General features: G+C 48.8%; 3 protein-coding genes, 1 long non-coding RNA gene and 1 pseudogene across 25 annotated transcripts in view; 3 read left to right on the top strand and 2 right to left on the bottom strand.

Annotated features, from left to right (window-relative positions):
* LOC132685147 (dolichyl-diphosphooligosaccharide--protein glycosyltransferase subunit TMEM258 pseudogene) overlaps positions 1 to 9,157 on the top strand; it is a 10,969-nt pseudogene extending 1,812 nt beyond the window's left edge. Inside the window, exons 2-4 of the transcript XR_013550506.2 lie at positions 996 to 1,145; positions 8,138 to 8,181; positions 8,336 to 9,157. The product of XR_013550506.2 is annotated as a dolichyl-diphosphooligosaccharide--protein glycosyltransferase subunit TMEM258 pseudogene (transcript). The remainder of the gene's footprint in view (positions 1 to 995; positions 1,146 to 8,137; positions 8,182 to 8,335) is intronic.
* A 41,900-nt stretch (positions 9,158 to 51,057) lies between these two features.
* On the top strand, positions 51,058 to 135,955 carry RASGEF1A (RasGEF domain family member 1A). Of its 6 annotated transcripts, XM_060642106.2 has the most exons (14): positions 51,058 to 51,283; positions 95,920 to 96,020; positions 125,222 to 125,422; positions 127,907 to 128,029; positions 130,180 to 130,317; positions 131,185 to 131,406; positions 131,958 to 132,032; positions 132,375 to 132,467; positions 132,927 to 133,029; positions 133,117 to 133,196; positions 133,942 to 134,133; positions 134,941 to 135,064; positions 135,486 to 135,558; positions 135,843 to 135,955. In XM_060642106.2, the coding sequence occupies exons 3-14, from the start codon at positions 125,228 to 125,230 to the stop codon at positions 135,865 to 135,867; spliced, it is 1,443 nt and encodes a 480-aa protein (XP_060498089.1). In that variant the 5' UTR covers positions 51,058 to 51,283; positions 95,920 to 96,020; positions 125,222 to 125,227; the 3' UTR covers positions 135,868 to 135,955. The 6 variants fall into 6 exon arrangements, with proteins under 6 accessions (XP_060498089.1, XP_060498088.1, XP_060498085.1 ...); XM_060642105.2 differs by lacking the exon at positions 95,920 to 96,020; XM_060642102.3 differs by lacking the exons at positions 51,058 to 51,283; positions 95,920 to 96,020 and adding an exon at positions 99,984 to 100,053.
* CSGALNACT2 (chondroitin sulfate N-acetylgalactosaminyltransferase 2) lies at positions 118,714 to 189,535 on the bottom strand. Of its 16 annotated transcripts, XM_081790498.1 has the most exons (12): positions 189,367 to 189,533; positions 171,280 to 172,215; positions 168,413 to 168,629; positions 166,966 to 167,067; positions 163,490 to 163,668; positions 161,416 to 161,510; positions 150,877 to 150,958; positions 138,734 to 145,884; positions 137,102 to 137,280; positions 136,808 to 136,870; positions 135,837 to 135,985; positions 118,714 to 135,518 (listed from the first exon to the last, which is right to left on the bottom strand). In XM_081790498.1, the coding sequence occupies exons 2-8, from the start codon at positions 171,938 to 171,940 to the stop codon at positions 145,592 to 145,594; spliced, it is 1,629 nt and encodes a 542-aa protein (XP_081646624.1). In that variant the 5' UTR covers positions 171,941 to 172,215; positions 189,367 to 189,533; the 3' UTR covers positions 118,714 to 135,518; positions 135,837 to 135,985; positions 136,808 to 136,870; positions 137,102 to 137,280; positions 138,734 to 145,591. The 16 variants fall into 16 exon arrangements, with proteins under 16 accessions (XP_081646624.1, XP_081646622.1, XP_081646623.1 ...); XM_081790496.1 differs by having other exon boundaries at positions 136,808 to 137,280; XM_081790497.1 differs by having other exon boundaries at positions 135,837 to 136,870.
* A 50-nt stretch (positions 189,536 to 189,585) lies between these two features.
* On the top strand, positions 189,586 to 195,764 carry LOC132685144 (uncharacterized). The gene is made up of 2 exons (XR_009612970.2): positions 189,586 to 189,675; positions 195,114 to 195,764. It is a non-coding gene; the product is annotated as an uncharacterized LOC132685144 (long non-coding RNA).
* Positions 195,765 to 199,352: 3,588 nt separating this feature from the next.
* On the bottom strand, positions 199,353 to 250,807 carry RET (ret proto-oncogene). The gene is made up of 20 exons (XM_060642091.2): positions 250,539 to 250,807; positions 228,074 to 228,340; positions 226,014 to 226,301; positions 223,726 to 223,970; positions 222,313 to 222,508; positions 220,762 to 220,961; positions 218,378 to 218,636; positions 217,520 to 217,645; positions 216,921 to 217,031; positions 216,186 to 216,308; positions 215,049 to 215,305; positions 211,941 to 212,088; positions 210,391 to 210,498; positions 209,186 to 209,400; positions 208,981 to 209,103; positions 206,668 to 206,738; positions 205,236 to 205,373; positions 204,030 to 204,129; positions 201,943 to 202,090; positions 199,353 to 200,594 (listed from the first exon to the last, which is right to left on the bottom strand). Exons 1-20 carry the CDS (start codon positions 250,609 to 250,611, stop codon positions 200,437 to 200,439), a joined length of 3,354 nt encoding a protein of 1,117 aa, XP_060498074.1. The 5' UTR covers positions 250,612 to 250,807; the 3' UTR covers positions 199,353 to 200,436.
* Between the last annotated feature and the right edge of the window lie 35,377 nt (positions 250,808 to 286,184).

The following is a 286,184-nucleotide window of genomic DNA, read 5'->3' as shown; positions in this document are numbered from 1 at the left end:
ACTTCCAAATGATACACACAACAGCATTTCTGACAGAAGCATCTGTTACGTGGAATGCTTGGCAATGTGTCAGGCAAGTTGCTCAGGTCTGGCAACATGGAGTGAAGCTTGGCCATAGCCTTTTTCTCACCTACCTTGCTCCTGGGGGAACAGAAATTCTGCCCTGAAGAAGTGGAGGCAAAAATGGAAGCAGAAATATCAGGTTCTCCAGCAGGGAGGGGGCGCAGGCAGGTACAGGGGCTCTGGCAGGAGGGAGGGAACAACATTGTTCTAGGGAAACTACAGGAACATACTGTACTGACTTCAGAAACCTGCTCCCATGTCATCAATGAGTGCCCTTGATGAAGCACTTACCCATGATGTTAGCTGATATCCAGGCTGGGGCTGAATCAGCGGCCATCAAAGCTCAAAGAAACCATTTTCCTCCGGGTCTCCAAGTGAAAATGAGATATAACACCATGGTCACTCATGATGCTGTGCCGTTCTAAGTTCTTTGAACGCATTAATTCATTCAAGATTTGTAACAAGCCAAAATGGTGAGGCTCTCATCATCATTCTACAGAAAGGGAGAACAGAAATGCAGAGTGGCCACAGCTCCTGTGGCAGAGCTGGGGCATGAACTCAGGAGTTGTCACTCAGGTTCCATATGCTCAGCCAGTGTGACTTTGATCCCAACTGGTTTTTAGCCTTGCTCTCAAATGCCTTCTCTGTCTCACTGCCTTGCTCTGGGAAAAGGAGCAGGCTGAGGGCTGGGAGTAGGTAAATTGTCCTGACTGGCCACATCACGGACTGCTTCAAAATATAAGATTTCTTCTTGATGCCAAGACCCCTTTTGGGCAGGGCTGAAGCAGACGATGAGCCTGGAGAAGCGTGAGCCACAGATGTCTCGCCAGGCATGAGCCTCGTTGTGTCATCTCATCATGGGGGCTGGAGACTGAGGGGCAGGAGGCCTGCTGGGCTGGCTATCACTGAGTCTCCATTTTCTTCTCCACCAGGGCACAGGCCTGCTACTGTCTATTCGTGGAGGTTGTAAGTCAGCATGAAGGCCCATTGACTGAAGTTGTGGGACTTTGCCCCCCCTGGACACTGAGGGCAATGCCATGCCAATGCACAATGAAACAATACATTGAGGACTCTTGAAACAGGTCAGTGCCCCAGCCCCAGAGTCGTGGTGACTTACTTGTTTCTCTTCAAACTCAGAATCCTAGGACTCCTTGCCCAGTTCCCTGGGATAGTCTTACAGGTAATGTTAGCTGTTGCTAAGAATCCTGTACCCATGAGTCTTTTTGTAGCATCCTTTGCTTAGTATCCAACCGATCCCTTCCACCCTGGCTTTGAGACAGTCCTTTGTTGGCTATGCAATTTCTGGTTTTTAACTTGTAATGGATCTTCCAGCAAGCATGGCACAAAAGCAGAAACCGTCTGCCGAAGACAAGACTGAGTGGTTAAATTATAACAGTAACCAGCAATATTAGAATGACGAGAAGTAACCTTTTTGAGGGGTTTGATACAGAACTATATCACATGTCTCCGGAGGGCATGAGTTCACGGACACAGCCCGGCTTTCCAAGTCACCCTGTAAAGCGTACAGACCCTAAAATGTTTTTATTAATATAATATTTTATTAATGCTTTGTACATTTGCCTGTACAAAATTAACCTCTGAACCATTGAACTTCATTTTTAGATTTTATAGCTTTTCCTACCCTGTGGGATAGATAAGTAGGTCAGCAGGTCAACCATTTAATGGTGCACTAATAAAAAATGTGGAGCTAATTAAATGTAAAGGGTAGTGCCATGCCTATTATTTCTAGGGTCTCTTTTGCACATGATTGCCATGTCAGGGCGGTAAGGTGAGGGGGCAAGCCTCTGGGGCTAGTGGCTATCCAGGAAACGCCAAAATGTGTTGGGTGTAAAACCACGCTGAGTCTTGGTTTTTTGACATCGAAAAGGCTTGTGTGAAGAGCTTGGCCTCTGGGCTGAGGCCGAATCCCAAGTACTTGAGAGGAAGACCTGGGCACAAGGCCACAGACAGAGAATGTTCAAGGGCATAGGAGGCCAGCCCTTTCAGGATACAACACAAATGTAGTAAAACTACAAAGGAAATCAAGGAAATCACTAAAACGGAAGATAAAAGTGGACCTTAGAGTGGGTCAGGGGGTTATGTCCACATCCAGTGCCAATGTTTTTCACCCTTGGGATGGTAGACTTAGGCTCAGGCATGCAGAAGACATCTGAGATAATGGTGTGTTCTATTTCATAGGCTGAGTCTTTACTTACAAAGATACTGGCCTTTATTATTTTTTTTTTAATTTTTTTTAACGTTTATTTATTTTTGAGACAGAGAGAGATGCATGAATGGGGGAGGGGCAGAGAGCGAGGGAGACACAGAACCGGAAGCAGCCTCCAGGCTCTGAGCCATCAGCCCAGAGCCCGACGCGGGGCTCGAACTCACGGACCGCGAGATCGTGACCTGAGCTGAAGTCGGACGCCTAACCGACTGAGCCACCCAGGCGCCCGATACTGGCCTTTATTAGTGCTCTTTATATCTTACCTTTATAACCTCTCATATACAAAATATCCCACTACTTCTTTTAAGGTGAGAAACATGATTACATACAAAAACTTGAATCACAACAAAATCTGTGCAAACCTAGGACACAACGCTTGAGTCTTCCTGACATAAATGTCTTATGCAAATATGGCCCAGGAAAAACTTGCCTTCAAGATGAGTTAAGGAAAAAGAAGCAGCAAAGGGTCACTTTGAAGATACCGCACAGAAAGAGAAGTAAAGGAAACACATATGGATGAGTAAGAAAACCTGCTATGAGTCACCTGGAAGGTTTGACCGAACATCTTGTCTCACATGACGCAAACTGATAAAGGAGTTACCTCTGCAAACAAGGGACACATGTTTTGATACAAGAGCCGAGGAGAAGGTGGCAGGACCTCAGAGGAAGTGAAACGTGACCTGGCAGAGCTCAGGGATGGAAAAGCCCAACTTGGGGATGATTTCCTCTGGGAGCAGGCAGTGGGAGAAGGAGAAAGGGAGTCGCTGTTTTCTGTCATGTAGCCTTAGAGAGATATTTGGTTCTTCAAACTATGTGATATGTAACTATGATTTGAAACACTTACAAAGAGCCTCTTTCTTCACTCCCACCCAATATCTGAGCCAGGGCTCAGATTCCCTTGCAAGAATGCCAAGGAGTCTGCTCACATTCACATGTCTACAGTGGCCGGGAGGCTCATCATATGACTGCTTTGCAATGGAGGAGGCCTTCATTAGGACAAGCTGTTCTGTCCCCTTGCCCTATTACTCCCTTACTAGCTGGTTCTGTATCTCTGCTTCCTGGGGCTCCATGAACCTCTAGGCTCCCTCTCATGGGTCTTTTACGCTTGTTCCTTAACCTAAGCTTTTTAAACCCCAAATCCCTGATCACCCAGGTAGTACAGCATTGGTCCCTAGGTTCATAGGCCCTGACCTCAAGGCCCTCTTTCTCCTGTCAAAAGTACCCTGGCCATCCCTTCCCTAGGACCCTGACCCTCCATTTGAACCGCCATTTCTTTGTGTTCTGGCTCATTGCATCAGGACATCTGAGCACTGAATTAAAGATGGGGATGTGGAGACCTGGAAGTGATGCAGAGACAACAGTTTAGGTTGTATAGCATTGCCACAGAAACGTCCAGTCATGTGTTCTGGGTGCAGCTTCACTGGGGTGGGACTAGGGAAAGATCAGGAGGTGTGCCAGTCTCCACCCACACAGTGTTTCTGAGCAGCTGTTCTCCTGTTAGGGGTCTTCTCTCCCCAGACCATTGGGTCCCTGGGAAACATCAGGTTCCTGAGGCTTGGTGAGGGGTTGGGAAGGTCCAGGATTGAGGGGCCACCCCACTTCTAGCTCAGTGTGTGAGAGAGGCAGAATGAGTGTCAGACCAGGAGCCCATCACAGGATAGACACCAGCTAAAGGAGGTCATCGGAGGACCCTCAGAATGAAAGACAGAGTGAGTGAAGTGAGGAGGTTCACTGTGTATCAGAGAAGACCAGAGAGTGGAGAAGCAAGTCTGGGAATGGAAGTGCATGAAGAGGGCTGGATATGCTAGGAGGCCCATGTGGCCCCAAGAACTCAACACCTCTGACTCTGGCCTACAAGAGGCCCAAGACTTCAAGGTGTGGCAAGGTCAGGGCTTTTAATGAAATAACATCTGTTAAGAAGGACTGGGCGATTTAAGGTCTATGCTGCCTGTGGATCCATGGTCTGGGCCCATTTCTTGATGTGTTCTGGAAGCCAGTGCTTATTACCACTTTATTCTTGGAGACATTGAGTGAATCAACGATGAACTGAGCCAAAGTTTAAAAATACCTGCACAGAAATATAGCAAGTGCCTAGAGTATGGCCAGATTGTGAATAGAAGGCTAAAGCAGCAGAATTACCTTTTGAAACCCCCACAAGGCTGGAATCCAAAATTCAGCTCTCAGAAGATATAGTCATAAAATCCTTCCAGAAAAATCACATCTGAGTCAAGAGGGCTCTTTTGACCCACCTTCTGGAATTAGGAAAGTCCTTCACAACCTATCAGCAATGTTCAAACTGGTTCTCTAGCTTCTAAATGTGCCCGAGAATGGGACTCTGCCTCGCCTAGGGAATCCCCCAAGAGGCCTCAAGGCAGTTAATCTGGGTGCAGAAGGTGCAAGGCCACACTTGCTGGTGCTCCAGAGGGGTACCCCAGCCTGCAGAGGCCCATAGGGCTAGAGTGAGCAGCGGTGATGGCCTTAGATATGCAGAAAGGATGAGAGAAATGAAAGGTATGAAAAAGTGCAGAAATACCAAGCAACAGGCAAAAACCATCTGAGCAAGTAAAAACTTAACAAGGAGTCAAGGACTGGAGGAAAAATGACAAAACCGTGGACCCATCTGGAATGCAGGCGAGCTTCTTTAGTACCAGAGAGCTCCTGACCTCCTCACCGCTGCCAGTGGCTACAGGGCAAACTCTGGCCAAGGACAGGACAGAAGTGACAGCACCAAGAAAGTATTCATAGCAAGCACAAGTTTTGAAACAAGTGCTTCAAACACAAGCAGTGTAAAATCATTTCTAGGGAGACTTGAGGGCGGGGGTCTCAAGGCAGTGCTTCCTCTCTTTTTCCCGGAGTGGAATTTGGGCTGGAAGAGGGGCCTCCCTCTGACCTCCATTTCACTTGGGGATTGAGAACTTTAGTATAAATGTAATTCTTTTCAAGAATGCTTTTTTTCCCTTCCAGTTTCTAGAATTTTTTGTGAAGCGAATGTTTTATGAATCTGTGCCAAAGATATGTTTAAGGTTCTTCCTACTTGTGTATCTGTGGCTTCATGTGAAAGAAAATTTTCAAAATTAAGATTAGTAAAAAGAATGCTTTTGTTTTATGTCATTTAAAAGAAGCTCCCACAGAGAGTCTGCTGTGCCCTGCGGGATGGGCACCGTTCATCTTGTCAGAAAGAACTGGGATGTGAAGAATCCCCAGAGTTCATGACCATGTTCCTGCTGGACCCTTGACAAAAGCAAGGTTGTCACTTGTCATCCCATTTGGCCCTCAGGACTGTGCTGTGTGGGAAGCAGTGTCCCCAAGGGTCACTGAAGTTATCATGCCCCCTCCTCCACAGCGAGGACGGTGTCAGGAGAGCCAGCACAGGAGAGCTCATGGTGCTTGGGTGGGTTCTGAGCACTTAGTGCTTTACCTCTGTCAGAGCTTACAGTTTTTGAAGTGAAAGAAAGCCCTGAGACACCGGGTCGCTTGCTCAAGATCCCACAACTAGCTTGTGACTGAGAGGTCCTGTCTTCCGGCTCCCAGGACTCCTGCCGCCTGTACTTGCCCTTGGTGCACTTACCTCAGTCTCACTCTCCTGTCGCCTCAAGCAGTGGGCAAGGGGGCCCCGGCAGAGTGACTTCTCCACTAGAGCAGAGTAGGTGGCATGTGAAGTGAGGCCAAATGTTTGATCTTCGAGGGGGCTGTCAGCTTAGGGGCTGCTCCATGGGTGATGGGGTTTATCATCTCCATTTGCCCCTCAAGAGGGGTGCACTGTGCTGTCACCCCGCCCCAGATGCTGCGGCACCCAGAAATGTGCAGGTTCTTATTGTTCCCAGGAATTCTCTCCCCAGTTTTCTTAGGCTCTCTCTGCTTTCTGTGTGTTCTTTTCAGAGCACCCGACTTAAGGGCAAGGAGGTGGGGAGAGTGACCTCAGGGCCACAGGGGCTGCAAGAGAAGCCCACACGTTACATCTAGATGCCACCCCCTGACTCACTGAGCTCAGAGCCACCTGCCCCTTTCCCAGTCCCTCTTCCACCTCATGAAAGCATGAGTGCTTTCATGTTGTCAAGATGCCCTTCGGAGGCCCCGGCTAAGGCTGATTTTTCACTCTTGTGTTGACACAATGGTAGGGACATCCTTGCCTCAGAACAAGCCTGCCCTGTGCACCATTGGTCTAACCCCAACTGACCACAAAGTTGCCTGGCATTCAGTTTGGCTGCTGTCTAAAAGGGCAGGCTCAGAATTTCTGAGATCAACTCCCCAGAAGACCCATTGGGTAAACAGTTGTCTTTGTTGCCTGGGACCTGGGCTATCTGGCTGACTCTGGAAGTGAATTAATTCCTTCTGCAAGCTCTTGACTATCTCTCCAGTGGATGACCTGGCCAGCATCTCCCTGGGTAACTGAAAAACTAACCTCTTCTCACAAGCTTCCAGGCCGATGTCTGCTGTGTCTGAATCCGGAAGCCAGGAGAATGCTGGCAGCCCCCTCCTTATGCTCTGCCTCTGTTGGGATCTCAGAGGTCCCTAACAGTCTTCGAAGCAGGTCTACCTAGAGAAACAGTCTTAATTTGAGGTCCATGAAGCCCAAGGGTGCCTGACGTTACATTCAATATTGTGTATGGAGCTGATGTATTCAGAATTGTATGTAGATGACAATGTGTAATTTCTGAGGAAACGACCAACAGCATTAGTTCAGTTCTCAAAGGGTCTAGGACCCATGAAAAGTTATGAACCATTTATCTAAGGAGATCCATCCATCTCTGAAATGTCCAAGATTGACTCTTTCTGGATCCTTTTTCATTCCTGTTTCCAGATGCCAAACGGACAAGGAAGGAACTTGTAGGCAACCCTGGGGCCTGGGCTGAATGGGAGTGTGGGAGCCAGTTCAGGACCCTGTGGACTCCTGAGTGCCATTCGGGGTCCTACAAAAATGACTTAATGACCCCCATTAAGGGTCATCAAGCTTCAAGAGTCCATGAAGTACATGCTATGGGTGAGGGGTTCCCAGCGAGGGTCCAAGTCTTTTTACTTTGGGCCTAGGATAGTCCAAAACAGAGTGGCCTGAGGCTGACCCCTGGGTAATTTGCCCATGAAGTGGCTAAGGCATATAACCATGTTTCCTGTTAGGCTTGTGCACATTTTACTTTGGGACTCACCCAGTTTTCCTTTGTTTCAATCTCTTATACTGAGTCAGCTTGTTTCCTTGGCAACTGGACTTTACTATTAGGATGACTTTTTAGACACAGCAACAGGCCAGGCATTCAAAATCAGAAACTTCCTATCATGTACCTTACCAATACTGGGGACTTTGGTGGGGGCTAAAATCTTTGTACGTGGCCTTTTCTGAGCTGGGACCTTGACAGCAGAGGGCCAGGGAGCAGGTGGTGCCTATTTGGAGGCTGTCTCACTTTCACGAGTCCTAGAAGACATTTTTCTTTGCTCTGGATCTACCTAATGATCTGTATGTTACAAACATTCTTGGCTGACACCTAATTTTTCTTGACAAATGGTTTCAAAATTTTACAGTGCTATTTGGTTATCTCATAGGGGTATTTTGGTGAAAAATAGACCACTGAGTGGTTCTCAATGATTGGTAATTGGATTTGTGACACAAAAGCCTACCTGTTCCTACACACAAACTGGATGGAAACTCATTGCTTTATTTAAGGGGTTGCCCCTGACATTGTCCAGTGTCCATTTTGGGCCATCAATTTATCTTCTAGGGAAAAAGAATTTAGGTAACTTAATTCGAGTAGGAAAAAACTGGGCCTTGACTTACAAACAGAAACCCTAACTACTCAAGGGGAATTCTAGATTGCTTTCTTCTTTCCTTATGTTTCTTCACTTCATGCTTTACAGGAGGCCCAGAAAAATGAGCGATCCCATGTGCTTTGGACTAAAAGGTGAGTTAGATCAAGCCACTGAAGCAATAGACCTCCTTGACTAAGAGGTTTGTGAAGAAGGGCTGGGAGTAGGGTGAAACAGGTATGGCACTCAGCCTGGGCATATTTCAGGGAATGTCAAAAACCCTGTAATCAGGCCAATGTGTTATTCCAGTGGCAGAGCAGTGGATTACCTTGTGCCTGGCAAAATGGAGCTTGAGGTCATGAGCAGATACGCCAGTCCCGTGAACCCGGCTGTCTTCTCCCATCTGACTGTGGTGTTGTTGGCCATAGCATGTTCTTCACCACCTGGTTCTTCATTTATGAAATTACCTCCACCAAGTACACTCGGGATATCTATAAAAGCTCCTCACCTCCTTGGTGGCCTTGCTTGTCATGGACTTTGGAGCCTTCTTCCGGCTATTCTGGGTTGGCATCTACATATAAAGGGTTACAACCAGGTGGCTTCCCCAAATCCCGGCTTTTGTGAATTATTATTATTTTTTTACTATTGCTGGAAGTGTCCACTTGCAGCTCACAATAAAGGCAGATATGAGACTGAGGGAAAAAAAAACACCCTGTACTCAAGATCATATTTTAATATAATCTTTTCTAAAAATCAAAACAAATGCCAAAAGTCCACAATAAACAAAATATCATTAAAAATTTTCAAAGTTTATTTATTTTTTGAGAGAGACAGAGATAGTGCAAGTGGTGGAGGGGGAGAGAGAGAGAGAGAGAGAGAGAGAGAGAGAGAGAGAGTCCCAAGCAGGCTCCATGCTGCCAAGTGCAGAGCCCGATGCGGGGCTTGAACCCATGAAATTGCAAGATCATGACCTGAGCTGAAACCGAGAGTTGGATGCTGAACCAACTGAGCCACGTAGGCATCCCAACAAAATATCATTTTAAATAAAGAAGGATCAGTAACAGTGCTGTGCTCAGCTATGTTGGAAGTTGAGGTTGAAGGAAAAATCAGTAATGCTGATCCTGTTTTCATTTAAAACCATATAGATGCTGAAAGGACCACCCTCAGATGACACTCAAACCACATGGAGATATGCAGGGATGGCCCCAGGTACGAAGGACCATCCAGGGGTGCTGCATCCACAGTTCAGTGTCTACACTAATGGGACATCACTATTGGGCTGCCTTCATCAGCACAACCTTACTCCCCTAGGAGACACTCATAAACAACTTTATTGTTTATTCCAACAACTTCTGGAAAGACCCATCAGCAACTCAATAGGAAGCAGGAAACAACAGTTTGTACATTAAAACTCTTTGAACCTTTGCCTTTCTGTGTCTACCAATCCCAAACTATCATATCATGGCCCTTACACAGTTCTAAGCCCTCAAGTTGAAAGGCCTGCACTAAACCAGATTTCAAAGTCTCAAAACATCTCAGCCTTGCTTTTCCCGACCAACATGCCCCACAACACTCTGTTGAGGTAGTGTTCTCCCTTCTCACTTTCATCTTGTGGAAAGAAAAGGAGAGAAGGAAGGAGGGAAGGGAGGGAGGAGAGAGGGAAGGAGAAAAAAAGAGGAAGACAGGGAAGGAATGAAGAAGAAAAGAAAAACAATAGGTATGTTAGATGAGTTTCTTTCTATTCTTGGTCTTTTATTTATTATGCAAACAGAGTAAAGAGTAGTCACGAGAAAAATAATCACAATCTTGTGGAGGGATACTCTTTTCCAGTGTCTGTTAAAACCACTAATAATTTAAAATAATGTGAAGAGATCATAAATGAACGTTTATATTCCCTATATTTTTAAGTGAAATAAAAATGGAAAAGCTCTGAAGCACATCCAGTGCAGGCACTCTATCTGTGCTGGTTTGGGAGGGATCGTGTCATCCCTGAGCTTAATCTGAGAACGAACTCAAGATTTCAGTGAAACCTATCCCTCTGTTCTGAATGTTTCCTTCCCAGTATTTCAGTATTGGGGTTTACTGCGAGAATGTTTCCTGACATTAGCATCTCAAAAGAAATTTGAGTGGTTGCCTCAAGTTCTTAAGAATAAGTAGAAATAACTCTCATAATCTATAATTGAAGAAGCAGAAGTCCAGAGACCAAAATATTGGTATCTGTCCCCAAAAGGTTAGTATATACCCCAATATACAGCATCATTTATACTTCTATGGGCTTCTGGCAAGTGACATCTTTTTAGGGCTCCTTTTTTATTCTCCGAAGAACTGAGATATCTCTGTGGCATTTCCTCCTGAGTTAAAGCACACTGACTGGGAGTGGGGCAGCCATGCTTCCATTCAAAAGGGTACCTTTTCCAGCCTCCCCAGCATCTGGATTCCCTGTGTAGTCCCTGTGACTGCATTACAGGCAATGATATGTACAGAAAAGACCGTGTGTGGTCCCTGAGCACTATTCTTTTCAGGAAAGGGGTGTACCCTTCTCCCTTTCTTTCTCTTTGCTGCCCAGAATGTGTATGTCGTATGTCATGGCTGGAGCTGTAGTAGCAATTCTGGGCTATTCTGCCCTAGAATAGCAGTGCAGAGAGCTATGAGCCTACATCTCTATGCATAAACAGAGTCCTATCCATGTTTACACTATAGCTCTTTGGGATTTGTTTGGGGATAGAATTAATCCTTCCTGATAAAGCCTCTCTGTTGGAGTTGCTGTGTGGACATCCAAGGGAAATCTCCATGGCGACCCGTGTCGTGCACATCTGAGAGAAAACCCGAAAGGCCACAAAATCCAATGTGTAACATGACTAAGCTCTGCACAGGGGGATTTTAGGTGATTGCCACTTTTTTCCTACTGTCTGACTTTTTTGTTTTTACTAATTTTCTATAATCAACAAGTATTATATAATGAAAACTGAAAGGAACATGAAGAAAACAGTGAGGGCATCAGCAGATAATTCACAGAACCAGAAGTTCTAAAGAAGTTTTAAAATTTATCTTGAGAGAGAGCACAAACATGGGAGGGGCAGAGAGAGAGGGAGAGAGAGAATCCCAAACAGACTCTATGTTGAGAGTGCAGAGCCCAACACGAGAGCTGCGAAATCACAAGATCCAAGAGTCGGATGCTCAGCCAATTGAGCCACCCAGGCATCCCCAGAAGTATACTTTCAGCTGCCATAAAAAAAATGTTCAACTTCTTGAGTTATTAAGTGAAAACCCAAATCCTGAGATTCTTTTTTGCAGTTCTCATAGAAACAGACTATCTTTACATAATAATACCCAGGATAATAGAAGACACTGTGAGCCCATCTGTCACAAATATATATAAAACCTCGCCAGCTAGGCACAGGACAGGCAGGGGTGGGGTTGTGGCAGGGGCGAGAGAGTTTGCTAAAGTTCTTTTCGTGGCAAGAAAGAAATGGATAGTGTTAAGTTTAACAAACAAATATAGATAAATATAAGTATGCATCTTAAGGACAACCACCATAAAAAACAGAGTGCATTGCTTTTAAAGCACCAGGGAAATACTCCCCAAAGCTTTATCTGTACAGTGGACTCATGAAAGAAAAGTAGACAAAACCTCCTAGCAAACTAGATCCATAAGGGAACTTCTTTAATCTTGTTGAAGGCTATAAACCCAAACCTTTAACATCCCTTAATTTAAAGCTTTAGAAGCATTCCCTTTAAAACCAAGCACAAGATCTGATGTCCACATGATAACTCCATAGTTAAACATAGTTCCAGAGTCTGGCAAAACTCTAGGATAAGGAAGGGAGGAGGGAGAGAATAGGTAGGTAGGTAGGTAGGTAGATAGATAGGTTATAGATAAATAATAGATGATAGATAGATAGATAGATAGATAGATAGATAGATAGATAATAGGTAGGTAGGAATACATGAGAGGGCAAAATATGAAGAGGGGGAATAACACTGGTATAATATGCAGACAATGCGATGATCTATTGAGAGCATCCACTAAATAAAATAACTGTGTCTTGTCCTAGAGCATCATGAAGCTCCCCCTCAACCTGGGTGTCTTCTCTTTTTGCCCAAGTTATCTTTAGGGAAGGAGGTGGGAAATGCCCAGACAATGGTAGTTCCAACAGTAGGAAAGTGTTGGTTTCCCCCTCCAGCATCCCAGGGGTAGCATGAGAGACCGAAAGACTTGGAATTACCACAGGTCCAAAAGCCAGCCTTTGTACTTTTACTGTGTATTTAATACCTTTTGTATCAGTATAAAAATATTATGTATGTGTGTTGCTTGCTCTCTCTCCACACACACACACACACACACACACACACACACACACCCCTCTAGCTTGACCAAAGAAGTGCAAACCAGAATCAGAAAAGTATTCACTAAGTGACATTTCATGTTGTGAGCCATTAGCTGTCTTTAGGTTTTACATTAGAAAGATTGGTAATTGTACAATTGCATGCCCATCCCAGAGGAGGAAAAACCAAGTGGATGTATTTCACAAGAAATAAAGCCAAAAGCCAACAACAGCCAAAGGAAATTCTGATTTACCTTCTCTGGTGCCAGTCTTAGGAAGTGTTTTATTGTGGTTGAAAATTCAAGGACCAATACACGGTCCTGGTGATTGTTTCCAGGAACTGAACCCAGAGAAAGTGAAGGCATTTATAGTTGAATCCTGGTTAAGTGTTTACATCCTTAGGAATGTATTTCCCTTGATGGCCATTTCTTGCCTTTCCAGGATGAATTAGAGATAAACTGATGAAACGTGGCACATTTAAGCGCTTAGCCCTGTGCATGATGCAGGCTGAGATTTGAATTCTAACAAACTCAGATGGTGCAGATGGCCATGTGAGCACATGGCCAGCCCCCCAGGGCTCAAGGATGGGAAACCAGGATGGTGTCAGGACAGCCACATGGGCTGCATTGGTGGGGTGGAGGGGACTTCGGTGTTTCATTCCATCTACATGGTGAGCAAGTAGGACATGTGGAAGACTCTTGTTGTCAGGAAACATGTAAGAAAGAAGCCAAGTCCTTATTAACAAGCTAATTTATAATATAAGCCCAATCGTTTGAGTGAACAAAAATAAAATGTTAATCTGTCAGGCCAAATACAGATTGAGATGCACAGCTGCTAAAGAGTTATTAAATAAGCGGCATGTTTCATATAAAAAGGAAAAGGAATTTGGAATGTCAATATTTTCTAATTCATAAAAGATTAGTTCTCAGTTGAAAAATAATAGAATAAGACTTAGGTGGAAAGTAGTTTCCAAGTCAAATCTGTCCAGCATGGCTCTGTTCAGATAAACTGGAGGGATTTTTTCTTTTAAGGATTTTATTTTTTTTTTTAGTATTATTTTTTTTTAATGTTTATTTATTTTTGAGACAGAGAGAGACAGAGCATGAATGGGGGAGGGTCAGAGAGAGGGAGACACAGAATCTGAAACAGGCTCCAAGCTATCAGCACAGAGCCCGACGCGGGGCTCAAACTCACGGACCGCGAGATCATGACCTGAGCCGAAGTCGGCCACTTAACCGACTGAGCCACCCAGGCGCCCCTAAGGATTTTATTTTTAAGTAATCTCTACACCCAACTTGGGGCTTACACTTACAACCCTGAGATCAAGAGTCCCATGTTTTACTGACTGAGGCAGATAGGCACCCCTAGAGGGATTTTTATTTTATTTTTTACTTTTTTAATTTATATTTTAGTTAACATACAGTGCAATGTTGGTGATTTATCACTTACATACAACACCCTGTACTCATCACAAATGCCCTCCTTAATACCCATCACCCATCTAGCCCACCTCCTATCCTCCTCCCTCCATCAACCCTCAGTTCTCTATCTTTAAGAGTTTCTTGTGGTTTGTTTCCTTCTCTTCTCTTCCCCGCACTCCACCTTCCTATCTCTTCCTCTGTTTTGTTTCTTAAATTCCACATATGAGTGAAATGATATGGTATTTGTCTTTCTCTGATTGTCTTATTTCACTTAGCATAATACATTCTAGCTCAACCCACATCATTGCAAATAGCAAGATTTCATTCTTTTTGATGGCTGAGTAATATTCCATGACATATATATCACATCTTCTTTATCCATTCATCAGTCAATGGACATTTGGACTCTCTCCATAGTTTGGCTATTGTTGATAGAGAGGTTTTTAAATAAACAGATGTTCAAGGCCTCATCTGGGAACACCAGTGCTGGGGGCTGGGACTGGGCTTGGAAGTGGACACTTTTAAGAGTCTTGAGGGTTTTATGCTTAATGATAGTAATGTTAAGTTGGCATTTCATTTTCTCTCCAAAATCAGATAAAAACAAATACGATCTTGAGGTAAACTTGGGGAAGCTGAACAGCTGAACCACCGAGTGGGAGAGGAGCTGTAAACAGGCAGGGGAGGGAGGGCTCCTAAGGGGCTATAGGAGTATACATCCTGTGCTGCAAAATGTAAACATCTTTCTTACAAGGTCAGGATGGGTTGCGACAGCCTTTTCTGCATGAAGAAAGAGTGGGTACAAATAAGCAATCTCACACCCAAGCCATTTAGACAGAAAAGAGTCAACTTGGTGGAGAAAAGGGGGGGGGCTTTTCCCCAAGTCTGCCACTCTCTGCTCACTGTTGGTGGGAACTGACCAAACACATGAAAGGCATAGAGCAGTGGGCCATCTTTGAGGGTTGGGGTATCTACACAGTGACCCACTTTGGAAACCAGTTTGCCATCCTCTAGCAGGGGCAACGTTAGTCACATCCTAAGTCCCAGCTGTTTATGTCCAAAGTGACTTTGGGGTAGGGGCCCAGGGGACTAGAGAGTTTCGTTGTTCTAGATAGATAACATCGTAGAGCCTGGGGACAATGAAAAGGTCGTTCTACAGAAGAATGGAGAAATTGTGTACAGCCATTAAAGTGGAATGCTGCCCAGCAGGGAGAATGACTAACAAATGTCACCATTTCCTCCAACTTGGAACATGCTCTCAAATATAATGTTGATTAGGAAAAGCAAATCACAAAATAAGATACACAGCATAAAACCGCTTCTTTGAAAGCCCAAGTATACGAGAAACAATTTAATGTGGAGGGATAAAAAAGACATTGACTATCTATGAAGAACAATAGGTGATTAGTAAGCACACATTTAAGGTTATGGTTGCCCTGCAGTGGGGGCACTATGAGGGCCCCCAGAATGGTGATAACACCCAATTTTGTAACCTGAGTGCCAGGTACATTGGTCTTTATTCTATTTGCTTCTTTATCTTAGATATACATTTTATATTTCATATATTCTCTTATGTGCCAGATACTTCCACTTTTTCAAATGGAAAAAAAAATCTCATATTAAAGCCTTGACTAGCCCTGAGCCCTATTCACATGAACCTTCTTCAAAGAGCTGAGTCAGAAACACCTCAAAGTTATCAAAGTTATCAAAGTTATCAAAAAGGAACTGGAAAAGAATCTACACAAAAACATAATCAGGAAAAGGGAAAGAAGAGGAAAAACAAGAATGCTGAGAAAAATATTACAAGGCCAACAAAAATGAAGACCAACACTTTGTACTGACATCCAGAGACTGGTTGGTGGGATGGTTTCAAATACCTTGACAAAATGGAGTGTGGAACTGCAACCCGGTCCTGCCCCCTGGCTAGAGGTCAGGTTGTAACCAAGAATGTTCCCTGGAACTAAAGCTCTGACTTGGAAGATTTTCTTAGGGATCGCCTTGGTCTGTCCTTTATCATTGTAGCTGAACCATTTAAGCCATTTCAAATGGTGTCTATTTTTGACTCACTCAGCCCCTGTTTGCAGATCTCTCTGTGTTCTAGGTGCTGTGCCTGCTCTAGAGGCTTCGGAGGTAGAGGTGACAGTTAAATGGTGTACTGGGCATCCAAGGTCCCTCCAGCAGAGGGTCTAACTAGTCCAGGGGTCAGGGAAACTTGCCAGAGGAAATAGCATTCCAGGTGGAGCCTGAAGGCTGATTAAGAGTCAGTCATGGCAGATGAAGGATGGAGGGTAGGAAGAATGTTCCAGATGGGAATAAATATGCAAAGGCCGAATGGAGGCAGAGAGTGTGGAATCCTAAAGGAGAATCTTGAGCTGCAGGCCGAGCTCAAAGAGGAATGCCTTGCAGGCCCATTTAGGGAATGTGATGCTATCTTACATGAATTGGACCACACTGGCTGTTTTAAGCAAGGGAGTTACATGATCAGAGTGACTTATTTTAGAAAATTCACTCTTTTCCATTAGATCAGTGTTTGCCCCATTGACACCTTTAATCTACTTACTCTCCTACCTTCAATTATCCATCACCTTCCTCACTTCCTTCCCTACATAGCTCAGATTCCACAGGTCATCATTAGAAACACTCCCTCAGATCAACTTGCCCCTTTCTTGCCCCACTCTCTCATTGCTGGACCCACCTGGCTACACCCCACAATTCAGCCTATAACACTTTGGGGTAAGATCGAGGTATTGGCTGTATCGTATTTCCTCTGGAGGCGGTAAGGTTAGAGAATCTGTTTCTTTACCTTTTCCAGTTTCTTGAATCTTCCCTCATTCCTCGGCTTGTAGCCCTGCATCACTCCAGCCCCTGGCTTCTGTCCTTAGATCTCTTCTGATTCTCCTATCCCCCTCTTTCCCTTATGAGGACCCTTGGGATGACACGGGGCCCACCTAGATAATTCAGGATAATCTCCCCATCTTAAGATGCTTAGCTTAATCACACCCACAGAGTTCCTTTTGCTATGTAAGGTCCATGCCCAGTTTCCAGTGGTTAGGATGTGGCTGAACCATTATTCTGCCCACCACACCATCTTCTAGGACAATATATCATACTGTCTTCACTCCCCTCACACTCCCAGCTCTGTCTCCCTACCCTACCATATTTCTTTGGAAAAACAGACTCCATCAGACCAGAACTGCCTTGTCATCCCATCATCAAAACCACCCCTGCCCTGGATCTGGAGTCACACTGTCAGCTCAGCCTCCTGTCATTCTGGACACTGTGTCCCTGCTCCCATCTACAGTGAAGACATTCACTCTTGCTCTGGCTCTTCTCAGCAGACAATTCTCCGTGGTCTCTTATGTTGCTGCACATTTTGCTAGGACTGACCTTTGCTCTGGATGATCTTTGCTTAGTAAACAGCCTTGGAAGATAGAGATGATATCTAACCCTGGAGCAAAGGGCAGGCGTGTGTCTTTTGCCAGCATCCACGAAACTTGGCAGGCTGACTTGTTAGCTTGCAAATAAGGTTTAACCTCAGTCTCTTCATGGTTCTCAGCGGAACCCATCTGCTCTAGCTTCTCTATGTCTTCACACCTCACTCGCTTTTCTCTACCATCCGTTCTTCCATTTCTAGTGGCTCGTTCTCACCAGTGCATAGTTGTGCTCCAGCACATCTCTTCTCAAAACCAAAAAGAAACCCCAAACCACTCTTGTTTGACACCTCCTTGCCTTCCAACTACAAACCAACTTCTCTATTCTCTTCCCAACGAAAATTTATAAAATTACTGTCTTCTTTTTTTTTTTTTTTTTTTCAACGTTTTTTTATTTATTTTTGGGACAGAGAGAGACAGAGCATGAACGGGGGAGGGGCAGAGAGAGAGGGAGACACAGAATCGGAAACAGGCTCCAGGCTCCGAGCCGTCAGCACAGAGCCTGACGCGGGGCTCGAACTCATGGACCGCGAGATCGTGACCTGGCTGAAGTCGGACGCTTAACCGACTGCGCCACCCAGGCGCCCCTAAAATTACTGTCTTCTAACAACACTGTCCAGTAGACGTTTCTGGGATGGTGGAAATGCTCTGTCCTGCGTTGTCTAATTTGGTAGCCACTAGCCTCATGTGACTGTTGAGCAATTGAAATGTGGCTAGTGCAACTGAGGAGTGAATTGTTAATTTCGTTTAATTTCAATTAAATTTATTATTTTTAAAACATTTATTTATTTTGAGAGAGAAAGAGCAGGGGAGGGGCAGAGAGAGGGAGAGACAGACTCCCAAGCAGGCTCCACACTATCAGCGAGGAGCCTGATGTGGGATTTGAACTCATGAACCATGAGATCATGATCTGAGCCAAGATCAAGAGTCGGAGGCTTAACTGACTGAGCCACCCAGACGCCTCTCAATTAAATTTAAATAGCCACATGTGGTTAGTGGCCACCATATTGGAGAGATCTATGGTGACTCTCCATTTCACATGCTCTGTCCTTTCCCTATCTGACTTCTCAATTGTACTTGACCCACTTGACCAGTCTATCATTCTGAGGCATTTTGTCTCTGGCTTCCATGCTTTGCTCTTTTCATCCTGCTCTACCACTCTCTAACTCAATCTCCTTGGTTGGCTTCCTCTGATGTGTCACCTGTAAGTGTCTGAATGCCACCAGGACCCATTCTGTGCTCTCCATTCCTCTGTTTACATTTCTCCCTAGGTGATCGCATCCAGTTACCTAGTGTTTGATATTATCTACAGGCTAATAAGTCTCAAGTGTGTGTCTCCAGGCCTGTCCTTCTCACGGGGCACTGATTACTTATATCCAATTGCCTACTTTACATATCCATGTTGGTGTTCAATAAGCATCTCAAATTTAATACATCCAAAGTAGAACGATTTTATTTCCTCACAGCCTGTTCTTTCAGCTTTTCTATCCCAAGAAATGCACCCTCTCTACCCAATTGCTCAAGACAAAAACCTGGAAGTCTTTGCACAACCTTACTGTCAATACTGTGGGCTTAACCTCCAAAATATATTCATATCCGTGTCTTCTCCTTCTTCTTCTTTTTTTTTTTTTTCATATCCATGTCTTCTGTCTCTACTGCTAGTACCTGACTTTAAACCCCCATCCTTGCTCCTGATTTAGGGCAATCGCCTCACCACTGTTTTCTCTTGCCCTGTTCTACATATGATGCCTGCACAGCAGCCAGAAGGAGCTTCAAAGGGCAAAAATCCTCCAGTGGTTTTCTCTTACATATAAAATAGATCAGTGAGCCTGTCCACCTACTGGGAACCCTCCCACCTCTGGGTCTCCTGTTACGTGAGATTCGGCACTATCCTTATTGTTTAAACCACTCACACTTAGATTTACTGTTGCTTAAAGCACAAAACATCCTGACTGACCCAATGCTTGTTAGAGAATGGCAAATTAGTAATTAAAAGTTGGAAATGAATGAAATAACCAAAGCTAGAGAACTGATTATGAAGCCATTGTTATACAGGGGAATAGTATATAGGAGAGAAAATATGATGTCATGGGCATCTGTTTACTGATATTAAATAATGCTTATTATGTAATGTCAAATTTCAAAAACAAATTTCAATGGTATTTATATATGAATACTCATACACATAGACACATACATAGACACACCCTTTATAGTGCATATATATATATTTGGTTTCAAGTGGATATAAACACATGCTATAAATGCATATGCACATTTTACAGTGGTTATTACTAGGTAGTAGGATTATGACTTTTTGTTCTTTATAATTTTTGATATTTTTTCAAATTTTATTTAACAAAAATTTTATTTAAAAATATTTTTAATGTTTAGTTTTGAGAGAGAGAGAGAGAGAGAGAGAGAAAGAGTGTGAGCAGGGGAGCAGCAGAGAGAGAGAGGGAGACAGAATCTGAAGCAGGCTCCAGGCTCCCAGCCATCAGCACAGAACCCCATGTGGGGCTTGAACTCACAAACTGTGAGATCATGACCTGAGCAGAAGTCTGATGATTAATCGACCAAGCCACCCAGGTGCCCCAACAAAAAATAATTTTATAGTAAAAAACAATAAAAGGTATTTTACATGAACAATAGTATTTTAAGGGTGCAACTGGTTAAGCAGATTGCCTTATTTATTTATCCCAGCTTTATTGAGGTATAGTTGACATCCTCATGGTTATTTAGTTTCTTCCTTTACACACTAATGTTCTGGGATCAGTAAACACGCTTTGTTAAGGTGCTGTCAGGTAAACTCGAGGTGTCCTGTAGTAGAATTGCATTTCGAAATGTTCTCAGAGCATGTGGGAAGAAAGGTGTCTGCAGGGGACAAGGAGGCTGAAGGAAGCATGGAGGGGGTGGGTCCCGATTACCCTTCCTAGGCAGTAGACAGATAGTGATTTGCCTAGTCCCTCCCTCCCACTCATGACAGGAGGCCCGTGTCAGCTGCCCCATCAGGGGCCCCTGACAGGGCTCCTAGACAGGTCCCATCTGCCACAATGGTGCCGGATGTAGCCACTAGAGGGCGAGCACAATTGTTTTGAACTGCTCTCTTGACAAAGGAACAAACATAACCTGGCTTCTGTTTCATAATCGTAATACCAATCGGTTTAGCGAGTTCCTATACTATAGTGGTGCAGGTAAATGCCCACTCACTAGAATCAGGTATTAAAAAATTGCTTTCCTCTGCTCTTCAGGGACACAGTAAGGGTATTTCATCGTGACGTGACTTTGCAGTGTGTGTTTGTGGGGAGAGCATGTGCTCCCTCTCCCCGCCAGCCCCTGAGTCTGCTTAATTCTTCCGCCGTGAGTGCAAGGCAGCCAGGATATGGACACTGTGCCGAGGGAAACCTGTGAGCACCTAAACAAATACAGGGAGTCTGTGTTCATGGACTGGATGATGCAATATCACCAAGGTGGCAATTCTCTCCAAAGTGGCTATAGATTCAATGCAGTGTTTTTCAAAATCCCAGCAGGATTCCCCCCCCCCCCCCCCCCCCAGAAATTGGCAAGCTATCCCTGAGGGCAAAAACAGCCAAAAGTATTCTGAAAAAGAACAGAATTGGAGGGCTTACATTTCCTGACTTCAAAACTTACTGTGAAGCTTCAGTAAAAAACAAACAAAAAACAGAGTGGTACTGGCATGTGGACAGACCTATATATCAATGGAACAGACTTGGGAGGCTAGAAATAAACCCCTACGTTTATGGTTAATTGGTTTTCAACAAAAATGTCAAGGCAATTCAATGGAGGAAAAGGATAGTCATTTTAACAAGTGGTGCTGGGACAAAGTAGGTTAGTGGTTGCCTGGGGATGGGGTAGGAGTGGAGAAGGACTGCATATGGGGTGATAGAATGTTCTAAATGTGGATTGTGGTGATGGTTGCTTAACTCTATAAATTAACTAAAAATCATTCAATTCACACTTAAAATGGGTGAAAGTTATAGGTGGGGGGGGGGGGGAGAAACCTCAGTCCAGAAGCAGGTGAGGTGAGATGTGCCAGCACCGGGCGGTGTGCCAAGGTAGGAGGGTCTGTGCTTGCTTCGTCACCCCCTTGTTGAGCCTTTCGAAGCCTCAGCCCCTTCATTTGTGTTAAAGTTTAAAAAAGTGTTTGTTTATTTATTTATTTTGATGGGGGGAAGGGAGAGGAGCAGAGAGAGAGGGAGAGAGAGCATCCCAAGCAGGCTCCACACTCCGCATGGAGCTCAACTCTATTCCATGAACTGAGATCATGACCTGAGCTGAAATCAAGAGTTGGATGCTTAACCGACTGAGCCACCCAGGTGCCCCAGCAAGATATTTTATATCCTCTTCTTCTTACAAAGTTTTCCAAATGCGATGTGTATTTTACACTCACAGCACATTTCAGTTTGAACCTGCTATGTTTCAAATGCTCATCAGGTGCCTGTGGCTTCTGGCCAAGTTCGTGTAGGCTGAGGTGCCTGACGGACACAGGGCAAGATTCCGTGTGACATTGTAAAAAAGTGCATGTGTGGCCACTTTTGGAAAATACTGCTGTAAGAGTTCCTAAATTCACGTGCAACCTAAATCACAATCCATTAAGAATTATGTAGCCCATCCTGTTAAGTTCTTCCTATATCTTTCCAAAGTGCTTTTACACCACTCCCCTGTGTTGACCATCGAGGAGAGGCTGAATTATCCCCACCTTCACAGTCAGATTGCAACCTTTTGGGTCCCAGAGATCTGAGTTCTCACTCTGGTTCTGCCTCCTATAAGCTGTGTGGCCTTGTTGGGCAAGGCTGCTAATCTCCTCAGCCTCAGTTTTGTTATTTTAAAACCGTGGACGATAATGGCATCACTTTTGTAAAACAAATATTTATTGAATTCTGTTGTATGCTAGGCCTTGTTCTAGATATTTGGAGGCAGTGGTGAAAAGAAAAAAGTCCTGCCCTCATGGAGCTCACATTCTAGGGGGCTGTGTCTGCCTCCTGAGCTGTTGAGAGAATTTCAACAAAATGGTGCATGAACACAGCACTCAGCAGCTTGGTCATAAAAACTGCCTGAGAATGCAGACAGTTATTGTCATCATCATCATCATCACTATGCTGTCTTCAGTGCTCTCCCTCCTACAACAGGCAAAATAAATATGTTCCCACAGACCACAATGCACAGGAAGCCCTAAGGCAGGGAACTTATGCTTCAAACTAAGAGTCTGAATCTTTCAGGACAAAGAGAAGAATTGGCTGGAAAAAAAAAAAAAAAAAAAGAAGAGCATTTCAAGCACATCTTCACGAGCGCTATAATCACTTAAAAACAGTTAAGTCAACCATGAAATTAACAAGGAGCAGAAATCTCTGTTCCTTCCATTCAGATCTCCATGGCCGGGCTTCACATTTACTGAGATAAATGTCTCCCATGATCACCCTGTGCCGCCGAGGAGAGTGTCCCTTCTTGGAGATAATATTCTCATTAATGCTAGACAAACAGAAGGCAGGCTTCGGCAGCAGTCCCAGCCCGAACAGTATCTGACCATGTGATGGTCTCCCTCCTGTGGAGACGCCTGGGCTGGGGGCAAGGAGAGAGGTCTTCTCCATGTGGCTCTGCCCTGCATCCAGCCCACCTCACCCACCCTGACCGGTGCCCCTGTGCCCTGCCTCCAGCCTCTGATCTCCCAGCCCATACCATCATACCTCTACCAGAGTGGAGCCAGAGCGACCTGGGGAGTTCCACAGGAAATGCCAGCTGTTACCAAGGCGGGCAGAGAGGCACATGCTACTCTGGGAGATGGCACACAGAGGCTGGTCGAATTCTCCTGGAGTCCAGTCAGACTGGTCAGGAAGGGGCAGGGTTGCCTTTAGGAGGCAGGCAGGATGGCCCACAGGTGGGAATGACAGGAGGGGAAGAGGATAACCCACAGAATAGGAATGGGGTGGCGCACAGGACAGGAATGCGGGGGCCCACATGTGGATCAGCCTTGCTCCATCTGGAGCAATGCCCTTAGCTCTGCGAAGCCCATCTACGTTTCCCCTTTGAGCCTTTCTCTAGGATCAAGGGAAGACTTGCCTGTCCTGGCTAGCAAGGACCCTGTTTCGCCGTCCCTAGTTTCTCCCTCATTGATCTTGGGCTCTCAGGAAATGGGCTCAGTCATCCAAGGCGGGAGGCATTTTCTGGATCCAGAGGTCTGTGGGGGCCACTTCCCCTGATAGGGTGGGGTTCCGTTCAATGAACCTTATCCACAGTCTTTCACTACCCGCTAAGCCCAGAGTCCTCAGGCAGGACGAGGCCTGGAGTCCTTGGTCCAGGCACTACCACCAGGCTCCTTGGGCCCACTGGCATAGAAATGAGGCTTCACGGTCTCACAGTTTTCTTTCTGGAAATCAGAGCTCCAGGAGTTGGGAGAGCCCTCAGAGACACGAGAGTGTAATATGCTCTTTCAGCACTCCAGCCTCAGGCGGGAGGTCCAGAGCAAGGTCACCAGCAGTTCAGGGCTGAAACAGAACCAAAGCATAGCACAGCCAATGCCCTCCTGGCCCCAACAGCGTCTGGTCCTATGGACAATGAGAACCATGCTGGGCCCGTCGGGTGTTTACAGGGGCTGATGCATGCTGTATGGTCAAAGCCCAGCCCCAAGCCCCCTCCTCCAGCAAGCTCCCTCGGATGCGTAACAGAACAAACACTGGATTCAGAGCCACGGGTCATGAGTTCAAGCCCTGCTCTGTCATTCATTGACCGTGTAACCCTGAGGAATTAACCTCCCTGAACATCTGTAGAGTTGGATTGGAGCTGCCTCCACTACATTGGTGGTGGGTGACAAGAGGACTGCACTACCCTTTCCTGCCCCACCCTCCGCCCCTGTTCCCTACAGATTAATGACTTCACTGGGTGTTTGAAGTTGATGGGAGAGAAGTAGTACATTTAATCAGTTCTGAAATGTAGACTTTTACACCTCGACATTTCAGAAATCAGGACATGTCTCTCCATTGACAGTCTTAACTGTTGCCTAGGTGGCAACCCTGAAATTAATATTGCTTCCTGCATATGTCGCTCCCCCCAGCTTGACTGGATAACCTCAGCCCCTCAGTGTTTCCATTAACAAACCATCGAAGGACCATTGGAGAAGAAATGAGTCCTGGCTGGTGTCTGAAACATTCTGCTGACACCTTCTGGTAAGATGGAGAAAGTACCAGCATCAAACCTTGAACAATGGGGATCAGTGGCATGGGAGAGTATCCAGAAAGAGATAGTGGGGTGTTATTTTCAGAAATGCCACAGTATCCATTCTCCTGATGGCGCAGAGGATGGCATCATGTGGAAAAACCTGGCCATTGATGTCTCAGAGTCAGAAAGGGAACATCAACACCTCTCTCTGTCTCTCTCTCATGCACATACTCATTCTCTGTCCTGGGGATACAGTACCTTCCGTGACTAGGCAGAAACTTGAGTTCTCTCCTCTTCCTTCTGCCCGCACCCCACCTCCCCAGCCTTTGTGATTGGGAAATCAGGGAAAGCAGGGAAAGCAGGGAATCCGTGTTAAACATCGCTAAGACCCAGCAAGTGCTTTCATATGTACCTGTTCGTTGCCTCAAACCAAATCAAATCCTTTATATTTGCACTTGATTATCTTCTAATTATACCCATAATACATGAACATTTTCTGTTATTTACAAGAATGAAATTTACAGTGCCACAAAATTCCTCCTGCATGGCCACTCCCTCCCTCCCACAAGCCAAAGCCCTCCCCAAAGATGACATTGTAATTGTTGTAGGTATCCCTGCTGACAGTGTTTTTGGTTGTTGTTGTTGTTTAATTTGCTTTTGCATAATTAGATTTCATCTGTAAGTTAACATAAATGGTTAACTACGTATTCATGCTTTTGCAATATGCTTTCTCCACTTAATATAATCTTGGGAGGACTTCTCATATTAATGCATATAGGACAACCTCATTTCTAAACTGCTGAATAGTGATAATTTATTTACACATTTCCATGTTGATAGACATTTGGGTTAGTTATTTTGTTTCATGTATTTGCATTGGCTATTATAAACAATCCTAAATAAACATCTTTGTATAGCCTGCTTATGCGTATGGGCAGGAAGTGGAATTTTTTGGTCTATGTGATTATACATTTTCATTTTAGAAGACATGGCCAACTTGGCCTCCAGAATTGCTGTACCTGTTTATACCCTCATCAGTACTAAGTAGTTCCAGTATTTACAGCTTTTTCCAAGTTGATGGGTGAAAATATAGATCTTGAATCTTGGGGTGGCACATGTTTTTCATGTCTTTTGGCAATTTCTATTTCCTCTTCTTTGACCTACTTGTTCAGTCCTCACACCCCTGAGTCACTGAATTTTCCTTATTGATGTCACGGGGACTGTTTTGCCTATTATAGTCTTACCTGTTAAAGATGTGGTGTGTGTTATCTTCACACTGTAATTCATCTTCTGCATTTGCATCTAGTATCTCTTATTGTAGAGGAAGTTTTTGTTTTAAATTCAATGTAGCCAAATGTATCAATCATTTATTTTCAGGTTTTGTGATTTGTGTCTTAAGAATGACTTTCCTACCTCAAAATATATATTCCATCATGTTTTCTTCACTTGTAAACGTGTTTTAAAATATTTCCTTCAAATGATTCTTATAATTTTGTTGGGATAAATCATCTGGGTTTGTTTGGGTATTGGGGAGGTAGCCCCCTACCATTATTATATTACAAATGGATAGTCAATCCACTACTATTTTTTTGAATCTATATTTTTACACTCTTCTAGTTTATATACTAAATTCCTAAATGCATGAGCCAGTTTCAGGACACTACCCTCTTTCAAAATGAATATCTATTCTATATGTTTATTCTTACATATTCTTTCAATTATAATAGTTTATTACATATTTTTATATATCTCAGAGAATTTCTACCTCATGGCTTTCCTTTTTCATAACTGTCTTTACTATTCTTGCACATTTCCTCCTTCAATATAAGAATCTGCTCATGAATTTCATTGGGAAAATCTTATATGATTGTGATTAATGCTGAATTTCAATTCTGCACTAATCTGGGGGAAAGATGACATTTGTATCATATTTAATCTTCTACCAACAGCATGGAGTATCTATTTATTCATGGAAATACATTTATAGACACTATATTTTATAATTTTCTCCATATAAGTCCTGCACATTTTTGTTTCATTTACCCCTAGCTGTGCTACAACACTGTTGCTATTATGAATGACATTTTCCCTTATATGTTACAATTCATCATTACCAGTAGATAGGAGGACTTGGCATAGGCAAGCAGGTCTCTCCACCTAATGGCACTTGTCCTAATTATTCTTAAAGTTTGTTAGTTCAATTTTCTAGGTAAAAAAATCACATTGTCTGAAAAAAGTGACACTGCATTTTAGGGTAAACCTTGTACTCTCTTGTCCATTTCCTCCCTTGCCGTTATAGTTTATTGGGTTTTTTTCCCCACTTATTTTGATAATTCACGTTTCTCCATAAATTTCTCCATAATGTCTATGTCTTCAAAACCTTTTATTGTACATACTGGCCTACTCTGATTTATTTGATTTCTTTTATCTTCTTTAATCTTTCCTGACATTGTCTGTCTTGTTTTTTTCTCATTTTCTCCTTGTCAGTTTGACGAGGTTGTGGTACCCAAGTCACAAATGTGTATGTAGTAGAACCACCCAGCATCTGTCCAAATCAGCATTTGCTACATTCTGAAGCCCTGCTTTGGGTTTTATCAGTTACTGGTGTGAGTTTTTCACCATTGTAAGTTTTGTTTCTATTTCATTACTTTCTTCTTTTTCAATGGCTTTATTTAACTTTTCTTGGATTTATTTTGATGTTGGCATTCCTGCTCTTGAACTAAGATAGTGGTTCTTTATTTCTAATCTTTCTTTTTCTCTAATAAATGCACTTAAGGTTATAAATTTTCTTTGGATACTGCTTTGAAAATATTTTGCAAGTTTCAAAAGTGGAATACTTTGTCATCCATTTCTCAGGGGTTGGTAATTTCTGTTGTGATGTTCTTTTAAACCCAAGAGTTATTTTAATTTTTAAAATGTTTTTATTCATTTTTGAGAGACAGAGAGAGACAGGACATGAGCAGGGGAGGGGCAGAGGGAGAGGGAGACACAGAATCCGAAGCAGGCTCCAGGCTCTGAGCTGTCAGCACTGAGCCCAATGTGGGGCTCGAACTCATGAACCATGAGATCGTGACCTGAGCTCAAGTCAGATGCTTAACCAACTGAGCCACCCAGGTCCCCCCAGCCCAAGAGTTATTTTAAAGTATTTTGTAATTTTGGGGACTACTCATTTGAAGCCAGTAAATATGGGCTACTCAAATTATACTTTTGGATTTAATACTTAGAAGTTTATACCTCAGGAAATTTTTGTTTTTTAAAAGGATTAATTCTATTGCTTATAGAAAGATTTTTAATGAAATAATCCAAAATGTCTGTGTATCTACCTATCACCCATTTTTAAAAATTGTATCTGTTGATTTCTCAGGTAAGTGCATAAAAAATCCCCACTATAAGGAGAGCTATTTTAATATTTCCTGATGTTTCCCTCCGTTTTTTTAAATAGCTTTTTTCCTAGTTTTCTTGAAATATAATTAACACACAACACTGTGTAAGTTCAAAGTGTACAGCATGGCTTGGCATACATATATTTTGCAAAATGATTACCACAATAAGTTTAGTTAGCATCCATCGCCTTCTAGAGTTACAAAAAAAGTTTCCCCTTGTGATGAGAGCTCTTAGGATTTATTCTCTTAGCAACTTTTGTATATACCACACAGCACTGTTAACTTTTGTCATCATATTGCGCATTATATGCCCAGTGTTTATTTATAAGTAGAAGTTTGTGCCTTTTGACCACCTTCACCCCATTCCCTACCCACATCCCCTGCCTCTAGCAACCATAAATCTGATCTCTTTTTCTGTAAGTTTGATTTTTTGAGATTCCACATATAAGAGAGCTCATATAGTATTTGTCTCTGTCTGTTGTCTCAAATGGCAGGTTTTCCTTCTTTTTGATCATTTCATTATATCAATCTCTTTATATTTTTTGAGATTTTATTTTTAAGTAATCTCTAGACCCCACCTGGGGCTTGAATTTATAATCCCAAGGTCAAGAGTTGCATGCTCAGGGTGCCTGGGTGGCTCAGTGGGTTAAGTGTCCAATTCTTGGTTTTGGCTCAGATTGTGATCTTGCGGTTCGTGGGTTCAAGCCCTGCATCAGGCTCTGTGCTGGCAATGTGAAGCCTGCTTGGGATTCTCTCTCCCTCTCTCTCTCTCTGTCCCTCCCTCGCTCTCTCTCTCTCTCAAAATAAATAAGTAAAAAAAACTTAAAAAAAAAAATAAAGAGTTTCAAGTTCTACCTACTGAGCCAGCCATGTGTCCCTGTATCTATCCATATTATATATATGTCTCCATATCTCATATTTTCTTTATTCATTCATCCATCAATCGACACTTGGGTTGTTTCCATGTCGTGGCTATTATAAATAATGTTGTCATGAACATGGTGGGTGCAGATATATCATCGGCATAGTGACTTTGTTTCCGTCAAATATATACCCAGAAATGAAATTGCTAGATCATACGGTAGTTCTATTTTTAATTTTTTGAGGAACCTGCTTTTCATAGTGGCTGTACTAGTTCATATTTTCATGAACAGTGGATAAGAGTTCCCTTTTCTCCACATCTTTGGTAACATGTGTCTCTTCTCTCTCTTTTTTTTAATGTTTCCATGTTTATTTGTTTATTTTTTGAGAGAGAGAGAGGGAGAGAGAGAGAGAGAGAGAGAGGCATAGAGAGAGGGAGAGAGAGAGAATCCCAAGCAGGCACTGTGCTGTCAATGTACAGCCTCATGCGGGGCTCCATCCCATGAACTGTGACATCATGACCTGAGCCGAAATCAAGAGTTGGACATTCAACCAACTGAGCAACCCAGGCGCTCCTCTCTCTTCTCTTTTTGATGATAGCCATTCTAACAGGTGAGGTGATAATTCATGTGGTTTTGATTTACATTTCCCTGATGATTAGTGATGTTGAGCATCTCTTCATGTACCTGTAGGCCATTTGAATGTCCTCTTTGGAAAAATTTCCAGGGGTGCCTGGGTGGCTCAGTTGGTTAAGCTTCCAGCTTTGGCTTAGGTCATGATCTCATGGTTCGTGAGTTCGAGCCCCACAACGGGCCTTTTGCTGTCAACACGGAGTCTGCTTTGGATACTCTGTCTCCCTCTCTCTCTCTGCCCTTCCCCTTCTTTCGTGTGCTCTCTCTTTCTCTCTCTCAAAAATAAATATTTAAAAAATAAAAGGAAAATTTGTTTTTTTGCCATTGAGTTTTACAAATTCTTTATATATTTTGGATTAACGCTTATCAGATATAGGATTTGCAAATATTTTCTCCCATTCAGTAGGTTGCCTTTTCATTTTGTTGACTGTTTCCTTTGCTGTGCATCAGCTTATAGGTTTGATGTAGTCCCACTTGTTTATTTTTTATTTTGTTGCTCTTACTTTAGGGGTCCTATCCAAAAAGTCATTGCCATGACCCACACCAACAAGTTTTTCCTCCATGTTTTCTTCTAGGAGTTTTGTGGGTTTAGGCCTTACAACTAAGTCTTTAATCCATTTTGAGTTAATTTTTATGAGTGGTATAAGATAGGGATCTAGTTTCATTATATTACATGTGAGACATAACTTTATTGATACGTAATTCACATGACACAGAATTCACACATGTGAATATACAATTCAATGGTTTCATTATATTAAATTACATAAATGGTTTCATTATATTAAATTACATAAAATTTGCCATTTTAAAGTGTACCATTCATCAATCACATTACATTAATTACATTCACAATGTTATATAACCATTACCACTATCTGTTCCCAAAACCTTTTCATCATCCCAGAAAGAAACTCTGTATCCATTAAACAAAAACTCTCCATCCTCTCCCGGCCCCTGGTAATCTTTAGTCTGCTTTTAGTCTCTGGATTTGCCTATTCAGGGTGCCTGATATAGGGGAATCATACAATATTTGTACTTTTGTGTCTGGCTATTTCACTTAGTATGGTGTTTTCAAAATTCATCCATGCTATGTATCAGGGCTTCACTCCTTTGTATGGCTGGATAATATTTTATTGTATGTATATAATATATTTTGTTTGTTAATCCATTTTTTGATGGCACTGAAGTTGTCTTCACCTTTTGGCTACCGGGAATAATGCTGCTATGAACACTGGGATACAAATATTTATTTCAGTATGGGTTCCTGTTTCTAGGTATCAATACCTAGGAGTGGAAGTGCTGACTCATACAGTAAATCCATGTTTAGCTTTTTGAGGAACTGCCAAACTGTTTCCCATAGCAGTGGCACCATTTTAACATTCTCATCAGCAATCTATAAGGGTTCCAAAACTGTGCTTTTGGTATCTAATCCAAGAAATCATTGCCACATCCAATGTCATGAAAATTTCATCTATGTTTCCTTCTGAGAGTTTTATAGTTTTAGTTCTTATTTTTAGGTCTTTGATCCATTTTTTAAAGTTTATTTATTTTTGAGAGAGAGAGAGAGAGAGAGAGAGAGAGAGCAGGAGCGGGGGAGGGGGAGGGGCAGAGAGAGAGAGGGGAACAGAGGATCAGAAGCAGGCTCTGCCTTGACAGTAGAGAGCCCGATGTGGGGCTTGAACTCACAAACCGTGAGATCATGATCTGGGCTGATGTTGGAGGTTCAACCGACTGAGCCACCTGGGGGGTCCCAGGTCTTTGATCCATTTTGAATTGATGTTGATATATGATGTTAGATGAAGGTCCAACTTCATTCTTTTGCAGGTGGATATCCAGTTTTCCCAGCACAATTTGTTGAAAAGACTATATCCTTTCCCATTGGATGGTTTTGGCACCCTTTCCAAAAATCGTTTGATCATGTATGCAAGGATTTTTTTTTCTGGGCTCTCTATGTTCTTCCCTTGGTCTATATGTCTGTCTTTATGCCAATACCACATTGTTTTGATTACTGTTGATTTTGTAGTAAATTTTGAAATCAGAAACGGTGAGACCTCAAGCTTTGTTCTTCTTTTTCAAGATGTTTTGTCTATTTGTGTCTCCTGATAGTCCATATAAATTTTATGATGGATTTTTAAAATTTCTGTAAAAACCACCATTGGGATTTTGATAGAGATTACATTGATTCTTTAGATCATTTTGAATGCTATTGTCTTCTTAACAATATTAATTAAGTCTTCCAATCAGTGAACATGAGACGTCTTCTCATTTAAGTCTCCTTTCAGCAACATTTTGTAGTTTTCAGTATATAAATCTTTAAGTTTCTTGGTTAAAATTATTTCTAATTATTTCACTCTTTCCAATGCTATTGTAAATGGAATTAAAAAATTCCTTTGGATTGCTTATTGCACATATATAGAAATACAACTTTTTTTTGTGTACCAGTTTTATACTCTATAACTTGAATGAATCATTTATTTGCTCTAACAGTTTTTGTGTGTGACTTCCTTTGGGTTATCTACATATAGAGTCTGGTTGTTGCTTCAGCAGCACATAAACTACATAAAAAGTCTGCAAATAGAAACAATTTTGCTTTTTTTTTTTTCCAATTTGGGCGCTTATTTTGTCCTTTTCACGACTAATTGCTCTAACTAGAACTCTCAGTACTATGTTGAGAGCACTCTCTCAAAATAAATAAACTTAAAAAATTATTCTTGTGGCGTCTGGGTTCAGTTGGTTAAGTGTTAGACTCTTGGTGTTGGTTCAGGTCATGATCCCATGAACCGTGAGTTCAAGCCCCACGTTAGGCTCTGTGCTGACAGATTTCTGTCTCTCTCCCCCTCTTTCTGCCGTTCCCTTGCTTGAGCTGTCTCTCTCAAAAAATAAATAAATAAACTTAAAAAAATAAAAAAATTATTTTCACTCAGGATTTTGAAGGTACTATTCCATATAAGTTGCATATTTGTGGAAAAGAAGCTTTATGTACATTTATGTTTCTTCAGATGAAATCTTTCATTTTAAATCTCTGGAAGTTTTAGGTATCTTTATTTTTGGAAGTCTGGAATTTCACTGAGATTATCACTTAGGTGTGTGTGTGCGCGTTCGCATTCAGTTTTGATAAACTTAAAGAGTTGTACAACCATTGCCAGAATTCAATTCTGAACATTTCCATCACTGGAAAAGATCCTTTATGCCCATCTTCAGTAGTGTTTATTCCTATTCCCAGTCCTAGGGAATAACTTCATCTACTTTCTGTCTGTAGATTTTGTCTGTCTTTTTTGGACATTTCACAAAAGGTATGTCATATGATGTTTGGTCTTTTGCCTCTGGTTTCTTTCATTTTGCATAATGTTTTTAAGGTTCATCTATGTTGTACCTCATTACTTTTCATTGACAAACAATATTCCTTTGTATGGATATACTACATTTGGTTTTCCAGTTGATGGACATTTGGGTTATTTCCACCTTTTGGCTACTGTGAATAATGCTGCTATAAACATTTGCATATACATCTTTGTGTGGGGATAGCTTTTCATTTCTCTTGGGTAGATACCTAGGTGTGGAATTTCTTGGGTTATATGGTAAATTTATGTTTACCTTTTAAGGAAACTGACAAAATGTTTTTCCAAAGTAGCATCATTTAAATTTCACCAGCAATGTATGAGTGTTCTAGTTTCCCCACATTCTCATCAACAGTCGGTATGGTCAGACTTCTTTTTTTTTTTTTTAATGTTTATTATTTTTTTTTTTTAATTTTTGAGAGAGAGAGACAGAGACAGAGCATGAGCAGGGGAAGGGCAGAGAGAGAGGGAGACACAGAATCTGAACCAGGCTCCTGGCTCTGAGCTGTCAGCACAGAGCCAGACACAGGACTTGAACTCATGAACCGTGAGATCATGACCTGAGCTGAAGTTGGATGCTTAACCAACTGAGTCACCTAGGTGCTCCAATCAGCCTTTTTGATTACAGCCACCCTAGTGGCTGGGAAACGATATCTTACTGTGGTTTTAATTTGCATATCCCTAAATAACTAAAGAGGCTGAATGTTTTTCCATTTGCACATCAGCCCTTCCTATATATTCTTTGATGAAATATCTCTTCAAATCTTTTGCCCATTTTAAAATTAGGTTATTTGCAGGCGCCTGTGCAGCCAAGTCATTTAAGTGTCCAACTCTTGATTTTGACTCAGGTCATGATCTCATGGCTCAGGAGTTTGAGCCCCACATGGGGCTCCACACTCTGGAGCCTGATTGGGATTCTCCCTCTCTCCTTTTCTCTCTGCCCTTCCTCCTCTCTCTCTCTCTCTCTCTCTCTCTCTCAAAAATAAATAAAGTTAAAAAAAAAAAGAATGAATAAAACCTTCCAATTTTAAAAAATAGATTGTTTGACTTTTAAAAATATTATTTACTGAGTTGTAAGTGATCTTTATATAATCCAGATACACTTTTTAAAAATCAGGTATAAGATTTAAACATATTTTCTTCTAGGCTGTGGCTTGACTTTTAATTTTCTTAATCTGTCTTTTGAAGTATAGAAGTTTTAGATTTTGATGAAGTCTAACTTATCTATTTTATCTTTGGTTGCTTGTGCTCATATCTAAGAAACCATTGTTTAATCCAAAGTCGTAATACTTACATCTGTTTTCTTCTAAAAGCTGTATAGTTTTAGCTCTTACATATAAGTTTTAGGTCTATTTTCAATTAATATTTATATATGGTTTGAGGTAGGGATCCAACTCCATTCTTTTGTATGATAAATGTTCAGTTGTTCCAACACCATTTGTTGACAAGACTATTCTTTTCTCCACTGAATCATTTTGGTAACCTTCCAAAATCAATTGCTCATATATATAAGGGTTTATTTTTGGACTTTCAATTCCATTCCATTGATCTAGATATCTGTCTTTGTGCTAATACCACACAATCTTGATTACTGTAGCTTTGTAGTAAGTTTTGAAATTAGGAAGTATGAGTCTTCCAACTTTGTTCTTTTTTTTTCCTTCAATATTGTTTTAGTTATTTTGGGCTCCGTGAATTTTCATAAGAATTTAGGATCAGCTTGTCAGTTTCGTCAAAGAATTCATCTGGGATTTTGATAGACATTGCTTTAATCTGTAGGTCAGTTTGGGGTGTATCGCCATCTTAATAATATTTAGTCTTCTAATCATAAACAGAATCTTTCCATTTATTTAAGTTTTCTTTAATTTATTACAATTATGCTTATAGTTTTCAGTGTACAAGTCTTACACTTCTTTTGTTAACATTATTTATAAGTATTTTTATTATTTTTGAAACTATTGTAAGTGGAATTTGTTACGGGTCAAGTTGTATCTCCCCAAAATCCATATGTTGAAGTCCTAACCATCAGTATCCTAGAATGTGACCTGATTCAGAGTTAGTCTCTACAGAGGTAATCAAGTTAAAATGAGAATATTAAAGTGGGCCCTAATCCAGTAAAACTGATATCTTTATAAGAAGCAGAAATCAGTATGCAGATATACACAGTGAGAACACCAAGTGAAGACTGAAGTTCTGCTGCTACAAAGCAAGGAACTACCAGAAGCTAGGAGACAGACCTGGAACAGATTCTTCCCTCACAGCTCCTAGAAGAATTCAATCCTTCCAACACTTTTAATATGGGACCTCTAGCTTCCAGAACTATGAAACAATAAATTTCTGCTTAAACCACCCAGTTTGTGGAATGTTGTTATGGCAGCTCTAGCAAACTAACACAGGCTTATTTTCTTAATGTTACTTTCAGGTTGTTCTTATCTGGTGTAGAGAAATACAAGTGATTTTTGTACACTGATCTTGTACCCTGCAATCTTGCTGAACTCATTTATTAGCTCTAATAATTTGTGTGTGTGTGTGTGTGTGTGTGTGTGTGTGTGTGTGTGTGTTCTCTAGGATTTTCTATATACTAGATTATGTTGTTTGCCAACAGGGATAGTTTTACTTCTTCATTTCCAATCTGGATGCCTTCAAGATTTGTAATTAAATATTTTTCTGGCTTTTTATTCACTCATTGTGGATACTAATTTATACTTACTCTAAAGTTTATTCTGTTTTCTCAATTAATTCTAGGTCTTTAAATGTTGGTTACCATTGGATGCATTGGCTTCCTCTTTTGTGTTTGTTTTCCTTGGGTGTGTGTGTTAAATTATAGGGACATATGGTTATGCTCATTCTTGTCTTTGCCATTTCCTGTTTACCCACATAGGAATGTTCTATTACTTCCTGCAGCGCCCCCCTCAAAGGAACATGTGTAATCCCAGCAGTCAGTTGTGAGTCCCAGTGGTGAAGCTTCCTGGAAAAGGGTTACTTGTTCTTTTGGGAGTTGGCCAGGCTCTGTCTGACCTCTGAAGCCCAAGTCACCTACTGCCTTTGTCTTGGGGCAAGTGAAGGAGGATGACAGAGGGCCTAACCCCCCCACACATTGCCCCCCCAAATCCCAAACCCTTACCCCCCAGTAGCCCAGGCCCCTCTGTTCTTGTGATTCCTTCTTTCAGAGCCTCCAACAAAACCCACCTTTTAGTCTTCTCCTGATATGATTTCCTAAAAGAGATATTTTGTTATTGTATAACTTAATGGCCACAAGGACTGGAAAACTGACCTCACTGGTTTCATCTTCTCATCTGTACCACAGACATTCCTTTCTTAGAAGGTGAACATGGAAAGAACACATTTTGGACAGCCTCTGTGCATTGAGGTGCCTTCAGTGTCCAAGACTGCCATCGTCACCTCACTGCAAGCAAATTTGGAAAGTGCCTGCACCATGCTGGCCTGTCTATGGCTCTGAGACCCTGACTGGTAGGTGGCCAGACTCTATGGGAATTTACAGAAGCAGAAAAGGCCAAACACCTTCCCAGCCTGGCTCCACCCCTAAAGAACTCCAGAGATTCCAACAAGTTTCATTGCCTTTGCTGGCAGTGCCCACCATGATGGATGTCCAAGCCCATGGTGGTGGCCATGTGATTGATACTCATGTTCAACTTGGAGGTGCTCATGGGTATTTCTGCTCACACATGAAGTGTCACACATAGCCTCCCTACCTCTGCTTCATGTATATGCAACCACATAGACATGCATTGCACGCCACATGCCCAAGCATGGATGTGCACACATAGGTGCACCCACACACTGTTTTATTCTTCAGATTTTATTCTTCAGTTTTACTCATTCTTTTTCTGTAGTTATCTCTGCTTCTTCTTTATCTTTTCCTATTCCTTTTCCACTCTTCCTTCATCTGTCTATCTCCTCTGTTCTACTTCTCTGTTTTCTCAGCCTCAGTTTTAGTTTTCTGTGTTATTTTACTAGCCATTAGCTATGCTGCAGGCAGAGCAGCAGAGGTCGAGAGAACAGCAATCACTCCACCATGCCAGCCCCTTTTCGTGCTTGACCCCAGAGCATGGGAGGTGAGGCTGATGCTGCTTCACTGCCCCTGACTGAGGAGGGCTGGTCATGGTAGGGAGCATACAGTAGTGTGAAAATCAGGACAAGAGACCCACTGCGGTGAGCTCACACAGCACAGACACTGCTGCCCCAGGATGAGGCCCAAGGTGCCTGCCCAGAATACCTATTTTCCCATCCCTCATCCCTTGGGCAGGGGTTTATGGGCCACCCCCATCAGAGGCTGCTGTGGTTCCAATCTCCTAGTCACCAGAGGAAGCACCTCTGGTCCAACCTAGAAGAATGGGTGGGGTCTGGCTATGAACAACTCAAGACCAGGTAAAGCCTCACAATGGATGGGCTGGGCCTGTAGCTGGGTGGTCTGGACTCTGCCTAATCCCTGCCATTGACTTGGAGCAAGTTTCCCAACTTTTCAGGGCTTAGTCTCCTCCTTTGTAAAATGGCTGCCTATTTTCCCCACAGTTTATGAATGTAACAAGACCCGAGTGGCCATCTTGTCCAACTAAGTGAACATGAATCTTTCCTTGCATTTCCCATTTTTGTGCCTGTTTTTTCTATGCATTAATTCACTCATTCATTTATTTAATGAGCATGTGCTGAGGGCATGGCACCATGCATAAAGGATGCGGCAACATTATCCAGCCCTGGTCCTTTGAAAATCCTCTTGTTTCCTCTTTCAAACACTTCTTCTCCCCTCTTCTCTAGGAAGTCTTTAGCTTATGGGCCCTCCCAACCCAGAGCCCATTATCTGCTTTCTTGAAGCTGACATTTAGAAGCAGATATATCAGAAGAATGGAGAAAACTTTCTAATCATTTATAATCGGTTTAGATTAAAAACAAATATTGTTGGAGCACCTGGGTGGTTCAGTGGGTTAAGCCTCCAACTTTAGCTCAAGTCATGATCTCACGGCTTGTGAATTCAAACCCCGTGTCAGGCTCTGTGCTGACAACTCAGAGCCTGGAGACTGCTTTGGATTCTGTTTCTCCCTCTCTCTCTGCCTCTCCCCTAATTATGCTCTGTTTCTGTCTCTCTCAAAATAAATAACATTAAAAAAGACAATTATTGTTAACAGCAGCACCTACATAGGAACTTTTTACCTACATTAGGGTTTTTTTTTATATCCAAATGAGAAGAGTCATTTAATTTGTGAGGAGAGATGGAAGTTGGATTTTAACAAACACATCAATTTCCAGAAAGGAGTGCTCAATTGGTGGGAACATAACTCCCTCTGTGTGTGGCTCTCCCCTTTTTAGGGGAGAAAGGAGTGGAGAAGGGGGCATCCACACACCATTGGTGTCCTGACATATTCTGGGTCAGGAGTCTGGGAGGTGAGAGAAACAGGCAATGTGGCCTACAGGGCTCCATGCCCTTCATCTTCAAGACCAACCATACCTTTCTTCCAAGGAGGCCCAGTGTGCTATGTGGGAGACAGGGCACTGACTATACTTCCTGAGAAATGCTATCAGCATCCAGGCATTTATTACTCTCAAATGAATGTTTCCATTATTCAAACCAGTCTCCAGTCTTGGAGAGCTTGCCCTGCTGGACTAGTTTAGCACATTCTGGGGGGGTATGTGTGTGTGTTGTCAACCTCTGTTCCACTGTCGTGTGCTGGGCACTTTCCTGGTGTCTTCCATGTGTTACCTTCTACTTTATCTGAAGAAGGGGCCTCAGCTTATTCTACTTTACTGATGTGGCAACTGCTGCTTGCAGGGTACAAGTGGCAGTAAGTGGCAGATCTGGGATGGAAATTAGCTATGGCTGCCTCCAAGCCCTCTGGGGCCACAGCCCTTTCTGCTTCTAGTGTAGGTATCCCTGATATCTTCCTTTGCCTCTCAGTTTGGGACACCAGACCTTCCCTCCAGACTCCCATGCTCTGTGGGCTCCAAGCAATTCCCTTACTGAGAGGTACCTTGGGCTTCCAAAGAAGAGAATCATGGGGACAGGGATGCTCACAAACTGACCTACAGCAGCATAGGAGTGAAGGAAAGGGAAGTGACTGGGGAGAAGCTATGGGGAAGATCCCCTGCACTCCACCCCCAGGATAGCAGATCCACTGTGATGCCACCATGCAGGAGCTGTTCCACTTTCACAGTCCCCAGGTGGAGACCTGCTGCCAGGGACTCAGGGCCAGAAGGAATAGGTTCAATTCACAGGTCCCCAGTATGCAGCCAGGAAGGAGGTCGTATTTACTGAGCATGTATGTTGGGCCAGACACCTTTTAGTGGAATTCCTCCCTTGGGCGGAGGAATGCTGTGAGACAGACATGATTGTTATGCCTTCATTGAGTAGGTGAAAATAGACACTGGGAGATTGACAGTACATGATTATTTGTGCATTGTTGGCCTTCCTGCCAGACTCTTGGATTCAGGAGCAGAGACCTTCTAAGCCTAGCACCAAGCAATGACATTTGTTGTCTGACCCCCAAATCTAAATGGCCTTTGACTACCCAGAGAAGGAAGGCTATGTAGCTCAGTTGTGGTGTATTCTTTACTCCAGATTCATTGCCCCAGGAATTCTCTGCCCTTGGATCCATGTAGTACAGAACAGAGACATTGTTCTGTTCTACATGTTCTGTTCATTGATGTGAGGCAGATCTGGGTTACAGTCCTGGACTCACCACTCTGAGTCTCAGTTTCTTGTCTGTAAAATGGGAGCAGCAGCAGTACCCATCCCACAAGGTTGCTATGGGGATCAGAAGAGAGAAGAGATTAGCATATGCAGGGTATAGGAAGTGGTCAGTAGAGGGCAGCCCCTCAGGAGCAGAGGAGGAACAATGTTGCATCACTCAGTTGTGCTGGGAACGGGGAGTTTCAATTCAAATGGAGCCTTGCTTAACCCAGCAGCCATGTTAGAACCTGCAGTGTGATCCCAGTGAGGCTTCCTTCCTCTTTTAGTGGCTCTTACTGCTGTCAGGATTTCTCCATATAAAGTTCTGGACCCATAAAAGCACTTTCTTTCCCAACTCAAGGGCCCTTGGAAAGCAAAACATCTCAGAATCAGCAGTGTGAGCATTCAAACCGGAGAGAGAATATGTTTTGGCCAGGATGCAAATCCATGAGATCAGTCTGTGGTGATCAGGCAGAATTTGACATTTTGGAGAACATATCACATATTTCTTTCCAGGGAGTTTGCCCAACATCCGGTCCCCTTATGGCATCCATTCACACCTAATGTTTGGCCTCCCAGCCCCTAAGTGACTTGGTGCCTCATACTTTAGAAAGTGCAGCTAGATAACTCTGATTGTGATGACAGGGAGGGGCATGCCAGCCGCCTGTGGCATTTGCAGGGCACTTGGGCACACCCCTACCCTGACCCTTCCTAATGTGGGTAAGGAGGCCCTTCTATCCTGACCACCAGCTGGCCTGGGCTCTGTCCTTGGTGCTGACTAGCATCACACATCCTGGTGGCCAGCTGCTAAGGACACCTAAGGCAGAAGTGGTCTTTCCAATCTTTGTATGAAGCTGGATTTGGCTGCAGAGTTGTAAATTCCTGAGCCTCCATGGTACCTGAAGCCTGACACCACTGACACCACCTGCATTTCTCAGTTTCAGAAGCAGGTGCTGAGGTGCTGATTGGCCTTGGGAGCAGCAGGGCATGCACAACCTGCTGCTTGCTTATAGGGCAGTGGCCAGCAGGCCACGGTATCTAGAGCGGAAGCAGCTGTAGTGGGGCACTCCTCCATCACAGGCAGAAGCTCTCCAGAGGGGAGGGGTATCAGTCTTGGCCATTGCCTCAAATAAGTGTTGTTTTGATGCTGTATGCTTCCTTTCTATGTAGTAAAGTGTTTCTGTTTTAATACCCAATCTTCTGTGAAATTAGAGAAATTGGACATCTTTAAGAGAAAATTGAACCCTGGCCTTGGGTGTAGATAGGGCTGGACTCTGCACCACCTCCTGGGGGCAGGGTCCTTTTGGCTCCTCCATAAGACATCCTGCCTTAGGATAAGGACTGAACTTCAGAAGCCCCCATGTGCCTCTCACAAGGACATCCTGGTTCAATCATGCATATAGTATCCTGCCCAAGAGTCAGGTCATGTTTTTAGCATAAATACACATAAAGCTGCTTGGATGAAGTTGGAACTGGGGGCTCTGAGGTCTCACACTCAGCCTCCTTCCCACTCCCCAGGAGCTCACAAAGGTCACACTGAAAACCATGACCATAGAAAGAACTTTGTAAACTGTGGGGCCAGGAGGGGTGAACAGAAAAGTGTAGCCTGGAGGCATTTTGAAGCTCCCCCCGAGTCCCGCCCCCCGCCCCCACACTTCCTTACCTTTCAGCTCCTCCTGGCCCTGCTAATTTGGCAAAGGTACATACTGTGGAATAGCTTAAGGTATGAATTCTTAGCTCAGATGAGATAGAATGTCTCAGTTCAGAAAACTTGCCCATAATTATGCTCTAGAGGCAGGAAAAAATACTTTATTTTTGTGCTTGATGCAACAGACTCCCAGATAAAATGGCTACATTTGTATGCAACTCTAACTTCTTTACAAATTTCTACTGAAATGACCAATAACAGAATAGAGAAATAGGAAAAGCATGCGTCAATGATAGAAGTGGAAGTGTGGCATTTCCAAATCAGAAATTCAGGTATTTAAGGTAGTTTTCCAGAAAAAAAATGGGATAAGACCAAATAGAAAGAAAGGCTGACTTGACTCCTGACAGAGCCCCAAGATCATACCATTTGTAGATCCAGGATCTGAAGGCAAGGGCAGCTGGGGGCACATCTGGATTCCATTCTCCTTATAGGAGTCATGGTAAAGGTGGAGCATAAGGTTGTGCTTGATTTGTATACAACAAAAAAAGGTTGCTGCACGAAGCAAAGAATGAGGATACTGCCCCAAATATGGTTGTCATAATAAATATGGTTAAGAGCAATGGCTCTGATCAGGGTTATCAATGTCTGGATTTTTATCTAATCCTCAATAACTGGGTGATCTTGGAGAAGTTATTTGGTTATCTCTGAACTTCAGTGAAGGTTATATTAGGGTCCACTTCATAGAGCTATGAGAATTAAATACAATAATCCACATTATGGACTCAGCACAGGGCTGGTACTTAATAGGTAAATATTATTTTCTGAATATAGAAGTGGTTTCCACTGTTGGGTAAGCAAGATGACCCATTTATATGCATGCATGTATGTATGTATGTATGTATGTATGTGTGTGTATATGTATGTATGTATCTACAATTTTTTTTTCTTCTTCAGTTTATTTGTTTATTTTGAAAAGGGAGGAAACAAGTGGGGAAGGGGTAGAGAGACAGAATCCCAAGAAGACTCTGAACCGAGCTGGAGCCTGATGCAGGACTCTATCCCATGATCATGACCTGAGCTGAAATCAAGAGCTGGATGCTTAACCCACTGAGCCACCCAGGTGCCCCAATATATCTATTTATTTAAAATAGAGAAATCCAGCTTTACTAATGGCTAATATGCAGACATAATTCAAATGTCAGGTAAATTTTGGTCTTGTCTGGTAAAGGCCACATGCTGGGGGCAGAGCAGTAGCTCCCACTGCAGAAAGTGATCAGCGGTCCTTTCACACATTTCCTGACTTCAGAATTTTGTTCCTAGTGTCGTTTCCATGGCCCCTGCTAAGGATGGGCATAGATTATGTTTTCTTAAATAGTTGAATCTTTGCTTATATTGTCTTTGGCTTTTGTCTTAGGGTAATGCTGGCCTCGCAGAATGAGTTCCTTAAATCAAGGAAATATTCCCTTCCATTTTCTGGATTAGATTGTAGAGAATTGTATAATTCTTTCTTGAATGTTTGGTAGATTCCATCAGTAAACCCATCTGAACCTGGTGTTTTCTGTTTTGTAAGGTTATAAATTATTGATTCAATTTCTTTAATAGGTTTGCACCTATTCAGATTGTGTATTTCTCCTTTGTGTGAGTTTTGGCACATTATGTTTTTCAGAGAATTGGTCTGTTTCATCTAGGTGATCAAATTTGTAGAGATAGAGTTGTTTATAATATTTCTCTATTATTCTTTTAATGTCCATAGGATCTGTAGTGATGTCCCTCTTTCATTTCTTTTTTAAAAATATAATTTATTGTCCCCTCTTTCATTTCTGATGTTAGTAATTTGTGTCCACTCTATTTCTTCCCCTAGATAGAAGCTTATCCATTTTACTGATATTTTCAAAGAACTATTTTTTTGTTTCATTGATTTTCTCTATTGATCTGCTCTAATTTTGATTACTTCTCTTCTTTGACTTACTTGGATTTGACTTGCTCTTCTTTTCCTAGTTTTCCAAGGGAGAATCTTGAATGATTGATTTTAAGTCCTTCTTTTTTAATATATGCATCCAATTTTCCTTTCATTTTCACTGGAGGTTTGGGGGTGGGGCTGAAAGTTCCAGGCTTCAAATCAAGGTTTGGTCATTCTGGCAACCAGCCTCCATTCTGAAGCTATCTAGGGGCCTGCCAAGAGTCATCTTGTTAGAACAAAAGATGCTTCTATCACTCAGGAAATTCCAAGATATTTAGGAGCTCTGTGTCAGGAATTGGGGACAAAGACCAAATATATATTTCTTATAAATTATGCCACAGAAGTACAGGCAGATCAGAGGAGACAATCCTGCTGAGAATCCTGGCTCTGAATGGGAAGAGAAGGCAGGATGAGACCTAGGAGGCATAGTGGGGGTCCCAGGTATTTTTTGAAAATTAAGAAGGTTAAATGTTTATATGGAGGACATTAAAGGGAGAAATGAAAGAAGGTGTATTTGAATGCACAGTATTAAAGAGGAGGTAGGAAGGGACGGCATCTAGGGCAGAGGACAAAAGAGTGACCTGTGAGAGAAAGGGGTTGTGTTCTCCATTATGACAGGAGGGAGGGAAGAATGGGTGCAGACAAATGTATAAATTTGGGGGTAGTTGAGACAGTTCCTGATGATGGTTTTGAATTTCCCTATGAGGTAAAGGAGGAAGAATCATCATTGTCAGGGAGGGAAATAGAAGCCTGGAGGTTGGGAAAAGTCTGGAGGACTTGAAATTTCTGGGAATGTTTGGAGAATTTAGAGATAAGTAGATTGAAAAACTCAAACCATAAAAGGAAAGAGTCTAAATGGGACTCCACTACACAAATTAAGACATTCTTTCCATCAAAAGACAGCATGAAGGGAGTAACAATATAAGGCACAAATGGGGATAAGATCGTCCAAATAACAGGACATTTCCCAAAATATAACAGATTTAAATCTCATTGCACTAGCACCTAGAATATATAGAAAGCTTCTAAATCAAAAAGAAAAAGAACAATCAATAGAAAACTGAGCAAAAACCTTGGATAGGCATTTTACTAAAAAGTAAACCCAAATGACTAATAGACATCTGAAAAGATGTTTGTTATCATTTATCATCAGGAAAATAAAAAAATCCACAAAGAGATGATACTATACAACCAACAGATTGGAAAAAAATTGAGAAGTAAACATTTAATGAAGTATTGGCAAGGATTACATATTAGTTTCCTATTGCTGTTGTAACAAACTGTCACATATTTTGGCTTAAAATGACACAGATTTACTATCTGATAGTTCTAGAGGTTAGAAATCCAAGCATCAGTCTCACTGGGATAAATTTAAGGTGTTGGCGTGTTGGTTTCTTCTGAAGGCTGCAAGAGAGAATCTGTTTCCCTGACTTTTCCAGCTTCCATAGGCTGCCTACATTCCTTAGCTTGCAGTTCCTTTCTCCATCTTCAAAGTCAGTAGTGTAGCATCCTCAAATCTCTCACTCTTTCTGACCTCTGTTTCTATCATCACATCTCCTTCTATGACTTTGACCCTCCTGTCTCTCTCTTTAAAAAAATTTTTTAATGTTTATTTATTTTTGAGAGACAGAGAGAGAGAGATAGTGAGTGGGGAAGTGCAGAGAGAGAGAGAGGGAGACATAGAATCCGAAGCAGGCTCCAGGCTCCGAGCTGTCAGCACAGAGCCTGATGCGGGGCTCGAACGTGAGATTGTGAACTGAGTGAAAGTTGGAAACTTAACCCACTTAACTGACTGAGCCACCCAGGTGCTCCCTCCTTTCTCTCTCTTATAAAGGCCCTTGTGATTATGTTCCTCCCTGTCCAATCTCCCCAAGTCAAGGTCTTTAACTAATTACATCTGCAAAGTCCCTTTTATTATGTAAGAAAACATGTTCCCTTATTTGTGGGATTAGGACATAGATTTCTGGGGGCCATTATTCTGTGTACCATAGATTGGAACAATAAAAACTCTATACACTGCTGGTAGGAGCATAACCACTTTAGAAAACAATTGGATATTTCCCAGTAGGGTTGAACATGTGCATTTCCCAAGAACCAGCAATTGTAAATCCAGCCTACACCTAAGAGAACTCTTGCTCCTAGGCACCATGAAACAGGTACTGGGATAATCAAAGGGATCTAGTCCTAGTAGCTCTCTGATTGCATCTCCTTTTTATTCTTGGAGTTGCTCACTCTTTTCTAGCCACACAGGATGTGTGGTAAAGAATTTGACTGGCCTTTGTCCCCTGATTCCTGGGAGGGAGACTCTAAATCTTTGGAATTTCCTGAGTGATAGGAGTATCTTTTTTATTCATGTTATTCAGACCACAGCTGAGTTTAATCTAACAAGGTGACTCAGGATAGAGGCTAGTCATACCACAAAGACCAATCATGTGATTAGAGGGTTGGGACCTTGAGTCACATGACATCAGTCCAACTTCTGGGGAGGTGAGGAGGTTGGAGACTGAACCACATGGGCAATGGATAATCCAATCATGCTTATGTAATAAAACCCTGGACACAGAAATAAAACTCTGAACACAGAAGCTCCAGTGAACTTCCCTGATTAACAATACTCCATGCTAGTAAGGTGACACATACTGACTCTGTGTAGAGAGGACATGGAAACTTTGTGTTTGGGATCCTCCCAGATCTTGCCCTATGAGACTCCTTTTTTGGCTAGTCCTGATGTGAATCCATTTTGTTATGGTAGGATTGTAATCATGAGTACTGTGCTTACCCGAATTCTGTGACTTCTTCTAGTGAATTATCAAACTTGAGAGGGTAATGGGAACCTCTAAATTTGTAGCCAATTGGTCAAAAGTTGGGTGGCCTGGGGACCCCCAAGCTTGCAGCTTGTGTCTGAAGTTATTGCAGTCTCATGGGGACTGTGGCCTTAACCTGTGAAGTTTGGCTTAACTGTGTAGTTAGTACCAGAAGTGCATTGCACAGACCGTCTGTATTAGTCCTACCTTGAAATGGGTATACTGGCTCCTCCCTCTGCAGGAACACTTCATCCCAGATGGCCACATGGCACCATCTTCAACCCCTTCAATTCCTGGCTTAGATGTGAACTCAGTGGGAAATATAGAATTGCAACCTCTAACCTTGGTACTTTTCACGTTTTCCCCTGCTTTCGTTCTTAATTAGCACTTCTCATTTAAAAAAAATTTAATGTTTATTTATTTTTGAGAGAGAGAGAGACCGAGTGCAAGCAGGGGAGGGGCAGAGAGAGAGAGGGAGACACAGAATCCGAAGCAGGCCCCAGGCTCTGAGCTGTCAGCACAGAGCCCAACACAAGGCTCAAACCCACGAACTGCAAGATCATGGGCCAAAACTGGATGCTTAACCCAAGTGAGCCACCCAGACACTGCAGCACTTCTCATTTTTAACATACAATATAATTTATCTTTTAAAAAAATGTTTATTGTAGTCATCTGCTCCTAGGATACCCCTGTGGGAAGGGAATTTTAGCTTTTTTGAAAATTTTACCAATTTTGTCCTAATTGCTAAAGTAGTGCCTAGCACATAGTAGGTGCTCAAGAAATATTTGTTCAGTGAATGAATGAATAATAGCAAAAATATGTTAGCTCCCTAAACATCAACTAATGTAGACCAAATAAATATAACAAAATACCAAACAGCAGTCAACATGAATAAGCAAACTACCCTCATCAACATGGTGGAACTCACATAATATTGATGATACAAGTAAGTGACTAAACAGAGTATAATTCTCTTCACAAAGGTTCAAAAAAAGGCGTACTTATCTAGGGATAAAAGCTTAAACAGGGTCAAGGAAATAAATATCAGGGTAATGATTGCCTCTGGGGGGTGGTGGTAGGGAAAGGATATGTAGGCAAGCAATTGGGAAAGGACACAAAAGGCACTTCCCATGTGCTGGCAGTGCCCTATTTCTCAACCTAAGTCCTGGTTCCATTGGTATTCTCATTGTGATGATTTCTGAAACTGTACATATACATTTCGTACAGTCTCCTGTATATGTAATGTACATACTCACAATTTAAGAAAAGGAAAGAAAGAACTATCGGAGGATGATTGAGCAGTGTTGAGTTCTCAGTTCCACTGATGAATTTATTGTGAATTTAGAGTGATAGCAGGGCTGTATGACTGCCTCTAGCAGCTCTCAGGTACCTGAGGGGACATCTGGAGAAGGCAGTGTTGGATTTATCTGCCACTGGAGTTTTGCCAGGTGGGAGATATGAAGGTCAAAGGAGCAAGAAAATCCAGGGTATTGGCAAGGGAACAATTGAAAACCCGTTGTATGGAAATAAGGCTAAAAAGAAGGCAAGTGACGTCAGGAGGGAGAAAGCTGAAATTCTGGGAAGATCTGGTTTGGATGGGGGATCAGATTGCTGAAGGGTCTAGTGCAATAGCTGGCCTGGACTCCACGGAAGTAAAAAGCTGTAAGCCAGCGCCGTTGTTGTGATGAGCGTCTTGAAGGGGACACATTCAAGGGAAGACAATGTCTGGGTGTAACAGGAACAGTGGGTGGCTGAACTGTCATGGATGTATGTGTTTCAGCTCCCATAACCCGCAGAAACTCCTCTACCCCAAAGCCAGCCCAAATAGAGCAGCACTCAGAGTACTACCAGTGTCCAGCTATGCAAATGCACCTTGGGATGTGCTCCCCAGCACAGCCACGAGACTGTTTGGGGCAAAAGGATGGTGGGCTCTTCTCTTTTTCTCTGACCCAAGTACTTCTGGCTTTATCTGTAGCACATGCCAAGATGCAAACATTTCTCGTCACCATGAGCATGACTGCCCTGTTCTAAGCAACCACCATGCATCACTTGACTCTTGCAGCAGCCTTTAGCTGCTCCCTCCAATTCCCCTGTGTAGCCTACAGACCTCCCATTCGGAGGCAACAGTGGCAACACTATATTCACTGGTGGTAATGAGTCATTCTGATTCCCTCCAGAACAACAGATATAGCAAAAGGGAGGAGAAAACCAAAAACTTGTGGACAGCACCTAAACAAAAAAGAGATGACAAGGCAGTCACGAGAAGCATCTAATTATATTGGAGACCGAAAGTTACTTTTTAATTGACAGACAGTGGAATTTACTCTTTCTGGTGTACAGTAACTTTAAGTCTTGACAAACGCACAGTCACGTGACCACCAGCACAAATCAAGATACAGACACACGTTCATGGTCCCTAATATTTTCCCCATGCTGAAGTTAATCTTCCTTACCCCTCATACCCCCAACTCCTGGGGACTGCTGATCTGTTCTCTATCTTTACAATTCTGCATTTTCTAGAAGTCTTCTAGACTAGCCACTTCTAGTGGCTTCTTTCACTCCACATAATGCTTCTGAGAATCATTCATGTTGTTGTTGAGTACCGTTCCACTGTATGGATGTGCCACAGTTTATCCATTCACTCACTGAAGGACTTTTAGGTTGTTTCCAGTTTGTCTCAAAACTGGCAGAATACGAATTACATTCAGTAACAATATAGATTTGGACTTGATTAACCAACGTGACCTAAATGATATATACCGAATAGTCATTCTTTTCAAGGGCATAGGGGACATTTACCAAAATAGAATGTATTCTGGGCATAAATGCATAGATTTCAGAGAATTGAAATCATCAGGGTACATCCACTGCCTGTTGTGTAATTAAATTAGAACTCAAGAATAGGAAGATAGCTAGAAAACCTAATATTTGGAAACTAACCAACACCCTTCCAAATAACTCATAGGCCAAAAGAGAACTCAAAATGGAAATTAAAAAATATCTTGAGCTAATTGATAATAAAAAATTTTAAAACTTGAGATAGTAAAGCAGTGCTTAAAAGGAAATATATAGGTTTAAATGCACATAATAAAGGGGTGCCTGGGTGGCTCAGTCGGTTAATGGTCTGACTTTGGCTCAGGTCACGATCTCACACTTTGAGTTTGAGCCCCGCGTAGGGCTCTGTGCTGACAGCTCAGAGCCTGGAGCCTGCTTTTGATTCTGTCTGTCTGTCTCTCTCTCTCTCTGCCCCTCCCACATTCTCATTCTGTCTCTCTCAAAAATAAACATCAAAAAAAATTTTAATGCATATAATAAAAAAGAATGTTGAAAATCAATGAGCCTAGCTTCCAACTTAAGGGGGGAAAAAAGGCAGTAAATATCTCCCCCCAAAGCAGAAATACAGACATAATAAAACAAATAAAACAAACATAATGATCAATGAAATAGAAGGCACAATAGAGAAAACAAAGTCAAAAGTTTTCTTTGAAAAAGATTATAAAATTCATAAAACTCTAGCAAGACTGATCAAGAAAAGAAAGAGGAAACAAAGATTCCCAATATCCTAATGAAATGTGGTACATCACTACATATTCTACAGATATCTGAGGGATAATAGGAGGATGTTATAAACAACTTGTCAGTAAATCTGAAAATTTAGCCAAATTAAAAATATTTCAAAAAGACAATTTATCAAAAGTGGAAGAACTGGATAATCTTCATGGCCCTATTTCTATTAAAGAAAATGAAACTAATTTAGAATCTTCCAAGGTACAGATGGTTATTAATATTCTCATTGAAAATCAATTGAGCACAAATTTGTGATTTGTTTACTATCACGTATGTACATTTTACTTAAAAAGGTTATAAATGTTCACTTAATAACAAATGCTCACTTAAACAAATATAGGGGTGGGTGGGAGTATAGATGAAACAAAATTGGCCATGTATTGATAATTGCCAATGATGGGCCCCTGGGCTTCTTAGCTCCCACTTTTGTAAGTGTTTAAAATTTTCCATAATAAAATGTTTTTGTAAAGAAGAGCCGGACCATAACATTAGTCTGCAAAACCCTCCACCAGCTTGGCATTGAGTCAAAGCCACGATGGGTCAATGGCCAACCAGGTTCTCCGTGATCCAGTCACCCTGGCACCTCATGATATCCCACTCTCTACCACACTCGTAGCTCATTTGCACACCACTCTGTCTCCTAAGTTATTGTTTGCACATGCCCAAAGCATAGTCTCATCTCAGGGCCTTTGCACTTGTGGTTGTTCCTTTTCCCTCAGATGTTCATTCTTTGGATTCAGCTTGGCTTGCTTCAGTCAGGTCTTGGCTCAGATGTCACCCCTTCAGCAAAGACGTCCCTGATCTGCACAATCAAATAACTAACTCCACAAATTGGACTCCCTAAACCCTCTCTCTGCCATGCTTTCCTCCAGAGCATCTGCATCATCTGACACATGAAATATATTCTTGTGCTTTTATTTACTGCCTGCTTCCCACAAGAACGCGAACTTCAACCGACAGGGAGATTCACAACTGTATCCCCGGGCTCAGAGTGGCACCCAGCATACAATAGGCACCCCATAAACACAAACTGAATGTATAGGACTAAGAAAGGTCCTCAGCTTCTCCAAGGGGTGCTATGGGGTACTTCATCAGTTCTTCCACCCAAACCCCTTCATCCTGTGGGCTTCCTGGCCCTACACCTGTTCCACTTTCATTTGAGTCTGGGCTGCTTGTAAGGGTCACTCCTGACCCCCGAGGTTGTTGCCAGGGAAGGAAGATGTCTGTTCAGAGAACAGGAAGCTTCACGCCGGACGAACCCCCCATCTTCCTCATAGTGGTTTTGGAGATACGGGGACTCTGGAATCTCTCAGAGTGGTTCTGGAGCCTTGCTTTGCATGCCTGATTCTGCAGGGTCATTTCACTTGCCTGACCATCAGTTTACTCATCTGTGCAATGGGAACAAAACCAACACCAACCTGATAGGGTAATTGTGATGGTTAAAATAATCAAAGGGACCAGGATTCGCCCACGGAAGTGGTTTCAGAAGCCAAAAATTTGGCAGCTCTAGGGGGTCCCTAAAGCTGCTTTCACATTAGGCGGCCACATCACCTTTGGGGTTGTTTGTTGAATTGTCCTTTCAAAAATGAAGGCTGGCACGCCCTCTCCCCGCGCTCTCTCTAGGCCCCCATCCATCCCCGACCCCGCCCTGCGCCTTGCGCCTTGCGCCCTGGCCACGCGCTTTACCTCTCCTTCCACCTTGGTTCTGCACTTCCCTCTCCACGCGCCCGCCCCGCACCCTCGCCCCGCGCCCGCCCGCTCCCCGCGCTCTCGCGCCCGCCCGCTCCGTGCCCGTTCCGTGCCCGCTCCGTGCCCGCTCCGTGCTCGCTCCGCGCTCGCTCGCTCGCGCTCCCCGGCGCCGGCTGCGGAGGGAGCCGCTCTGCCCGCAGCTGGCGCAGCGCGGGGGCGGCCGCGGGTGGGCGGGTGCCGCGGGCCCGGGCTCCGAGCATGAGCCGCCGCCGGCGCCGGCCGCGCGCTGCTCGGGGCCCGACTGCGGCGCGAGGGCTGCGCGGGAGCTACGCCGGCCCGGACCGAGGTAGGCAGCGGGCGCCCATCCTCAGTCCCTCGGTCCCTCCCGCGGGCCGTCCCCTTCGGCCGCCGGCGCGGGCGGGGCGTTCGCGGGCCCCGGGTCCTGCCCGGCGCGACCGTCGCGTGGCCGGGGCACAGGCTCCCGGCACGGGTCTTGGGACGCGCGTGGAGGAGGGCGTGCGGGAGCCCAGCGCGGAGTTGCCGAGAACTCCGCCCCGGGCTGGACAGCTCCAGGACCCCCGGTCCCCAGCGCCTGCGGGGCACCGGGCGATCTCTGCCTGGGCGTGGCGGGAGTGCACTCCGCAGGCGGGCGTGGGCACGGGCTGGCAGGTCCGCTGCCCCGGGCCTGGCGTGGGGGAGGGGGCTGGGAAATCTGAGGAGCTCGGGGCTGCGCAGTTGGAAGTTTCCATTTGCTTGTCTGTATTCTGGGCCCCGCGGTGGCATCTCACGCCCTTGCTGTTTGGCGAGGAATTGGGGCGTGAGCTCAGCATTTGAAGGGAGACGACCGGGGCGAGATGCTCCTCTCTGCACCGTGGGCAAGGGTCATTTCAAGGACCGTGCTCTCGTTGCCCCAGCACGGGCCTGGGGCAAGGTGCAGCTGGTTCTAGTCGGTGTGTGTGTGTGTGAGCGGGGAGGGGTCTCCTGCTGTCTGGGGAGGGCACGCAGCAGGCCCTTGCCCCCTGCATCTCTAGCTGCTTCTCAGCGCTGGAGCTGGTGGATATTTACAGGCAGGTTGCCTGCCTCTTGGGAGCCACCTGGGGGCTGAGATGCGGTGGTGTCCGGGGCACCCTCGTTCAGGGGTTGGAGCTGTGAGCCCCATCTCGTTCACCCTCCCCACTGCTATCATTCTTCTCCCAAGCAAGGGCAGGGCCCAGATGGCCACCTGCCCTAGGAACCCAGGACATATAGAGTCAGGCTGGCATGCAGGGGAACCTTAAAGAGGCAGTGGTCTGCTCTGCCCCTCGGGGGGGGGGGGTCTTCCACCTCCCTCGGGACACAGTCTCACCCAGCACAGCCTGGCCTGGGTCCAGGCTCTTCTCTCCCCAGTAGGAGGCCTAGAGTGCAAAGCAGCAGCTCCTGTTGCGAGCAGAGAACTAGGGAGTTGGGAGGCCATAGGTCTGGACTTCTGAACTATGGGCAGGCTGCAGGCCTCTCCGGGACTCAGCTTCCCCATCTGTAAATGGCTTCAATGACTTTTAGGGGAATTTCCCCTCCCGCATCCAGGGACACTTTGCATTGGAACCTCAGGACCCCAGCCCAGAATAGGAGGAGGGGATCCAGAATGGGAGGAAGTGGAGGGCCTTGGCTCCGGGTGGGTTCTGGGCCCATCTAGCTTTTATTTGTTGTGAGGGACATGGGTCATAGTGACCAACAGCCCTCTGGGTGGTCATGCCTGGGTGGGAGGCGGCAGCAGAAGTCACACGCCCTGCCCCTGAGAAGGGAGTGAGCAGTAGAGACCCACATGCCGATACCCTCGTAGGGCAGCTGTGTCCTCTTGCACATGGCCCCTGGGTTTGGGAGCACAAGCAGGTGTCCCCAGGTATTCCATGGGGGCCTGAAAGCCAGCCAGTAAGTTTGTTTTTCTCTGGGAGTCATCCTTGAACTGCCAGCCTGATGGCTCCCTTCCACCTGGCAAATTGTGGAAATGGAACAGTTCACACAGAGCGGAGGGTTTTTGGTGTAACTTAGCAACCGCAGGCAGAGGGGGCGGAGGGAGAAATGCGGGCACCACCGGCATTAGTGCTCGGCCGTCCTGAGTGAGGCCAGTGGCGGGGGGGCCCGGCTGAGTGGGGAGGGCATTCCACCACAAGCGGCCCCCTTAGGCTGGGCCACTAGTCCATCCACTGGGTCCTCCAGAGGAGAATAGTAGGGGGCTGAGTAGATGGCCTGAGAGCTGCCGAGTACACCTGTCTCCCTGTCTGCAGAATGATGGGCTGAATGGGCAGTATTGGAATAGCTTTGGCTGATCTTTGGTTTTTAACCACAGAATCCTGTTCTCAAGCCACGTGTTTCACAGAAACCGAATTTGTCAAATAGGCCAAGTGAAGGTGCAGGGCTGGGGGGTGGGGTGGGGGAGCCGTTTGAAGTCCAACCACTGTCCTCGGAAGTGGGGGCACTGGCATAGGCTGGGGTAGGATGGGCATTTCTGCATGATCTGACCCCAGAAGAGGGCCCCCCCCCGCCCTCCCCCCCCCCCCATGGGGCCTGCTGGGGGCAGATCCCAGGGCCACGGTGGGAGAGAGGGCGGGGATGCAGATCAGGACCTGTCCAGGTGGTCATTGGTCATCACAGTGTTGTTCCCAGTCCAGAGCACGCGCCCCCGGCTGCCCCCTGCTGGGACTCCTCCTCCCTCCCTCTTTCCCTCCTGAGGCCATCTGCTTCAGCCCTGGTCCGCTCTGGCTGTTTGTCTCTCAGAGCTTCCAAATGTTGAGCAGAAATCTGCTGCCTGTAACTCCCACCCACTCCGGGCTGCCTCTCAGTTCCTTTGCCCTCGCTTGCCCACCTCCCTCCTGTGGATGAGTGTTTACTTAGCAACTTGTCTTCCAGACAGAATCTGAAGAGGGAGCAGGGTAGAAGGGAGGGGGGGCCGTCATCACGGGGTGCTGAAGTGACATCAGGCGGGGAAGCTGCCAGGCCCATGGCCATGGGGGGAGGGCCTGTGACACCCACGGGTCACACGTCAGGGCCCCCTGACCTGCAGGGATCTGGGGAGGATGCCCTGCCCTTCATTCAGAGTATATGCCCTTCTCACCTCTTTCTGGGCACAGAGCCTGGGGCGGTGGGGCTCTGTGTTTATGTGGCAGAGAGTGAACACAGGGGAGGCCTGGTCTGGCATAGAGTGGGCTACGGATCCATTCAGAATGTCCCTACACTGGGGACATGGGAAGTCCCAGTCTGACAGCCTTGGAGCAGGGTTTGGAAGGTCAGCAAATGTCAGCCTGGCAGTGACATGGTGGGAACCATGGAAGGAAAAGCCAGAAAGCCCCAGCATGTCCTGGCTGTTCAAGGGGACAGGTACAGAGGAGCAGGGCTCATCCTGGGGAGTGGAGGGTCTTGGGGATTCACCTCTGGGGATGGGCTTCAGAGGGGCTCGTGACAATGTTTAGTCAATGGTACGAGTGTTTGCAACCACACTGATACCTGCCAAGGGGGTGGCCGTGTGATTGCTGCCTGTCACTGACCCTGACTGAGGGAGGACGGTCAGATGGCCTTGGGTGTCTGAATGGTCTCGTCTGCTGCAGAGGCATTTCCTAAGAACCGCATAGGTGCCCCGGAGTATGGTTCACGGCAACCCCCAGTGATCGTGGCTGGGGAAGCTTCTACCCACCTCACGTATCTGATAGGACAACTCCTCAGGATCCATGCAGTGAGGCCGGGATGTGGACATAGCACAGGAGAAAGGAGCCTCTCACCCCTCTCCCCATGAGCGCGAAGGCTGGGTCTGCGGGGACGGGCTGCGGGCTGTGCTGCCCTGGGTGGTGCTGGCGGTGGGAGCTCAAAGCCTGCCATGTCCCTTCTGAGCGGCTGTGGGGTTGTCATGCAGGGTGAGTTCAGGGAGCAGTAGGCAAGCACCAGCTCAAGGAAAGCCTTGGATCTGGGCTTCATTGAGTCTCCCTGACTCTTCAGGAGCACCTCATTTCGCCCAGGGGCCACACACTGAGGCAAGAAACCAGCCCAGAGGGCAAGGCATTAGGCGCTGGGGGCGGGGGGGGACGGGACACTTCGTTCCATTTGTCCAGCTCTTGTATCACTGCCTCACAGGTGAGGTGCTGCTGCCCTGGTTGACAGATGATGGCGTCCAAGGTGATGTTACTTTCATAAAGCTTCTTCCAGCTTAAATACAATAGCAAACTGCTCTCTGCTGTCTCCCCCTCCAGCTATTTTCCCCCTTCTCTCCTCCCCTGCGAGTAGGCTGGCTCTGAAGCGGTGTTCTCTGCTTGCTCACGCCACATCCTCACCTCCCACTCACTCCCAGCCCACTGCAATCTGGAGCGCCCTCTTCACTCTGAGAAATGGTCTTCAGGTGCCTGTGGACATCTCTGGCCTTGCTGGTGTTCACTGCCCCTGCTCCCAGGCGTTTGTCCCCCTGGGCCCTGCGGCCCTGCAGACCTCGCTGCAGGCTTCCCCTCCTCTCCTGGGGCCACTCACTCGTCCTGTTCCTCAGGGCCCAGACCTATACCGTCTCCTCCCCAGCTGTGGCTCCTGTTCCCTCCTCGGTGCCGACCCCATTCTAACTCATATCGGCCCAGCCGGGTTCTGTCAGTGTTCCAGCCCGTGCCTGCTGGATCCCTCTCAGATGACCATTGTCATTGTGCCCCTGAACCTCACCTGCCCCAGGATCCCCATCTGAGCCGGCGAGATGGCCAGGGCCTCCCTCTTGCCTCTGCCAGGTTGGCCCTCACCCTGAGTGGTCAGCCAGTCTGTGCCACCCACCCCAGACCCCTCTCCCACCCCCTTCCCCTGCCCACCTCTGCCTCCACAGGTCAGGCTGCCCCACTCGGCCCTGGACAACTGCAGTGGCCTCTGTCCCTACACCACAGCCAGGTGACCTTTTAATGTTCTCTTCGTAAACATGCTCTGAACCTTCTGTTCCCAAGTGGGTCTCCCTATCCCCAGCCTTCCTTGGGGGTGCCCTCCTGCCGGGGTGTGCTGTGCAGGGTGCCCTGGGCCTCTGCAGCACGTTGCCCCCCTGTAATTGTCCGTCGGTGATCTCTTGGAGTCAAGTGTACCCTTGGCCTGTTGTCTCCAGTTGGCCCCCCAGCTCTGAGATGGTGGCTGGGCCGGCAGACTCAGCAAGCCTTCCCTGGATATATGTGAAAGTCTGTGAGCCGCTGTGCGTGGTGGGGCAGAGACACGCAGATGTGTCTGGGAACGTGTGCATGGGGGTCCCGGCCTGGACCATGTTGCTGTTCCCCCTCAGGTAGAGGAGAGGGGAGCAGACCCAAAGCTCTGGGACAGACAAGGGTGGTCTCTGGGGAGCCAGACGGGTTCAGGAAGGAGCGGTGGGGGTAGGGCTGGGAGGCCAGACCCCTGCCTGTTGTCACCACCACTTCCGTTTCTCCAAGTGTCACCCTCAGACTCTACCTTGAAGGGAGTTCTCCCTGGATCCCGTTGCCATGGCAACACTGTTAACAAAGAGTAGCTTTGGTAGAGGAGGCTGGCTCACCCAGAAGCTGAGGGGGCTGGGAGAGGGTGTGCCTGTTCTGATGGGTTTATTAGCTGAACCAGTTTCCCCACCCCCCACCAAGGCTGCCTGAACTGCATGAACCCCTCCCTGGACCCTCTACCTGTGGGAATCTCTGGGCCTCTGGTACTCAGACCCTTCCCCTGTGGATTTCATGAAGTGTCTGGATTCCATCTGGGTGTGGCCTGAATCCCAGCCACAGCTGGGTCACTGGGGCAGACCCAGGGAGGCTTCTGACTTGGGGTGTGGGGGGATGTGCCAGCCCCAGCACCAGGCACTTTCTGGGGTGAGGATCCCTATTTTGTTGCTGTAGAAACCGAGGCTCGGAAGCCCAAACTTTTCCTGCCTAGGACTTCCTGAAGACTGGTTCTGTGTCCAAACCCCTTCCCACTGTGACATGTGCACATTTGGGTTTGCGGGTCCTCCTCTGAGGCTATGGTCTTGATTAAATGAGGTGACGACATGCACCGCTGGGTGACAGCCTGGAGCGTTGCAGTCCAGGCTGTGGTGACTGGGAGGGTCGGTCCTGCTTGCTGGGACCTAGGTCTCTGCTCTCAGAGCTGAGGGAGAGCAATGCAGGGGGGAGGCTGCCCTGTGAACCAGCTTGGGGGTTAGGATTGGATGGAATTTGGAAGCTCACACAGAAGCAGCTCATGGAGTTCCTAGGCGAGTCTCCGTTGCTTTCAGGAGTTAATCACTCAGAGCAGGCAGGAGGCTGTCAATTATTCATTTTATTATTGTTGGTATTAGTAGTGGGTGGCCCCTGCTGGGCGAATGAGGCTGGGAGCAGAAAATCAGGACCGTCCCCGGGTGAGACTATGTCATTTCCACCCTGCCCCCGGATGGCCAGGGTCCTTCCTGCAAGGCACCCCGCTACGTGAAGGGGCCTCCCATTACCTGTGTGCCTCCCTCCTCTGGCCTGGGAGCCCAGCTCAGCTCCAGGAAGGTGAGCGAGTCTGTGAGTGTTCCTGTGAGAGGTCGCTGGTGTGGGTGACCTGGGAGCACCTAGTCTCCGGGTCCCTCTCTGCTGGGTCAGCAAAGTGAGGTTTCTCGAGGATTTAGGAGGGGGACTGACAGCGAGCAGGGTTGGCCAGAGTCCAAGCTGTTGCTCTGGGAAAGGCCAGTGCCGCCAGATCACTTCCAAGAATGCATGTGTTACGGGGTCGGGGGTGGGGTTACGCGTGGGGGCGGGGCCTAGGGGAGCCACCCACAACGGCGCGTCACCACCGGGACCACGCCCCCAGCGATGCCGGGCTGACGTGGTCACAGGTATTTGCAGAACCACAAGGTCAACTGTCTGCAAACTAGCCATAAAAACACCTCAAGGAATATCCAGAAAACACTGTGATTCAGACCATGTTTTTTTCTTACAATGCAGTTATGATAGAAATTCACAACAAAACATAACTCTAATAAAGTCTAATAGTTGGAAAGTTGAAAACACATGTATACACAGTGGACCCAAGAAGAAATAGTAATAGAAATTAGCCGATAATGAAATTCAATGATACAAACATAATGAGGGATACTTGTGGGACACAGCCATAGGGGCACTGCAAACGTGTCACTTGCCACCACCAGCTGACCCTGTCTGGAGGGCCCAGGGTGTTTGAGAAGTCCACAAACGGGTGCCTCTTCCTTGGCCCCGGGGATGGGAAGCAGGCCTGGAAGCAGCGCCTGCGAGGCAGGGAGCCGGTGGCCTGGCCTCCTGCCCGCTGCAGGGGTGCCTGAGGGAAGCGCGAAATCTCCCCGCTTCTCCTCGCACTCAGGCCAGGCTGGGGCCAGGGGGGCCGTCCTGCCTGTGATCTTGCAGAGACCAGGGGTTTTAAAGCGTGCTCTCTGGCCAGGGTGGCCGCCAGGGTGCAGCTCCAGGTCACCGCCTGTCACAGCCCAGGAGGGGAGGCTGCCAGGCACGTGTATGGTTGGGCTGAGATTTGGAAGAACGGCTGTTTTGTGAGGTGACGGGGCACTGTTAAGGGAGGAAGAGGAAATGCCAGTGTGAGGAATGGCCCAAGGTCATGGGTGGAGAGAGGAGAGAAGCACAGGCAGTGTGGTGGGGGCCAGAGCTCTTGGATTACCTGTCTGTGCTCAGACTTTGGTATGCAGGGCATGTGTGTGGGCTCTGTGTGTGTGCATGTGTGTATATGTGTACAAACATTCACATGCAAGCACCAGGAAGGGGTCCCTGACCAGCTCTCTGTCCCAAGGGCTCTGCTCTGTGTTTCACTAACAAGTGACTTAATCTAATGTCCAATTTTTTTTTTTTTTTTTTTTTTTTTTTTTTTTATGCTGGCACCATTATACCGGTTTTGTTGATGACCTTCTTGTCTGGAGAGAGGGCAGAGGCAGAATTTGAACCCAGGTCTTTCTTCTGTGCCAAGGAACACTTTGGAGAGTGGGTAATGTGCTTCCTTGGTGCTTCCTTTCATTTTTCGGTGCCTTCCTGCCAGCTCTCTTGGTGTCCAGGCCCTGAGCTGGCCCTTGCTGCTTTTCCTGCCTTTGACCGTGACCACCTCCTGCCCCCATGCTTCCCTGAACGTGCACACACCTCAGGTCTCAGCTTGGACAGGGCTCCCAGCAGGACGTTTTGCCACTTTCTGGGGCCACTGGGAGGCTCTTCCTCTGGGCTGTGGAGGGCCAGGCACTTGTGACAGCAGTGGCTAGCTTCTGAGCGTGTCCTGCATGCCAGGCGCTCTTCTGGGGGCTTTGCCTGCTTCCACTCACATCATCCATGCCTTGGAAGGGCATGGCTTAGGTCAGCCTCCCCAGCCTGAGACAGGGATTTGAATGCAAGGGGTGTAGAGGGTATGGTCTTGAGAGATACCTTAAGGAGGTGAATAAGCAAGGTAGGAAAGGGCAAGAGGCTGGGCACAGGTGCCATTTCAGGCAGAGCCTTGCCTCAGCCTAACCCTGGGGGGGGAACTCTGGAGTGTAGACTGCACTAGACTTGTCTCACTGTGAGGCAGGGAGTTGGACTCTGGGCCCCTGTGCTGGTCAGCTTTTCATTGTTGGTCCTTCCTGTCCTCCGGAGAGGGTTGCAGATACGAACTGTGCAGCGTGCTGGGAACCCTGGGAGACGGGTGCCCCAGGCTGTTAGGACGGCCTGGCAATCTGGGCCCCAGAAGCACCACCCCAGGCAGCACCATTTCCGCTTCCAGGCCGGAAGCTCCCTGCTCTTCCCACAGTCCCCTCTGGTCCCCGGGGCGGGGGTGGGTGGGCCTCAAGATGCAACCTTGGGTCTGGTGCGCTTTTGCCTGTGGCATCCTGTGGCCTGGCTCTCAGAGCACTGGCCACCTTGCCATGAGGTCTCATTCTGCTGGGGTTATCCACACGTGTCCGAGTCTTCTGCTCTGTGCTGCTCACTGCTGGGCCCCAGGACTGAGTGCTGTGCTGGTGCAGGGAGGATCTCTGTCACTTTGTCCAGAGAAGGACTGACCGTCAGTCAGCCTGGTTGTCAGTCCTGGGCCTGATGGCAGGAGGCTGAGCAGGCCAGGGATGGGAGAACCTGAGACCGAGGGCTGTCCAGAGCCCCTCGGACTTGAGAGAGGGGCCTGGCCGTGGGCCGGTGAGGATAGTGTTGGGGGAGGACCCCTGGCCTGGGAGTGTGGGGCCTTACTGCCCGCTCCCAGCTGTCCTGCCTGGGGCTAGTCCACTCCCTGGGGTCCCCACTCAGGCATGTCCTGCAGCAGGAGGGCCCGTGAACTTTTCCAGGCTTCTCACAGCCCAGCTCAGGGGTGGCAGCACACAGGGCAGACTGGAGAGAGGCGTGGAGAGGCTGAGCAAGTGGGTAGACGGTGAGGGCCAGTGTGAGTGTGGTGGGCACAAGGATGGGCTGTGGGCCCGGCCAGTGAGATGCCGGGTCCAGTTGCCCCGCTAGCTTGGCAGCCCACCCCACACCGGCTGGGGCCCTCTGTGGCTCCCTGCCAGGTTTGGCCTGCCCAGACCGCTTACGGCGTCACACACGGTGTAGCAGGTGGCTTCCTGGGTGGGGAGCTCGCAGAAAAGCTGAGGGCACCAGGCCCCAGGTTGGCCAGGAGGATGAGGCAGGGCAGGGGCAGGGAGAGGCCTGATTGAGCCCTGACCTCACCCCTCTGCTGCCCTCCCAGGAGGATGTTTCCGCCCTGCCCCTCCCCTCAGGCCTCCTGACAGAACAGGCCTACCTGGCAATGCCAGCAGTGGGCGCCCCCACCCGTGAATGTCTCACCGCGGGATTAGACACCCCCATACCCACCTACTCAGGTGATGCTGGGTCGAATTAAACTGAATTGCACCTCAGTTACCCCATCTTGCAGCGAGGGGTTGACTGGAGCAGGGTTTCCAGGGCCCAGGGCCCTGGGTAGCTCAGGGTCAGGCAGGCCTCTGTGAGAGTGCTTCTGTGCACATATGCCCACCTGTCCCCGGCACACCCCCGGAAGCTCTTCGCTTACCTGTAATGGATGCAGCTTTCGCCTAGGATCTCGAGTGTTCCCCTCACGGGGAATTCCTGAGCCTCTACAGCTGTGATGTTGGAAGTCCTCGTGTCCTGGCCCTAGCCTGCCACCCTCGCCAGGCTGCAGCCACGTGCCTTGGCCAGAAATGCTGACTGCCCAGTTTGCCAGGCCCTGGACCGTGGAAGAAGGGCAGGCTGTGGCCCCATGAGTCCCAGGAGGGATGACCAGAGCAAGGCCCCTGAGTCCCCCAGGAGGACCCAGTGAAGAAGAAGAACCCTGACTGCAAACAGGCACTTTATTGCAGGGATAAAAATAATAAATACAGCCCAATCCAACAGACACCAAGGACTGGTGTTGGAGAATGATAATGTCTATGTCCCAGGCTTGCTTCAGATGAGGAGGGCGTGCTGGAGTTGGGAGCCTGTCACTGCCCAGTGCTCTGTGCACTCACGGCCAGGGCAAGGGAGGTGAGGAGGCCTCGGCAGAAGAACATTGCTTCGTAGGACACTGATGCTCGAAGGGTCTGCGGGCCAAATAGCTCAGAGGTGGAGACTGAGGCTTGGAGGAGTGTAGGGCCCCGGGTGCCATCAGGCGAGGTAGACGTGGAGGGGCCATTAGACACAAGTGGGCCCAAGGTGGGTGTGGAAATTGTCACCTGTGTAGCAGCGAGGCTCCAAGGGGCTGAGAGCCCCACCCCAGCCCTGATAGCCCGGGCCTGCCCCTCCTCACCACATCACGTGACCTGTGGAGCCATGTGAAAGCCCTGCTCTGACGTGCTGCCCGCCCTTCACCCCTCACCTGAGAGGGACTTGGGGAAAGCCAATGTCAAACCAAAGGAATGTGGGGAGATGTCCGACCATCATCCCCTCCACTGAGTGCATGTGGAGAACCAGTGTACCAGGCCCCATCCAGGTTCTGGGAGTGCAGACAGAATCCAGAAACAGGTAGGAAATGAACAGAACAGATAGTTGGAAGGTACTGGGGGGAGGTGGGAGGGAGTGTGGGGGACTTCCGTTTAGGACAGAATGATTAAGGCAGCCTCACTGGAAGGTAGGGCTTGAGCCCCATGGACATCTGGAGGCAGGGGCTCCTTAGAGACAGAACAGTTGACCCCGGGCCCCGAGATGGACATGTGTCACCCCGCCCAGGAAGCCAAGAAAGCCGGAGGACGCAGTTCGTGGCAGGCGGTGACTGTGGGCCAATGATGACGTGTCACTCTGGGGTGGGCCAGTAGACTTGTGGCTTTCTGGAGTCTCATGCCTCCTCTGCAGCTTAGCCTTGTGCACACATGGATGGCTCCCATAGAGGGCAACCACCCCTCCACACCAGCTGTCCTCAGCCCCGAACCTGCCCCAGGAGGGAGCCCAGTGGGGGATGTATTCACATAGAGTTTGGAAGCAGAGAGATGGCCTGTGTGTGGCCGTGTGTGTGTGTGTGTGTGTGTGTGTGTGTGTGGGTGGGTGGGTGGGGGGGAACTCTGGAAAGGTCACTGTGGGTCCCTGACCTGCCGTACCTCACCTTCTTCTTTACCCTTTCCCTCTCCCCCACTCTTTCTTTCCCGGGATTCCTGTTTAGCCTCCTCCTAGGGCTCCCCTTCCCTCTCCTCAGTTTACAAAGTTTGATGTTGTACTTATGTCACTAACAGTCACAAAGCAAAAAGGGTCCAGGGGCGCCTGGGTGGCTCAGTCGGTTGAGTGCCCGCCTCTTGATTTCGGCTCACGTCTCGATCTCACGTTTCGTGAGATCGAGTCCCACGTCGTGCTCTGCACTGACAGCATGGAGCCAGCTTGGGATTCTCTCTTTCCCTCTCTCTATTTATTTATTTATTTATTTATTTATTTATTTAAATAAGCATTAAAAAAAAAAAAGAAGAAGAAGTAAAAAGGGTCCATGTGGAGCATGCTTCCTTCCATCCCTGCCAGCTGCTACAGATAGAGACCTTGTTATCTGTTTCGAGTCTCCTCCCGACAGGTCTGGTCCATACGCATGCCCAGTGCATCATTCCTTGTTATGCTCACGGCAGCAGCACGTCAGGCCATGTGCCCCGTTCCACTTCTCTTGCTTCACAGGGCATCTGGGAGCCCCATCTCAGTGCGCATAGAGTGGCCTTGCTCTTTTTAACATCTGTGTGGCCTTCCGCTGGTGGATGCACAGTGACGCATTCATCCAGCAGCCCTGAGAAGTAGCCATTCCGATGGTGTCCACTCTCCTTTTTTAAGCAGAACTCGCAGCAGACATCCTTGCCTGGATATCATTTTGCTCCAGGTGTGAGTGTATTTGTGGGATAAACCCCTCGGAACAGAATAGCAGGGTAAAATGGAGGTGCAGTTGTAACTTCGATAGATTTTGCTCGACTGTCTTCCACAGCCACAGTAATTTATACGTCTGTGGGAGAAGTGTGCAAACACCTGTTTCTCCACGCCCTTATCTTTGCCAATCTGATAGGTGAGAAGTGGCTCTTGTTGCAATGTTAGTTAGCATTTCTCCCACTGAGAAATGAATGAGATTGAGCATCTTTTCAAACGGATAAGATTCACCTGCGTTCTCTTTTTGAGGCACTGATGTTTGAATTCTTAACATGGTATTTCTGTTGGGCCGGTGGCATTTTTCCTACTCATTCACAGAAGCTTTCTATATATTGGGAAAACTGACACTTAGAATATGAGTTGCAAATCTTTTTCCTCCACTTACTGTATTTTCATTTTGTTTGTTAGGACTTTCACCACGCAGAATCTAAAAAATGTATGTAGTCCATGGGGCACCTGGGTGGCTCAGTCGGTTAAGCGTCCGACTTCGGCTCAGGTCATGATCTCACGGTTCGTGGATTCAAGCCCCGCATTGGGCTCTGTGCTGACAGCTCAGAGCCTGGAGCCTGTTTCAGATTCTGTGTCTCCCTCTTTCTCTGCCCCTCCCCTGTTCACACCCTGTCTCTGTCTCAAAAATAAATAAGCATTAAAAAAATTAAAAAAAAATAAAAAATGTATGTAGTCCGTAATGTACATATTATGTTTGAACCGTGTGAAATTATAGTTTCCATAGGTCAAAAATGTTGCCTATCAGTCATTTTCAGGCTAGCAGAACAACCTCTGTACTATGAAACCATAAAGAAATTCTCTCACGTGTTCCTCTCATAGGCTTATGGTTTTGTTTTTCAAATGTGAGTATTTGATTTGTCTGGTAGGATGCCAATTTTATTTTATTTTTTTTCCAGATGACCACTCATTTGCCCAACACCACTGATGAAACAATTACCCTTTTCTTCACCGGTTTGAAATATCACCTTTATTCGTATACTAACCTGCCGTATGTATTTGGGGTTATTTCAAGACTTTCTTGTTTGCTTCAGTGCTCTGACTGTATTTTCACGTGCTGATACCATGTTTTAAGTTTCGCCGTTATCAGGCATTTTCAAACACACTGAACAGTAAAGAGAATAGAATCACGCACACCCATATTCTCATTACCCAGATTCAGCAGTTCGGATTTTACCAGCTTGCTTCACTTACTCATTTTTCCTTCCCCCCCTCCTTCTTTCTTTTCTTTTGCTCTTTCTCTTTTTCCTTTGAACTGAAGTATTTCAATCAAACCCCTGACCTCTGTAATTTTCCCTGTATCCTCCGGTGTGGATCTCCGAAACAAACAAGGCCACTTGCAAATAGAACCGTGCAGTCATTATCACAAATAACAAAATTAATAGCAATTCGTTGCTGTCATCTAACGCCCAGCACATACTCAGTTTTCCTTAATTGTCTTAAAAATGCTCTTTTGCAGTTGGTTGTAAAATTAGCAACCAAATTAAATCCACGTGTGGCATTTGGTTTTTATTTTTTATAAGGCTCTTTTTTTTTTTTTAAGTTTATTTATTTTGAGAGAAGGCGCACATGCGTGCATGCAAGTTGGACTGGGGGGACATAGAGAGAGAGACTCCCAAGCAGGCTCCGTGCTGTCAGCACAGAGCCCAACTCGGGGCTCAATCTCACAAACTGTGAGATCATGACCTGAGCTAAAAATCAAGAGTCGACGCTTCACCGACTGAGCCACCCAGGTGCTCCTCGTAAAACTTCTTTAATCTGAAGCAGCCCTTCCTTCCCAGCCCTACAACTGCCCCCCCACCCCCACCCCCGCCCCGCCGCCGCCATCACCTTTCCTTAAGCCATTGGCTCACTGCAGAAACTTGAGTCTGTGTCTGTGGAATGTCCTATTTTCGAGACTCGTCTCTTTGCTTTCTTGCAGTGTCATTTAACGAGCTCCTCCGCTCCTAGTACTTTCTCTACACTGGAATTTAGCTCGGACAACTTCATTTTATGGGCTTGCACGTTCTTTTGGCAAGAATACTTCAGGGTGCTGCCCTGTACCTCACAGGAGTCTGTCACATCAGGTCCGGTTGCAGTGGGCATGAACATGGGGGAGATGGGCTCTCATCCTCCTGCCTCCGTTCCGTTCTCCTGACAGTTTCAACCATCAACAACCACAACCAGAGTCAAGTATCCCGTCAAGGGCTGCACCACGGTACCTTTCTAATTGTTCTTTCCCAGTGCATTTGTGGGGTTCTTCTAGAAAGAACATTCTCTCATCAACCAGGGCGATTTGGTTACCCCAAAATGATTTCAGAAAAAAAGGCAGGGTAAGTGCTAGATTCTTTCCTTTGCCAATACATGGTTCCTTCTGATGTTGCAACCTGTGCTTGTCTCCCTAACTTGGCGGCCTTAGCCCGTCACACCCTTTTTCATCAAGTTGGTTATGCCATTTTTTTTCAGCTGTAACCCTGTATTTACTGTAATATTGCTTTATCTGCTGGATTGAGCATGTTCTTGTTAGCCGTGTGTATTTCCTGTGGTTGTCAATGCAGCTGGCCGATTTCCTGGTTGTGACGTCACAAACCACGGGGTGGGGGGGGGGGGGGTGGCCAGCCCCACCTGGTTTTCTCTTCGGTCCTGATAATGTCGAGGGGCGACCTTACAGCAGGTGAGGCTTTCTTCCCAGATTGCTGGATCTTAGTGTAGCAGAGATGCCTGCATGTTTCGGAGGCTGGTAAAGAGGATGTGTGCATGAGCCTCCCTGGGACATGGGGAGAAGAGCACCCCATTTGTCTTGTCCTCTCCCTGGGCCATGATGTGAGCCATCTCTGCATCAGGAGAGAGGGTTGGAGGGGAAGCTGAAGGGCCCGACAGGCCCAGGTCTATCGCTTTCGCATGGTTGAGAATATCAGGGATTTCAGACAAGGGGCACCCTCATGACATGGGAGTCCCTAGCTGGAGGAGATGTTGTACCTGGAGCCCTGGGGAGGCAGGGCTCACAGAGGGTACAGAGAGGAGCTGGGCGATGAAGAAGGGCCTCAGGAGCAGGTCCAGGGCAGCCCCTCGAGGCACAGACCCAGGCCTGTGGGAGGGCAGGGCCTATGGGAAGGACCAGCTCTGTAAGTGCCTGAGCTTGAGACCCAAGCTCGGCTTCCTGATGTGTCCGTGCTGACTTCTGGGGATCTGAGCTCTGTCCCCGAGCTGCTGTGCCTGCCTTTGGGTTCTGATAAGGACCCCTGGGGGTGGGTTGATGCTGGGGGGGAGCAGGGGCAGTGAATAGACTTCACTGGCCAGAAGAGCCCATCAGGAGCAGAATCCACTCCTGAAATCCCTTCTTGGCCCTCTCTTGCTGGAGGCCCTTCACAACCTGGTATTGTTGCCTGGCAGTGCGAGGCTTAAAGCGGGGGCTTCTAACAGCAAGGGTTTAGTTGTGCGTGAATTAAGGGTTCAGAGTGTTCAGGTGGCTCCCTCTCCCCTCCCCTCCCTGCAGAGCCGGTGTTCCCAGGTGGTGCCCACCCCAGGCACCCAGCGGACGTCTGTTAAATGAGTGAATCCACAGAAGCCACCTCCCTGATGGTGCAGCCCTGGGGCCACAGAGGTGGGCACATGGGCAGCTGCCCGGCCTGCTGAATCTACACTGTGCTGGGTGTCTGGAGGGGTGCAGTTTTGTGGGCAATGAACAAGGCCATGAGAGAGGGGCCCAAACACCAGGAGGAAGCAAGTTTCTGGAAGGTCCTAGCCAGCACCACTACCCCCGCCCCCGGCCCCATCATGGAGTGTGGGGTGCGCCGGGCAAGGGGGCAGTAAGCCCACGGCTTCCTCGAAGGCTAGGGCACTTCTCCCACATAGTGTGGCCTTCATCTTGAGCCTCCTGCTTCCTAGCCCTGCCTCACCTGGCCTGGGTTCCAGCTGACCCTGAGTCTGCCCCTGGCTGGGTCTGGTGGGGCACCAGGCTCAGAGTGCAGTGCCTTCTTGCTTCTGCTTCCCCGGCCCTCTCCCAGCTATGATTTTAGGTCATCTGTTCTCCAAAGTGGGATCGGATCCTAGGACCAGCAGCATTAACATCCCCTTGGAGATTTTTTTTAGAAATGCAGATTTTCAGGCCCTTTCCCAGACCTCCTGAATCAGATACTCTAGGGGAGGGGGCTGCAATGTGCGTTTTGACAAGCTCTCCAGGGGATTCTGATGCCCGCGGAAACCTGAGAACTGCTTCTTAAGAGCAAACAGCCCAGCCCAAGGGGTTCTGGCCAGGACAAGATAAGATCCTTCCTCTTGGTTTTGAAAACTTCCCAGGCCACAGCCTGTGGTTCTGAGCCCACTGAGCCCTCCTGAGCGAATGTCAAGCCCACTCCCAGATGCTGACCCACTAGGGTTAGCCCACAATGTTCTGTCCATTTGGGCCCTGGTTGCTCACCATGCTGGGACCTGGTACCACAGTGCGGGGACCTTTGAGTTCAACACAAAATGGGAGCTTTTCTATTCATCATATTTACTTTGGTTTCTAGAGAGCTGCCCAGTAGCATTCAGCTGACTCAACCTCAGTCACAGCAGAAATTCCCGCCACCACCCCCCACCCCCCCACTCCCAGACCAGGGCTGACTGCACTTTTGGGATGGCCCTCAGGGGCTGAGGTCTGTGCTTTTATCTAAAACCCTCTAGGGGAGGTTAGTGGCTGGCCCAGGGCCAGGACGTGGGGGAGCTCACTTCCAGAGGTACCCCTGCCTGTCACTCCCACACACATTCAGCTCAATTACTCGGGAGTCACTGGACCCAGTTACTCAGAGCACAGATGAATCAGACTTCCCGTAACTGGCATTCAGGAACTTGGGAGCTTGGAAAGGTTTCCAGGACACTGGGGGTGCTGACGTCTCTTGTTGGCATCTCTCTCCCAGCCCAGGGCAAACATCCAGGTGAAAGAGCCTCTGCATTAGAGAGAGATTGTACCTGGCGGAGCCTTTCTTTAAACATATCATTTGACAAAGAATCCCTGACTTGGGGTAAGGGAGGGGGTGGGATGGGAGGTAAGGGCGTCATATTTGGGGGCTTTTTCATATGAGATCTTTTCATTCTCACAGAGCCCCTAAGATAGTGGTTTTCTCTACAGAAACACAAAGTAGGCCCAGAGAGGCTGAGAAACCCAACAAAAGTCACACAGCAGCGAGGCTCAGAACTGGGACTCAGACCCAGTGTGGCAGTCCCCACTGTCCCAGGCCCTCTCATCAGGCGCAACACAAGGGAGCCCTTCAGGAGCAAGTGCACGGCCTGGGGGTTCCCTCCCCCTCCTCCCTCCCCCAGAAGTACAGAGGAAAACATTTAGTCATTGAAGAAGTCAAATTGATGTCCTTACCGTGGGATTTGCTGGAACTGTAACGTGTTCGTATGGTTTCTGAAGCTTCCGAAGGGGAACAGAGTGGACAGAATCTCTACGGCCTCCCCGGGGAAGAGACCGGGGAAGAGAGACCCGTGCTCTGGGGATGGTGTATGGGGTCTCCCTGGCAGGGCAGCCACAGAAGCAGCGATGGCCAAAGCTCCAGGAGTGGTGTCAGGGAGTCTGGGACCCCGCCTGCAGCATGGGGCACGTGGTGCTGGACATGCCTCAGGGGGGCGGCAGGTTCCATGGTGTGGCCTCCGTGCCCGCAGCCTGGCTGTCCTCCTTCCGCTGGGCAGAGCGCCAAGGTTGTGTTGGATCTGGTGGGTGGGGGGCTGTTTGTGAGTAGACAGCACCCCATAAAGTCCAGGGAGATCACTGGGGAGACGACGCATCCAGAGACTTTTCTACTCACGTGGCCCAGGCTGCAGTACCTGCCTTTCGCTCGCCTGACCCGGAGCACATCGGGGAGCCCTTCACTAAGTGCCAGGGGTCAGGGTGTGGAAGAAAGGTCCCCAGGACAGGCTGTCACTGTGAGAGCTCAGAGGGTGGATCTTTCCCGCCCCTCCCCTGTCCTCCCATTGAGCCTCCAAGCTCTTACCCTCCCCAGGGTCCTGGGAGACATGGTGAGAGACTTAGCCCAGGAAGGGTGGGGGGACAGGAGCCTCTGACCCTTCCTGGTCAGGGGGACGTCCCAGGTGAGGGAGGGTACAACTGATGCTGTGAAACCCCTCTGCATTCATTCACTCACGTAGCTGGGCTCACTGTCCCGGGAGCCCCAAGCCTGCTGCTCTCCCAGCCTTTTCCCTTCACCCCTCCCTTCTGTCACCCACAGTGCCCCTTCAAGTGGTTTCCAATCTACCGTGCATGCTTTCTCTCTTCCCTGCCCCTGCCCACCCTCTGTCCCACCCCTCTGCGTTTTTCTTACCCGATGACTGATGGCGGGCTAACGTATCCCCTCCCCATCTCCAGCTAGGCCATCGCCCTGGCTCTGTACCTAAGACCCTCGCTCTGCCCTCTGGTCCGCTCCCCAGGCCAAGTTCCTGGGAGCCTGTGCCCTGGGCCCCTGCAGTTCCTGGGCCTGGAGCTGATGTCCTGGCAAGACTCCGTGTCTCTGGACTAAGGCCCACCTTGGTCGTGATGAGCTCTGCCCGGGCTGGGCCCTGCCCTGCCCTGACCCTGGCTGGGCTGCAGCCTCTGTTTCTGCACTGCTTCCCTTACACTCTGCAGCTGTGTCCCATCCTGGCTCCCACTTCCCGCTGGACACCACGCCCTGGACTGCGCCCCTCCTGACTTCCACCTTCCTCCCCTGTCCCTGCCTCACCCCTCTCACGGGGGAACAGAATGCCAAGCCCAAGTTGAGGAAGCTCAAGCCCAGACGAGGCTGACCTCTGGGACCTTTGCTGTGAGTCAGAGGAAGAAGGAGAGGGAACATCTGCAGGGTCCCTGCAACCCCTCTTCCCTCCCCCCGCCCTGCCTAGAGCCCAGAGACCCCGTAGACAAGCTGGTGGGCCTGCCCTCCCACCCACTCTGGAGGTGCAGACGTGGGCTGTGGGCCCTGGGGGCTCAGATACACTCCTTGGGGGCAGGCACGTGGAGGTGCAGGTGGAGGACGTCATGGTGGTGATGCCTGTGCCTCACGATGTTCTGTGGGCACTGCGGGCATCTCACCTGCGGCAACTGGTCTAGTCCCATCAACCCTGAGGGACAGGGCAGTTCCCGCCCCCATTTTACAGGTGAGGAAACTGAGAGGTTAAGGGGGTGCAGGCGGGCTCCAGGATGCAGTGCTGCCTGCAGAGGAGAAAGGGGTGCTGCAGGGGAGGACAGGCCCGGGTGTGGGGCCTCGAGTTGGAACTCACTTCAGGAGTCATGGGGCCCCTTGGTGGGCCTTGGGCCCTCAGTGCCCCATTCAGAGGTGCCTGTGGGACATTACTACAGACGGCGGAGGCCTGTCCTCATTCCTCCTCCAGGGCCTATGAGGCCCAGGGGTGGGGAGAAGGAAGGGGCCTTCCTGGTTGGATGCAGGAAATGGATCCAGGAAAGGGTGACATGCTGGATCTACACTGAGGGTGACAGTAGGTTCTCTGCAGGCCAGGGACTGTCCACTCAAACATCCAGGCCTGTTGCCAGGGCTGTTGGGTTCCATTGTGGTTTCTCCATCAGTGTGGTACCAGTGGAGGCCTGGGCTCTGTGTGCATCCTGCTGTGGCTCAGAGGCCCTGTGGCCACCCCTGGCAGGTCTGGCTTCTGAGTTTGCCCACACCACCGCAGTAGAGCTGGCCTGTGGAGTAGCGCCCCAGGCGATTTCTCTGGCTGCCTTTGCTGGGTGGGGTAAGGTGGCCAGACATTCCTTTCCTTTTCCTGTTCCCACAGCATGGTGGGAGCCACAGTCTGGGCTACCAGGGTGAGCCCAGAGCCCGGGCCCCTAGCCTGGCCGGGCCCAGAACGAACAGTGTGACACTTCCAGCCTCAGTTTCCCCATCTGTGAGGCAGACGGCCAGGCTGAGGCTCTCCCGGCTCTCCCAGGGTACGCAGAGGCCCAGTGCACACTGCCTAGCTAGACCCCCGAAACTGTCTCCCTGAGCCCCCCATGCCAGTTGGTCAGCTGCCCTCTCTTGCCATCCTTCTCCCTTGGCCTGCTCAGCTCTTGCTGACAAGGGGCCCTGTGGCCTTTTGAGGTTTGGGGCCTCCTCAGGACAGGGGCGGTGGGGGGTGTTAGTGATGCCAGGTGGGGGCCCTGGTTGGAGATGCCTTGTGTCAGAGGTGCTTCCTGCCTGGGGCTGCTGGGCTGTAGGTCTCATCTCCCCCAGGTGCCCGAACGCCCAGACCCTGACTCCCCAGCACTGAGCACTTGCGCAGGCCTGGGCCCTCCTCCCTCTCCCTCATGTCAAAGCTTGGGGGCCAGGAATCGGGGAGACCACCTTCTCACATGATCCCCTCCGGTGGAAGGCTTAGGAATCACGCAGGCGGTGAGGGCACTGGAGCCCGGCTTTGCCACCTCCCGCCTTGCACACGCTGCTGCCGTTTCTGGGTCTCAGACGCCTCCTCCGTAAAAGGAGGTGACCTATAAGCTGTGTTCCAGGGCAAGGTGATGCAGCACATCGCGGGGGGCCTGGGTGCTCTGGGGCTTGTCCTCATTCCCAGCTCTCCCACCTGGCGTGGGGCCCCCAGGGCTCCCGGCTCCAGGCCCACACGGGCCCAACTCAGTCTCTCAGAGTCCAGGTCCGGGAGTGGGTGAGCCCCGGCCCACCGGCTGAGTGTAGGGGAGCGCGGCACGGGCATCCCAGCCTGGCCTGGCCATGACGGTCAGCGGCAGCAGGCTCCCTGCAGTCAGGTGCGCGGTGGGTCACCGCAGGGCCTCTTTCTGCAGTGCTTCCCGCGACAGGGCACACGGTACACAGCCTCTAGGGTAAATAGTCTGATGGAAGGGGCAGGGGTGTGAGGAAGGGGAGAGAACGAAGGCAGGCCAGAAGGGCCTCCCTAATTCACACACAGGAGATAGCTTCTAGTGCTGCTTGGCAACCAGAGGAGAAAGAAGGGGCCCAGGCCATGCCGATGCCCCAGCCCCCTCCGGGCTCACCTTCAGTGGACAGACAGAACTCCAGATTCTCCCTCCAGGGCTGTCTTCCCAGAGAAGCCAAGGGTGGTGGGGCTCCCAGGAGTGGCTTCACCCCCTACCACCAGATGGGCTTGAGCCAGAAACTGGGTGCCCCCTCCCCCAGCACCGGGCCGCAGGGTTCTCCTGATGTGGGAGTCTGGGCTTTATTTCTACTTTGACCCTGACCAGTGTCTTCTGTCCTTGGATAGACTGTTCCACATCTCTGACCTCCGTTTGCACTCCTGTAAAACGGGCCAGTGGCACTCACGGGAGTTATGTGGAGAGTAAATGACAAAGATGTGATGCTTCAATCCTGGGCCCATTCAGTCCTCAAGGGCACACAGGGTGCCTGTAAGTGGGGCTGTAGGGCACAGGAGGCTCCATGAGGAGCCACCCCCCGCCCCCAGGAGCTTGCAATCTAAGAGAAGGTGAGGGTGACAGGTCTCCCCAGACTGTCCCAGGCCTTTGGACAAATTGGACAAAAGTGTAGCTCTGAGACTGGATCAGGACTGGGGTCAGCTCCCCGTGCTGTGTGACTGTTCCGGACATCCCTGGAGGGGTCCAGACCAGAGAGGCAGTCGAGGCAAGAGGGGTGGCAGTGGGCGGGGCGGGAAGGAGCAATACTGAGCAGGTGGCCAGCAGAGGAGTGAGCCAAGGCAGGGGGGAGGGGAGAGGGTGCCAGCAGATGTTGGTTCTTAGGTGGAGCCTGCGGCAGGACAGTGAGTGACTTTGGGAGGGTTTTCCTGCATCCCCATTCATGTTCCTCCCTGGCATTTCCACCCCAGCCACGCCCGAGGGCCTCGGTTGAGCTGGGTGGGGCTCCACTGTGCAGGGCAGTCACCAGGCCACGGTGGAGGGGACTTCCCAGGAAGGTGCTGGAAACCCCAGAGCCTCCCGGTTTCCTCTCCAAATGCCTGGGAATTCGGTGGCCTCTGCCCAGGAGGAAAACCCCCAACTTTCCCTGCTGTGCTCTGTGGCCAGGGCTGCTGAGGTACAGAAGCCTGAAGTGGGTGCAGGGGTCCCGCATGGTCAGACCCCACGGGGACGTGCCAAGTGTCACTCGTGTCATTGCTCGCATGCCGTGAAGAGGCTGCCTCCTTTGGTCACTCCTTTTAGCCGTGATTTTGGGGACTCCAGGGAGGACCCCTGCCTGAGGCTCACCCTGCAGTGACCTCGAGCTACAGCAGTGGTTCCAGACTTGCTGTGGCCACAGACACTCTGCTCAGTAGACACAGCCTTTTGGAGGAGTGCCACCAGAGCCACTGTTGAGCAGGGTGCCCATCGGGCCTGTGGCGTACCGCTCCCCTATTCCTGCACCGCGGGGCCCAGGGGACCCCGTGTGTGTGTGACCTGGGTGTGAAGGTGTCAGTTCCAGGCCGTCCAAGCCAATGGGACTGGAGTAGATGAATGAGAGAGGGAGGGAGCTGGGACCATGGCTGGCAGCGCCACCGTGAGCCAGGAGATGGAGAGGAGCGGGGAGGAGGGACCAGGCAGGTAGGTCTGTGGACCACAGTGGGCGCTGTGGCAGGGCCACGGGGCAGGAGCTGGTGACCCCCGGCGTGCAGGAGACGTCTGGCCCCTCACAGCTATCTTGGTACCATTGTCACAGAGAGGTGCTTAAGAGGCTCTGAGGGCATTCCTCCAGACCCCCTGCCCTCTCTGCATCCCCTCCGGCTCCTGGGCACCCCTCATTGGGTACTTTTGTCCAGCCCACTTCCTCCTCGGATCCCTCGTGGCTGGGATCACGGGAGACATTTCTGCTCGCCACCTCCCAGTGTGTGCGAACACATGCCCGGGCCCGGCACGCATGTCTTACTCGGTCCTCACGGCAGCCCTGCAGGGTAGGGAAGCAGGTGCCAGACCCAGGCCCTGCTCCTGGTGCTGTCTGACCCACATTCTGGGGCTCTGAAGCAGAGTTGGCGGCCCTGGGACCCGTGCAGGGTGGTTGCCCTAACAAATCGCCGCAAACTTAGTGGCTTCGATAACTCACGCTCATCATCTTACCGCGCTGTGGGTCAGAGGCCAGCACAGGCTCAGTGGGCTAAGGTCAAGGTGCCCCCACTGCTCTTCCTCCCTGGAGGCTCTGGAGGGGGATCGTGTCCTGCCCACCCAGGTGTTCCTTCCATGTGCTGTAGAGCTGAGCTCCCCATTCCCTGCTGGCTGGAGGCTGGGGGTCCCTCAGCCCCTAGGCCTCGCGCGTGGCTCCCCGCGTCTCAGAGCCGGCAGTGGGGTGTTGGATCCGTCTCTCTGACCCTGCATCATTGTTACACCTCTTTCTCTGACCACAGCTGGGAAGGCTCCCCAGTTTTCTGTACTTGTGTGATTAGACTGGGCCCACCTGCGCGATCCGGGATGCTCTCCCCCTCTCAAGAGCCGTAATTTTTTTTTTTTTTACCGTTTTTTTAAAATTTATTTTTGAGACAGAGAGAGACAGAGCATGAACGGGGGAGGGGCAGAGAGAGAGGGAGACACAGAATCGGAAGCAGGCTCCAGGCTCTGAGCCATCAGCCCAGAGCCCGATGCAGGGCTCGAACCCACGGACCGCGAGATCGTGACCTGAGCTGAAGTCAGACGCTCAACCGACTGAGCCACCCAGGCGCCTCTCAAGAGCCGTAATTTAATCCCATCTGCGAAGTCCCTTTGGCAATGTAGTCCTTTTGCAAAAAGTCCCTTTTGTCGCATTCACAGTTATGGGGTTCAGGGTATGGGCATCTTTGGGGACCACACCCAATGTTGGGGGCCTTCGGTGGGCATCAGAGAAGCCTCTCTAAGAGGGGCCTTAGGCAATCACGGCCCAGGGCAGACCTGGTTGGGGCTCTCCTGCAGCCCAGCCTCCATATCTAGGGGTGGACTCTAGAGGAGAGGCAGTGGTCTTTCCCATGATCAGGCTCCTGGTGACCTTGTGAGGTCTTGTGGGAAGGGGGCGTGTGCTCTGTGAGGGGAGTCGGGGGCCAGGCATTTGCTTCCACGCAGTGGAAGCTCCACCAGGGTTTTGAAGACTCGTGGTCAGAATGCAGGGGAAGCAGCCACGCAGGGACTGTGATGGGGGTGGAAGGGGTCCCCAGGGCTTCTGTCAGGGCAGCCGGAGAGCCCCAGCCCGGCCACCTCTGCCGCGGGCCAGATGGCAGGCAGGAAGACACGCCTGTGGGCACGCGGCCACGGACAAGCTCGCTCAGTCACCTACTCCATTCAGGCTGTCTTTGCAGCCCAGCCCAGAACAAGCCTCCCCTAGTGCTACCAAAGCCCCCAAGCTTAGGGCAGGAGAGGGGAGAACAGACCTTCTAGAAAGAAAGAGCACTGTGGGCCCTTAGTGTGTGCTCTGAAGGGTCTGAATCCAGGGAACTCCTGTTTCCTTCGCTCCCACAATTGCTTGTCTGTGTGTGCTGCCTGCCCCCACCCCCCACCCCCGTGTCAAAGCCCTCCACTCCCAGGGCTGAATTTCTCTGTCTTCACCAGGCGCGGCTCGGGGAGAGTCAGCTCTGCTCATCTTGGGTTTCGATCTGGAGGTGTTCCCCGCTAGGGAAGGTGTTGGGGTTGGGCATCACCATGCACACACCGGGGAGGGATGCCCTGTCTGTTCTTGGGGGTCTGACCTGGGCAATTCTCCATCCTGGGATCTCCCAGCATTGGTGGGGACAGGTGCCCCCGGTGTCCTCATTTAGAACTCTGGTACCACACCCCATGGCCAGGGTCGGGCGGGAGCTCAGTGCTCCTCCTGTGTGTCCTCAGGGGTGCTGTCACCCCCCCCCCCAACCCCGGGCAGGGACTCCCCGCCTGCCTGTTCCCACAGGCGTCCCAGGGCACGGCACCTTCACTTATCTCCCTATGAACCCGGCGCTAACAGAGGAAACTGGTACTCATGAGGGCCGGGGGCTGGTCCAGGCCACCCAGCCAGCGGCAGAGCTGGGCCAGAACACAGCTTCTGTCCTTGTCCAGGAGTGCCCTGTCCACCCTCACGGTCCCGCCCTGGAGGAGCAGGACCGACTCAGGGACTCAGGACCGACTCATGTCGGGAGTGCCGAGGCACCAGCCCAGATTCCCAACAGTCCTGGTGGGACCGGGGGTCTCCAGCCACCACAGCCAGCACCTTGCACAGTCTGCTCAGGGGCCCCACAACGAGCAGGCTTGTGCTGTTTTCCTGGCCACGTTTGGAGGTGAGATGGCTCAGCTGTGGGCTCTGGGTCGACATCTCAGTTTTCACGGCTGCCCGTGCCCATCACACGCTCCTGCTCTGTTGCAAATGAGGAACAGCAAATCAATCCATGTGGCTTTTTCTTTTCTTTTCAATACACGTGTGGGTGTGTTCCTGCTCCGGCATCTGTGCCTCCGGGGGAGCTCCTAGTAAAGCTCAAATCACAGAGTGGCGAGGGGGTGGCCGGGGAGGTGCAGGCAGGCGGCAGCGGCTGTGCCCCACGCTGGGGAGGGAACCTGCCACCGGGCTCGAGCTCGCTGGGCGGCTGGCTTCTCACCAGCACTTGAGGTGGCTGCGGCTGGCTGATCTGTGCTGTGTGCTGGGACTGGGGCAGGAAGGGAGACAGAGTCTCAGAAACGGGGTCACAGAGCGAGTGAAGCCAGGCTCCAATCCCCAGAGCAGCCTCTTTCCACAGCCCTTCCCGTTGGATGTCTGGCTTTCTGACGCCTCCCCAGCCCTTCCCCTGTGGGTCAGAGGGGTGACCACGGCCTTCTGTGTCTTGCCGCCCTAGAGGTGCTCCCATTATGCTGTTTGCAATACAGTTTGCACTGCCCTGTGGGGTGCCCAGGCCCCAACGATTCCTATTTTGCGAATCGGGGCAGAGGCCCCTCCTCACCCTGGTCCCTCCAGATGGTCAACAGGCTGCAGGAGCCACTGCCTGACCCAGCACAGATCCTGCCAGCAGGTTCTTGCCCAAGGACCCAGGTGTCTCAGGCCCATAAGAACCGCCCTGCCTTAGCCTCGCCCTCTTTCCCCTGCCCCGTGGGAAGCTGTGCTTGGCCAGGTGGCAGGTGGGAAAATAGCTAAGGCATGATGCCCCTCGGGTGCCTTTAATGTTTTTGGCCGGCCCTAGGGGCTGGGTGAGGGGCAGACAGTGAAGGGACCCCTCCTGGGGTATCTGGCCCACCCTCCCCTGCGGCACGTACACCCCACACCCAGTGGTTCTCAAACCTGACTGCACATTACAATCCCCCTCACGCTGGCAGGAAGCGTAAATTCCCAGGCCACATCCCCAGAGACTGGTTTAGTCAGTCTGGGGGTGGAGCCCAGAGATCCATTTTTAGCAGTCTGGTTGGGGAGGGGGTGGTGATGGGAGACACTTTTGGGGAGTGAATTATGTCAGACAACAGGCAGAAATGGGACGATCCTTGGTCCACTGGACAAAGTTGTCTCTTCGTGGTTGGTGACAGAGTGCACTGAACTGGGGGCCAATCTCTGCATCACCCAGCCAGGAATTGTCAAAGCGGCCTGGTGCTGTGGTGGCCCCCCAAACTCGGGTCACCCCATCTGTAGACGTGCAGTGCCGGGAAAGGGTACCGGCCAGGGAGCTGCGACTGCCCTCCTGGCTGTATATCACACACTGCAGTTTTTAGAAAAGGAGACTGAGGTTCAGAGAGGCGAAAGGTTCGTGCCAGCTCCCTAAGTGGGGGATGCCGAGCTGGGGACCTCGCCAGGCTGCCTGGCTCTGCTGCGAGAGTTGTGCCGCCTCCCTTGGGGACTCTACCTGAAGAGGGCAGTGAATTATCTTGCTTTAAAAGTGGCATTTAAATGCATAAATTGAAACATCTGCAGGAGCGTTGTCCTGATTAAGGAACTCTCAGACCCTGGAGCCCAGTGCCTCAGTAGCAGCTCCTGACCCGGACACGGCCCCGCACTCTCAGGATGAGGTCTCCTACCCCCCTCCCCACCCCACCCCACCAGGGATCTCTGCCAAGGTCCTTGGCCTCAGTGCTCCCTGGGAATGTTGAGCCCAGATTCCTGGGCATGGAGAGTGACTTGTTAATGTGACTTCTGTCTCACTGTAAAGAAGGTTTATTCACAGCAAAAATCCGTAACAGTCCAAGGGAAGGCTGAGCCCACGGCCTGTAGCCTGAGAGCAGAGAAGGCAGAATTCCATCCACCTCTGGAACCTGTTCTCAGGTGCTCTGTCCTTCCTTCCTGCCGAGAAGAGGTGCTTGCTGTCTCCCGCTCCACAGAGCACCCCCACCCCCCACCCCACCAGAGGCAGGACTCAGGCCAGGGGCCTCCCTGCAGGCTCAGCCTGTTGCCCTGAGTGCCTCTTCTAAATTGGAGGTGACCTGGTGTCTGGCAGGTGGTTTCAAACTTTCTTTAGTGGTGAAAGAAACCCAAAATGATACCAAATAGGTCCTAGGGAACTAGCTGTGTTTGAAAGGAGGTGGCGAAGATGGCTGAGAGTCAGGTAAAGGAGACAGTCATGGGGTGATCCCAGGAATAGCATGGCTGCGGAGGCTCCTGATCTGTGAGCCCTGGCAGGGAGAAGGTGCGGGGGCAGGCCAGGCAGGAAGAGCGCTCTGAACAGAGGGAACAGCCTGTGCAGAGTTTGGTGGGGGGGGGTGTGGGGGGGGAGCTGAGCCACCCAGCAGCAGTGGGGATGGGGTCAAGGTGAGGCTGCACCTTGCCAGCCATGTCACCAGGTTTTGTCCTCCGTGAAGCAGTGGGAAGCCAGTGAAATGTTTTAAGAAGTTGGGTATCTGTAGAGGGCTTAGCAATTGGGGAGGGGCCGGAAAGGGGGGTAGCAGTGAAAACAGGGACCACCGGGCCGAGGTTGTCTGAAGAGAGAGATGGCCGGTTGGATTAGGTTGTCAGCGGGATGGACAGGCAGACGTGGTCAGACATGGGAAATACAGAGCAAGTAAAACTACGGGGAGCAGGTGACCCACTGGACATAGGGCGGGGGCGGGGGTCTTTGTAGCTTTTTTACAATTGTTTCCTTTAAGATTTCTTTTGTTGCCTAAAGTGTGCGTTTCCTCTGGGATCTGTTCTTCCCTTGGCCCTTTGGCCTTTTGCTTTCATGCTGTTCTTCCTGCCCTTCATGCCTGTTTGTGCCTCCTGAACTTGGGGCTGTCTGTCTGTTTTAAGGCAGGGGTCTGGGGGCTGGCTGAGCACTTCCTCTGCTGTCTTGGGGTCAGACTGTATTCCACAGAGTCTCGCCTCCTGCGTGGAATCCCTAGGCAGACACTGAGCAGTGAGACAGGATGAGTCAGCACTTTGCTCTAAGGCAAGTTGGGGTGTTCGGGACTGGCTGTCAGCAGCAACCCCCCCCCCCCCCCCCCCCGCCCAACCCCCCACAGTGCCTGAGCTTTGAGGGCTTCACACAGGGCACCTGGCGCCACACTGAAGGCCGGCTTAGAAAACAGCTCTCCTGGGGCGCTTGGCTGGCCCAGTCGATGGAGCATGTGACTCTAGATCTTGTAAGTTAGAGTCCCATGTTGGATGTAAAGATTACCTAAAAAAATAAAATCTTAAAAAAAAGAAAGAAGAAGAAGGCAGCTCTCCACACGGGGGTCTGTCCCTGCCTCCAGGCCCAGTAATGACCTGTCCATGTCCTGTGGTGGGAGGGCGAGGTGAGTCCTCCCTCGGGCAGACCTCCACATGGCCTTTGGTCTGTATGCCCACTTTTCTTCCGAAAGGTGGGGCTTCCTGTTCAGGCTTTTGTGTGATTTTGTTTACCCCCCATCCCCCACCTGCCTTCCGTTTTCCAAAAGCGTGAGTCACTCTGGTCCATCAGTGACCCACCCTCTTCCACACCTTTTCCTCTGTGTTCTTTTAGCTCATGGAAGTTGGGAAGGGTGAAAGGCAAGTGCACATTCTCTGTCCACAATCTTTTTAAAAATATTTATTTATTTATTTATTTATTTATTTATTTATTTATTTATAACATGGGCGCATGGGGGAGGGAGGGGAGAGAGAGAGAGAGAGAGAGAGAGAGACAGAGAGAGAGAGAATCCCAAACAGGATCCACACTCAGTGCAGAGCCCAATGTGGGGCTCAATCCCACAATCCCACAACCCTGGGATCATGACCTGAGCCAAAATCAAGAGTCCGATGCTTCACCGACTGAGCCACCCAGGCACCCCTGCTTCACCATCTTGAACTAGAAGTCAGGAGAATTTCTTCTTGTAAAAGGCGCTCTTATAAATCTGTACGTTTTATTACCATTTCTCAGGTCTAAAGTTGTGATGGCATCTTTGATTTCTCTTTCTCTCAAAACCCATATCTGATCAATGAGCAAATCCCATCCTTAATATAGTCCATAGTCTTCCCTTTCTCGTTCCGTGCACTGCTACCTCCCCAGGGCAAGCCACCCTCCCAAGCATCAAGAGTTACATGCTCCACCGACTCTGTGGACTCAACTTCATTCTTTTGCATGTGGCTATTCAGTTGTCTCAGCACCATTTGTTGAAAAGACTATTCTTTTCCCAATGAATTGCCCTGCCACCCTTGTCGAAAATCAATTGAACGTAGATATATGGGTTTGTTTTTGGATTCTCAACCTGTTCTCTTGGTCTATATGCCTATCTTTGTGCCAGTATCACACTGACTTGATTACTTTAGCTTTGCATTAAGTTTTTAATGGGGGAAGTGTGAGTCTTCCAACTTTTTTCTTCTTTTTAAAGATTGCTTTAGCTGTTCTAGATCCCTTGCATTTCCATGCGAATTTTAGGAACAAGTTATCAATTTCTGCAAAAACAAAAACAAAACAAAACAACAACAATAACAAAACCCCAGCAGCTAGAATTGTGAAAGTGATCACATTGACTCTGAAGATCACTTTGGGGAGTGTTGTCGTCTTAATATTATCTTCCAGTTCATGAACATGGGATGTCCTTCTATTTATTTAAGACTAAATCAATCTCTTCCAAATATGTGCTATAGTTTTCAGTGTACAAGTCTTGCACTGCTTTTGTTAAATTTACTCCTAAGTATTTTATTCTTTTTGATGCTATTGTGGATGGAATTGTTTACATTTATCTTAAAGCATTTAAAAATCTTCCTTGTGATTTCTTCTTTTCCCTGTGGTTATTTAGGAGCATATTGTGTAATTTCTACATATTTGTGAATTTCCCAGTTTTTTAAATGTTATTGACCTCTGCTATTCCATTGTGGTTACAGAACATACTTTGTATGATTTCAGCTCTTTTAAATTTATTAAGACTTGTTTTATGGCCTAACATATGGTCTGTTTTGGAGACTATTCCGTGCATATTTGAGGAGAATATATATTCTTTTGTCTGGTTGATTTATAGTATTGTTCAAGTTTTCTGTTTCCTTACTGATCTACTGTTTAGTTGTTTTATTCATTACTGAAAGCAAGGTATTGAAGTTGAATACTAGTTTTGCTTAAGTGTCTATTTTCCCCCTCAGTTCTATCAGTTTTTCCTTCTTAAATTTTGGGGCTCTGTTGTTAGGTGCATATATTTATAATTATTATATCCTCTTATGGATTGACCCTTTTATCATTATATAATCTCCTTTTTCATTGCTAGTAACAATTTTTTAGCAGTCTTAGAAATATCTATTTTATATGTCTTCATACACAGCTGTACATTTATTACAGAATTACTATCACATCCAAAAACTGATACAACACAGTTCAACATAGTGAGTAAATAGCAATCTTAGAAATAGCTTCTTAATATGGATGCTTTTTTTTTTTTTTCACCATGAGTCTTAAAACAATGCTGTGGTTGGTTAGAGATTGGCATAACATCTATATACCAAAATAAAATAAAAGTGTTCTCAACTTTCTGAGCAAGTGGCACTCTAGAAACCTCTTTTATATTAGTGACTTTTAACACATCTCTACATGCACTACAGACCTGTAAGCACATCTCTTCACAGAAATAAAACTGTTCTCATCTTGACAAGCCTGGAACATACTTAGAAATGTCTTTTTTTTTTTTTTTTAACTTGTCTGTTTAATCAGTTTTTCTGTATACAATACCAACTGGCAACACATACACCTAATTAAATTACACCCTTCTGAATTTTCTGAGATAGTGGCATTCTTAGAAACATATTTTGCATATGTATTTAAATACTTTTCTAACATGTATTATAGAAACACACTTATTGAAATACTATTCTCAACTTGCCAAGCATGAAAGAATCATACAAACATCTTTTTTTCACATATCTAGTAACGATTTTTTCTTAAAGTCTATTCTGTCTCATAAATTCTATGTTGTCTGATATAGCCTTTCTAGCTTTCTTTTGGTTATTGTTTACACAGAATATCTTTGCCATTCTTTCACTTTCAACCTATTTCTCTTTGAATGTAAAGTGTGCCTCTTGTAGGAAGCACATTGTTGAATTATGTTTTTAAACCCATTTTGCCAATCTCTGACTTTTAACTGGAATGTTTAATTCATTTACATTTAATGTAATTACTAGTAAGATAGGGTTTGCTATTTGTTTTTCATTTTCAAATTTGTCATTTTTGTTCTTCCGTTCCTCCCTTGTTGCCTTCTTTTGTGTTGAATAGATTTTTTGTAGTACCATTTTAATTCTCATGTCATTGCTTTTATTATCTATTTTTGAGTTTTTACCTTAGTTGTTGCTTGGAAGATTACCATTATCATCTTAATTTATAACAATGTACTTCAGATTAATACTAACTTAATGTCAGTAGCATATAAAAACTTTGCTTTTCTGCAGCTCTGTTACCTTTCTTCTCCTTTGTGCTCTTATTGTCATAAAATTTACATATTTAGATTTGTGTACTCATCAACTAGTATTTATAATTATTGACTGCTGCAGTTTTCTTTTAATTCAGAGTTATAAGCATCAAGTACACTTATACTGTCTTCTATATTTACCTATATAGTTACTATTACTAGTGCTCTTTGTTTTTGCATATAGATTTGAGATTCTAGTAGTTATTGTAGGTTAGTTATCCAAGTGATGAGTTCTCTGTTTTTATTTATCTGGACAATTTCTCCTTCATTTTTGAAAGATAATTGTACTGCATAAAGATTTGTTGGTTGATATCTTTTTTCTTTCAGTACTTTATATACGTTATCCCACTGCTTTCTGCCCTCCATGGTTTCTGATGGGAAACCTACTTGGAGTTTGTTGAGCTTTATGGATGTGTAGATTAATGTTTTTAATCAAATCTGGGAAGTTTCAGCCACTGATACTTCCAATATTCTTACTGCTCCACCCCCCGTCCCACCCGCCGGCTCACTTTCTGGGACTCCCATTATACATATGTTGGTATGCATGATGGTATCTGAGGCTCTTTTTATTTTTCTTAATGTTTTAGTTTCTGTTCCTCAGACTAGATGACATCTATTGACCTATCTTCAGGTTCACTGATTCTTTCTTTCTTTTGCTTTTTTTATCTGTTCAAATCTGCTGTTGACCCCTTCTAGTTAAATTTTTTATTTTAGTTGTTATAGTTTTCAATATAAAAATTTATATTATATATGTATATATAAAAATAAATAATTATATATATAATTATGTATTATATATTATATATAATTATATATATATACATATATATAATTTGAAATCTTTTATTGATATTCTCCATTTGGTGAAACTGTTTCCATACTTTTCCTTAATTATTTAGACATGGTTTCTTTAATTTCTTTTTTTAATTCTTTTTTCCCTAGTTTTATTGAGATATACTTGACATATAAATTGTATAATTTTAAGATGTACAACATAATGATTTGATATATGTATATATTTCAAAGTGATTGCCACAATAAGTTTAGTTAACATCTATCACTTCACATAATTGCAAAATCTTTTCCTTGTGGTAAGAACTTTTAAGATACTCTCTTAGCAACTTTTGAATATGCTATACAGTATTGTTAATTAAACTTTTTTAAATGTTTATTTACTTTTTGAGAGAGAGAGAGAGAAACAGAGCAAGAGTAGGGGAGGGGTAGAGAGAGACAGAGACACAGAATCCAAAGCAGGCTCCAGGCTCTGAGCTGTCAGCACGGAGCCCGACATGGGGCTCAAACTCATGAACCATGAGATCATGACCTGAGCTGAAGCTGAACGCTCAACCAGCTGAGCCATCCAAGTGCCCCAGTATTGTTAATTATATTCATCATGTGGTACATTACGTCCTCAGAACTTATTTTGTTTTAAGTTTATTTTGAGAGAGAGAGAGAGAGCATGAGCAGGGGAGAGACAGAGAGAGAGGGAGCAAGAGAACCCCAAGCAAGCTCCACACTGCCAGCATGGAGGCCAACACAGGGCTCAAACCCATGAACCATGAGGTCATGACCTGAGCTGAAGTCGGTGGCTCAACCAACTGAGCCAGGCACCCCAGAATTTGTTTATTTACTGAGAATTTGTAACTTTTGACCACTTTCACCTGATACCCCAACCCCCCCCACCTCCTGCCTTTGGAAACCCCAAACCTGATCTCTGTTTCTATGAGTTTGGTTGTTTTAAATTCCACATAAAAGTGAGATTGTATACTCTTTTTCTTTCTCTGCATGACTTATTTCACTTAGCATAATGCTTTCAAGTTCCATCCATGTTGTTGCAAGTGCCAGAATTTCTTTCTTTTTTTATGGCTGAATATTATTCTATTCACATTTTCTTTATTCATTCAGTGACGGCCATGTAAGTTGTTTCCACATCTTGGCTGTTGTAAATAATGCTGCTGGATACACGGGTGCAGGTATCACTTTGGCGTAATGTTTTTGTTTCCTTTGAATATATACTCAGAAGTGGAATTGCTGGGTCATATGGTAGTTCTAGTTTGAATTTCTTGAGGAACCTCCATCCTGGCTTTCATATTGGCTACACGAACTTACACTCCCACCAAAAGTGTGTAAGGGTTCCCTTTTCTCTACATCCTCGCCAACATTTGTTACCTCTCATCTTTTTGATGGTAGCCATTCTAACAGGTGTGAGGTGATCTCATTGTGAATTTGATTTGTATTTTCCCAGTGATTAGTGATATTGAGTACCTTTTCATACACCTGTTGGCTGTTTGAATATCTTCTTTGGGAAAGTGTCTATTCAGGTCCTTTGCCCATCTTAGATTGGATTGTTTGTGTTTTACATATGTACGTATGTAAGTATGTGTTTATTTAGCTATTCAGTAGTATGAGTTTCTTATATATTTTGGACATTAACCCCTTATCAGATGTGTGCTTTGCAAATATTTTTACTCATTCTGTAAGTTGCCTTACTTAATTTCTTTGAATACATTTTAAATGGCCTATTTAAAGTTTTTGTTTAATAAATCAAATGTCTGGGGGTGCCTGGCTAGCTCAGTTGAAAAAACGTGTGACTCTCCGTCTTGGGATTATGAGTTCGAGTGCCATTTTAGAGGTAGGGATTACTTAAAAAAAAAAAAAAAAAAAAAGAAGTCAGGTGTGCCTGGGTAGCGTAGTTGATTAAGCTTCTGACTCTTGATCTTGTCTCACAGTTTTGTGAGTTCAAGCCCTGCATCAGGCTCTGTGATGATGGTGTGGAGCCTGCTTGGGATTCTGTCTCTCCTTCTTTCTGACTCTCCCCTGCTTGTTCTCGCTCTCTCTCTCAAAACAAGTAAACTTAAAAAAAAAGTCCAATGTCTGGAATTCCCCAGGGACAGTTGTTAGTGGATGCTTTTTTGCCCATGGGCCATATTTTCTTGTACGTCTTGTACTTTTTTGTTGCAAACTGGATATTCTAAATAATTTAATGTGGCGCCTGTGGAAATCAGATTCTCACTGGTCTTCAGGGTTTACTGCTATTGCTGTTCGTTGAAGTCACTGTTGTTTCTTCAGTGACTTTTCTGAGTTAATTCTGGAGAGTGGCCACTATAGTTTCTTTTTGGTTAGCTTGGTTATCATTTAATGATTGGACAGAGTTTTCTTTATGTGCCTGGAACTAATAAGTCTCCCAGTCTCTACCCAAGGCCTCTGTGTGCACGTTGGGGAACACCTTCAACTCACAGCCAGGCAGCTGACGGCTCTGCTGTAGCCTTCACTTCCTGCTTGCACAGAGCCTCAAAGTCAGCTGGAGTGAGAGCAGAGGGCCTCCCCAGGGCTTACCTAAGCATGCGCGCATGCCTGGACCTGCATGTGGCCTTCTGGATTCCCAGGAATACATTGCAACTCCTTAAAGCCCCTATGGTCCTCTCATTACTGAGCTTTGTCTTTTAAGCTTTTGGGTTAGTCTACTGTTTGCTCCAACTACTCTTCACTGCCTCAGGCAGCTGTGAAGTTAAATGCCTGTAATTGTTTCTGACAGTCATCCCAGGGGAATAGGCTTTTTGTACAGAGTGAGGTCTGAGTCAGGTCAAATGCAGACGTCCTCGCAAATGGGATCTTCCAGGGAACCACCAGTGGGGTCAAATAATGACGGTTTTCTGGGAATGAGGCGCTGTTCTGCACTCCCCAGAGGTTTCCAGGCTGCTGATTTTCATGACAAGTGTGGGGTCTTGTTTTTCAAGGCATAGGGAGCTAATGAGTGGAGGATGTGACTAAGGCAAATTAAACGCCACAAAGCTTACAATTCTTAGTGAGATTCAGTCGTTTTTTTGTGAATAAATGCTTCCTGGTTTTCTCCAAGCCCCTGATTAATTTACAGAATTCTAAAAATGTTGATTCTGATCATTTTGGCTGGTTTTCCTAGGTTTTATGAGGAGAGAATTCTCAAAGGTGCTTACTCTACAGTTTCACTGACACTTGGCCATCCTTTGAGAGCACTTCTGTGATGTCTCTTTAATTTAAAAGGCACATCATCTTTGATCTGACACATCCCATCTTAGGAGTTTATCAGATATGGTCACATTTTTTAATGAAGACCCTTGACCAAGGATGCTACATGTGGGAATTTTGTGGTGACCACACCCCACTTGAATGCCTTTTGCTAGGGGATCTATCATGCATGTGACAGCCCAGCCACCCGACAGAACGTCCGGCAACTAATACAGAACCTGAGGAGTTGCCCAGAGAAAAGAGCAGGTTGAAAACATTCCCTGAAGTGGGAGCCCTGTGGTCCAGAAAAAGAACCCTGTATGCCCATGTAAATGATTTCATGAACACAGTGATTCTGGAAGGTGACACAAAGACACTGTTAACAGCGGATGTCTCTGGGGACAGCCTGGAGCCTGGGGTGAGAGAGGACTTATTTTTTCTTGTATAACCTTCTGTACTGTTGGTGCTGGCTGGAAGAATGAAGAACACTTCTCTGCAGGCCACGCCCACCACTCTCCCTCCCACGGGGTCCTCAGGACAGGTGCGGGTCCCCAGAGGGGAAAGGGCATGCGCTCTGGTCTCAGCTCTCTGACTTCACTGGGTCTCCTCTGAAGGAGGAGTCCCAGTCCTGTCCAGTCCTGGCCCTGGGCCACCACACAGATAGGGAGGGCTAGGAACCGGGGGCGCTGGTCAGGGGATCACAGCTGTCTGGGGCAAGAGGAAAGGGTACAACAGCATCCTTCCAAGAGCCAGTGATTCTGAGACAGAGAGAGAGCCCTACCAGGAACGTTTGTGTCTGCGCGGGAGTAGGCTTGTGCACACAGAGGTCACCTCATGTCCAGTTGGCACCGAGTCCCTTTCTACCAGCCTGGGGCATTATTCTCTCCCGCGCAAGATAGACTCTGGCTGTGCACAGACACTCATCGGCAGACAGCCGCAGCCCTCCCTGGGGAGGAGGCAACAACTCCCAGAGGCTCACGACCTGCTCACACACCTGTCAGTCCAACCAGCCTCCCTCTGGACGCTCCTTCAGGGTCCCCCAGTGCTCCTCCCCTGCTCAGATGCCCAAGTGGCTGTCAGGGCCTCCCTTTCCATCACAGACAGCCTCTCACCACCCAAACGGAGAGGGCTTGGGGAGAGCCCCCGGGACCTTCACGGTGGCCCCAAGCCTCTTCAGGGTTGCAGAACCTTTGAAGGACTATTTGTAGGTGTGCAGACAGGACAACGGGCAAGGAAATCAGAGGAGGGACCCAAACTCTTCCTCAAACCTATAATAAAGTATAAGTAAACTGTCAAAAAATGAAATGTAACTATCCAAAATATTTGAAGTGAGTGAAGTAAACAGAGAAGCTCAAGCGTAGGAGACCATATGTTCTACTGTGGTTAAAACCTTTTCTGAACGTGGAGCTCAAATGTACCTGCATCAGGCCCCAGCACACCTCTGCCTGTTCAGCCTCTGCTCCCCCCACGGCACCCCCTCCCCACCCAGCTCAGGGGCTGCATTGGGTCCAGATCACTGCCCACAGTGCACGAGGGGTGGGTCTCCATGTGCCTTTGCCAAGGGATTCTAGAAGCCTGCATTCTCCTCCAAGAGAGTGACTGTGGCAGACCTGGGTCATGTGTGTACAGGGAAATGTCTTAGTGGCTGGGGGTTAAGCACGCGGGCGAGGTCCCCAAGGACTCCTGTGGGGCTGGGTGGGGCCAGGCACCCTGGCCCTGGTATCGGGCGTCTGGGCTTGGGACCAGGCTGAGGCTCAGCTGTGAGCAGTTACATCTTATTAAAATGGAGGTGGGGTGTCTGGGTGGCTCAGTTGGTTAAGCATCTGGCTCTTGATTTCAGCTCAGGTCATGATCTCATGGTTCGTGAGATCAAGGCCCGAGTCCGGCTCTGCACTGACAGCAAAGAGTCTACTTGGGATTCTCTTTCTCCTTCTCTCTCTGCCCTTCCCCTCTCTGTCTCTGTCTCTCTTAAGACAAATAAATAAACTTTAAAAGAAAGGGGTGGGGAAAGGAGGCAGAGACCATTAGGATGGGGTGTGAATCAGGGTTGAGAATCCTTGCTTCTTCCTCACATCTCAAAATCCACAGTTATGGATGGCAGGAAGGGAGCTTGGGACTACATATTCCTTCTTTCTCTTGGAATCAAGGGAACCACTGTGTTCCCATATCTGTGTCATCCCTCATTCCCAGAAAGATGTCCCAAGATTACTGAGAGTCCCTGCCTCTCTCCTCTGGACCCCAAGCCAGGGTCTGCCTGTCCCCTGGACCCTTCCTCGCACCCACAGGGACTGGCCCCTGGGCTGCTGGCATTTTCTTCTTGGACGGAGTCCAAATGCTTTGCACTATGACTTTGGAAATGCAAGCATGGCTTTTGTGGACTTTGGCTATCTCAATATTTCAAAAATGCTTTTGCAAGAAGAACAAACAGACATTGGAATCCATAAAGAGTTCCTCCTGGCACAAGATGAAGGGACAAGGGGCCAGCCCAGCAACCGTAGAACCCTGGGACAGGTGGCTGCGTGGCCCAGGGATCTGTATTCAAGCAGTGGACTGCACCCCCCAAAGCTGGTCTAAGGCCCCAGGCTTGTTGTGGGGCCTTGGGCGAGCCCTGCCCCTGTGTGAGCCTCCGTTTCCCCAACTGGACTGGTAACCTCTCAAGGCCCTGCAGCTGGCCCCCTCTGATTCTGCAGGATGACGTCTGAAGGCTGGGAAGCAGAAAGGTGGAGCTGGCACTCCAGGCAGGTCCGATGAGCCTGGCAGGGGTGGCTGAGATGCTTGGGCACTGGCCCGCTACCCTCTCCATGCTGAAGTCTCCCAGGGGACAGCACACCCACTTCACACGCTTGTGGTTTCCAGGTGGGAAGGTTTGGCTGTGCTAATGCTGCTGCCGCATCTGCCGCCTGGCCCTCCGTCGTTAGGGCCCCCAGTAGGGCCCTCTCTGCATCCCCGGCCTCTGGTTCCAGGGTAGCAGCACTCATGGGCCGCAGGCCCAGTCCCTCTTCCCTGCCTGCTAGGTGTCCACGGTGCCCTGTTCTGGTGTCCATGCTGACCCCACCGTGAAGATGGCCAGCCTGGGCCCTCTGAGGGGAAGACGTGGTGCTGCCTTCATCTCCTGTGCCCTCTCTGTCCTCAGTTTCCCTGCCTGGGGCCGGGGCTGGGCCAGGTGGAGGCTGAGGTTGCCTGCCCTCTGGGACCCCTCGGGCCAGCCAGGTGGGGGTCATCCTGGGTATCGGTCCCAGAGAGGCCCCGGTCACTGTGAGAGCCAGACCCCACACCCTCCATGCTCCGTGGGGACAGCCCCGGAGGCCCGAAAAGAGCTGTACAACTGTAAAGTGCTGTTCTCCTCACAAACACATCTAGGTCAGGCTCCTCATGTGGTTGTTCCAGGAACAGGGGGACTTGCCACGTCTTAGGGATGCCCAGAGAAGGTGTGGTAGGGCCAGATCAGAGGGCTGGGCCCTCTCCTCTCCACAAGGTCACCTGGCTACTGCCCACAGTCCCAGAGGAGGCTGCCAGAGAGCTCGCATTTGAGATCCCCTCGTGTGTGTGTGTGCGTGTGTGTGTGTGTGTGTGTGTGTGTGTGTGTGGTGAGGGTGGGGTGATGCTCAGGTCCAGCCTGGCCTGGGGGACTCCGAGCTGTCAGCAAATGAGGAGAGGACTCCTTCTGTCTTTGGGGCCCTTAGTTTCCCCCGGTGCTTGGCCAGCCCCCAGCCTCCTTCCCAGACCCCTCATGCTCCTGGAGTCCCTCCTGGCTCCCAGTCCCTGGGGACTCCTGGTCTGCTTTTCCACTTCGCCCTTCCCCTTGGATGGAGCCTCCGGCCATTGTGTGGACCAGTGCTTGGAGCTGACCCTGACCTGTCATGCCCTGTGGCCTTGCCCCCTTGCTCTGCCTCCTCCATCCTCCCCCACTACAGTCTCTCTGTCCCCACCTCCTACCGGCGGTCTCCTCCCACAGTCTCCCTGACCCCACACCCTTCTTGAGCTGTCCTCCAACTTCTTCTTTGCACTTCTAGAAGGAGCAGCCTACATGGGCCACTCCTATTTCTTCTGGTTCTGCACACACTCACAGTCCGGGCCCCCTCCCTTTTTCACCTAGAACAGTCTTCCTGGCTCATCCCTCACTGTCCCTGCCATCCACCCTGGGCACCTGGCTCATGCAGTCCCTCCATTTCAAATGTTTACTTATTTATTTTGGGGGGGGGGGAAGGCAGAGAGAGAGAGAGGGAGAGAGAATTCCAAGCAGGCTCTGCGCTGTCACCACAGAGCCCGATATGGGGCTCGATCTCACAAATGAGACCATGACCTGAGCTGAAATCTGGAGTCAGATGCTTAACTGACGGAGCCACCCAGGCGCCCCTCCTTTCCCCCTTTTAAGAAATAAAGGCTTGATCAGAAAAGTCAGCCCTCCACTGCAGGGGATCCTCACGACCCCTGGAGGAGGGCAGGGGCTAGGTCTGGCCTCAGCCCTGGAGGACAGACACCAAAGACACCGTAATGACGCCAAATGACGGGCAGCCCTTATGCTGCACACAGATGGCTAGGCTGGGTCTAAACAGCGAAGCTTCCATCCAGCTGAAAAATAGCTGCTGCCAGGTCAGCCCCAAATGGGTTAAAGCTGACACCTCGGCTGTCCTGGGGCCACTCGGGGCCTCAGGTGGGAGTGTCAGAACCCTGCCAGGCTTTCCATAACAGAAGACGCGAGAGCTTCCCAGCTAGCATGGCCCCCCACCCCACCCCGGCCCCAGACTCAGCCACTCTGCTGAGCTTCTGGGGAATTGCCAGGACAGCCATAAGTGTCCAGGTGTCTCTCTTATAGGCTCCCACACTGGTTTTTCCATGTATTGGATGCACCGAGCTCTTTCTAGCTTTGGGGCCTTTGCACCTGCTGCCCGGCATACCCCCTGGTACCTTTACAGAACGGCTCCAATCCAGCGTCAGGATCTCTGCCCCAGGCTCTCCTCCCAGGGAGGCCTCCTATGACCCACAGGCTCTGTGTTATTGCCTTTCTTGTCACCAGCTCTATCTTGTTCATTTGTTTACATGTTTACCATGCCCTGCTCCCATGGCCCCGAGAATAAACCCCGAGAGCGGTGACCTCGTCTCTGAGAACTCGGCACAAGGAAATGTTCGTTAACTTTCTAAAAATGAGTAAGTGAAGGGGCACCTGGGTGGCTCAGTTGGTTAAGCATCTGATTCTTGGTTTTGGCTCGGGTCATGATCTCACAAACCGGGAGATCGAGCCCCGAGTCGGGCTCTGTGCTGTCAGCAGAGGTAAGAATCAAGCAGACACGTCCCCAGGACGGTGAAAACCCGCGTGTGTAGAGAGGAGGGCTCTTGTCAGGCTGGCTCAGAGGCCCACTGGCCTGCCCCCGATCAGCTCCCACAGCGTGTCCCTGCCTGCCACAAGTAGAACCTTCTGGTTGGCCAGCTGGAAGGAGAAGCTAGCGGGATGTGTGGATGCAGTGATGATCACTGCTGAGCACACACGCCCAGGGGCGAGGCGGCGTGCCAAACTCTTCCAGGTTCTTTATGACAGAGAGGACAGACTGCCCCTCCGGAGACCCATGAGTCTAGATGGTGCTGCTTCCATGCAGCCGTGCTGCCCGATGCAGCCTTTCCTGATACCCAGCCAGGATGCTCCCCACCCCTGTCCGCCCTGGGCACCCTCCAAGCCTTGGTTATACCCCAGCTGGCTGAAGGAAGTCTCCCTTCTCCAGGAGCCTGTCAGGGAGCGAGCTTGAGCTTTGAGTCTCGGTTTTAGAAAAAGAACTTGCATTGTGTTCAGCTGATGACAGAGCCGTTCATATTCTCTGGAGAAAATTTGGGAAGCACTTAATGAGGATATATGAAGAGAAGAGGAGCAGTGGCCAATGTGGGCACACACCCTGATTAACCTTTCAGGGTGTGTGTGCCAGTCTGTTTTATAAGCACACGCGCACACATGTGCACACGTGTGCTCACACAACCCATGTGCACACTTGTGCACAAAGCATACGCGTGCAAATACATGCACATACACGTCCCCACAAAGTCACGTGCACGAGTGCGCACAAACACACATGTGGATGTGTTGTGCTTTAAACCCGGCCCGCTGTCGAGAAGTGGCTTTTCTCATGTGAGGTGCCTTGTGGAAGCCCATCTCCGTCATCCACTTCTGTCCTTTTCCTACCCTGGCCTTCCCCGTCACATGGGCTAACACTCTGTATTACCTTTAACATTAATTTTGCAGATTTCACCGGTGAAAATTGATTACTCAGGGCCTTTTGTTGCCATGAAGCAATTTGCTCCTTGTTGATGGGTTTTCCTGCTTCTTCATGTGCGGGAGCCTGAGCCCCTCCCCCTCTTTGGGGATGGGAGGTTGAGGCTCCCTGCAGGGTGCACAAGGACATTCATGCCTTGTCCTCGTCTCACGGGGTGCTGGCCTGTTTTCAAGGCAGTCCTCCGTGTAGATGATGGGGTGGGTGTTGAGAGCTTTGCGGGGGGGGGGGAAGGTCTCACTCTTTCCCTGACACCCCCTGCCCTCACCACGCCCACAGATACTTTCATTAGGCTCCTTATGAGTGCGTGGTTTATGTCATGACCTATTTCATCTGGGGAGGTCACCTTCCCCAGCCCCTGCCTGCCTTGGTAGCCCAGCACCCTCCTCCCGGACCTCCCCACCCTCACCCCCAGCCCCCTGAATCTCCCTGGGTTCTGCTGCCCTGTATCCCTGCCCTCTTCTCTGTGAATGACTTCTGGCTGTCCCCTCTGTGCATTGCTCCTCAGTCCCATGGCCCTGGTCTCCAATCCAGGTTCTGATGCTGTCTCTAGGAGCAGCCAGTGCCCACTGACCCCCGGAGGCGGGATCTCTGGGGACTGGGCCTGGCGGGTGCCTCTTCTGCAAGTTCTGCGAGGATTTGTTCGGGTCTAAGAGCATCTGTCTGGAGGGACCTCCCAGCCCTGCATTCCTGCCTTTTCTCCTGTCCCTGCGTCTGCGACAGCTCCTTGGTAGCCTGCCGTTGGGTCCTGGGATGGGGAGGGCTAGGGTGGACCTCAGGCCTGCAGAGCTAGCGGAGGGGGAAGAGCTGCGGGAGATATCTCATCCTCTTGGCCTCCAGGAGGTGGAAGCAAACAGACAGATTCTTGGAAGCCTTGTGTGAAAAGACATTAGGAATCCTCTGTGGCACCGTAAGGCATTTCCCAAAGGAACGCATTTGTGCAGGTACAGATTCTGAGTCTCAGAAGATTGAAGAGGGATGCACATTAACAGTTTCCTGCCTGCCAGGGCCCTCCTCCCGGGCAGCGCTGACCCAGGAGGCTGGACTTGGTGGCGGCAGACACGGGGTCAGGGCCAGTGCTGCAGACCCTCACTGGGACCAGGGCTGGGTGGGCAGGCATCCCAGAGTGTCCCACCAGCATGGTGGGGCATTGGAAGGGCCTTCCTCAGCTGCCCCAGGGTCTCCTGGAACATTTGGGTGGAAGCAGTTCTGCGGCCAAATACCTTTGAGAAATGCTCTATCCGCTGCTAATCCAGAACACGGCTGCCACACAAGGGTGACAGGCCCAGGGGCGAGCGGGCTGAGAGCCAGCTCGCTTTCTGCTTATGACCCTGCCCTCCTGGAGCAAGCGGTGCTTTTTTGTAATTCTCACAAAGGCATGGCAAGGACTAGAATTTCCAGCCCTTCTTGGATCTACAAGACACTGAGAAGCCCTGTGTAGAGAGCCCAGTGTCGCCTGGTGTTGACCCTGGAACCCTGCTCTCCCGCAGCCCAGCAGGGAGCACTGCCGGCGGAGAGGGGGGGCACAAGAGTCTCGGGAGACAGGCTGGCCCCCTGTTGGCAGCACCCCGCTTTGCAGCCTGGAGCAGGTCCCAGCTTTGCCCTGGGCCCCATCTTCTCACCTGTGAGTCGTGCAGAGGCCGTGTCCAAACTGCGTTGCTTTATGGGTTGGTGCAAACCCAGATAGCAGCTCCCCCGAGGGGCCCCTGCTCCGTGCCGTCATCATGGTGACTGACAGGGCTGGGGCAGGTGTGACGGCGAGGTCAGATGAAGAGGGTGGGAGTGACGCCCCGTGACAGATGCAGAGGACAGTGGTCTGGGCCGTCCCGCACTCACGCTCCCCCGGGCCTTCTGTTGCGGATGGATTCCCAGCTCCTGCATTGGAACAGGGCGCATCTCTGGGCCTCTGCTGCCTCCCTGGAGGATGGAGTAAGGGGAAACGCTAGACCAAGTGGCCCCTCCCTCTGCCCTTGCGCCTTCCCCCCACCTTGTCCTGCTCTGGTGTTCACCAGATGCCCCCCTCCCACTGGGCCAATTGTGCCGTCCACACGTCCTGCCCTCACTGCCCTCCCCGGGGGCACTCGTAGAGCCTTCTCGGCCCAAGGGCTGAATGAGAACCGGGGTCTACCCAAATCAGATTTGGCTCTTAGCTCCATCTGGTGAGAAAGAAAGAACGTCATGTTCAGTCAGAGTTGGCGGGGGGGGACGGACTGAGGCTCACGGAAGCTGTGACCTGATCAAGGACTGTCTGCTAATGACATCACAGTCCGTGGGCAGCTCGCCATGAGTCCCGGGTACTTCCGACTTCCCCACCGCCCAGAGACAAACCACTGTCCCGGACGGAGTGGCCTGTTCTCTCCCCCAAGGCCAGAGGACTGCCCAGCCCGAAGTCCCGCAGCTCTGGAGGGCCCATCCTCAGGGTCTCTGTCCCCGCCAGCCCCAGGACGCTGCAGGATCCAGAAGTCTCACCTCAGACCCGACCTCCCTGTGACGGCTCCAGGGTCAGCTTTCTGGCAGCATGGCTGCCAAACCTAGAGGCTGTATCCCCTCAGCAAAGGAAATGTTCTCTGACGACAACCACCGCCCATTATGGAACCAGGCCCCTCAACGTCAGGGTGGCCTCTCGGTGGGGCCGAACATCCGGGCCGGAGGAATGGACGCTCTTGGGGTGCAGCTGGCAGGTGGGGCCTTGCCGCTCTGGCCTGGCGGGAACCCGACGGCGGAGAGCAGACGGCTTCCTCTGCAGCTCCTGCCACCGCTGGCACTGGTCAAGGGGGCACGTCTGGGCTTCCTTTCGGGGGTGCTTCTATCCCCGCCTTTCCTCAGGGACGTGTTCTCGCTCCTGTGTTCTCAGGAGATAAATGGTAGCCTCTGGTGTCACGCAGAGACAGGAGAACCACCTCATTCCGTAAGCTGGCCCGGCCAGCGAGTGTCACCCAAAGGGAAGCCTGGCTGGTAAGAAATTAATCTATTTCTTCATGAGCAGGAATCTTGAGTATGACCCCTCAGAGGTCTTTTGTGGGATGAGGGAAAGGGCCAGCGTGTGGCCTCTAGCAGGCCTCTAGTCCTGTGGTGGCTCACTCCACCTCTGCCTGGGGATCCGATCTGTGTGGCAGGCTGTGGTCCGTGCTCCGCCCATCGCTGCCAGCCAGGACTCGGGGAGACTCAGTGCGAAGGGACAGCGGGACCCAGGGAGCATGCCCAGGCTGGGGGCACTGCTGGGAACTGACTCCCACCCCTTCCCTGGGAGGACAGGACCCACAGGTGCTCACAGCCAGGCCTGCCTCTTTCCCTCCCTCCTTCCGCAGATGGCCTGGGTCCCACCGAGGTACCTCACCGGGATGGAGAGAGGACCCTCCTACCTGTGTTTTCTCCTTCTCCGGAAGCGGAGGCCAGGCTAGGAGCACAGACTGTTCTTAGCCACCCCAGCCCTCTCTCCAAAGGGCGAGTGCTCTCTCTTTGCAGGAGCAGGGTCCCCTCCGGAGAACCAGGATCTCTGTGTCCCCCCAGCCTCTGCCCTAGGGGCCCCCAGGCCCTTCCCAGCCCCCAGGCCCCCTGGGGAGTTGCGCCCTCCAGATGCAGACCCAGGACACTGGCAGAGTGGATCGGAGGGTGAGTGGGAGCCAGGCCGAGTGGAGGGAGGTGCACCAGGGCCTCTAGCCCTTGGGGGCCTTTCAGTGGCAAGGGTTCTCTGGGCCCTTCCAGGTAACAAACATCCTGTTTCCCCAAAGTGGGTGTTGAGGTAGAGAGGTGTACAGAGGTGAGGAAGCCCCCGGGGACCCCAGCACCACCCCCAAGGGTGATGCCCATCCCTGGCATCAGGTCCCCACGTAGCTCACCTCACCCCTCTGAACTCCTGCCATCATGGATCCCTGTGCGTGGGGAGGGGGCAGGGGCAAGGGCAGGCATGCAGCGGGCAGGAAGGGCTGGGCAGAGGGTAGGGGATGGGAGCCCTGGGTTACAGTTAGTTACATGCTGGGTTACACACGTACTGCACTGTTAGTAACACAGCCTCAGGGCAGGTGGGCAGCTCTCCCTCAATCTGCTATCAGGTCAGGACCAAGGGGAGGGCCACAGTCCAAGGACAAAGGCAGGCTGTAGGGAGGGGCCTGGGAGGTTCCTGCCTGGGGTAGGGGTGGGGTGTCATTTATTCAGGCAGAGCCGTTACCTCTGTTTGAGGGGACATCAGAAGGGTTAGCTGTCCTCCCCAACCCTACCCCCACACCTTTTGCTTCAGTGGTGCCTAAATCCATTAGTGATTTGTTTGCTTAGAATATTATTCTTCAAAAGGGAGTGTTAATGGGATGGTTTTAGGGAAATGCAGAGGTCTGAGTGGCTTCCCCAGGGGACATCAAATAGTGCCCAACCTGTCCAGGTTCCTTGGGGATAGGGTCAGCAGCTGAAGAGAATTGGCACTCCCTTCCCCTCCCGGGGTGTTGGGCACAACTGCCATGGAGCTTATGGGTGTGTTTGCATCTGAACTCCACAGGGAGACCAGTGGCCACTCTAAGAGAGCTGACGGGTCCACAGGCCACACTGTGTCATGCGGGTTCCTGTTAAATGCTCTTAGCAAGGGCTTCTGAGTGTAGACAGCCCAGGCCATCTCCCAGGGGAGGCATAGAGCCTCTGCACAGTGTGAGCCCTTGGAACTAGAAGTTTCTAGAAGTTTCTGGAAGTGCTTGGTTTGTTTTGCTTTGTGTTTTACCAACCACCCTGGTAGTTGAGTGTCACGAACCCTGCTTTGTAACTGAGAGAGTCACATGCCTTGCCCCCCCTCACGCTGAGGATTGGAGCTGGAGCTCTGCCTGTACAGCTGCCCTGGAGGATGAAGGGGCAGGGGGAGGGGAGTCAGTGCAGGAAGCAGAGCCCGACCTTCGTCTGTTCCCTCACTCTCAGTGCTTGCTCCTGCGTGATCCCACAGGTGTCATACAGACTTGTACCCGCGCCTACTGGCAGCTGGGCCTCCCCCAATGCTGGAGCCCAAGCCTTTGAGGTCTTAGCCTCTGCAAGGTCTTTGTGTCCTTATCAACAATCCTGTGGAGGCACTTGGGATCCTGCTTCCTCTGTTCTGCAAGATCAGCCCACCCAATTTAGGCCACCTTTCATCTTCCCAAACCAACATCCCTTTGAAAAGAAGGGAGCAAGTGTTTTCAACAGAGGGGCCTTTGGTCTTGGGCAGATGAGGAGAGGGAGGCCAAGGCCCCAGTGTCCCTGAAATGCACCTTCTCTCAAGTCAGCTTCTTTCGGGTGTGACCCACAGTAGACTCAGAAGGTCCCTGAGCTCAGGTGGCTTCTGCCTGACCTGCATTTATTTTTTTTCTCTTTCTCAACTTTTGCAACATAAATAATTTGGAAGTAGAATGTACATACAGAAAAGCGCATGAGTCATAAGTGTGCGGCTCTGGTGAGTTTTCGTGGGATGAAGACATGGGTGACTGGCACCAGCCCCAGCAGCCCCCTCGGAGCTTGATATGCATGGGATCCTGATTAGATGTTCTTTCGTGCCTCGATTTTTTAGCTGCACGTGATGTGGTGGGACTGGTCCTTGTGGGTGGTTGACTTTGTCAAGCTCTTTGCCGGGGGGGGGGGGGCTCCGCCGGATGAGTATGCCACAGCTCACTTGGAGGGCAGCCTGCTTCGCAGTTGGGAGCCATCGTGAACAGCGCTGCTCTAAACGCTCCTGGATGTGCCTTTGGTGTGAGTGTGTAAGCATTTCTGGTGGGGCTACACGCAGGGAGGAAGTCCTGGGCCTGCGTGCGCCTGGCTTTCCCAGGCGCTATCGGACCGTCTTCCCATGTGGCTCTACCTGGTCTTGCTGCTGCTGCCAGTGACTGGGAGTTTCCATTGGGTCACGGTCTCACCGGCACTTGGCCTTTTCTGTCCTTTCACTTGAGCCATTCTGGTGGGTATACGGTAATGTCACACTGTGGTTTTTATGTTCCTTCCCCGATGACGAGTGTAGTGGAGTGTCATTTCCTTTTTCTTACGTTCATCACCATTTTGGAGATCCTTTCTCGTGAAATGCTTCTTCGACTCTCTCGCCCGTTTTTTAAAAATTGGGTCTCTTGACTTTTTTTTGATTTGTATGAGTTCTTTATATATTCTGGGTACAAGGCCCGTGCTGGATATCTACATCTACATCTGCACATATATACACAGTCATACACAGAGACACATTTATTCAACGGATCAGGGCCAGGTGCCCCCATGCACAAACGTCACAGTCACTGGGGCACAGCAGTGAGTAAAACAGACAAAGGCTCTGAACTCACGGAGCCCGAATTCTCTCCCTAGAGGAGACTAACAAATAAGGAAGTGGAAAGGATGTGTGGACTACAGTAAAGTGAGGAGAAAAGTTCAGTGGGGGAGGAGGTGCGGGGGTGGAGGTTAAACACTGTAAATATGTCACCGAGGAGGTGACGTGTCTGTAAGGACCTACAGGAAGAGCACTGCAGGCAGAGGGAGGGCGGGCAGGCCTGTGGGGACCGGTACAGAGTGAGCGAGTGGTGAGTGGAAGGTGGCAGGTCTCAGATGGGGGCAGGTCACCAGGTCACCGGGACTCTGGCTTGCATTTCATGGGGGTTCTGGGCAGGAGAGGACTGGACCTGACTCAGGATTTAACAAGTCCCTTCGCCTTGGGCCACTGTGCTGAGCAAGCGTGGGTGGAAGCAGGGACACTGATTAGGAACCTGTTGCAGTGGGTTCCTGTCCAGCTGTCCCATCTGTCCCAGTTGTCAGCACTTGTGAGCACGTCCAGGGTCAGCATCATCCCAGACTCAGGCTGCCCTGCTCTTTGCTCTGCCATCCTCGGAGCAGCCTCTCATGGTCCCAGGATTGACGTGCTCTTCTTGGCCTCATGTCCGGCCCACATCCACATCATCTGGGGCCTCTCTTCTGTGTGCTTTGTCTTTCCAGAAGCCTCCGGCAAAGGTCTACTGGCCACACCGCACCTGGCTCATGCTCCACGTTTAAAGCCAAATCTGGCAAGGTAACAAGATCCTTCTGTCAGTCCCCACAAGCCCTCCCTACAAGATCTTGCTCCCTGCATCCAGCCCTGCCCACAGCTTCAAGCAAGGGAACACTCCAGCAGGCATCAGCCCTGGCATGCCCATCTCCCTGCCTCTTTGGGCACCAGGAAGGATATAAATGCAGCCCAGGCACACACACAATGCTGATGTCACACCTGTGAGCAAAGGAGAAAGTGTCCTCTGTGTCTGCAAGGACATTCCCATTGTGGAGACAATGGGCAGAGGGGCCCTCCTTCCTCCCGGGGAAGCATCTACTTTATTGAGGTCCTTGGGGATGCAGGTGAAATCTGTGAGTGAGCACCTAGGGGAAATGGCTCTGTGACTATAAGAAGGTGCCGTGGGGCTGGGTATCAGCTCAGCCACCTCCTCTGGGCTGTACCATCTAGAGCAGCAGAGGAGAAGGCCTGCTCTGGGTGCAGGTGGCAGCAGGGGTGTTAACTGCCCACATGGACATCCTGAGACAATACCGTGGCCAGCCTAGGGCCCAGATGTCAGGCAGGGTTGTGGGCTAGAGCTGAGGGCCACAGGGTGTCTGGCAGGCTTCCCCAGGGCGAGAACCTAGGCCTCACCCTCTTGGTGCTCTGAAGCCATCTGAAGGGGTGAGGTGGCCAGACAGGCCCAGGACCTAAAAGCCCAGGCTGGTGCTTGTGCTACAAGTCCCCTGCAGAGGCCCCCATGAACTCCGTATCCTCCAGCTGGCCTGAAATGGGATGCAGAAGCATCAGGGGGAAAGGACGGTGTGAAAGCTTGGAGGGCTGGTACGCCAGTGGTCTGTGGCCCTGGCCTTCGCTGCCTGGTGCTCCTCCCCGCCCCCATTGCCCGCCCACAGGAGCCTCACCGGGCTGTAGTTACCGTGCAGGTGCTGGAGCAGTGGGTGCTGGGCTCCAGTCCTAGCAGAGAAAATGAGGGGGCGGTGGGCAGAGCTCCAAGAGAAAGACACCTGTTTCCAAACTCTTGCACTCACCGAGTGGACCCTGCACAGCCCCTAATTAAACAAGACAGAAATAACTGTCCACCGACACTCAGCCTGGTGGCCAATCTTGGGACTGCTAAGAGAGCAGGCAAAGAAGAAGGGGTAGTGGGAGGAGAGATGGCTGTCTCACTGGGCAGAGGGTAGGCATCCAGGGACTGGTCTGGACACAGACAGGGTCACCTCTGCCCATCTGTGCCCCCGGGCTTCCTCATGAGCCCTGTTGGGCTTGTGTCAGCCTCTCTCTGAGCATCCCCTCCTCCTTTCTATAACGTGCAAGCTGAGAATGTCCCTGTTCCTCTCTAGTGGTGACTCCCTCAGAGTCCCACCCCAGCTTGGTGTCCCAACTCAGCCTCTGGGCTCTCCAGTTCCAGATCTCCCAGGAAGGGTGCTCTCTGCTCAGTCCATCTTTTCCATACAGATTCTGAGAGCCTGGGTTGGGGTCCACGGCAGGCACACGGTGGAGGGGGTGACCTGTCACCTGACAGGATTTCTTCCGAACGCTGTGGCTTCTGGGGGTGGAATGACGCCTGAATCTGCCATGTGCCAGGCCCAACCCTAAACCGTGTTTCAGATTAGTCCTCCCACAAAAGCAGCTGCCGTGTCCCCTGTGTTCACGCAAGGAAATGGAAGAACAGAGTTACGTGTGCCGCTTGGGGCCAGAGTGAGCGCCCCGTCAGGGGAAGCACTCAAGCCAAGTGCTGGCCGAGCACTTGCCGTAGCTCTGTAGTGAATATCTACGATGAGGTGAGGTCGCAAAGGTCGCGGAGAGGCTCAAAGGGAGGAGATGGGGTTCCAGTGGGGCCTCCCGGGAGCGGCATCTCACCAACACTGCTCGCGTCCCGCACGGAGTCTGGACCCACAGAACACCGCTTCGCGCGGTGGCACACCGGCGCCACCCAGCACCGACGCGCTGGTGCGGCCGCCCGACTGATGCCTCGCTCCGCGCCCGAAACCCAGCGCCGGGCCCGCGCGAGCTGCCCTCGCCGCGCCCCTCGCGGTGCCCCTACCCCTGTCCCTTCCCCACCACCCTCCCAGCGGCGACCCGCCGCTCAGGCCCTCTCCCCTTCCCCGCCCCGCCGCGCCGCGCCACGCCCCACTCCCGACGCCCCCGCCCTCCCGGCCCCGCCCGCGGCCCAGGTTCCGCCCCGTTTTTGGCCGGGCCAAGGGGTCCTCGGCCCCACCCAGCCCCTCCGCTTTCCCCGCCCCTGGCCCCGCCCCGCCCCGCCCCTCGGGAGGCTGCGAGCCGGAGGGCAGAGGGTATGGAGAAGCCCGCGGGCGGGGTCGGGGGGCGGGAGCTTCCCGGGCGCTCGAGGAGAGGAGCGGCCGCACGCGGGGCGCTTGCAGCGCCAGGGCACGGCGCGCGGTGTAGGCAGCCAGGATGTTTCTGGAGCCCCAGGTAGGGATGCGGCACGTGGCAGGTGCGGGGCAGCGGGTCGCGAGGCGGCGACGTGGGTGAGCACGCAAGGCAACCCCTTGGTTGCAGCAAGACCGGGGGCAGGGGGTTCTTGCGCCGCCGAGAGCTCGGGAAGAGGCGCTGACCTTCGGCAACTAGTGAGACCACCCGGAACATCTGTGGCCTGGCTCGGCTCAGAAGGAGGCTGCCCTTGGGAACCACTCCCTCTGCGTGTCCGCAGTGGGGCACCTGCTGCCAGGTGGGCGGCGCCCAGGGCTCGGAACCCATGGGTGGCTCAGGCTGCCGCTGCCCTCTTTCGGGTATGGCTTGCTGATGCCAATGGTCATCTATGGCTGGGGGGTTCCTGCAAACCTAGTGGGGGCCCCTGTGGTGTGAACAGGGCCAGAGAGGCAGGAGACAGCACCCCCCGGCAGCAAGGCAAGGAGCGGGATGGCTGCCCTGGGACTGGCAGGCAGGCTTGTTAGAGCCAGGACGACCCTGGATCCTTTCCCAGGCTTGACGGGCACAGAACCACCTGTTTGCCCTGGAGGAGGTGGGGGAGAGGAGGAGGTCTGTGATGAAGTGGGTACGTGGGAGGTGTGTCTGTGTGTGTGCCATGTGTGGGCGAGAGTGAGAGTATGCGAAAATGCAGGCATGTTTATATATGGGGAGTGAGAGCGGGAGAGGAGGAGGGAGAGGTGTGTATGGGGGCAGGGTTGTGCCTGTGTGGGCACATGAATGCCTGCGTATTTAAGGAGACTGAGCTGGGGCTGGGGGAGGGGCTTCAAGGAGCATGGGCTCCAAGGTGAGGGGCAGCTTCCTTTCTGGATGGCTCAGGTAGGGAACTGAGACTTAATCCTGAGCATGAGGCAATGTGATGCATTTCTGTGGCTCTTTGTTGGAAGCCACCCTTTGAGATGGACTGGCGGTGTGATTCAGGTACAGGGTGCTGTCGCTGTCCCAAGCCCCCTCAGCGTGTAGCTGACCGCACAGACCTGGGAGCTCAGGCCCAGTGTGGGTGAGGGCACGGAAGAGGGCCTCAGCTGAGCTGGCCGGCCCTGGCTGTGCCAAAGATACGGGACTCATTTGTTGCTTCGTTAATTCACCTATTTGGTGAATTGATTAAACACTTGTGTGCGGGTACTGTGAATTCAGCAGGGGAACAAACACACGACAGTCACTGTCCTCATAGAGCTCACCTTCTAGCGCTTGAGGATGGGGAGAAAGCCCCGTCAATAAATGCAATGTGAGTGGCACCTGGCTGGCTCGGTTAGAAGAGTGTGCAACTCTTGATCTCGGGGTCATGGGTTCAAGCCCCGTGTTCGGGTGTAGAGATTTCTTAAAAAAAATAAACTTAGGAAAAACTTAAATACAATATGGAATGTTGCATGGTGGCTAAGTGATAAAGAGAAAAAGTGAAGCAAGAAAGAGGAATAGGATCTAGGGCGGGAACATCAGTCAGAATAGTTTAGGTTATCTGCAGAAACAAAAAAAAAAAACCCACGGAATCTAGTGGCTTTTAACAACACAATGCAAATTGGACTCTGCTCCAAGCCTTCTTCACTCAAGGCCTCAGGCTGACAGGTTCCGTGGCAGAGGGGGAGACGGTCTCCGGCACTAGTATTTTAATGCCCCAGCACAGACCGCCACCTGTCACTTCTCCTTGCTGCTCTTGAGCCGGACGAGTCATGTGGCCTCACTCAGTCTCACTAGGACCAATAGTGACAAGCCTGCTTGGCCTGGCAGGTAGGGCCCAGTGTAGGGACCACCACTGAGGGGGTGCTGTGTGTACCTTGGGTAGGACAGTTAGGGGAGGTCTCTGCATGTGTGACGTGTGCATGAGGACCTGACAGAGGGCAGGGAAGGAGGTAGATGGCAATGGGAGTGGAGGGGCACACCAGGACAACACCAGGCGGGGCTTTGAAGAGGCCTGCGTGTCCAGAGGCCGACAAGAGGCTGGATGTCAGGAGCAGAGCAGGTGAGAGGGAGAGGACAGTGGGGCCAGCACAGTGGCCCAGGAGCTCAGACCAGGGAGGCAGGGGTGGGGGAGAGAAGGGCCGATCCGGACACACTCTGAATTAGAGCAAGAGGCCTTGCTCGTGGCTGAGATGTGGTGCTGGAGACGGGGAGAGGCAGGCTGACTCCAGGAAGGAGGGCATTGGTCTCAGCGAAAGGTGGGAAGGGATGCAGGTGGAATGGTGGGGGGTGGGCAAGAGGCAGCAACAGTTTGACATCCCCTGGGGAGAGGTCACCTAGCAATGGGGTGGGCAGGCGAGAGAGAGAGAGCGCGTGGGCAGAGGTCTGGCGCAGAGTGCTAATTTGGAGCCCCAGCTTGCCCTACCCTGTGGGTCCCTTGCTGCCCCCTGGCCACACTGCTACCCCTGTGCCTGCTGGCTCAGGACAGCCTGGTCCTGGGCCCATGCTGCCCCAGGCACCACACCACCGTCTTGCTGGGCCTGCCTGCTGGGCCGGGGACCCTTTGTGTGAACTTCACCAGGGGCAGCAGGACGGACTGAGGGAGCTGCAGAATCTTGTGTTGACCTGGCTGCTGTGGGCCAGGGGGCTGGCCAGGGTGCAAGAGCACTGGGTTCAGCACTGCTGGCAGGTCCTGTACCCACCAAGCACAGGACCACAGTGGTGCTGTCTTCAAGGGCTGGGCGGTACGGAGGGCTGCTGGGGGGAATGGGTAGGGTTTTGCTCAGGAATGACACAGCCTGTGTTGGAGCTGTATCTGTGGAAGCTGTCTGCACCCTCCGTACCTCAGGGCTTCTTGGACCTCACCCTCCAGGGCAGCCACTGGTGAGTGAGCAGAGGAGGGCTGTGTCGGTCAGGAGAGCAGTTGTATCTCCTTGCTCTTCTCCTAAGCTGCTGGAAAACCTCTGGTCATCCTTGGAAGCTCCTCTCAAAATCACCTCCTCCAGGAAGCCCTCCTTAACTTCTTTCTACAGAGTTAGTCCCCCCACCCTTGTGCTTCCTTGGTATCTGGCACGGACCCTGGTCCTGAGTTGCTCGTACTGCTCTGCGGTGTTACATCTGTCTGCCCTGGCAGATGCTGAGGTCCGTGGGTTCTTCCATTTCCAAGGGTGCAGCCCAGGTCAGTAGGACTTCATGGATGTTTGTTGACTGACTAAGTGGGGGAAGGAAGGAACAAATATGAAGGCTGGAAATGGCCTGTGGAGACCGCTTAGTTCTGTCTCCTTGTTTTACACATGCGGAAACTGAGGCCCACGGGGTCCTGGCTTACCTGAGTTCAGCCCGGAGGTCAGGGGCAGAACTGGCTCCCAGACCAGGATGCCTCCACTGTGCCAGGTTCAGGGCCGGTTGGTCCCTGTGGGGGATCCCAGAGGCAGACAGGTTGAGGGGCCGTGGGGTGAGCAGTCGGGTGGGAGCGTATGGCCGAAGGCACCGGGGTCTTGGGATCTCAGGAGAAGGAGGGCAGCCAGGGGCCTTTACTGGGGTTCTTTGCCCTCCCCCCTCTGCAGTCCTGCAGCTTCTGGCCCTGTGGCCTCCTTGTCATAGGCAGGGTTTCTCTGACAAACCCACTGCCCTGCACCTCTGCCTCCGGTGGAATAACCCTGCCCTCGCCATCCTGCTCACACCCGCCTGCCTGGCTGGGGCCAAGCCCACGGCATTTCCCAAATGTCAGTGTGGCTGCCGTACTAGCCGCCCCTGCCTGAGGTGGGGCTGGCAGGTATGAGTCAGAGGACTTGGGGGCCAGCTCATGGGTCTCCCTTAACCCTCAGGAGGTCGCTGTACTAGCGACACAAGTGGAAGCCGAGGCTTCAAGGTCTAAGGCTGCAGCAGCCCCAGGAGGCAGGAGGAGCTGACATTCATCACAGAGCCTGGACTTCCTGTGAGTAGCAGGGCTGTGAGCAACATCCTTAGAAGAGGGCTGGCAGGGGCGCCTGGGTGGCTCAGTCGGTTGAGCGTCCGACTTCGGCTCAGGTCATGATCTCACAGTTCGTGAGTTCGAGCCCCGCGTTGGGCTCTGTGCTGACAGCTCAGAACCTGGAGCCTGTTTCAGATTCTGTGTCTCCCTCTCTCTCTGCCCCTCCCCTGCTTGTGCTCTGTCTCTCTCTGTCTCAAAAATAATAAATAAACATTAAAAAAAAATTAAAAAAAAAAAAAGAAGAGGGCTGGCACGGTCCCAGAGGAGGGTGGAAACAGGCAGCGCCCAGCCCAGAGGGCACAATGGTGCAGTGTCATGGGTGTGTGGCCAGGAAAGCAGGCTGTGGGCCAGGCGGCTGACTTGGGTGGACATTGTGTCCCTGGCCAAAGGCTGGGACACCTGCTGAGCTGGCGGGTCCCAGGGCACCTGGGCGTGCTCACACACACCTCTCCCTACTGCTGCCGTTGGAACGAATGTCACAGCACCTGCTCCAAATAGACTGAGTGAGGATATCTTTGGGGTTAGGGACACTTGCACCAGGGAGAGGTAGATAGGCAAACTATTTTTTAAAAATGTATGTTAAGTAATTGGTAGTTGAACACTCTTATTAGTTTGAACAGATTTTCAGTGTGGCTTCCTAGAAAACCTAAGAGATTAATCATATTACCTGCACATAAGGAGCATTCTGCCTCTTCCTTTCTAATGTATCTTTTATTTATTTTCTTATTGTGTTTTCTGAAAGATCCAAAGCAACATTAAATAATCGCAGTTGTCCTTGGCTTGATCTTCATTTTAATGAGAAGGCCTCTAATGTTTTTACTAAGTCTGAAATTGGCCCTAAATTTCAATAGATACTCTTCATCATGAACAGTATGCTCCTCTGCATTAATTGCCAAGAGTGTTCACCAAGAATGGATATTAAATTTCATTGAAAGCTTTCCTGTATCTAGCAAGATCATCAAATTCCTTTCCTCCTTGGACCTATTAATGTGTTGACTTACTAGCTTTTCTGAGCTAAATCATCCTCATGTTTCTGGAATAAATCCCACTGGGTCAGAGTCAATTGTGCTTTAAAATGCTTCTAGGTTCATTCGACTGATAAGTTGCTTAGGGTATTTTTCATCTATATTCATAAGTAAGAATTTATATGTACTTTCTATTACAGGACATATTTGTCACATTTATAAATCATGGTTGTGTCAGCTTCGTAAAATGAATAGGAAAGTCTTTCAATATGAATTGTGTAGTTGAAATACTTTAAATATCGTATAAAATTATCTTATTCTCCAAGGCTTGAAATAATTCATTTTGGAAACTGTCTCAGCTAGGAGTTGGTTTAATTTTTCCCTAAGGTCTGGTTGGCTGTCAGCTTACCTTAATTTGCACCATGGTTATTGGTCTTTTGGGGTTTTAAGCGTTTTTAGTCTATTTTGGTTATTTATATTTTCTAAATAATATCCCAGCTCAAAATGCTTTCGGATCTTTTAGCACAGATTTATAGAGTCGATTCTTTTAAAGTTTCTTGTCCCTGTCTGTGGCCAGATTCCCGTTTTCATTCTTAGGAGCTGCATTTTAGATTTCCTCTCTCCCCGCCGCCCCCACCTCCTGCTTTCCTTCCTCCCTCCCTTTCTTGCACCCTTTTGTTGATTAGAACTGCCAGAGGTTTACCTTTTTATTTTGTGGTTTCTAAAGAAAATCAGCTATTAAATTCAACCAGCAAATTCCACTCTCTTTCGTTAAATATGCTTTTAGTAATTCCTTCTTCCAGTTTACTTTGCTGCAGGCTCTGCTTGTTGAGAAGCTCTTTTTGAATCTTAGTTCATTTTCGTTGTTTCTTGTTTACTTAAAATATATTGAAGTGTATGAATTTTTCTCCGAGTATAGCTTTGGACATAACAAATTTCATGAGGAGTTTTTTTTTTTATAAGGGTTATTTCTCTAATGTATCTGTAATTGGAGGGTTTTTTTTTTTTTAAAGCTTTTATTTATTTATTTTTGAGAGAGAGAGGGAGAGAGAGAGAATCCCAAGACGTGGGGCTCAGTCTCACAACCGTGAGATCATGATCTGAGCCGAAATCAAGAGTTGGGTGCTTAACTGACTGAATCACCTAGGAGCCCCTGTAATTGGAGTTTTCATTCCTTCTTTAGCAAAAACATGTTTTAGGGAAGTTTTTTAATCAAGCGGGTAGACTTTTGGTTCATCCTTTGTTTATTAATATTCGGCTGTTGCGTTGTGTCCACAACATTCTGTCACCTGTACATTTCTGTCTGGAGACTCTGGGGGCACATTTGTGGCTGGCCCTCGGGCCCTGGCCTGGCACCCTCCCCCCTGCCGACACCGCCGCGGTGCTGAGTTCATCGGGCCCCTTTGCGCACACTCCAAGCAGGTGGCTCCATGTGGGCCGGGCGGTGTCCATCTCGCAGGGGCCTGGCTGGCTCCCACCTGCCTTTGTCGTGCACCTGCTCTCCCTTCTCCTGAGCCCATGCAGGTGGCTCTAGGGTTTATGCCGGATCGTGGTGGTTACACCCACCAAGCTTCAAATCTCAGCCCTCCACTTTGGATCTGTAAGGTCTGGGCTGATGACTTACACCCTTTCAGCCTTTGTTCCTTCATCTGGAGAATGGGACAGTGGCTGCCTGGCTAGCAGCAAGTGCCTTGTGTGGGCAAGCGTGCTGCCCTGGGGACGGATAGAGGCAGCGGTGCCACTCCTACTCCTGGGGGCTGGCCAGGTTCTGGCTACTTGGTCATAAGCCCCCAGCCTAGGGGACACAGGGTGTGTGGCGGGAAAGCTGCTGTGTCCAGGGAGTGGACACAGGAAGTGGGAGCTTTTTGTTGGAGGGTCAAGACATGTGCCTTGGTCTTTCTGAGATGCTGTGGCCCCTGGCCAAGGCCGTGGTTCCCTGGCCCACCAGAGAGGCTGGGGCACAGAACCCTCCTGCTCCTGGAGCGCAGCGGGGTCCCAGGGGCGTCACTCTGGGCGTTTGCCCGGAGGATGACAATTCAAGCAAAGAAAATTGATTTTTATTTGTTTTTAAACACAAAGGAAAATCATTGCTCAGCCTAATTAGATGTCATTTAAAAATAAAGGAACTGTGTGTTCTTTTTTTTCCATACCCCAGCAACCCCAGGCAGCCTCGGAGGCGGAGGCTGGCACTCACTCCTGAAAGGTCTGAGCCGTGGCCTGTACCCCACCGCACCCATCCATTCTGAGGGGCCCAGACTCCCTGCCTCTCAAAGACCCCCAACTCTGATGCAGTTCCCTCACTGTCCCATTCCCTCCTGGAGCCGGGGCTCTTCCTGCCTGATGGCCGGAGCTCTCTCTAGTGACTATGCAGGCTCTGAGTAGCAGCCCTGCAAGTGGACCCTCCACATAGAAAGGGGGCCCTAGAGGGTGATTTCAGGTGAGGTGGGGGTCTGTGACCTGGTCCCCCAGCCCTCCTCCTTCGGGGCACATTGAGTGGGCTCCCAGAAATGACAGGACTGGCTCCCAAGTTTATCTCCATTTGCACTCTCTCCTGTCCCAGCCTGTGCCCCACTCAGCCTCCAGGAGGCCAAGTCGCCCGCCCATGTGCAGAAGTGCTGGGGTGACCCCTGTGGAATCCGGTGGAGTCGGCTCAAGAGGGAGGGAGGCCAGAGGGGAAGGGGCGGGGAACGCGGGGCCCGAGTGGCCTGAGTGGGAGGCCAGCATGCCAGCCGCCGCCCTGCGGGAAAGGGCAGGGATTCTCTGAAATCCTACCTGCTCTGTCCTTGGGCCTCTCCGGCCTCAATAATGGGACGGTTATTGGTGGACAATGACATTCTGTCCCTTGAGCAGCCACCAGAAGAAGCTGACTGGACAGAAAGGGAGAAAAGAAGGAGGAAAAAAATGAGGAAAACAGCCGGGCTCGGCAGAATTTGTACTTTGGAGTGTGAAGAGGAGACGGCAAGATTCTTTCAGTCAATTCGAATAGTATTTGGTGCTAGGAAGGAATCCGGAGGGAGAAAAATGAATCATGCGTCCGTCCGTAACAAAGCTTTAATTATCAGCATCGCTCCCTAGGCCGGGCCTTTGTCGAGGAGGCGCCCTGCGAGGTGCTGCCTCGCTCTGGTTCCCATGGCAGCCGCCTCCTGGCAGGGGTCCGGCCTGCAGGCCTCCACCGGGCCCCAGGGCCGCCTTGCCAGGCCCAGAGGGTCCGCCGAGGTAAATATAGCCCTTCCTCAGGGCATCTGTGAAGGTGATTTCTTGAAGCTTGGTTTATGTAAGGAATGTCACTCGTCCTCCAGGAGCTCCAGATGCCCACCCGGCTGGGAGGATCCAGAGGTGGGAGCTGCAGGGTGCTCCCTGGCCCGAGCTGCGGGGAGGGGACAGGCCATGTCCTCCCAAGGACTTCCGTGATAGAAAATCCATGGGGGTGCAGAGGGAGGAGGGATGAGGACCTGTCCACAGGGGCGTGTCACCCCTGCCACTTCCCACCCTGGGCAGGGGCCAAGCAGCCGCCCCGAGGCCAGAGCCAGCTCAGAGCCCCCTCAGGCCAGGGCAGGGCAGCGCAGCCAAGTCAATGGGTCTGCCTGCCTGGAAGCAGGGGGTAGCTTCTCTCCACTTTCTTCCTGTGTGCAGGAGGGGGCCTACTGGCTGACCTGGGCATGAGGAGGTGAGAGGGAGAGGTGAGATCAGGGTGAGGTCAGCACCAGGCCCCACCCACAATCTGTGTCAGGAAGGAAGCGGGTAACTGACAAGTCCACCCAAACCGGCGAGTACTGAGCATGTCCTGAGCATGGTGGCCTCATGGCGCGCTTGCTACCACCTGTTGAAACAGGTGCTGGAGGTGCCGGTGTTTTACAGAGGAGGGTGGGGCTCCAGCTGCCAGTGTCCTGGACCCCCAGCTCATGCTTGCAGCCAGACCCCAAGTATCTGCAGCGTGTGGCCCCAGCGGACAGGACCAGAGCTCTCTGGTGCTTAAGGGAGACACATATCAACTCCAAGTTAGGGAGATCTGAGGGCTGGGGTTTGAGGAGGGGAGGACAGCCCCCAGGAGGGAGGTTCCTGCCTTAGGAGTACCTGAATTCGGGCTGGAGGCTGCTCACGCCCTTCTGCTGTGGTGGGTGGTCCTTCATTCCTGGGGCTGGGGGAGCCAGAGACGAATGGGTAGCAGGTCTGCTCCCCAGTGGCCCAGGATCCAACCCCCTAAGCCAGAGGGCAGGCCTGGGGTTATTGGGGGGCTGGGACGACGTATGGCTTTCAGGGTCCTGGCTCCTGGAAGCTCTTGCACCCACCAGAATCTCTGGAAGTGACTGTGGGCTGCAAACACAGACTCTCTCAAGCAGGTGTGACCTGTGCCCTTTGCAGATGATGCCCCGAGGGACCTGTGGCCACTGGCAGGTCCCTGGGCAGCTGCCAGTGACACGTGGCCCCTAGTGGGGATGGAGACTGCCTGAGACGGTTTGAATGCCCAGTGCAGGGGTGCAGCTCCAGCTCCAAGGCACTGGAGTGGGAAGGGGAGGTGCAGAGGCGGGGACACTGAGCTTGTCATGAATAACAGGTGTTATCGGAGAAGTGGGGAGAGGAGGGAGGCCTGGAGAAGGGAGGTGGCTGTGCTTGGGGCAGGCACCCCTCTTCCCCCTGTCTCCCTTCAGACCCCCCACCGCTTCTCACTCCCTGGCTGTGGGCGCTACGCCCTCTGGGCTTCCAGCCCCCAACCACCCCCCACCTCCGCCAGCCCAAGGGTCTGGCACGCAGCTCCCCCAGCTAGTCTGGGCTCTCCCACTAGGGTTTTCTGGCCAGTTAGTGGGATCCAGGAGGTGGGGGGAGGGAAGGCCCTGCAGGTCTCTCCCCCTCCCCCAGCACCCAGCAATGAAGATAGGACTCCAGAGGCCACGGTGAAGTGACCTGCCCACTGCTGGCCCTCCCGCTTTTGCTGCCATTTTCTGGTCTGTGATACTAGTTGGGAGACAGCAGGATGGCAGGATAGGGAAGATTAAGATTAAGATTAAGATTAAGATTAAGATTAAGATGGGGGAAATGAAGGAGGCACTGCCTCTGCCACCTGACCTGTCCTGCTTGAGTTGGGGGTGAGGCCTTAGTTTTGCTGGGGAAGGGAGGAGGCCCCAAGATGCTGGCTGTTGCCTCAAGGCACAGAATATGCAGACACAACGCATGTGAGTCCCTGAGCCTCTGTCCTCACCAGGAGGGCTCCTGGACCTCTCCCCACTCCCTTCGCCCCTCCCCAGTGGGCGACAGAGCCAATAGGTGAGTTGGGCCCCTTGGTTCACTCACCGAACACACAGCTTCCTACTCTTCCCCCACCCCCAGCAGGCAGATTCGTAAGTTAATAACTTAGAGTCACAGTGTTCTGGAGAATCCAGGCCACCTTCAGCATCCTGACGGCCTTCTCTTGGCAGGGGTAGCCCCCTCCCACTGTTGGCCCCCCACTTAGGCGGTGTGACTTGTGAGGGTCCAAAGAGTAGGCCAAAATCTTCACGGCTGCCAAGGACCCACTCAAGGTTTACCGGAAGGTTTTCATATGCACCGGGAATCCTGTAGAAGTGGTTGGGGGCAGGGTGGGGGCATGCACTGAAACAAGCGTTTCATTCACAGATTTGCCTTGCAACCTCCTGCTTAGAATTCCCTGCTGTGTAAAGTGAAGGTCCCCTCAGCCAATTCCTCTCCCTGGTCTGTGCCCCAAGGGGGGGTCACTTTCGGATCCCAGGAGGGCCTCCTGGAAGGGGTGCCTCATCCTGGACAAAAGCCAGAAGAGTCTCCCTGGAGACCCACATAGGCAGTGGAGAAGGCAGGGAGGGCACCCCGCCCACGCCAGCCCCGCATGGCTGAAAGATAGATGATCAGGAAGTATTTGTTTGGAAATGAGCAAGGAGGACATGCTCCAGGGAAGACTCTCCAGGGGGCAAGTGGGATGGAAGGCTCCAGAGGCCTTGGCACCAGCCCTTCCCTCTGCTCACAGTGCTCTTCCCTTTCCAGAAGTCTCCTTCAAGTCTGCTCAGACCTCACCTCCTCAGGGAGGCCTGTCTCTCCGCCCGGTTAGGTTACCATCTGCTCTGTCCCCACACTCCTGACCCTCTTCTCTTCCAGAGCACTGATCCCCGGCTGACCTCTAATATCACAGCCACAGATATGGATCATCATGCATGGCAGCCACAGCCTGCTCCGGGGGGGCTTAGTGGGGACAGAGAGCCTTGTTTCCTTCATTGGTGGGTCTACAATGTCTAGGCAGGTCCTCATTAACGTTTGTGGGTGGGTGGGTGGCTGGCTGGCTGGCTGGCTGGCTGTGTAGATGGATGGATGGATGGGTGGGTGGATGGGCAAGGAGGAAGGGCTCTGTGGAATACCTCACCTCCTCCCCCACCCCAGTGCAAATGATTTCAGAGAACCAGACAGCCCTAGAAGGGTGATGGGGTCCATGGTGCTCCTCCCCAGCCCTGGCTGTTGCTGGCCCTTGTCCAAGTAGCCAGCATGGTTTTCTCCCCAGATGCGGCCTCTGAGTGCCAGTGGGGCTCCTGCCTGCTCCCACTAAGGCTGGATTTTTCTGGAGCCAGGATGTAACCCAAGATAGCTCCATGAATACACTCGTTCTGAAATCTCTGCCAAATCCTACCCTCTTGGTTAAGTGGCCCACCATTGTGGGATCACAGGCTGGACCCAGCTCCCTCCAGGAGCACTTTCTCTTCCCCCACCCAGTCTCTCTCTGTCTCTCTGTCTCTCTCTCTCTTTCTCCTCCAGCCAAAAGAGGGGAGACTGGCAAGATGTGTAATTTTCAGTTGCTAATTGTGATGCCCTGCAGCTTGCTGAGCTAAAAATAGTCTTCATTTTTGTTGAGTAGGTTAAAAAATAGAAGCCCATGTGCTGCCTCCAAAAGCAGCACCCCTTGCAAAGCCTGGCAGAGGCAAGGGCCGATCGGGGTCCCTCTTCCACCTCCTGGCAGATCCCTGGGGACTCGTGCAGGATGGGCCCTGAAGGCCATTTTTGTCCCCATTTTCCAGGAAGCTGCGATTCTTAACTTTGCATCCATAGATGAGCTTCTGGGAACCCATCAATCCCTGGAATTATATGCAGGATGCTGTGGGAATGTGCATTTATCCATGTGTCCGGGGTGAGGGCCTCAGCCTACATCTGATGCTCAGGGGGTCATGCCCCAGACAGGGACACTGGTGAGCAGAAGTGACAGTCCTGAGAAGGAACAGGGCTGTGGGACAGACATACTCGCCGCTGCCTACCTGAGCAACATTATAGAAGTGCTGTGAACTCAGTGTCCTCATCTGAGAAATGGGTGTCTCTGTGCTGCCCCACCCCCACCCCCTGCCCCGCCCCACCGGGTTAGGGGGCATTGCATCAAGTGAGACACGTGATGCCCGGCATGTGGCCGGCCTCCAAGTCCCGATGACAAACACTTGAAGTACAACAAGGTTAGTCAAAAGAAAGCTTGTTTTTGCTTCTGTGTTTCTCAGAAATTTCGAGAGTTGCAGGCTCCAGGATCTGGAAGAGGTCCTAAAGTTCTGACTGCCCTGGGAACCTGCCCCAGTTCTTCTCCTTCAGAGTTGAATGGAGGCCTGACACTGTTCCTGTCCTGTTATGCAGGATACCGTCCCCTCCACGGGCTGCCGTCCCCACTATCGACTGGGGCGAAGTTGGCTGTGGCTGAGGGTAGCCAGTTATCTTTGGCGGTCTTCTGTTAGGCCCCTCTTGGGCTGAAGGAAGTGCTTGTTTCCTGCAAAAGCCCTGGGTCGGGGTTGAGCCCTGCCTCCTCTTTCCCAGAAGATGCCTTGTGGGGCAGAGCTGGTGTTGGGAGCAGGTAGCTGGATATCAGAGGCCAGGAGGCCTGAGAGCCCCAGGGCGCCCAACGGTGGGACAGGCCATGGCCCCTCCTGTGATGAGGCTCCTGCCCCCACCTGGCTGCCCTGAGTCCCTTCCTGCCCAGAGCTGGGAGGGTAAAGCCCCTGTGGGATGAGGCAGTGAACTGGAGGCTCCCTCCGGGGCTGAGAGGCCAGGGATGAAGGCCAGTTCGGATGAGAGCAGACCCTGGGCATGAGAACACCTCCAGAAGGTGCACAGCACTGCCGGGACAGTTGCAAACACGGACACCTCTGCATACGGTTACTGCAGCAACTGGATGTTTCTCTAGAGTCAATGTCACTTATATTCCTTACTCAAGTATGTTCAAGTAAATTGTTTGTGACATCAGCTCATCAGCTGTGGGAGTGTTTTACAAGACCATTGGGCAGTGTGACCCCACTCCCCCCCCCCCCACCCCCGTTCCCCCGGGCCTTGCTGGGCATCTCAGTACAGAAAGCAGGAAAGGCACTCAGGAAGGAGTGTAGCCCTTACCCAGGCCTGGGCAGACATGACAGCATATGGAGGCGAGGAGCGATGGGCAATTTGGGTGCTCACAACAGGTTCTGGGCCTCCGTCAGAGCTGCAGCTCCCAGGGGCCGGGAGAGGTCGGGGGGAGATATGAGTGGGGTGCAGGGTCTGGGAAGGCCATCTTGTGCCCAGCTGGAGAAGATCATCTGTGTCCCAGGTCACAGAAGGTATGATGTGTGCGTCCCTCCCAGGGCGCATCTGGCTTTTGCACTCGTGTGGCTGGAAACAGATGCCCTCCTTTGTTTTGCTGCCCGATGGAGGGGCGTGGAGCCCTCAAGGCCCGAGTTTGCTGCTAGGGCCATATTGAAAAGCACTGTGGCAGCGAGCGGCATTCAGATCTCTAGCTAACGTCTCTTAGGAGGCTGCAAAAGGGAATTTGATTCATAATCTTCTACAGAAAGCCCCTCAAAACCCTTTCCCCATCTCTGCCAGGTCTCTCGTGGCCCTGGGGCTGCCTGCGTTCTTGCCACTTATTCTCTCGAGGTCTCTGAGACCGTCTGCCCCGCTCACTGTGCTTCTGTCTTCTCCTGGGCCCTCCGTCCAGGCAGCATCCACGCTGCCGATGCTTTTGTCAGTGTGTTCCTTAGAACGTGTGCGTGTGTGTGCGCGACACGCGGGGCAGCTGCGAGTACTCAGGAGCTGAGTACTTTGGCTGAGGTGCACTGATGCAGAGCTCCAGACTGCGCTGTGGGAAGGTACCCAGGGATCGAGGACCACGTGCAAGCAGTCCTCAGCCAGGCTGAGCAGAACCCAGACAACAGCGTTTACTTTCTGGACTCTGACTGCCTGGTGCGTGAGCACTTGCTCTGGGCTGGAAGCCGTGTTCCATGCGCTCTCCCCTCCTGCACTCCCACACCCTCGCTGTGAAGTTCAGAGGCCGGTGTCCTCATCTGACAGTCGGCCACAGGCGTGTGCCTATTGTAGGCATGGGAAGGAGGCACAGGAACAAGACAAACAGATGCTCTCCTCCAAGCCCGGCTTCCGTAGAGATCAGAGCCTGAGCCAGAGCGGATGTGCCAGCACTTAGTGGGGAGTGTGGTCCCAGGGAAGCACGAGCGATGGAGGGGGTGAATGGATGCGGGATGCCTTCCTGTAGGAGTCGGTCTCACTGATGTCTTTGGGGAGCCTCTGTGAGGCTTCTGTATCTCAAACAGTCCATCTGGGGTAAGGCAGGGGAGCTTACCTCTGCCTCCCATGTCCCATTGGTCCAAGTTCGCCCCTGGGGGGTAACCTGGCTACACCCTGGCTTCTGAGCTGTTCACAGGGCCTGGATGGATCCACAGAGCATGGCCTCAGCACGAGCCCACAGCCTAGGGCAGGAGGCGTGTGGTCTGCTGATGGCCGTGAGACCCCAGGCCAGAGGGAGTGGGTTCGAAGCCATGGCAGCCAGCGCTGGGCCACTCCGGCGTCATCGAGGCAAAGCACAGATGTGGTGGCCCACAGTGGCATCAGGTGCCACTCACAGGATGGTAGCTGCCATTTCCTCCTTTGAGCCTCCTTCCTTCCTTTCCTATGAGCCTCCATGGCCCTCACCACTGCCCTGCCAGGGACCTGGAACAAGAAACTACACACCGAATCGACAGGGGAGGAAACTGAGGCTCAGCGCAGCTCAGAGGCTTCCCCATTGTCGTTGAGACAGTGCGTGCCTCCCGACTCCACTCTGGACTCTCGCACTGTAGTCCCAGACCTGAGCCCACATGAAAGGACTCTGGTGGGTGTGGGCGGGGGTGCAGACAAGGAGCATTCTAGGGATGGAGTTGCAGGGGGCTGGGGATCCGCCAAGGTCGTGTCCCTTACTGGACCGTGGAGGGGCAGCAGGTGTGAGCCCTGAAGCAGCGGCAGCTCCGGGGCCCCTCTGTAGTCATTTCCTGTTTGGGGAGCAGCCACAGATGTGCTGGATGGAACAAAGTGGTAGGGGGCGTGGTGGGAAAGGGCAGGAAGATGGAAGAAGCTTCCTGAGGCCAGGCCCCGGGGGAGGGGCGGGGAGGATGGAGCTGGGCCGGGCCAGATGCTTTGCCCCAGCGCTTTGCCCGCCTGGCCCACCTCACCTACGGCCAGCCTGCGGGACACTGCCGCTGGCAGGTAGCGAAGGGGCCCTCGGACTCTGCCTCTCCGCCCTGCTGCCCCCATCCCACGCCAGCCCCCAAAGCGCCACTCTGCCCGGGAGGGGCAGTGGCCTGGCCTCTCCCCTGGCACCCCGGCACCCTTGAGACTTGGGGCCCAGAGGCAGGCAGGACTCCCCTCCTCCATAGATGGTGCCCCCAGAGAGCCAACTAAAACCAGGCATGGAATGGGCATGCGCTGGCACGTGGCTGCTGTCTCTAAACTCAGGGCCGGGTCTCCCCTGAGCAGGAGCACCTGGGTACCTGTGCACGTGGGCCTGCCCTTGTGCCCACCTGGCCCTGTGAGGTAGGTGGGAAGCTCTCAAGGCCCAGCTTCCAGGAGATGGTGAACCGCTTTCACCTGCCTCACCGGGAGCCGAGCGCGGCTATAACTAGAAGGTGCTCGCCTTCCTGCCTGAACAGAGGAGGGGCTGCAGAGAGTCGGAGGAGGCTGGGTGTGAGTCCGGGTTGGCCCCAGCTGACTGGGAGCAGAGGTGCGGGTTCCAGTCTCAGGACCTAGAGCTGGTGTGGAGGAAGCTGGTGTGGAAAGCTGGCCGGGCCCAGCTCCATCCTCCCCACCCCCGGGGCCCGGCCTCAGGAAGCTTCCAGAGCTCTCCTCCCAGTGTCCACAGCCTCCAGCCACGTCTGGACATAGCCACGGGCAGCAGAGGTGGAAGAGGGGCTCCCTGTGCCTCCTGCTCCCATATTCACCTGGAAAACTCTGAAAAACCGCCAGTGCGTGGACCGTACCCCAGGCCAGTTAAATCTGTATCGTTGGGGCGGAGGGTGGGCTGGGCAAAGTGTTTTTTTTAAAGACCCGCGTGGTTCTGGTGTCCAGCCACAGCACTGACCTAGGGGAAGCTGGCTCACCTGCAGGCTAACGCTCTCAAAGGGACAAGTGTGTCCTCAGAAACGTAGCCTTGAGGGGCGCCTGGGTGGCTCAGTCGGTTGAGCGTCCAACTTCAGCTCAGGTCGCGATCTCGCGGTCCGTGAGTTCGAGCCCCGCCTGGAGCCTGTTTCCGATTCTGTGTCTCCCTCTCTCTCTGCCCCTCCCCCGTTCATGCTCTGTCTCTCTCTGTCTCAAAAATAAATAAAACGTTAAAAAAAAAATTAAAAAAAAAACAAAACAAACCGTAGCCTTGAGCCGGCAGGCCTGGGCTGGGATTCCAGGTCCTACATCTTAGTGAGCCGCCAGGTGAAGGTCCTGCTGGTTGAGCCCCACTCGAAGCAGCGGCGATACTTTAGAAGAGGATCTAAATCTCCCGAGAAAGGGTGAGTTCTGGCTCAGGATGAGCGCACTCCCACAAGCCCCCCGGTGGTGCTGACGCGCTGGCACCCGCTCTCGAGCATCCGTGTAGGCCCGGGCTCTCTGGGGGCCTGCGTGTCTACAAGAATCCAGTGCTCCTTTGTCCCAGACGACCCACATGGCCTGTGTGGGGTGCTGAGTAGGCATATCTGGGGAGGTGGCTCCTCCGGGATGGGGAGGTGATCCCATGTCTGCTGTGCGATGCTTTACCCAAGTGCCCATTTCATCCTCCCAGCAAATCTCTGAAGTAGTGCACCCTCTGCCCATTCCACAGGTGGGCAGATTAAGGCTCTGGGAGGTCGAGGATCCTGACAAGCTGCAAGTGGCCGAGCCAGGCTCAGATTCAGGTCCCCTTGACTGCCTTCGTTGCCATCCTGGCCCTGCGGCAATCCAGCTGTGTGACCTGCGCCAGTTGCTTAGTCTCTCTGTGCCTTGTCCTCTTCTGCCGCAGATGGAGAATAATGGGTTTTGTGAGGATTAATGAGCTGACTTGGTGCTGGCATTAGTGTCCCTGATGGCTCGTGTGAGGTAGTCAGAGCGTATCGTTTCTTATTATGGTTGCGCTTGCTGTGTGTTCCCCACTGAGACAGGAGCCCAGGTATCCTGGAGGCTCCACTCGGGCTCTTTCCCGAGGAGGGGTGCGGAGGACACACAGGGGTGTGGCCAGTGATCGCGATGCCTGCTGGTGCTGGGATTGGGAGGAGGAGCCCATGGGCAAGAACAGAAGGGACCACGGGGCCAGGTGGGGGTGGCCGGCAGAACTGAGCAGGGGGCTCGGCAGGGGTCGCCCTCATTCCCATTTAATGGCTGGAGAAATTGAGGCTAGGGACACTTGTCCAGGGGCCAGGAGCTGGCCGTTGAAGAGTGGGATTCAAACTTGAGGGTGCCCTAAATCCCTGCCCACTCGGCACAGAGCCCAGAACCCCCTTAGTGCCCAGGGCTGGTGGGGGAGGCTCCGCTAGGGACTGAGTGGGGGCAGAGAAGGGGCTCTGAGAGGCCCATGGACTCAGGGCACAGAGGAGAGGACAGAGGAGGACACGTGGGCAGGACACCAGGTCATGGAGACCCAGCCCCAGGCAGCGTCTCTGGGTGGGTCCCAGGGCAGGGTAGGCGCTGGGGCCATCCCACGCAGCCCCTGTGGGCCCTGCCTGGAAGGTGCCCCGCGGCAGTGACCGCTTCCATTCACAGGCCCAGCCTCTTTAACATGCCTTTATGAAAACTGCTGATCTCAAAACTCAGCCTCTTTGTACTGAAAAACAAAGTTGCTTTAACACTGACAAAATAGATGTGCCATTTAGAAAAGTTACCAAATAGTTTACAAATGTGTAGAAGGAAAGTGGAAGTCTCCTCCTTGTCCAGCTCCCTTGCAGTAAACTCTGTAACTAGTGTGGTCATGGACGGCCACATGTTTCTGTGCATTTACGTACACTTATATTGATGTCATTGAAAAATGAGCAATATGGGATCTTGTGCAGTTGGGGAGTCCGGTTATGGGGTCCTCAGCTCAGATGCTGCAGGAAGGGCCACCACCCCAAGCCGAAGAGATGGGCCCCTCCTGGCTGCTCCTTCCTGTGGCCTTCTGGGCTGTGATGGGCGGGACGTGGGTGGGATGCAGTCACTGGAGGACTGAGGCCCCCATGAGGGCAGGGAGCCCTGGGGGAGTAACGGTGTGATAATTCCTGGGTTGGCCAGGGTCGGGGGGAAGCACAGTCCAGCGGCTGCCTGGGACACATGGACTGGGCCCCACCCTCCCGGGGCAGGTGACCACCCTGAACTTCTGTCCCTTACCTGTCCATAGTGACAGTGAGTGCTGAGGCTCCCCAGGGTGCAGCTGTGGACTGCTGTCCAGCACAGAGCTCAGCACCCTGGCCTCCTTGGCTTGCTGGTCCGTCTTGGGCAGCAGGGGGTGGTGCTGAGTCCCCAGGCTGGCTTGAGGCAGCCTCCCTAGCACTGGGGTGGGTCTCCCTGCAGGCTGGACACAGGGTGGCCTTGCTTTGTGTGGGATCTGGCACCGGCCGTGAGAGTTAGTGGAGTACTTGAGCATGCCTGCCCATAGCCCGTCCTGACCGGAGCCCCTGCTGCCCCCAAGGTGGGAGGGGCTGGCGGCTCAGGAAAACGCCATCTCTGTGACCAAGAATCTTGGGGCCCAACTCACCAAGGTTACCATTGTTGGGTCACCTTTTGAACCCGGAACTGTGTGATCTTGGGGAAGACCCCCCATAGTGCATGGGCCTCAGGTGAAGGACTGGCACTTAGGTCCCCTTGGGAGCCAGCAATGGCACAGAAGAGCAGCTGAGGGCGTCAGGGTGCCTGGGGAGCCCACTTTTTTTTTTTTTCATGTTTTGTAGCAAAATTGTGCTTTGAAAATATACTTAAATTTTTTTTTAAATTATTTATTTTTAAATTTACATCCAAATTAGTTAGCCTATAGTGCAACAATGATTTCAGGTGTAGCTTCCTTAATGCCCCTTACCCATTGAGCCCATCCCGCCTCCCATAACCCCTCCAGTAACCCTCTGTTTGTTCTCCATATTTAAGAGTCTCTTATGTTGTGTCCCCCTCCCTGTTTTTATATTATATTATTATATTCCCTTTCCTTACGTTCGTCTGTTTTGTATCTTAGAGTCCTCATATGAGTGAAGTCATATATTTGTCTTTCTCTAATTTTGCTCTAATACCCTCTAGTTCCATCCACATAGGTGCAGATGACAAGATTTCATTCTTTTTGATTGCCGAGTAATATTCCATTGTGTATATATATATATATATATATATATATATATATATATATATATACCACATCTTCTTTATCCATTCGCCCATCGATGGACATTTGGACTCTCTCCATCCTTTGGCTATTGTCGATAGTGCTGCTATAAACATGGGGGTGCATGTGTCCCTTCGAAACAGCACACCTGTATCCCGTGGATAAATGCCTAGTAGTGCAATTGCTGGGTTGTAGGGTAGTTCTATTTTTAGTTTTTTGAGGAACCTCCATACTGTTTTCCAGAGTGGCTGTCCCAGTTTGCATTCCCATCAGCAGAGCAAAAGAGATCCTCTTTCTCCACATCCTTACCAACATCTGCTGTTGCCTGAGTTGTTCATGTTAGCCATTCTGACTGGTGTGAGGTGATATCTCATTGTGGTTTTGATTGATGATGAGTGATGTTGAGCATTTTTTCATGTGTCGGTTGGCCATCTGGATGTCTTCTTTGGAGAAATGTCTATTCATGTCTTTTGCTGACTTCTTCACTGGATTATTTGTTTTTTGGGTGTTGAGTTTGGTAAGTTCTTTATAGATTTTGGATACTAACCCTTTATCTGATATGTCGTTTGCAAATACCTTCTTCCATTCCATTCGTTGCCTTTTAGTTTTGCTGATTGTTTCCTTTGCTGTGCAGAAGCTTTTAATTTTGATGAGGTCCCAATAGTTCATTTTTGCTTTTGTTTCCCTTGCCTCCGGAGACGTGTCGAGTAAGAAGTTGCTTCAGTCAAGGTCAAAGAGGTTTTTGCCTGCTTTCTCCTCTAGGATTTTGATGGCTTCCTGTCTTACATTTAGGTCTTTCATCCATTTTGAATTTATTTTCATGTATGGTGTAAGAAAGTGGTCCAGGTTCATTTTTCTGCATCGCTGTCCAGTTTTCCCAGCACCATTCGCTGAAGAGACTGTCTTTGTGCCATTGGAGATTCTTTCCTGCTTTGTCAAAAGTTAGTTGGCCATATGTTTGTGGGTCCATTTCTGGGCTCTCTATTCTGTTCCTTTGATCTGAGTGTCTGTTTTTGTGCCAGTACTATACTGTCTTGATGATGACAGCTTTGCAATACAGCTTGAAGTCTGGAATTGTGATGCCTCCAGCTTTGGTTTTCTTTTTCAAGATTGCTTTGGCTATTTCGGGTCTTTTCTGGTTCCATACAAATTTTAGGATTGTTTGTTCTAGCTCTGTGAAGAATGCTGGTGTTATTTTGATAAGGATTGCTGGGGAGCCCACCATTGTCATTCTATCCCACGAATGGTTAATGGGCTGGGTTCTGGCTAGGCAGGAGAGCACGAAAGCAAATGATCAGTCCTGCAGTCAGCAGTCTAGGGATTAACCCAGGGAGGCTTCCTGGAGGTGGTGACACCTTGGCTGCACTTGGGACTCTTAGGATTTCCTCAGTTGAGTTCTTCCCACTATTTCATTATCTGAAAAATGAAGGGTTTACCCAAGTCAGTAGCTCTCTGACTGACTCGGGCAGCCTCAGAAACCCCTCAGACAGCTTGTCAAGGTACAGATCAAGGGCCATCCCTGAGTTTCTGACTTGGCAGGGCCTGAGAATCTGCATTCTAATGTGTTGAGGAGAGTGTTCTGTGAGTCTGAAACCCCATCCCCAAGTGAGGCAGCTGAGCCTGGGGACCACGGACACCTCAACCTCAGGGGCTTTCCTTGAGTTCTTACTCTCCTTACGAAGGATTTTTGTGAGAATTCCAAGGCAACCTTCAGGTGTGTGTGGCAGGGAAGCCAGGTCATTTGGGCCGAGTGCCCCTTTTCTCTCACGTGAAGCACAGCTGATGTGCTGTGGCCTGGAAGTCAGATCTGCTTGTGTAGACACCTCACTGCCCCTCTCATGGCAGTAAAATAATCAGGGCTACTGTTTGCTCTGCACAGTGGGGAAACTGAGGCCACAGTGGCTCAGAAGCCTGCCCCAGGTTGAGTCAGAAAGCAGGCTAGGGCTGGGAGCAGCCCAGCAGCAGGAGCAAGGTGAGTGCTCAGGGCTGCGGGAGCCCAAGGAGAGTGTGTGCACTTCCCAGGCCCCTAAGCATGAGGAGGTAGCCTCCGCCCCTGGGAGGCAGGGCAGCATGGTGGCCTGGGGATGGAGGTGCTGGGGTGGTGGTGCCTGCTTGCCAGTGCTCTCCCGACGTGGGAGAGGGCGCAGGAAGGCCCTGCTCTATTCCAGCCTAGCCTGCCCTCTAAGTGGGGAGAGGATGAGGCTGGTCAAGCTAGCAGGGCAGGCTACTCTGGCCGGCAGGAGGGAGAGTAGACTCGTGGGCACTAGCTTCGGAGGCCTCAGGCTGGCAAACGCTCCTCACTCTGATCCCCACGCAGCACCTCCCAGGTGCCGCCCCCTGGGCAAGGGGAAACTGAGGCCCAGGAGGGCTGCAGACTCTTGTAGACCTCCTGAGGACTTCCACTAAGAGGCTCTGCTGCAGGGTGAGGTGGGCACCCTCAGCCTCCTGGCCATAACAGGCCAGGCCACTGTGGGACCACTGAGCACCCCCAAGACTGCTGTCTGACATGTGCATCTAATGGGCACTTCACACGTAGCATGTCAAAATGAAGTTCCAGATCTTTCTCCAAACCCCACTCTCACGTCCTTTCCCGTGCTGATCAATCACTCAGGCCTGAGACCATTTTTTGCAGCATTTGGAGTTGACCCTGCTCCCCTCCTCTGCTACCCCCTGACCTGAGCAATCCCTCCCTGGGTTATGGCAAAACCCACCAGTTGGTTTTCCGATCCTTTCCTTGCTGGGTCTCCGCATAGCAGAAATAGTGACATTCACCCTGAGTCAAGTCATTCTTGTGCTCAGAGCTTCCATGCCTCCTGTCTCAGAGGAATAGACATGGCCCCCTGGCCCACACTGTGCAGGGTCTGGCTTGTTACTCAGACCACTCTCCCTGCTCCTTCCCTCCACACACACTGGCCTCAGGACCTTTGCACCTGCTGTCTCTTATACCTAGAATGTTCCTTTCTTATTCCGGGCGGCTGCATGACTAACACCATCTTACCTGAGGCTGCCGTGACCACCCTGAAATGCTCCAGATCCTTCTCCTACGGGCATTGTTTTTCTCCATAGTTTCTCTTCTTCCACTGGGATGTGACCCCAGGAGGCAGGGTTCTGTGTGTCTAGGTTCTAGGAATGAGACCTGGTATGCGTGGAGCAGGTGTTCAAGAAATATTTCTCAGACACTCAGTGAATGTAGGGCTGCTGAGGAATCTGCCTGCCCATCTGAGCTGCCATTCAATGCCCACCCTTGGGTGGGGTGCCCCTCCTGGCCCTGCTGGGGCTCTCACTGTGCACCTGCACTCAGGCTGCGGGTGACCAGGCCTGTGACGCCTCTTTCTTCTCTCCCAGGAAACTATGCCCCAGACGTCCGTCGTCTTCTCCAGCATACTTGGGCCCAGCTGTAGTGGACAGGTGCTGCCCGGCATGGGGGAGCGAGGAAGTGGGGCCAGCAGCTCCGGGGACCTCGTCTTCCAAGAGGGACGCCTCATCTCTGGGTCCCTAGAGGCTTTGATGGAGCACCTGGTCCCCACAGTGGACTATTACCCGGATGTAAGTGCCTGGGGCCTGGAGATGGGTGGGACTGTTCGGGGTCACCTAGCTTCCAGGGGCAGCTGCTTCGGGGATGGGAAGGGAGGCCCAGACAGAGCTGGACAGAGCAACAGGGGAGAGGCAGGCCATCAGGGAGTCTCAGCCCTACCTCCTGCTCTGCCCTCCTGCCCCTGCAGGGGAGAGGAATCTGCAGGGATGTCCCTGCTGACCCCAGGCAGCTGGGAGATAGCCTTGGTGGCACAAGGAAGCAGATACACAAGGGGTGGAACAGGGGTCAGAGTTCTGAACAGGGTCCTTAGGGAAGAGTCTAAGGAGTAAGACTGGAGCCTTGGGGTCCTGGTGAGGGTCCACCCAGCTGGGAAGTTTGTTTTGTGCATGAAATGCCATGGTCCAGAATAAAGAGGGACAGCCCCGCGATGCCCAGCCAGCATGCAGACCCCACGGCACATGCCTGCGTGGGCAGGACTGGCCTTCCACTACAATTCGGATCCCCCTCTTCATTTCAAGATGCCACTGGTACATTCTTAGAACAGGCAGAAAGAGTTCCCTTGCCATGTGTGGCTTCCCTTTTGCCTCTGAGAGGTCACATCTCTTAGCAGCAGTGGTCTTGGGCCTGCCTGCTCCCTTTGGAGGGCCAGGCTGCAACAGTCCCCTTCCAGGTGCCCCCTCCCTCCTGAGGACAGAGCTGTGCTTGCTGGCCTTGGCGTCTGACACAGGCTTGCATGGGAGGGTCGGGGAGGAATTGCCCCCATCCACTCTCCAGCTTTTATCCAATGGTGCTGGAGCCAACTCAGTTTCTGGGTGTTCCTGGCACAACCCCCCCAACACGTCAGGCCTCCTACCTTCCTCCTGGGGCTGTCTACTCCATGCTGCTTGAAAACCCTCCCAAAGCTGGGCTGGGGCTGGAATTGGTGGTGCAGACACTGCAGCTGAGGGTCAGGTCTCCTGAAGAAGCCTAGGGCAGAGCATCAGCCTCCCAGGGGCTGGCACCTCCAACCCCAGAACTGTTCTGTGGCCTTGTGGGAGGAGCTACTTCTCTTTTAGGTGTGTCCTGAGGGGCCTCCTCAGCTGTTACCCAGTGTTCTCCCCCAGACACTATGCCCTGGGATCACCCCCTGCTTTCCAGGAGAGAGTAAAGGGGTGCGAGTGCAGAGATAGGGCCGGCAGAGTCCAGCTGGGCATCAGCTTCTCTGCCAAGCTCCTGGGTTCCCTCCCTCCCCCCACTGTCCCCCTCTCCTGTGTATGTGGGCAGCTGGGGATGCACACACACACCAGCGAGTCTCTGTGCTCCTTGGAAATGCACAGCTCCTCCCTGGGTTCTCTTCTTGCCTTGGCTAGGAACTCCAAGGTGTGATGCCTGGGTGACATTCATCACACTTCTGAGCCATCTGTTTAGAAGGGGGCCACCACGCAGCTGGGATCCCTGAGCACCCATGCTACACAGCCTGGGGACAGGGCATGGAAAGTCTGTTGGGGGTTGGAGGAACCCCTGCTGTTCCCAGGAGGATCTCCTCAAGTGGCATCTGAAGGCTGCAGGGGGGCAGTGAGGACCTGAGGCCTTGAGGCCTGATCTGCAAGGCCTGCGCTTCCCAGCAAACATGGCCCACTTGCTTTGGGCTGGAACAAGGAAGACCTGCCCCTGGGCCCAGGGTGAGGGCAAAGGGTCCCAGGCCCCCCAGCCTGCAGCACCGATGTAGGGGTAGAGTCCCCAGAAGAGCTTCAAGCATCTTGCCCCACTCCTAGGTCCAACCTGTCTGCAGGCAGGAGCCAGTATGAAGGTCTCCCAGGTGCTGACCCATGTCAGACAAAAGGCCTCAGAGAACCCTTGGCCCTGGGCCCTGTTCCCTGACACCTTTTAGTCCAGATCATGAGGGCCCTTCAGAAACTGTACCACACAGCCCAGGGACAAGGGGCACATGGATGTGGGCCAGAGGGGCCCTGGTACAGCAGGTGGACATAAGGCCCAGAGCTGGTTGTTAGCACAGGGGCTTGTGACAGTCCCTGACGCTGGGTGCTGGGTCCAAAAATGCCCCACTCTGCCCGCCACTGGCAAGGCCAGTAAGGATCTGGATAAGAAGGCTTGGAGATTGACCCTGGAGGCACTCTGGGCTGGGCAATGGGCTCACACAGGCTGGGAGAGTCCCACCAACATCCAGGTTTGGGTGTTAGCTCCCACCTTGGGGTAGGACGGAGGGTGGGGGAGAATCCCAGCAGAGCAAGACTGCTGGGAGCTGAGCTTGTCCGGGGAAGCCTCCAGGAGCTGCAGGGAAGTGGGGTTTGATCTGTGCCTTGCAAGGGAGGCAGGAATTTGGGTGGCAGTGAGAGAAAAGGATGTTCAAGGTGGAGTAAACCATGCAGGAGAAGGCATGGCTGCTGGATGGTGCTTTTGGGCCCGGCAGGTGGCTAGACAGGCTGTGACCATAGCTGGAGGGGGTGGCACAGGCCTGACCTCCTCTTCATCCTCTCTCCCTGTCTCTTCTTCAGAGGACATACATCTTTACATTTCTCTTGAGCTCCCGGGTCTTCATCCCCCCTCATGACCTGCTGGCCCGCGTGGGGCAGATCTGCCTGGAGCAGAGGCAGCAGCTGGAGACCGGGTCTGAGAAGGTAAAGGAGCAGATGGGTACTGCCTGTCTCCGTGCTTCTGGCAGGTCAGGTCTGGCTGAGCCCAGCAGGGGGCCCTCCCTGATGGGGCAGATTGGCTGGTCTCTGGCCTCCTTGGCAGAGGAGCATGGGGTGCATGCGCCTGGGGCATGGCGGCGCCCCGGGGCATGGCGCCCCATTCGGCATGGGGTGCACACAGACCGAGTACTCTTCATGGGATGCTGAAAGCAACTGCTTTTGGTGGGCACTCACACCCCTTTCCAGGAGAGAGCCACGGCAGACAGCTCTGCCAGCAATCCTGGTCAGTGCCGGGACCCCCCGCTGGAAGAAAAGCTGCAGTGGGACCTGGGTCACTGACCCCTCCGGGGTGGGGGTCAGGTGGCAGCACTCGCAGGCTGACTCCTGCTCAGAGTGGTTTGCAGTGACTCAAATGGGGCTCTCTGCCCCTGCTGTCTCTTCTTGAGCCAGGCTTTGGGCAGCCGGGATAGTCAAGAAACCACAGGCTGTCCCTGGGGCATGTGCTTCAGATGAGACTTTTAGAAGCCCAGGGTCCGGTAGAGAAGACCAGGTGGTCAGTGTGCCATCAGAGAGCTGGCAGAGCCTAGTCTGGGCTGTGGCAGACCATGTCCCATCCCTGTTTGCTGGTGACTTTCCCCTCTACCTTCCCTCCACCAGGCTAGGCCACCTGCCCCTGCAGGTGTGCAGCCCAGGCCTGTGAACTGAGTCTCCTTGTTGGAGGGATGCGGGGATGCGCTCCTGGAGTCCCTGGATGCAGGAAGACAGGCACTGAGCACAGCCTGAGGGTTAGGAAAGGCTCCTGAAGAGACAGGTGGAAATTAGTCCAAGCAGGGTGGCTGGATGAAATTATAGGCTGAAGGTCAGCATGGAGACAGAAGCTTAAGAGGAGCCTGGCATGAACCCGCCAGCCTGTGTTCATGGTGACATGCACCGCAGGGCCTCTGAGGGGCTTCAAGGCTCTAGCTCCTGCTGAGTGTGGGGTGTGGTCCTCTGGGGAAGTATCAGCAAGGCCTCCTGGATGCCGTCTGCACTGGACTCTGGCCAGGAGGAGTGGCTGCAGGGAGTGAGGGGCCAGCTGGGAGAGGCTCCCCAAGGCATGGGAAGCCATCACTAGGGGACCAGCTGGGGACATGGCCAGAATCAGGCAGGTTGGAGGCAGCTCAGCAGGGGTGGGGGCAGATGTGGGCAAGAAGAAGTGGGGGTGGAGGGTGGTGAGAGGCCCACAGGGCAGCTAGAACAGTCCAGGTTGGGCAGGCAGGGAGCTGGTCAGTGCTGGGGAGCTGTGGTGGGCACAGGAGGGGTGTGGACACATGTGTGTGTGGGGGACAGTGTGGGGCTGGACCCTGAAGACCCGCTGGGATACTGCAGCCAAGCATTTGGCACATCCTCCTCAGGCCTTACCGGTGTGTGGACCCAGGGTGACGGCAGGGGTGCCCAGCCCATCTTTAAGGATAGGAGGTCCAGAGAGGGATGCCTCTGAGTGTCTGCACCCCTTCCCGGCACTTGCCAACCTGTTGCTAACTGAGAGGGGGCAGGCAAGAATCTCTCATTTAAAAAAAAAATTTTTATTTTTGTTTTTGAGAGAGAGATACAGAGCAAGTGGGGGAGGGGTAGAGAGAGAGGGAGACAAAGCCCCAAGCAGGCTCCGCGCTGCCAGTACAGAGCCCGATGCGGGGCTTGAACCCACACACTATGAGATCATGACTCGAGCAGAAATCAAGAGTTGGATGCCCAACCGACTGAGTCACCCAGGTGCCCTGAGAGTCTCTGATTTTTAATAATTTTCCTTGGTTTTCATTGTTGTCATTTTAAATGGCTAACTTCTAATTACAGCAAAGGAAACTAGTTTTCTATGTCATGGTTATGAGAGGACAAGTTTTTTGAAAATAAATTTAAGTGAAAAAGAATGCTGACGTAAGGGGGAATATGAAACCAAGCAGGTACAACACAGCCACAGGTAGACAGAGTGGGGATGTCCTTCTCTAGAACCCTCGCCCCAGCATGGGGCTGGGGAGCAGGTCCCACGAGGGATAATGGGGGTGGGGGTGTTGCAGACCTGGGGGAGATGGGGAGGCTTGTACCACTGGTCATCTTGTGCCCACTCTGGAGGGTGACTTTACACCCTGCCACCCCAGGCCAAGCTGAAGTCCTTCTCAGCCAAGATTGTGCAGCTGTTAAAGGAGTGGACAGAAGCCTTCCCCTACGACTTCCAGGATGAGAAGGCCATGGCTGAACTGAAGGCCATTACCCACCGGGTCACGCAGTGTGATGAGGTGAGGTCTTCCTTAGACCCTGGCAGAACCCCTTGGGTATGTGTCTGGGGAAGGGGGGTCTACTCTCACAGGAGGATAGGTCTTCAGGGACAGCTCTGTATGTGGTCCTCTATGCGGTCACCCTCCCAAGACAACTGCTGGATGGCTCCATTTTTGCCCCTCCCCACAAGACTGCTCAGCTGTCCAGCAATGGGCCAGACCTGCCCTTGGCATCTTCTGCATGTGGGAAATCCTGTGTCCCGAGTGACGGGCTGGAATGAGCCCAGGCCCCACCTTTCCTGGGCTTGGGGTGAGTGGAGTGGGGACCTAGTAAGAGGTTTTAAGAGCCTGTCTACATCTCTGGCTCCCAGCTCCCTCCTGGCCTTCTGTGGAGACAGGAAACCTGGCTGGCTGGGCCTCCACAATGAAAGTGCTCTGTGTGCTCAGCAGTTTCTGTCTGGCTGGAGGGCTCAGAAAGCCCAGGGAGAGTTCGGGGGGCTGCTCCCACCCAGAGAACAAAGGTTCCTGGTCTTGGAGGAAGCCCTTCCAGATGCTCTCCTCCCTGCTGTGGGGAGGCCAAAAGTATTTCAGCTAGAGAGCATTAGGAAAACCATGGTTTTCAGACCCAGAAGACTACCCCTGGCCCTGCCCTGGCCCTCCGTTCCCATCCCCACAGGACAGCCAGCTGAGCCACCCTCCTCAACGGTACTCAGAGAAGCCCACACTGTGTTCCATTCTACCTTCAAAAGCCCAAACACTCATGGCAGGTTTTAGTAGGGAAGTGCATTCAAAGTCGGGCACATCCCTGGAGAGGAAATGGGTTTCTCTGGAGAGGTGGTGGCCTTGCCGGCCCACACCTGCACCTTTGTTGTCCCCTGACCTCCACAGGAGAATGGCACAGTGAAGAAGGCCATTGCCCAAATGACACAGAGCCTGCTGCTGTCGCTGGCTGCCCGGAGCCAGCTTCAGGAGCTGCGGGACAAGCTTCGCTCACCGGCGATGGACAAAGGGTCTGTCCTCAAGACTAAGCCGCCAGCCACTCAGAAGGACATCCTGGGTGTGTGCTGTGACCCCCTGGTGCTGGCCCAGCAGCTGACTCATATCGAGCTGGTCAGTGCTTCATTGTGCCCTGCCTGGCATGGGGGCGGGGGTGCACTCACCAATGCTGGACCCCCAGCATCTTTCTCAACATAGTGCTGCAGGGCCTCCCCTGCTGGTCAGACTGGGGTGTCAGGTGAAGCTCACTTGTCAGCTCCTGGGTCCCTGGGATCACAGCAACCCCACGTATAGGGGAGGGGCTGGGATGATGGGGACTGGCCCAGGAGGTGAAAGGCTTAGAGGGGGAGGGCCTGTTCCCCTGCCCTGTCACCTCATCTTGCCTATGCCCTGGGCTGAGAAGGTACCCTGCACCTAGGAGCCACTGCCCCCAAGACTTCCACCTCATCCCATGAAGCCCTGGGAGGGGAGGGTCTTGCAGACCCCTGGGGTGCATTTCAGGGCCTGCCACTGGCTGGGTGCTCTTGATCAAGGAGGGCCTGCAGTGCACCCCTGCAGAAAGGTCTTCACAGGTACTCTAAACATGGCCTATACCCCGAGTGTGGGGCCTGCCGGAGAATGGCAGGTTCATCACCCCTCCTGTGCTACCTCTTCGCCCATCCTAGGAGAGGGTCAGCAGCATTCACCCTGAGGACCTGATGCAGATCGTCAGCCACATGGACTCTCGGGACAAGCACCGGGTGAGGGGCTGCTGTGTGCTCTGTGGTGGCCTTAGGGTGGGCCTAGCACCTATACCTATGCAGGGTGGGGGCCTTACAACCAAATGTTAGGGGTGTGGCCTGGTGCCTGCCCCAAGGGGTCAGCAGACAGCTATTCAGGGTGCTGTATACTGGAAGGGGGCCACTGTTCCCAGGAGCCTGGGGATGGGGCATCCTGGGAGACCTGGACCTGTCAGCTGCCCACACCCCACCATCACTTTGTCTCTTTTGGCCATGGTTCCTGCTCATTTCTGGGGTTAGGGCTGGGGCAGCACCTGCTGGCAGGGTCCTCAGGTTCCCTGTGACCTGTTGTGTTTCTCCCAGTGCCGAGGGGACCTGACCAAGACCTATAGCCTGGAGGCCTATGACAACTGGTTCAACTGCCTTAGCATGCTAGTGGCCACCGAGGTGTGCCGGGTAAGTGCTGCATGGTCCATATGGGTGGGGTGACACTGTCCCTTCTCTGGACCCACAGTGCTTCCTGAGGCTCTGACTTCTACACCCCTGAGATGATAAAACTTTGAAAGTGGAGACAGAAGTCTCCATTGCTGGGGCACCAACATCCCTGTTCCCCCCTACCCTCCAGCCAATCTCACAGTAATTATGAGACACCCATCCATGGAGTGTACCTGGCATGTTCTGTGAGTTTATCTGGGACTCCCTTAGTACTCTCAGACTGCCCTCCTGCCCCTGTGCCCAGCACCGAAAATGCTACAGCTGCGTTTCCTGCCTCTGCAGCCGATGAGCATCTCCCCAGCCCTGGGTCTGACAGCTCTGAGGGCCCAGTGTAGCTCCTGTCTAGGCTGCTCTTCAGGGACTGGTTGGGGGGTTACTCCTGTAGGGGGCTCACCCTGAAGCTGTTTGGCTGCTCTCCAGGTGGTGAAGAAGAAGCACCGGACCCGCATGCTAGAGTTCTTTATTGATGTGGCCCGGGAGTGCTTCAACATCGGGAATTTCAACTCCATGATGGCCATCATCTGTGAGTGGCCAGGCCCCAGGGGCTTCCTATCCAGCTTCTGCATGGCCTACCTAACCCCACCCTGACTCCACCTGCTGTTCCCTGCAGCTGGCATGAACCTCAGTCCTGTGGCGAGGCTGAAGAAAACATGGTCCAAAGTCAAGACGGCCAAGTTTGACGTCTTGGAGGTAAGCACCTCAGCCATGTCCTATATTGGCCTGAGGAGGGGTGAGCCTCATCCACTCTGCCCCCTTGCTCAGAACCCACTGCCCACAGTGCCATCTGGTGTAGGGCATGTTGAGCTGGCCTGGCTGCTCTAGGAGGTGGGTAGCTGAAGCTCTCCTCAGCCCTTGGAACTTTAGGCAGAACTGGCATTGCCTAAGGCAAGTTCTAGAGAGTGGTTAGGAAAGAGTTTGACAAAAGTGGGTCCCAGGGTGTTGCTGGGGTGTTGGGTGATGCTGTCGAAGCAGAGGCTGGCCTTTTCCTGGCTTGAGTTCCTGTGGTCCTGGATCATCCGGGTGGCCCAAGAGTGGGTAGGTTCACCTGCAGCCTTCCCTGAAGTATTTGATCACAGAATCTACTTTCTGCAAATGTGTCCTACAGAGGCTCGTCAGTTTTGGGAGGTGTTGGTCCAAGTAGAAGGGCAAAGGAAGGTTTTGAAAGGAAAGAAGTGAGACCCAGGCTTAGCAGGGCAGGGAAGAGGTGTGTGTGAGCTGTGAGACTTCTCTGTAACTTTCCTCATGTTTGGATCCAAACCCAGTACTCAGCCAGGTGCTCACTCCCAGAAAGGAGGTCTCTTCTGGTGACAGTCCAGGGCTGCCCAGCAGGGAAATGCCTTCCCCATCGCTGTTTCCTGCTCTGCGAAGGGGCATTCTGAACAAGTCAGGGGTACAGGGAGAACACAGCCAACCAGGTCCTCCTGTCTGCCCACAGCACCACATGGACCCATCCAGCAACTTCTGCAACTACCGCACTGCCCTGCAGGGGGCCACTCAAAGGTCCCAGATGGCCAACAGCAGCAGAGAGAAGATTGTTATCCCTGTATTCAACCTTTTCGTTAAGGACATTTACTTCCTGCACAAAATCCATACCAATCACTTGCCCAATGGGCATGTTAACTTTAAGGTGAGCTCAGCACCCTTGTGGCCTGAGGGGAGGGGGGCCAGACTGTCCCAACACAGGGCAGAACAGACCTCTCAGCCTTATCCTAGGGCAGGTAGAATCTGCTACTAGAGCTGAAAAGCAGTGGCCCTTTGCGGAAAGGCCTTTAGGACTGAAAGCTCCAGGGTGGGTTATGTGTGCTGTTTGTGAAGTATAAGGGTGGCCCCAACACTGACCCCACCAGGGAGACACAGAAGGGGCTACTTCTGGGGGTTTGGGAGTGAGGAAGGCTTTAGGCAAGAAGGTACTTGAGCAGGGAGGAGGCAGCAGAATTCCAGATGGAAACCAAGGGTAGCTGGCCAATGGTGGGAAGGTAGGACAAAGGTTATGGGGGCCTGTGTAAGAATCCACAACTCTTTCCTACCCCTTACCTGTGTGAGGTAAGTACTGGACAGCCCCGTTTCCCCTACAGCTCCCCAGAGAATGAGATCATGACACGTTCAGGTTGGTGGTGCTGTGCTGGGTATGGCTGGCATACCTGCCTCAGCCTGGAATCCCCGATGGGGCCCTCTTGGGGTCTTGCACGGGGGAGGCACAGACCCTGCTGCAGCCTCGGGCCTAGGCAAAGTGCAGGACCGAGTGGTCTTGGGGACACTTACTGGCTCTGATGCTGCATAAAGTGCTGCCGTGGCCACAAAGTCAGCTGAGCAGGGTCACCGTCCCATCTTGCTGGGGCACAGAATGAAACCGGAACCTACATCCCCTGCCCAAACCAAGGATTTCAAGCTTAAGGTGACAAATGAACATCCAGTTGGTCTTCTGTGCCTTCAGAAATTTTGGGAAATCTCCAGACAGATCCATGAGTTCATGACATGGACTCAGGTAGAGTGTCCCTTCGAGAAGGACAAGAAGATTCAGAACTACCTGCTCACGGCACCCATCTACAGCGAGGAAGGTGAGGCCCGGCTCCCCAGGGCAGCACATCCACCTCCCTGCACTGTACATGTCACCTGACTCCCCACGTCCAGGGCCTCTCCTCTCATGGGGGGTTGCCCTGGGAGGCAGGCCTGATCACAGGGGAAGCTGAGCCCACAGGGCTGAGTACGTGAGGGTGGGCTGTGGGTAGGTGACAGGATGAGAACAAGGAGAGATGGGGCTCTGGAAGCCCCCTGATAGTGTTGCAGAACCAGGAAGCTTCTCAGTCCCCAAGCTGCGAGCTCTAGAACCCCAGGGAGCAGAGACCTGTGGACAGGTCTAGACCAGAAGTCACTGTCCCTTCCCAGGCCCAGTTGTACCTCTAGAAAGGAAGGGACAACTGGTGTGGTAGGCAGACTGACTGCATGTGGACGTGGGTTCTGAGGGGCTTCTTCTCTCAGCTCTCTTCATCGCCTCCTTTGAAAGTGAAGGTCCTGAAAACCACATGGAGAAGGATAGCTGGAAGACTCTCAGGTAGGAGAACCCCCGAGACCAGTCCCGTGCCCAAGTCTGCTGGAAGGGAGAGGACTGGGGAGCGTGATGGATCTGCCCTTCTGAAAGGCAGCCAGGGGTGTCTCTACACAGGCTGCCAGTCGGTGGGAGGCTGAGGACTTGGGTCTGAGTGTCGCTGACGCTTCCCCTCTTGGCCGGATCTTTGAATCCAGGCCGTCCCCAGATAGCGTGGCCTGCCTTCTGCCTGCTCAGGGGAAGGGCCTGCCAACCACCTGACCATTTCTCTGTGCCCTGCTTACCTTTAGGACGACTCTCCTTAACAGAGCCTGAAGGCACGGATGCAGCCTGCAGACGCGGGACGAAGCACACACATGCACTGAGTTTTAATCTTGATTGATAAGGGTTGAGATGAGGAGGCCTCACTGGTTGGGGTCCATTTTGTATATAACTTTTATGAAAAAAAAAAAAAAAGTAATTATTTCATGCATCAACCTTTGGCACTTACAAAAGTTTTTTTGTTTGTTTATTTTAAATAACAGGGCAGGGCCCTGCTTCGGGGAGGGTGGGGAAAGAGTATCATGGGAGATGGCATCCATGATAACATCTTATTCTAATGAAATGTAGATTTTTATTTTCTACTTTTGATTATTAACATCTTACGAAAAAATATTAAAAAAAAAAAAAACCCAACCAAAACCAATGTGAGCCCTGCCTGCTTGGACGCCCTTCCAGCCAGTGTCTCTGATGTCGGGGTTAGTGCCTTAGAGAGTACTGGAGGGCTGGTCTCCCACTCTATTCTTTTAGCCCTCAGCCAGCCAGTGCCAGGGAAATGCCAGGAAAGCTCTGCCCTGGGCCACAAAGTACCTGCCCTCAAAACCTAGGCCAGAGAGGTTCTAGCAAGAAGGGCTTGGCTGGCCAAGGGGCCTCATTTGCATACTTCTAGAAGCAAACCCTGAGTACAGGCTTTCCAAAGTTTACATTTTCATTTTCCTTTATCAGGGATTTAGGGGGTCAGGGAGGGGCAGGGGGATATCTGGCAGCATATTTCCATTGGAATATGTCTGGCAAATTGTTCTTCAACTACATTTTAGGAAAAGAGAAAATCTAAAATAAATGTAAGGGGGGAGGGTGTGGTGGAATTGTCTGTTTCCCAGGCTATAACGGAAAGGTACACTGAGCTGTAATGAAGAGGGTACAAAGTAGACTTGAGGATAGGGACATTTAAAGCAGTTCCTGAAACTCCAGTACAAAATGAAAAGAAGCAACTTACAAAGCGGTATTCTAGCAGACTGCCTCCTCCTTCCCTCTGGGTGGGGGGCTCCCCTAAGGGAATCTGAAACAGAATATTAGCCAGACCAGACTGCTGGAGCCCACTCACAGAAAACTGCCCAGCATTTGGAGGTATTTTCCATACCCAAACTTGAGTACACTCCATTTTCTGTCTTTCTGGCTATGGGAGGGCAAGTCCTGATCCCTCAAAAGCCAGAGGTGGGCCATCTGCTCTGACTCTCTCTCCCTCACAGCAGGGCTTTCATTCTGCACAAGCAGATTCAGAACTACTCACCCTTGTTTCTCTCCGTATGCCTGGCTTCCCAGGAGCCTGCAGCCGAGATGCCCAAGTGAGGATGGGTCAGTTGCTAATTAGTTGCTAATTCCCAAAGCTCCTAGGAGAGCCTGGAGATGTGGAGGTGAGGCCTCAGGAAGGGGTGGCTCCCCAATCCGATATGGACGTCGCCCTCAGCCCTGGGTGGAACAAGATTATTTACACTGTATTGTCACAGTGTTTTTGCACTTTTCAGATGTTCTAGATAGTACATATTGTATCTTGGTAGTACATATTGCTTTGTTTATGTATTTGAGATACAGAAAGGCTAAAAACTTGAGAATATATATTTGGAATACAACGTTAGAACACTTTGTCTTGCGAGTTAAGGAGCTTTCATGTCAGTGTGCACTCCACAGGGTCATCAGTCCTAGTACCTACCTGATACAGTGTCTATGTTTGCTACTTTATTTTCCTGAGTTGATACACACCTTATGATGTTTTGGTATTTTGAGATGAACTCTGAGTACAAAGCTGTACCGTAACACAGGATGTCAGTTGTTGGTGTGACTGGACGTACTTGCATCAATAAAAGAACATGTTGCTCCCCTTGCATGCCTGCTCTCTGCGTGTAGCTGGTGAGGCCTGATGGCTTGGCTGCTGACAAAGAGGTGTGAGGATGTCTAGGTCCTATACGGCCCTTCAAAGAAGGAGCAAGGGTCTCCCACCTACACAACACATTCTGACAAAGGGCTTCAAATAAATAATGCAAAACAAGACCAAGTTGTAGAAGAGTTGTGTTCTGGTCCTGCTTTCCTCAAGGAAAGATCCAAAACTGTATCACTAGTTGATTGTATCACATGGTCCTAAAAGTTTGGCAAACTTAACCCATGTAAGACTGTAAATGCTCCTTTACTACAGGACTAGTCAGAACTGTCAGTGGGCTCTGTGGGGCTCTGCTGGGGCAAGGGAAGTTGGGGGCACCTGCTGACATCTTTCTGTAGAACAGTTTGCAGAATGCAGTTCTAGATGGGGGCTCTTTCTGTTGTGATGAGTCACCTTCAAGACTACTAAAGAAAAGGGATTTGTTGAAAGGCACATGAGAGTTTGTGGAAGTGAAAGAAAAGCATTGAGACACCGGAATGGAAGCCAAACTCCCACCTGTCCCTCTCCAGCCTATCCCACTGCCACTCTGTCAACAATGCCCAGGCTGGACGAGGTCTGCTCTACAGTTCGCTGAACCTTACCCTGTTCCCTCAGAGCTAACTCGGGCTCATTTTTCAACGTGTACAGTGTCTGTCATCTGCCCAACAGAAACCTTTCTGTGATGGGCGTGCTCTCTACCTGCATTGCTGCTGGTTACATCTGTGCACTGAGATGTGGCCAATACAACTGAGGAATGGAATTTCTAATTTGAGGTGTAAACACCTAGTGGCCACTGTACTGAACGCTAGGCCTGTGGGGCTTTGTCACCTGCTGTCCTTCCAGTGGCCTATGGACAGCACACAATAGGTGCTTAGGTGTTTGTAGAGCAATGAGGACACCTATGAGGATGCACAAGTGAGTTTTGGGGAAATGACACTTTTTCAGTCTTTATGATTCAATGGAATTCTTCATTTCCTGGTAAAGTCATTTTTGAACGTTTCTACCTACCTCAGCTGAAGAAGGGGCAGCACATCCTTCAGTGGGTGTCTTGGCCGTGGAGCTTGAGCTGGAAGTGCATGGTGAGCTCTCTTGGCTAGCTGTGGTGCTCCTGCACCCACAGAGTAGTCCCCCTAGGGCATGCTTCTCAAGGTGTGGCTCTTTGACAGCAGCATTAGCAGCACTGGGCACTTGGTCAAACCGATCTCACAGTCCCTCTGCAGGCTCGCTAAAGGGGAAAACGGGGTTGGGGAGTCCAGAGTGTTTGGGAAGCTCCTCTGCTGATCCTCACAGCCTACCTTTCCCAGGTACAGCCCACTTCCCCCAGTGCACTCTGCTTTGCACACGTCAAACCTCCACGTCACTAGTGCACGTCCTTTAATGTACTATGGTCCTGTGCTCGCACACATTCTTCCAGAGTCCCCTTACAGCTTCTCTGTAGGGTGAGTGGTGCTCTGTGCTCCTCCGGGCCCCATCTGTTTTCTCACCTTATACCATTGGCATCCGTCTTGCCCACGAGTCTTGGCTTTCTGAGTAGGAGCCACTTGTGTAGCTGTGTGGCCAGCGATCAGCAAGGTGTGCAGCTCCTACCACCACCATATGACGACTGAATGCTGCCTTTCACTTCACACACACATTTCAAGAACAAATCTATGTTACAGCATCATGTGACAGGAAATAAGCTAAGGATCTCTCCTAAGGCCATAGAGACTTCTGTGACAAAACAAAGATTATTTGCGAAATATATACCCATTACACCTATATATAAAAATAATGTCCTGTTCTCCAGGGAGGCAAGACAGGATAAGCATAAGAGCAAGGAATCAAAAGTTAAACTATTAGGATTCGAATCCTAGTTTCCAGTTCTCAGCAGGGCATACTTGGAAAAGTTGTTTGTCTTTTAAAGCTTCCATTTTCTTAAGATTGAGATGAAATTACAATACTGTCTCATGGGGTTGTTGTAATGTTACACGGCAGAAAGTGCAGTGCCTGGTTCATTAGAAGCAGTCAGTGTTAGCTGGGTACTTGCAGTGGCACCCCTGATGAAACTGAACCCCACTTCTCCCACAGAGCAGAATCTCCTGGGAAAAGTGACACAAGAATTATAAGTGACCTTCTCAAAGGGACAACTGATGTTCTGGTAAATATATTCTAACATTACTGAAAAGTCACTTGTGTTAAATTTAATCAGTATATACATATATGAGGAAAAATCCCACAAATTGGGGATTCTGAACTACTTTCTAAATGAAAAACCTATTACCCACATACAGGCTAGTGACCTTATATCATACCAACACGATTTCTGTTTTTATTCCCAGAAAGGAAGTCATGATAATGTGAGGAAGGTGAAGGGCTACCAACCCCTCTCCCCTAAATATCTATCTTAACATACCCCAAACTCTTACGTATGGATCTTAAGCAACACTGTTGAGGAAACAGTGTTGTCAAGTATATAAAAAACATGGGATTTAAAAAATTCATTTTCATTTCTTAAAGAACGAATAGAGGCTCTTCTCCAAATTTGTTGGTCACAATTCTGAAGAAATTACGAGAGTGTAAGATTGGAAAATATGAAACAAGAGACATAAAGGGCACGGAGAATATAACAATAGGTCTAACATGTTATTGGAGCTTTTGAAAGAATGAGGTAAAGACAATGAAATATAATAGCTGAATATCTTTCAGAACTGATAAAAGACAATAATAATCCAAGGGGCCCAAAGAATCTCAAGCAGGATCAGAAAAAAAAAACAAAACAAACAAAAAAACCCCCAAAACCCTACAAACACACATATCATAGTGATACAGAACAGAGATAAAGAGGAGATCCTGAAGGCAGCCAGGAAAAAAAAGTTGATTACTTTCAAAGGAGTATCAACCTTAAGCTGATAACTTACTTATGAGGGAAATAACTGAAGCCAGAAGACAGCAGAATAACATCAATGTGCTAAAAAAAAATTCCCAACCTAGAATTCTATACTCTTCAAAAAATTTTTTTTAAATGAGATAAAGATATTTATGAACCAAAATGGAGTTTGCTATCAGCAGACCTTCACTGAAATTTTAAAGATTGACTCTTGACTCCCACACTATATACATAAATTATTTCTAGATGCATCATAGATCTAAGTATGAATGGCGCAACAAAGATGAGAAGGGAAGTTATAAGCAATCTTAATAAAGCATCTAAAAGAAAACAGGAAAATTTCTTCTTTACTTTGGAGCAGGCAAAGGTTTCTTAAATTGGATACCAAAATCACTGGCTATAAAAGAAAGAAAAATGATAAAATGGACATTAAAATTAACAGCTTTTGTTTACTAACAGATAACATTAAGAGAATGAAAACAGTCCCCTGCCTCGGGGAAGGTATTTGCAATACATAAACCTGACAAAAGACTTGATCCAGAATACAGAAGTAACTCCTACCAATCAATTTAAAAAAAAAAAAAAAAGGCAATTTAAAAACAGGTAAAAAAATTTTACTAGGCATTTCAGTAAAGAAGATCTTCAAGTGGCCAATAAGCACATGAAAAGATATCATTTCCCTAGTAATAAACTAATAAAACCAAAATGAGAGAACTGTACATACTCAATAGAGATTAAAGGGTCTAAATTGAAAACATTGAAAATACTATGTTGGGACAACGTGACACAACTGGATTCCTCACACGTGGCTGGCAAGAGTGAGTTATTTGAAAGGACTGAAAAAATTGGTCAGCCTCTGGTAAGGTTAATCAAGGAAAAACAAAAGGCACAAATAATATCTGGAATGAAAGAAGGGTTATCACTATAGATCCTGTACATATTACAGATATAATAGGATATTGTAAACAACTTTGTATATTTCATCTAAATTTTCAAATTTATCACTATAAATTCCTAGAAGACTGCACCTTATCTAAAATAACACAATCAAAACTGACTTTAAAAGAAAGAGAAAATCTGAATAGATCTATAATCATTAAATAAATTGGACCAATGATCAGAAATCTTCCCAAAATGAAAACTTCATGGTCATGTGGCTTTCAGGTAGTTCTCTCAAATATTCAAAGAAGAAATAATTCCAGTCTTACAAAACTTTTTTAGAAACAGAAGGAGGAAGACCTATCACTTACTTTATAGGTTAGCATAACCTTAATAAAAACTCATGAACACAGATGAAAAACACCTCAAATATATATACACATAAACACCCATACACACACGAATACATACACAGATATGCAAATGAAGTGTGTGTGTGTGTGTGCGCACGCACACACGATAAACTAAATCCAGCAATGCATAATAAGAATAATCTATCATGAAAGATTGGAGTTTACCCTAGGAATGCAAGGGTACTTCAGAAAACTGATTAACTTAATTTAACATCTCAAAGATGGAAAAAAAACATATGATCATCTCAACAGATGCAGTAATATAAAGTAACTTTGTTAACTTGATAAAGGGCATTTATAAAAACACCTTCAACAAATACCATACTTACTGATGAAACACTGAGAGTGTTCCCCTTGAAATCAGAAACATGGGCAGGAAGTCCACTATTATCACCTCCAGTCAACACTGCACAACAAATCCCAACAAGCACAGTAAGACACGGAAAATAAAGACATAAAAACTGAAAAGAAACAAAACTTTTACTACTCATAGAGATATGACTGCATAACAGAAAAATATGAAAGAAGCCAGAAATACATCACTAGAATTAAGTGTTTTTGGCAAGGTTGCTGAACACAAGCATCAATTGGGTTTCTAAGCCCAGCAATAGACAATAAAAAAAGAAAAAAGATAGTTACAATGGCATAAAAAATGCAAAGTATCTAGGAAAAATCTATAAAATAATACATGTAAACCCACTGTGTGAAAAAGTATAAAATTTAATTGAAAGACAATATAGACCTAAATAGATATGTCATGTTCAAGGACTGGAAGACTCCGTATCATAAAGATGTGAAATGTCCCCAAGGTGATCTTAGAGATTCAATGAAATCCCAATCAAATTCATGACAGTTTTGTGAAACTTAACTAGCTTATTCTAAAATTTATATGAAAATACCAGGGCCACAAGTAGCCATGACAATTGTTAAGAATGGGCAAATGGACTAGCTCTTAGAAATAGTGATTTCTTATAAAGTTATAGTAATTTAGGCCATGATGTAAGGGTATGGTGATGGACAGAAAGCCTAATTGAACAGAGAGAGCCCAGAACCAGACCTCTCTCCATGTATGGAGATCTGATGGATGGGAGTGGTTCTGCAGATCAGTGGGTAAAATATGGACTATATTGTAAGGTGATGCTGGAAACAGTGTAATACAATCCTTACCTCACGGCACATATAAAAAGCTCTTCCAGTTAGGTTAAAGACCTAACTAGGAAAAGCAAAGCTATATATGAGGTATTCAGGAGACAATATAGAACAATAGCTTTAAGCCCTCTTTCCTTAATATAAGGTTATAAATCAATAATAAAAAGTAGAATCCATAAAGGGAAAAAATAGTCACATTAAAGTTAATTTTTATTAATGAAAAAGTACCATCAAGAATGGGAAAAAACAAGCCACATCCTGGGAGGAGATAGTTAACCAATAAGAACTGGTTATGTGATGAATTCCTATGAACTGATAGAAATGGGCAAAAAGACTGAAATGCAAATTGTAATTCTAATTCATGCCTAAGGCCTACTAGATTAGCAAGAATTAATAAACCTAACAAAATTAAGTATTGCCAAGGATGCAAAATGAACTGTCTCACACTGCTGAAGATGGTCCACTTTGGAAAGGAAACAGAATGTACACACAACTGATGACCCAACATTATTACTAAAGAAATTCTTGTACACTGACACATATATAGTCGGGAAAACTAAGAAAAACAAGTGAAAAATTATCACAGAAATCAGAATGGCTACTATTATGGGAGGTGAGGGTGTGTGATTAAGAAGGGGCACACAGAGGCCTTTCACTGACAATGTTCTTTATCTCACTCTGGGTAGCTGTTTGCTTTATTACTCTTTAAATTACACAATTACATGTTATATTCTTTTCTGTATTTATGGTATTTTGCAACAGAAAAAAATTATCACATTTTCATTTAAATTTTGATAATAAAATACTTTATTGGTACCATTTAATGTCAAAGCCACAGTATGTTTCCATTGCTTAGCTTCCATTTTTAAATTAAAGGCTAGTTTTTTTTAAAAAGGAGAAAAGGTAAAATCACTTGATTCTGTCAAAAAACAAGATGCAACTTACCTTCGCAAATAATTAGGTTCTCTCACTTTAAATACCAAAATTCACTGGTCTTCATAATAAATAACTGTATATAAAGGAGACAATAGCCTAATAATTCTGTAGAGAATATTTTATACATCTTAAAAAAAAAAGCCTAAATGCTACCCAACTTAAAACTTGTAAGAATAATTCATAAGAGTTACTGTAAAATGAATTCATGTAGCACCAAGAAATTTGGAATTTATATTTCAGATGGTATGATTTACTGAGTAAAAAGTAATGGCTTTTCTTCTGTGAATTTTCAGGGGTTTATGTACAAATAGGAAGGATACAATATAGGTCCCTTTTAAAAGCCAAATCAAAATCTATGCATGCCTTTCACCTTATCTCCAATTTCTGGATCTAGCAATTGACCGTATGGTAAAAGATCCATGTGTGATAAATAACATAGTACAGTCCTATCTGAATACAACTTCTTATGCATCTTGTCTCATTAACATAATTTATACCTCAAGTAAAACAATATTCTATCTGCAAACAATACATTTCTCTAAAATATTCTGTAATTCAGATTTCCATTCAGATTACTTTCCCCTCCACCTCTTTTTGCAAATCAGTGTAATCTATGGCATACCTCATTAAATTGTTTTTCTTCAAGAAACTCTCTCTCAACTCAAAGTAGCATAACATTACAAATACAGATGTAGCATATATTAACATATGAGGGAAAAAAAGGATAATAAATATATACGGATTCAAGCTAAATGAGACAATGCAAAGCAAAAAACACAAAAGCATACTATGTTCATCTATTCTGAACCACTATAAGAAGGCCCCGGTAGCACCTGGCTCATGTAAACGGATGTTCCCAGAGATCACCTGCTCTCCAACATAAGTAAATGTTCTAGTAAAGACATTTCCATGTTTGTTTACTTAAAACAATCCATAGCAACTCTGACTACTAATCCAGAACACGATAACACATTATAGTTTTAATCATGAGTCATAGATTCTAACCTAAGTATTTTCACTATTACTCATTTGTTTAATACCAGACATTCAGGGAGCTAAGCAACATTAAGCGTTTTTATTTCTGATTTCTTTTGATTGATTCTGAATTTCAGATGTGTCATTTAGTCATCCTCTGCTTCAGTGAAAAGGTTTCTTCAAGCAACTGACTAAAGGTCTTAATATAAAAGCAGGTTGACTCAGTGGTCAGCAGGTGAAGAACCCTTGTCAACACAATCCCTCCATAACACTCTGTCCTCTGTGCAGGACTGGATGCTCCTGACCCACCCTGAGCACAACACATTCCATCCCTCAACCCAGATGCAACCCGAACACATCAGAACATGGGTGCAGGGTAGAAACCACCTCAAAACTACTTTTGGGGCAAACACCAGATTTCAATTTGTCAGTGATTCCAAAGTACGGTATTCTCACAAAACAGGCTTTGCACTGAAACACTTGCTTTTTCTTCCCATATCAAGTTAAACTGCTTAAAGTAAAGTAATGCCAGAAAGAACACAAAAAATAAGCATGTCTTCTCTGAAAGAGGCACTGCATCTGGAATTGGAATTAAGGCTAAAAAAATAGTGCTGGTTTGTGGTTCAGACTAGTGTGCCAATGATGACATTAACCAACAGCTTCACTATTTGTCCTGTATGCCTGTTTGTGAAGATGGGTCTCTATCTCCTCCCTGAAGACCAGCATTCCCAGGTGCGAGTGAGAAGCCTCATTCATGGCTTTGGACTGGATGCACATACGGTACTGCTCGGGGGTCAATTCATCAGCACAGCGTTTCTCATGCCAGAGGTGGAAAAGACCAGGAACTGGAGTCCGAATCACAATCAGGTCACCATGTAAGTATTTTCGATAAAGATGAACATCTTCTCCACCCCAACCTTTTACTTCCATGTCGAATCCACCTGCAGGATTAAAATGGACACTGTACATAACTGTCTGACAGCTAGAGCACAGTCAGACCTGATAAGGATCAAGATGTTCTGCTTCAAATGACATGGCATGGTATAGCCTAAAGACACCTCATGGAGAAGACTGACATCCTGGTTTGGAAGTCAGTTAGGAGCAGACATCTAGGAGCGCAGGGTCTGTTGTTGAGAGTATCAAAATGAGATTAAATATTTGAGAATGCTTTGTAAACGTCAAAGTTATATAGAAAATCTGGAGAAAATCAAAGGAGAAGGAAATATAAATCACCCATAATCTCACCACCCTTATTATAATTAACATAATTATCCTTTGAGACTTAAGTTTTTCTGGGTCACAGAAAATTTTCCAGAGGAGAAAAGAGAAGAAATGTCTAAGCTGAACATATACATTTGAGAATGGGCACACAGATGATTTAAAGCCATAGGAATGGATGAAATTACTGAAGGAATTTAGAAAGAAAATAGGGCTCAGGTCTAAATCCTAAGTAAGTAATGCCAACATCTACAGGTTAAACATGCAGAGAAAGATAAGTCAGCAAAAGAGTCTGAAAAATGGCACCAGAGGATGGAGAAAATTCTGGAGATCAAGCTATCAGAGTAGTCAAACGAAGAAAGTGTCGTGAAGAAGAAATGCTCATGTGTGTGCTGCTCAGTTAAGAACTTAAAAAGACCCAGGTAGACCTGGAAACATACATGTTATTTATAATCTTACCTACTAGAACAATTCTGATACAGTGATGGGGCAAATGGATAACTGGAATGGGTAAACACATGAAACAGGAGATAAAGTTGAGACTATTTTCAAACTGGCTTAAGCTGAACAATGAACTTTCTAAAGAAACATGGAGAACATAAACCATTTGGAGTTTTCTGAAAAACTAGAAAAGATTTTTAAAAACTGAGAACAAATTAATTCTTTAGGAGCTAGGTTTCCAAATTATGTCTTCTGTCAAATAATTATATGCCACTTAATTTCACCCTTGAAGGACGACAATAATCCTGAGCTCTCTGAAAAGTATTACTTTAAATAGTCACAGCCTTACTAATAAACACTATGTATAATATGTCTTGGTTTTTCTTCCTTGTAGATATCAGTTGTTCAAATATTAGAGATGGTGTAGATACTTAACATAAATGGGAGACTTCCAGTTTCTGGTCCAGCACAAACAGAGCTTAGAAGTCATTTCATCCTACCAAAAAGTAAAAAAAACAAACTGAAAAATGTACAACTCTTCTCAGATCCCTCAGAGAAATAAGGTCACAGAGCAAATGGCTACCTCCAAATTGGAGAGACAGGCAGGTAAAACAGAATCACAAGTATCAGAGCAGAAACCTACCAATAGAAATCTCCAGGGGAACCAGTACTGGGGTAAGGTGGCGGTGGGCAGAGTGGGGTGGAAATCTGAACCGTAAATGACGGAGAGTTGAAAATTTCAGGCGGCCCAGTCATAGGAAGGTCCCTGTACTCCTTTAGGAGCTCTAGCAAAACTGTGAAGACTGGAGCAAAATCCCCTAGTGCTTTCAGCAGGGCAGTGGAAAGTGATCATTTTGAAACAAGCCAGAGAGAACACTTTATTCTTCTTAACAAAACCTGCCATTAGGAGAAACTATTTTACCTGAGTCGAATCTACCTGGGGGAAGGACATATCCAACTCTAGCCCACTCTATCCATCCTGTTCCACCTTAGGTTGGGGCAGCGTCTGAGAAACACTTGTGAAGACATATAATCTCACTTCAAGGACTGAGGCCTAATCACAGGTATATAGAATGCTTCCTCTTTTCCTACACTTCACCACCGATTACTAAAGGCCTTGCCCAATACATTATGTTCAGCTATGAAGAGAAAATGAGGCATACTAAAAGACAAAAAACGATTGAAGACATAGAGCAAGTATCAGAACCAGACTCAGATATGGCAGGGGTACTGAAATTATCAGCCTGGGAATTTAAAACAACTGTAATTGATATGCTAAGGACTCCATTGGGAAAAGCAAGAACAGATGGGTAATGTAAGCAGACTGAGAGCTTCTAAGAAAGAATAGAAAAGAAATGCTAAAGATAAACAATGTAACAAAGGAAGAATGCCTTTGTACTGGCTGAGGAAAGAATCTCTGAGCTTGAGGACACATCAATAGAAACTTCCAAAACTGAAAAGGCAAACCCAAAGAAGACTGGGGGAAAAAACAGATCAGAACTTCTAAGAACTGTGGGACAACCACAAAAGGTATAACGTATGTATAATGGGAATATCAGAAGGTGAGGAAAGGGAGAAAGGAATAGAAGCTCCACAATGAAAGAGGCCAAATTCCAAACAATCGCTGAGAGGATTGGGACTCCCTTTCTCATCCAGCTTATAGTTATAAGGTAGACGCTTCATTCCAGAAGGGAGTGGGACTGCTCTTCCCCTACCCCATAAGGTAGGGATGCCACTCTGAGAGAAGGGTGCCACTGTCTTCACCCCCCCCCCCCCCCCCAGAGGCTCAGAGATTTTTTCCCCAGGGGAGGAGGCAGTACATGAGAACAAACTGCTTCAAAGCTCTACGCAACGAAACTGACTTTATTTGAAACAGTGTGCAGAAGTTCAAGCCTAACAGGGCTCTTGAAAATAATGGAGATTTTGGTGGTAAGCAATTCAGAGGAAGCTGATAGCTCCATTAGAGCAATAAGCTAAAAATAGGCCAGTTAGGTTACTGGAGAGAAACAGGGAAAGAGACAGCTAAGAAGAGCCCTTTTGAGGTCTGAACAAAACTCAAAGATTTGCCTCAAAAACTACCTTGCAAAAGGGTTCAATTTAACTGGGTCAGACTGTGGAGCAATTTATGCCCCAGAGCCCTGTCAAAAACAAGAGCGCAAACCAGTGAGCAATTAGTGCAGTCTAACAGATGGGAGTTACCAACAGAGGCACAGAAAAAGTAAAAGAGAGCTCTACTAAATTCATGTCATCCCAGGGTGACTGTGCACAGGCCCTAAGGAGTGACAGGAGAGGCTTCATATTGCTGGGGGGTGGAGGGAGGGTGGGGAGTTAAAATTCATTAACATAGTAAAGCCAAGTCAATAAATAAACAAGCAGAAAACAGAACAAAAAACAAGCCCTGGAGGCAGGGGGAAATTCAATACCCAGACTTGCCACAATAGATTAACTAAGATGTTCAGTTTGCAAGAAAGAAATTAGGAGGCATGTTAATAAACAGAAAAGTGTGACCTGTATACCAGAAAAAAAGGAGGCAACAGAAACTGTGAGAGGGCCTAGATGTTGGTTTTTACAAAAATTCCAAAACAATCATTATAAATATGTTCAAAGAATTAAAGAAATCATACTTAAAGAGAAGGTAAGATAACAATGTCTCATCAAATGGGGAATATTAATGAAAAAACAGAAGTCATACATATATATAACATACATATAGATATGTATAGATAGACCGAGAGTGCCAAATGGAAATTCTGGAGTTAAAAAAGTACAATTTAAATAAAAAACTCATTAGAGCAGCTCAACAGAAGATCTGATCTAACAAAGAATCAACAAACTTGAAGACAGATCAACTGCGATTATGTAATCCAAAGAACAGAGAAAAAAAGAAAAATGAAAAATGAACAATCCCAGAGAAATGTGGGACACCGTTAACTGCACAACACAGATCAAACAGGAATATGAAGAGAAAATAATGAGAAAGGAGCAGTGAGAAGTAACACAGGTTAGAAGGCAATGATGTATACTCGCTGTTTTATTAAGCCAGAAGTAAGGGAAAAGGGCATTAGTTTCATTTAATAGTCTTTTTATTGCTATTTGCTGATTTTCCATGATTCAAATGTTACAATAATAAAGAGACAAGGTGGAGGAATTTCCAAAACAAATGCATGATTATAAAAATGAATGTAAGACAGACCTAAAAAGTACATAAAATATATTCTATTATAAAATATAAAAAAATAAATGTATATATATGTATGTATATATATATATATATATATATATATATATATATATGTATATGTATATACACACATGCATAAATATGTAAAATATATTTTTATATGCTTTGGAAATGTAGCCACTGACTGATTAGGAGACATGGAATCAAGTTTCAGCCTGCTTTATTTTATTTTTTATTCTGTGAGAGAGAGAGAGAGAAGGAGGGAGGGAGGGAAAGCGAGCGTGCACAGGATGGGGAAAGACAGAAACCCAAGCAGGTTGTGCAAGGTCAGCACGGAGCCTGATGTAGGGCTCAAACTCAGGAAGCAAGATCATGACCTGAGCTGATATCAAGATTCAGACAATTCACTGACTGAGCCACCCAAGTGGCCCTTCAGCCTGCTTTCTTAAACTGTACTCTGACAATCTATTTTTTGCTGGGTAAGGCTGAAGCCAGAGTGGGGGCAGGGGGCTTAGACCAGATTCTTCAGGGTCATCTCTGGCTTCAAGGAATGCATGATTAAGCCAGTGACTATAAGTCCCCCACTCTAACTTCAATCAGAGCTAGAAAGACCAGTTGTCTTTTCATTTGTTTTTTGAATACTAGGATTTTCATAAGAGTTAACAGATAATTAAAGGGGTTTCATCTCTAAATAAAAAAATGCCAAAGCCCCTGAACTAGATACTCTAATATTACTTCCAGATGTAATAATCCATGAGCACAACACCAAAGTTATGTAGAGATCTTTTGTAAGAGCATTCAAAACAACTGCAAATATTGGTAATAAGACAAACTGATGCTTTTAAAAACCAGTGTTTGATTTTCAAGAAACAAGTAAATATTCTGTTACACCTTCATCTTTATGATCTCATTTTTGCCACTCAGAGACATTATTATAAACTTTGCCTTTCACATCTCCAGACTCCTCTTTTTAGCCAATCTCAGACATTCATAATTTAATGGGAAAACACTCGATTCTCAGACCTTTAGAAAATGCCATAAGGCCCTACAGTAAACATGTATAGTCCTATTCTTAAATGTAAGATATACTTACCAATGGTCAGGAAATCTGATCGATACTGACAAGTCATTCCAAAGCCAAAATCTCGCCAAAAGCCAGAATCCTTTTTGTGAACCTTTGGTTAAAAAAAAGAAATTCAATTTAATCCCTCAAGACCTAGGTTTCAATCAACAATGAAAAAAATTAAGATACTTTCCAAATAATAATTTTTCCTATCACTTATGTGACTGAAAATGGATCACATGCATTTATATTATTAAATCCTTACAAAACCAACAAAAAAACAGTACTCTACATGAGCAAAGGATTCTTGCCATATTTAATTTACCCGAATTCAAGCCCTTACAAGGTGCAAGCTGAAGTTACTAGTAAACAGTATGGTGCCTGAGCTCAAAGGAGCTTACATTCTATTCTGGGAGGGTAACAGTTGCACAAACACATACTGTAATACAATATAATTACTTCTACACAAATCTTATTTGGTGCCTACTCAGCATTTATTCCTTGCCCCTCTCCTGACTGTACACACTTTTGCTCTGGTAATTCTCTGGCCTCATGTAGCCCATGAGCTTCAGGGAAGCTCCTTCCACCTGCAGCTTCAGACTGGGCCACGACTACTCTTTACCAGTGGCACACTGTCACCCCACTAATTGCAGGAATTGGTTCACTAACAGGAATCAGACAAAATTCAGGACAACATGGCAAAAGAAGAGGGTTGTTGGGAACTCTGGAAGACAAAGCCCCTTCGTTCCTCCGAGAGAGCTACTAGAAAAGACGCTTGCTTTTTTTGAACGGTATAGGGCAGGAGTCAGCAAACTACAGCCTCCAGGCTAAATCTGGCCTGCTGCCTGTTTCTGAAAATAATTTCGTCGGAATAGAGCCACACTCATTTGTTTACAAACTGTCTATGCATATTTTCATGGTACAGTGGCATAGCTGAGTAGTTGCAATAGGAATTTAACTGTATGGTCCGGAAAGCCCAAGATATTTTCTACATGGCTCTTTACAGAGTAAGTTTGACAACGCCTCAAAAGTAGGGGTTCAAGCCTAACAGGCTTGAACTGCTGCACTCCTTCTCTATCACATGGGAGACCAGTTTTAAAATGAAGCTGTCACCACTAAAGTCCAAGCAGAGAAAGAAAAAGAAAAGCAAGGCTTTGATGATATAGAGCCCCCAGAATCAAGTAAACGTTGAACCTCGATAAACCTTCTTTATTTTATTCATGCATTCAACAAGTATTTGAATCCATTAGACACAGTACTAGGAGCTGGGACACAGCAGTATGAATAGAGCAGTATGAATAGACTCTGCCATCACAGAGCTCTGTTTTGATGGAAAGATAGCAAATAAATCTATATCTCAGGTGGTAACACATGCTAGGAAGAAAAATGCAGTAGGACAATGGGAGAACATGAGAGAGAGAAAGCCTATTTTGCCATAAGGGGCTTCTCTGAGGAGATAATGTTTGAGCAGGGACTGTAATGAAATACTGAAGTGAGCTGTGCAAATATCTAAAGGAGATCATTCCAGGTAAAGAGGGTAACATGTACAATGGCTCGGAGGCAGTAAGTGAATGACTAAGGCAAGAGTAGAGAAAACAAGGGCAAGAGCAGAAGAATGAGGCCCTGAAGACAAGAAAGGGCTATTAACATTTTAAAAAGATAATTGGTATTACAGATTTTTGTATGTATATGGTAATGATCCATAAGAGGCAAATGTTAGGATAGGAGACAGTGAAGGATGGCGGGGATGGGAGTCCTTGTTTAGTCATGAGGGATAAGCTCTAGTTCAACAGAAAAGGACAGGCTAGGCTTACGAGGGGTCACAGGGAATTTGTCCACTGGGAATGGGGAGAGGCTGAGAGATCTCATGACAGAGTAAAGAAGAATGTCTGACCACTCCTCTAAGTGAAAAATGAAGCAAGATATTTGAAGAGGGAGGAGTGGTGAGGAGTGCTGGGAGGCACGAGAAGGACAGTGTGGCTGGCTTGGAGGACAGACAGCAGGTAGACTATGGTCAGGAGCAGAACGTTAGGGCAGCCATGGAACCCTGAGGCCTATGGTCATATATTTAAAGCAATGGCCCTATAGTGGGGCTGTTTCTTGCCCTCCACATTCACTGCTCAGGGGCCTGGGTGAGAGTTGCCCTTAACCAGGCTGGGGTTTTAAGAGAAAACATTGGGAGGAGGGATGAAGGAGGTGAGTATAGCAAGAAGGCTATGGATAATGACTGACTATGGAGTCTGAGTTGGGTAAGGAGAGATGTAAGGATGCGGACATGAGGAGGATGACAGAAAAGAAAGATCTCATCCAACGTGCAGGGTTCTGAAACAGCTTTCTAGAAGAAATGAAGTTGGAGCTGGGATCTGAGAGAGAAGCAGGAGTTAGCCAAGTGAAAGTTGCAGACAAAAGAACAGGTTGTGCAAAGATCCAGAGATGGGAGAGAGCACTGTGGGTGAAGGATGGTGGGACCACATTAGAGACAGAAGTAGAAGTGACCACAAATCTAGGCCAGGGCTCAGCAAACGTCTGCAACACAATGGGCAGTAAATATTTTGGGCTCCGCAGAACACAGAGTCTGTCACAACTATTCAACTTTGCCACTGTAGTGTGAAAGCTGTCATTGACAATAAGTAACCAAATGAGCACGCTGTGTTCCAATAAACTTTATTTATGGCCACTGAAATTTGTATTTCATATTATTTTCATCTGCCATGAAGTATTATTTCAAAAATATTTTTCAACCACTCTTCACCCCTGGGCCAGAGAAAATTAGGCAGCAGGTATTTTGGGCAGCAGGTTGTAGACTGCTGACCCCTGGTTTAAGGGATCCACAGACGTCATCAGAAAGAATGGGGTACCTGGTCACACGTTTTGGCTTTTTCCTAATGGCAATGGAAATTTCCCTGAAGAGTCAGGGCAGAAGGAGTAACGGGATCAGATGACATTTTTGAAAGATCACTCTGGTTACAGTGTAGAGAAGAGATATAAAAGGGGACAAGAAGGGAGGCTGGTTAAAGAGGCACCAGTTATAATCTAGGAATGGGAAGCCTAGTTTTAGACTATCATGGTATGTTCAGAAAGAAAAAATTGCATGGAGGTAAAAAAGATTGAGTACAAAAACTGACAAGTTAGCAAGTGACTAAATGGGCAGGAGTAAGGGTGAGAGGGAAGGATCAACCAAGAGTGACAGCAGGCTGCTGTCCTGAACAATGGTAGTACCATCCCCCAAGAGTGGGGGCACTAGGGAAAGGGCCAGCCCAGAGCAGAACAATGCAGAGCTGGGTTCTGGATATAATGAATGCGAGTGATCTGTAAGCCACATGGGAATTACTGCTTATCTATAGAGGAGGCAAATCTTGAGGGGAGTGAGGAGAGTCTGAAAAAGCTGCTGTGTGGAATAGGAGAACTGGCTGGAAACAGAACAAGGCAGCAACTGAGGATTCAGCTTAAGTTGGAGCTAATACGTGAGGTATGCATTTTCCTTCTTGCCTTTTTTTTTTTTTTTTTGCAGGAGAGGGGCTTCTTCCCCTTCTAGAATGTAAAGCTCCTAGACAGCAGGAATTTTTGTTGATTTTGATCACTGCCATATCTGTAGCACCTAGAACAACATGTGGCACATGGTAGGCTCTCAATAAACATTGGTTAAATGAATAAACAAATTTATACAGGCATAATTTCTGTGGCAAAACCAGGCTCTAATATTCTTATCTCCTTAGTCAAAACAAAAGTATTACAACAAAACACTCACTTTGACATTTCTACTCCATGACAATTCTGATTTTACAAATATTATGACTTCCTTTATAACTTAACTTCTTTTAAAAATCTCCAGTTATCAGATTCGGGGGAAGAAGTCATTGGTTTTGTTTGATTTTTAAACCACCACATTTCCACTGTCAATAATCCCTGGTTATTAATATTTTATTTTTATCTGTCCCTCTCCTAAGCATGTGGGGGACATAGCTATCCACGTTATAACCTATATCTCTAGCCCTCAGTGCCTCACAGGCTGCCAGGTTCAAGAATCCATGTGGCAACCTGACACCTCCCCTTGAGGGTCTAATCGACCAACATGTTCAGGTTGACCTCTTGATCTCTCCTCTTGCCATTCTTGTCTTTTTCCTACTCCTCACATCTTGTCCACCAGCAAGTTCTGTCAGCCAAGTCACACCCAAACCGTTCTCCACAATCACCATCCTTACTCAAGCCACAGTCACCTCCCTGGTCCGCTGCAAAAGCCCAACTGGCTCTTTGCAACAGGAGCCACATACAATCCATTCTCCATAGAATCAAAACCCTCCCAAGGCTTTCTATCACACTTAGCCTAAACTCCTTAGTGCCAACAAGCTCTACGTGACTGGCTCAGCTTTGTGCCCTACTGCCCACTGTGCTCCAGCCGCCTTAGGAAACCCACTAGTGTCTCCTTCTGCCTGCAACTGCTTTTCCCCAGTAAGGGTAGCAGGTTCCTTCTTGTTACTTGGATGGCCTCTCCTACAGCCCAATCTCAGAAAGGTCTTTCTGACCAAGCACACCACAGAAACCACCTAATCACTCTTCACAACTCAGCTTATTTTAATGATCTGTATGGTATTTATTAATTGACTTTATCTTCCATCTCTTCCTATCAGAATAAATATTCCTGTGAATGGTAACCATGTCTATATGGTTCCAGGTGCTGGGGGTTCCAGCGGTGAATAATGGCTGGTATAGCATGAGCCCTACTGGATGAATTAATATAACAGAGGCAGTTTGTGCATTGGGTAAGAGTGGAGACACACAGCCCAGCCTTCTGGCCCCAACCCTGCCAGGCCTGTGGGCAGGCACTCAATCACCATACAGCTGCGTCCTTGTCTGTAAAACAGGGGTAAAAATAGCACCTACTTCAGAGGTTGTAAGAAGGATTAAATGAGTTAACATGTATGAAAAACAGAACAGTACCTTACACAGAGAAAAGGGTACATAAAAAAATAGCCATCATTAACATTAAAGGATCATCTAAGAAAGATACACCATTTCCCGTTTTTTAAAAATTTTATTTTGATGTAATCTCTACACCCAACGTGGGTCTTGAACTCATGATCCTGAGACCAAGAGTCACATGCTCCTCTGACTGAGCCAGCCGGGCACCCCCATTCCCCACTTTTTAAACTTTGTATTTTCCGCTACATTTACACTGCTGTATATATCTACATTTCATGAACATTTTCCTTTAGGTACATATTCACCACTGTAGGTACTATAATTCATTATTTTATCATTAGAGTTTTACTTGCTTTCAATGTTGTCAATATTATTATGTGAATTGCTACTCCAGAGCTCTGCTTCCTCAGGAGAGAATCCTGGGAGTGGAGATTACTGGATCAGAGAGATGAACCTGTTTGAAAACTCCTGGCCCAGGGAGCTTGCCTGCATTCCTACACCACCTGCAGGGATGGGAGACTTCCATCCTGCCGGCCTCGCTTGCATGGCTGTTTTAAACAGTGATTTCACAGCAGCAAAAAAGTTTCGCACTGCTGTTTTATTCTTCGTAAGTTTACTATTTAAATATGTTTATTGTGAATTATTACCAACTGTCTTTTAATCATTTTTTTCTATTGGTATATTTCCTACTTACTTTGAATATTAAGGAGATAATATTACACATTAAGGAGAGCAAGCTTTTGTCTTCCTTTAAGTGGGGAGACTGAAGTTTAGAAAGGGTAACTTGCAAAGGTTACAAAGGAGCGAAGCTAGAGCTTGAAGTGGAAGCACTTAAACTTATCTTTCTGCATAACATCTAGAATGAACCTACATTCAAACTATTCTTCTCTCACATCTTCCCAAACCAGACAAGAATATTAGTATGCTTTTATATTTCTCTTCACCCTCATATGTTGACTCCATTTGGCACTTTTTTTATCAAGTAATTTTTTTATAAATAATTTTTTTTTTGTTTTGGAGTAATTTTACGTTTATAGAAAAGTTGCAAAGCAGCAGAGAGTTCTCATATACTTCTCATCTAATTCTAACTTCCCCTAAATGTTATTATCTTACATTGTTGTGGTACATTTATAAAAACTAAGAAATCAACACTGGTACATTACTATTAACTAAATTTGAGACTTTTGTTTGGATTCCACCAGTTTTTCCTTCAATGTCCTTTTTCTGTTCCAGGATCCAGTCTAAGGCACCAAACTGCATTTATCTGTTATGTCTCCTTGGTCTCCTGAGAACCTGTCATAGTTTCTTAGTTTTGTTTTTAACGACCTTGACACTTTTAAGTTTATTTTTTTTAGTAACCTCTACACCCAACGTGAACCTCGAACTCATGACCCCGAGATCAAGAATCATCTGCTCCTCTGAGCCAGCCAGGCACTCCTGATCTTGACAACTTTGAGGAGTACTGGTCAAGTATTTTGTAGAATACTGGTTTTGTCTGATGCTTCTCATGATTAGGGTTTTGGAGGGAAGGCCACAGAAGTGAAATGGCCTTCTTGCTACATCATATCAGGGGTGCATAACAACCCTGGTAATGTTAGCCTTCATCACTTAGGGCTTAAGGTGGTGTCTACCAGGTTTCTCCCCTGAAAAGTTAGTTTTTCTCTTTCCATACTTGATTCTTTAGAAATGAGTCACCTAGCTCCACCTACTGGAAAAGAAAATACCTACATAAATTATTTGGAATTCTGTAAGAAGACTGATCTCTTTTCCCTCATCTACTCTTATTTTATCTAAAGAGCTTGTCTACCCATTGATTATTGTTTATCTACTTACTCATTTATTAATTTTTAAAATGTTTTTTATTTTTTTTGATGAGAGAGCGAGAGAACAGGGGAGGGGCAGAGAGAGAAGGAGACAGCATCTGAAGCGGGCTCCAGGCTCTGAGCTGCCAGCACAGAGCCTGATGCAGGGCTCGAACCCACAAACCGCGAGATCATGACCTGAGCCGAAGTCGGACGCTTAACCGACTGAGCCACCTAGGCGCACCTCCACTATGTATTTATACCAGTATGGGCTCAAGGATATTTATTTTATGCTTGGGGTTGCAATCCAGGACTATGTTATTTATCTTGTGCTCAAATTGTTCAGCTTTGCCATTGAGAGTTCTTCCAGGCTCCTGTGTCCCTTTGACAGACCCTCACCTCACCCTTTTGTTGTTTGAGTACTTCCTTACTTTCTGGACCTTCAGGCTCCTTAATTTCCTGTCCCAGCACTAAGATCTGGAAGCCTGGTATGCTTGTTACTCTTGGGGTATCACTGCTTCTAGGTCTTCTCAGGGGATAGAGCTAGGTAATACTTGTAAGCATGTACTGTTTGACTTTTAAATCCCCAATTGTTATTCATTTCTTTTTTATTATGTGTTTCATCAACAACTGTTTAAACAAAAGTTTTACTGGGGTTTTGTTGTTGTTGACTACTGTTACATTCTCAGATCTTCTTTCATACAGGCTCATTTCTCATTCTGCTGAAGAGGTCTGTAAGAAGTAAACCAAGTCCCTGAATGTTCAACAATGTCTATTTTGCTCTCAGATCAAATATGAATTCCAGAATTAAAGTTGTTTCTCTCAGAATGTTCAAGGTATTGTTTGATTGTCTTCTAGCACCAATATTATCAAAATGAAGGTGAATGCCAATCTGATTTTTACTCCTTTGTAGACAAGCTGGGGTTTGCTATTTTTGGTGTCTCTAAAAGCTATCAGGATTGTCCCTTCATTGTTCTCAAATGCCAGAAGACTTGTCTTTCCTTGGCTCTTTGAAGTTTTCTTCTATTTCCTCCTCTGTTTTCTCTTTTTTCTCCCTTCTGGAACTCCTATTCAATCAACAATTTCGGGAGCTCCTTGACTGATCCCTCATGTCTCAGTTTTTCTCTCACATCATCTCTCTTGGTCTTTGTGTGCCCAGATGGCTTGTCTTCTAGTTTACAAATTTGTTTCAACTGTGACCATTCCACTATTCAGCCCATTTAGTGAGTTTTAGATTTTCGTAATTTCCCAATTCTGACCTTTTTAGCACCAAATCTGGCTTTATGAATTTAAAGTTTTCTCTTCCTAAACACATATTTATCTTAAAGTTGTTTTCATTCTGTATTCATATTCTCATGTGTTACCTTTTCTGTTTTTCTGTTGGTTTGGCTACTCCTGGTTAACCGCTACTGATTTTTGTTTCAAAAGTCACTGTTCAAAAACCCTTGGCTGTTAGCTGTGAGTAGAGGGGCTTATCTCCAGTAATAGTGGAAGAGGGGCAAATGTGCCAAGAGTAGCTCATCTTCAGAGCCTGGGGCTTCCTATCCACCCTGCAACTCAATATTCCCCAAACCCTGCTCTGCCTCTCTTGCTCCAGAACTACCTACCCTGCTGCAGGCTACAGTCCAATGCCTAGGATGCCTGTTGCTGAGCACACGGCCAGAGAATACATACTTCACTACTCTCTGCCTTCTATGAGCTCAGAGGATGCAGAGCAGCCCCATCTTGTGTTCTCCTGAACACGTTCCAGATTCTTCTCTCCACTACTGATCCTATGCCAACTACTGCCATCTTACAGAAATTTCTCAAAATATGGATCTACAAGTGGCACTTCTCTCATTTTGCAGTGCTAATATACCTTTTTGTTTTTAGTAATTCACTTTTACAAAGAATTTAGGGTGTCAGATAAGGCAAATGTGGGTGCTTGGTTTGTCATTTTGATCCCATCTGTTTCTATATTCCTCAGTAACACTGGCCTACAGATAAGGTACAGGGTATGTGTATATAAACGCCTTGCCAGGTGTTCCTCTGAAGAGAATGTTGGCTTCATAAAATTTATTAAGTAGATCATATGGTACTAACTGTTCTTTTTTGGAAAAACTCACCAGTAAAACATTATACCTATGCACCTGCAGGATAATTTTTTGATAACTGTTCTAATTTTTTAAGTGGTTCTTAGTCTTTTCAGAGCTTCCATCTTTTTTATTCATAAAGCACTAACAAAAACTTTGCTCATGTTAATAGTTTATAAATGCTCAAATCTTTTATCTAGATTTTTTTTAAACTTACCATATAAAAATGATTTCTCTCAATGTTTTCTTATTCTAATTTCCAATGATGTGTTTTTCTGTTTACCCCAAATCTGTCCACGTTGATTAAAATATTTTTTTTAGCATGGGGCGCCTGGGTGGCTCAGTTGGTTAAGCGTCCGACTTTGGCTCAAGTCATGATCTCACGGTTCGTGGGTTCAAACCCTGCACTGGGCTCTGTGCTGACAGCCTAGAGTCTGGAGCCTGCTTTGGATTCTGTGTCTCCCTCTCTCTGTTCCTCCCCTGCTCACATTCTGTCTCTCTCAAAAATAAATAAAACTTAAAAAAAAAATAGAAAAAAAAATTTTTTTGCACATAAAGATTAAGGTCCTATATATTAGTGAAACTATTATTTTTGGTTCATTAATTTCTGCCTTTATCTTTCTTTCCTCAGAGTTATTTTTCATTTTTTAACATCTTAATTGACTTCTTAGTTTGTTTCCATTTTTATTTAGTATTAACAATAAAAGATTAGGCTAAGTGCAATATAGTATCCTGGTCTGGAACCTAGAACAGAAAAAGGATGTTAGTAGAAGAAGTAATGAAATCCTAATCTATAGTGTAGTTAGCAGTACTTACCAATGTTAAGTTCTAATTGTGATCATCACTTATATAGATATTAACCTTAGGGAAACCGGGTGAAGTATAGGAAGGCTCTATATTATCTTTCAAACTTTTCTGTGAATCTAAATTATTCCAACATAGAAGTTTATTAAAAAAAAAAAGTATATTAACTCTATCAAGAACTAGAAGTTCTAATATGTGGCATTTCCACACCATGACTTTCTATGTAATTGCCCACAGAATATTATTCCTTCTTATTTAGTTTTAATTTCTAGTTAATAAGGTTTCTTTTAATTAAAAAAAATTGTTTTTTTACTATTTACTTATTTCTGAGAGAGAGACAGAGTGCCAGCAGAGGAGGAGCAGAGAGAGAGAGAGGGAGACACAGAATCCAAAGCAGGCTCCAGGCTCTAGGCTGTCAGCACAGAGCCCAATGCGGAACTCAAACCCACAAACCATGATATCATGACCTGAGCTGAAGTTGGATGCTTAACCAACTGAGCCACCCAGGCGCCCTTAGTTAATAAGGTTTTTAAACTTAAAATTTATTTTTATTTATTTTTTTTATTAAAAAAATTTTAATATTTTTGAGAGAGAGAGCGAGAGAGAGCGAGCATGAGTTGGGGAGGGGCAAAGAGAGAGGGAGACACAGAAACTGAAGCAGGCTGAACCATCCAGGCATCCCTAAAATTTATTTAGTATTACTGAAAATATGTTGGCAGAAATGACTAAAATTTTCATATTCTAGAACACTGTTTTCTCTGTGTCCTAAATTTTTCTTTCCCCCTCTAGAATAGTACTTAATTCTAAAGCCATAAACGTGAAACCATCTTATCGTGGGGGGTGTAAAAGAGACAATGAAAATATGTTTATAATAACTACAGTTTTTTATGGAAACTTTCTTTTCTACTTGTGAAACAAATATAAAGGAATCTAGCAAGATCTTTGTGGCCTTTCCTGACAGTGAATCTTACCAGCTGCTGCTCCACAGGCGGTGGTACATCCTGACTGGCATAAACAATGGCAGGGTTGTAAAGACTGAACACCACAGGGTAAAACACCTTCTTACCTATAAATTAAATTATATGATTACATCACACAAAGAAGTCCTAAAATGAAAAGACTCATCAGTACTGCATTATCAACATTTTATTAAAGTCTTTCTTCAGTCATATGACTTTATCAATATTGTATTTTATCAATTTTCAGGCTACCAAACATCATGCTAGATTTGATGAAATAATGACTTAGATTTGACGAAATAATGATGACACATCAGTAGGCCAGGCTATGAAATTATAAGCTAAAATAGACTAAAGGGTGTTCTACACATTTATTCTCTTTGATTTTAGAAAGATACACAAAGGTGTTCTCTCAGCTATTCATTAGGTAAGCCATTTATTACTCATCATTTCATCTAATTAGTGGGGATAGATGTAGGTTAACCTTTGACAATCACCAAGAACTTAGAAACTTCTGTTAAAGCCATCCTTCAAAACAAATCATAGAAACAGTAAATCCAAAGAATATTATACAGTGAACAGATATGTACAGAATTAAAATATAGAACTGTAGATGGATATGAATAAGATTTGTAAAAGCTGGGAAGAGTTAAAATTACCTGATCTAATAGCTGCTGCAGAAGCCTTTGTCATTAGTATTCAAATTGATAGCACTAAAGGGAAGCTAAAGACTAGCCCATCCTCCCCCCAATAAAGACTGGCCTCAGTCAGTTGTGATAATATGAAGTGCTCAGTAACTATCAAGTACCTGTGGCAATGTGGTAGGCTTTTTATTGCAAGATCCCAACTAGATGCTCATCTCACTTTTGTTAAAACTCACTTAGGAATGGGGAGGTCAATTCTCAGAGGCCAATCTATTTCTAGACATAAAAATATATCTTTCACGTTGAGCAAACATGTTTCCTTCTACTTCCACATTGTGAACTTCATGCTGACTGGTGTCACAAAAGTAAACCTAACCCTCATTTATTCACTAGGTTCTCAAAGAGTTCCTGACAATCATCCCTCATGAAAATAATAAGAAAGTAATAATTTTCATGATATGAACAGTTCTACAAAAAAAATTTACTATGAGATTTTTTAGTACAGAAAACTTCCTTTTCACATTTAAAATAAGATTTGGGGGTGCCCAGGGATGCCTGGGTGGCTCAGTGGGTTAAGAGTCCTTCTCACAGTTCATGAATTCAAGCCCCACATCAGGCTCTGTGGTGACAGCTCAGAGCCTGGAGCCTGCTTCAAATTCCATGTCTCCCTCTCTCTCTGCCCCTCCCCCGCTCGCACTCTGTCTTTCAAAAATAAACAAGCATTAAAAAAAAAATTTGGGGGTGCCTGGGTAGCTCAGTTGTTTGAGTGTCCAACTCTTGATTTCGGCTCAGGTCATGATCCCAGGGTCATGGATTGAGCCCTGTGTTGGGCTCCATGTGAAGCCTGCTTAAGATTCATTCTCTCTCTCTCTCTCTCTCTCTCTCTCTCTCTTCTCCGCCTCTCTCCCCTGCTCGCGTGCTTTCTCTCTCTCTCTCTCAAAAAAAAAAACAACAAAAAAAAGATTTGCTTTATAAAAATGTCATCTGCCCATACATTTTCAAAAAATATCTACAACATAGGCAAAGAATAGTAAATCATCTAAATCGTCCCCATACACACAGCAAGGACACCAAGTACCATCTGTATCTGGACCTGCACGTGTGTCTTTGTGTTGGCACCACCTGCCTGAGGCACAGTGCTACTGACTCTCACACATCTCCACATTGTCTGCTTGGCTCTTTTTCTGAGAAGCGCTGCTTCCTCCTTGTCAATTTTAAGGCCTTTGCTTATCTGGATTCAATTGTTGGCAACAGAATTTGGCCGTAAGAGAAGAAGGGTATGAACTTCAGAAGGGCAAATTTTCACTTTTCTACTTAATATTCCAGTTAAAGTATGCCTAATATACCTTTAAGAAAACATAATCAACTTGATTCCAAATGAGGGACATGCTGACACTGCGCTAAATTTCTACACTCAGTTCATCTACCAACATGTTACGCACCTGGCTCAGCATTTAACCGGCAGCTGTTAAGGAATTCGGCTGAGAAATATATATCAACATCACAGAAAAACATCAAGACCTCTCCCTTGTCCCAAGCTTGGGCACCCACATTTAGTCCTTGTCCACGATTAAATTCTTCATTCAATGGGATCAAAGTATAATTGTGAAAATTAGACTCACTAGGAGGAAAACATATACAACAAAGGATAAGTCCCATTTAAAGCTTAACAACTCTCTTCTTTCAACACAACTTACGCAATATGTTTTACACTCTAGATATTTTTTTACTTTGGTTCTACATTCATACAGGGAAAGGAAATCTTCAGCTTCACATGTATGATCATCATCAGAGACAGATACTCACTAAATGCCCATATTTGAGGCAATGTGCTGGTGGTGTGAGCTTAAAAACTGTCGAGGGGCCACTGACCTTCAGGATGTTAAAAACTTATTGGGCAGATAAGAAACATACACATGGAAAAATGGTCATTAATATTTGGTAATAAATAATGCATTCCATGTAAATGGTACATGCAAAGAGTACTCTTGCTCTAGAGTTTTTCAGATCTTTGCTCACACGTCTCCTTATCAGAGGAGTCCCCCTCACACCATATGTGAAGTTGCTCTGACTTCCCTCTCTTTCTTCAATATTTACCGCCCTGCCTGGCTTTGCTTTACTCAGGACCACCAGACATGTTTATTCGTGTGTCTTCCCACACTGGAATATAAACTCCATGAGAGCAGGGACTTTGTTTTGTTTGTTACTATGGATACAGTGCACCTCCTCAAAGAGTAGGAGATCAATAAATATTTGCTGAATGAATGAATGAATGAACAGCAGTTCTGAGAAAAAAGATTGCTTTTGTCTGAGAGTAGTTAGAGATGATGTTAGAAGCAGAATTTAACTTATGCCTTGATTAAAATCCTGAATTCAGTAGTGCGTTTAGAGGTTATTCCAATTAATTATTCTCAAAGGTAAAGAGATGAGAGTAGAAAGCATTTTAGACAACAGGGATCAGACAAATCAGATTGGAACAAAGGGATCCTAAAATGGGAACAATGAGAGAAGACCAGAAAAGGGTCAGACTGAGGAGTGAGTGCCTTCTGTGAGAAGTTAAAGGACCTGGTCAGTGTCCTTGAGGCAAGGAGGAGTTTTTCTGCCAGGGCCGTGGTTCTCACAATGAAGTCCCCACACCCACAGCATTAGCCTCCCTGGGAAAGTATTAGAAACCCTTCCTGGGTGGGTCTGGGCTACACCCCAGACCTCTGAATCAGATACTAGGGGTGACAATGAGCATCTGTGTCTCTCTTGAGACAGATCACTCCAGGTCGCTCTGATGTTAAAGTTGGGAGAAGTGCTGTGCTAGGGTACAGCTGGCTCAAAAAAGGGACATTTTAGGAAGATAATTCTTATAACAGTATAGAATGGGGAATGGAGAGATGGAAGCAAAGGCTCAAATAGTGTATGGCATGGACTCCACACGCTCTGAATGCCCACAATGTCCTCCTCATGGGATACAAATCTCTCCTTTCTTTTGGGAAAACTGCTGATTACCACCTCACACTCCCAGCACCCAGCAGAGGAACTAATCATAGAACACCCCAACCACAGTAACTTCCTAGGGGCGGGGACCAGACTCAAGCTGGGCCAGTCACAATACCCCCACCCCTCATGAGTGGGCAAAACTCCTTCCCTGGGCTTTTCTCAACTGGATCTGGGAGAAAGCTCTTTCCTCTCTGATGGCAAAGCTGAGAAGATGTGAGCCCAAAGCCGCCAACAGCCATATACCTCACATGTGGAAGAAGCCAATCTGCAATAGGAGAATGAAATCAACATGCAGAGAAAAACAGACAAGAAGATAACAAGAGAATTTTCATGGTATTCAAGTCTCTGGTTCCAGTCCCTAAGACATCAAAGCTGTTTTGTTTTTTTCCCCCAAATTTGGTAATAATCCCCTTAGTTTGGGAGCTATCCAAAATTCTTTCATAACATTCCCAGTTTCCTTAAGTATTCCCTAAGTTTAAGATAGGTTTCCATCATGTGCCACAGAGGAGTCTTGATTAAAGCAGGGACAACTTCAGTAATACCAATAGAAGTGCTTGGCACTTAGTAGGTGACCTGAAAATGGTAAGCAGGGAAGAAATGAAGGGAGGGGAAACCTGGGTTAGGTGGTGGCAGCAGCAAGAAAGAACAAAGAGGTCCTGTGTAGTAAGCAAGAACTTATTAGAGGTAAAGAATGAGTGACTTATTAGAGGTAAAGAATGAGTGAAAGATGCTAGCTCTCAGACATTAAGCCCAGGGGATCATGAGAATGGTCTTAGTCCGAACTGAAAGAGGGCCATCGGGAGAAGAATAGCTAGTGTGAAGTAGGAGACAATGCTTGTTTTTTATTCATGTGCTGTTGAGAGTCCCTTTGGGGTAGGGACTCCAAGTCCTTCCTCTGCGCCCGTCCTACTCCAACCACCCCAGTCAGACTCCCAAGCGGTGTACCTGGAACATAGTCGGTAGGATTCAATGAATGTTAGTTGAACGGTTCGAGAGGAATGGCCGGCCAAATCTGGACTCTTAGGGAATGGCCACAACTAGCAGAAAGGTAAAGAAGCAAGTAAAAGGATACAGAGTTGGCAGCGGACAAGACAATCAACCTAATACCTTACACAGTAATACATTTATATTTACAAAATATTTACATTTTACAAACATCAGAGGAAAGTGTCAAGAAGGAACTACTGGGTGGTTAGGCATCAAATATAAAAAAGCGATCAAAGAGGATAACAGAAAAGTTTGAATTTGGCAGCTAGGTCATAACTTTGGGCCCATAACTTAGAGATGAAAAGGCAGAAGAGCTGTAGAATTAATAATGGAGTATTAAGGAATTACAAATTCATTCATTCAAACCTCTGAGTACCTACTATGTGCCAGGTACTGTATGAGTTGCCTAATTAGAGAATTACTGTTCTATGAGGTTTAGCCAGAAAGGACAGAAACCTACTAGTAGCTGATGAGTATTATAGAGTCGGGTGGTGGTGTCTTAATGACAGGGGAGACCTAAGCATCATTTGCAGGACAAGAAGAATGAACTTGGGGAAATGGAAGGAAAGAAAAGGTGACAAGTGAGAGAAAGCTCAGGAGATAATATTAAAGTGAAGGGATTAGATTTAGAAAAAGGAGAAGAGTCCAACACAAGGGAAGGAAGAAGTAATAAATGGAGGCAAATAAATAGAAGGTAGGTGGGCCACAGAGTGAGAGGGCCCAGATCATGCTAGGCTATCTGTCAAGAGGGCAGGGAAGACATATTATTTAGAGTTGCGTGAGTGAATTGAGGGGTGAAATGAGGAACTTATTATCACCACGACTCATGTGCCCAGCCAACTTTTAAATAGCAGCTATTTAAAATTAACTAATTAAATATCTGAAATTCTCATTCTTCTAATGTTACATATCAAGGACTTCAATGTGGACATGGCTCACCAACCTTGTGACAGATTCTAGGATAGACTTGACTTTAGACAGTCCTTCTTTACCAAAATACACCACTGTGAGATGAATTCTCTTGTCCTGATGAATACACACATCCCTAACAGAATTGAAAAATAAAGTTCATTCAAGAAAATATATAAGGCACTATTCATTCAGAAAGCCATCACATGAAGCCTTAACAAAATGAATGAGGCATTACTCATTTAGAATGAAACTGCAGAAACTTTAAGTAAATACAAAAGCGGCAATATCGTTGAATTATTAAAGAAGTCACAGCAAACGCATAACAACATATGCACATGAATATAACCCTTTGAGGCCCATAGAAGTTGCCATATTTCAAAATCTTTTTGAAACATTTGCTTTGGTATTGCCTTCAGAAGCAAATACAAGCTATTCAAGGAAAGAAGTCTAATCAGTTCATAAACAAATAAATATTCAAGTTGTTGGTCAAGAGTTATTTTGTCTTCAGACTGGCTAATTCCAGAAATTATACCTATCATTAAGGAATAAATATTTGCCATGACTGATGTTACTTACTGTAAAGAATAATGTAGCATCTGAAAGCAATTCCAAGAATGGCAGTAAAAAATGCTTTAGGAAATCAGATCTCAAGTGAGCTATTCCAAACAGGTAAAACTCATTTGGAAGAATGATTTCTATATATTTTGCTACAGAACAGCATTAACTAATTTTTAAGTCCAATGATTTCAAAATGAGAATAAAGATGGGATTATAAAGCATTAAAACTAGCATATTAAAATATTAAAAACATGGCAAAGGTTAAATTAAAACAAAAAAGCAAACTTTCCCCAGCTAGCTACCCTAATAACATACTTACTAATTTTTTTTAACACTTTAGCATTTTAAAATATCCAAATTTAATGACAAAAAAGTTTTTAAAAATTATTAAACTCTCTGCTTCTCAAGATGGAATAACTGTCTCCCATTTTTAGTTGAATGTTTGTATTTCCGAAATTCATTTCAATTTTAAAATTCAAATTTACTCAAGGGAATCTTCTGGGGAAATAGCATTGTCCTATATCGTGATTGTGAAGGCAATTATGAGCGTATAGATTTGTCAAAACTCATGAAACTTCTACTTAAAATATGTGCGTTTTATTTATGTAATTTATACCTTAATAAAGTTATTTTTAAAGATTCAACTTGCCCTAAAGTGAATTCACACACAATTATAAAGGTCATCAAATGTAGTTTCTAATAGTTGTCACTCTCAATTTATTTCAAAGTTCAAACTGTCAATAACACACTATATTATACATGCTTAAAAAAAAAGAATAGCAAAAATTAAAATTCCCAAAGCCTACAAAATTACTCTATAATTCTAAGTAATCATACTCAATGAAGATGAATTAAGTAAATCTGCATGAAATGTGATTTTTTACAAGTGCTTAGTCAAATCATGACACCCTGAGAGTTACCTGAAGTTCTGCATAAACTGCGCAAAGGCTTCAGTTCTTTCAGCAAGTGGCACAATGATATTAATAATTGATCTAGTAATGTCAATCATCTCGCTCTTCACTTTCATGAGAGGTCCAAAAGGGCGGAAGAGGGTCACATGTCTATATTCCATAAGGTCTGCTTTCTTAAAAAAGAGTTCATACTGTGTGCCCTTATCTCTCTCGGTGCGATAATAACCTAAAGGAAAGAGTTAGGGATAAAGATGTCTCTATGTCAAAGTTTACAAATTCAATGTGAATACTGATTTTACTCAAAGATCAACAGTACAACAGTAGACTGAAGGGTTTTTAATCATTTTGTGAAAATATTTACCCCATTGTACAGTTGTAAACAATTCTTTCTTTAAAAGGAGACGTTAAAAAAAAATGTTCACTGCTCTATTATTATTCAATCCATAAATATGCTTCAAGTCACAACTGCCCCTTTTTACATATAACTTTTTTTAAATAGTAGAGCCTATCAACATAGTAATCTTATGATAAAAATAAATTACTTCTAGCACTATTAAATTCTAGACTTGAGAGTCAAAACTTCTATTGCTCAGTTCGATTCAATGAAAATAAATGGAATACCTTCGTGTCATTCATTGGTAGTACAAAGAGGGCTATGTGGTCCTGGTTTTGAGAAAGGGTTAGTCTAGTGAGGGAGACAAAAATAAGTAAAAACAATACAGTGATATATACCTTACTCTACACACACACACAAATCTCTCTCTTTCTCTCTCTCTCTGAAGAGAGTGAAGTCAAAGAAAAATTAGTACAGATTTAAACATGGTGTTGTGAGATGCCTCCAGGAGAAAAGTCTGGAAGTCTATCGGGCAATCTGATTTTTAAGTGTGACATTCAAGAGAGAGGTAAGACCTATAGATGTGTGAGTCAGCCAATATCTGGGAATAAAACAATGAACAAGATAGACCAATTCCACTCCCTCCTGAGGCTTACAGTCTAAGAGGAACTACAAATTAGGAAATGGGCAATGCCAAATACTGTGATAAGTGCTATGAGAGGAGACATGGGTAGAGGTAACAGGAGGACACAGGAAGCACTGATATCTTAGACTTGTAGGTTGGAGATGACTTCTGAGTGAAGTGACATCTAAGTTAAAGTCTGGAAGAGGAATAGGAGTTACTCAATCATTAGTAATTTATTTATTTATTTATTTATTTATTTATTTATTTTTTGGCAAGAGGAGTAGCAGAGTGGAGGAAAAGTGGGGAAAAAAATATGTTCCATACAGAGAAAACTCCTGTCAGTGAAAGATTCCAAAGAGTTATAAGATAAGCAGAGGTTGTAGAATATAAAACTGACATAGCTTCCTTTCTTTTAGGCAAATGTGAAGACATTTTGCATTTTAGTGAGTTATTTCCTCAGCGGCTTTCAATTCTGCCATAAACTACAAATATGGTGAAAAGACAAAAAACTGAGCTTGCAGAAAAATTAGAAGAGTTTTGAGAGAAACAACCCATCCAAAATTGCAGTAAGTGAGAGCAGAAAAAAAGAAGTGACTACAATGAAAAGATAGCTGCAATGCCACAGAAAAGCACAAGCCCTCCAAAGGTCTCAAGGTGCTACCATATTGTAGTATAGCAGGTACTATCCATGATGATTCAGGGTCAAAGAAACTACATACGGTATACTGTTCACAGAATCAAGCAAAGAGAACTTTTTTTTTTTTTTTTAGTTTTTTAATGTTTTTATTTTTGAGACAGAGAGAGACAGAGCATGAGCAGGGGAGGGGCAGAGAGAGAGGGAGACACAGAATCCAAAGCAGGCTCCAGGCTCCGAGATGTCAGCAGAGAGCCCGATGCGGGGCTCAAACTCACAGACTGTGAGATCATGACCTAAGCTGAAGTCGGATGCTCAACCGACTGAGCCACCCAGGCGCCCCAAGAGAACTTTTAAGAAAGATTTATATCCAAAATGGTTTTTAAGTTTGTAATTAAACATCTAGCAGGAGATATAAAGTTGGAAATGGGTAGGAATCTGTAATTATTCCTGTTTCTATCCATCAGCAAATGTCTTAAATTTATAGAAGTGTTCCTCAACTTTTGAGTCATACCCCATTTTGGTATGTATAAATGCCATCCCCTCTCTGCAGTCTGTATTAGCAAAACAGGTTATTTCTTTACTTTTCCAAAAGCCAAATATGCTTTTCAAAATTATGTATGCCTCCTTGATGTTCTGACATGTGCTTCTCTTCCTCCTAAAATACAGAATAACTACCAATCTACTAAATTAGGGTTTTTTTCTTGTCTTTACCAAATAGTTTTCAAATCATTAACCTTAGTTCATACATTTAAAAAAATATAAAAAGGAGTATCAAGACCAGATAAGAGAGGAATGCAAATACATACATGTACACACATAGCCCTAAGAGCCCTTTATCTTGACTAGTACTCTTCTACATAATCTTAGAAATATTCTATTTCCCTGGTCCTTATTCTTTTATTATGATCACAATATAACTTTTTTTAAAAAGCCACTTCAGGACACCTGGGTGGCTCAGTTGGTTAAGCATTCAACTCTTGGTTTTGGCTCAGGTCATGATCTCAGGGTTTGTGAGACTGAGTCCCACGTCAGGCTCTGTACTGACAGAATCCCTCCTTGGGATTCTCTCTCCCTCTCTCTCTGCCCCTCCCTCCACTCACTCCCTGTCTCTCAAAAATAAATAAATAAACTTAAAAAAAAGCCACTTCAAATTCTTGGTGGAATGAAGTAGGTAAAAAATTAAATGTTTCACTACTGTAGATAATGACTTATATTTCCAACATAGAATAATAGGATTTTGTCATACGAACAACTATGTATGAGCACATTTTTCACATTACCTTCTATGAAGTCATTTTCATTAAATATCATTTTCTCTCCAAGGGGACTGTCCTCCTCTTCCTGTTCATCATCTTCATCAGGATTATTAATAACCTCTAAGCCAGCTTCAATAACTTCTACCAATTCATCTCGCTTGTCTTTTCTAACTGGCTTTTCCTCAGGATGGCGAGTGAGACCCATTTCCAACTGGAATACTTTCATTAAGGTAAAACTTTCAAAAGGAATGACTCCATACTCACTAGGTAATTTGGCTCCTATGCTAACTTCAGCTTTGTCAATTTGGGAATGAAGAAACTCTAAAAGATCACTAGGTGTTTGTTCTTTGTTGCCTTGATAGCCTATGCCATTAGCCCCTACATTCTTTCTCTCTTGCAATGATCTCATCTTCTCACTCATTTCTTGTAATTCTTGTTTTAGTTGGGCAATTTGGCGTTTCAGACTGGTAGCCCTGGTTTGATAATGTTCTTCTTGCTCCTGTAGGAGGGCCTGGTAATACTCTTTACCATAGTTTTCCCCAATAACACCAGGAAGAGGTGCATTTCCATCAGTCTGGGGGGCGCATTCCAGAAGGTATAAAAATAATACCAAACTGCAGAGTAAAGCAAGACCCAACAGCAGCCAGTGGGTCCGGGTCTGAAGAATCAATCCTCTTCTAGGCATTCTTATTCATGTGGACTTGCCTAATGAGGTAAGTTCTTTGGTTGTTCATTCCTTTAGAAAAAGGTTATCACAAATTAAAAACAAAATCAGGATTTCCATTAAAGGTACCAAAATGAACTCTGCTATAGCTTAAAAACTTTCTTCCGTCAGCAGTGAAGGCTGCTTGCAGAAATGAAAAATAGTGCATACTTCCTGTATTGTTACCATGACATCCAGAATAAAGAAATCTGATCTACAGAATCAGATAAAATTCCATTATATGTGTGGTGATTTTTCTGAAAGAAACAGATCAGAATCAATCAGAATTTTGTTTCCTTAAACATATCAAATTGTTGGTAGTTTCAGTAAACTTAGCTATGTGACTACTATATGTAGAACACCATAAGAAGTGCTAATAACAATGTAGAATATTCAGTAAATGCTGGGAGAAAGGATTAAGAAAAATACCTTATATAACACTAAAATGCTATATGTAATACTTTTAACCAGAATGTCTACACATCCATAACCTGAATAAATCAAAGAAACATTAAAATTATGTTTAGCATAGTTATTGTTACATAGACACTAATGTTTCTAATTACTTGAAAATTATATAATTTATAACTTTATTAACATAATATTTAGATTAATACCCCATTTCCCACCTAGAGCATATCACCATTTGGGAACTGAGTTTCCATAAATTGTTTCTGTTATGTTGATAATGGCTTACTAGAGAGATATATTTTCTTCCAGTTTATTCAGTTCAAGCATTCTGTTTTATTAAATTTCAATGGATGAACTCAACCAATATTAAAGCCTTAAAATTAAGTGAGGGGTGGAGGGGAGGGACAATTCCAAAAGGTCACAGACATCTGGAAAACACATTAAGAAATATTTTTACATCCAAAGTCCTCCCATAGAGTATTTGGACATTAGATCACATAATTCTTTCCACTGTATTACACAGCAACAGATTTCCTACAAGTCTGGAAAGGTTTAGAGTCTATTTTAAAAACAACAACAACAACAACAACAACAAAAACTCAAACCACAAAACAAAACAGAACGACCATTTTAATGTTTACCTATGAGGAAAAAAATTCAGAAACAATTTATAAATTTACAAAATCACATGCTCTGTTCATACCACAACCAGTTGTGTGAGATCTGTATTTCTATTTAAACTAAAGATTCTTCATTCTATAAATAGAGAAGGTTAAATTTAGGAGACTGGAGGCAGGGGAGGTCCCTGCTGCAGAGAGAACTTTTATTTTAACAAAGTATTTGTCAAGAAGGATATGTGATACTCCAGCAGACTTTTTTTTTTTTATTTTTTTTTAACGTTTTATTTATTTTTGAGACACAGAGAGACAGAGCATGAACAGGGGAGGGGCAGAGAGAGAGGGAGACACAGAATCAGAAGCAGGAACCAGACTCTGAGCCTTCAGCCCAGAGCCCGATGCGGGGCTCGAACTCACGGACCGCGAGATCGTGACCTGAGCTGAAGTCGGACGTTTAACCGACTGAGCCACCCAGGCGCCCCTCCAGCAGACTTTTTATAAAGATGGTTTCTACGGGTGCGGCAGACCCTATGGAAGATCACCAGGGAACATCAGCCCTAGTCACTTTCTTAGTGAGTAGGGAAAGCCTGGATGCCTTCTGTGAAAAATGTTGCAATGTGTGTTGTGGTTTTGTTGTTGTTGTTGTATATGTGTGTATGTGTGTGGAACATATCTGTATAAAAATGTAGGATAGATTCAAACTTCTTATGGCCAGTAGACCGCAAATAATGGTAATCACCCTTAGCCATTTATTACTTACGTTAACCAAATGATAACCAAGTATCATGAAAATTTTAATTTACTACTAGGAAGTTTTACTATGATGGCATCTCTTTTATTGATTATAAATCTTATTTTAAGTGATGTAGAAAAAAACAGGAAAAAAATTTGGTATAAATAAAAGTATCTAGGGGTGCCTGGGTGACTCAGTCAGTTGAAAGTCTGACTTCAGCTCAGGTCATGACCTCACAGTTTATGAGTTCAAGCCCTGCGTCAGGCTCTGCACAGACAGCTTGGAGCCTGGAGCCTCCTTCAGATTCTGTGTCTCCCTCTTTCTGCCTCCGCCGCTTGTGCTCTCCCTCTATAATAAATAAACATTAAAAAAATTATTTTAAGAAAGGTATCTAATTAAAAAATAAGGATGCAAAGCTAATATTAGTTCTAGGACTTTACCACGTCTCAAAACCATAGTTCTTAGCTTGAATGTCATTACTTAAAAGATAAAATTCAGAGGTATCTCTTTTAACTACTTATAAGTTATTACTAGCCTGCTTATTAGGGAAAAGACTAAAATTGAAAATGTAGAGCCACAATCTTACATAAGTTATTAATAAAGTTATACATATTTAACACATTCTAGGTAGTTTTGCTATAAGCATCTTTCCCACAAGCATTTTTGCTGAATAACTAATAAGGTCATAAGGCAATTTTGCTGTCAAAGATTAAAAAAATAACTGGCTGACAGTTTCTTGGTTTTATCAACTAGATGACAGCTTGGTTTCATTTCTCCATTGACCGTAGTACTCCCATTTTTATATTATATAAATCTTAGCCCCCATAATATTCTATCCAGTGGTGGAATTTTGAAACCACCCTTCCCACAGAACTTTGGAATGTCTATCAATGGACATCTGACAATATGACAAGAACAAACAACAGTGTAGAAGGATTTCACAGTACAATACAAAGCTAAGTTACAAATATGTATCCTAGTATTTGGAAACTGATGCCTCTCTTTAATGAAGGAAAAAATTTTCATGAAAAAATAAAGTGCAATGCTGAACACGGACATGAATCAACAAGCAAAAAAAAAAAAAAGTATAATACTATGAAAAAAAGACTTTGAAGACAAGTGTTTAGGTACAATTCACAAAATAAAATCAGTTATTTGCACAACATTGCCATAAATCTACACACATTTTAAATATATTCAAATATTTTGTATTTTACAATAGTTTTTAAAATTTTGTTATTCACTTTTCATTTTTCACTATGTCCTTTTTAATAAATGCCCCTCTTTTATTTTTCGTGATTTTATCTTTTATGGTGAAGTTGCTTTATGGCCAATTAGCTATGCAGCAAAAATGCTTGTGGCAAAGATGCTGCAAAAACACCAGACATGATTTAACTAAATATAGTATACTCAAACTGTTTTGAAATGAAATTTGATTAATAGAACTAACAGCATGTAGTCGAAGTATGTCTACATTTTATTAATACGGTACCTCATAGCTTTCTTCTTTATATAGCATTGTATTTGAAACTGTGAGATGTGATCCATTACAAGGGTCACTTCTAAAGGCTTACTTTTCACTGAAATTGAACAGGAACTATCAGTGTATACCACATATAGCAGTAAGTTTTTTATTACAATTATGTATATGTATGAGATCTCCACATAAAATATATTTATAAAAGGGATGTGGTCCAAAAACCCTGGACAATACTGATTTAAAAAGTATTTTTATACATTTCCTATGCCAACTTTTGGCTAAGAACAATAAATGCAGAAATGAAAGGTTTAAATAAAGGTTCTATAAAACTATTACATGGTAGCATTAAAAAACCAAGGTCTTTCCCCCCCTTCAAGCAAAATACAGGTTTTGAGATATCTTACATGCCTATTTACAGTTAAATCTCTTACAGTTGAAATGAAAGAAAAGTTGCTGTAATTACTTTAGAATATAAATGTTATTTGCATAGCTCTGTGGTTAAAAATAAAAGATACCAAATTAAAGTCTTACTTGCCTAGTCTGTGAAGGAAACTCTTTAGCCAAACTCTCAACTAGATTATAAAAACTTTAAATATGTTAAGTATGTTGGAGAAAACATCCATTTTTCGGCTGTTACAGCTTGACTGCCCTCATTCTATGTGTTTATATCATAAACAAGGTTCATTCATAACCCAGAGTTAATCCCAAGCAACCTTCTATGAACAAACAGCAAACAGTTAAATGTTGTGAGGAGAGAATGAGAAACTATGGAGATAGGAAAATGAGCTGTTCAAAATATGTAATACAAAATCAAAGATCTCAGGGTTAAAAAGAAACCTTAGGAGCCATCAATTCTTATTTTTTAAAAACACATTAAAGAGACTTCCTAGATGAAACAACAAGGACAGATTTACTCTTGTACTTGGGACAATAAAAAATCAACCAATAAAATCCAGAACCCGCCCCTCCCAATATAAAACAATGTTTTTCAAGATACTGAACACTGGGTAACAAAGGGCAGTGATCCTTGGAGAAACAAAAAATAAACGATTGCCCAGCTTACTGCCTTAGTTTCCAGGTCATAACACAGGGAGTCCCCTCTAAGCAGGGACCAGTTGACTTGCTGAGTTGATGAGATGGAGCCAACAGGCTGAGAAGACCAAGGCTGCTAGCATGAAAGGTACAGTACCAGAAGAGAGAGTTGCACAAAGAGAGAACTCCAGAGATCTGAGAAGGACACCCTTTGGGTATTCAGCAGAGCACTGACCAGTGCAGGCATATAAAAGAAACTAACTGAAGCTAAAAAAAAATTAGAGGACACAGATCTCAGCATTCATACTGGGCCAGGAATAATGTGCATGTTCCCACCAGACAGACTGGAAAACCTCAAAATACATGGGACATTGGGTAGAGTACTCAAAAAGGTCTTGCCTCAGTCATGGGAAAAAACTAACTCTAGACTAAACATGGCTCTGGTCTTGCCTAACAAATCTTAAAAGCAAGACCTGAAAGGATCAAATTGTTTTCAAGTAACTGCACAACAAGCCTCAAAAATATTTATAGGAATATAAAAATATCTAGCACCCAGCAAAATAAAATTCACAATGTCTGCCATCCAAACAAAAATGATCAGGCATACACAGAAAAAAAAATATATATATATAACCCATAATGAGAATAATCAATGACTGAAAATGTTTTAGAACTGACAGATGCTACCCCAATGTTTATAGCAGCGCTACTGACAATAATCAAAGTATGGAAAGAGCCCAAAAGAGTCATCGATAGATGACTAGATAAAGAAGATGTGGTACATATATATAATGAAGTATTACTCAGCAATCAAGAAGAATGAAATCTTGCCATTTGCAACAAAGTGGATGGAACTAGAGTGTATTATGCCAAGCAAAATTAGTCAGAGAAAAACAAATATCATATGACTTAACTCATATGTGGAATTTAAGATACAAAACAGATGAACATAAGGGAAGAGAAGCAAAAATAATATAAAAACAGGGTGGGGGGGACAAAACATAAGAGACACTTTTTTTTTTTAATGTTTATTTATTTTTGTGAGACAGAGAGACAGAATGTGAGGAGGGGCAGAGACACAGGGAGACACAGAATTCAAAGCAGGCTCCAAGCTCTGAGCTGTCACCACAGAGCCTGATACGGGGTTTGAACTCATGAACTACGAGATCATGACCTGAGCTGAAGTCGGAAGCTTAACCAGCTGGGCCACCCAGGCAGCCCAAACACGAGAGACTCTTACATGTAGAGAACTAACTGAGGGTTGCTGGAGGGATTTGGGGTGGCGGGATGGGCTAAATGGGCAAGGGGCATTAGGGAGGACACTTGTTGGGATGAGCACTGGGTGTTATATGTAGGGGATGAATCACTGGATTCTACTCCTGAAATCATTATTGCACTATATCATAACTAATTTGGATGTAAATTAAATAAATAAATAATAATAAAAAAAAATGACGGATGCCAGAATTCATAGAAAAGAACGTTAGGGAGCACCTGGGTGGCTCAGTTGGTTGAGTGTCCAACTCTATTGACAATAATAGAGTTATTATTATTACTGAGATTGACAATAATAGAGTGATTATTATTACTAAAACTCTAGTAGGTTTCAGCTCTGGTCATAATCTCCCAGTCATGGGATTGAGCCCCTGCATCAGGCTCTGTACTGATATGAAGCCTGCTTGCAATCTGCCCCTCCCCTGCTCGTGCACAAGCTTGCTCTCTCTCTCTCTCAAAATAAATAAATAAGCATTATAAAAAAGAGAAAAGGATATTAAAATGGTTGCAACTGTATTTAAAAAGATATTCATGGGGCGCCTGGGTGGCTTGGTCGGTTAAGCGTCCGACTTCGGCTCAGGTCATGATCTCATGGTCCGTGAGTTCGAGCCCCGTGTCGGGCTCTGTGCTGACAGCTCAGAGCCTGGAGCCTGTTTCAGATTCTGTGTCTCCCTCTCTCTGACCCTCCCCCGTTCATGCTCTGTCTCTCTCTGTCTCAAAAATAAATAAACGTTAAAAAAAAAAATTTTAAAAAAAATAAAAATAAAAATAAAAAGATATATTCATGTTCAAAAAACTAAACAGAGACACAAAGGACATAAAAACATCCAAACTGAACTTTAGGAGATAAAAACTTCAATGTCTGAGATGAAAAATACATTGAATGGAATTAGTGGTAGATATTTCAGTGCAAAATATTAACAAACTGAAGACACTGTAATAGAAATTATGCAAAATACAGAAGGAAAAGAGAATGAAAAGCATGAACAGAGCACCCAGAAAGCTGTGTGACAGCTTCAAGCAGTCTAATATATATGTAATTAGAGTCTCTAAAGAAGTGAGAGGGGGGTGAGGAGAAATATTTAAAGAAATAAAACTGAAAAGTTTTCCAAATTTGATGAAAACTATTAACACAGATCCAAGAAGCTCAACGATTACCAAACACAAAAGCCATAAAGAAAACTAAAGCCAGGCACACGATAATCAAATTGCTCAAGTTCTATGATAAATAGAAAATCCTGAAAGTGGCCAGAAAAAAAACACACACCACATACAAGAAACAAAGGGAGTGGAGCATTATCTTTAAAGAACTGAAAGGAAAAATATGTCAACCTACAATTCTATACACACAAAAAGTATCTGTCAAGAACAAAGGCCAGTAATTCTTTAGACATTAAAAAGCTAAAAGAATTCATCACCATCAGACCTGTACTACAAGTCCTTTAGGCAGAAGTAAAATAATACCAGATAGAAATATGAATCTATACAAAGCATGAAGAAAGTAGAAATGTTAACAACATGGATATAAGTTTCAAATTATTTAAATCCCTTTAAAATATAAAGACACAAACCACTGAATCTGACTTAGGAAGAAATAGTAAATATTAACAGACCTATGAGACCAAATTAATAATCAAAGACTACCCACAAAGAAAAGTCCAGGCCCAGATGTCTTCAATAGCGGATTCTACCAACCATTTGTAAGAATTAATACCAATTCTTCACAAACTGTTCCAAAAAATAAAACACACTTTCCAAAGCATTCTATAAGACCAGTATTACTTTGATACCAAAATCATATAAAGACATCAAAAGAAAACTAGATACCAATATTCCTTAATGATAGAGACACAAAAATCCTCATCCAAACTTTAGTACTCTGAATCCATCAACACATAAAAAGTATTATATAACATGACCAAGGGAGATTTATCACAGAAATGCAAGATTGGTTTACCATCTAAAAGTCAATTAATTTAATATACCATATCAATAAAGGACAAACCCCGCACAATCATGTCAATAGACAAAGAAAAAGCATTTGATAAAATCCTGCACCTCTGATAAAACTACTTAACAAACTAAGAATATAAGGAAACTTCCTCGACCTGATAAAGGGCAGATACAAAAAAGCTAACACACAGCTAACTTCACGTTTAATGGTGAAAGACTACATGCTTCCCTCTAAGATCAGGAATAAGACAAGGATGTCTGCTCTCATCACTTCTTTTTAACACAGTACTGGAACAGGTTCTAGCCAGGGCAGTTATGCAAGAAAATGAAATAAAATGACATCTAGATTGGAAAATATTGCACATGATATGATCTTGTATATAGAAAATCTTAAGGAATTCACTAAAAATCTATTATAATAAATAAGTTTAGTCAGTTTGCAGGATACAAGATCAATACATAAAAATCAATTGTATTTCTATATACCAGCACTGAAAATTTGAAAATGAAATTAAGAAAACAATCTGATATATACCAAAAAGAATAAAATGTTCAGGAATAATTTTAACAAGTATAAGACTTGTGTTCTGAAAACTACAAAACATTGTTGAAAGAAATTAAAGAAGATTTAAATAAATGGAAAGACACCTATGCTCATGGATGGGAAGACCTAATGTTATTAAGACAGCAATATTCTCCAAATTGATTTACAGATTCAACATGATCCTCTTCAGAATCCAGCTGACTTTACAGAAATTGACAAGCTAATTGACAAGCTAGAATTCACACAGAAATTCAAGGAGCCCAGGATAGCCAAAACAGTCTAGAGAAAGAAGAGCGAAACTGGAGGACTCACACTTCCCCATTTCAAAACTTACTTCTAGATAGTGTGGTACCAGTACAGGCGTAGACATATAGATCAATAGAATTGAGGGTCCAGAAATAAACCACATTAATTGATTTCAACAAGGTGGAAAGGTAATTCAATGCAGAAAGAAGTCTTTCCAATAAATGGTGCTAGGACAACTGGATATTCACATGTAAAAGAATGAAACTGGGCTCCTACCTCACACTATATTCAAAAATTAACTCCAAGTGGGTCAGAGATCGAAATGTAAGAGTTAAAAACATAAAGCTCTTAGAAAACCTAAGTATAAATCTCTGTGGCTTTTAGGCAATGATTTGTTAGATATGACACCAAAAGAGCAAAGACAAAATAAATAAATTGGACTTCATTAAAATTAAAAACTTTTGTACTGCAAAGGATATCACTGAGAAAGTGAAAAGACAATTACAGAATGGGAGAAAATATTTGTAAATCATATACCTGATAGGGGTCTGTGTCTAGAATATGTAAATAACTCTTATCACTCGGTATCAAAAGGATAAATAACACAATGGGCAAAAGATCTAACTAGACATTTCTCTAAAAAGATTAAGAATGGCCTATAAACACATGAGAAGATGGCTCAACATTATTAGCCAATAGGGAAACACATATCAAAACTACAATGAGATAACTACTTCACATCCACTAGGATATAATTCAAAATGAATTACAGATGAATGAAAAACCCAAAACTATAAAAGTAGAAGCACAGGAGGAAATCTTTGTCACCTTAAGTTATCATGCAAAGATTTCTTTGATAAAACAGTAATAGCATAACCGAAAAACTGGACTTTGTCAAAATATGTTAATTTGTGCTCTCTGGAAGATGCTGTTAAGAGAATGAAAAGACAAGTCACTGATCTGAAGAAAATAGGTGCAAAGCATATTTCTGACAAAGGACTTGCATTCAGAATACATACTTAACCACTATCAAAATGCAGTAATAACAAAACAAACACAACTCAATTAAAACTTGGCAAAATATTTGAGCAAACACTTTATATAAGAACATGAAAAAAATGTTCAACACCCTTAGTCATTAGGGAAATGCAAATTCAAACCACGATGAGATACCATTACATAGAATGGCTAATTTTAGAATGGCTAAAATTAAAAAGACTGATGTGCTGGTGACAATGTGGAGGAACCAGAACTTTCATATACTGCTGGTAGGAATGTAAGACGGTTTTACACAGTTTCCTAACAAGTTAAACATAAGCCTATCATGATTGCGTCTTTTCATTCTTAGATATTTATCTGAGAGAAATGAAAGCATATGTTCATACAAAGATTTGTACACAAATGCTCATGGCAGCTTTATATGTAACAACCAAAAACTAGAAACAACTCAAATGTTTATCAACAAGTGAATGGATAAACAAACTGTGGTAGAGCCATACTGATACATGTATCATCACCGGTGAATCTCAGTAATTATTCTCAGTGACAGAAGCTCAACAATGAGAGTGTATATTCTATTTATATACAATTCTAGAAAATGTAAGGTAATTTGTAGTGACAGAGAGCAGATGAATCAGTGATTACTGGGACCAGGGGTGGGTTGGGGAAGTGGTAATAGTAAGCAATTATAAAAGAGCACAAGGAAACTTTTGGGAGTGACAGATACGGTCTATCATTTTGACTTGTAGTGATGATTTCACAGGTATATACATATGTTCAAATTATCAAATTGTATACTTTAAATATGCATAGTTTATCATATGTCAATTATACCTCAGTGAAGCTACTTTTTAAAAAATCAGATTTAGTTTGAGTAGTAGCATCAAAGAGGCATTTTTAAGAAACCCCCATTTTGTTCATTAAGAAGACAAGCATGAAGGTTTGCTGACTACCAGCTTGGACTTAACAAAAATAAGAGGGGCGCCTGGCTGGCTCAGTCAGTGGAGCATGCAACTCTTGGTTTCAGGGTTGTAAGTTTGAGCCCCACGTTGGGTGTAGAGATTACTTAAAAAATTAAAAATCTTAAAAAAACACAACAACAAAAAAACAAAAACAAAAATAAGCAAAACCTGCTCTCCAAAAAAAGTAGAACTCATACTACCGTCAAGGTCTCGTTACATCTTTCTATTTGCCTTATGATTCTGAGACAAAAGAAGATTGCTAAACATAGTTCATTCTGTGGCACTGATCCCTACATAACACTATGGCCTTTAAGCAATTTCTACTCAATCTTTTGATTCTATAATTTTGTAGTACTAATACATATTTCATACATAATTTCCATGATACTTACACTGTAATGTTTGCATTTAGAATAACCTATTGCCTTTTGCAAAATACAAACAATTCATTTGAATCTATTTACTTTAAAAGTTCTATTCTGGGGGTGCCTGGATGGATCAGTTGGTTAAGTGTCCAAGTCTTGGTTTTGGCTCAGGTCACAAACTCACAGTTCGTGGGTTTGAGCCCCATGCTGGGTTCTGTGCTGACAGAATGGAGCCTGCTTGGGATTTCTCTCTCTGCCCTTCCCCAGCTTGCTCTCTCGCAAAAAAATAAATTAACATAAAAATAATTAAAAATTCTCAATTCTGAAGATAAAAACAGAGAGGGAGGCGAACCATAAGAGACTCTTTAATACAGAGAACAAATTGAGGGCTGCTGGAAGCGTGTTTGTTGGATGGGGGATTGGGCTAAATGGGTGATGGGCATTAAGGAGGGTATTTGTTGGGATGAGCACTGGGTGTTATATGTAGGGGATGAATCACTAAATTCTACTCCTGAAACCATTATTACACTGTATGTTAATTTGGCTTTTAATAAAAATATTTTTAAAAGTTCTATTCTGTATAATCTTCCTGAATTTCTGTATAATGTCTTACTAAAGTCTTCAAAAACTAAATTTATAATTTTTAGTTCATTTTTTACACAACAAAAAGCCAAAACATTATTTGGAAAACATAAGCACTGTCAGAAAAAAACAAACTAAAACATTATGAAGTATAAATATTTGTAAGGGAAGGAATTAGAATCTTTTATTCCTTGAGCAATTTATGAGTTACAGTGATACACGGATTCTTTAACATGTCAATGAATAAGTGGTTTGTATTTAGAAATAAAAGTACTGATCACCAGAAGGTAGTGCTCATTCAACAAATATTTGAGTACCAGGGTGCCTGGGTGACTCAGTCGGTTAAGTGTCCAACTTCAGCTCAGGTCATGATCTCATGGTTTGTGGGTTCAAGCCCTGTGTCAGGCTCTGTGCTGACGGCTTGGAGGCTGCTCTGGATTCTGTGTGTGTGTGTGTGCCTCTCTCTCTCTCTCTCTCTCTCTCTCTCTCTGCCCTTCCGCTGTTAGTGTTCTGTCTAACTCAAAAATGTCTGTTAAAAATGAATGTCTGTCTGTCACTCAAAAATTAATAAACACGTTAAAAAAAATATTTGAGTACCTATTGTGTGTTAGGCACTGCAATGGACTGAATGTTTCTCTCAGACACTCTTATGTTGAAATCCTAACCCCCAATGTGTTACTTATAAGGGGGTAAAAGGCCTTTGGGAGGTTAACTAGAGGTCATGAGGGTACAGCCCTCTTTAATGGGATTAGTGCTCTTATAAAAGAGATCCCAAAGAGCAATTAATGTAGCCCTCTTTCTGCCATCTGAAGAAACAAGTTGGCAGTCCATAACCCAGAAGAGGGCCCTCACCAGAACTCAACTATAACTGGTACCCTGATCTCAGATTAAGAAAAATAAATTAAGCCAGTCTACAGTACTTTGTTATAGCTACCCAAACTGACTAAGACAGACACTGTATTGGGTGCTAAGAACAAATAATACCAGAATAATCATTCTGACAAGTGTTTCTGGGGAAAACTATACTCAAGGTACCCAGATTTCAGCAAAACAAATGGCAGCAATACTAATGCTATCATTACAGGTAAAACAGAAGGATGTGCCAAAAGCAGCCCATGGCACAGTAAAAACAACTCAAAAAGTCAAGTGTAATAGCTACTTAATAGCTGTGTAATCTTGGACATAATACTTAACCTATATGGCCTTCATCTATAAAATAATTTGCTTGGATGGCCAAGGTTCCTTCCAAGATGTTTCAATTCCTTTGATTAAAGATAAATTAAAAATAGACACACACACACCTTATTTTTGGAAGGACAAATATGACTTACGCCTTTTAATCCAGCAATTCACAATTCCACTTTTAAGATTTTTAAGACTTCATACTACAGAAATACTTATACTAGCATATAGTCACATATATAAGATGTTTACTACTGCTACATATAACAGCAAAATAAAAGTAACTTAAAGTCTATCAATAAGAGAGGATAAATAAACTGCAGACATTTATACAACAGAGCATTTGAAAGGAATGAGGTAGATCTAGATGTGTTGACATAGATAATACCTATAAAGTAATATCTTGTCTGCACAATAGGTTTGGGAGCCAGATGGCCTAAATTCATACATCTGCTCTATCACTTTCTAATTCTTTATTATAGATATATTCTTCAATCTCTACAAGCTTCAGTTTTCTCATCTGTTAAGTGGGAATAATTATAGAACCTACTTGCAGTGTTATTGTAACAGTCAAGTAAAACATGACAAGCAAGCATTAAGTGCTCAGTAAGTGTTGGGTGTTATTTCCCTTGTGCAAAGTTTTCTTTTATTGCTGTTGTTAATGGAGTCAAATCTATCAGTCTTTTCCTGCATGACTTCTCGATTTTAGCGTCTGTACTGGAAATTATCCTAATATAAAACTTATTTTCTCAAATAACCATTTCTTATCATTTATTAAACAATCCATGCTCTTGTCACTAATTTGAAATTTCACTTTTATCATAAGCACAATTCCTTATACATATGGAGGTCTATTTCTGTCTCTAAACCAGGGATTAACAAACATTTCAGGTAAAGGGCCATGTAGTACCTCTGCCTTGCAGCACAAAAGCAGCCACAGAAAATGTGCAAATGAATGAGCATAGTTGTATTCCAACGGATACTGAAATGTGAACTTCCTATAATTTTCATGTCACAAAATATTCTTCTTTTAGGTTTTTTTCCCCCCCAAGCACTTAAAAATATAAAAGTCACCCTTATGTCACAGGTAATAAATACTAAAATAGGTTCCTAGTCACATTTGGCAACTTGTGCTCTAAACCTTTACATTTGTATACACTCTTAGAATTTTTTTCTATTTCTAAAATTCTACAAAATAAATACATGTGAGAAAAAAGTTAAACATGATATAAGGTCATACAGTGAAACCTCTGCCTTCTATCTCAGAGGCCCAGGTCCCTTCTTCAGTTTTTGTGTATCCTTCCAAACCTATTGCCACTATTAAACATCCCAGCATAAACAGCCTTATATATACATGACCTCCCATGTATTATTTCACCCATAGGATAAATCTCTGAAAACAGGACTGCTAGGTTAAAATTCTTTAAAGTATTCATTTCAGCATGTAATTGGTCAGTTTCTATAGCCTTTCCTTGCTCAGGATAAGCCTTTCAGCATGGCTTTATCTATATCTCACCTTCCCAATCAACTTTTAAAATTATGTTAAATATTTGCTCCAGATTACAGACTTTAAACTATAACTACTCTGGTCCATTAATCCTTCCTTAGCATTCCATTATAGTTCTTAGCTTATCATTATCAATGTCTTGGAGTTAAGAAATAAGTTACACTATTTTCTTTGGTCACTGTTTCTTGAATTCCATATCTATTTTTCTTGGATTAATTTTTCACTTGATAGAGTACCTCTTGGGGTATTCCTAGTGGGTATGGGTGAAAATGACTTTATTTTGCTCCCACCTTTTTTTTTTTTTTAATTTATTTGAGAGACAGAGAAAATGCAAGTGGGTGCGGGGAGGGTGGGGGAGGGGGGTAGAATCTCAAGCAGGCTCTGTGTTGTTAGCACAGAACCCAACATGGGGCCTGAACTCGAGAAACTGTGAGATCATGACCTGAGCCAAAATCAAAAGTTGGACACTCAACTGAGTCACCCAGGTGCTCCAATTATGCCCTCACTTTGAATGACAGGTTGGTTGGTGAGAAGTTTCTGAGTCTAAAATATGTCTCATGGACACTATTTATGTTAGATATTATATTAGATATTAGATATTATGTTAGATAACCACATCCCAAATTAGAAGTCTGATCACACATCTGATTTTCACTCCTTTATAGATAACCATATATTTCTCTTTAGAAGCTTATGAGACTATATATTTATTTATCCATGGAAGCTCATAAATTTCATTGGAATATCTAGGCGTGTCTATCAACACTCGTTTAAGACACTCAGTATGTCTAGTCCATTCATAAACTCAGATACTTCTACTAAGACTAATTTCTTTGTTTCCTTCCTTTCTTTCCTTGACACAGTATTTTATTTCCATTCTACCGTAAGGTAAGAATGGGAAATCTGGCATCTATTGTCAATTGCGAGGGGAGTAGAACGGGGGAATAGGAGTTGTTAGCACAGCCAGAAGCCCTCAACCTGTGCCACATCTTTCTACAAGCTCTCTTAAAAGATTATACTTACTGATCATCCCCACAACACAGATGAAATGGAAGGCGTGAGAAGGAAGGGCTGATTTACATTTGCTGGTACTTTGTCTCCTGATAACATTTTTCTGTTTGGCTCTGGATGACCAAGATACTGCCTGGATACTTCTACCCTCACAATCTCTGTGGTTATTTCTCCCCTTCTAATTTCTATTCCTTCCTGGAATTGCTGTTAGATGTGCATTGACTCTTTTGGATCTATTTTCCATGTCATAGCTATTTTTCCTTCTTTCTATGTTTTACTATTCAAGAACTAATTGCTTGTTTTCAGGGCAGCCTGTTCAATAAGCATGGTACCCTCCCAAATCTGAGCATACTAATATTAATTTTAAAGTATTCTTCTATTTCTTCTATCAATTCCATTGCTTCAGGTCTCGTTATTTGTTCAGTCTGGGGCACCTCTCACATGCCACAGATTTCTGTTGTCTGTCCCCTGATATGAATGTCTCTGATTTAAATGTTTCTGTTTCTGATATAAATGTATCAGCATCTCAGTATACATGGAAATCACTGCACTCCTACAGTAAATTCGTACTTGTAAATAACCCTAGAATTCAATTTTACATTTACACCTAGTACTTGTATAGTATGACAACAATGTTAAGTTTACTGACTTGCAATCCCATGATTCTTCAATCCATTTTTAGTCATATCCTTTTGGTGTTTCGTTTCCCCTAACAACCACCAATTTGAGTAACACTGTTCTTACCTAAGCGTTATGCAATAAGCTTCAGGGACACCAGCTCTATCTAGCAGACTTCTCTAACAGATAGTTAAATAAGTAATGACAGTCTGGGAGAAGATTGTCAGAGGTGTACAATTCAAAAAATAAATAACCATAGGGTAACGAATCACTTAAGTCTTGAACTCATAATAGTTTTGCTTTTTACCAATCTTGAATGTTATATAAATTAAAATAACAAATTCTATTGAAAAAGAAAAGAAAGAGTCCAGGTTGGTTAAAACAATTTTCTGCCTACCTTATGACAGTTACTCCACAGCTGACAGAAATGCACACAGGTGTGTGTTCACCAAGAACATTTACAAGAATGTTCCATAGCATTCCCCAAAATACATAATAACAAAAATTGGAAACACAAATATCCATCAACAAAAGAACAGTCACATAGCCATACAATGGAATATTAAACAGCAATAAAAAAAAGAATGAACTACTGATACGTGGAACATCATGGGTGAATCTCACAAGCAACTGCTCAGCATTCTGCGTGAATCCATTAACATAGAGCCCAAAATAGACAAACCTAAGAGCTGATGACAGAAATCAGATTACTGATGGGGGTGGGGGTGGGGGGCAGCAGTAAAACTTGGACGAAGCAGAGGGAAACTCCTGGGATGATGGAAACGTTCTATAAGTATAATTTGATCTAGCCTGTGGTTATACAAGTTAATAAATCTATAAAAATCCACTGAGCTGTACAATAAAGATTTATGAACTTGATGACTTCATATGTATTTTATACCTCAATAAAAAAGTTAAGAAAGAAACGTAATTTCCGAACCGTTGGGAACCAAAACGGTGTGTACTGATGTCAAAATCTCCTAAGCCATAGATATTGGACACCCGACATCCTTCTTACATTCTTTTAGTCACAAGACAGTTTTAAACAAATGGTATCAGAATAACAATACAAAATGAAGGTCAACATTCTCAGTCATAAAATACTTGGTTTCCCACCTCCAAGTTTGGAAGTACCGTTTTGATGCGACATTTAAAGACAACATGAATTCCACCAGGAATGAAGGCCCAGCTCCTGAGAACCTTCCATGAGGCTAAACGTCCACACACTGCACATAAATCTCAAGAGCAGGCTGAAGGATAAAAGCTTAAGATTTATAATCAATGTTTCATCCTGTCATCATAAAAGCATCACTACTGCCTTTACAAATGATTCCTCAGCAAGCTGTTCAGCAACAGTGCAATTTTCCAGATGCAGCCTGAAAATGCCAGAAGCTCCCTGTCCTGTAGTCCCCGCGGCCCCACTAATTCCGATACAAATGTGCATCTTTTAAAGGCGCCTGGTGTCTGGCAGAAACTGCGAGGGGCTGCAGCTGGAGAATACTACTTTAACGCAATAAAGGGGTAACAGCGGACTGCAAAGTTATGCACTGAGAGAGGCAGAGGCGGGGGTGAGTTACAGCTTAAAAAAAAAAAAAAGTGACAAAAATAAAACACACCCAAACCAACGGTCTCTGACAGCATCGTTCTTCAACAGAAAACTCAAACCGCTCCGAAAAACTGTGGCTTTTCCTGACACCGCAGCGGTCTCCGGAGGGCTTCTCCAGGATGCGACCGCACCCGGACAGGGCCCCCCCCGGAGGGCTCGTCGGAGAAGCGACCCGACCCGCAAAGGAGGGATCCACAGCCCTCGGCCCGCGCGCCCCGGCACCACTCGGGCCCTAGTCGCGAGAGCCGCGCGGGCAGGCAAGGCCGGGTGGGGCCGGGTACTCACCGCGCTCCTCAGTCCTCGCAAGGCGACCGCCGCCCAGCCGCCTTCTCCCCGGCCGCGGGCATACTCCGGCGGCGCCCGGCGCACAGGAATGCAGCCACGCCACAGCCCACCGCACGCCTCTGAGCCGACAACCGCCACTTCCGGCGCGCGTGAGGAAATGAGGCTGCAGCTGCGGCTTGCGCCCGCCCAGCCCCGCCCCGCCCACGCCCAACACCGACCACGCCCAACACCGACAGCCCCGCCTTGGCCCCGCCCACTCCCCCGCCCGCACCCAGTGTCAGGCACCGGAAGCTCAGTAACTGGCGTACGGTACTGATTAATCATCTGTTTCAAGTATGTGTGTGTGTAGCTCCAAAAATGATTTGTGGAGACCAGGAGAGTGCCTCAGGCAGAAAACCGTTCTTCCTGGAGCAAGCGTCTGCAGGGACAGGAGTACCAACTCTGGCGGACCGCTGACTTTGCCAGAGGGAGGAACTCAGCGCAGGATGGCAGCGCTGTCCTGTCGGGGACCCCTGTCCTGGGAGCCCAAAGGGGGCGATGAGTGCCTTTGTGGGCACTGAACTAAGGACTGACGGGTCGTCAGAAGTGTCCGAGCATCCTAGCATGCACTGGGCTGTGCGTGAGGCCCCAGGGAGGAAGTCCTGAGCTGCCGCTGGACCTTTAGCCATTCCATTTCTTTGAACCTGGGTTTCCTTATATGTGAAACGAAGGGTTTGAGGTAGACATTCTGGAAGACGGCTTGAGATCTGACATTGTATGATTTAGTGAGTGGAAAAAAAGAAAGCCCTCCCTAACACCCCCTCCACTCAACTGCTTATTTTAGGGACATCCCCAAGGCACTTTGTCCTGCCCTGGAGAGCAGTGGCCTGAGCAGGGGAGGGGATGTCAGAGAGCACCGGCGCCTGCCTGTGTCTGGAAAGGACACGGAGGTGCTAAGAGCAGCTCTGGGGTCTGCCTCTCACCAGGTTCTGCTTTCCTTACAGGGCTACCTTGGCAGGTTACCATACTTAGCCTCTCTAAGCCTGTTTCCTCAGCGGTGTTGTAGGGACAGTAACAACAGCACATACTTCCTAAGGTGGTTGTGAGGGTTAAATGCAGTTTTGTATTTGAAGTGTCGGGCACTGTGCCTGGCAGATGGCAGGCAGTCGGAGTTCACTGTCACCATTAAGCACATTAGTTAGAGCAGAAGACTGAGGTGAAGTCTGAGATGCACCCTGTAGAAGCGGCACTGCTGGGAGGATCTGCTCCTAATCACAGCTGTCTTCCTTTGATGATGGTTATTGGGACGTCTTTACCACAGATGTTCTCCTCAGATATGTCTTGTGGGAAATTCCACCAGTAAGAGAGTCTGAATAGCCCGTTTCTAAGCCAGGCTTGCTGAATGTGCAACTTCTTCCTAATTTCAAGGTGTCACGACTCATGTTATTTTTTTTTTCTCATATCACTTGTGAGCAACTGTAAACATTTATAGTTTTAACCCTCCTGGGGCACCTGGGTGGCTCAGTCGGTTAAGTGTCTGACTTCGGCTCAGGTCAAGATCTCTCAGTTCGTTAGTTCAAGCCCCGCGTTGGGCTCTGTGCTGACAGCTCAGAAGCAGCTGGAGCCTGCTTCGGATTCTGTGTCTCCCTCTCTCTCTGCTCCTCCCCAACTCATGCTCTGTCTCTCTCTCTCAAAAATAAATAAACATTAACATTCCTTCCTCCTAACCTGGTCCAAGAGTAAATAATTCTTCTAGTCATAGATTCCATGGGTCTGTGACCTTCTGAAGATAAGGACCATGTCTTTTTCATCCACCAGTACTTTACGCATAGTAAGGGTAATGTTCAATAAATGTGAATTGAATTGATTAAAATAAGAACACACAAGGATCTCTCCCTTATCCAGAATCTCTGCCACTTGACTAGCCCTTCCGGCAGGTGGCACGAATGATTAACTTTGCTGTCATGAAATTAAGTTTTCTGTCTGGATGCCTAGTTATGCTCTAGTATGGCAATCAGCCTTGTGGGAGTCTACTTAGTGTAAATTAGTTATCTAGTGTTTAAACCTGCCATGAGCGTTTGTCCTGTAAGTCTGAGGACCCGACTTGGGAGTGTGAATGCAAAGGCAAAGTATTCCGTCTTGGGAGAATTAGAGAGTGGATCCACAGCATTGGTGGATTTAAGAGGATAAGACAGAAATTCTTTAAATGCTTAAGGTGTTACTTCAAGTAAACATAAATGTCAGGCCACTGAATGGCCAGGGGATTATGTTCCCAGGCTGGCAGCTTTGAAGTTCTCAATCCAAGTTCACTACATGTTCTTAGTTAAGATGCTATAATCAGCCTGTACTTGAAATTCCTGCTGATGGCCCTTAGGCATTCCGCAGAAAAAGGAGTATCTGGACCTTGTACTCTAGCCTCATATCCAATAATGGCAAATTCTTAGGCTGTTCCTTATGTTGTCCCTAGACACTTTAAATTGGCCAAGACTATCTGTCTCCTAGGGCAGGGACAGCACCCCTAAGCCAGGCAAGGGGCCTGACCCCATTATAGGTGCTCACTGCATACCCACGGATATGTGAATGAATGAATGAATGAATGAATAATAGTAAAATCTATAGCTCTAACTTTCCTCTACTGGGTGTCAAAGTAACAGCAAGAGAAGTCTATACTTTCACTCACCAGATGCAAAACAGGCTCATTTCCTAATGTGCTGCAATGCACAGTAAAACCACTCCCCTCCATGTTAAACCTTCCATTCTTTGTCTACTTCCACTAGCCTTATAAGTGCTGGCCTTTCTTTTTTACAGCATTTGTTTTTCTTCCTTTATCCTATACTTTCCTTACTGATCATGCTGTGTAGCCACGTCTGGCACAGGCTGAGGGTGCACTCAGCAGCAGGTGGTTTTCCCACTGCTTCCTCCGTTTTAATCCCTCTAATCCCCTTGACATCCTTGTGGAGTAGGTTATGGTCCTCAGTTTACCATGGAGAAGACAGAAACTCCGAGAGGAAACTGCAGAGGCTCTTCCAGCACAGGGCCTGACATGAAATGGAAGCAATGGGGTTAGGGTTAACTAGTTGTCACTTCTCGTAAACTGTTATTTGAATCCTGCATTAGAACAGTTGTTTTTAAAATAATTGAGATTCTGCCATCAATGGATTTAAATTGTTAGTGTTTTATTATTTTTTAAATTGCTACATCAGATATTAAATGTGTATAATTTAAATTTGGAGAGAAAATAATGCATAATTCAAATTCTTTGGCAGATAATGGGTGATCTACTGAGCCGCATAAAATAAGTAGTTCCATTGAGAAAAATACTAAAGTACAGTTGTGGTATATTAATATCAGAAGAATATAGTGTCCCTCCCCCAAATATCCAATCTGAGGCTTCTTTTTTAACTATAAAGCTTTCCTACTCCACTAAGCCTGCTTTTGAGCTCCTGCCAAATGAAAGTGATGGAGGCTGACTCCTTTGCTGTAGCAAACTCTGGATAGCCTTTTCCTGTTTTCATTTGGGCCATCTTGTTTCCAGTTTTCCTAGTGGCCCCACCAAGGTATGGTCTTCACTGCTTGTTGCCTTCAATCAAGCGTGGTATCCACAGAAACTCCTTGTGCCTTGTGTTTCTTGGTTTATCAAGTCTATAGGGATATGGTAAATTGGCATTGGGTCTGACCTCTGCTTGCTTTGCTTTGCTTTGCTTTGCACTGAGTTCTTTGGCTATTTATTCTCAGTGTGGCAATCTGGTTTTTGTTACTGATTTCCATTTGTTTGGCATCTTTGAAGGAATCAGTCCGTTCCTTTCATCCCTTTTTGCCGTCTTTTAGGTTACTATTTTGTGTCCTAAGAGTGTCGTCTGTCATATGGAGAGTAGTGGGGTAGAACACTGACACAGGCTCTGGAATCCTGTTTCTCTGGCTGGCTTCTCAGACCTGAGTTTGGGGTTCTCATCAGACCAGCATCCATCTTTATGTTCTTCCTTGTGTGCCTTCCTTAGGTCCAAATTTCTCTCTTCTTAGAAGGGTGCCAATCATTGACTAGCCCCTCAGGCAGATGGCATGAGAGACTCTTAAATACAGAGAACAAACTGAGGGTTGAAGGGAGGATGAAAGGGAAGGGGGAAATGGGTGATGGGCACTGAGGAGGGCACTTGTTGGGAGGAGCACTGGGTGCTGTATGTAAGTGATGAATCACGGGAATCTACTCCCAAAACCAAGAGCACACTCTGTACACTGTATGTTAGCTAACTTGACAATAAATAATATTTAGAAAAAAAAACATTTCAAAAGATAAATGACCATTTTTCCAGAATGCAGTCTGTTGTTTAGGGCATGATCCATGTAGAAGGGGGAAACCATTCTCTTGTGATAGACTAAAAACTACTCAAATCAATGGTAGATCCCTGACAAAATGGCATTTGGGAGGATTTAAAGGTTTAACTAGATTTTGCAGACTATCGGTGCTGCTTTTTCTGGAATTTTGACACTTTTTAAGGAACTATATGTTCTTAGTAAGAGATTCTCTCTTCTGGGAGCCCAAACATGGACAGGCTTTCTGGAACCTGAAGGTAGTTCCCCAATGGCCTCCTTTCCTAGACATCCCAAACAACAGAAAGCCCTTTTGTCTATTTGTGCATGAGCAATTTGGACAAGCCCTTGGAGTTTCATGGGAACTATCCAAAAGCCATCACTTACTATAGCCTTCCCTTGACACGCTGTAAAGATGTCTCTCCCTAGTGTTAGGACAAGTGCTCTGCTGCAAAATTTGCTGATGCTTCTGCTGAGCTAGTTCCAGGCTCTTCGCTTGACCTCATGATTCTTCCTGAAGTAAAGCCATTACTATTGACTGAGAACACAGCACTTTTCAGGCAGCTGATTAACCTCTTATGAAATTCTATTACTCTCTCCCTCTCAGGTACTACTCACCGCTACAACCCCCCAAATCCTGGCACTCTCCTTCTTCTCAGAAGAAGGGGAGCCTTGTGATGATTTTGCCTCAGATAATTTGGGAGCACTCTGCACCTCCCTCAGATTTACTACAGTCTCATGTTGAGAACCCTGAGCTAATCCTGTTTGTTGATAGATCATTCTCAACGCTAGACGTTATCAAGCAGCATATACTATCATTAATCAAAGGTCTCCTTTAGAATATAGTCCTCTACCTGAGGTAAAATCAGTCTAAATGGCAGAACTTATTGCGTTTACTAGAGCTTGTTAACTAGCCAATGACTAGGGAGTGAACATATATACAGATAGGAAATATGCTTTTGGAGTGCTACACGACTTTGGGTTGCTAGAACCTCCACAAAAATGGAGAGCAAATTAAGCAACTTTTAGATACACTCTACTTACCACAGAGGTGGCTATTATGAAGTCTGAGAATGAGGCAAAAAAAGAGAATGTTGAAGCTGAAGAAAATGCTGTAGCAGATCATGATACCAAACAGCTACATTTCTCCCTGAAACCACTCATAGAGCACAAATGGATTACTACCTTACATCAACACTGGAGGAGAGACTGTAAAGAGACAGTGGCATTGTTCTAAATGTCATGTAGGTTCGTCATGGTGTGTGTCATTCCTAGTACTGTATTTGGATCAGTGACACAGGGAAGGTGGGATAGGCTACACAATGCCTTAAAGAGCAAAAGCTACTTGCTCTGTAAGGTTGACTCTCATGACCTGTGTGGGATTTATTCTTGGCCTGGACTAGGGTTGTGGATTCAAAGCATCTTACAGGGGTTATTGATTATTCCTGTTTTTGTCATAGTGGTCGTGATACTGGTCCACTGCATTCTATCCAGGGCCTGAAATGCTTCTGCACAGACACTTCCTCGTCAGATGGAACAACATGATGGAACCCATCATGCACAACAGAAAGGCCGAGAAGACCTCATGGTACAGTTGGCCATGGAGATGACTGGACGATCAGTCTCAAAGCGGTGAAGATCTGGATTTCTAGGCTTCCCTAAATTGGTCAACCTCTCACAAGCAAGAAAATGACCAGAGAGGCGGACGGAGAGACTGAACACGCAGACAATGATCAGACCACATGTAAACTGAGAAACTCTGACCCACACCTGTGCAGCCACCAGCCCGGAATGGTCAGGGCTTGGTCAATGACTGCCTGTTTCCCTATCTTTTGCTCCTATTTCTGAATCAGGACCAACCAGAGAAAGCCAGTTATGTTCCCAAAACGAATCGCACGAGATTCCTGGCTTCCAGATAGCCTACCTCCAGTCTTCCCATGCCAACAACCTCCAATCACGACACGCCTGAGGCCTCTCTCCATCACCCCCTTTTCTACTATAAAGCTTTTCCCTCCTCTGCCTGCCTTTGAGTTTCTGTCAAAAGCTAGTGCTGGTGGTCGACTCCCTTACTATATAGCAAGTTCAGAATAAATAACCTCTGCTTGTTCTCATTTGGATGGTCTTTACTTATTTCTACGAAACTAAAGATTATAGATAATTAGACTTCTCTTAAAAAATACAATTTTCAGTCACCATCTTATGACACACCAGAATCCTGGCAACCTGTGTGTCACTCCTTTTCCTAAAAATCACATCTGATGATCTTTCCTTTCCACACGCTTACAAAGCCCCTCAAACCCTTGGCATGCTCCTGGCCCGCTGTGGCCACAGAGCCTCCAGGAACATTTTGAAGCTATTTATTTATTTAAGTTTATTTATTTTGAGAGAGACAGTGACGGGGGGGGGGGGGGGGGGGCGGGGCAGAGAGCAAGGAGAGAGAGAGAATCCCAAGCTAGCTCTGTGCTGACAGTGCAGAGCCCAACACGGGCTTGAACTCACGAATCTGTGATCATAACCTGAGCCAAAACCAACAGTCGGATGCTTAACTGATTGGAGCCACCCAGGTGCCCCTCAAGCTCTTTAAAACCCTCAAGAGGCACAATCTATGAAGCAAGTCATAGGCTCTTGGTGAGCGAAGCCTCTGAGGACAGGGCTGTGATACAGGCACTGTGTGTCCTCTGGGCAAAGTCCTTTGCCTCAGGTAGTAAGAGGCAGCCTCATATTCATCCTTCTCCCAAGAGCAGCCAAAAAGCATATGGTTTACTCTGATATTGTTTACAAAGTTGACCAAGATAAATAAAAACAGGGATGCTTAAAATGAAGCCTCACGGTTTTATTCAAGCAATTGACAGTTTTCATGGTAAGTATTATCTGTGTATGAAATATCAAAATGATTTCTTTCTCAAAAAAGTATTTTTTTAGTTTTAGAATGCACTTACTGTCCTTACCTTGCCTGCTTATGCTAACTTTGAACTTGAATTGCTCAGTATCCTCTGAAAGGATGCAGGATTATGGTGCCTCCTGGGGTCACAGTGGCTGTGGTGGTCTCGGGTCGTGACTCCTTCGGCGCTGCCTGGCCCAGTTCCCCGTGACACTGATGTTCCTGCAGCCACATGTTCCTGCAGATGGCTTCCCTGTCGCGACTCTGGGCCCGGGCTCCTGCTGAGAGATGTTGCTTGGCCAGGTCCTGTGATTTAGCACATCCCAGAAACCTCTGCAAAAAATATCTCCTCTCTTGACACAGCAATCAAAACCTGAGTTGCAAAGATTAACCGTGATGTCTTTTGGGCATCGATAGTGTGTTCCTCTTTAACTCTGGTTGTGACGCTTATTCTTCCTGCTGTCACACTGCCACCCATCCAGCCTCGGCTTCAGACCTGTCCCAAACTGAAAAACTCTCTACATACAGGTTCTGATTTTTTCACAATGTCTGCTAAGAACGCTTCACGTGAATCCCTAACACGGTTCTAACAAGGCCGTTGAGGCTGCTGCCTGGGAAGAGACGAGGACACAGCAGGTGGCCTCAGCGGAAAGGGGTGTTTTCTGTACACATGAGGGCGACAGCAGGGGATAAGTTCTGTGCCTACCTCCACACTGAAGATATGAGGCATTCCCAGCACCCCCTACCACTGCACATGCCCTTCAGACCCACACTATGTCTTTCCGGGGCCACAGAGGTAAGGGCTTCTCAGGCACCTCCTAGAACCACCCTAAATACCACCTGCTAAGTATCCTACAAGTCAATATGCTCAAAGGAGGACAGGAAACCATTCACTGGAGAAAAAATGCTTTATTTCTACTGGGGGAAATTATGTTTTGCCTTAGAATTTTCTTTTATGTGTGAAGTATTTGTCCGGACCCCATTCTCAGACATTATATTCAGCTGAATTTCCACCCAAATAAGCTGGCCTTGTGGTGGGAAAGCATCCTTTGTGGAAGACAGTGGAGAAATGGGACTTTTAAAGACAAATAAACCAAACACACACATACAAACACTCCTGATGGAAGTTCAATGCTCTTGAAAAAGGGGTTTTTAGTATTTTTAGTATGAGATTTTCTCGGCATACGTTTCTAAACATTCAGAGAGAAAGGTTGTAGCAAATAACTGACCCTAGAAATTATATTTATTTCCAGGCCCTGTGGCCAGTTTGAAGGAGGACGCCAAGAGCAGACATGGGTGCCGAGGGCCAGGAGCTACAGCTCCGAGGGCCAAGGACAGCCTGTGTATGCACACATGTGCACACACACGAGGGAAATGACACAGGCCCTCGCCATCTAGCACACGATACAACCAGAAATCAGATTTATGTTGGTAACAACATGTGATTATCAACTGACCCGCCTGCTCCTTGCCAGGCCTTGGAGGAGGAGCTCAGAGCATGCCTCCATGACCCAACAGGAAGACATAAACAGAAGCACTTAGTGTTTAAAGCTTCATGGTGGTTCAGGGCAAATTTTTCCCTCTGACTAATGGACCTTCACTTATGGCTATGCATTTTACATCCTCTCTCCTACAACTGCCCAACTGCAGTTTCAAGAAATAAGCCATAGAAAAACTGCCAGAAAGCCACAAATACCTGAACTAGACTGGCTGCTACTCTATTTTAGGGAAGGAAACATAAAGGAAGGAATTTCCTGAATGGCAGAGTTAGAGGAGTTGTAACCGTTGCCATAAACGGGCCTCATCACATACATAATGGGTGAGACAAGCCAATAAATACAACAGATTTCCCTGTGATACTTCAATCCTTATATTGAAACTTCAAAATCAGAAACCCGAGGTTTCCAACTGGGAAGTTAAAAAGAGAAAAGAAGTTTACACATTTTATGACACACAATTTTATTTACATAACTGAAATTATGTTCTTAGTCACCTTGATTACAAAAGCAAAATAACATGGTATAGTTTAATAACCTTTCATAAATAGATTTTACAAACTTTAATAACTGACAGATTGCTACTTACAGCCAGTAATTTTTAATACTTAGTAACTTCTGTGTATATGTATATGAAAATTGTCTGATAGGACTAGTAAGTATGAATGCTGTTAAAACTCAGGAACAGACAATTAGATTATTGGTCAAGAGTTAATTCCCCATCACTGGGTCAGCCAGTTTGACCTGGAGTTCTCACCCTGCCAAGAACAAACCTACTGTGGCAACTCGCACTTATTGGGAAGGTATTTTTAATTATGTGAGAGAGTTTCTCCCTATTTTTGCATTGCTAAGACTATCATTAAGCACATCTGAAAACCAAAAGTTTACCACAACTAGATATTTGTAACAGAATTCATCACAGTGCATCTAAAAAACGGCCTAAACTAAAGCCATGTTCCATCTCCAGTAAGTGTTTTTCCAGCGCTCTCTCTGGGTGTGTGTACACACACATACACATACACACACATCACGAGGCTCTGATACATACTCATCCAAGCCTTCTTGGCCACAAAAATGCCCCCATTTCATTGCTTTTGTGAAATGCCTGTAGGATACAGTATTTGGATGAGGCTACTGTCAATCTTTCACAGTGCTTTAAGTCTGAAGACCAGGCAGTGTGTTGGTAACCGACCCTCTCCTGCAAAGTTACAGACAGAAGAGCTGTCGGGGACTTCCCGAAAGCCGCCTCCACAAGATGGGAGGGGCACTGAGTGTGTGTGACCACAAACAAGCAGTGAAGAATGACAAGAAGCTTATGAGTCATGGTCAGAATCTAATAAACAAAAACGTCTTGCTATATAGCAGCATTGAGTTACAAACACAGAATGAATGGATACACGTACCTTTTCACACAAGCTCTATGAGAGCCAAAACATTGTCTTTTCCGCATCAGAACTGTGATCAGAAGGGTAGCAATCCTCGGTCACTGTCAACGTTACTTCTAACAGAACTAGCTGAACTGTCCCTTTTAAACTGCGCACTAACCCCACCCACTCCTAATGTGCGAGATGAGGCACCGCTTTCTGGCACTGGACGGATGCGGCACCCTGGGGGCTGGCAGGGGTGGGATTCATGGCAGCCGAGTCTCGGCTGTTAGCAATCCCGGGACGGGAGGCCACTCCACTCAGACGCCCCTCTTCTTCATTCTGTTCTTGCCAGAAGGTAGTGATCACTCAGTGATGGGAACAACAGTGAAGTGTTCAGTGAGCCCTGTCCTCTCACACTGCCTATCTACATAGCATCAAATCTATTGTGCTAAATTGAAGAATCCATTTAAATCATGATAAAAATCAAATGTCTTCCTAAGAAAAGGTTACACGATTAAAAACAAAAACCAAAAAACAAACCGCTCCCAGGATCTCAAATGCTGAGCTGAGGCCTGTCCCAAGGTCCCCTTGTCCCCTCCAGCCCTGGCCAAGGGTTCGATACCACGATAGGGCCTTGCTGGGCTTCTTGTTCTGAACAAGGATGTGTCATTTGGGCCAGTTTTTTTTTTTTTTTTTTCCTGCTGCCTTTTTTGGTGTGTGTGCTTCATGTTTAAATCGTGTTGCCTTGTTTGCTGGCAACAAGAAAAATCAAACCGCTCAGGTAGTGAGTGAGGGACCCACACGTCTGAGCACAGGGTGTGGTGGTCACTGATGAACACAGACCAACACAGAGCACTGCCAAGGGCTGGAGAGGAAGGAATACCTAAAGGCTGGACTCAGAACTCTGGTCCAGCCCGCTACGTCTGCCAGGAGGGAAAATCACCAGCCAGTGTGACGTGCACAAAGGAGGGGCCGGCAGACTTTCTGTTCTCGGCATGTTTCTTCCCCTTGTGAGTCCGTTACCTTTCACAAAGAAATGTTAACTATCAAATGCGTCCATTAATTGTGCCGCTGAGGGTGAAACCATCCAGTTAGCATATACACTATCATTTGCATATCTTGGACACACAGTGTTAGTGCCATCAGCTCTCGTGAGTGGTACAGGACTCTCTTCAGGCCAGTTCGGGTCTGACATGCCTAAAAATGAAAACAGATCATTTGCTCTGCACTGAAGAACCAAAACTTCATGTGCAGACAGTAAGGCCTTGGCAAAACTCCCTTTGAGGTTCAAACCAAACTTTCTGGTTTTCTGTGCCAATTACATGAATGGTTTCGTGCTCCGGGTTTCCAAAACACTGTCATATTTGGGGGGAAATATCACGTGCTCTCTTGGTAACTGTAACTTAACAGAAACTCCCAATTTTGACTTTTATAAGCTTCGAACTCCCAAATCTGATATAAATATTTGTTGACCTGTTTAAGTCTTTTTCTAAGGCAGCATAAAGCATTGCTGAATTAAAGGGCTCACTGCAGTGGGAAGCTTCTATAAAAAGTTTTCTAATGTAAAGAAGCCTACTCATCTTCCATCCAAACCCACCACGGAGGAGAGAATCTTCCAAATCAAGGGTGCGCACGGGCGAGCCCCACAGCGTCGACAAGACAATGGTGTGTGGCACCAGACCCAAAGCCAGCAAGGAATCAGTGACTCAGGAGGCATGCAAAAGGAACAATCTCGGCTGAAAAATGCTTGACACTCCAAGATTTAAAAGCAATCAATGATCAAGTTAGGAAACAGAAAAAATTTTCAAGTATTTAATCAAAGACAAAAGAAGGAGTTTTGGCAAGAACCGTATTTACTGTCCATTGCAAGACCACAGCACCACAGACTATGTTCTTTCAGAAGCATTTGCTCCAGCTTGTAGCACTGACTTCATAAGTGACAACTGTCATGACGGTGTGTAACGCAAAGGATGTGAAAACAGCAGTCTTCATGTGTCCTCCCTGATGGTGGGCATGTGGGCTGGGCTGAGCTCCCTAGTATGGAGTGGCCTCCCAAGAGCCACCTGCCCACCCAGATGGGTTCTGGGAGTGACCACAGGCTGTGCCCTCAGTGCAGGCGGGGTGGTGCCGGCTCCTCCTGTCTTAATGAAATGCCTCCCCAGATTGGGTAAATTTATCCCAGTAGTTAAATTAGAAGTACTATGACTTGATGCATACCCACCCAGAAATGACTTGTTTATCATTTTCTCAATATCCCCTGAGAATTCTGCCCAGCTCTTTCTTTTCTATTATCATAAGTTGCTAGGCAGTGTGGTAAGTATACTTATTTTCACATCCTTTAAAAAAAAAAAACACACACACACACAGTTTCAAAAATGCCTGAATGTAAACGGATGCAAAGTCAGACATTTACAAATAAAAAGGTTCAGAGAGAACTTTGGTTTCATTCAGACCAGAAACACTCTTAAAAAGCATTACAGAGAGTAAGGATAGTGCAGAGAGGAACGATGTTGCTAGAATCTAGTAAATGCATGTGAAATTCTACCATAGAGTTTGTTTTCAATCCACGTGGAGGGGAGGGCTCGAGGGAGGGGAGCATTATTACAGTCCACCAGGGGCGTCTCCTCCTCCGAGAGGCCGTCGTCATAAAGCAGGGAGTCGGATGGGGTGGAGGCAGCCAGGTCCAAGTAGTCCTGGAAGACAGAGATAGTTGGTCATCCCCGCGTGGGTCACTACTGGACATGGCCCCTGCTCCTCTCCTCACAAAGGCAGACTCACTGGCTGAGTCCCACCTCATGCTGGCCTACTAGCCTTTCCTCACGACCTGAGCCCCCTGCCAGACAGCCAGCACTGAGCCCTCCCAGCCTCTGCTTTGCTGGCCTTGCTCCACAGCCCTCATTGCTCCCTCTAGAAAGTCACCTGCCTGGGACAGAAATGTGCTCCTTCATTGCCTAGTCTTACCTCTGCAACATGCGGGAAGGGGGTGGGTTACTACATCCAGCACTGGGGAACCGGCCCATTTTACCAAACCCAAGGCTCTGGGAGAGCTCACTGCAGCCCCATTACTCATGTGCGAGTGCCAAGAAGCATCTCTGACCTGCTAACATTTTTCAGCTTTCCTCTGAGGACTCCCATCTAGAACAGAGCATCAGGACTCAGAAATCTGAAGTCATTGACATGGGTTTTGCATAGGAGGCTGTTCTGGGCTTTAGCTCCCAAGCGTGATGATTTCTCAGTGCCTGCCACTTCCACTGCCCTGGTTAAATGTGTAAAGAACAGTTGTAGCATTTTCCTGGATGCTTCTCTAGGAAGGTTGGCTCTCTTGGCATCACCTGTTATTTTGATTTAAGGTAATCCTGCGTTCACAGGATTTGGAGGCTTGGCCCAAATGGTACCCTGATGTTAGGTTTTATTACAAGCGGCCTACACCAGGCACATTTGTTTTTGTGTTTGAAGAAATGCCAACTTTTAGTAAATGTGCCAAGGTAAAGATGAAACCCTGAAACCCTGAAGGTAAGATCTGTGTCTGTATTGTTTACTTGTATCCCCAGCATCTGAGACAGAAAATGGTACATAGCAGTTGCTCAGTAAATATTAATTGAAACTTGTCGGCTTTCTCGTTTACCTACAGAGTTGTAACCCAGAGGCATATGGGCTGAACTGAGTGTCCCAGATATGATTTATTTGGACCAGACTGAGCTTTTGGAAGTATTCATTTATTTATTTTGAAAGAGAGAGAGAGGGAGAATGCAAAGAGCACAAGCGGGGGAGGGGCAGAGTGTCTGACCCGGGGCTTGATTTTGATTGTGAGATCATGGCCTGAGTCGCAATCAAGAGTTTCAAGCTTAATCGAGCGAGCCACCCAGGCGCCCCAGCTGTTGGAAATTTAAGTGAGTTACTAACATTAAAAACTGGAAAGCTTCAGGGGTGCCTGGTGGCTGGGTGGGTTAAGCGTCCAACTTTGGCTCAGGTCGTGATCTCATGGTTTGTTAGGTCAGACCCTGCGTCGGGCTGTGTGCTGATAGCTTGCCTGGAGCCTGCTTCAGATTCTGTGTTTCCCCGTCTCTCTGGGCCCTCCCCTGCTCAAGCTCTGTCTCTCTCTCTCTCAAAAATAAATAAGCATTAAAAAAAACTGCAAAACTTTACATAAATATTCTTTAAAATTCAGAAGACTAGGCACTCTGGTACTCATATTCCTATAGGTTATGTGTGGCTACAACGAGAGGTCCTTTAGAGGGGCTGGTGTGCTCCTGTTGGCTGCAGTCCCCACCACTCTGTAGCCGCTTCCAACCCCCCGCGGGGCCCCTCGCAGCTCTACTCTGATGACTTGTTTCTTTACTGAAAATGATGTTGTTTGACTTTGGAATATTTGCTTCCCACACCTGTCTGTGGACAGCTCTAAGCATAAAGGGAAGAATCTTGGTTTCTTTATGATTTGAGAAGGGGCCTGGCTCAAGGAGAAGGGTTCAGGTGCTGGCTGCCTTCAGGGGACGGCACGACCATCTCCCTTTGTACGGCCTTGCTCTGATCCTGCACTGGGAACTCCACAGAACAGGGGTGAGGCTGGAGTCCCCCCACTGCCATGTTCCGCCTGAAGGTGGGCAACGCCAGGAATTAGCCCCAGGTACTCACTCTGTTCTTAACCATCATCTTTTCCAGGTCTTTGCTGATGTCAGCAAACACTGGCCTCTTGTCTGGTTCCTGCTTCCAACACTGCAGCATGAGACCGTACCTGGCGGGAAGCACAGATGAGCAATTATGACCCAGCATGGACTGCCCAATCACAGCCGCCATAGCCAGCACGGTGCCCTGGGCCCACAGGGCTCTGTTCTCAAACCCCAAAGCTGTTTCTGCGTCACTGGACATCCTTTGCTGAGCTGAGCCAAGATCCAAGTGTCGTTAGGGGGTCAGGGTGCCTGGTGCTGTGGTCCAGCATCCTGTGGGTCTCCTTGCCCTTGAAAGAGATTTGTTTTCCCTTCCTTTTCAAAGATGTTGGTAAACAGCTGACAGGATGCCATGCTCAGTACGGGGGCTAGTCCTTAAACTCTTATCAAGTATGAACTGGTTATGGAAACAAACAAAAGCTTCTGCCAACCACACCTCTGCCTTGGGCCGTCCTCACTTCCTCATTTCCCTGGGGCCCGGGCTTGGCTGCAGGGCCTCCAGGGCTGCCACGTGGGTGTGCCCTGAGCCGCCCAGGGACGTGGCACCTACTCACCCCTGCACTCCCTCATCTAGCCCTGAGCCAGGCGCGTGGCAGGCACACAACAGGTTGTGTTGAATGAATGGACTGGCCTGTTTCTGCCCCTGGTGGTGCCTTTCCCATGTGTTCTCAGCCTGGCCTCTAAGAATCATCTGCTGGAACTACCATGTGGAGACTCCGGCACTCTTGGGCTGTGGGGCAGGCTCTTCCTGCCTGCCACCTGCTGGCCTCTGTGCCTCCATGTGGGCCCTCCCCAGTGTGCACTCCTAGGGTCATTCTGAATTATCTGCCCCTCCCCAGGTGTCTGACAGGGACAGGCCTTGGGCTCAAGCTGCTCTCTGGGTCTGAAGCACCCTTTTATCCTTTCCACCACCTTTCCTTGGCCTTACTCCCCCTCATCCATGTAAGCCTCCACCCACAGGAAACCCACTCAGCTCCCAGCAGAGTCAGGGTCCCCAGCACCTGCCATCGTGCCCAGTGCTGGTTCTCAGCCTTCTGCCTTGGTGTGCTCTGCCCTCTTACTACCTACTCCCTGGTTCACCGTGGGCTCGTGCCCAGGGCTGCTCAGGAACAGCGAGGGAATGAGTGCATTGTCTGTGTCTGAGGGAGGCTGGGCCAAAGCAAAGCCTGCTCACATCTCCTCACTGCAGTTGTCGGGCCTCTCCATCCGGTAGCCTGTCTTCAGGAGGTTGAAAAGCCGCTCCGGAGGGATCCCAGGGTAGGGGTTGCCCCCCAGAGTCACAATCTCCCACAGCAGGACACCAAAGGACCACCTAAGGGGAGTGAGACAACCAGTGGGCGGCTGCACTGGGCCAGCGGCGTCCCCTTCTCGGCAGACCAGACGTCCATCCCCCCAGCTGTTGTTGACCTCATCAGCGCCCCCAGCGCAAAGAGCCAGCCAAGTGCTCACGGATTTCAGCCTGGGCCTGACTGCGTGGATGGATGTGGAATGGAGGTAGGGATGAGCCGGCTGCCTGCCCTGCTCTCACGCCTGCCGTGCACAAGGCCCACCAGGCCGCCGCCAGAGCTCGGCCCCCACACCCACAAGGGGTACTCGGCTGGCCCTGTGGAGATGCGCCAAAGCACCAGGGACAGCACAGAGCAGCCGGGCAGGTACACCAACATGTGAGGCGGGGACTGAGGCCATGGGGCTGCCTGTACAATTCCTTCACCTTTTCTGTGGGCTTGGAAACGTAAAATCTTCAAAGAAAAACAGCACTGGCACAGAAAATTATTTAACTGTGAGGGAGAACTTACTGTGAAGTGGGACCAAAATCACATTGTAAAATAGCATCATCACATGAGCCCACTTACAGAGATAAGCATATGCCTGCACACCATGGAAAACACTAGACGGTCTTGTAGGCCAGGACCTTCAGGAGCTACTCAGGGGCCGTGCGACCCAACTGACTTGCAATGTCTTCATTACCCTTTGCCTTTTCCAACTGTCTACAGTCAGCTTTACATAATCCGAATACAGCTGCTTAAAACTGTTTAGGAACTGCCTTTTCTCAGCCCACATGATTCAAGAAATGCATGTGCGTTGATGGAAGAACACTCAGAAACAAGTCTGCTGTGTTTTTGAAAACCATCAGGTCTTATGATTTGACCTGTAAGGCCAAGTGTTGGTTCCTCTCTTCAAGCAGATTGGGATATGCCAACCCAGCAACTCACCCAAGGCCACCCTACCTATGGTAGGACTTGTCTGAGCCCAGCCCACGCTCAGGCCCACAGAGGGGAACAGTTCAGCTGGGCCTGCGTGGCACTAAGATGCCCAGGGAGGAGAGGGAGGGGCTGGCAAGGAGGATGGTGAGGGAAATTTCCAGTTACCCATTCACTGTTCTCACGCATTCCACTGTGACTCTCAGAACCACTGCGTGGGCCCCTGCCGTTTGCTGAATGAATACATGAAGGCCCCTCAACTTGGCAGGGGGGTGGTCATTGCAGATGGTTGGTATGAGCCAGTGTTGGGGCCAGTGTTGACCCCCCAGCCACGCTGCCCAGATGGGCATCGTGGCACCCTATGAATTGTAACCTTGACCCCAGGAAGGCAACACCCATACTTACACATCACTTTGGGTGGTGTAGATATGATCGAAAAGAGACTCAATTGCCATCCATTTGACTGGAATCCGACCCTAAAAAGGGAATGACGGAAAGACATTAACATGGCTCTGACACCCTGGGAACTGGGGATGGGGAGTGTGGAGCCATGTCCTGTGCATTTCCAGCTCTGGAAGGATGCTGAGGAGCAATGTCCAGAGTGCTCCCAGGCACAGAACTAGCAGCAGAGCCTCAGAGGGGCTGGAACTCTGGTCTCCCAGGCACAGTTGAGATGCTGGAGGGAGTCAGCTGGCCTGCCCACAGCTACACAGGGCGTGCTCGTCATGCATCACATCCCTGCTGAGAAGAAACCCAAGGAATCAAGACCACACCCAAGCCAGGTTTCCCTAGGGCCAGGTCCGGAGGGCTCTGGGGTGCCCTGGGTGGTGATGCCCAATGTGTGGGCCAACAACACCATCCAGCAAGATCTCCTGATTTCTGAGGGTGAATGAGTTCAGGAAACCAACTTCCAGCGTTTCCATCTTGGGGACTTCTGAGGCAAACCAACACACTAAAGGCTTTTCTGAGAAGCCCTGAGAGAAGAAACCTGTTTCCATGTCTTGGGGCTTCTTTTTTCCCTATCATTTTATCCCACAGCCCTGTTAGCACCCTCTGAGAAACTGCGCCCACTGCAGAGTTGTTGGGGTCAGACCTAACAAATGCTTTCCAGTGCAACTTGAGAAACAAGTTAATAGGTAAGTCTTAGGACAAGAATCAACCAAAAATGTGGTCGATCGATTTTAATGCAAAATTTACTGCAGTCTCCTTTTCTTGAAAGCATTCTTCACGATTTCCAACCTTCATGAAGTGTGACTTTTTGAGGTGTGAGTGTTTGTAGCAACACTGCCTGCTGCCTGTGCTCTCTAGGAGGACTTGTGCTTGGATGTCTGTACTTCTCTGCTCCCTGACACAGGCCATTTTGGGGGGATCAGTGCATCTATAGAAAGGCTGTGTCCACACCCCTCCATAGGGGAAGCGGCCCCTCTCCACTTCCCCTTTAGCAGTTCTGAGATATGCTGTCACAACAGAAACCCCAGAGGCAGCTGGGGTGCCATTAAGTCCATTAAGTGACCAACTCTTGATGTCAGCTCGGGTCACGATCTCATAGTTTATGAGTTCAAGCCCCGTGTCGGGCTCTATGCTGACAGCACGGAACCTGTTTGGGATTCTCTCTCTCTTTCTGCCCCTCCCCAGCCCATGATCTCTCTCTCTCTCTCTCAAAATAAATAAGCTTAAACAACAAAACAGAACCACAGAAACCCCAGAAAAAAATGAAACATCATCCTCACAGTCTGTGGCGACACGGGGCTTCTCCTAATCCCTTAGAACAAATCTGAAGTGTATGTGGTCACTTTTTGTGCTTCTCTTTTTTGAGCAGTGTCTGTTCTGAAAGCTGGTAGGCATAGCTCTTGAAAGGCCCCAGGAGTGATCCTGTCCGGTCACCAGGAGGCAACAGGAGGGGCTGAGAGGGCAGTGGAACTATGTCCCCCTGCCAGGCTGCCCAGATGGGCATCGTGGTGCCCCATGCATATAACCTTGACCCCAGGAAGGCAACACCCACACTTATACATCACTTGGAACTGCCACAGGGCACTGGACAATACAGGGACACAAATTTCCCCAGAAGGGCCCCCAACCAACTATTCCAGTGGTTTGGAGAAAGCGTCTAAGAATCCTACGTTGCATCTCTGGACTCCCTCTCCAGGGCCTCCCTGTGAGCCTTCCAAAGTCACTCAGCCAGGGGTTCCCAGGTCCCTGTTCCAGGGGAACCCCCACCTGTAACGCAGTTCATTCCTTTCTGCCCAGAATGACTGCCACAGTGAGGCTTATTGACTTCAGTCTCCTTTGAGCGAAGAGCTAAGTTACACAGAGGAAGCAAGGGACCTTTCATCCTGTAGAAGGGAGGGGAACAACTGTGGAGAAGAGAACTGTCATTTCTGCAGTGCTAGCTGACCTTCAAAAGTGATGAAAAGCAAAAGAAGCTGCAGGCCCAGCTTCCCAGGGTTGCTCTGAAAGGGCGGGTATGGCCCTCAGGAAGAGAAGGAACAGACACAGGGACAAGTCCTGAGCTGGGTCTCTGGGGACCCACGATTAGGGAGGGATCTGAAGATGACAGCTAGAAGTTTATACTCTAAAATGATCTGCTGTCTCCTCCCCAGGTGCTCTAAGGGCTCTGCCCAGGCCCACTGCGGGAACCCTGCCCCACCCCCACCCCACCCCCCCACCGCCCTCCAACCCCTCTGGGAGCCCTGGGCCACACCCCTGGGGACCCGGTACCTTGCTCCTCTTCACATAGGAATCCTCTTCATAAACGTCTCGGGACAGGCCAAAATCCGAAATCTTCATCTTCCGCCCCTCAGCTACCAGGACATTTCTGGCTGCCAAGTCCCGATGGACAAGCTGCAAGGAAGACAGCAACAGGGACGCCTGAAGCCCGGGCCCCAGCGCAAGCGGTGGAGGCCCGGGCTGGCAAGGCACACACCTTCATCTCAGCCAGGTACCGCATCCCCCGAGAGATCTGCCAGGCGAAGGAGATGAGGTCGCCCATGGTCAGGGCCCGCTCCTCGGGGTTGTCCAGGTAGCTGGAGCTGCGGCTGCCTCCGCTGCCCACGTAGCCGGGCCCCGCCTTGCGGCTCTCTCGGAGGAAGCCCCGCAGGGAACCGTACTTGGCATACTCCACAATGAGGAAGAGCGGGCCTGGGGGCAGAGAGGGGGCTATGAGCTGGCTACCTGCAGAGCCTGGGCCGGGAGGAGGCTGCAGGGCCCCTAGGCAGGCTCTGCCCCCACCAGTAAGTGGGCACAAGGACACAGCCCTCTCTGGCCAGTGGCCTGGGCGCCGTGCAGCACGTATTTCAGTCCCGGCTCACTCTCGTACGGCTTGCTCTCCTCTTTGTGCTGGCCATGCCAAAGAGGCTCCCTGGGCGGCCGGGCGCAGCCTTCTTCTGGGGTGCCCAAGGCAGGCGGCTGCCTTACTAGTGCTGCCCCGGGAGCCAGCCCCCTGCTGCCAGGACGTCACGTCTTTCTACATCCTCGGCCCTGCTGCAGCACAGGCTGGGGATGGCTGACGGACGCAGAGGATCTGGAGCCTCGTGTGGCACCTGCTCCCTGTTCTCAGCAGCTCGTAGGCTGCAGTCTTGTCCCAAGCCCAGCCTCGAGTCCTGCTGGTGTCCATCAGTGTCCTTGCTGCCCTCTCCCTGGGGGACCCTGCCCTCTCGTTCCCCCAGCACGCACATCTGCGTGTACGAGGACACACAGTGAGAGGCCCTCGAGCAGCACAGACCAGGCCAATCTCCTGTGTCCTTATGTGAGAGATGGTGACGATGCCTTCACCATGCAGGGCTGGGCTTGGGGTCACCTGGAGGTCACGACACTCCTAGTCCCCAGTAGGTGCCCAGGACATACCATCTGTTTCTAGGGCTCCCTGCCCTGGAGCTCTGCCTGGAGCAGGGTGCTGACAGACCAGGATGTCACCACAGACCTCTGTGCAGCTACAGCAGGCCCGGGGGCAGGAGCCTCATGCAAACACCGCTGCAGCAGCCCTTCCTGATCCTCTCACTGACGCGGGAGGATGCAGGCTTCGGGTGGGGCCAGAGCCAGAGAGGACAAGGAAGGGGAAGGAGGAAGAACGAAGCAGCCCAGAGCCCCCAGCCTGCACTGGGCAGCTGCCTGTCCCTTGGCCGGCCTTACCGTCCTGGCTGCAGGCCCCGTACAGCTTGATGACATGTGGGTGGTTGACCTGCTTCAGGAGGTTGAACTCTGACAGCAGGTCCCGCAGCTCACTTGGGGAAGCGTTCTCTGAAATGCACGCAAACAGAGCAGGCTGCAAACCAATCCCTTCTGGAAGCCCCCTCTGTGACCACCCTGGGTCACTGACCCACATCACAGGTCTGCACAGACCCTGGTTATCTCCTTCCCAGACAGCCGACCTAGGTTTAGACAAGGCCCCCAAAGACCCTGCTATTCAGGGCTTCTCTCAGCCTGTAGAGAGGGTCAACAGCTGCCTCATCTGCTTCTGGGGAATAACAACCCTGAGGAGCAAACTTCCTTATTGGCAGGCTCTTTCCATGGAAACCCTCCTGGGACCAGGCTGTGTGTGGAAGTGGCTGCATTTCCCTGCAATTGTCATCTTTCAAGGACAGTGGTGCACAGAGACCGTCCTCATAAATCCCGGGAAGGTAAGACGCTTGTCCCATGTCCTAAAACACCTGCCGACCAAGCACGCAACAGGAGGGTGAGGCCCTGGAGAAAGTTGAAGACAATGAGGCTTCACAGTGGTGGCCTCTCACCATGCTGAGCACGTGCGTCCTGAGGGTGGGCAGAGCTGTGCTTGGGCTCCCAGCAGGAGCCTAATCTCGAGGGGAGGGATGTGGAGTCAGAAGCTGGGGCTCAACAGGCCTCCTGGGGCAGCTGTGCCACATTGCACCCTCTGGCTGTGCACTGGAAGTGAGAGGGCGGCTGGGAGATAGGGTGTCAGGACCCACATGTGGCGGCCTGGGCTGGTCTCAGTGCGGCCCCTTAGTTCCTGGAGCCTCAGGGGGGCATGGGGAGACCCCAGTCTGAGGGCCTAGGTAAGCATTCAGAAGCACCCACTGGTTCAGGTAATGGTTGTCACGGTGTAGCCCCACCTGCGACACTAGAATTCTCATGTACATCTGCCAGCTTGTACCCACTGCATGGCCACTGGGCCCTTGGGCCACTGGACTGTCCACCCAGTCTCTGGGTGGACACCAGTGTTTGCGTATGGGTAGGTGAGCATATACCCACTTAGAGGCAAACTTGTGGCATGACTGGTCATAGGGCCCTCGCTGAGGGCCACAGGGACAGGCCAGGCAGGGCCCCAGGGGGCAGGGGCCAGTCCCTACAGGTGGCTTCTTCACCAGGACCCCAGGGGCTGAGAGGAATGAATGGGGCAGACTGGGGAGGGAGAGCTGTCAGTTCAAGACAAAAAGGGCTTTTAATTTTTTTAAAACTCAGATCTTTACCCAATATTGATGCAAAAGCAATACCACTCTAGAACCTTCCAAGTGAGGAAAGTCCTCTTGCCCTGTTTCTCCAGGGCCCACCCTGGCCCATTTCATCTGTGACGGGGGTCTCCAGAATGCAGCCCCTCAAGAATAGCAATGGGGGGCTCTGGAGAAGGCTCCCAGCTGGCTGCCAGCACCCTGGTTGTCAGGGGGGCTTCGTCCAGCCCTCGGGGCTCCTGCAGAGCCACCTGTGCACAGTGCATAGACAGGTACCTTTCAGCATCTTCACGGCCACGGTTGTGTACCCTGCTTTGCCTTTTAGCCGGAAGGCTGTCGCCTTAACCACTTTTCCAAATTCGCCTTCTCCCAGGGTTTTCCCAAGAACCAAGTTCTTTCGAGGGAATTCCCACTTTGGATCCTCCTACGTGGAGTTGAAGGAAGAAGAAGAAGAGAAGGGAGAAAGCTGGTGAGGGTAGGAGGAAAAGAGGACGGCAAGGCCCATAAGTGAGCCCCCCCTCCCCCCACCGTGGGCAAGCACCAGTGTGTAAACAACAGTCACCTGAACCTGTGGACAATGGGCACCCACCTGCACTGAGGGCAGGACCCCAGCTGGGCAGGATCCCACACCTTATGGGAAGATAGGTGCTGACACAGAATGGCCTGGACTCTGGATGCCTGGACCCTTGCTTATCCCTGGTCTACTGAACATGCCTTGGGCCCTCCCAGGCCCATGTCCTTGTCTCTCAAACAAGGGGTTCAGGGCTAGCCTAGCACCCAGGGGGTACTCACATGGGAGTGTGGCCTCTTCCCTGGGAGTTAAGCCCAAGCCTCCCAGTGCTGCCTCTGCTTTGGACTCCAGGACCATAAGCCACTGACATCCCACAGACCAGGTCCCAATCTGTCTTCTCTAGAGAACCCCCGGACCCCCAAGAGGACTGAATTGGCACCAGTGGCCCAAGCTGCCTCCTGGCCAAGGACCCCCAGCTATGGATGGAAGCGTCCAGGGCAACTTCCCTGTGTGGTGCTCCAGAAAACGTACCACCGTGCTACTTGGGAACCTCCGTCCTCCTCTGTGGAAGATGCTGCTCCTCCCATGGGACTGGCCATTTCCCTGGACCTGCCTCTACCTGTTCCCCATGCTTCCCACGCTCACCTCTACCCACCCTGCCTTCCCACTGAAACCCAACTCAGATTACTCTGGGACACCTTCCCAGACCCCAGCCTGGCCCCGCATCCTTGAACTCTGACTGGGGATGCCAAAGCCTATCAGGAACCTTCCCTCCTGGGCCACTATGGGTGTCTGTTGCCCCAGCTCTCCCTGCAGCTGGGTATGGTTGTGGCCTGGGGGTGCTGCTATGATGTGACCTGCCAGACTCATCTGACCCACACAGATGACACCACTGGGCCCCACTGCCCTGCTGAGCAGGACCATGGTTTCCAACACCCATGTACAGGTGTGCGTGCTCTTCATGGGCAGAGGCAGCCTCCCCTCGGCACCACATCCAGGGTCCCTGCTGGCCAGCTGCTGGGTGTGGTGGTGTTGCCTCAAGTTCCCCAGGAACCCACAGTCAGGGTCAGGGTTGACAATGTCATCACTGTTACCCTGGTGTCCTCAACCCACACTGCACTGGAGAAGTTTTCACTGCACACAGAAACTGCACTAAGCATGCGTAGACAGCACTGACTTGATCCTCTTAAAAGACATTAACGCTTCTTCCCACTTTATACAAGAGACAAGTAAGGTCCAGCAGTTGCGTAATATGTCCGTAGAGCTGGTCAGGGTCCTCAGGCTGGGCTCTGGCTTCTCTGTGCCGTGGGCCCAAGCGGACGTGGGCTGAGATTGGTGTGTGTCCACTTGCACAAGCGCCCACAGGCACTGCCCTTCCTGTGCACCTCACCATAAACTGCCTGGGTTTACAAAGGATTCAAGTGGCTCATCCCACAGGCCTGCTGTCGAGGCTGAGACGCTTCCTGGGACAGGGGTCACAGACCCCCTGTCTGCTGAGCGACTAGGACTAGGAAAGCCAGGACGGAGGCCGCAGTGTCTGCCACAGCTGGGGATGGCGTCCGTGGCCCAGACCCTCACTAAGGGGGAGTACCCTTGAGTAGTGCCCCTGCAAACCCCAGCCACCTCCCAGCCCTGCTTGGGCACTGCCAAAGGCCCCGTGACTCCTGAGCTCCCTACTCGGTGACCCCTGTCAAGGTGCACACTCTGTGATGCTTGCTGCCAGGCCGTGGGCGGGGAGCCTCTGTTCACATGCACCCTCGGCGCTGAGTGTTCTTCTCAGGTCCTCTTAGAACCCGGCTTCCAGCTCCGTGGCACCTGCCAGCAGGCATACAGAAGAAGCGTGGCAGGTTGAGGGGAGGCCTGGCCAGGACGGGGGCTCTCAGGAGCACATAGTGACTGCAGGCCCAGGACCTCCCATGGAGAAAGGGGATCGGGAGGCTGCCGGCTCTGGGTGGCACTCTCCATCACCCAGCCAGTTAGGGTCCTCTCGGGCCTACCTCCTCCACAGCTGGCCTAGAGGCCCATGGCACCCCCTCTTCCACTCCACAGATGAACTCCCCTCCCTACTGCTGCCACCCTGGCCCAGCCCCTGCCTGCTGCCATCACTCGCCTAGCTGAGGACAGTGCCTCATCACAGGGCTCCTAATTCTTCTTCTTCTTTTTTTTTTTTTTAGCATTTATTTACTTTTGAGAGAGAAAGAGCACAAGCCAGGGAGCTGCAGAGAGAGAGGGAGGCACAGAATCTGAAGCAGGCTCCAGGCTCTGAGCGGTCAGCACAGAGCCCAAAGCGGGGCTTGAACACACCATCTGTGAGATCATGACCTGAGTCGGTCAGATGCTCAACCCACTGAGCCATCCAGGTGCCCCACAGGGCTCCTACTTCTGCACCCACCCCGGAGACTCCCCAACAGAGGAACCTGCAGAAATGAAGGCAGAATATGGGCCTCCTCTGCTGAACCCCCAAGCCCCAGGGCCCCACCCACCCTCTGGGAATAAAATCCACACTCCTCCTCAGGGAGGAGCCCGCAGCCCTCAGGGCATCTGGAGGACAGTTGCCTATCAGGTATGGCATGGCCCACCCTCCCAAATCTCAGTCCACCTAAATGAGCACCCATCACTCTCCACTCTGCTAAACTGCCTCCATGTCCTCTGCCCTCCTTGGAAGGCAGCTCCGCGGAGGCTGGGGCCTTGCTTGTGATGTCTTCCTGGTGAGTGAGGATGCATTAGCCACTTGTGGGCTACAGGACGTGGCACGAGGAAACCCCGTGTGCCCCTCCCCGCACCTCCTAGCTTCCCCAGGCCTGGGGTGTCTGTCACCCACAGTGCCTCCAGGAGGGATGCCTCCCAGGCGGAGGTCCTGCGCGGAGCCTCACCGGGATCTTGAAGGCGTCCACAGAGACCTGGTTCTCCATGGAGTCCATAGAGGGCCGGCGGGCGCCGGACGAGGAGTAGCTGACCGGGAAGGCCTGGGCAGGCCGGCGGAAGGTCATCTCAGCAGAGGCAATGGGTGGCTTGTGGGCGTTCTTGTGGTAGCGGTGGATGCAGAAGGTGGAGAGCAGCATGGAGACGACGAAGGAGAAGAGCACAGCGGCCGCGATCACCGTGCGGCAGAGCTCGTCACACAGCGGCTCTGCAGGCAGGGGCGGCCGTGAGGGACAGCGCTCTGCGAGGGTGCCCCGATACCAATGGGCACCAGCGTGGCATGACTGCAGCAGCGGGAGGACTGCTGTGACAAGCCGGGCGGCCCGGCAAGTGTGGCAGCACGAAGTCGTGAGCATAACGCAGACACTCACACGGCACCGACCGCTTGGCAGGTCACTTTCCCTGCGGAGACTGCTATCACCCTCCTACGGAAGGGCCAGGAGGCACAGGGGGTTTAAGCAGCCTGCCCGAGGCCACCCAGCAGAGGCAGTGTATGCACTGTGCTAGCCCTGGGATGCTGGCAGCCGGGGGGCTGGCAGGCAGGCAGGCAGGGTTCCTCTGCTGTGTTCCCAGTGTATTCTGTATTTTCTTTGTAAAACTGGGAGAGGGAAGGAAAGCGGCTCAGGGCCTAGTGCCATGCCGCAACAACTCAAATACAAAAAAACATCCCTGGGCCCAGGCAGGAAAGCTTCCCGTGTGCTCAGACCCATGCCACCTACCCGCACCTGCTGGCCCAGAAGGAGCACCTGGAGGCTATGGCTGGGAGAGTGGGGTTCCAGTCAGATGGTGCCATGGGCCCAGAGAAGGCCCTGCACAAGGACAAACTGAATAGATGTGGAGTTACTAGGTGGAAGAATTTTCCAGCCCAACCTTTACCATAAAACTTCAGGGCAGAAAACTTACTCTGTAGAGGCCCTGACCTAGATGCCTCTGCACAGATGAGGGAACCGAGGCCCAGAGGGAAGGAGGAGGGTCTCCCGGGGTTTCACTTGCCTTCCTGCAATTTCCTCCCTGGCTCGCTGGGGCTCAGGGAGGTGCGGGGAGCCCTGCCCTGCATATGGCCCCCGCAGTGCCCCCCACCCACTCACCCTGGCTGTCTTCAGGTTCGCAGAAGCACTTCTTCTCTTCTGGGAAACAGTTGCAGATACCGAAGCCAGCTTTAATCCCCCAGCGCTCCCCTGGCTCATGCCCACCAATGATGCTGCCGCCCCCTGGTGACAGATGTAGCCCACTAAGCCTCCTGGTCTGACCAAACCAACCAGGACCACCCAGGAAGAAGCATGAGCAGTCCCTCTGCACATGATGTCAGCATATTAGGCCAGGGGGTGGGGTGGGTGGGAGACATGGGGGTAGGTGGGGGTGGGAAGGGTAGTGAGCTCTGAAGTCTGGGTCACCTGGGCAGGAATCAGCACAGTCTGCCCCCAATCCAGTGGCCCCAGCAGGTAGAAGAAGGCCCCCACAGGCTGTCCAGGGCCCTCGCTGAGGTCCACACATAGTTACTTTTCAGAAGCAGACAAGAGGCAGCAGGAAGCCAGGACAATCAGGGGTTGGGAGCTGTACCCATGTGAGCTGCCCAGGGTGACACTGGGGAGTGTTGGTCCAGGCACCAGTCTCCAGAGGTTGTTTTTTTTTGTTTGTTTTGTTTTGCGGGAGGTGGTGCAAAGCCCTTTGTTCAAATGAAATGTTAGAAAAAGTCTTGGCAAAAAAATCCAGGCATGAGGCTTGTCTGGCTGAAGTGCAGGTGGGAGTCCAAGCCTCTCCCTCCCGCTGGCTACTCCCACCCACCCGGGGCCCTTGAACTTGTAGGCCCAGTAGTTGCTTACGGAGGCAGTCCTGGGGGCAGATGTTGACATTTCTGCTCTCCACGGCATCACAGTGGCCATCGGGGCAGGTCTTGATGCTGGGGGAGCAGGTGGAGAAGTTCCTGGTGATTCCTACGACACACGGCAGGCTGGTCACTACCACAAGGTCAGATGGCCAGGGCCAGAAGGGCGGCACCCCAGGGCCTCCCAGGCCAACCCTGTACCCCCTAAAGGAGCAAACTGAGGCCCAAGCAGAGAATCCGTGAGTGGGATCCATGGGGTGGTGGGCACAGTTCAGAATTTGCTGCCATCTACACCCAAGCCCTACTGCCTGGGGCCACATCCCAACTTTGGCCCAGACCTTCCAAAACCCAAGAGGACCTGTGGTCCCATGGCGATGAGAAGACTGCACGTCCTTGTACCGCCCGTGCTCTGTGTTCATGCTCACCCTCTCCTGACATCAGGAACTACAAACGGGGACAAAGTTCTGGAGAACACATGTGGAGAGGGGAGGGCCATCACAGTGGCCGGCAGGGCCTACATGGACCCCATTTCCACTCAGCCACCATTACCCCTCTCCCCCGCCTGGCCGCAGGCCCCTGGCTCTGCGTGGGGCCTACCTTTGCCATCTCCCTGTCTCCACTCGCACCTGCCCGTCAGAGAGCCCAGGCCGCCGCACTCCTCACATTCAGGGCGTCTCTTGCTGACTGCACAGGACAGGGGGCAGCCTGGCTCCTCAGCCACATCTGGGGGTGGCAGAAAGCTGGTCACAGAGGGCTGGCCTAGGCCCGGTGTCCAGCCAGCATCCAGGGGCAGAGGGAAGCACTGGCCAAGCTTCTCTCATGGGTGAGGCTAGAGGGGTGGGGGTGCCTCTGCATCAGGGCACAGGGCAGGATGGGGCCCACTGAGGAAGTAGGGTGGTACCACGGTCACAGCAAGGGGTGGGGCAGCTACTGGGCTAAGCATGGAGGGAGGATGTGACAGGGCTACACTCAGCCAAAGATACACATGCACGGTTACACCTGAATTTCAGAGAGAACACTGAATGCTTGCTTTGTGTAAGTACATCCCTAACACTGCATCGACATACTTGGAAGTCTGCAAATGTTGTGTGGGACATACTTACAACAAGAATTGCTTGTTGCTTACCTGAAATTTAAATTTAACCAGGGTCCTGTATTTTATCTGGCAGTCCTATAGCAGGGCGTGTATAGAATGCACTGGCAGTGGTGACGGGGAATAGTGACCTTTCACTACTCAGTCACTCTGGGCTAAGCTGTTTTATACTTTCTCCTTGTCACCCTTCACGCTTGGCTATGCAGCGGGCACTCTTAGTCTCATTTTGCAGGGAAGGAGACTCGCGCCCAGGGGCACTGCCATCGGGTGAAGGGGGCAGGCCCAGGCCACTTCTATGAGGGAAGCCCATGGCTCTACCATACCCTGCCCGTCTCCATCCTCGACGCGGCCCCGGCACTCACATGTCCCCTCCACGGTGACAACCAGCAGGGCCTGGGTCTGCTTGCGGGTTGGCCGGTCGACAGCCACTACCGTGTACCGGAGTTGAGAGCAATCGGGCCGCTGCAGGGCTTCTGTGTCGTTCACGAAAAGGTTCCCTGTGGTGTCCTCTGCTGAGGTGACCACCCCCAGGACACTGCAGTTGGTGCTGGAGAGCTGCAGCCTGTACTGCACGTGGATGCCGCTGAACTCCTGGCAGTTTTCCACACAGACTTTCCCAATCTAGGCACGGGGCACAGGAAATGCCTCAGCTGGGTGCGGCACTGGCTTGTGATGGTGGCTGGAGGGGCCCCTGGCCGGCCTGAGTCCTGGAACAGTCCCCTACGGGCTCCAGGTATGACAGACCCCCCTCAAGTCCCCGTCCTCCATGCCCCTGGAACCTGCAGACCCATCCAGATGCCTGTACCTCCCCTGCCCTGCCCATCACACCACCGCCTACCTCCTGGGGGCCAGAGGTGGAAGAACTCAGGGCCCTGCCTCCAGGCAGGTGCCCACTCTCCCGGCTCATTCTTTACTCACCGGCTCCTTGAGGCATGAAGGCCGATTGGGTCCCCCCTCCTGCCCTCCCCGACTTCCGGCCAGGCCGGTTTTGGGGACCACCAACTGCCATCCTGAGTGCATGTGGCCCGGTTGCTCCAGGTCACCTGCCTGGTCAGTCAGAGCACCGTGCCCAGGCCATATGATTCTGCCTGTCCCACACGAGACCCAGGGGCCTTCCTGGCACTCTGGCTGGAGCCACTGGGAAAGAGGGGATGCTTCTCCAGGGGATGCTAGGCAGGCAGTGCCATTGCTGGGGCCCGGAACTCTCCTTACCCCTCGGCCACTGAAGTTCAAATTAGACACTGGTTTCAGTGGCTTAAAACCAGGAGCTCTGACTAGTCAAGGCCGGGGGGCAGAGGGCAGGCTGGGGCCTGGACTGCAGCCACTTAGCAGGCGTTCACTCAGCCCTGCTCAGGCCCAGGGCACAGCCAGGTTCCTCCACACACAGGCCCGACACCACAATAAAACTACTACCTCCTAGATCTCCCAGCACATTCCCATATAAAATGTGCTTACTTCCACTCTCCCATACGGTCCTCAAAGTTGTCCAAGGTCACTATCCTCAACTTACAATCACAAAGACCGGGGAGGGGGGGTGAAAGATCACAGTGAGTGTGAGGCCGTATTGGGACTCAAGTCCCTCTGATCTCAAGTCTGCTGGAGCACAGGTGACACACCTCTTACGGTATTTGCTTCCATTTGGCACCCCCTCAGAGACCCCTCGGACCCCTCTGCCTTGTTACCTCCCACCACCCTTGACCTCTGCTTCCATGAAAGGTCCGGGGTTGGGTGGCAGGTCAGGGAGCTTGGATATGTCCAAGGGTGGGGTCCTTTGTGTGCTGGACCTGGGTGGCTGTCAGGAGCGGAGGGTGCATGGGAACCAACAACAGAAACGGGGACAACTGGAGATGGCCTTAAACATGACATTCTGAAGAGGTGTATCCGAAGCTGCTCCATTAGGAAAGAGCAGTATGTGAAGTCATATGCATGCTGTAATGGCAAGCAAAACTACAAAAATCCTTAAGAGAAACATTCTAGAAAGAACTGTACTAAAATGCTAAATACTAGTTGATAGGGAGAGAAGGGATCTCTCCTCCCTGTCCTTCATCTTTTTTAACGGATACTTACTACTTTATGTTTTTTTTTCCACTTCTAATTGTTATTTTTCAATGAGAGAAGGGATCTCTCCTCCCTGTCCTTCATCTTTTTTAACGGATACTTACTACTTTATGTTTTTTTTCCACTTCTAATTGTTATTTTTCAATGACAAATGAAAGATAAGCTCTAGTAAACGCACATGCAGAAGGCAAAGTGCAAGTGCTCCCCACCTTTCCCAGCAGAGGGCGCCACTGTTACTTGCTGCCTGCATTCACACGCTCGCAAATTCCATCAATGAAAATTTGTTTTTGAACATACGGAGTCATGGGAGGCCAGTATTTTTACAAATCACTTTTCACTTAACAATCCACCAGGAGCATCTTTCCAAGTCAGCCTACGTAGATTTAGCTGGCATTGCTTTTACAGTTGGACAAAATATGTTTTAAATATACAAAGGAAGACGGCCACAAAGAGGTCCATGGTGCCCACTAGCCCTACCCTTGTGACTCTGTCAACTCTGTCATGGCCCCAGCCTCCCTGGCCCCGTGCCCGTGGCTCCCCCTGGGCCACTCTGTGTACACGTTAGGCCAGGGAGGGAGTGTCTCTCAACACCAGCCCTGCTTGCAATCTGTAAAACAGAGTGCCCCACCCTGGGGGTCCTCGGTCCCTCCATGCCCCTCCCCAGGTAGGCACTGGGCTGTGGGCTCACCTGGGCAAAGCGGCGGGCCCGCCTGCTCACAGTGAAGGTGTAGGTGCTGGGCAAGTGCAAGCTGACAGGCAGCACGGACACGTTGAAGTGGAGGAAGAGGGTGCCCTCCCCGGGGCCCTGGAAGTCCGAGTCATTGACCAGCACGGTCAGCTGCAGGGAGCGGTTCTCCGAGATGGGGAGGCTCCGGTTGAGAACCAGCCCTGTGGGTGGGGGCACGGTGATGACTGCCTGGGCCCACTGCCCCGTGCCACTGCGTGCCTCCTCCCAGCCATGTCCCCGGCACATATACACGTGTGCAAACACAGATTTTCACACATATGGTGCATGGATAACAGATGCGGCTAAGTCAGAACCACTGTTTAAATGTTAACCGTTGTGCCGAGCTGGAAGCTGAGAAAATCCTTCTCAGCTGGGAGGTAACCTGTATGTGTGTGTGGTACGTGTTATGCGGTGTCTGTGTGTCGTGTATAGGGTATATGTACGTATATGTGGTAGGTATCGGGTATGCACATGGAATGTGTACGTGTGGAGCATGTATGTGTGGGTGTACACGGGGTAAAGATGTACCACCACCGAGGCCCTGGGAAAACTATACTGGCCTCCATTCCCCCAGAGAACTCCTCCCAACAGCAGCAGCCTCCAGTGGAGTCCTGGACTCCATAGGCCCCCAGTGCTCGGAGCCTGCACACTTCCGTGCACCTGCTGAATGGCGTGGCTGTGGTTCTAGTTTCGCAGAGACAGGAGGATGAGGGTCAGGAGGTTTTGGTACACAGGGTGTTTAGAGTGAATGAGCCCGGGCAAGGATGACATTTCCCCTTGTACAGGGCAGGAGACCTTCAACGGCTCAGAGTGTGTGAGGAAGATGAGAAACAAAAAGGATCAGGCCAGGCAGAAAGGGGTAAAGGTACCAGCGATTCTGGGTTCCCCCAGAAGCAGGTCCCAAAACAAGGATTCAAGTGCAACTAGGGTATTTGGAAGGATAATCCCAGAAAACATGGGCAGGAGGGTGGGGGGGAGGCAAGGCAGCTGATGAAGATGCCCCATCCTGCAAGGGAGCACAGCAGGCCCCTGGAGCTTAACCCTGTGGGAGCCAGACAGGACAATCTTTGCAGGATCCTCTGGCTCAAGCACACAGAGATGCTACCGGGTACTAACCTCTGTGAGTAGAGAGCTATGGGGACTAGGGAGAAATAATCCCCAGGTACTTGGCCACCTCGGAGGCAGCAAAGCAGATGCCAGGAGCCAGAGGAAGGCCTCAGGAAACGATGTATTTGTTTGTAGTGGGCAGTGAACCCTGGCATGGTAAGCATGAGGAAATGTGGGAGGGTCCCGCCAAGGCCTGCCACGAGGCAGTTCAGTGAGAGAACAAAGCCGGTAAAAACCCACCAAGGTGGCCAAGGTGAGACCAGTGGAAGACGAGGAAGGGCTGGGTGGAGTGGAAGGATCTTTATCCCAGGGTCAGAGAGCAAGGACAAGTATCTGTGTTTGTAGGATGCTACAAGGGTGGGATTCCCTAGGGGGCCCAGCCAGGCCACGCCTGGTCCCTCTTACTGTAGTCATGCACAGTTGCCCGCACAAAGCTGCCGTTGGCCTGGGCCAAGGTCTCGTTGGGGGAGTGCTCGATACGGAATGTCTGGAGGACCCAGGCATCCCCAGAGAGTAGTGTGTTTGTGTATCGCTTCAGGAGCTCCCCGGATGCTGGCACCACGTCTGCATCGAAGACACGTATTTTGGCCACCACAGTGCCCTGCAGAAAGTAGGGGGTGCCAGTCAGAGCTGGTGAGAGGGACCCCTCAGAGACCCTGTAGCCTGAGACTTCAGGAGAGCACGTGCACCAAAGGCGGGGCAAATGTGCACACTCAGAGCCAGTTCTAAGGACACACTGGCCTGGGTTCAAGTTCCCAGAGGGTCCCTTGCCAATCTGGCTCAGTCACCCTCCTTGGGCCACTGTGCCTCACTTGTGCAACAGGTGTGACAGACATCTACAGATTTCCCCTAGGAATGGATGAGAGCAGATGCCCAGGTGCTTTGCTGATAGGCTTCACCCAGGTCTCCATGGAGCACAGCAAGCTGGGCCCCACAGGGTGGAGGAGTTAGCTCACTGTCACATAGTGATAGATGGCAGAGCCAGATCCAAGCCCGGGTGTACATCAAAATGTCCTCCTCCAAGGACCTTCTATATACCAGGCTGGAGGGAATCATGAGGAGAGCTCTGAGCAGTCACAGGGCATCTCTGCTTCCACTGCTAACCAGACTCCTTGCTGTCACCCCAAGGCAGCTCTTCCAAGCTCATGCGACCTTTACCAGCGAGACGTGCTTTCCTCCCATCCGCCCATCTACCACTTGGGGTGCCTAGAGAGGCAAGTGACGGACAACACATTTCCCATTGTGCCCTTGGCCAGCCGGCTGCAGGACGGCCCAATGCCCAGCAGGTGGCAGTCACGATCCGCCTGCAGGGAGGTGGGTGGGCGGTGCTGTGCTGGGAGCGGCACTTGCCAGTCTTATGCACTCCCTGGCCACCCTCCACGAGCCTCTACCGCCCTCTAGTGACAGCTGACACGGTGGAAGGGAGTGCCCTTCTGGCAGCTGTCCTCTCCCTCTCAGGGCTGCACCGCTGTGCCCACGGCAGCGGCACAGGTACACGTCCCTGACACGAATGCCCGCCCTTGGCTTTGACAGCCTGGTCAGACACATGCTAGGCATTCAGGGCGCCCAGACATTCATCAGAGGACAGCTAGGCTGACCTCCCCTCTCCTCCTCAGCTACCCCCAAGACAGGAAGAAAGCCCCAACAGACAGCTGGATGGACCAATAAAAGACGAATAGCTAGACGGATGGTCAGCCACACGGCTGGATGGCTAGATGGACAGCTGAACAGACCAAGGAATAAATGGTGGACAGAATGACAGACACCCAACAGATGGACGACAGAAAACAGACAAGCCCAAGGGCGGCAGACAGGCACCTCCTTCCTCTTGAACTCCACCACAGCGCTGGCGGTGTCGATGCCCCCGAGGAAGGTGGGCGCCGAGTCGTCCTCATCATACACGGTCACGGGGAAGGGCACCATCACCACCTCCTCCTTGCGTGCGCCCACGCGCACCGTGCAAGCAGCCACCAGCTCGTACTTCTCCCGCAGCTCGCGATCCAGGGGCCAGTGCGTGCTCACCTCCAGGCTGTCCGGGGCGCAGTGGAAGGGCAGGTTCTCACCTATGCACCAAGCAGACCAGGAACCCCAACATGACTCCGGGCAGGGAGGAGGCTGGGGAGGGGGGCAGGGCGAGCTGCCTTTTTCAGGGGCCCTGCCAGTGGGTCAGAGTTGCGGAGCATGCCGGCCCCGCCCTGAACTACTCCTCCTCGGCTCTGGCGGTGGTGGGTGTGGAACTTCAGGCATGGGTTTGCAGTGATGACCGTGCACTAACCGGCTGTCCTGTGCCTGCCACCTTCACTCGTGCTGATGGGGACGCGCAGGAACCAGGAGGCCTGGATCAAGTACTCACCCTGATAACCTAGGGAAGGCTGCTCACACTACTTGCCCAACCCCCAACCTTGCCTCTCTGGGGGGCGGGGACAGCTGTGTCTCTGGCTGTGTGATCCCAGACTGGTCGTTCTGCCTCTCTGTGCCTCAGTTTCCTCACCAAGAGATGGGATGATGAAGGCTAACATGCCTGCTCCTGACCAGGTGCTGCTACCTGGTCAGTGACTTATGTACCTTCCTGCTACCCGCTGAGGGGAGGGCCAGTCACCATGGTACACTCTTCAGCCCAAGCCTGTCCTGAAATTCATCCTCCAGGAATAACTCGGAAAAGGGGAAACGCTGAAGGCTTGAAGGTCAACACTGACTGCCCCCACAGCCAACCAGGAAGGGTTAGGCCAGCTCCATTCGGTGGGAAATCAAAAGTCCTTTCCCTCTCCTCAAAGCCACATATTACATGTGGATTACATGTGGGAAATGCGTATGATATAATGTTTCTCTCTGATGTTTATGGCTACAAAAAACACGCTCAACAAAATTTAATGATGTAACCTTTATGAGGAAGGGCAGCATGCTCAGCCTTACGTTTGGCTAACAATCCTGCACAAAGACACCCATCCCTGCTGCGGGGCAGTGTGAGGATGCTGGGGGAGTGGGTGGCTACTTTTCTTATCTTACTGAGATTTTCTGTAACATGATTACCTCATTATGGTGTGAACGGTAAACCTGCTGTGAACTCAGGTTCCTCTTACTACTAGCAGTCTACCTTCTGGGTCCCAGTTTCTTGCTTTTGAGTATTTTAATGGTGCCTCCCATCGGAGGTCTTCTCAGGTGCCCCCTCTCACCTCCACTGGGACTCACCCCCCATCCCCACCTTGGCCGGCCTCCCCAGGGCCATCTTGTGGCAAAGTCTGCTGCCCTTGCAGCTGCTTAGGGCAGAATCCTGGAGCCACACTAGCTCCCCCTTCCCCTCAACACCCACACCCAACTCCTCAAGAAATCCTGCTGGGTCTTCCTTCATAACATGCCCAGAAGCTGCCTGCTTTTCATGTCCCTGTGGCTTTCACCCTTCTTCCGGTCTCCATCCTCTTGGCTCAGGGATTTCTCAGGTAGCCTCCTAACCGTTTCCCTACTTCCACCCTACGCTGCCCCGTACCAAATCACCCCTAGCACAGCAGCCAGAATAATCCTTTAGAGGTAGGTCAGGTCTGGCCAAGCCCCCCTTCCCGATAAGCCTTCCATGACTCCCCAGTCCCTCAAGGGGAAACCCTCAAGAATTTCTCTGTTCTCATGCACCTCCACTGTCCCCTGTCGCTCACTCCACTCCAGCTATACAGGGGCTCCACTGCAGGGATCTCAAAGGGGCCAGCCCAGCTTGCCTGGGGCCCTCCCACCTCTGCTCCAGCTCTCCCTTCCCCAGCCACGAGATTTAAGACCGCAGTCTCCACCCCTCTATATCCTTGGAGCTTTACTTCCCACATAGCACCTTCCAGAAGCCACCCCATTTCCTTGGCATGTGCATGGTCTCCATCTCCCAGGGAAATGGAGGCTGCGGGCAGGCAGGATTTTGACTTTAGTTCACTGTCACATCCTTAGCCCCTAGAATAGTACCTAGTCCCTGACAGGCCATCATCCATGACAAGAAATATTTCTGGAATACTAAATGAGCGGGTGGTGTGGTGGTGGAGAGTAAACCAGATGGCTCATGTCAAGGGCTAGTGGTCCTGTGCTCGGCACATAGCAGGCATTGAGGATGGCCCTACAAGGCCGGCACTCACCTTCTAGGAGCCTGTAGGCCACGCTGATGTTGGGGCAGAGGAACTGCACAGGCAGCAGGCGGAACTGGTGGAAAGTGCCGGGAGGCCTATTCTCTCTGATGCGGAAGGAGACACCTGACTCAGGAAAGCAGAGCTCCCGGGGTTTGAGGGAACCACAAGCCGGGAAGGAGGTGTTGACAAAGGAGAAGTACACACGGGCACAGCCGGGCCATTGGCACTCGCCCTCACGCAGGGATGTAGGTGACAGGAAGACCTGGAGGTAGATGGTGAGCACAGGGAAGCCGCCATCTGCAGAGAAAGAAGTCAGGTCTGGTGGGTCATCAGCCACATCTACAGGTGGTAGGGAACAGAATGGGGAAGGGACAGGAGCTGAAGGGCTAGTGTAAAGCCCAGTCCTCACGGTTGTCCACAGGGTTCCACTGGGCTCTCTGCACCCCACCACCGACTTCCCTGGACCTGGGGCATGTCTGTGCTTCAGGGTCCCATGGTTCTGCTCCCTCTGCCTGGAGGTACCTGGCAGGCCCGCCTCTCTTGTCATTCAGGTCTCAGCTCAAATACTGCTTCCTCAGGTGCCCTGAGCACTGGGGTCTATTGTTCCCCCTAATTCTCCCCACATCATCACCCCCCGCAGAGGGGTGCCCTGAGCCCTGGGTCCAACTCCCCAGGTTGGTTCCTACTGCATGTGGTGATCAGCAGGCCGCTCCCTTCCACACCCTCCCCAAGGGCTTTCATTGTGGAGCTGCCTTTGCAGAGACATACCCATGGACAGACTTCCCAGCACCTGGAGGGGGAATTTCCAGCAAATTCCATTATGGAGGCTCTTTCTCCAACAAGGTCTGGATCTCTGCCACAGTGACAGGGACGCTTCCTGGGCCCTCTCGCTCAGCCCTAGGGTAGTGGCTGCTCCCTCACATCTCCTCCTCCCATATTCGTTAGAGTTCTCTTTGCTTCTTACCAGCCTGTCCTTTGTTGCTTCAATCCCGGGCTGTAGTTAACCATTCTCTATACAAACTTGCCCTGTTCAAGTTACCGTGTGGTTTCTCTCCTGACTGGACTTAACAGGTGCAATCATGAACAGAACAGGACTCCTATGAAAAGGGGCACCTTGGCAAATTCCACTCTGGCCTCTGCCCCTGGAGCCCTAGTTCAAGATCCCCACAGGGGCTTGGGATGAAGACGGCAGCGGTTAAGCGTGCACGGAACCGAAATCCATCTCAGATGCCACCTCCTCCAGAACTGGGGGTACCCGGTGGGGGGCTCCGTCATGTGACCCTGGCTTTTACCTGGCAGACAGGGGTGCAATCACTCCATCCTGCTGGGCAGTGCCGCCCACTCTGCATGCATAGGCATGCCACCTGCCTCTTGCCCGTATGAGGGCGCTCGGGGCTGGTGGGAGCAGGCAGTGAGGCCATGTCTTTGGAGGAGATGCTTGGAGGTGGGGAGCTACTGGGCATGTGAACACCATTTTGTACCACCAGGCAAAGCTGCTGCACCCCCCAAGGACCAGGGTCACATGTGGCCTCTGTTCTGCTCTGTCCCCAACTCTGAGGAGCTGGCCAGGCCCTCCTTCCACATCACTTTTCTCCCCAGCACCAGGCTGGAGTCCCCACCAGGGACCAAGGGCAGCCTGTTGCGGATGGGAAGACAAACTTTCTGCAGAACTGCTCCTTCCCCGGGAAGTTCCAGATCATTTGCTAAATCAAAAACCTTCTGATTTTTCTAGCCCCTTTTAACCCCTCTTATAACCCCAAATCCTGGTCGCCCAACTGGAAAAGGCATCTGAGTCCAGCATAGAGAGAGCACCCAATCCTTCCCAGGGGTTCTCCAAAATCCCAACAGACTAGGAGGCCCAAGGATCATCAGCAGCCCCCAAACTCATCCGTGCCCTGGCCTGGCTGGACACAGAGGCAGGCCAGCCTCGCCTCACTCTTTACTCTGACACAACAGGAATTGCATAGCAACCACCCTCTTGAGCCGCCGCGTGGCTGTGAGAGGAGGAGAGGCATGAGGTGGGCTGTGGGAGGAGAAGGAGACAGGCTGGGGGTAGGCAGCTCCCTTACTGCGGATGCTGAGCTTGTCCCAGGTGCTGTGATCCAGGCTCCGGTTAAGGTAGAGAAGGCCAGTGTCCTCCTCGATGCGAATCCAGTCGTTCTCATGCAGCCTTGCACGGTAGGCGATGCCGTAGAGGTGCTGGCCCAGGCGGAAGGTGGGCACCTCCTCCGGCATGTCCCGCAGGGCATGGACATAGAGCAGGGGCATGCCAGCTGGCTGGTCCACGTAGAGTTTCTCCCAGTAAGCATCCCTGGCGAAGTAGAGTCCCAGCGGAGCTGGAGAAGGGAGGGAAGTGTGTGAGGGAGGGAGGGGTGAGGATGATGTCCAGAGCAAGCCCCCCAGGCAGACCAGCATTCCCCAGCAGCTTTATTTCACACCTTGATAAAAGCTTCTTTGTGGACCAAAAAACTTCCTAATTTAAAATTCCAACCTAGCGTAAGGAATAGTTTGCAAGCAAAATCAGATGCAAGTGTTAAGTCTCCTCATTCTTAAATTATAAGAGGTGTCATCCTCCATAATTTATAGGATTAAAGTCTTTCATACAGAAATAAATAAATAAATAAATAGATAAATAAGAAAATTCTGCTCCTAGTGGGACTTTCTCACCTGTAGTCCTAATAACATCAGCACACAACTATCTGTGTAGCTAAACACAAGCTGAAAACGGACTGCCTTAAAACAGAAAAAGAAAAGAGAGGAGGAAGAGGCAGTATAAGACAAGTGCAAAATCATTCTCAATTACCCAAGTTTGTTAAGTACGTGAATTGCACAGAGCTGGGAGTTCACACAGGCTTCTCAGCAAATCATCCGGATCCGGAGTTTTCTTTCTTTCAAAAAATTTTTTTAACGTTTATTCATTTTTGAGAGAGAGAGACACACACACAGACAGAGCGTGAGCAGGGGAGGGGCAGAGAGAGAGAGAGAGAGGGAGACACAGAATCTGAAGCAGGCTCCAGGCTCCAAGCAAGTGGTCAGCACAGAGCCTGATGCGGGGCTCGAACCCATAAACCGTGAGATCATGAACTGAGCCGAAGTCGGATGCTTATCTGACTGAGAGACCCAGTGCCCCTGGATCCAGAGTTTTCAAGTGAACAAGATGATGTCACATAAGCAGGGCTGGCAGTAGTCACCAAAAATGAACCTGGGCACTTTTTATAAGAGAAACAAACCTTTTCTAAAGTTAAACATACTCCTACCTTTGGACCCAGAAATCCTACTAAATTTATCCAAGAGAAATGAAAACACACGTCCATCAAATGACTTATTCACAAGTGGCAGGGTTATTCACGCAGCCAAGAACTGGAAACATCCCAGATGCCCTTCAGCAGGTGAGTGGATAAGCAAAAAGTGGTTTTCACACCACGGAATCCTATGCAGCGACAAGAAGGGATGAACTATGGATACACATCACAGCCTGGAAAGCTCTCACAGACACCATGCCAAGAGGAAGAAGCCAGGCACAAAAGAATATACATGGCAGGATTCTAGGCTAATTTCAGGTGACGGAAAGTAGCCTGGCTACCTGGGGTGGGAGGAGACACAAGCCTGGGAGGGGCAGGAAGGAACATTCTGGGGGATGTAAAGGTTCCACATCCTGACAGCAGTGTGGGTCGCATGGGCACATACATTTGCTGCCAATGTACAGCTGAGGGCTGTGCATTTCGACTTCTGTAAAGTTTCCCTACAAACCTGATCACCAAGGCACTGTGGGTAGAGCTGTGGTTGCCACGAGAAGAGGATGCTGACCATGACCTCACTGGGTAAGCCCACGTAGGAGCTCACTCCTCTGCTGACTTTGTGTGTGTTCAACATCTTTCATAATAAAAAGTTTTTTAAAATAGTAAGAATTTTCAAGGAGGTGGATAAATAGGCAAACGATGTTTAAAAACCACAAAAGTCCTGAAAATATAATGCATAGGAACTACCCAGCACACAACGCAAACTTTAAGACTATTCATGCACTTGTAGCCAATTTTTTTCTCTCTCTCTTTTTTAAATGTTTATTTATTTTGGGTGGGGAGAGACAGAGGATCTGAAGCAGGCTCCGTGCTGACAGGAGAGAGCCCAATATGATGCGATGCAGGGCTCTAACCGTGAGATCGTGACCTGAGCCGAAGTCAGATGCTTAGCCGACTGAGGCATCCAGGTGCCCCGCCAACTTCTCCTTTCAATCAGCTTGTTTCCACCCAGACCCCACTTTTTTTGCAGCTGTCGGGGTTAGCAGCCAGGCCAGTCTGCACCAGCAGAGGAGACCCTTGGCCCTGCCTGCTCCAGTGTGGGTGCTGCCATGTCAGACAGGCCTGGGCTGGGAAGGAGCAAGGGGGAAGGGGTGGGAGAGGGAGAGAGAAGGGAGAGAAGGAGAGAGATAAGGGGGTAACAGGAAAGGGAGGAGGAGGGCGAGAGAGATGGTTTCGTCAGAGCCGAAGGCCTGGCCCTGCACACCCCACCCTAAACACCGTGATGGGGGGACGTGGGGGTGGGGGTCGGGGGATGATGACAACACCCATAATGTGGCCTTTCAGACCTTTGGAAAGCCCTTCTCCAGGAGAGGTGTCCCTGGGGTAGGACCTAGAATTACTCAGTCCCTGTGGGTGAAGTTCAGGCAGGAGGAGCAGGCTAGGACCTCCAAGGAGCCCGCCTTTTGCTCTGAGCTGAAGTTTCCCAGGGGAAGGATCTGCTCCAGAGTGCCACATGGGCTGCCATTCAAGGGGGAGACAGCTAGGGCAGAGAGCATGGTCCAGGAGGACACAGGTTCTCAGAGGCACTCAGGGCTGACCTCCTTGGGATTTAGCCGCTGATGCCAGCAGGGACAGGAGGGCAGCTCAGAGGGCTGTGTTGGCCCCAAAGGGCCACAAAACTGGCCTCTTGCTGCTCCTGCTGAAGGGTCACTCATGGTACCAGCACAGAGCTGAGCTGAGTGATGGGCCATGGCTGTCAGGTCCTCTGAGGGTCCCCGCACAGCTGGGATTCACTCCAGAAGGGGTACTCACTCTCCCCACAGTGTGGGGGCCCAAAGAGGACCCTAGCAACCACTCAAGTCATGACGCAAAGACAGGAAAGCTCCCTGTGGGTGTCTCCTCACCCATAGGGAGGGGACAGTGGTGGAGGAGTTCCCGAAGGGGGTTGGCGGCCACCTCCCACTAGGAGCGTGCAGGAGCCCCCTCTGTGCTACCTGGCAGGGGAACCCCTGGCCTGCTTTCCTCTGCGGGGCCATCCGGCCTCCCTCCACAGGAATCCGGCATTATGGGGGCTCCCAACCCATGGCAGCATCCTGCCCCAGCGCCAGCATGGCCACGTCCCGGAAGGCAGGCTCAGAAGGGGGATCAGAGCCGGGCACAGCACGGCTGCTCCAGGACAAGGGCCTGAATCATGAGCAGCAGCCAAGCTTCCTTATCCTCCAACATTCCATGAAGGTTCCAAGTCAGGGCATCCAGCAAGAGCCCTGGGGGGAGGGGCTGAGGTGGGGGGAGGCAAGTGGTGCTCACTGCCCCATGGACAGAAAGAACGACTCCCCCTTCCCCCTGACCGTGTCCTGCTCCCATGACATTCTCTGAAGGGGCCGGCCCCCTGCAGCCTCCCGCTGCCTCTCAAAGGTGGAGTGTGGGGAGAGCGCTGGATGGCTCTGGGAGGCAATTCCCCACGCATACCCACTGACCTTCCATCCTCTCCACAGCCCCAGACAGAGGCACTGTCAGGACCACTGCTTTGCAAACACAGACACTGAGGCGGAAAGAAGGAAAGTCATTTGTTTGCTTAAGGGCACACGCACAGACAGAAAGAAACTGGAATTCGTAAAGCTGTCTTTCCAGAGAGGCACATCCTTCACCAGCCCACTCAGCTTCTGGGGGCCCCCACAGCTGCCATGCTCTTGATCCCCAGCTGACCAGGCCTGGGCCCCCCCCCCACCCCCCCCCCCCCCCCACCCAGGGGGCCCTGCCTGCTGGGACAGGCTTTGCTCCCCGACAAAGCCCTCAGTGGTGCTAGGGCTCACTGCAAGTCAGGAACACCAGCTCAAGAGGGGAAGTGGACCCTGATGATGTACCATGTCTCTGGGCAGCTCGGCACTTCCGGGCACAGAAAGGAGAGGAGACTGTAACTCCCAGGGGCCTCACAGGATGGTGGCCAGGGGCAGTCTGGGCTTGTGACACCAACACCAGGTAAAGAGGGGGCTCAGCCTGGATGAGCGCTGCCGACCTCCTCAACCCCGTGGCAGGAGGGCACACGCTAACCGCTAATGCTCTGAGATGCTGCCCTTGGGCCTGAGCGCCCAGGGCTCCCCCCAGGGAACACTGCTGAGTCTACAGAATCGGCCGTAGACACAGACCAGGGCAGCCTGTGTCTTCCAGAGCCTATCAGGCCACCACCTTTCCTTAGGGTGCCCGACCCCTCCCTGGAGAGGTGGGGTGTGCGTTCTGGCCTCCAGAGTACCAGTGAGGGGCCGCTGCATGTCAACTGAGCTTACATCATGAGACTCAATACAGCAGCTGCTGGACATTCTCTCAGCACCCACACTCCTGGCCCTGGTCAGCAGGGTAGAAGCCAGTAGAACCTGGCTGTTCTTGGAGTCACTGTGGGGAGGGCCTCTTGGGGGTGGTAACCCCTGAGGCTGCAGAAGGTCTTGTCAGGTCTTGCTGGGGGAACTACTCTACCCAGAGCACCCCACCTCGCAGGTACGTGGGAGCAGCTCCAGGACCCTCTGGGCGGCGGGGGGAGGGGGCCTCCCTGACTGCACATACTTCCAGTGGTACAGGGGCTGGGAGGCAGCACAGCCCGAGCTCCCAGATCCCTCTCCCACCCCTCCTCCAGGCTGGTCACTGCCACACAGTCCTCATGTGCGGGAGAAAATGGGCCCTTGCCTGCTCTCATCTCAGAGAGCTCAGCCCTACGGGATCCGTGTGGGGCCCAATCTATTGCTGCCAGAAGGGATTTGTGGGTTGGGCGATGATTGTAAGCAGAAACAGACTTAAATGCACTTAAAATACCTCCCAGGTGGTCTCTGACGCAGGGCATGGCTCCCTTAATGCTCCTCAGTGTCACAGACACTTCTAGATGGAAAAACACATGGTCCGAGGCAGGGAACTGAGGAGGTGGGTGCAGGGCCGGCCTCAGGGGGGTATAGCCTAGGCAGTCCCCAAGGGCCCCACACTTGGTTTAATGCTCTGTTGTCACGGTTTTGAAATTCTTCACAATTCTAGAACGAGGGGTCCCCACCTTCATTCTACACGGGGCCCCACAAATGATGTAGCCAATCCTGGCAGGTGAATGAGGAGAGCCTGAGACGGGCCACTGGTGTCTACTTCCACAGGGCTGTGCAGCCTCTGCAGCCTCAGTTTCTCCAACTGTGAATCAGAGCAGGGCATGCTGGGGAGAGGAGCAGCCAGTGCAGGTTGCAGCCAGGCCTCACCTCTGCATAAGTGTGTATTACACAAAGCTGCTAACTTCAGATTCACAGCCACTGTGTGCAGATCGCTTTACTACCCCATTTCACAGTTCGGAACACCAAAGCTGGGAGGTAGGAAGCCTTACCAAGGTCACTCGGCTGGAGGTTCTGAGACTCGGGATTTGGTACAAGGGCTAACGAAGTGGCAGCGGGAGTCAGGATAAAGGCAGACGTTGAGCCCACCAAGAGGCTCACTGCTGGCAACTTTCTGCCAGGAAGGGCTGTCTGGCCTATGGGCTCAGAGTGGCCTCCAGTGAGGACCAAACCTGGCACTTTGGATAGGTCGACACAGAACTTGCAAAGCCTTCCATACCCATCCCTCTCACCTGTGAATGCCACAGGGTGTCAGAATCGTCCCCCGCACCTAGTCTAACATTTCTGTCTGGACAGAGTCGGCCAGCATCACCCTCTGGTGGCACCTCCTTGCACAGTGGGTCTGGTTGCTCAGGCTGCCCCTGTTCCATGGCACCACACTGAGGGGTGAGGAGCTGACCTTCCCTCACACAGCACAGGTGGGTCCCTCCCACATTGCTCATGGCACACCCACCCAAGGCTGAAGTCACTGCTCATGTTCAAAGAGACCCCATCGGCTCCCACCCTGCCTGGCCCTGAAAGGGACTGGCTCCCACCCGTCCACAGCCTTGGCTCCCCTGTGCCTTGGAGGATTGTCTCCAGCCAGCTCGAAGCTGCAGGCCAGTCCTGGCCCAAGCAACTCAGCCAACTTCCCCATGAGCAGTGGGCTGCTGTCCAGCTCCGCCAGCAGGCTCTGACCCCCGGCCGGGGAGCAGGGTCCTTCCCTGGGTGCCCTCAGCCTGAGGTGGCCCACAGAGCTCTCCTATACCCACTGTTGTCCTGTCAACACAGATTAATAAGTTATGTTCACCTCTCCTGTTTCAACTGCTGTGTGAGTGCTGAATCCTCGGTGAGCCCGCACTCATACACACATCTCTCATGCACACACTCATTCTCTCACACACACACGGTTACATATTCACGCACACGTCCTGTGGCTCACTTAGGGTAGTGTAGTATAGCCCGGTCCTGACTGTGGGCTCACCTTCGCCAGCTCTCCATGGTCCTGGCCAGCCCTGGCCATCACGGCCACACACAGCTCACCCGAGGTGCCTCGGATTTCGGTGCCACCCTCTGTGGTGGTTGTGCCGCCCTCTGACCATGCCAGTCCGTATCTGGGCAGGCACTTCCTGGCCGGGTGCCCTTGGTCTCTCACCCCATCTCGGGGCCTGTCCTCCCGGCTGCTATGAGCACCGGTGAGTCACACTCCTCGTGGCACACGCTCACCCTGCCAGAGAAGTGCAGAGAGCCCCCAACAACTAAAAATGTGCTGCACTGCAACATGAAAGTTGGAACTCAGGGCTCCTAAGAAAGAAAAAAAGAGTGAAACGGTTTGATCCAAGACCTGGGCAGGGTTAGCACTGTGTGCAGGGCAGGCCCTTCCTGCAGAATCCACTCTCTACACAGCCCTGGCTCCTGCCCTTGATGAGCGCCAGATCGTGCAGATGACAGTTTTATTATAACCCAGCAGAATCTCCTTAACAGACGATTTCCTAATGCCATCATCTTTGCTGGGAATGGGAAACAGACCTCACTGACTTCTCCCCAGGGGCAGTCCCTCCCCAGCAGGCCAGCTGTCCCTGGAGGGGGTCTCTCTCGCCTCCAAGACCCATGCTTGGCACTGTCACCCTCTCAGGATGTGGCCTGTCCACACCACGGCCCCTCCTCTATCACATTCACATTCTCTCTTTATTCTAATTGTATATTTGATATACACAAATACGTCATACAGAACATTTACACTGCAAGTAAATATAACCCCCCCCCCCGCCACAACCACCACCCTGAGCCCAAGGCCAACCTCACTGGACGCTTCGCAATGTTCCTGCCCCTACCTGGTCCCCACCTTCCACTTCATCCCACTCACTTCGAACATGAACCTGGGTCTTGGGTTTCTCTTGCCTTAAAAAAAACTTTTTTTTTTTAAACCTTCTGCCTCATTCATGGAAGGTACTTCTGCTGTGTTAGAGGATTCTGTAGGACAGTTACTTTCTCTCAGTCCTTCGGAGGACTTTTTTTTTTTTTTTTCTTTTGCTTTTGTTGCTGCTGCTGAGAACTCTATCCTCATTCTACTTGTCACTCCTTAGTATTCCCTCTTCTCTCTGGCTCCTATCTGGTGTTCTCTCCAGTTGCACTACAATAAGCCAGGTGGCCAACCTCCCGCGCTGGTTTCCTCCCCCTCGCCGCCCCTCTGGGTGTCGGAAGCTCCTTGTTCTCTCTCCCTGTTCTCTGCTAGCAAGCGGCAGTCAGTCCCACAGCATTTGTGGCCAGGTTCATGAGTCTTGTGCTGACAACTGCCATGTTCACACGCCCTGACTGACCTCCTCCTCGGTGCCAGGTGCGAATCTCCGCCGTCTTGCTCCAGCCCCTCTCACATCTCAGTCCACTTAGAGGAGGACCCAGACCCCCCCCCTTCACCCCCACCCACCAGCCTGCTGCCATCTTTCCACCCCAGCCAGGGCACCTCCTGCCTCACTGCTCAGAACACACACCTCAAGCTCACCTGGAGCCTGTCTGACTTCCACCCCTTCCACCAGCCCACAGACCGCCCTCTGCCATCCCCAATCGAAGTCGCATGCTCCCACACCTCCCTCACCTGGATGACACTGCCACAATGCTCAAGTGGCTTTCCTGCGCCCGCTCTCAACCCCACAGGCCACTTGTACAGAGCAACCAGGGTGAGTCGGCTCATGTCACCCTCCGCCTGACGCCCTGTATTAACTGTCCACTGCTTGCAGAATAGAACACAGCTCCTCACCAGGGGTGAGGTCCCAACTCACCTCCTCCCCACTCTCCTGGGCACCCACCTTCCAGTCGCATCAGCCAACTCACCACATCTGAGCTGAAAAAACAGACTAATGAGTGAACCAATGAACGCAACAAGGAAGGAACAAACCAATAAACACATGGTTTCATGGGGGAGGGGATGCTGGGTGTTTTTGGGAAATAGTCCAAATTTGGGATGGGAGAGGAGGTGGGGCTAGGATACTCTGGCTTGGTCTGATGGGCCCTGGGAGCCACAGGGGGACAGTCAGCAGCAGGATGAGCCAGAGAGAGTCATGTGCACAAGACACACGAGGGACATGGAGGGCCCTCTGGTGCACTGGCCATCTTGGTGAGGCCGGTGGTGGGTGCTGAGCCAACAGCCACCAGGCTGAGAACAAAACCTCTGATCCCAGCTCAGCAAATGACTTACTGGTGACTGAGGAGCACTGCCAACTGTAGGTGTTGGCCAGGATGTGTGTGCTCACTCACACACACACATGCACACAAGTGTGTGTGCACAGGCAGGGTCACCCTGCAATCACTGTGCTTTGTCTCAGCCGGAGGCCCTGCTTTTACAAGGGATTGTGATGTCATTCAGCTTTTAGGAAAAAAGTACGGATCAAATTGCAAATCAAATTTATAAAGAACAAATCTGGGGAGGCACACAAAGGGAATCCCAGTTTTTAAAATTAATCATGGTAGAATACACATAAAATTTACCATCTTAAAAAAAATTTTTTTTTCAATGTTTATTTTTGAGAGAGAGAGAGAGAGAGAATCCGAAGCAGGCTCTGGGCTCTGAGCTGTCAACACAGGGCCCAACATGGGGCTTGAACCCACGAACTGCGAGATCGTGACCTGAGCCAAAGTTGGATGCCTAACTGACAGAAACCCAGGCACCCCTACAATTTATCATCTTAATTATTTTTAAGAAGGAACTGAAGGAGGGCTAGCTACTTCCCTGGTGCCCAATGAGGGCATTAGTCACATCACGGCAGTGCAACTTCAGTTTCAGTCTTCCATTCCTTCTTCCCAAAATGCTGCCAGCAGCCCTCAGGAGGCAGCCTATGCCACTATGGCCACAAGGCTGAGTGGCCTTCCTGGGGGTGCCTGGGCACACAGCAAGGGCAAGCTGAGTAGGCCCGGCACACAGGGAGGAACGAATGGGGATCCTGGCACACACAGTGGATGCCTGAGCTTTCAATAATGCGCTCTGGGGCTCTCGATGTTCCCAAAGGTTCTGTCTAGCACAATGCCCAGGGCTCCTGCCTGCCTGTCTGGCCAGGGACTTCGCACCAGCTCAGCTCTCGAGGTCCACATCATCCCTGCAGCCTAAGCCCTCACCGTGTGGTTCACGGTAGAGAAGGGCAGGAGACCCAACGTGGGGTGCGGTGTTCTCCCCACATACCTGTCCTCTTGGGCCCTGGCTGGGAAAGGTGGCCGGCATCCTGGGAGAGCAGCTGGATGGAGGAAGAGAGAGCTGGGGACCAGCCCTTGCCTCAGAGATACCACTCTGCACACACAGGCACACCCGTCTACCTTTGTGAAAAGCTCTTCCTCGCACCCCTCGCCTAAGCTCTTGCTGTAGTCTAGGGACATCACTCGGCCACCCACCCACCCCCATTCAATGATGGGAAACAGAAGCTGGGTTTCACCTCTCACACTCACGGAAGTGCCATCGGGGCCCAGGTCTCCTGACACGACCCACGTCATCCATGTAGCCCTCTGCCAAGAGTGGGGAAGGGGTCTCTGCATGGTTGAGGTTGAGGTTTGGGAAAGTGAGGTCAATGACTGAGGTCTACAGCCCAGGCAGCATGGGAGCCAGTGGTCCAGGCTCACTCTCTGCACACAGGCCCCAGCCTTCTGCTCCGAGGGGCCCGGGCCCCAGGCTGCACCCTACATGCACCCGCAGCCACCACCCACACTTCCACACCCATCAAGGCCAGCTGCAGTGGCCTCACTGAGATGATGGACGCTCCTGCCCAAATGTGATTTCCCAGCTGCTGCTGAGTTAATCACCAGCCTCACTGGCAGCTCCTTCCGGCTTCTATGCAAAGGAAACTGCCAATTAGGTTACAATTAATTTCTTACCCAGGGCAAGGCCTGGCTGGAACAAGACTGGCCACCCAAGTGGCCTGCTGATGACTGCGTGGGGGTCACCAGGCCCACTTGGCTCCAGGACTCTCATGCTGCAAGGTCCCAACTGACTTCGGGGGTGCTAGCTCTGGCCTGGGGGTGACTGGCCAGGACATTACTGGCTTTGACCCTGGTGCCTCCGCCTGGGGAGCTGTCCCTCATGTACCCAGCAGGGCACTGTGACTCAGACTTAAACAAACCTGTTATCCCACCTATCTTGAGATCCCTGAACAGAGATGGTCCTGTCCATTTTTGTCCACCCCCCCCCCCCCCAGCCCCATGCAGCACTCTTCTTGTGCAACATTAACCAGCAAGACTTCTATGGTGCACTCCTTGTGAGAGTCTCTGTTCTGAGGTATTTCACATGCATTGTCCCACTGAATTAACACAACTGCCAGAAGCAGGATGATTATGATCCCTGTCTTTGCAGAGGAGGAAACTGAGGCAGAGAGAGGCTAAGTACCTTGCCCAAGGCCACGCAGACAGTGAGCCAGGACTGAAGCTAGGGTCCTGTGTAGGGTGGTATGCATGGCCACCAAGCTCTTTTGCTCAGTGACGGCCATGCACACACACGCAGAGAAGCCAGGGCGCTGAGATCTGGGACCCTGCACCACCTACCCACCCGCTTACAGCCCAGACCGATGATGCCATCATAAATAACGATCCATGCCTCCCTTACCTCTTCTAAAAAGCAGGTGCCCCTAGAGGTTTCCTGGTATAAATTTGTTAACATTTCAATGAAATGGGATGAAGGCCCAGGAAAGTGTGACTGGGTGGGAGTCTGCTCAGGCAGTTATCTGCCTGACAGGGACAGACACAGCGATGGTTGCTGAATGCACAGGCAGGACGTGGCAGGGGCCCACCGATGCCAGGGGCCTGACATGTCTATCTCTGCTGGACCAGAAATGACTCTTACGGGGTCCTGCCCTCCATCCCCATTGGGTCCTATTATCACCAAATACTTGAAAAGGTGGAACCAGCAAAGTCCGGCTTCTGCAAGTGGCCACTTGTACCTCCTGAGGGGAGGGGTCAGGGCAGCTCCTAGGAAGGTAGCACTTAGACAGGGTGGCTGGGATAAAAGCACCTCCCTGAGCCAGCAGCAGCCTGTCGGTCAGAGCAGGGCCTACTGGGACTGCTGCAGCTGAGTGGGGGGCCGGAAGGCCATCCTGTGGTCTGGACGTGCTTCTTTGTTAGGTCTGAGAGGAACACCAAGGGACCTCTCAAAGGAAGCCCCTTTCCTCAAGGGCTGAGCGAACAGGTTTGCCCTCCTGCCCCCAGCACGCACTCCCTCCTATGTGGGGCAGGCTTGGGATGTCACAGTGCTCCCACTGGTAGCCCCCCTCAGTCCCTCCCTGTGGCTTTGGGCTGCCCCCTCCTCTCCCTACTCCTGCTGTAAGCAAGGGCAGGTGCAGTCAGAGTGAGCAGCAGGCAGGACCCTGAGGCAGGGCCACCACGATGGAAAAGCTGGGTTCTCTCTGGGGATGTGGGGTTTCAAAGCAGGCCTAAGGGTCTGCTCTGCTGGGAGGGTAAGCCTCTGAGAGAGGCAGGTTCCAGCACAGCATGGACCTAGGGCCAGACAAGCCTAGGGCTGGGGCACATGCACCTGCATTTGGCTGTTGTTATCAAGCCTACTGGAGCACCAGACCTCTAAGGCCTCAACTTCAAGAGTAAAAAGGAGCCTAACTGCAGGGCTGGAGAAGCTGTATGGAGAAGGGGTCATGGCAGGCAAGTCCTCAGTTGATGCTTCTCACATGTGTGACAACTCATGGCTCCCTCTGGGCCTCAGTTTCCCCATCTATAAAATGATAAGGTTGCATCCAATGCTAAGGCTCCTTTAAATTCTGATTCTCCTATGAGTCTATGTGATGTTGGTGCAGAAGCATTCACTGAATGAACTTCCTGACCCGGGACCAGGAGGCAGGATGGTGGGCATATTAGAAATTGGGATGGGCTTTGACCTAGGTGGCCTCTGGGAGGGGAGTGGGATATGGGATGGAATAGGATTAGGATCACAGGTATCTCCCTAGGTCACCAATGGTAAGGCAAAAAGACATGGGCCTAGATCCAAAGGAGAGATTTTAGTGCAGCACAAGGAAGCAGAAAGACAAGGGCAGAGCCGGGCCCAAGCCCACGCTCCTTCACTGCCTCGTTGTGTGACCGGCTTGGCAATTGCCTCTCTGGGTCTGTTCCCAGCTGTGAACTGGGACAGGAACTCCTCTTTGGAAGCACGGCTGGGACAGACCAGGCATACAGCACCTGCTGACTGAAGCCGGTTCTCCTCTGTTCTCTCTCTGCATTCCTGGTTCCCCAGTCTGGAATCAGATCTGCCTGGGGCCCACAAAGCCTTCCAGCCACTCTTCAGTCAAGGCCTTGTGATGCCCATGCCACTGCCCAGCCCTCCTGCAAGGCTGAGCAATGCCTCGGTACATACTGCTGTCCCAGGAAAATGGCTTCAAGGGACTGGCAGCATGACATCACAGAGCTACAATTACGGTAATCAACTTACACCGGATCTGCCTGGTTATTTTTAGAGTCAGGATTGAGGTTTAGCAAGACAGGGCAGCCCTGGGTTCCCCTGCTGCTGAGTCCTGGCTTGTCAGGTGGGCTGGGTGGGCTGCTGATTCCTGGCACCACTCCTTTCCCTGGTCCTTCACAAGGTGATTTCTGGGCGTGGGCGTCACACACACAAGTTGTGACTCCATTGCCTCTGGGGCATTCGAGCCTAAAGTGGCCTCAAGGTCCAGGATTTCTGAGAATGTCCTCAGGGTCCCAGTGGGGTTATGGTGACTCAGCCTCCCACCTTGAACATCAGATGAACCCACATCCTCCTCAAAAGGGATCTGGGGCTCAGATACCAACAGAAATGCCACTGACACAATGAAATGCAATGACACAAAACAGCTTCTTAGCAAAACTTGGTGGAGATTTGATGAAGCAAGGTAAACCCAACAACAAAAAGACACCCCACCCAATTAAAACATGGGCAAAGGACCTGATTAGAGATTTCTTCAAAGAAGATACAAATGGCTAATGAGCACGTGAAAGGATGTTCAACATTGCTAATCATTAGAAAAATGCAAATCAAAACTACAATGAGATACCACATCGTACCCAGTATGCTGGCTATAATTAACACAAAACAAAACAAAACAATCCAAAAAATAACAAGTGTTGAAGATGTGGTGAAATTGGAACTCTCCCACGCTTCTGGTGGGCATGCAAAATGGTGTAGCTGCCATGGAAAACAATTTGGGAATTCCTCAATAAATAAAACAGAATTACCATATGGCCCAGCAATTCCACTCCTAGGGACACACCTAAGAGAAGTGAAACCAGGGACTCAAACAGGTATTTGTACGTGAATATTCACAGCAGCATTATTCACAATAGCTAAAAGGTGGAAATGAACAGATAAATAAACATGATATTTACAATCCAAGGAAATATTACCCTTACAAAGAAATGAAGCACTGATACATGCTGCAATGTGGGTGCACTTTGAAAACATCATGCTCAGAGAAAGATGCCGGATACAAAGTTCCATTTATGTGAAATATCCGAAGTGGACAAACCCATAGGGACAGAAGGCGGAGCAGTGGTTACCATGGGCTGGGGGCTGCAGGGATACACGGCAGTGCCTATGAGACCGTTTAGGAACTACATAGATGTGATACCTATGCAACATTGTGAACGTACTGAATGCCACTGAATTGTTCACTTAAAATGGTTGATTTCATGTTATGTAAATTTTACCTCACCAAAAAGAAGCAAATTGTAATTATTTGCTACCCTTCCCTCAGGCAGATGCTGGGCAGGACACAGGCCCTGGCTGTGCTGACCAGGAGAACTGCCATGGAAGAGTCCGTGCGCAGGGGTGCCGTGTCGGGAGCAGGGGTCCCCGAGAGTGTAGGCAGGTGCTCCAGTGTGTGCCCTCCCACCCGCCATGCCCTCCTTTGTACTCTGGGCCTCTCTTGTGGAGAGAAGGGCCACGTGATGGGGTTCTAGCCTGTGGAACATGGGCAGAGTGCTGCGGGTCCCTCCAGGCCTGGCTCTGTGCCCCTCCTTGAGCACACAGCTGGGCATGGAGGGGCTAGCAGGAGGGACCATTAGTAGGAGACAAACTGGCTGTGTTGAATCACTGAGGCTGTGGGGCTTTCTCTTACCAAGTGCAGTCTCACCTGCCCTCAAAGATAGGAGTCGGTGGGAGGCTTGGAAGCAGAGAATCTTCGAGTGGGTTCTCACTCAAGAGACTTCAAGGCTCTGTGGAGTCATGTCTGTGGTCCTGCTGGATGAATCTCCTGCAAAGACCACCCTGCAGGTTGCCTACCTGACGTGGGTCATCCCTCTGGTGGCAACACCCATCTGCATAGGGCTAAGTGCATGTTAACCCTGCCTCCAGAAGTGAGGAGATGGAGGGTGGCTACCCCACTAAGTGGCTGCTGGAATGGTGCCCTGCTCCCCAACTCCACCCTTTCTCCTCCCTGGAAAGGACAGAATGCAGAAGATGCCCCACAGCCAGTGTTGGGAGGGCAGGACAGGGGAGCAGGCAAGGAGAAACCCGCACCCACCCAGGAGCAGCCCCAGCTTCTGTCTTGAACCATTTCACTGTTTCTGTGTCTTTGCTGGTTTCACCAGCAAGAGAAATTGAGGGAACAAACTCTCTAGACTCTTGGATGGCCCCATCACTCTGCACACGTCCAGGTCAACACCCTCACACACCCCACCCCCAGGTCCTGGCACACAGAGTGCACATTTCCCCCAGCATTTTGTAGGTCATTAATGATTTGGGGCCATTAATCACATTTTTTCTTTTCCCCATTCTGGAAGGCTGAGAATCACTGCAATTTTCTGGTGATCACACAGCCACCTATGGGACACTGGAACCAGCTTTGGTGGCTACTAGCTTGCCAGGGGCCTTCTAACTTATTTTTAGCAGGAGAACCCTTTCTCCAATCCGGCTGGTGCTTGGGGCAGGGCTCAGAGCTTCGACACCCCTGCGGTCCCTTCCCCCTCCCCCACCCCAGCCCCCCAGGCCATACTGCTCTCTAAGCACTTCTGGAGCCCTGGGCCCTGCAGATCACAGACATCAGCACCCCATGTCACATAGGAGCAAAGGCCCAAGATGGCCATGAGGTACAGCCGCCAGCGCCTGAACTTGGGAAGAGGGCTGGGGCCCTAGGACCCAGGCCTACGGGGGCACAGGCACCTTCCCTGAGTTGGGCCCAGAACTGAGCCCTGCCCAACACAGAACTCTAGCCTTGCCCTCCCCCACCCCCCTGGCTTTGATATTGTCATGGACAACTTGCACTAGCCAGCCCACCAGGTGGGCACACACCTGTTCAAGTGCACAGGTGACCTCTCCGCAGCGGCACCCGGGCTGCTGTACTTTGTGGAGCCACTCATAAGGCAAAGGCAAACAGAGGTGTTTGCTCGCGGCTGGCCACCTGCTCTCCTTGGGGGCCCAGGTGGTGCCTAAACTGTCTCCCTCAAGGTCCTGTTAGTGTCACCTACCCCCACAACCGCATTTTCTAGAGGCATCAGCTCCAGCTGAGGAAACAATGGCACACTGCTGCCTCCTCTTGTCCCACCCCCTCCTGGCCCAGAGTCTCAGAGGGGACAGTGCAGGGGTGCACCGGCTTCACAGCCTCCAGCCTCAGGGACAAAGGGAGGTCCCGGGGCCCCTACAACCGCACAGCTGTGAAGTCTGAGCTTGATGGGAGCCCAGGCCCTCATCTGGTCCCAGAGCTCAGGAAAGGTGGATGGTAGGAGGATCAGGAGGGGAGGGAGGGCAGGAGGGCCCAGTCTACAGGGCTCCCAAGGGTCTTGGAGTGTTGGCCCAAAGAGGGGTCTTCTAAGGTCTTCTGAGGTGAGGTGGAGCCCTGCCTCAGAAGTCACAGTCTCCCTTAAACCCTCAAACACCAGGCCTGGACTGCCACTCTGGGGCTGGGAAGGGAAAGTCAGGTGGGCTCTGGGAGGCCTGGGCATTTCCACCCCTTCAAGCCTCTCAGGAGCGCCCTCCCCAGGCCACCAGAGGGCCACGCTGGGTGTGGCCTCTCTGAGTCATACTGACCCCACAGCCTTCTAGGGGCTGAAGCACCCCGACCCACAGAGCACGGAAGAAAGGCCTCAGAGACCTATGGGAAGCTGAGGAGAGGGAGCAGGGAAGAGGAGGGAGCCCAGCAGGGATGCATGATCCCCTGCTGTCATAACCACACTGCAGCCCATAGCTGGGAGGGCCACTTGCCTGCCTGGCAGCCCAGTGCCCTCCCCTCCCCTGCCCTTCAGGGGGCAGGGTGCTCCTGCTGAGCACCTCCGAAATCACACACATGCTTTTGGGGTAAGTGACAGCTTAGTGCTTCCTTTACTGCCTGTCCCTCCCTGCACAGTGACAGCTCTGAGGTCAAAGAGCCCTTCTGTTGTCTCCCCAGGGGCATCCCCAGCCCTGGAGAAGCTCTCTAGGCAGCAGGCGGTCCCTCAGGGAGTGTCTGTAGATCACTATTACTATCACTATTAAACCACTCACTCGGAGAAACTGCAGAAATGAGGCAGAGGATGACACCAGGAGGAAGGAGAGGGAATGGGGAAGAGGAAAACACAGGCAGGAGAAGGAGGACATGGGGAGGAGGAGGAAGACATGGAGAGAAGGGCACTGGGAGGAAGAGGAAGATATGGGGAGGAGGAGGACATGGAGAGAAGGACACTGGGGAAAAAGAGGACAACAGGAGGAGGAGGAGGTTATGGGGAGGAGCATGAGGACACGGGAAGGAGGAGGAGGACACGGGAGGAGGGTACACAAAGGAGGAGGAGGATATGGGGAGGAGGAGGATATGGGGAGGAGGATGAGGACACAGCAAAGAGGAGGAGGACACGGGAAGAAGGAGGATGTGAGAAGGAGGAGGAGGACATGGGGAGGAGGATGAGGACACTGGGAGGAGGAGGAGTCTATAGGAAGGAGGAGGAGGACATGGGGAGGAGGATGTGGAGAAGAGGAGGACACAGGAAAGAGTATATAGGAAGGAGGAGGAAGACACTGGGAGGAGGAAGGCATGGAGAAAAGGACACGGAGGAGCATGTGGGGAGGAGGAGGACACGGGGAGGAGGAGGAAGACACAGGGAGGAGGAGGGCATGGAGAGAAGGATATGGATGGGAGGACGACACAGAAGAAGGAGGACACAGGGAGGAAGAGGGCATGGGGAGGAGCATGCGGGGAGGAGAAGGACACAGGAAGAAGGAGGACGTGAGAAGGAGGAGGAGGACACGAGGAGGAGGAGGACATGGGGAGGAGGAGGAGTCTATAGGAAGGAGAAGGAAGACACGGGGGGAGGAGGAAGGCATGGAGAAAAGGATATGGGGAAGAGGAGGCCATGGGGAGCAGGCCATGGGGAGGAGGATGTGGGGAGGAGGAGGATGTGGAGAGAAGGACATGAGGAGGAGGAGGGCACAGGGAAGAACATGGGAGGAGGAGGACACGGGGAGGAGGAGGAGGGCATGGAGAGAAGGACATGGGGAGGAGGAAGATACAGGGAGGAAGAAGACACAGGGAAGAGGAGGGCCACAGGAGGAGGAGGACATGAAGAAGAGGAGGAGGACATGAGGAGGAGGAAGAGGACATGGGGGACCTGAGCTGAGTGCTGCCAAGGTCAGGAGCCAGAGCAGGGCCCTCACATAGGAAATGTCCCCCCCACACCCACAGGAAGGGGGAAATGGTTCCGCAGCAGAAATGCAGCCACTTCCACAGGACAGAAGGAAGCACTACTATGGGAGTGGGGGAGTGCCTCTCCAACTCTGTGCTTTTCCTGGGTACTGGTTGGGCACTTTCTCCTCCCAGTGTGCCCTGGAGCCCTGGGGAGGAGAGCCCGGTCGTGGATACGGAGACACTTGTACCCACACCTCCTGAAGCCCCGCACCCCCCCACCCCCGCCACCTCGGCACAGTAGCTTCGGTCAGGTACTGCGTCCCCAGGCAGAGGGTGGGTGCAGAGGCTGCACCCTCACAGAGACCCCTTTCTGCCACATAAGAGCACACACACCCCTCTCCTGGGGCCGGCTATGACAGGGCCATGCTTGGTGGCTGTCTCTAGACCCATGAGACTCCCAGACATCAGCTAAAGCAATGGTCCAGCCAAAGAAATCTGCCACGACCCAGATGAGCTTCTGTTTCGAGCACAGTGCCACACTTCCCTCCCATGCCACTTCCCTCCCTGCTGGAGCCCCAAGCAGGTGAGTCACTGGTGGGCGAGCAGGCTCAGGACTCCTTTCCCTTCCCAGGAGCCCTCCTCAGCCCCATGCCTGGTCCCCACCACCACTGGCTCAGAGAAGGCATTTGCCAAAAGGCGTAGGACTAGGGGTGAGGAGTCACTAAATCTCCTCCATAGGCTGGAGTCCACAGGTGATGTGGGGCACGGCTTCCTCACCTGCGAAATGGGATACCAAGGCCATGTCCCTCAGGGTTTCGGGAGGTTACAGGAAGCTGGCAGACAGGCAGTGCTCCGCAGAGGACCAGCAGGCTGTGAGTTCCCTGGGGTGGCTCCTCCTCAGCCTTACCCAGTTAAGACCAAGGACAGAGGAGTCCTCCCTCAGGTCACAGAGAGGGGTAAGGCCTCGGGGGAAGTGGCAGCTTCCGGGCCTTCCATTCCCCCTGGCACCCTGGGCTCCATTTTAACAGATACCATAATTTTTAATTAGTTTTCTCTTCCCCTGGCTAAAAGGCCATTAGCTCCCCATTAGGTGAATGCATCCCATTTTCTTCACACCATCAAGGAAACAGCGATTTACTTAGCCATCCCTAAAGCAATTCTGCAGAATAAAGGCAATTTAGCGATGGGCTCAATAAACTTCCTCATTTGCTGTTTGCAGGCCCCACCCTTAGGAGCCCACCAGCTAGCCCATCCCCTGTGTTCTTGGGTAGGCTGGGCCCTGGTAGGGCCCAGGGCAGGCATTGTGGGATGCAAGCAGCTCCCAGAGGTCAGAGAGGCATAGTGGGGATGCAGGCTAGGGTGGAAGAGACAGAAGGCAGGGGTCCAGGTCAGCTGGTGAAGGAGGACATGTCTTTTACTAGGCCCCGGCCAAAAAGAGGGAGGGTCCAAAAGAAAGTAAGAAGTAGGTGAGGCAGCCTTCCCAGCATGGCTGCTCTGACATCTGCTGGTCCAGGCATAAGTGGCCTGCCCAGGCCACACTACAGAGGGCCGGGCCTGGCATCCTGGAGGGGAGCATGCCAAGTCATGGCAAGTTCTTCCTTCTTTGGTGTCAGGGGCTGAAAGTCCCAGGGGTCTGCAGGTAGAGAGGGCAGGTCCGTCCTTGACGCCACAGGTGCTCAGCAAAATGGCACTCAAGGAGACAGGCCAGAAAGACGAGAGACGTGAGGCCTGCTGAGGAACTCCAAAAGTCGGGGAAATGGTGCTACCCGGGGAGTCAGGCTGGGAGAGCCCTGGGCTGGGACTTAACTGCTCATCCATGCCCCAAGGGTGGCTGCACCTGTGTTGAGCAGCAAAGTGCCAGAGACTCTCCTAAGAACAAGTCTTAGATGGAAGTTCCCAACTCTGGTTCCAGGATCCCCGGGGCCAATGGGCTGTGTCCCTGAGTGTATGAGGGGGTGAAGGGCAGGGGTTCCTATGTATATATGTGAGGTCCCAGTACGTGTAAGTGACAGGGGCTGGGTTCCCTGGGTGAGGGTGGAGTATGAGTGGGGTTAGGCCTCACTCATTGTGGGAGCGTGTGTGTGTCCATAGGTGTCATGATCACATTATCCTTGAGAAAGGGCAGGAGCATGTCTAGTGATGAGCATTATGAGTGTGTGTGTGTGTGTGTGAGAGAGAGAGAGAGAGACACCCTATGGGTGTGCACCCATGCATGGACACCAGGATGTGAGAGAGGAGTCTGTGTCAGCACCTTTCTCTTAAGGCATATGCGGTCACACACAAAGACACTGTGCACATGTGGAAGGGGAACAAGTTTCAGGGGTCTGTTTATTATGTCCCATGGCCTTGCTCCGGGCATCCCCGTCCCCCGCTTCTTGGCCAGCCCTGAAGCAGCGGGGCTCCTTCCGCTGTGCTCTGGTTTAGGCCACTGCCTCTTCATCTGGGTCACCTCCCTGCTCCCATCCTGTCAGTCTCCCAGCACAGAAGAGAGCTTCCTGCCTTGGGGAATTGTCTGGCCACAGGGGGAAGGTCTCATCCTCTAGAGACGCAGCACATCCCCTGAGCCATAGGCCTGGTCACCGGAATGCTGCATCCACAAGAGGGCGCCCAGAGGCTGAGCTGCTCTCAGCCTGGGTGGGTCCTGGAGCAGCATCAGGGCTCATCCGGTGCAGCTCCACGAGAGCCAGGCTCACGAGCTCCAGGAGTGCTGCTTCAAGTGAAGGGTGCCCATGTGCCTCTCCAAAGGTCCCAGATGTCTCCTGTGGGTGCTGCAGGCCCACTTCTCCACCCTCAGCACCAGCCAATCATGGCACCTTGGTCATCCCAAGGGAAAGGTGGGCGGGGCGGGAGGCTCACTTGCCCTGGGAGAGTCTGGCCACCAAATTGCGTGGGCCAGAGGTGTAAAAAAGCCAACTACATCCACACCAAGTGCCACAGTTTGACTCTTGCAACCTGGGCCCCACAGTCTAGCCCTTGAAGCCTTTCCAGGCACCCCAGTTAAGCTAATGGCTGGGGAAGAGCACGTACAAAGTTGCAACTCAGAGTTACAAGAGATCTTCAGAACATTCTGTTTGTGTTTACTTCTGCCCTGACTGCAGCTTCCTAGGGGTCCTCCCCCTGCAACCCAATGACCCCAGAGTCCCTATACCGGAAACAGGCTCCCTCCACTACATTCCTCCTCAGGGCAAGGAAAGAGCTTCTCCCCTGCCCTCCCCATGTCAGGCTGGGAACCCATTCTGGCTTCAGTATCTACCAGTGGAACCCAGGATCCAGTCACACAAATGAAGCCTTGGGGCAGGCCTGTGAACCCAGAGTCAGCAAGACCAGGGGCTAGAGGCAGGGGACCACCGCCTCTTCTGTTTCCAAAGGCCACAAGGAGGGAAAGTCCTTTGTAAGCAGTGGGGGCGGGCAGGCTTCCCTGTCAGAGAGAAACTTGGTGCATACAAAAGCACTGAAGGAAGAGATCAAATCAGGACTCTTCCAGGAACACTAAAATGTATGGCCAAAGGGATCAAAGATTCTATGGCCTTAGGATTCATTCTGTCAGTCTGGCATCGGGGGCGGTGCCCAGCCTTTGCAAGGCCACATCTAATCCTTTCAGCCCCTACGCTGGCTGGCGGCACATAGCCCTGCCCCACTCTAGGATGATCAAAAGCGCTTGGTAAAGGTTGGCCCAGAGCGGTCTCTCCGTCCCAAAGGCTGTTCCCTTAGGTGGCCCTGCCTGGCAGCGGCGTGCGGCTCTAATGCTGCCTGTTGGGACTCTGGCCATGGCGGGGCCTCAGCCGGCTGCGCTGGGCCAGTCAGAGCGGGCCCTCGAGGGCAGCCTCCCAGAAACCATGGGCTTTTCGAATTTTTAAAGACCAGGGCGGCAAAAACGCACGAGGGAAAAGCAACCTTTTACAAAAGAGCAGATCCCCTCCGCAACCCTTGGCGGGCCAGGATATCAGAGCTGGAGGAGGAATGCACCGACGTGGAGCGAGGACAGGAAACCAGGACGCAACAATCTGCAAAGACAGAACTCCCCGCGCCAAGTCGCGGGCTTTCTGGGGCTACCTCACCGGGCCTCCCCCACCTGCGCCGAAAACCTCGACAAGATCCGTCCGGGTCGCTCCAAGACGCGGCCGCGGCGCGGGGCGCAACCAGGTTGGGACGCGCCGCTGCGGCTCGGGCCCTGCACACCGACCCCGGCCGCCCGGCCCGGCTCACGTCCCGTTCTGGCCGGAGACCCGCCCAGTCTGGGCCTCCAGGCGCCGGGTCGGCCGCTCCACCTCGCTCCCGGCCCAGCCCAGGCGGCCGGCAACTGCGCAGCGCGCTGCCCGCCGCAAAGAGAAAGGCGTTTCCGAGCGCGTCCACTCCGCCGCTCGGCGCCGGGCGCCAACTTCGCCCCGGCCGCTGCGGGCACCGGCTCCCGGCAGGACTCACCTTCGCCGAGCAGCGGCAGCAGCAGCAGCAACCGCAGCCTCGCGGCGCCGGCCGTCGCCGTCGCCTTCGCCATGGCCCGCGCACGCCGGGGCCGCAGCAAGAGGGCTGCTGGCTGGGGCTGGGGGTCTCGGCGGCGGGGTGCGGCGGTCAGCCTGGCCGCCCCATGCCCGCCCGGGACGCGGCGGACACGGCGGACACTGCGGGCGCAGAGCGTCGGGGCGCGGACTCCGGCTGCTCCACGATGCTGCGCGCCGGGCTCGGGTCGCGGGACTGAGGCGGGGCGGGCGCGGACTGCGCCGGAGGAGTGGGCAGGGGCGGGGCGGGGCGGTGAGGGGGGCGGGCCAGGGGCGGGCCGGGCGGGGCCAGGGTGCGGGCGGGGTGCGGGGGTAAGGGCGGGGCTCGGGGTACCGGCCGCGGGCGCCTGGTGGGGATCCCGCCGGGCGCGGAGAGGAAACCTGTGCGGGACGCGGGATGCTGGCCGGGCCGGGTACGAGTAGGAGCGAGGTGCTGGACGCGGGGTGCGGGCCTGCCACCCGCAGCCCCAGTGAGCGCACCTCTGCACGCACAGCCACTCTTTTCAGCCTGTGCGCCCGCTCGCGGTCCCTGCGCTCCGCTCTTTACGGCCGCCCGCCGGCTGAGGGCAGGGAAACCCGGCGGGGATGAGGAGTCACGGCGGACTGGGTAGGGGTGCGCCCGATCCGACAAGGAGACGAGGCGGGCGCCCCGCCTCCAGGCTCTCGGCGCGGAGCGCATCCTCCGCCATTTCTCAGAGGGGGGAGGCGCGGTGGGAGCGCGGCCTCTCCTGGGGCCCGGCGGGAGGAGGGGAAGAGCCTGGGCAAGGGAAGGGGAGCCTGAGCGCTTTCTGCGCACTCCTGGAGCGAGCCTGGCGTATGGCTTACAAAGTCCGAGGTCGCGCTGAGGGATAGGGTAACGTTTCCCGGGGCTAGTTTGTGATCCCCCTCTCTTTAGGACTGGTTCAACCAATGGGAGCAGGAAACTGGGTCTGGGCACACCTTTCAGAGAGGCCTGGCACTGGCAGCTTAATGGAGTGTTTGGAGGGCAGGTGTCCTTTCCCAAACAGAAGAACTCTTAGAATGTGGACTGACGGGGTAGGAGAGCAAGTAGCAGGGAGGAGCTGGAGCCCAAAGTAATTTAATTGTTGCCCAAATAAATGATACCCATGAACACATCCAATCCCATAAAGGGGGAGACTCTGGGCCCCTAACATGGGGGTCCTGGAGTGAGGTTGCGGTTGGATTCTTGGTCTCTGTGGGAAAGATCCACTGTTCTACCACTCCTCGCTGTCTTTTGAGGAATGGTCTCCACTTAGGTGAAGAGGAATAGAAACCCATGGAGCCTTGGGGTGGGAGGGTTCCTGGGCCTGGGGCGCCCCTACTTCAGTGTCTCTTCCGCCTGCTGCGCACAAAGCCCCGCCCCCCTCAGGGCTGAATAAGAGATCCGCACATCACTCTGCAGATATGAAGTCAAAGTGAAGTCACCCTCGCAGGCAGGAGGAGCTGCCAAGACAGAAGCTGGCTGGGGGCTCTGCCAGCTGAGATGTCCAGAGCAAGCCTGCTGGCGGGAGGCCAGGGCACAGTGCTGCCAGCTCAGGAGAGCCACCCTGTGGCCACCAGACCTTGTGTTGCTTGCCACACCCCCCACCCAGAGCCCCCGGGGCCCTTGGATTTCCGGGGCTGGAGTTCGCCATGGGAGGGTTTTCTTGGGTGCGGACAGGCCCTACTTCTGGTGCTAATAAGGATTGCCAAGGCTGTATACTCAGGCATCCTCCCAGGGAAGGGACTTGAGCAGGAAGGAAGGGGCTGAGGGGGACTTCTTCATTACAAATATCCCATGGCAGGAGAATGCAGAAGGAGAGGGGTGGCCTGCCGCATTCTTTCAACCAGTCTCACCCCCACACCTCCCAGGGACCACTCTGGCTAGGCCATGGCTGACACTGGACGGCCTGGATGTTTGGTTGTGCTCTGTGTGACTGTCTCAGGGCTGAGGCTGTGGTCCTGCCTGGGCCACCTCACAGGGTTTTGAGTGGACACCTGACACTATGGTGGGGCATTGCCCTCTTCTTAGAAAAAGGTCTGGGAGGCTTCATATGTAAACTCCTGTACACAGGTGCATATGCACGCATTTATACATATGTGCATATGCCTGTGTTCACATAGATGGACATTCCTACTGTCTCCCACTGCATGCCCAGGGACCTGACCAGAGTGGCATCCAGTAGAGGGCAGAAGTGAAAGCTTGGTCTTGCTAGCCTGAGAACTGCAGGGAGGGAGTGACTCAGCCCTGTCTGGGCCTGGGCATCGGCTCAGGATCCCTAATATCAGAGCAGCAGGAAGGAGCTTCCTCAATCAGCAGAGAGGAAATAGATGTGGTCTCCCTGAGGACCGACAAGGGGAGGTCAGAGGTCACACTGGGGTACAATCCAAAGAGGCCAGGCTGTGATTTCCCAGGAAGTCCTTCTCCTAACTTCCTGTCCCAGGGGCTCCTGGGACATTTGCCTGGGAGAGCCTGCAGGAGGTTCCTGCTCCCTGTCTTGGCTTCCCCTAGTCATCTCTCTCTGAGCCTCAGTTTCCCCAACCGTAAACATCCCCCTCTCAGAAGGAAGAGTGAGGATAAAAAGAGGGAGTACACCTGAGGGTAGACCTCAGTGGCAGGTGCTCAAGAAATCATGGCCATTGTCTTGCCCAGGTTTAGGAGTTGGCTATGGCATCCTTGCCCCAAAAGACCACAGTGTTGTGGGGCGTGGGCTCCCACAGGCACTGAGAGGCTTTCTGGGATCTGGGGAGGGGGTGCGTTACTGTGTTGTCTGTTAGTGTTCCCCACTGCTGCCCACAGACCCCCTTGGAGTATCACCAGGGTAAGTTTAATCAATAGATAGATCCCTGGGCCCCACCTCCACAAAAAAATCCAACTTAAAAAAAAGTTCCCCAAGAGATTCTGATAGGGGATTCTGCTTTGAAGTGAGTCAGACCTGAGTTTTTATTTTGCCTTGTGCAAGTCCTTGACCTCTCTGAGCCTCAGTTTTGTCATGTATAAAATGGGGGCTGAGAATCGAATAGTGTCTGCAAGGCCCTGTCGCCAGCACAGGGTAAGGTGCTCAGTGGGCAGGCAGCTCACATGTGCTCCCAACGGCAGTCTTTGCTTCCGAGCAGGTGAGGCCTACCTGGAGTCCCTTGGGTCTGGCCCCCAAACACAGTATAAGGAAGGGAGGGTGGAGGTCAAGCCCAACACAGAAACGGATCCCACCCAGCACAGGCTTGCCCAAGTGGGGAGAAGCTGCTGCTGGGAGTACGAGGCTAGGCAGGATGCATTGTGACTATGACCCAGGTGGCTATGGGGACTCAGGGAGGTCCAGGGAAGCTGAGAAGTCCAGCTGTTAGGGGGGGACACTGAGTGCAGGGACAGGAAACCCTGGCCCTGGGGGGCCTTGCAGGAAAGGGGACACAGCCCAGTCCAGGGGCTACTGAAAGACCAGGCAGCCGTTCCTAGAACTACCGACAGAGGCTCCTGCCAGATGTGGTCAGAGTGAGCACGGCAGAGGGTCTCAGTCCCTCCTGCAGGCAGCTTGACGCAGTGGCTGGAAGCATAGACTTTGAGACTGACTGTGGGTGCTGTTAGCTAACTGCTCAGTGCCTCACTTTCCCCCTTGTAAACGCGGGTATCAATAGTCCCTACCACTACACTCTGCAACCCCAGTGGGGTGTCGAGAGGGAGGAAGGTCTATTGCCATTGCACGGTTTTCCCTCCTCGAGGCACAGTTGCCAAAAGAGCCAAGGCCCATCAGCTGGCTCTGAGGGCCCCATAGTGGGGCTCCCTACCCACGTAATTAAATATGTAAATATGCTGTCCCCACGGCACACTCACAACACACCAGGACTGGACTCGCAGGGTATGGCGCAGGGACGCTCTTCACCTTACTCTGAGCAGGCCCCGCCTGCCTGCCTTGCCACCCGCAGCTGGTATTTGCAGACAGGGCCTCAATCTGGCTGGTGGGCCTGACAAGGAGCAGGTGCCTGAGGCCCCAGCCCAGGGCTCCAGAGCATGAGCAACTGGGTCCTGCATGTCTGTCAGAGCCCCTGTGTAGCTCACCTCCACCCAGAGGGCCTGACCTCAGCTCTTTGCCCCCACCCCCCCTTCCTGTTGTGGGCCCCCTCAACAGACTTGTTTTTCTCCTCTGAATTTCCTCCCTCAACTCCCTTCCCTCCTCTGTTCTCCCTTCCCCTTCTTCGCCTCCTTCCCTCCCCCCCTTCTCTCAAAGGAATCTCTTCTCATTCCTTTCTTTTTTTTTATTTTAAGTTTATCTTATTTATTTTGATAGAAGGAGGGAAGGAGGGAGGGACAGAGAGAGAGGAAGGAGAGAGAGAATCCCAAGCAGGCCCTGTCAGCGCAGAGTCTGACGCCGGGCGCCAGCTCGAGAACCGTGAGATCACAACCTGAGCCAAAATCAAAGAGTCGGATGCTCAACTGACCCAGCCACCCAGGTGCCCCGTCCTCCACTCCTTTCCACCAGCACAAGAACCAGGTTCGCTGCATCAGTGGGGCCCAGGTTCTCCACCTGTTACATGAAAATAATAATAATAATAATAAATAATAATAGTAATGCAGGGATGTGAAGTTAAACCCAAACGAGGTTTGGACAGGATCAGCACAGTTCCTGGCTCAGCAGGAAATGGACATTTTTCTTACTGTTCTTCCAAGGGCTCCTCTGAAGGGCAGGGAGCCATCCGGGTGGTAGGCCAGGGGTACTGGCGTGCTGTGAAGGTTGCAGGTGGTCTCTGAGTCATGTCCTTGTCTGTATGACCTGGGCGTGTTCCCAGTAGTATGTTCCCAGTGTTTCTGGGCCTAGGTGGGAGGGAAAGCAGAGTTCCTTCCCCCCAGGTGCCCGAGAACAAGTGAGTCCCCATGCAGTCAATGTGAGCTGTCACTGTTATCATTGGTTCCCATCAGCTGGAGAAGCTGAAGCTAAGAAGCCAAAGAGGTCAGTGGACGTCGCTAAGGTAGCACAGAAAGCAGGTGGTTCCTAACCCTGAGCTGTCTGCTTCTCTGTGCTCTGGCTCCCCACCTGCATAAGGAACAATTCACACCGCCTGGGGCTGGTGAAAGCGAACCTGGCCACGTGAGCCTGGCCCCCGTCTCTCGCCCACCCCACGTGACAAGCTGCCTTCTCCGTGGAAAGACAGAGCGAGCCCTGGAACCGCAGAGTCTCTGGACGCTGCAGCACTTATCTGGCCATGTAATTACACATTCGGGAATGCTGGGTTGATTAATGCCTGTGCCCCACCTCAGCTGAGTCCCCAGCTCCAGGGCACCGCTGGCCTGAGGAGGCCGGAGCCTGGTGGGGCCTCAGGCCTGACCGTGCCCACCTCTTGCATCATGTGGACGCCAAGGAGAAGGCCCATCCTGGCTGACAGGCGCGTTGTGGAGATACAAGGGGGCTCAGATTGGCAAGTCCAGCAAATGTGGCCTGAATGCCTTTTAGAAAAAACATCTCCCAAGGCAGTTTCATAATCTGCCTTGTAATGCAGATTTAGACAAGTTTTTACGAATGCACTTTTTAAAATAGGTCTTAATGGATCCTTTGCAGTAGTTACAGCCCATTGTGTAAATGCAAACAGAAGGCTTTTTGAAAACATGTATTATTGATCAGAAAGGCAGCAGCAATTAGAAGCCAGTGTGTCATATTATTCAATACACACTTCCTATACAGGCCTGCTTGTACTCACTCATAACTTTCTGACAAATTATCCTGTCACTAGGAAGCCTTTTCTTTTCCCTTTTGCTTCTGAAAGCGCAGGAGGACCTCCCCATCGGTTATTAGCTGGAGGCGAATGAAAAATTAAGCTTATCTTTACCGGAGCAAAACTTACTTACGACTTCTGACTTCTCCGTTGGTTTCAAGACTAAAATGGCAAAACCTTCAGGCAAGATGGATGATGCTTCTCGATTTGGTCTATGGCCCAAATGGAAAACAAAAAACAAAAAAGCAAACAACGAAAACACCAAACTGATGACAAGGTAGCAGTGTGCTACAGGAAGGACAGAATCACCTGCCCAGTGTGGGAGTGGGGGGGGGGGGTGTGGAGCCAGGGGGGACCAGCTGGAAAGCCTGCTCTGCGGGAAAGATGCGGAAGCAGAGGAGGAAGCAACCCAGCAGCCCAACGAGGGCCCACAGGGAGAAATGCCATCTGAGCCCCTAATGTCCCCCAATGTTCTTATTTTCCCTCCCCAGTCACAGAACCTAAAATGATCAATTGATCAAGTTGAGATCTGTTTTCGCTCAAAACCTCATGCATGAATCCGTACTATACCCAGTCTGCGCATTTCCCGTTTACCCTCCTTCTTGAAGGGTTCATTTATGTAACAAACATTTACTGGGCACTTCACCATATTCTGGGTGCTATTTTCAGCATTAGAGACCCGACAGTGAATAAACCAAAGGCCTTCCCTTCATGGTGCTTCTTGCAGACCGTTACCAACACAGGAAGCACATAGGCAGTACATCTTAAAGTGACCCCAGACAAGAAAGTACACAGGGGAGGACATCTGTCAGGGCTGGCTGCCCCAGGGAGCTGACTTGGGGCAAGCTGCTGGGGAGAGCGCTGCTCTCTCCCTGGAGATGGTGCTGGAGGTGGGAAGGGGCCTTGGAGTTCTGCCCCAGCACAAGTGAGATGCCACAGTTGGTCTTCTTAGGAGAGCGTCTCCTCAAGCAGCCTCACCCTTGCCTTCTGGAATCTGCAGCTCTGGTCTCTGCAGGGCAGGATCTGCAGGGCAAATACTCTGGCCTGGGCAGTGTTTTGGAGCCAAAAACGTCCGCCGTGCTGTTGGAATGCTGACAAATAGGAAGTCCATTGACTTAATGCCCTGTAATGGCTTCTGAAGGATCCTTGCCCAGGATGGCGTGGGTTGACACTCCAGGCGTGGTGTGCAACTTCTAGGTGCATCTCAAGCCTGGGTGCAGGTAGTAGCTGTGAGCTAGATGGGCTGGGGGAAGGGGGGCTGGCAGAGCTTGGAGGTATAGACTGGGTGGCTCTCACAGCCGCTGTTTGCAGACGGGCCCAGGAGCACAGCACCTACTTGCCCCCGAGCTTGGAGCTCTCCTGCAGAACTTGCTAGGCTATTTCAGAACGCCCAGGCCAGTCTTGGGCAGATGACTGCTTCTATTCCGGGTTGCTTCCTGAGCCTAGGCCTGCCCAGAGCTCGCACCCTTGCTGCAAACCCCTCATGCAGGCCAGATGGGGTCCCCTCTCTGCTTGCTCAGAAGTTTTCCAGGCTGGCCTTCATCTCCTAGAATAGTGCTGTCCAGTGGAACATTCTGTGATGATGAAAACATTCTCCTCCGTGCTGTCCAATGTGATGGCCAAGTGTGGCTATCAGGCACTTGAAATTTGGCTAGTGGGACTGAGGAACTGAATTTTTAATTTTACTGTATTTATAATAATGTCAAATTAAATAGTCACACGTGACCAGTAGACTTACTGGGCAGTGAAGCTTTAAGAAACAGCTCCCCAGCCCCTTCCTAGACTTCCTGGCACAAAGCTCCCCTACTGGAGTGAAGGCAGAGCAACCAGAGCCTTCTGAGTTGCTTAGCCAGAGGCCATGTGGGCGCCCAGTGTGGTACCAATGGGCTCTCTGATCCAGAAGCCTTCTTCCTGTGGTTTGGAGAGGCCACAGCCCCAAGGAGAAGGGCAGCATTGCTGGGGCACACCGTAGGCACCCCTCACCCTGGGGCACGGCTGTTTCCCTCCAGGTCCAGCCCCGGGCCTGACCACCCCCCCTGAAACTCTGGGCCTCCTCAGGCAGAGTGCAGCAGCTCTCAGGGGCCTCTTCGCAGAGGGGCTAATGAGCTTGTGCATATTAAGATGCAGTGATGAAGGGCTGTCAGGGGACTCTGTGCAGCAGCCTGAGACCCAAGGGCCTACTCGCTGATGCTGGGAGCTCAGCACCTGGCCCTTCTCCACGATCCTTGTCCTTCTGCTAGTGAGCTCCCCCCACCCTCACTATGGTCTCAGACTCCCCATGTGTTGCCTGGCCACTGGCCTCCACTGGCTGTTCCTCCTGCCTGGAACATTCTTCCCACCTCCTCCTGGCCCCCTCTGTTGTTCAACTCCTACTTGTCACTCAGAAGTCTTGGCTCTAAGGCACCTTCTTCCCAACCCACATAGATACTCCAAAGGGGACCCGGTATACCTTCTGCTCTAACTGTGCTGGATTTATCTCTGAGCCCTTGACTGGGGACCCAGTGAGGATTCAGAGCATGGGTTAAATGTCCAGCTATAGGAAACAGTCCTCCAGGTGGTGGGGACAGCCTGGGCAAGGCAAGGCGATGTGCTCAGGAAGGTAGGTGCGGGAGCATGGGGTCCTGGGCTGAGACAGCATCTGTCCTGCTGCCCCCTCCCCACATGCACCCCCATGCCCCTGTGCCCCTTCTTCCTCTGGGCTGCCTCCCTTGGTGTGACTAAAAGCCATCTGTAAAAATCACCGGAAGGAGTTACATGACCATGGGCTTGAGCTGTAGAATAACTTGCAGGGAGAGAAAAAGGCGCCCCAAATAAATCATTTGGGGCCTGACATTTGGAGCGTTTGAGTTTGAGACCAAACACAGATGCCCTTTAGATAAATACATTTTTGAGAAGTGTTCCGTAGGAGAAGTTTATGACTTTAATAGGTTTTTAGTGTCAGAGAAGCATCAGGAAGTGTTTTGTTGAGAGACTTTCTCTTAAAAAGCTCAGAATCCTTCTTTTCCCTCTGGCCTCTTAAACATAAGGATACAAGGATCCTCAGCCAGGGGTGCATTCTCCTTTTCAGGTTCTCTAGGGATTTGTCCTGGGCTGGGATTGCTCAACTGAGGAATGTTCAAGAAGGTTCTTAAGACCTCAGTGCTCCAGGCAGGGGTGAGGGATGGGAGGGGTCTCTTGGGAAAATGATTTAATGGCTAAGAAGTGTCCTTTTCATTCAGAGCAGCTCCCCTCCCTGCCCCAGTCCCCCTCCCCCTCCCCCAGAGGAGTCTGGATGGCTGGTCCTCAGGAAGGAGAAGGGCTCTGTGTGGAGTACGTGGGTCCCCCTGAGGCTTCCAGAGATTGGCAATTTTCTATGGATTGGAAATCTTACGAAGTTCCCCACACTGAAGCCCAGGAGTATGAAGGAGCTGAGCTCACCTCGGGCCCCATGCCAGAGAGAGGAGACATGAGAAGAAGGTCAAATGCAGTCATGTCTGGAAGCTTCTCCCTTCCAGCTAAGAGACAGGCCCCCACCTGCCCATCCCAGTCTCTGCCCCAGGACTGCCCGGACCCCCGGGTCCTGCAGCTGCCCTCTGCCCAGCTCTGGCCTGGACACGAAGTGCTCACATGTGGGGCTGGTGCCACTACCCCTGTGCATATGCTGCCCTGCTCTCAGCCCCCGCCTTGCCCCCCAGGACAAGGGCTACATTATGAGGGGGTGAATGCCCTCCTGGACTTGCAACCCATCCTTGAATGGGTCCAGCACCAAAGAACTATGCCCCAGATCACCTGTGCTGTGGCTTAGGCTGGGGATGTGGGGTGGAGGAAGGGTGTCCCTGGCCAAGCCGGCCTGACCTCAGGCTTGTCTTCCCATCATCGTGGGTGGGCTGGGGCACACAGAGCTGAGGCAGGACCAGGAGGGGCCCACTGCGATCCATGACCTGGCTCCCAGTAAACACGCGGATGGAACTGAGAGGCTTCAAGGCAGTGCAGGCTCTGAAGGCACAGGCAAGCTGCCTCCTAGCACAGCTGTCTGATGAGCACTGGGGGTGGTAGGGACCAAGAGAGAAGGGACAGCTGTGTCTGTGCTGTCTTCCCGGGGGCAGCAGAAATGTTCTATTCAATCGATACACCATGACTCAACATTGATTGCCCAGGTGACTTTTTCAGCACATTTTCAACAATTCCGGCTGCTATAATGGAGAAGCCTGGCCTCGGTTTTTCCATTTCTGAGGATATGCTGCCCTCCCACCCTGCCTCTCCATCTTCCATCTCCTAGCCTGGCCCTCAGGGACCTGTCTCAGACCCTCCCTGCCTCAGACCCCACTTGTGAGGATCTCCCCATCTTCCAAGATGGGAGTTTGTGTGTAAATGGGATTGTGTGTGGTCAAAGTCCTGGTAGCTCTGTCCTGGCTGTCTTGGGCAGTGAATGGACAGGGAGGTGGATGTTGAGAGGCTGGGGTCTGGGTCCCTCCCCCCACCCCAAGGGTCACCTTCCCCTACCAGGGCCCTGAACTCACCTCCTCAGCCCCTGGGACCTTCCAAGACCCTGATCAGGAGTCCATCTAATGGGTAGATGAGAACTGATTAGACAAAGTACCCACGATCTTCTAAAGCTTTACTCCTGCCTCATAATTTATTTCCTTGCAGGATCCAGGCACTTGGATGCAGCTGATTTCTTAGCACCATTTACAACCCTTTTGTTTTTTCACAGTTATGTCTTGGAAGCAGCTGCCCACAGACTGAAAGCAGCCCATAAACTATGTATAATCTTTGAGGGCTCTTGTGACCTTGCCTGTGTGGGGCAGAAGGCAATGACCTCTGTTTTATTTCCCAGGCTGACACCCAGGCTTGGATTGGGGTGTTGGCTCGTTACCTATTTACATCTGTAACTTATCAGCATTCTCCAAATCCTAGAGGTTTAGGGTTTGATTACGCATGTCTGACCTCTGAATAAGATGCTCTGGGAGGTAAATCTTTGGGGCAGAGGGGGTGGTGAGGCTGAATCATCTCTCCTAGAGAAAGAAGCAAGCCCTAGAGGGGCCTGAATAAGAATGGCTCACAGGTCGCTATTGAGAAACTACCTGTAGTCAGCCCTGACCTGGAACCTCCAACTCACTCAGGGTCACAGCCCCTGCTCAAGTGGTAACGGTGTCCCACTTTACAGGTGAGGTCACTCAGGTGCAAGCCCGGGTGTCCTTTCTCTGGAGCCCTCATGCTACATTGTTCCTGGTTCCCAAACTCTGGTGGAGGGCTGATCAAACACAATGTGGCCTGCCCCCCTGGGTTCCGACTCTGGACATGGGTGGGGGTGAGAGACTGTACTCATAACCACTTCCCAGGAGCTGCCAGTGCTGCTGGTTCCAGGCCCACAATGTGGGATCCATTGTTCCAGAGCAAGTGGGATGGCAGAGAGGTGGGTGACAGTCTCAGGGTGGAAGGCACACACACACACACACACACACACACTCTGACCAGTGCACTATGTCCTTGGCGGGTCTCTCCACCTCCCCTGCATCACCTCCTGGTTTCTAGTCTCTATCCACCCCTGACTTACGCCCACGGTCCTGGCTTTGCTGGGGGCCCACCAAGAACACATGTGCTGTGTTCCTCTGCAAGGACCCACCTGCATTTGCAGCCAGCTCTGTTTCTTCCTAACACTCATTTCTTCAGCTAGGATCCTATGTGAGGTTCAGACCCCTTGGAGTCCGCTTGGGATGGGGAGTGTCCAGCACCTTCACAGTGCAGGCAAATAGGGTGTTTATTTCCATGGTTGGACTGGATTCAATGCATGATCCGTGGCTTGACCCTTGCACAGTATTAGGCTTCAGGGAATCTACAGCAAATGCATTTCTCCAGTCTGTAGAGCAAGATGGCTATTGCCATCATCCTGATGACCTTAGTTCTAGGAGAACTGGCTTTGCCAAGCCATGGTCATTTGATAAAGGCTGACTCAGGACCTGTGTATGGCCAATGGGGGCCTGGGGAAGCCAAGGGATGAGAGGGGGACAGGGGATCCTGTGCTCTTAGTTGGAGGCACGTAGGCCCCTCCAGGACAGCACGCATCGGCGGCAGCAGCAGCAAGGACTCTGGCTGGCCTGTGCATTGTTATTTCCAAAGACTAAGGCTTTGGAACAAAGGAATTTTCATTCTTTAATGAAAACCTTGCAGCGAGAGGAAGCACCCCACTAAATGACTGATACTCACCGAGATATGCACTGCTTAGAAATGTCTCCTAGTCAATGAAGAAGAGATAACGGTCAGTGGAATAAAAATTAATCTGGCCACTATAGGAATTAATATAAAAACATCAGATGCAGGACTTATAAGGGATGCCACCTCCAACTAACCCTCCCTGGGTTAAATACCCTGGGGATGATGATTTACGTTCTGTACTGTAGGGCTCTGTGGCATAATCAATAGGGATGAGAAATGGGGCCATTCAGCTGTTCCTGCCTCCAGGCTGGGGAAAGGAGCCCAGGGGAGCACATGGCTGCCCTGGAGGCTGCTGGGAGCAGGGGACACATCTAAGCCCACTCACCTTCCTGTCTTCCCCTTCCTCTCCCTCTCTGGTGAGTGCCAGGCCAGTGGCTGACAGGCTTCTGGAGGCCTGGGTTATGACACCCCCTCACTAGGACTCACCCCACCCCCAACCCTCCCGGCTACAGGAGGCGCCAGAGGAGAAGAGCGCAGGGTAGACAGGGCCAGGTGCTGCCTGAGACCAGAGCAGTGGGATCCTCCCCCCTGCCCCGGGGGGCTGGGGCTCTGGTGAACCTCCTAATGGTAACCAATCACACACACCCATCTTTGCTCTGTGAGAATTACTGCTCCAAACTCTTGGTTTAGGTGACGCTTGCCTAAACAACCATTCATTCTCACTACCTCTAAGCTGAGGTCCACTCTTTCCCTCCAGGAGATGGAAGTCCAAGCCCTTTGGCCAGTCCCTGGGGTGCTTCTCTGCAGGGAAGCTTTAAGCTAGGGCTCACTGTAGGTCCCAGTCTGGCCTGCCTGCCATGCCAGCTGAGCGGTGAGGTATACTCACTCCTTCGTGGTGAGGGCCGTACTAGCTCAATTCTACCCCACTGTGCATATGCCCACCTGGGCAGCCAGGTGGGCGAGTGGCGTCAGGGCCAGCCAGGCTCCAGCCTCACACAGTGGTGTCTGCCCCCCCCCCCCCCCCCGCACCTCCCCCCCATAGGCTGGCTCCCTGCTCTCCATCCTTCGCACACCTGCTCCTGAGGGATAGAGGAACACATGACCATTTGTCTCCTGATACAAGGCCCTGGAGGAGACTAATTCAAGGAGGATGGAGGGTTTCTCCCCAAGCCCGTCTCTGCCAGGCCCCACCTCCCCTTGGGGGGTCCCTCTCCCTCTACGCTCTACCAGATCTGGACTCCTAGCTTGTGTCAGGGATCAGGGATTCCAGCTCCCCACCATGCCAGCCTCTCACCATGTTCTGCTCAGCCCTCTGCTCTTACACCGAACTGTAGTCATTGCCCTTCAGGTGTGCCCTCTGCTTCTGCTGAGCTCCGACCACACATTCCTTAAGGAAAATTCCTGCAAGGCTAGTAGTAAGGAACATCGTGGGGAAAGGCCTGCTTTCCTGTTTTTGATGACATGAGAACCTGGCCCTTCCCAGGGAGACCTATTGATGCCTCCTTTGTGTGCCCCACACTGAGCAGCCCAGGCGAGAGCCTGTGTGTCCCCCCACACTGCTGCCCATGCTCACACTGGGCCAACCCAGGGAAAGCCCCCATGCTATAGTCTAATGTTAGGGACAAGTGACCCTGAATAATCTCAGGCATAGAAAGGCCCCGGGGGACCACCCAGTCTAAGCCTCATCATAAAGATGGAGAAACTGAGGCCTTTGGAGAGACTGGCCAAGGCTATAGAACAAAGCAGGCCTCCCAGCCTCCAGGGTAGTGCCCTCTGCCCTCTGCCTATTGGACGTGGCTGCGGGGCTGCCCACAAGGCTGGTCTGGACTACCATAGTATCGTATTGAATCATACTAAGGAGATAAACATAAATCCACAAATTATTCTTCGCATTATGTCATGGGTTCAAAAGTATTTCTCCAAATCCATATGTTGGATTCCTAACCCCCGGTGCCTCAGAATGTGACCTTATTTGGAGATAGGGTCCTTACAGAGGTAATCAAGTTAAAACGAGGTCATTAGGGTAGACCCTAAACATATACGACTAGTCTCCTTATAAAAAGAGGGAAATTTGGACGCTGAGACACTCAGGGAGGGATGACGTGAAGAGGCACAAGCTGAGGAGAGAAGCCTCAAGTGGATTCTTCCTTCCCGGCCCTCAGAAGGAATCAACCCTGATTTCAGACCTCCAGCCTCCAGAACTGTGAGAGAACACATTTATGTTGTGGTCTGGGCCACTTTGTTGTGGCAGTCCCAGGAAACTGATACAGTTGATAAAGTTCATGATAATGAACTTAGAGCACTATTACTTTTTTTTTTTAATGTGTAGTTATTTTTAAAAATTTTCTTTAATGCTTATTTATTTTGAGAGAGAGACAGACAGAGCGCGAGTGGGGGAGGGGCAAAGAGAGAGGGAGACAGAATCCGAAGCAGGCTCCAGGCTCTGAGCTGTCAGCACAGAGCCTGATGTGGGGCTCGAACTCACAAACTGTGAGATCATGACCTGAGCCGAAGTCAGACCATTAACTGACTGAGCCACTCAGGCGCCCCAATGCGTATTTATCTTTTGAGAGAGAGACAGAGTGCGAGCAGGGGAGGGGCAGAAAGAGAGGGAGACACAGAATCTGAAGCAGGCTCCAGGCTCCGAGCTGTCAGCACAGAGCCCGATGCGGGGCTTGAACCCATGAACCGCGAGATCAAGACCTGAGCTGAAGTTGGAGGCTTAACCCTCTGAGCCACCCAGATGCCCCAGAGCACTATTACTTTTATTTGTTTTTATTTTGGTGAGGAGGTTGGTGTTTCAGATATTTTTTGTGGTTTTAATTTTTTTAGTTTGTTTTGTTTTTATGGATTCACAAATTGGAATGTATTTATTTACACTCAGTGGTTTAGAAGGAGACGCTGATGGGGAAGGCTGCCTGGCGCATTCTAGGGGTGGAGGCCCAAACAGGAGGTTGGGTCCACAGTTGCTGGGATGGGCATCAGAGAATTGCTGGATGTGTGGGCTGTTGAGGTGCAGAGCAGACAGGGAGCCACAGCCCACATCTCCCACCATCTTGGTGACATTTCTGTTCCCCAATGTCCCCGATGGCGGTGACATTGATCAGGAACCCCATGGCAACCCAACTAGGGCACCACCATCCAGCCAAAGAGACGGAGGGAACAGGCTATTGAGCCCTTGCTTGTCCTTTCACAAAATAGCAGGTCAGTGTTATTTTAACAGAAAGAACTTCATGGGAATTACTGGTGTAGGCGTCATCGTACAACATGTATTTTAAATAAAATCATAGACCTTCACTTGATGAAGCTTATTCCGGAGAACGTCAATGTGTTGTTTAAAGCCCCACTGACCCACTCAGCTTAGTGACAGTTTTTGTTCTTACAGCAGCCCCATTACCGCTGCTTTTCAGTGGAGGCCTAAAATAAGCAATTTCTCTTCAGGCCAGAACTCAGCTTGCTACAGGTTCACAGAAGGGATTCAGAGACTTCACAACCTTTGGGAAAATGACCAAGTATCTAATTCGGAAGCCTAATGCCTAGCATCTGGCTAGCATGAAAACATTTCCCATTGAATAGAAAACCCCAGCCAGAGTTTCCAGGCATGGAGCATGCACTGCCCTCCCCCCACCCAATGCATGGTGGGTCCAGTTGAATGTCGCTCTCCACTCTTCCCACAGATCCATTCCAGTTGGAAGTTCCCCCAGGACAAGGAGCCCTATGCTCACCCAGAGTCTTCTCTCAGTCATCTACAGAGTCAGTGCTGCATCCCTGGGACAGAGATATCCCTGGAAGTCCTAGAGATCACCCAGGGTACTGTTCCCGTTATCTATTGCTGAATAGCAAACCATCCCCAGTGGAGTGAGTGTCTTAAAGCAACACCATCATTTCTTTTGCCCACGAGTCTGCAGTTTGAGCAGCACTTGGCTGGCTGGGGTAGTTTGTCTCTGCTTTACTCAGCTTAGCTTGGGGTGGTTTGCAGGCAGGGCTGGAATCATCCGAGGGCTCCCTCACGGGGTGGAGGCTTTTGCCGGTGTGTCAGCCCAGAACCTCAACATTTGCTGGAGCTGTTGGCCAGAACAAAGACACCTGGCACCGTAGCAAGGATCTGGGGCCTTACAATATGGCAGTCAAAGTCATAGGGTGATCGAGCCTCAGAAATCACCCTGCACCCCTCTGCCATGTTCTTTTCATCACGAAGGTCACAAAGGCCCACCCAGTTTCAAGGAGAGTGGAGATGGAATCCTCTTAATAGGGGTGGTGAGATTCTGGAAGAACATGTAGCTGAGAAATATTGCTGTGGTCATTTTTGGAAAATGCAGCCTGCCACACCATGGGTCAGAGGTCACACTGGGGACTCTGGGTCAAGGCGGCAGGTCCCAAATATGATTCACCCCTAGGATTGGGGACACAGCCCAAAAATGCCTCCCCACTGCCACTGAAGTGAGGCTGAGTCAATACCCCATGGGGCACTGTGTTCCCTCTGGCCCCATGGGTCCATCAGCATGAAGAGAGCAGCCTTGCACCTCTCTCAAGTCCTCTTAGCAATGACCGTCTGTGATGTCAGGACTCTCCAGTCTGAAATGAGTCATCAGCGGAATCTCCTTCAGCAAATGACCCACTCAAAGGGAGGATTCGTCATGCCTGGGGCATTTTATAAATCTTGTCACTCGGCCTGGCAAGCTGTGATTCCATTAGTAACAGCACGGCCCGCCTGAGGTGATGTTGCCGGATCAGACACTCTGATCAAGGGCAAGTGGAGAGGGACACAGGGCCTGTGCTCTGGCTGCCTCCTCCCCAGTAGGGGCCACCAGAGATCACCTGCCCAGGGGGTTAGGGGCGGAAGACCCTCGGTGGTCAGCTCCTCCCAGCCAGGATATTCGATTTGGGTGGGGTCTGCACACTCGTCAAGCTTGCCCTTCTCTACCTGTGACACTCATGCAAGGGACAGTGCAAGTGACTTGTGCCCTGAGCTGGGCTCCTGTGGGACCCACCACGAGGGAGGAGCCAATGAAGGTGCTGGGACAGCAGTTTGTACCCACATCCTGCTCCTCTGCTGCCTGTTGGGGGACAATGTTCACAGGTCCACTTGAGGCCTCCTTCCTTACCTGTCACACAGGTTAACACCTACCTTGGAGCAATGTGTGTTGAAGGGTCCGGACCCACGAGTGCTGGGTGTCTCCTCTCTCGGTCTTCCCCCAAGGCCTAGCACAGTGCTGGGCACACTCGGGGTCCTAGGTCAGCAGCTGCTGGCCTCTCTGGCCTCCTGGTCATTCTCAGAACGAGGACTGACCTGTGGCCACAACTTAGGCTGGCCAGGACTGGAGAAGGAAGTGGAACCCCAGGGTCACTGAGAAGGGGTGGAGGGGGCAGGGCTGCCGCTTTCCTTCCTCTGGCTCAAGTTCCCTCTGAATGTCCATGTTCTTGATTGAAACCATTGGGTTTGAGACTTGGAAGGGGCGTCAGCAATCTCCAGGGTCTAGAAAAGGAGAAGGATTCCACTCTTCACTTACCCGGTCAGCATTTTCTGAACCCTGCCACGTGTGGAGCTTTTCAAAAGGTGGGGGTCCTGGACCAGTTGGAGCCTCTCCTACCCCTGATCCGGCCCCCATGTTCTTTTGCAGGTCAGCCCGTCACTAATCCCTGGGTCTCCTGGTGGAGAACCTGCCCATTTACGGAAGCCTTCCTCAGCTGCATCTCGTGAGCACCCAGCTCCTGTAACTCAACTGCAAGCCTCATGTTCAAAGTGGTTCAAAGTGGTGCCCCTCGCCCAGGGTGGTGGTGTGGCAAACCCACAGAGCAGGGCCCGGGTAAGGGCCCTGGGAAGTGAGCGTGACCAGGACGCTCCATGTACATCCCCACCCTGACCCCAACAATGCTATGTTCTCCTACTCACCTGGCAAAACCTGAACCCTGGAGGAGAAGCACCACGCACTTAGCCACGGCTCCTGAACCTGCCCTGTCCACCTTTCCAGTCCTTCGGCTGCGCCCCCCCTCCCACCAACACCCCGTCTTGAGCCTACTGGAACATTCCCTTCAGAATGCAAACAGCCTGCGATGCTCCTCCTATGGAAATCCAAGCTCCAAGACCCCATGCCTCTCTCTTATTTCTCTGCTCCCTTGACAGAAATTTGCCTTGACAATGTTACGTTCTTTAACTGCATCCTCTCCTGGCCCCTGCACTCCTCGTGGCCCCCACCACTCCCCTGATTCTGTCCCTATTGGAGCCTGAAGGCCGAAGGCCTCCACCCAGCCGGGCCTGCAGTGATCCTCTGCACCCACTCAGTCCCTGGGAGTGCTGGACGTGCCCACCCTCACTTGGCTCCCCTGGACACTTGCTCTCTGGCCTCCCTCACTTGGCTTCCTGGACACTTGCCCTCATCCCGCCACCTCTGGCTCTCCTCTTCCTCATCCGTGTGCCTTCCTCACCTCCATTTCTAAACGTGAAAAGTGTCCCCAAGGACCCCCATACTGGCCCTCTGCTTACCCACACCCACTCCTCGGCATCCTCACCCAGGCCTGGCTGCCCAGCCATTCCCTCAGCCTTTCCTCCCTGTGAAGTCTGCTTTCCGAGCTGCCTGCCCTCCGTGGCCTCTCCCACTCGGACATCAAGCAGGCATCTCAAGTTGAATGCATCCAAAAGAAACTTGATTTGCATCCTTCCCAACCCCCACATCTTGCTTCTCCCTCAGCCTTCCCATATTTATCCGGTTTCTCAGGAAAAAAAACAAAGAGTCACCCATGGCTCCTCTCTTTCATTCCCCAAATCTGATCCAGCAGCATATTCTGCTGGTTCTTTCTTCAGAACATATTCGGAATCTCACTCACTCACCTTGGTCGTGGCCACCTTGGTCCAAGCTGATGTCCTCTGTAGGCCATTATGGTGGCTTCCTCTGGGGCTCCTGCCCTTGTCCTCACCCCTTCCTAATCTGTCCTCCCCACAGCCCCAGAGTGATGCTGGAAAATAGCAAGGCCCTATCACATGGAGGAGGCCCCCCGCCTACTGGGGTTGATATGTCAGTTTGCCCTACCCAAGGCTGCAGCCTGGGGGTGAGTGGAGCCTGCTCTGATGGATGGTTGTCCTCCCACCCCCACCCCAGCTTACCCACCTTCCCTGGCCTCACCCTCCTCCTCCTCACTCTACTTGGGCCCCTCTGGCCTGATATGCTCTCCCCAGAGTAGAGCAAGTGTGTTTGTGCTTGGGGACTTTGCACTGGCTGTTCCCTGTATCTTGGGGGCACTGGTCCTGCATGCTTTGGCCTTTCCCTCACTTCCCCAGGTGTCTGCTCAGATGTTGCTCCTCAACAGGCCTCTCCTAGTCATATGCTCCCACATTATCCCTGGCCTGCTTTGCTTTCCTTAGAACTCTGTTATATTTCATTATTGTCTTTGTTTGCATGTATCTTTGCACCTGTATATGATTTTATACTATAATGTAAACCTCTGAGGCCAGGTACCTCCTTCTTCTGTGTCCCTAGTGCCTAGAACAATACTTGGAACATAGTAGGTGCTCAACAAATATGGACTGGTGGAATGAATGAACGAGATGGTGATGCGCCCACATCAGGACATCTGGTTTCCCTTGGTCTTCCTTACAGCCATGTGCAATTCCACTGTGTGGCTGGTGCACAGTTTATTTAACCGCTGCCCTGCTTGAGGACATTTAGCGTTTTCATTCTTCTGCTACTGTAAACAAAATTGCATTGGACGCCTTTGTACATGTCTTTGCCTTCATGTGTGAATATAGTGAAAAATCAATATTCCAGGCTCTGGACTCGCTGGGTGCATTTAAAGCTTTGGCAGAGAATGCCAAACTGTCTCCTAAGTATGTTTTTAACAAATTATGATTTTTAAAAATATTTGAAAACACATAGTTTAAAAGAATGAAATTAGCACAACTGCATTACAGAGCCCTTGAGACTATGAGTTCAAGCTCTGGGACTGAGTCTCACTTCCCAGGAGCAAGGCCCAGGCTCAGAGAGGGGGTGGGACTGCGATCTCTTGGCCGCCGTGGCTGTGGTAATCAGGATGGCCCCAGCCTTTCCTACTTTTACAGAACAATCTTCAGTGCCTGTCACCAGATCACTCTGTAACCCAGGGAAAGTACCCTCGGGGTGGATGGCCGTTACTCAGGCTGCATTGTAAAGCGCTTCCTGAAGTTCACCAGCACCTACCCAACGAGCATTTACTCAGCACCTGCTCTGTGCTGTGACGGTGCTGTTGGAGGTGGTAGGGATACAGCCTGCAACGACACAAAAAGGCCCTGCCCACAGGGAGCTTGCATCCTACTTGGGGAGACAGACCATGAAGAAAATACATGAGCCAACTGTATAGTATGTTAGAGGAGAAGAAAAACAGTGTGGTAGCCAGTGTCAGAAGTGGCTTCAGGTATTCACACCCCCAGGTGTTCACATACTTGTGTGATTCCCCTCTGCCCTCCCTTTGAGTCCAGCCTCCCTAGGCTGGACCTAGGACTTGCTTCTTTTGAGACAGAGAGAGCCCAAGCGAACGGGGGTGGGGTGGGGGGAGTGGACAGAGGAAGAGACAGAATCTCCAGCAGGTTCCATGCTTAGCATGGAGCCTGACATTGGGACTCGATCCTGCAACCCTGGGATCACGTCCTGAGCCAAAATCAAGAGTCAGATGCTTAACCAACTCAGCCATCCAGGCACCCTAAGTTGCTTCTTATGAACAGAACAGGCAGAATGATGGAAGTTGCTCCCAAGATTAGGTTGCGAATGCCTGGGAGTCTCTTACATGCACTCCCACTCTCCCTCGCTCACTTTGATGTTGGAGCAGTGCTATGGTGGGCCGGTGTGTAAGGGACTGAGGGCAGCCCACAAGGAGCCAATTCCTGCCCACAGCCTCATGAGGCAGCCTGAAGCAGATCCAGCCCTGAGGTGACCATAGCCCAGCGAACACCTTGACTGAAACCTACAAGAGACCCTGAGCCAGAGGGACACCTAAGCCACACCCGATCCCTGACCCATAGAAACTGTGAGATAACAACGTACAAATGTTGTTTTCTTAAGCCACTAGGTTTTGGGCTCGCTTGTTACTCATCAAAAGCTGACTAACACAGGGAGGAATAGAGAGTGCCAGGGTAAGGGGTGCAGTTTAAAATGGGGTGCCAGGGAAGGAGGTATTTGAGATAAGACTTGAAGAAGGGAGAGCCATGGTGCCCCAGGGGCAGAGCTAGAACTGGGGACATGTATTTTGTGGGAGCTCAGGAGACAAGGTTTGTAGGAACAGAACAAGAGGGGCAAGAGGCAGAGGGAAGGGAGAGAGCAGCTGGGGGCGTCATGCTGGCATTTGGGCTCCTGCTCTGAGCTCTGCAAAAGGGAGCCGTGCGGTCTTTGAGGAGTTGCACATTTCAACAGGATTCAGGGGGTAATAAGAGTGTTTGGGCAGGTGGGAGGCAGCAGGGAGATGACCAGAGGCGTCAGGTCCTGGGTTTCCTTCACAGGCGACCAGATGAGAGGTGTGTGTAAGGAAAGAGAGCTGTTTTTGCATCAGAAGGAAGGTGGAGGCAAGCAGGCCCGGTGAGGCCGGGAGGTTGGGGTTCAAGCTCTGGGCGCCCGTCTGAACTTGAGGTGGTTGGGCAGGGCGGCATGTGGAGACTTTCTGAGCCATGAGATGGGAGGCAGGAGGGAGTGGAGGGGAGGCCAGGGTGGCAGGGCCAGGGTAGGGAACCTGGAATGCAGGTGAAGACAGCGTGGAGGACCAGGGGCTGGGGAGCTCAGTCACCCTGATGTCTGTAAGGTGAGGCCAAGCGCCGACTTGGGTTTAGCAACTCAAGGGTCACTGGCAGTGAGAGTGTCACGAATTTTTGCCGAGGGCTCGAGAGAGTGTTCAAGGGGCAAACCACATATAGGAACACAATGTGAACCAGTTTGACTGCCAAGAGGAGCAAAGAAATAGGACAGCAGGTGAAGGAACAAAGTGAGTACAACAGAGGGGTGTCTTAAAGATGGGGAAATAGCAGTGTATAAACCCAATGGGAATGGTTTGGCTAGAGAAGGAAACATCAGGACACAGCAATGAGGGAGGCTGGCTGGAAGTTGTCCCGAGAGAGGGAGCTGGAAATGTCCTTAAGAGCCGGTTGGGAAATCAGAGCATCAGATCCTCAGGAAGTTCCGGAGGGTGCGGGTGCCCCTGAGGCACGCATGGGTCCCCTGACATCCCACCGCGCAAGCCGGCAGACAAGTCACCCTGGGGGTGACCGAGGGAGCTGGAGCCGAGCTGGGAGACTGCCCTTGGAATTTCCTGACCTGGACGAGGTTCAGCCTTTAATCTCATGTTGCATCTACAGCCTTGTTTCATGTGGCGTTTGAGAAGCTGAAAGAAATAGATTGATAAGCTTTACAGAGCGGAGTGGAGGCCAGCCCTAGACACCCTTGACTGACCCTCGGAGGTGCTGGGGGCAGGACAGGGACTCTGGGGACACAGCGGCTGGTCACTGCTGAGGGAGCAGCGGGTAGCTGAACATCCTGGCCGCGAGATCAGGCTCAGGCCCAGGGTCCGGCCATGGTCTCAGGCAAGGGACTACCTTCCCAAGCCTCAGTTTCTTCATCTGGAGAATGGAGTGAGTGAGAGCACATTCTCACAGGCTGTGTGAGGGGTGTGCGAGGAAGTCCTGCGTGGGGCAGTGACGTTGTGGAGGAAAGGGATTAGTCATCCACTAGGAGTGGGATCAAGGTGGTGCAAATAGGACGTGAGGTACCCTGAGCAGCCAACGTATTGCCGTGTCAGGGGGCTAAAGTCCTTCTGAAAGAAAGCTTAAACTTGCTACTGAATTGAGAAAAAGTCCCTTGTTTGAAACAGCTTCTGTTCCCCTTCCTCCTCATCTGTGCCCTGGAGGATTTGCTTCCTCTCAATGGCCAAGAACACAGGTAGTAGGAGCAGAAACGGAGGGCTGGGTGTCAGGGAAAATCGAATTTTCCCTTTCTTCTGGCCTCTAGGAGAGATACCATCTCCTCCATTGGTGCAGATGTGTTCATGGTGCACTTCCCACAAACTCACAAATAACAAACTGCCTTTCCTCAAGACCTGGGACCGTGGCTGTGGCTTTCCTGCCAAAGGTGGCCCATGGCTGTCCTCAGAGCCAACACGTGGTGATGGGTGAGCCAGGGGAACCACCGAGTGTGCACAGAGGACAGCAATCCCAGGAAGCTTCTGGTCCGCTCCCTTCACTTTACTGATGAGGAACAGGGCCCCAGAGAAGGCGCTAAGCTCCCCGGGGGGGGGGGGGGGGCAGGCAGGAAGCCCCGGGCACGCAGCCGGCTTCTCCTCCTCCACCATCCGTCTCCGACCAGGCTCGTTTCTGGGAAGCAGCAAGTTTTCAGCCAGGAGTTGGTATTCGGCCAGGAGTTTGGGTTTCAGCCAGTGGTTGGTATTCGTTAAAAGAGATGAAAAAGGCGAGGCTGTTATCAGGAGAGAGTATCTGGGGTCTGGGTTCACTGTAGGGTCTCAGGAACTAGATACCATCAGCCTGGCCTGCCCAGCGGATGTGGAGGGAGGCTGTGGCTGTCACACATGGGAGCCGCCTAATTCCAGGCCGGCCTGCCCCGTGCTCCTGGGAGCCCGGAAGATGGAAAACAGGTTCCAGTCCAGAAGGAAATGAGCAGAGGCACCCTCGCTGCCAAGGGCTGGGGACAGCAGCCTGACTGCTTCTGGCTCCCTCCGCCGCAGCGATGGCAGTTTCTGGCAGGGGGTTGGCTGAGTTGGGAAGTTGGATCTGGAGGCTCTGGACGCCCTGGATCCTGGTCTGCACTACTCCCAGCTTTGCTGAGTTCCCAAGAGAATGTGAGCAACCAGCTGGCCCGTGTAGCTAGAGGTTCCCCTCCTGTTTCACAACAGGTGGGCCTCTCTTCAGACGGACCCCAAGAGCAGGAGAGGGACAGAAACACTACAAAGGTCTCACTGCTGAGGAAACATTTGCTGAATGCCACCACCTGCTCCTGATCCACTAAAAGATGGTCACACGGAATTTTCTTTAATAGGACAAAGAAATTGTGGCAGGCTCTGCGGAGGTCATCCCCGACCTCCTTTCCATTATGATCTGCACTATTGAGGCTGAAAAGCTAACTATATTCCCGGCCCGTCTTGAACTAAGTGCGGTCAAATAGACACAGTTCTGGTAAATGAGACATAACTGGCAGTCAGCTGGGGGATTCTGAGAAGGCTTGTTTTCTTAATAGAAGAGCCAAATGTGGCTGGTGCTTCTGGTTTTCGCTCCATTTCTCTTCTCCCTACCTTGAAGGTGGATGCGATGCCAGGAGTTGGGGCAGCCATGTTGCAACACTGAGGCAGAATGCACGAAAGAGAGGCTAAGCACTTGCCAAGACAAGGCCCTGACACGGCTGAGGTGCTGAACACCAGCCAGCATCTTTCTACTTACAGGCTTCTTGTAAACCGAGGCAAAACAAAGCCTTGTTTGTTTACCCTGCTGTGTTTGGAATTCTTGTAATAGAAAGGATTCCTAGCTAATGAACACCACTACAGCAAACTATCAGCCAGCATCACAAGTAACACTGAAATTCTAGCTGCATTTCCATTACATTCTGAGACAAGGGTGTGCCTGCTGTAACAGCTAGGATTGCTAATAATTACAAATGTTGTTTTATTTTTCATTTTTTTGAGTGTTCACTACATGCCAGCTACTCTCCTAAGCACTTGGCATATTTACTCATTTTATCTTCCTGCAGCCCCGTGGCGGGTATCTTATAGGTATCAAAACGAAGGCATCGAGTGATTGAGAGAACTTGTCCAAGTTGGTAAGCTGTGACCCAGGATGTGATTTCGGAAAGTGTGGCTCTGGGTGCTCATAATCACATGTGGTGGTATTATCTGTCTATAAGATGAGGAAGCCAGGAAGAACAGCACAACCCAGGTCTCAGGCCTCTTGTCCCAAGCCTCCTGGCCACCCCATTCTCTCCCTCCATGCACTACTCCGGGAAAGCCAGTTACTTTCCGAAGGAGGGTGGGGAGTCAGGATCAGAACAGGGGACTAGACACCCGGAATCTTCAAGAGTCTGGGAGAGCCTGTGGGGCCACTCCACAGAGAGCCAAGACCTTGGGCCAAGGCCCCTCCTCTGCTCCAGGGCACGTATGAGCAAACACTGCCAAGATTTTCTTTCTTTTTTTCTTCCTCTGTTTCCAAAGCTGATTGACCCCACTTCTGATGAACGTCTTTTTCTTTATTTTTAAAGCTACCTTTCTATTCAGAAATACTGGAGAGTCTCCTGGGCTGGGAGCTGGCTTGTCTCTTCTTTACCTATTATCTCTTAATGCTTTTTTTTTTTTTAAGTTATGAAAGAAATACGAGGCTGCTATAAAACCTTCAAATAGTTCAGAAGTTTACGAAATAAAAAGTATAATTTTCTGCTCCCATCTTTTCAACCTCCACCCCCCTCTCCCCATAACTCAGAGGGATAGCATTACCTAGGAGATTAGAGTGTGTCCTTTCAGAGCCTTCCCTACACAAACACACTCATATGTAGGATGCACACATCTTTTTTTTTTTTTAACGTTTTATTTATTTTTGAGACAGAGAGAGACAGAACTTGAACAGGGGAGGGTCAGCGAGAGGGAGACACAGAATCCGAAACAGGCTCTAGGCTCCGAGCGGTCAGCACAGAGCCCGACGCGGGGCTCGAACTCACGGACCGCGAGATCATGACCCGAGCCGAAGTCGGCCGCTTAACCGACTGAGCCACCCAGGCGCCCCGCACACATCTTATTTTAAATAGAAAAAATTCAGGCTCTACACGGGAGTCTGTAAGTTACTTCTTATCCAATAATAACTCATGGACTTAAATCTGGCTCATTGTTTCCAACATATGCTGACTTTTCCTTAGGAAGAAAGTACTATGATTTCTTTAGCTAACCTTGTGTCGACGGACACTGGTTACTTCCAATGTGTGGCTTCTATGTATTTGTACGTCAATTTGGGCTGTAGAGACTCCCACACGTGGCCTGGCTGTGTCCAAGCCTGCATTTGACAGGTGTGGCCAAATGTCATTCCTAAACTCCTGCACCAATTACTCTCTCCCTGACTGAGAACGAGAGTGCTCTTTCCCTATGCCTTCACTAAACTTGGACACACTTAATCTTCACAAATGTTGCAAACACCCCAGTAGCCCAAAGCTTGGTTTCTAAATACTGTCTCCCCTAAAAGGAACCAGGAATCATGACTCCTTGGAGAAATGACTGATTCCAGGGCTGGGGTGAGGAACAACAACGAAAAAAGAGCTTAGAACAGTTTGATGTGACAGAAAGTAAGGAAGCACTCAAAGAATGACAGGGACATGTCAAGGGGGCACAAGCTAACTCGAGGGAGCTCCCGCTGACCCAATTGGGACATTTTGAGCATCAGACTAAATTATAGCAATGAATTATAGCGATTGAAACTAAAACTCCATGAGTCAGTCTGTAATGATATTAAATAAAAAGGAAAAGCTTGTACTTTTAGAATTTCAGCTAATACATGTAGACAGAATTTAGAAAAAGCTTCATTTGGCAACAGTTACGATAATAATCGATCAGACAAGAATCGTCAACAGATGCAAAATTTGTGGGTGAAAGTTTGAACAGGAACCACAGACTCGACGTATCTTCCCACAAAAACACTTCTTTATCACAGAAGGGAAAAAAGCCACTTTATAATCGAGAAACCCAGTGAATATCAGAGTCCATATCACCAGCGATGAACCACACTCCCATGGCCGTGTTGGTGACCCACTGAGAGGGCACAGCGGCACTTCTGAGGCATTCTTGCCAAAAATTGACGATCTGAATCTAATCCTGGGGAAATATCACAAAACCCAAACTGAAGCACATTGTACAACATAAAGGGACAGTCCCCTTCATACATGTCAACGTTATGCAAGCAAAGTAAAGCAGAGCCTTCTCCAGATTCCAGGGGTCTACTGGGCCGTGACAATTAGTGATCCTGGACTAGAAAAAACTGTTATTAAGGACAATATCAGGACAGCTGACAGAATTAAAGTATGACTTCAGATAATATATGAGAGTATGACTAACAGAGAACATCTGTATTCATGCTAGTTTTCCTGCACTTGATAAATGTATCATGGTCAAGTAGGAAAATGTCCTTGTTTGTAGAAGACATAGATTTAAAAATTTAGGAGTAAGGAGGCATGGAGGTGTGCGACTTACTGTCAAATCATTCAGAAGATAAACCACATATATATACTATATGTACATATGTATACATGTATGTATTCATATGAGACACACACACAGAGAAAGGGAGAGGTAGAGAAAACAAATGCAGCAAAATACGAACAGTCCAGTGAATATGGGTCAGTGGATGGGGCCTGGGTGGCTCAGTCAGTTGAGTGTCCAACTTTGGCTCAGGTCATGATCTCACAGCTTGTGGGTTCGAGCCTCGCGTCGGGCTCTGTGCTGACAGATCAGAGCCTGGAGCCTGCTTCGGATTCTGTGTCTCCCTCTCTCTCTTTGCCCCTCCCCTGCTCATGCTCTCTCTCTCTCTCTTTCAAAAATAAATAAACATTAAAAACATTAAAAAAATGTATGGGCCAGTGGTGAAAGGGAGTTCTTTGCACTGAGTTTAGAATTGTTTTCAAATAAAAGGTTTAAGGGAAAAATTATGTTTGCCAAAGTGTTACGTACAAAATCGTATCTCACAGGTATTTTAATCTGTATTCACTTCATCACAGGCAATGTTGAGCATATTTTCACAGGTTAGTCATTTCTAGTTATTTTGTGAATCATTTCTCTATTAAATTGTTTTTGTTTCACTAAATGGAATATTTTCTGAACTTGTATTAAAGTTCTTTTCTCTTTTGTACTTGGTGAATAATTCTCCTATTTTGTCATTTGTCTTTTGATTTTTATGGTGTCTTTAGCTGTGCAGATGTTTTACATTTTTATGAATCAAATCTATCACCTTTCCCTCCCCCTGCAAGAGTATGAAACATGTATAATCTTTAGTAATTAAACAGTATAGCTAGAGCTCAAGTCTGCCTCTAATTTCATCATCATTTTTTTAAAATTAAAATTTTTATTTGGAGATCATTATAGATTCACATGCGGTTGTAAGGAATAATACAGAAAGATCTCATATACTCTTTTTTTGAGAGAGAGAGAGAGAGCAGGCACAAGTGAGCGAGGGGCAGAGACAGAAAATCCCAGGAGGGGCAGAGAGAGAGGAACAGAGAGGGAGGGAGAGAGAGGGAGAGAGAGAGAGAAGTGGGGCTCACCTGAAGCAGGGTTCGGGCTCACCCAAAGTGGGGCTTGTGTTCACCTGAAGTGGGGTATGAGCTCACCGGATGTGGGACTCCAGCTCACCCGAAGCAGGGATCAAGCTCATCCCTGGGACTTGTCATGGGACTTGAATTCATGAACTGTGAGGTCATGACCTGAGCCGAAGTCAGATGCTTAATGACTGATGCACCCAGGAGCCCCAAAGATCTCATATCCTCTTTACCCAGTTCTCCCCATTGGTACAAATTTACAAAGCTCCAGTACAACGTCATAACCAGGATGTTGACATTGATATGGTCAAGATATAGTACATTTCCATCCCCACAGGGATCTCTCATGTTGTCCTTCATAACCACACCCACTTTCTCTCGCCATCCTTCCTTAACCCCTGCCAACCACTAATCTGTTCTCCATTTCTACAATTTTGTCACTTTAGAATGTTATGGAAATAAAATCATATAGTATGTAACCTTTGGGGTTGGTTTTTTATCACTCAGCATAATTCTCTGGAGATTCATTCAGGTTGTTGCCTGTATCAATAGCTTGTTCCTTTTTATTACTGCATAGTATTCCATGGTATAGCTGTACTGAAGTTTGCTTAAACCATTTACCCATTGGAGGACATTTGGGCTCTTTCCAGATTTTGACTGCTACAAATAAAGCTGTTACAGATTTTTATGTACTGGTTTTTGTGTTAACGTAAGTCTTAATTTTTGTTGGATAAATATCCAGGATTGCAGTTGCTGGCTTGTGTGGTAGGTGCCTGTTTAGTTTTTTGTTTTTGTTTATTTTAAGAATGTCAAACTGTCTTTAAGAGCAGCCCTACCATTTGACATCTCCACCAACAATGTGTGACTAACTTGGTTTCTCCACATTTTCATCAGGATTTGGTGTTGTCACTTTTTTATTTTGGTCATTCTGATGATGAGGTGTCATTGTGGTTTCAATTTGCACTTCCCTAACAGCTTATGATGTTGAATCTTTTCAAATTCTTATTTGAATTTGATATATCATCTTCAGTGAAATGTCTGTTCATGTCTTTTGCCCATTTTCTAATTGAATTTTTTTTTTTTTTACTTGTTGAGTTTTGGGAGTTCTTTAAGTAGGAAAATGTCCTACAAAATGGCATAAAATGATATACTCTAGATTCAGTTCTTGGTTGGATATGTGGTTTACAAAATAGTTTCTCCCACTCTATAGCTTACCTTTTATCCTAAAAGCAGGGTCTTTTGCAAAGCAAAAGTTTTAAATTTTGATGAAACTCAAGTTACTAATTTTACCTTTTAAGGTCATGCTTCTGATGTCAGGTCTGTGAACTCTTTGCCTAGACCTAGATCTCAAAGTTTCTCTCTCTCTCTCTCTGTCTCTCTGTCTCTCTCTCTCTTTTTTTTTTTTTTTTTTTGGTTTTAAGGTTCACATTTATCTCTGTGATCCATATTGAATTCTCTTTTGTATAAGATATGAAACTTAGGTCAAGGTTCAGATCTATGACTAAGGATGTCCAATTATTCCCGTACCATTTGTTGAAAAGGTGATCTTTCCTTCATTGAATTGCTTTTGTACCTTTGTCAAAAATCAGTTGGGCGTATTTTTGTGGGTCTATTTCTGTGTTCTCTGTTCTGTTCCATAAATCCATGTGTCTCTCCCTTTGCTAGGACCACACAGTCTTAATTATTGCAGCAACATAAAAATCTTAACATTGAGTACACTGATTTCTTCTACTTTATTCTTCATTTTCAAGATTGTTTAAACTACTGTAGTTCTTTTGTCTTTCTATACAAATTTTAAAATAATCTCATACATATCTACAAAAATTATGCTGAGAGTTTTATAAGCATTGTGTTCGGCATATATACTGATTTGGACAAAATCAACATCTTTAGTATGTTGTCTCCTATTCCATATCTCTCCATTTCTTTAGATCTTCTTTGATCTTTTTCAGTAGTATTGTATAGTTTTCAGGCTAACAAGTTTTGCTAGATCTACATATAAATATCTCTTTTTTTTGAGTTACTGTAAGTGGTTTATTTTTAATTTCAGTGCCCATGTATTTGTTGCTAGTGTATAGATATAGCACTTTGTATGTTTTTTTTTTTTTTTTTTGTATGTTTATCTTGTATCCTGCAAACTTGCTGGACTCACTTACTAGTTTTAAGAGATTTTTTATGTTGATTTCTTAGGCTTTTCTACCTAGACAGTCATGTTATGTGCAAACAGGGACAATAGTTTTATTTTTTCCCTTTCAATCTGCATGTCTTTTATTTCCTTCCCCTCTCTCCGACCCTCTTGTTGCACTGGCTATAATTTCCAGCACTATGTTGAATGAGAATGGCGAGGATGAAGAAACTTGTTTTATTCTAATTTTGGGGGAAAGCAGTCTTTTACCATTAAGTATAATGTTAGCTATAGATTTTTTTTTTTTTTTTTTATACCTGCTCTGTATCAAGTGGAGAAAGTTCCTCAGTTACTATTTTTTCTGAAACTTTCTTTTCAGGAATGAGTGTTGAATTTTATCAAGTGTATTTTCTTCACCAATTGAGATGTTCATGTGATTTCTCTTCTTTAACCTGTTAATATGGTAGATTACATTGATTGATTTTCAAATGTCCAGCCTTACAATCCTGGGATAAAACTCACTTGGTTATAGTATAAAATTCTTTCATTATTTTTTAAGTTTTTAATTAAAACATATCTCTATCTATCTATCTTAATAAGTAAACTCTACACCCAACGTGGGGCTGGAACTCACAACTCCAAGATCAAGAGTCACATGTTCTACTGACTGAGCCATCCAGGCACCCTTAAAATTCTTTTTTTTAATGATTTATTTATTTATTTATTTATTTATTTATGATGGGGGCAGGGCAGAGGGGCAGAGAGAGAGGGAAACAGAGGATCTGAAGTCAGCTCTGAGCTGACAGCAGAAAGCCCCACACAGGGCTCAAACTCACAAACCACAAGATCATGACCTGAGCTGAAGTTGGATGTTTGACTGAGCTACCCAAGCACCCCTAAAATTGATTTCAGCTCAGGTCATGATCTCACAGTTTGTGAGTTTGAGCCCCATGTTGGCGTGTGGAGTCTGCTTGGGATTCCCTCTCCCTCTGTCTGTCCCTCCCCTGCTTATGCATGCTCTCTCTCTCAAAATATAAGTAAACTTAAAAAAAAATAAATTAAAAATGTTTTTTTCCCCCTGAATTCTCTTTGCTATTACTTTGTTAAGGATTTTTACATCTATACTGATGAAGGATATTGGGATCAATAGTTTTTGTATTCTTCATCTAGTTTTGGCATCAGGGTAATACTAGCTTCATAAAATGAAATTCCCTCCTCTTGTATTTTCTGGAAGAGATTGTTTAGAATTGGTGTTAACTCTAAATATTTGGTAGAATTCCCCAATGAAACCATAAGGGCCTGGAAATTTCTTTGGGGGAGTTTTTAAAGTTACAAATTTAATTTCCTTAATAGTATAGACCTATTCGAATTATCCATTTTATCTGGATGAGTTATTGTAGTTGTGTTTTTTAAGGAGTTGGTCCATTTTGTCTAAGTGTTCAAATTTATGTGTGTAGAGTTGTTCGCAATTATTAGCTTTTTGATAATTGCCTGTTTCATTCCTAACTGGTAATTTGTGACTTCTCTCTTTCATTGTCAGTCTTGCTAGAAGTTTCTCAATATTATTGACCTTTTCAGAGGACCAAATCTGTTTCATTGATTTTCTCTATTATTTTTGTTTTCAATTCCATTGACTTTTGTTCTAATCTTTATTGTTTCCTTCATTCTACTTGCTTTACAGTTATTTCACTTTTCTTCTAGGGTTTTGAAAAGTGCTATGGGCTAATTACGTCCCCAACCCCAACAATTCATATGTTGAAGTCCTAAACCTGAGTACCTCAGAATGTGAGTGTATTTGGAAATAGGGCCTTTGAACAATTAAGGTATAATGAGGTCGTGTGGATGGCACACTAATTCAATATGACTGGCAGTCATGTAAGAAGAGAAGGTTAGGACACAGATACACACACACACACACACACACACACACACACAGAGAGAGAGAGAGAGAGAGAGAGAGAGAGAGGAGGCAGCCACCTGCAAGCCAAAAGAGAGAGGCCCCAGAAGAAATCAAACCTGCTGCCATCTTGATCTTGGACTTCAAGCCTCCAGAACTTTGAGAAAATAAATTTCTGTTGTTTAAGCCACTCAGTCTGTGGCATATGTTATGGCAGCCCTAGTAAACTGATACTATTATATGCATTTGGTGCTATATATTTCTCTCTCATCGCTCTCATCACTGCTGTAGTGATTTGTGTCCCACAAATTTTGAGAGGTTATATTTTCACTTTCACTCACTTCAGTGTATTTTTTTTTATTTCCCTTGAGACTTCCTCCTTAGCCTATGGATGAGTTAGAACGGAGTTGTTTGGTTTTCTAATTTTTCAAGATTTTTCTGTTGTCTTTTTGTTATTGATTTCTAATTTCATTCCATTGTGGTCATATCAAGTACTGTATGATTTCAATTCTTATAATTTGTTGAGATTTGTTTTATGGTCTAGGATATGATGAATTTGGTATATTTTCCATAGGAACTTGAAAAAAAATGTGAATTCTGCTGTTGTTGGTTGAAGTGTTCTATAAATGCTGATATGATCTTGTTGGTTGATGGTGTTGGGTTTTATACCCTTGCTAATTCTGTCTTGTAGTTCTCTGACTTGTTGAAAGAGGATTGTTGAAGTCTCTGACTATAAATATGGATTTGTCTATTTTTCCTTCCAGTTAAAAAAATTTTTTTTAATGTTTATTTATTTTTGACAGAGAGAGAGAGACAGGGCATGAGCAGGGGAGGGGCAGAGAGAAGGGGAGACACAGAATCTGAAGCAGGCTCCAGGCTCTGAGCTGTCAGCACAGAGCCCGACGCGGGGCCCGAACTCACAGACTGTGAGATCATGACCTAAGCCGAAGTCAGATGCTCAACCGACTTAGCCACCCAGGCGCCCCTTTCCTTCCAGTTTTTTAGATTTTGCCTCACATATTTTGTTAGCTCTGTTGTTTAGTGTGTATACATTTAGTGTTGCTATGTCTTCCTGGTGGATTGACTCTATTATTTCATAATGTCTCTCTCTGCCTTTGCTAATTTTCTTGGCTCTGAAGAATACTTTAGTTGATATTAATATAACCATTACTGCTTCCTTTTGATTAATTCTTTCATGGTATGCCTTTTTCTATTCTTTTATTTTCATACTGTTTATATCATTATATTTGAGGGAATTTCTTGCAAACTACACAGAGTTGGGTCATATTTTAAAATCCACTCTGCCAGTCTCTGTCATTTAGTTAGTATATCCTTACTATTTACATTTAATGTAATTATTGACATGTTAGGGCTTAAGTCTTCCATTTTACTTTTTGTGTTCCGCTTTAAATTTTTTGTTTTGTTTTTCCTGACTTTCTTAGGTTACTTGAACATTTTTTAGAATTCCCTTTTGATGTATGTCTAGTGTTTTTGAGTATTTGTCTTTGTATAGCTTTTTTGGTGGTTGCTCTAGGTATTACATTACATACACATAAGTTATCATACTCTCCTGGCATCACTGTTCTGCCAGTTTGAATGAGGAATAGAAATATGCCTTTGTTTACATCCTTTACCCTCTCTCATATATAACATAATTGCCTTTAATATTTCCTCCTCATACATTTAGAACTAGGTCTGCATGCCAATTTTTTTTTTTTGCTTCAACTATTAAACATCATTTAGAAAACTCAAGATGAGAATGGCGCCTGGGTAGCTCATTTGGTTAAGTGTCTGACTTTGGCTAAGATCATGTTCTCATGGTTCAGGTCATGATCTCCCAGTTTGTGAGTTCAAGCCCTGCATTGGGCTACATGCTGACAGCTCGGAGCTCAAAGCCTGGAGCCTGCTTAGGACTCTGTGTCTCCCTCTCTCTCTCCCCCCCACGCCCCCCATCTCTTAGAAATAAACGTTAAAAAAAAAAGAAAACTCAAGATGAGAAAAAAAATCTGTTGTGTTTACCCATATTTTTGCTTGCCACATTCTTTCTTCTTTCTTGATGTTCCAAGTTTCCTTCTTTTAATTGCTTATTTTCTGTTTGAAAAATTCCCTTAGTCATTCTTTCAGGGTAGTTTTCCTGGTGATGAATTCACTTAGTTTTCCTTCATCTGAGATTGAGGACAAAAGTGAAAATGACATTTTCACAGGGGGATTCTGGGTTGGCAGCTCTTTTCTTTTAGCATCTGAAAAATACTATGCTCACTTCATGCTCACTTCTATGGTTCTGATGAAAAATGCACTGTCATTTGAAGGGATCATTTCTCTAGCTGTTTTCAAGATTTTTTTCTGTGTCTTTATATCTCACAAGTTTAATTATCGTGTGTCATGACATGGATTTCTGTTTTTATTCTGTTTGGGATTCATCACCTTCTTAAATCTGCAGGTTTATCTCTTTTGCCAAATTTGGTAAGTTTTTAGCCCCTATATATATATATATTTTTTTAGTATTTTTTCAGCCTACCCTCTTTCTCCTTTCCTTTTGGGATTTGAATGACATGAAGGTTAGATCTTTTGTTACCATCTTTCTGGTCCCTGAAGCTCTGTTCTATTTTCTCTCTGTTGTTCAGGTTGGGTAACTTCTGTTTTACCTTCCAGTTCACTGATTCTTTCTTCTGTCCTCTTCACTTTGTTAAGCCTATCTACTTATTTCAGTTATTGTATTTTTCTGTTCTAAAATTTTATTTTGGTTCTTTATTATATCTTCTATTTCTTTGTTGAGACTTTCTGTTCTTCCAGTTGTTTCAGGTATATTCATAATTGCTTGTTGAGTCACTTTTATGATGGCTACTTTAAAATCCTTGCCAGATCATTCTAACATCACTGTCATCTAGCTGTCAGCATCTGTTGAATGTCTGTTTTCATTTAGTGTCCTTGGTTCTTGGTGTGACTAGTAATTCTCTGTAGAAACTGGGACATTTTCATATTATGCTGTGAGTCTCTGGATCTTATTTAAACATTCTGTTTTAGCTGGGTCTTCCTGTCACTGCTCTAGCAAGGAAAGTGGGGAAGCTCCTCCACTAACCAGGTAGAATTAGAAGCTCAGGTTCCTCACTCAGCCTCTGTTGACACCTGAAGTGAGGATGGGCGATCCTCATTAGTGCTGGGTGGGGGTGGGGATTCTGGCTTCTATGTGGTCCTCACTGACACAGCTAGTTGGAATGGAAGTTCCCAGAAGCACACTTGGCCTTCTCTGAGACTGGTGGAGGTCTAGGCCTTTGCTGGTATGGGTGTAGTTGGGGTCATTTTTTTGGGTTTTTTTTCTGTGATGATTGGTTGGAGTAGAATAGTGATTGTCTAAAGTGTTCTCTTTCTTTTTTTAAAAAAATTTCCCCAATGTTTGTTTATTTTTGAGAGTGAGAGACAGAGTATGAGTGGGGAAGGGGCAGACAGAGAGGAAGACACAGAATCTGAAGCAGGCTCCAGGCTCCAGGCTGCCAG

The sequence above is a fragment of the Panthera onca genome, chromosome D2 (assembly GCF_046562875.1).
Source record: "Panthera onca isolate mPanOnc1 chromosome D2, mPanOnc1 haplotype 2, whole genome shotgun sequence".
NCBI lineage: Eukaryota > Metazoa > Chordata > Mammalia > Carnivora > Felidae > Panthera > Panthera onca.
The sequence above is the reverse complement of the archived record's forward strand: the minus strand, read 5'-3'. Positions and strand labels throughout refer to the sequence as shown.

Excerpts from the sequence above, each read along its gene's own strand:
- CSGALNACT2 (XM_081790494.1), bottom strand. The coding sequence starts at position 171,940 with ATGCCTAGAAGAGGATTGATTCTTCAGACCCGGACCCACTGGCTGCTG. Across the intron at positions 161,511-163,489 it reads CCGGTTAAATGCTGAGCCAG|GTAAGAAGGTGTTTTACCCT; the intron begins GTGCGTAACATG and ends TTTAATTTATAG. Across the intron at positions 150,959-161,415 it reads CGCCTGTGGAGCAGCAGCTG|GTTCACAAAAAGGATTCTGG; the intron begins GTAAGATTCACT and ends TTTTAACCAAAG.
- RET (XM_060642091.2), bottom strand. The coding sequence starts at position 250,611 with ATGGCGAAGGCGACGGCGACGGCCGGCGCCGCGAGGCTGCGGTTGCTG. Across the intron at positions 217,032-217,519 it reads GAGACAGGGAGATGGCAAAG|GAATCACCAGGAACTTCTCC; the intron begins GTAGGCCCCACG and ends CGTGTGTCGTAG. Across the intron at positions 202,091-204,029 it reads AGATGATGGTTAAGAACAGA|GACTACTTGGACCTGGCTGC; the intron begins GTGAGTACCTGG and ends TCTGTCTTCCAG.
- RASGEF1A (XM_060642104.3), top strand. Across the intron at positions 125,423-127,906 it reads CAGTGGACTATTACCCGGAT|AGGACATACATCTTTACATT; the intron begins GTAAGTGCCTGG and ends TCTCTTCTTCAG. Across the intron at positions 133,030-133,116 it reads CTCCATGATGGCCATCATCT|CTGGCATGAACCTCAGTCCT; the intron begins GTGAGTGGCCAG and ends TGTTCCCTGCAG.